At 39.4% G+C, this 288358-nt stretch overlaps 5 protein-coding genes across 8 annotated transcripts; 3 read left to right on the forward strand and 2 right to left on the reverse strand.

Moving 5' to 3' along the window:
* The first annotated feature begins 45675 nt into the window (after nucleotides 1-45675).
* On the forward strand, nucleotides 45676-153769 carry PHACTR3 (phosphatase and actin regulator 3). Of its 2 annotated transcripts, none has more exons than XM_064168062.1 (13): nucleotides 45676-46116; nucleotides 104643-104804; nucleotides 105705-105782; nucleotides 109873-110055; nucleotides 116134-116337; nucleotides 120010-120271; nucleotides 121204-121451; nucleotides 126086-126239; nucleotides 144643-144698; nucleotides 148682-148743; nucleotides 149490-149630; nucleotides 151258-151334; nucleotides 153168-153769. In XM_064168062.1, exons 1-13 carry the CDS (start codon nucleotides 46008-46010, stop codon nucleotides 153181-153183), a joined length of 1752 nt encoding a protein of 583 aa, XP_064024132.1. In that variant the 5' UTR covers nucleotides 45676-46007; the 3' UTR covers nucleotides 153184-153769. The 2 variants fall into 2 exon arrangements, with proteins under 2 accessions (XP_064024132.1, XP_064024133.1); XM_064168063.1 differs by lacking the exon at nucleotides 45676-46116 and adding an exon at nucleotides 75994-76081.
* A 3129-nt stretch (nucleotides 153770-156898) lies between these two features.
* SYCP2 (synaptonemal complex protein 2) lies at nucleotides 156899-182651 on the reverse strand. The gene is made up of 43 exons (XM_064168061.1): nucleotides 182605-182651; nucleotides 181830-181970; nucleotides 181464-181592; nucleotides 180528-180632; nucleotides 179967-179991; nucleotides 179521-179610; nucleotides 178616-178700; nucleotides 178019-178053; nucleotides 177288-177430; nucleotides 177160-177212; nucleotides 176893-176938; nucleotides 176593-176688; nucleotides 176062-176122; nucleotides 175401-175549; nucleotides 174465-174539; nucleotides 173895-174047; nucleotides 172895-172994; nucleotides 171681-171799; nucleotides 170655-170721; nucleotides 170500-170557; nucleotides 169697-169833; nucleotides 169271-169368; nucleotides 168661-168776; nucleotides 167904-167934; nucleotides 167407-167471; nucleotides 167244-167301; nucleotides 166547-166602; nucleotides 166026-166074; nucleotides 165736-165907; nucleotides 165297-165364; nucleotides 163920-164099; nucleotides 162958-163144; nucleotides 162289-162539; nucleotides 162011-162178; nucleotides 161155-161245; nucleotides 160734-160895; nucleotides 160360-160487; nucleotides 159785-159879; nucleotides 159604-159703; nucleotides 158898-158956; nucleotides 158482-158560; nucleotides 158002-158058; nucleotides 156899-157490 (listed from the first exon to the last, which is right to left on the reverse strand). Exons 1-43 carry the CDS (start codon nucleotides 182626-182628, stop codon nucleotides 157416-157418), a joined length of 4236 nt encoding a protein of 1411 aa, XP_064024131.1. The 5' UTR covers nucleotides 182629-182651; the 3' UTR covers nucleotides 156899-157415.
* A 3551-nt stretch (nucleotides 182652-186202) lies between these two features.
* PPP1R3D (protein phosphatase 1 regulatory subunit 3D) lies at nucleotides 186203-191498 on the reverse strand. The gene has a single exon (XM_064168104.1). The coding sequence runs from the start codon at nucleotides 190505-190507 to the stop codon at nucleotides 189602-189604; it is 906 nt and encodes a 301-aa protein (XP_064024174.1). The 5' UTR covers nucleotides 190508-191498; the 3' UTR covers nucleotides 186203-189601.
* Nucleotides 191499-191566: 68 nt separating this feature from the next.
* FAM217B (family with sequence similarity 217 member B) lies at nucleotides 191567-200485 on the forward strand. 3 transcript variants are annotated; one of them, XM_064168101.1, is made up of 5 exons: nucleotides 191567-191629; nucleotides 192883-193088; nucleotides 194184-194289; nucleotides 194383-194468; nucleotides 194849-200485. In XM_064168101.1, the coding sequence occupies exons 2-5, from the start codon at nucleotides 192994-192996 to the stop codon at nucleotides 196023-196025; spliced, it is 1464 nt and encodes a 487-aa protein (XP_064024171.1). In that variant the 5' UTR covers nucleotides 191567-191629; nucleotides 192883-192993; the 3' UTR covers nucleotides 196026-200485. The 3 variants fall into 3 exon arrangements, with proteins under 3 accessions (XP_064024171.1, XP_064024173.1, XP_064024172.1); XM_064168103.1 differs by having other exon boundaries at nucleotides 192883-193083; XM_064168102.1 differs by having other exon boundaries at nucleotides 191617-193088.
* Nucleotides 197880-216466, forward strand: CDH26 (cadherin 26). Its single transcript, XM_064167327.1, has 17 exons — nucleotides 197880-197963; nucleotides 202371-202653; nucleotides 204122-204222; nucleotides 204307-204429; nucleotides 204855-205016; nucleotides 205833-205980; nucleotides 206218-206384; nucleotides 207305-207433; nucleotides 209106-209291; nucleotides 209481-209743; nucleotides 210305-210447; nucleotides 210690-210923; nucleotides 211448-211672; nucleotides 212115-212239; nucleotides 212783-212857; nucleotides 214061-214144; nucleotides 214883-216466. Exons 1-17 carry the CDS (start codon nucleotides 197880-197882, stop codon nucleotides 215081-215083), a joined length of 2733 nt encoding a protein of 910 aa, XP_064023397.1. The 3' UTR covers nucleotides 215084-216466.
* Nucleotides 216467-288358: the final 71892 nt, after the last annotated feature.

Below are 288358 nucleotides of genomic sequence, written 5' to 3' on the forward strand. Positions count from 1 at the left end.
ATACTTTGGAGCTCTAAACCCCTTTTCTGAACTCTCACCCAACACTCCATTTTCAATTCCTAATTTTAAAAAGCAGCAGAACACCATATAGAAAGTTTTTAATCTCTAAGTAAATTTTAATATGAATTATTCTTCAGAATATAAAAGAAGTGGAAAAAAAAAGGGGGGGGGGATGACAGTATTACAGATCATGCCCCTAGACATTGCTTGGATTACCAAGGGTTGGGCGTTGGATTAATCTGGAAACATACTGGACCAAGAAATATTTTGAGCAATCTTAGTTAAGCCTGTAACAACTGAAAGCCAATAATAATAGGTAACGATAGACCTTCTTTGGCTTAGACTTTCTACTCTGTCTGCTCTACAGCCTGTAACTGCTGACTTTTTTTACTGCAAGGTCACCACTGATCCTTATTTTTCAGCATTCCTGGAAATGTGTATTAACACACTTAAGACTTCTAAAAGCTTGAGGCAAAGCTGAAATGTTACAGACAAGAATGTTTGCTAATGAACTTCTGTTTATTCACAGTCTTTAAGACAATGTAATCAAAGCATCGAATCAAGTATTTTTCGTTGTATTTTTTTCTCCAGTGTGCTTCTCTGAGCACAAACCTTCATTCTCTACATATGGCCTCTATAGGACATTGTTACATGTTTATTAGGGAACCTAATAGACTTTTATAACTACCATTCCTTAAATGGCTGCAATGCACTAATTCTGAAGATGCTTATGAATGGCATGGTGTCCCAGATAGCTGTGGGCACCCCCCAACTCTGCCAGTCTCTTCCCCCTCCTGTAAAATCAACTGCTTCTGCCAGGACTAAGAAACTACTGCCCCCTCTGCTCCTAACCGTACTCTGCTGGTAGTGACAGCAACTACAAACACTAAGATCTGATGAGTTGGAACCATAATTCAGTCATTGCAATAACAAACAGAAAATATTTTTTAAATTCAAATATACAAATCCTACATATACTTGAGTTTTGCCAAATGGCTCTAGTCTCACCTTAACTCTGCTCTAGGAACTGAAAAACAACTGGAAAGAAAATCTAGAAACTCAGTGAGTCTCTTCAATTCTCAACAGCTTGCTTTCAGTAATGATTTACAAGTTAGGTACTTTCTTCCTTATTACAGTGTTGCTAAAACCATTCTTAAAGAGTTTTTTTTTCTTTTAAAGTGAAACTTACACAAGTGGCCTTAAAATAACAGCAGCATCCTAGGTCTAAATCATTCTTTGTGCCATGGTCCTCAAGCACAGTTTGTGATGAAGACTGAAAACAGAACTGAACTGTTAACACTGCACGTGCCTATGAGCTGCGAAAAGCAGAGCTGCTGTTCACAATTAAAAAAACTGGCTACAGACATTTCAGAATGCTACAAAATGTAAGTATATTATGCAAGATGCATATGGATTTATTGCAAATTAATTTGTGGAATTTCAAATGTTCAAGCTCCTTAAGGACTAAACCAAATTGCAACACCATCCTCTTTCATCTAAATAGAGTGGTATGTCACTAAATGTAGGAACTGAAAGGCTTATGTGCTGAAAGTGTAGGAATTAGGAATTGTGCAATACAAGATTCTTGGCACCCATAACTAGATAGTAATTTACATATAAAAATGAAGTCTGCACACTCACTCTCATTGTTATCTTTGATTCTGAAGGATTTATCGCTGACAACTGTATAAAGTGTATATGAAGTTTACCAGAATTACTTTAGTGAAAGGATTTAATGTTGACTAATGTAAAGTGTCCCAAATAACTCAGTGTATTCATTTCAGTTCTACAAATTGAGGGCTTAACACTAAGGGTGATAAATACATTAAAGATAATGAGGGCTTTGCACGTCTGTGTACTGGGATGCTTAAAATCATATGCAAGCAGCGCCTTCTCTTCCTGGCTTTGCTTTCACCACATTCTTCCTTTGCATTTTGTCCAGAGTCTGGAATTCTCATCATTGATGGGCTCACCCCAAGGATAAACATGTATAAAACAAATATAAATACACTTAGTCCAAAATCAGCACAGAATATTTTGCTGAAGGCTGAACTTCTTACCAGATACAAAACTGCTTTTTGGGAGCAAAGAGAAAAATGTGGGGGGTTTTGTTTTGTTGTTAGTTTGCTTTGGTCTGGTTTTCAAATAATGAAAAACATGGAGAGAAGGTTTCATTCTCTTTTCAGTTCCTATAAATATTCTGCTGGTTTATATTTAAAATTAGTATTTTTCATTGTATTTTGAGAGTTCTTACATCAAGGTACTAAGTGCACCAAATACATTCCTTCAGATTCTTAGATCTCATTCAGATTTCTGAATAGATGAATGAATGCAGCTAAGACTTAGCAATTTTACCTAGTTGGCATCAATTCTATTATGGTATTTCTCAGTACTATAACAATGCAAAATAATTAACTGGACCAGAGAATCTCAATTTCTGCATTGCCTGGACCTGTGGCAATAAACTGTTATGCCACAGGCCTGCTGGACAGCCATGGGACATACATTCACATTGCTGAACCACAGTTATTCCAGCAGAAAATAAGGATGTGGATATGACAACAAAATAAAACATTTTTAAAACTACATAGGACAGATATCTCTTAATTGGTGAGTACTTTTATTAATTCACTGGGAATGGATTGAAGAAACATCAGCTGCGTCTGGACATAATATTCCAGATTCAGATGCAGCCTCACACATGCCAAGTAGAGGGGACAGTCCTGAGTAACCTAACTTGCAAATGGCCCCACTTTGAACAGGAAGCTCAAGGCCTGGAAAATCTCCACAAATCCATTCTAAGATTAATTCTTTATAGGGTTTTGCAATTTCTAAAATAGATTGAATTTAAATTAAATATATATACACACAAGAGATCCTTGAAATGTAATCCCAATCTGTGGAAACCATTCTGTTCATAGGTGCCAGAAATTACTGCTGGTTTTGTGTGAAGGGGAGCACTTAAGTAGCTGTAGGTCTGTCAGCATATAGGCAGTATGGAATGAACAGGAGCAGTAAGTGCTTATTGCCCATCTGCTAGTTCAAGAACTCAAGAGTGAGTTCTGAATACATTGGGACTGTTTGTGTGTAAGCAAAAAAGACAGGAGAGGTTTTAGCCACGGAAGTGAAAAGCACTTGATAATGACAGGCTAGGGAGCTGGGTAATGCTCTTAATACAGTTAGAATGGAAATGAACAGAATAAAATTCTACAAGAAATTAAACTGTAGCAATTACACTGTTCTCAAAGAAATTTGTTGTTCCTGTTCACCCTAATGTGATTTGGACTGCACACTGGAGAAGTGTCAACAGAAAAAGGAAAACTAATTCTGCTGGCAGGAGGTCTGCTACACAGAACTGGAGATCTGCTAGAGAAATTAAGATCATTGACTGGTAAAAGCCCTTCCAGATCTCTTCAGAATGGAACTTTACCAAGTAAATTCAGTTGTAGAAGGCAAGTGTACTACCTTTATCTGTTCTCCCTTTAACTCACAGTGTATAGCCCAATAAATTAAAAGTTACCCTTGCAAATGTCTAGATGCCATTATTTTCCTGCTTTTCATTACAGAGTTTTCCAATTTGTGTTTTGAGGTGTGTGTTTGTTTGGTTGTTTGGTGTGGGTTTGTTTGTATTTTCTGTGGGTTGTTTTTTTGTTTGTTTGTTTGTTTTTAACCACAAACTACAGCCTGTCTTAGGCACTGACAACACAGAGATCCAGACAGTTCTGCATTTCATCATGTCAGTAAACAAACAAAACAAAAGTTTGTCCAATTTAGATAATAGAAAGCCCAACACTGAGAACCGAGTAGAAAGTAATTTATATGCTGTCATATCATTCATCACAAGAACGTTAACCTTTAAACTGTGGCTAAAGCAATTCCAATTTCATTACTCCCTAGAGGATTCACCTTGGCAATACACTGCAACCCCTCTGGGCTTTTCTGTGTAGATGTAGGAGGTCCTCCTTTGATCTTTGTCCTCAGTTCTAGAGGGAAGGCAATAGCCAACTCACAGTATTTTATGTCTGACTCACAGCATTAAGCCCAAGGTAATTCAAGCCCAAGATAATTCCCCCCCTTGAAGTATTGTTTTTAATCCTATGTCTCATCTCTACCTCCTTTAAAGCACATCTATCATTCATCTTCGTCTCCCCAAAAGAAACCAAATCACATTTCACCAGCAAAGAAAAGGGGCTTACTTAGAAATGCTTCTATTACAGTGACAGTAATGAGAACAATGGAGTAAGATTTAGCACAGGAAAACTTCAATTCTGAAGCTTGTTAGTTGCTTCATTTCATAAGGAATCGCCTCACAAAGGAGATGGGAGAACAGAGCTGGAATGAGGAAGCTGCCTCACTACCTCATTTGCAGCCTAAACCAACTGAACAAAATTGTCATTTCATGTTTAGAAACAGGTACCTGTCATCAAAAACTGTTTTCATGGCATCAAACAACCACAAGGACCTCCTAGTACTGCCCAAGGTTTGGGGAAATTGGTTCTATACATAATATTTCAAAATATTTTCAAGCTGTTCAAGATTCTAGTAATTCTGGGAAATAACCAAGGTATGACAAGTAACTATTTAAGGCTCCACCATATGATGGGCTCTGTTAAACGCCTGCATGTGACTGAACCCGTTTCTTAATCAAACAAGGCTAAACATCACACCAACTGATCCAGCATAATTGCAAATGTACAAGTAAAAAATATCAGTGCAGAGAGTCTTGTAGAACTGCTCAGGATTTACCACTGTATTTGTTCTCCTTCATTAAAACCTTCTAGTGGTTAGAAAATGCCTGTTAAATTTCAGCATAATTTAAAATTTTACATCACTCCAATGTTGAAGTCATAATGAAGACAGAAATTGGCACATGTAATTATTCCTTCTTGCAGAGTCTAGTGGCTAGCAAGTACGTAAACTTAAACTCTACCCTGCATTGACTGTTCCATTAGTAAGTTGTGTACATAAACTCTTGGGTTGTAAATACAACAGACCACTTTTCTGAAAATAATAATAATAAAAATTTCAAGTGAATTTAATTAAAAAAAAAAATCCAAACTCACATAACTGCTTTTTATAAAAGAGGTAAGTGTTAAGAGTATATTAATTTGCTATTGCTATCAAGTTTGGGAAGTGTAACCCAGAAAACTTCCAATGCTATAGAGGAGGCAGCAAAAATAAAGATTGCTGGAAATCAAAATCCTTAGACAGGCAAACCACAACTCAATTTTAAAAAATGGATCTATGATATATATCCCATAGTTAAGGGTGCTAATGACTAGATGCAATCCCCTTAATTTCCCAGGACATTGCTTTTCTCATAGAGATACCTCTGTGGTCTTCTCAGCATCTCTCATAGCTGTCAAAATACTTAGCCTCTGATCAATTTGGCAGAGATTTATCATTGCACCAACTGTGCAGACCAGGGCCTAAAAAACAAAGACTATGTTTACCATAATAGAAAGTGCAAACTCAATAAAATCCTACTGCTGCGTGGGTTGCTTATATTTTTCTTTTCTTTTTTTTTTTTTTTTTTTTTTGGCTCAACTGATAAAATCTCATGAATTTTAGTTTATATTCAAAGAAGTTAAATGTTACACTCACACACCTGAGTTCCCAAGAGCAGGCCTGAAGTTTTGTAGCAGTCATGATTTCAGTATAATTGATATGTTAGAGGGAAGTTCCATTATTTACTGAGACTAAACATGCCAGATGCCTTCATTTAACTCCATTCATGGAAATATTAAAAGCAGTGAAAGGTTAAACAGGATATTAAAACTTTTCTCAAACACAGGAGTTCAGCCATTTGATTATGGTAAATAAAATGACAAAGAACAGCTGACCTCAACTAAACTAGCCTGGAGAATCCCACTAATGAACAGACACAGAAAAAGTAGAGACCAGTAGAGACCAAGAAGCAAAGCAATGCAGCACTTGCTGCAGTTTAATACAGCCCTTCTGACTCTGAAAATACAACCCAAATTAACTTCACATCTTAATCAAGACTAGCCTAAGTATTCAAAGATTTCAGAATCAGTCATTACGTAAGGTCATAGTAAAATACCACAAACACTTCTCATGCTTTATGAGGTAACTAGAATCCAATGGCAGAAATTGATTTTATTATGGAGCTGCAAACCATGGAGATGAGCATCACTAGCAACAAATGAGTACTGTGTTCAGTTCTGGGCCCCCCAGTTTAGGAGGGACATTGAGATGCTTGAGCGTGTCCAGAGAAGGGCAACGAGGCTGGGGAGAGGCCTTGAGCACAGCCCTACGAGGAGAGGCTGAGGGAGCTGGGATTGTTTAGCCTGGAGAAGAGGAGGCTCAGGGGTGACCTTATTGTTGTCTACAACTACCTGAAGGGTGGTTGTGGCCAGAGGGAGGTTGCTCTCTTCTCTCAGGTGGCCAGCACCAGAACAAGAGGACACAGCCTCAGGCTGCACCAGGGGAAATTTAGGCTGGAGGTGAGGAGAAAGTTCTTCCCTGAGAGAGTCATTGGACACTGGAATGGGCTGCCCGGGGAGGTGGTGGAGTCGCCGTCCCTGGGGCTGTTCAAGGCAAGATTGGACATGGCACTTGGTGCCATGGTCTAGCCTAGAGAATTGTAGTAAAGGGTTGGACTTGATGATCTGTGAGGTCTTTTCCAACCTTGTTGATACTGTGAAATATTTTTGAATGAACATCAGTTACTGTGCTGCTTAAATATGGCACTCGCAAATCTAATTAGACTAAAATTACATGCCAAATTATTTGATCTCAGCTCTTAAGACTTAGGGTTGTCTTCTTTATAGGACAATTCTTTTAGCATTATCAGGCAGTTTCATCATATAAGAGAAACAGAATATGAATTTGCTTGTAAAGATATCTGTTGTATTTCCTAGAGCACAGATGATGTGACACTATTATCTCTACTTCTTAAATGTGAAGTATTAATTGTAGGCAGTACAGAACACAAAAGAGCACAAGGAAAACTTGATGTGCTGACAGAAAGCAAGCCACTACCGGTTACACCCAAACTCAAGTCTGTAGGGGGAAAAAACACGGCCTGAAGTAATTTTCCTCTTAATTACCAATCTTAAGTAAATCTTAATTCATAGAAAAGAAAGTACTTTTACTATTCTTAAAAAAATGAAGTGGCAGCATAGGTCACATCTTGTCCATATTGGAATTGCCAGCAACATTTTTTCTGACTTGGAGGAATTTATGAGTTAGCTTTCAAAAAACAGGAGTGCAGAGTAAAAATAATCAGAAAGTATCTCTGTAAGTCACAGGACTGTGAGATTTAAACTGGCAGCAATCACTCTGAAAGCATCCCGAAGCAAAAGGAAGCTGCTGATATGATGAAAAAAACCAACCAAATTGCAGAGATGAAGGGGAAGAAACTGAGGGACTGAACCTCCACTCTAAAATGAAGCTGTAAGAGCCATTCGACAAGTGATAGAGGATATTTCTATCACCTCAGGTCATCCGTTAAAATTAGTCATTGTACTCATAAGTATAACAGGATAGTGGGGTCTTTGAAGGACTCTAGCTCATAACCTATGGAAAGAAAAAATATTGTCTGATTTAAAAGAATCATGTGTCACAATCATCCAGTCACAAGTTTCTGATTTATTCTATGTTTTATTGACTGAATGGAAAAGCTTTGCAAGGTTTCTCTGCTTACTGGTGCAGCTGTTGTACAGCACACTTCAGCAAGTTTCACAAACACAGAATTAAATCTGTGAATCATGAGAAACTGAGACCAAATTTCACTTTCAGTTGTATCATTACAGATCTATAATTTAACTATAGGAATTACATGTTATGCAGCATCGGTCTCTTGAATTGCCAAGATCTTCTGACTATTTTTAAGGTCAGGTTACAGACTGAAGAAAATGGATAGATTTGTGCACACAGACAGCATCAAACTTCCCTGTAGTTAAGTTGTACTCCATGCTGAGCAACAGAACAAACAAGAAGATCATCACAGCAAAAGCCACAAGCTGCATGGTACTTATTAACACAGAAGTAACTGAACATTACCGATGTTGTTGTGAAAGGAAAAACTGAACAGCTGAGTTGTTGCTCAGGTTGGAAGGTTACACAACTGGAGCAGAAAACAAAAATTCAAAACAAAAAAGAAATACAGGACAACAAAACCAAGAAAAAACAAACCAAACCAAGACACTTATTTACCAGAATTGTAGCTCCTTATGCTTGAAGAAGTAGCAGAACTAATTTACATGTCATGCCCGTTTCTTGTAAATTATGACTGTATTGCAGGTCAGAAAGCTCTGCATTATTCTGATGACAGTAATAAACACTGACATCCTTGAACAAAGGCAAAGTTAGTGTCTTCCAGGACAAAACTAAGTGACGCTAAGCAGAAAACAAATGTAATGAGTTTTCCACAAGTGTCTAAAGAAAAAGGAGTGGAAGTTGTAGAAGAAACTTAAGAGTTCTGTCTGGACTGACAATGAGGAATTTGTGGCAAGAAAAATATTTAGTATAATTATTAATTATACTAATACTAAGCACATTTCTGAATACTTCAGAAAGGTTTCTGGAAAAGTAGAGATGTAATTTCAAACCCCTGAGATTAAGCATTTAATGCAAATGAAAGGCGTAACAAAATCTTATTCCATGCTTACATTAAGGAACATCTAACACTTGTGATATGTTAAATACACTGCTGTGACAACAGATGAACACTGATATATTTTCTAACTTTTCCTCCTCTATAATCCCTCTAAAGTGCAGAGATTTGGGTGTCATATTTTAGTTAAACATATATTGACAGTACCTTTACATAGTAAGAATATTTTTTTCCTTTTTACAGTTTCTTTTACTTTTTTTTTTTCCTTTCTGTTTTTCTAGCCAAAAGGAAGAATAATATTTCAAAATATATAAAGGAAAAACAATTATTTGAGCATGTAAAAAGTTTGAAAATTCCTAGTTGATGAAAGTTTCTATTAGGGAAATGTTACAGGGTTTAAACTAAAACTGTAAGTGCTGTCATGAAAAACATAATAAGATTGAAAACTTCAATGATAGGTTAATAAAAAGATTTCCATAAGACTGCACTGAATAAAAGCCAAGCAAGAGACAAACTCAGAGGGATCTTTCCCTTTGCATCCACAGCCCAGAATGCTATTTGTTTTTCCATAAGTGATTGTGCAATTCTGCTGGAGCAAAGCAGCTGTAGGATAGATTCTTCTCTCCACTAGATTGAGACAAATTAGAAGTAGCTCTGCCATTGATGTATTGAAACACAAAATACTTAAATGTGTCCAACTGTGTTCCTATAATATATGGAAGGCCTTCAGCTGCTACACCCAATACCTCACTTTCATACTCAATATCATTACATAACTACAACTGATATCCTTGACATTTAAGACAATTGTAAAAGCTCTAAAAGGCTAAACAATATTAATATAGAACCAAGAAATGGTATAATGTGTGGTAACAGCACAAAATACACACAGGACACTTTGATTTACAGGGAATGGGCAAGTGGTCCCAGCCAGCCTGAACTGATGAAAGGTGTGTTGGAGAAGATTCCAATCAGTTCCCATCTCCAACTGTGCTGTGGCTTGCCTGGCAGAGCAGTCATTTGGCTGCTTCCAGCCATTTGTGGCCTTAATTGTATTCATTATCAGATCCATCATAATGTTCATCTGATTGTCTAGCACATGCATTTGTTTAGGAACAAGCTGTCTAAATATTTTGGCAACTTGTAGTGCAACTGGCATGAGGACACTGCTTTTTGTTATCCTCCTGCCTTAGTCTTGTAAGAGATGCTTTCATTTTTTTCCTAGCGGCATTTCTGTATCAAATCACAACTAGTTTATTGTACAATTATATTTTATTCCTAACAACTACCACAAATGAAACTTGGACTGTGGGAAGATGCCATAGCACATAACACACTAATAAATACTGAATTACATATTATTGTACAGGAAAGGAAGAATGAACCAAGCAAAGCCAGCATCCTAGCCCCAAGCATAACACAGAATAGTGTTCATTTAAAGAACCAGGAAAAACCCCAAACACACAACACATTACACCTACATAATGCCCCTTTCATGGCAATTCACAAGCCAAAAGACTTTTACACCTGGAAAAGTCATGGTGCGATTGAATCAACAACATAAATAGAAAACAGTTGCTGAGTTTTAAGATCTGAAGTTTGCCCTCCTTCATTTCAGTTCTGTGGGATCTGAAGCCAGAAAACTTGTCTGTTCATATATTTAGATCCTGTGACTGTTGCATGAAATTGGTTAAGCCAAGACTATTTACAAAAATATTATTGTCCCTGACAAAACACTCACTCACTTGTTACAATAACAAATGCAAAGTTCAGGACTCCTGTGGAGAGACAAAATAAGTATAGGATTTCTGGGAGACTGATGGAAGGAGATGTTTATTTAAGTGTTGTAGAATGACCTATCCATATAGCACTACCAAACTTCAATTAAAAAAAAAAAAAAACAACCAAAAAAACACACAACACTGAGCTGTTTATGAAAAGGAACAGTGTTGCAGCTGATTGGCATTTTAAACAAGTCCAAGGCTGTGACACTGGAATCGAAAAACTTTTTAGACAAGAATCAGCATTTCCATTTATTTAGTGCTTAATAGGCATCCTCTGGGAGATGACTCCCAAAGTCCCAGGAGGCCCCAAGGCAAAGTTTTTGCAGTTACTTATGCAGGAGCTTTGACAATGTCACACCTACCTAATAAAATTATTCTTCCTACTTACTACATATTCATAGAGTATGACTCAAAGCGTTTGGACACTTGTGCTCACACAGATAGTCTAGGGAGTCTCTTGCAAGGCCACTCTTATCTATGTTTAACTTACACACTAACTGAAGTAAAAGCTTGAAAACAGCATGTGCAATAAAGAATCTTATTCTACATCTTGTGAGACTCTTTCTAGATGTTCCAAACCAGTTAGTGAGCTCAAGGGAAACAAAACTTTGTTTTTGAAATGTGAGGCTGAAGCCTTTTGGAAAGAAAGGTTGAGGAACATGCTTAAGGCCTGATTTTTAAGGTGATAGCAGCAACTGGAAAAGAACATAAGGAATAAAATAGGTAAATGCACGCTCTGTTCTTTTGAAGCACTGGTAATCACAACAAATAGAATACCAGGTTACTACCATAACATAAAACAAAGCAAGTTCCATTAGGGTACATTTAGCAATATTTTCAGTTGTCCTTACATTATTACAGAATATTGTTTTGTCTGAAGAATAGGAAGCACTAGAAGGCAGCATTGGTTAGTTGAAATCCTATTAGCTTTTGATGCAGAATTCTATCTTAGTAGTCAGGAACACTGGTTAAGTTTGTAACTTTCACTATGAAGAACACCTGAATTAGCAGTGTAGTATCTTTCAGAGACAGAACAGAACACCTTCCCTCACATACATTTTCAAGTCAAAACAGTTTAAAAATCATCCAGATCTTTTAAATAGTTGTTCTTCCTCTCCCCCAAAATAGAACTAGACAGCCAATTGCTAAACAACCAATTGCCCTAACAATAATCAACTCCCTGTGCTGGTCCCAATTCTGAGAATAGCTTCAGCTTATTCTACAGAGTCCTCTTGACTTTAAAGCAAGCACTATCAGGGAGCAGAAAATGCCAGCACCTCCACTTCAACCCAAAGGTGCCAGGCCTATCAAACTTATCAGTTCTTGAAATGCGTGGCAGAGAACCAGCAGATCCCATGAGCCTTCAGTAATGATAAAATTATTTGCACTTCTATTCCAGCTTTGAGAATAGAATTATGGAATATTTACAGTATTCTGTCCAAGGAGACACAAGTACTGAAAAGCCATGATTTTTAGCATCTGGAAAGAAAATCAGGCAAGCTTCTGATAGATACATGACTGAGCTTTAAGTGGAACTGTGTTGAATTTAGCACATTTTTGCTTTGACAAGGCACTATGTCTCAAACACAACCACATCTATTTGATTACAAAAATGCCAAGCTACCTACTAAGAATATCACAATCACAATTTTGCTGTATCACAAGCATCTTCATTTCCAACTCTGCCACAGAAATAAAATTTGCAGTTTCATGCCAGCTCTCACTTAACTTCATTTCCAGCAAGAATTTGACTAGCCCAGGTATTTTCCAAACAGCACTGACGCAGTCAACCACTACAAATCTAAATCCAAAAGTTACTTACATGCAGGAAGCATATTCTCTTAATGTCACAAAACAAATGACAGCACCTTCTCTCAGAAGAAACAAGTGATTAAGCAGAGGCTTGGAGGAGTTCCCCAGTGGTCACCTCAACCTTGTTCCTATTTTGCTTATTTAGAGTGCTGTGCTCTGCCAGATGTTTGCTACTTCCTTCAGTTAGTCTTCACTTACATTTTAGAGAAAACCACCTTCTGCCTAGAAGAGAAATCCTCTGAAATTACCAGTTGCCTTGATTTCCATATTCCAGTCAGTCCTAATGGCTCTCTCACCTTCTACTCTGCTAATCTTAACTCATGAGAGAAGAAACTAGTACCTGGCAAAACATAAATTCCCTTGCCAATTCAGGAGTAATAATTTTTCAGTTTATCATGCTTACCCCTCAGCCACTTGAGATTTTTTTGGAGATCTATGCATGTTCTCATTTTCCCACTCTTATGTTAATAATTATTAAAAGGGTCATTTTGGAAGACTATGTGCAATGAAAATAAAATCAAATATTTTAAGAGTATAGCTCAGTCCTTCAAATTTAGGATGATTAAGAAATTCTTAGGATGAGTCTGATATCTAGCATAAATCTGAGTCTTCAAGTGTTCCAAAATTACCTTTGTTTGTCTCCTATATCAGAAGTCCATGCTCATAACGCATCATTCACACACAATGTCATCATAAAGATATGTGTTGCTGCAGATTACAAAGTGAGACATATTCTGAAAAGCTGGGCTGTGCTCTCTTCAGTTATTTAGTCTTTTGTGTTGGTTGCCTGGCTTTCCAATATAACTCTTTTTGGATGCTCACCACAAGAGGGAAATGAGTATCATACTATTTCTTGTAAGACCAATGTTCTTGCACAAGGGGTCTATACAACTCCTCTACAACTCATGTGGTCTAGCTACTACTATACAAACAGTCTCCAAAAGCATGGGGAAGACACCTCCCAGATTGTGAACAGTGACCAACATACTTCAGCCACATTTTTATCACCTTTATACCCATTTGGTTGTCAAAAGGAAATGTATCAGGTGATCACTAGTTATTAAAGCACAAGAAGCAGCATGTTGGGTGCATGAGACTTTTCTCAGCCAGTTAAGATGCTGCTGACACTGGCCTTTTATCCACAGTTGCCTACGGGCTCCTGAATCAGCCTCTTCCCCATCATTCACAACACTAACTAGTCACACCAGTAACAGCATGTTTAAACTACTCTGCTGAGGTTTAATAACTGCATTTGATGACACCTGCATGATACAATTTCATACTGTTATGAATTATTGTGTTCTGTATTATAGAATATAACATATTCAAGCATGGAAAAGTAAAGCTGTTACTATCCGTGTATTGCCTTTTTTTTTTTTTAAACCAAAGATTTTAGACTCTTTCCCAAGCTATCATTAACCTAGTCAAATAAAGAGCTTCAGCTATTTGCATATTTTCTGCAGTTTAGGGATGAAATTTGCTATCATAAGCCTCAGTCCTGAAAGAGAAGTTATTTTTCTTTATCTTGTGTGCCAGTTATTTTCTCTAGAGTGACTACAATCTTAGATCACTTTTTTGAAAGATAATATTGAAGTAACTAAATGGAAGAGAATGTGCAATAGTTAAGAAAAAATTCAATAAAAAGAGGAAAAGGTAGTCCATGGTCTTAAGAGGAGAATATATTCTTTATAGAACTTCAGACAGCACCATTCTTGGCAAATACCTAGATGTATTACATGAGATTTATTATATGTCTACTGGATATACATTCAAGGCTACCTTTTAAGTTCAGCCGCCTAAATTTCCTAGACTACTTTAATTAGGGACACTCAACACATCCAGGCTCAGGTACAAAGGAAAAACATTGCAGAACATGTACCAGTACATAACATTCAAGGCATTGCCTTAAGACATGGAGAAATCCTTGCCATACTGAAATCAGGAGAAATTTCAGGTATTGACTCCAGCAGGCTCAAGATTTCAGTGCTCTACTTCCAGCAGCCCAGTTTCTATTTCCTTTTCATACGTATAGAGAAAACCATGAAGTTTGATACACCCCAACATCTCATCAAATTATGGGAATCCCTAAATAGCTAAAAGGGAAAAGAACCCCAAGAACTTCAAGATAAAATAGTCCCTCTCCCCGTGATTTGCCTGTTCAGTGGAAGGAATAAGAAAGCATCAACAGTCTGAACACTTCTCTATGTTCAGTGTCGCACAGGAATAATTTTCAAAATGCAGTTAATACCACTCAGTGCCACAAAGAGATAGCTATCTCTACTTAGAGGTGAAGAGGGAGCATTCTTCTGAATAAAGTACTGATATTATGACAAAAGAAATACTTGTCAGTTTACTGATGCATATGTGCATTTAAATATGGATATACATCAGTTACCCTGAAATAAAGTATTATTCCAAGATTGAAGGAGAAATGGCAGGTTCACACAACACATTTGGAAGCAGGTCATCAGTCAATACATATTAATGTAGTTACACAAGAATTACTCTGATGCATTTTTTATCCTCCAAGGCATTTGTTTCTACAATAAAGTGAGGAAATAGTGACAGCTATACCTGGAAGAAAGTATCTAAAATATTTTTCTTTAAAGTTAAGATCCAAACTATGAGGGTTTCATGACCAGAAAAAAAAGAAAAGAAAATAAAGAAAAACAGTGTTTCTGAACCAAAAATAACACTGCAAGTATCTAACTGCATAATAAACACAAAAAAGCATTAAGTAACCAGACCGAGGTAAAATAACCTCTGTGGATTAGTTCTTTAGTATTTGCTGTAATATTACTAGCTCTAAATGTACTAGACAAAAATGTTACTGACTTTTCTCACCTCCAAATGTGAGGAAAAAATAATCCCAATACCATTACTAAGCAAAAAAACCCAAACCAAAACAAACCCCAACAACACACTTTTAAAACTCAAACATGCTTAAGAACATCACTGTTAATTTGAACATGGATTTTTATTTGTATTTTTTTCCTGTAAGATTGAAAATCAACAATATTTTCTTTAAAAAAAATACATTTGGAAAGAGTGGGCTCATTTTGAAGCAAAATCAGCTTAAAAGTCTTAAAACCTTTGTCAAACAAAATTTCTGTTCTTTTCCAAGCTGGATTAGTAATACCCTTAGAGACATGTAAGAACTTAGGCCAGAGGCAAGCCATGTTGGGACAGAGAGAACAGGCATTAAAAAGGAATGTTGCCATCCCACTTCAAATACAAAAATCTTCATAGTGAGAATTTTCTTTCTAGAAGAAATAGATACAGATGAGAACTGTGAACTAGACCATCAGTCAAGTAAGGAAATCTTATGGAAAAAGCCAGAAGACATGACTGAAAGAAAATGTAGAGAGAAGGAAAAGGTCCACATGTATCAGGGAAGAGAATCAAACAGTTGTGGATGTTAAGGAAAGGATGAACACTGGTAAATATTTCTTCAACTTTAGATAAGGGTGGTAATCCAGTTCATAACCTTGCCAACAACATTTACAAAACACAGTCTGAAATTCCAGCTTTGTTTAACGGTAAGATAAAACAAAAAAAAAAAAGGATTATCAGAAGCATTCCTCAGACAGTAAGCTAAATAGTTCATAAAACAAACTGAAATACTGTGGCTACGTTGACCTGAACAATAACCTCTCACGGGCTTATATCTCAATTATATGTGTAACATTTTCCAACACGTAACAAATTAGCATATTTCTTTCAAACCTAATAATTATTTCTGATGCCTACGAACAGCACAAGTTACAATTTAATTCTCTTACAGCATACCAAAAAAGTGCTCTCCTTCCCATCCCCATCCCCTTGAACAGTGAAGCTGTCCAAAAGAAAATACAAGATTATGTTACTGTCTCAGGATTTCTCTGAACACTACTGAATGAAACCCTTCCTTTGCAGTCAGGCTGAAAGTCTCTCATACCAAAATCTCTAATCCAAATCACAGGTAGTTTGGCTTCTGAGCCATCAATTTTACCATATTAATACTTCCAGATTACAAAAAAGTGCTGAGAATTTATAATAAAAAAGTAAGGTTTCTTGAAGAAGCTGGATATATAGCAACAAAAAGAAAACATCTCCTTTGTTGGTTTTAAATCTTAACCAAGTTATTTAAAAGCATATTATTAATTTTCATTTGGTCCAAATAGAAAACAAAACACAAAACATAAAATGGAACAAAAAACCCACAAAGACAGCAAGCATTTAGATGCATAATCATGCACATAATCAAAAGGGGAGAGCAGAAACATCAAACATAATGTAGTCAAAACACATTAAAAAAAATTACCATACCTCAAATTCTTTTCCAGGCTTTGTGTGCAGTTTAGTTGGCTCTCACATAAACTCACCCTGGAGCTTAGCTGTAAGAAAGAATATTGGATGGCATGTATTGGGCCATTCCAGGAACGCCTTACTCTGTGCAGGTTCTTCTACCAAAAGAGTCATTGCACTTCCTCAGTTAACATGCTCATCTGATGCTTCTCTCTAGCTCCAACAACATATTTTCAACTTCACATTTCAGGACACTGTTTTCATTTTGTCCCCCTGTTTTTTCCCCTCTTCTCTACACAGGTATCACATGCCCAGATGCACCAAATGAAGACCTAATTGCTAGATCCAGGTGCTATCTGAACCAAATCAGACTTGATTACAGGAAGAAATACAGCTGACCACAGTCACAATAGCATTAAAAACCACTGGGATCCTCATTTAAAGACATACTATCAGCCTTGCCTTAAAATTAAGACTTCAAAATGTTTAGCATTTGGTGAAGCATTTAGGTGAAACGATGGTGTTCACACTTCTGTATTCACAAAAATCGCACCAAAGCCTTTATATTGTGAGAAGAGTTTCCAGCATGGTGTGGAATCACTGTTGTAATGATCTGTTATTCAGAAACTACTTGTTCTCCCCCTCCTTGAGGACTGGAAGCAGCTTTGCCATGACAAGGTCATGCAAAACCTCTCCCTGCCAACTTGTTTTTGTGCCACAGATTTGCCAGCTGTTCACACTTCACAAGATACATAGAATCTTTGTCCTAGGAATGTCTGTCAGTATAGGAACAATATCTCCTGCCTAAAACAGCAGATTGCTGACAAAACTCCCCAGATCTTGGAAGGGAAAGTGTCCCACTTGTACTAGATTCCTGCAGAACCAGGACAGTACTACTTTTGGTCACTGAGGAAGAGGTCAGATCATGCTGGGTGCCAGTGACTGGGGAAGGAACCGAAGTGAAATAGCCTTTTTAAAAAGTTTCTTCCAGCAGCACAATTTACTCCTGCTACTCAAGCAAGCCCCACCCTCCAGGGGTAATTAGTTATCCCTCGGGCTTTGGATTGCAAAATTCACTTTTGCCTGCACAGCTGTAATTGTTTTTCTTGCTACTACACTAGAATGAGCACAAGCAATAACATTGTTTGGCCATAATGCTCTTGAAGGATATTACTAAATCTACATTGTACGTAGGATGCGGATGAGAAAACTGGGAGAGAGAAGAAAATTCAGAAAACCTAGTTCCTGTAAGATCCTTGGGTAAGCTGCATCAGTCTATACCAATGAAAATTTACACTGCTTTAAAAGCCAGACAGGCAATCAAGGATGATTTATGCTTTTAACACTGACTCACAAGTTTTCACTGACTGCTTTTCTGCATTATGGCTTCTCTTTCTTGCAAAAAATCAACCAATTAATATCACTGAACAATACTGATTAGGCTCTTCAGGAACATAACCATCTTCTCTGTGGAAAATGTGAGGAAAGAGAGAAAGTTGAAAAGGCCCAGCAGACTAAGACATGTTCTGTCTCTTTTGCTGAGCAACCAGAGGTCAGGTGTAACATGTTCTATTCATCAGGTGAACAAGAAAAAAAGTTATTCCCACAGCTTTAGTTATAAAAAAACAAGACTAGAAAAAAGTTAGCATAGTATGCTGCTCTGATTCCCAATCCCTTGTTGTATCATATATATCTTACATGTAAAAAAGGAATTATTACACCTATTCCACTTTTATCTGGAGATCTTATACTACTCTAAGGGAATTATAGACATTAATTCTCCTTTCTGCATAAAGATTCAGAGGATAAGAATACACACAGAATTTTATGCAGGGCAAACAAGGGTATAAACCTGAAGAGCTCCAGTTATTCCATGAGAAATAGATAAATGCACATATTTATCCTAAAAAGTAATTATTTCAAAAGGGGTAAATTCTTGTCTTACCTCAAGAGGTGAATGTGAGGTGCATTATCTTCTCATCCTGAGGTGAGAAGGTCTGTTGGGCAATACTACCAAAAAGCTGATGTGTTTCAAGTTTATACAGCAGTTTGTTTTGGAGTAACTTATTTATGTGTCCCTAATCAAAGAGACTTGCCCATGGCCAGCAACAAAGTCAGGACAGAATGATGCAGGTGCCCTGTGCCTTGCATCTAGCTAAATGATTCTTTGCTATATTGGGACAAATATTACAGTTTTTAAAGCATTTTACAGAGTTGATCAATATTAACTGGCAATTCTGAACAGCTTTGCCAGAAAATAATGTAACTAACATTGCTTATTTTCACTTTCCTTTTAAAAACTCAGGACATTAAAAGAGTCTTTGTCATCACACTGGAGACCATTTTGTTGTGACATTATCTAGGAGTGTTGATTTCACCTCATTAACAGATGTATCTCTTCATGCATGCTGGAACATTGCCAAGAGGCTATAAAACTTTCATCATAGTCAATATTGCTCGTACATGTATGACTGAGAAGTTTTGTGATATAAATCTTAATGCAGTCAGAAACAATTTATTTTTTGAAGATGCTTTAATATGCTGAATTCAAATTCCTAATTAATACATAATTTTCTAAATTATATTCTGTATATAAACCTATGAAATTAAATGCTAAAGATCCTCCAAGGGACAGACCAGCAGCATAGATGTGCAGTTAATGTAGCATCTGCCTTATTGAACATTTGTTATGGATAGAACGTTTTTGTAGGCTTTCAGTTCAGTTGCTATCAGATGCTTCCTGTCACTATTATTTTCTTCCTGGCAAGAAAGATATTTAAATAGAGTTCTTATATAAATGAAATAATGTCAGATGATCTAAAACCTTCTGCTCTTTAAGTATTTGATCTCTTTTCCAGTAGCTTCAACAGCTGGATCAAGAAAATATTGAGGAAATATGGAAAATAAGGGTGATGAGTATTATTAAAGTAAACAATTTAGCTGTCTGAAAACTAGGTTTAATTGAACTTGCTTCATCATCAAATCTTAAAATAGGCCAAGTGAGTAACTGACTATACTAGTACTTGTCATACAGTTAAGTACTATAGACTGTTTTGGTCCAAAGTTGTCCTATGTCATGAAAAAAGTGTGAACTTTAACTTTGCCTCACAAGGCAAAAACTGACATGCAGAATTCAGGCCATGACTACTAAACTAGAAAGAAAACTCAGTACTGAAGTTACTGCTACCTGTTTGGATTTTTTTTTTTCATAAGCTGTTTAAACCTCTATGTTTTACATCCTACTCCAGAGAGGACTGGAAGAGACCCAGTCATGAAATCTGTCACCTATTACCGCCGCTCAGTTATGTATTTAGGCTTTATTTTCTCAAAATCATTATAACCCCTCTTTTGTGTCTGTCCCTTTGGTTTCTACAGACACCATCATATCCTCTGACAGCTCACTTTAGTATGTTGTGCTCTTCACTTACTTCCCCACTGCAATCAAAGCACTATAACCCTAGCCAGCTACAAACATCACAGTCCACAGGCTAAAAACTGTGAACATGCCAACTCTCACTCAATAACTACAGTAAAAAGAAATTACTTCAATGCATCCAAATGTTTCCTTATATCAATAAACAAAATATGTCTCTGACATAAAAACATGACGCAGTTTCCAGATAATACATTTCATATTTGGGGACAAGTTCTGGCATACCTACAGAAAATCATGACTTCTTCTCTAGAAGATGTTCTGTTTGGATACCATACAGAAGAAACCACTGAAGATGCTATCAACAAGATTTTTTGCTGCTACATTGCACAGCTTTAAAAATGTAATTTACTTATCTTCAAATGAAAAGTATTTTAAAGATACAAAAATTGATATAATTTTAGTTCTCCATTTCTGACTAAACATTGAATTACTATTTCTTGTTTCTGACTAAACATTGCAATTGGTATCATGAATTCAAATACTGATAAATACTCCATTATCACTGGCTCCAGGCAATAGCAGGGTTTTAGTCCAACACCAGCAGGCCTACAAGAGTGGCATTGTGCAGTTTTCAGATAGATGCATTTTGAAAGACAATGATGTAACTAGTTGTAGGCAGATGAGGAAATATACCCCAAGATCCTCTCCTTAGTTACAGACAGAAGAAACTAGTAGGCATTCTAAAGGGTCTGACTACAGTCCACGTATGAAACTAATTAGCCACAAAGTTCTAAGGACAGTTTTTATTCCTTTAGTGTTTGTGACCATCTGGTGCAGTTTTGTCTGCCTGACAGCATAGGGAGTCTAACTCATAGCACAAGACCCCCTTATGTAAATTTAGCCATTAGTCACTTATTGATAAACTCTGTATAAAAGAGTATTTTCCCAAGAGCATTATGAAAATCACCTGTGTTAGCTTTGAAGATGAAATGTATTCAACACTTATGTGGATGTTACAACAGATACTAGAGCTGGGCATAGAAGCTGGCTTGATCAGCAACATGTTAATTGCAATATGAAATTCCCAGCACCCATTAGGGTTTGGTTAAAAATTCCACATCAAAAAGAGCATATAACTACTCAGTTTTAATATTTCCCTCCCCTTTATAATATGTGGGCAGATGTCTTCCTGTATCCTTCCATACAGAGGCTTTGCTTGGCCTTTCAGATTAACTTGGTTATTTCAGGACATGTCCAAACAGCTCATATCAAGTGATGAATGAGTTCTAGAATCTTAATTTCCAGTCTGCTGCTAGATATTGCCTGATAGCAGCAAAGTGAGAGTGATTTCCCATTGGAATGGGCTGCCCAGGGAGGTGGTGGAGACACCGTCCCTGGGGGTCTTCAAAAAAAGACTGGATGAGGCACTTAGTGCCATGGTCTAGTTGATTGGATAGGGCTGGGTGATAGGTTGGACTGGATGATCTTGGAGGTCTCTTCCAACCTGGTTGATTCTATGATTCTATGAATAAAGAGAAAGGACTAGGTGCTAAAACAGGGAGGAAAAAAATCTGATTTTCTTTATACTGTAACTTTTAGATCTTAACCTACCCAAATAAGTTGCACAAGTTCAGTGAGATGAAGCACCTGTTTGAAACACCTGCTTCAGCAAAAATGTCCTTTCCTGGGGAAAAAGAAAAGGTAATTAAAAAAAAAATAAGATGTGTGGACTAAGGGAAACGGATCACTTTCATATGTCTTGTCTGAAGGTTTGTTTCTCCTGCCAGTAAAGATGTTATTTTAAGGTTATAATTGGAGCTGGCTTGAGAAGTTGTGAAGAGAAGTATGTTGGTAATTTTACTAAATGAACTACAGTTTTCATAAAAGCCAGCCAGTTTGAGTAACATCATTGACAAGCATTATAAATCCAGTATAATTTTTCATTTTAAATCTTTAATGTTTTTAAATGTAATCCTTAATACAACATTCATTTAAAATAACAGGAGGCACTGAAGAGTGGCTTTCTCTAACTTGTCAGGCTGCTTTTGCCATTCAAGCTCTTCTCAAATGCTGCTTGCTGGCTGCTAATATTATGCAATGATGGTGAAAGAAGCATTTTGTAGTTTCTAAAAGGTATGTTACACAGGCAGTTGATTCCCAATGCCTCAGTGATTATTTCTCATCCTACAGGACTTCTAAGATGTAACTTTATTATTAGGATTAATCAGGAATGACTCATGCTTAATAGGGTGTAAGGTAAGTCAGTCCAACAGCACTGTCAACAAAACATGCGTGAATCTTAAACTGAACTCACTACATTATTATACTTTAACAACTGGCTCATATAAACTGTTCTCTGTACATTTTAAGTGATACATACAGCACCTGAGTGCCTTGCTTACTAGAATCATACGGGACCAGCACCTCCTTGTGCAAAACACATGTATCTGTAGTTTTCACCTTGCTTAGCAAGAGACGTGTGCCTAAGTATGCACTTATTTATGAATGACATGGACAAACTAATTTGCTCCATTTTTGTGCTAAAAGAAAGCTAGTAAGATTAGAAATTTTCAGGTAGCTCTGACATATTCCATTGATCAAACATGATACTGTACCTACGTCCTGAACATTCTCCTTCTCAAAAAAATATAATCACTTCTGTAACAGAACATTCTGGGTGGATTAGACTTACTCTCAACTTAGACCACAAAAGTTAACTCAGTTTTGAGGAGAACAGACATACATTTTACACCACTTTAAAACTCCAGGGCCCTAAAGGGAAATATATGTATAGGGTTAACACTCCTGGGGGAGTGACCCTGAACCTGACCCTAGGGGTCTCGGCCCCTCCTCAGGGGTGGGCCACACTCCAGGTGATGGTTAGCCCACTCCCCCCACTTCCTGTGGTATAAAAGACAGGAGTTCTCCTGTCTCTTGCTCTTTTCGCCCTCTTGCTCACTACCTGCGTTCATGACCGCACACACACACTGATACTGTATACCAGCCACGAGGCAGAGACACCATCACACTACTCGGGTTGTATCCATCCCTGTTTTGTATTTTGCTGTTTTCCCTTCCTCATCCTTTGTAAACTCCCCTACCTCCAATCCCTTTTTTTTCTAAGTTATTGTTAAACTTTTCCTTTTTAACTTCCAAATCGAGTGAGATTGATTTATTGGGGTGTCCCTACCTTTTATCTCTCTCCCTGTCTTTTGGGGAAAGGAGGGGGAGGAGGGGAGGGCACTCTATAAACTCTATAAATTCTATAAATTGTCATTGGGTCTACCAAATTTATAAGAGTCTCTGGGAACTTGCATTTGAACCCAAGACAATTTATTTGGCGTCTCAACGTGGGGCTAGGTAGAAAGAATTCTTTCAGAGAAGATTTGGAAGTTAAAAAATGGATATTCTGACAGTCTTAATCATTAACGCATTTGGATGTCTGTTTTGGGGCTGGCTGTTAAAGTTTATAAGTTACCATGTCTTCTGGATTGTCATTGATATGCTCTGGGAATATTCTAAGCTTTTGCCTGCCCGAGTCTATGCCTATTTCCTGAATTCTGTTAGTAATATCACTGTGTTTAGAAATGTTTCTGGAACATGGAATCAATCTGAGTATATGCATTGGAGCACAGAAGCTCCAGATATTTTGGGCGAGAAATGGTACTGGATAGCTGTTATTTCACTGTGTGTAAATGTGCGTTTGGGAATTAATAAGATAGCGGTGAACTGGGACACGTGGAAATATCGGGTGGGCGCCGCCATTAGGGTGCTTAGGGGGAGGGGTGGTCCTCACTGCCCCAGCTGCAGTTGCGGGGGTTGGGCGACAGGTCAGGCCGTTCCGGCCGCCCCCAGCGCAGGCACCGCCCCTAGCGCGGCTCCGCCCCGAACTCCGCCTCCGGTCCCGCCCAGGGCAGCCCCCCGGACCCTGCCCCCTCAGCCCAGCCCCCTTCACCTGGCGCCAATTACGACGCGGCCCGCAAGATCAAATCAAAACCCTCCCGCAGATACCGATCCAGGGCAAGGGACCTCTTCGGGAACCAGCACCCCCCAGCAACAGCAACCAGCTGGAAATGGACCTGATAATGGAGTGATCCTTATCAGCTCCACGCCCAGAAAGGAAATCAGGCACATAAGGCAGGAGTATGCAAGGGCAAACGGACAGCCCCTTTTAGCCTGGCTTTTGAAATGCTGGGATGCAGGAGCAGAAACAGTGGACCTAGATCACAGGGAGGCGAAACAGCTGGGATCCTTGTCGAGGGATGGAGGTGTGGATAAGGAGCTGGGAAGGCTCGATGGTACCCACTCACTTTGGGCCAGGCTTCTGATAGCTGTGAGGTACAGGTACCCGACTAAGGATGACATGATTTTCCATCCCCTTAGATGGACAGATATGGAACAGGGGATCTCATACCTGAGGCAAATGGCGGTTCAAGAGATAATTTATGGAGCCGACCAGAGGCCCTCGGACCCTGATGATGTCCGCATGAAGCCAGCCCTCTTAAAGAAACTGACTCAGTGTGCCCCTTCCACATATGCCCCCACATTGGGAGCACTGCTGCTGGGCAGAGACCCCAACAACCTTCCCACAATCAGGGAGTTTGTGAATGACCTAAGACAGTTTGAAGACAGTTTGTCGAGGAAAACCTTAATTGCCACTGTAGAGACCCTCACCCAAGAAATGAACGAGCTGAAAGCCTCTTTCTCTGAAATGCAGAAGGCAGAGGATGACTGCTCCTCACCTTCAGAATGGGTGCAAGTCTCAGCTGTAAGGAACACACGCCGCCGTGCTCCTCCTCCTCCCCGCAGGAGACCAGCCCAGAGCAGACAGGGTACACACAGGGGGTCACTCTGGAGAACACTGTGTGACCATGGGGAAAACATGGATAGATGGCATGGCCAGCCCACCTCAGCTCTATCGGCCAGGGTAAGGGAACTGCAGGGGACAAACACGGGGAATAACTCCTCCAGAAGAGGGGTTGCCCCAGTGTCCCGCAGGCAGCGCTCACGCTCAAGGGGTGGTGAAGCCAGTAACTCAGGTCCATGTGCCTCATGCAGTCACACTGCTCAGAATTAGAGGTGCCCTGTCTCCAGCCAGGCGGAGGCCAGGGATAACAGAGTATATTGGGACGTGTTTGTGAAATGGCCTGGCACTTCTGAAGCCGAGAAGTACAGAGCGTTGGTAGACACCGGTGCCCAATGCACTCTGATCCCCTCCAGCCACAGGGGGACAGATACTGTTACAATTGCAGGAGTCACAGGGGGGTCTCAGGAGTTGACTGTGCTGCAGGCTGAGATAAGCCTCACCGGGAATGTGTGGGAGAAGCACTCCATAGTAACTGGCCCTGATGCACCTTGCATCCTGGGGATTGACTTTCTCCGGGAAGGGTACTTTAAAGATCCGAAGGGGAACAAGTGGGCATTTGGCATAGCAGCTGTAGAGACTGCAGACAAAGAGCAGCTGTCTATCATGCCTGGCTTGTCAGATGACCCTTCCGTGGTTGGTACCCACAAGGTGGAAGATGTCAAGTTACCTATTGCTTCTCGTGTAGTTCATCGCAGGCAATACCGCACCAACAGAGACTCCCTGCTACCCATACAGCAGCTGATTCGCCGCCTGGAGCAGCAGCTTGTCATCAGCAAGAGCCACTCGCCCTTCAACAGCCCGATATGGCCAGTGCGAAAGGAGACAGGGGAGTGGAGACTCACGGTGGATTTCCGAGGCCTGAACGAAGTGACTCCTCCAATCAGCGCAGCCGTGCCTGATATGTTGGAGCTGCAGTATGAACTGGAAACAAAGGAGGCCAAATGGTATGCCACAATTGACATTGCTAATGCTTTCTTCTCCATCCCCATTGCAGAAGAATGTAGGCCGCAGTTTGCCTTCACCTGGAGAGGAGTCCAGTACCACTGGAACAGACTGCCTCAAGGGTGGAAGCACAGCCCTACAATCTGCCACAGCATCATCCAGACTGCACTGGAGAAGGGTGGCGCTCCGGAACATCTGCAGTACATCGATGACATCATTGTATGGGGTGAGACAGCAGAGGAGGTCTTCCAGAAGGGTGAGAAGATCATTAATATCCTGTTGGATGCAGGTTTTGCCATTAAGAGAAGCAAAGTGAAAGGGCCTGCCAGAGAGATCCAGTTCCTGGGAGTTCGATGGCAGGATGGCCGACGCCACATCCCTATGGATGTGGTGAATAAAGTGGCCACTATGGTGGAACCCACTAACCGGAAGGAGACACAATCCTTCCTGGGGTTTGTGGGCTTTTGGAAGATGCACATTCCCGGGTACAGTCAAATTGTGAAACCCCTCTTTGACGTTACAAGAAAGAGGAATAACTTTGAGTGGGGACCTGAGCAGCAGGTGGCATTTGACCAGATCAAACGAGAGGTGGTCCATGCCATGGCCTTGGGACCAGTTCGAACCGGCCCAGAGATTAAGAACATTCTCTACACAGCAGCCGGTGAGAATGGTCCTAGCTGGAGCCTATGGCAGAAAGCTCCTGATGAGACAAGAGGCCGCCCACTCGGGTTCTGGAGCAAGGCGTACAAAGGCTCAGAGACCAAGTATACCCCCACAGAGAAAGAAATCCTAGCTGCCTATGAGGGAGTCAGAGCTGCCTCTGAGGTGATTGGGACGGAGTCACCACTCCTTTTAGCTCCAAGGCTTCCGGTCCTGACTTGGATGTTTAAAGGGAAGGGTTCGACTCCGCACCATGCCACAGATGCCACTTGGAGTAAGTGGATGGCTCTGATAACTCAGAGGGCTAGGATGGGGACTCTCGAGCGTCCAGGCATTGTGGAGGTCATCACCAACTGGCCAGAGGGCACTGACTTTGGAAAGCCAGCAGAAGAGAAGGCAGTGACCCGTGCCGAGGAAGCCCCCCCATACAGTGACCTTCCTGAGGAGGAAAAGGCATATGCTCTCTTCACAGATGGATCCTGCCGCCTGGTAGGCAGCAAGCGAAGATGGAAGGCTGCCGTCTGGAACCCCACACGCAGGGTTGCAGAGGCAAGAGATGGAGAAGGCGAATCCAGCCAGTATGCTGAGGTGAAAGCCATCCAGCTGGCCCTGGACATTGCAGAACGAGAGCAGTGGCCAATGCTATACATCTACACCGACTCATGGATGGTAGCAAATGCCTTATGGGGGTGGCTGAAGGAGTGGAAGAGAAATGATTGGCAGAGAAAAGGGAAGCCTATTTGGGCTGCTGATCTCTGGCAAGACATTTCTGCACGCCTGGACAAACTGCCAGTTAAAATCCGACACATCAGTGCTCACATCCCAAAGAGTAGAGCCACTGAAGAACAGCAGCATAACCACCAAGCTGACCAGGCTGCCCACATCTGCCAGATTGACCTGGACTGGAAACACAAAGGTGAACTGTTCTTAGCTCGGTGGGCACATGACTCTTCTGGTCACCAAGGAAGAGATGCCACATACCAATGGGCCCGAGACAGGTCCGTGGACATATCCATGGAGGCCATAACTCAGGTTATCCATGAATGTGACATCTGTGCCACCATAAAGCAAGCCAAGCGCATGAAGCCTTTGTGGTACGGGGGAAGGTGGTCAAAGTACAGGTATGGGGAGGCCTGGCAGATTGATTACATCACTCTGCCTCGGTCTCGTAGTGGCAAGCAGTATGTGTTAACCATGGTGGAGGGAAGCACGGGGTGGCTGGAAACCTACCCAGTACCTCATGCTACTGCCCGTAACACCATTCTGGGCCTGCAGAGCCACATCCTGTGGAGACACGGAACCCCAGAGAGAATTGAGTCAGACAATGGGACCCATTTCAAGAACCACCTTGTAAGCAACTGGGCAAAAGAGCATGGGATAGAATGGGTTTATCACATCCCATACTACCCACAGGCTGCAGGAAAGATTGAGCGACACAATGGTCTGCTGAAAACCACCCTGAAGGCTATGGGAGGTGGAACTCTCAGAAACTGGGAGAAGCACCTTGCAGAAGCCACTTGGCTGGTGAATAGCAGGGGATCAGTTAACAGAGCTGGTCCTGCTCAGTCTGCCCTACTGCCCATAGTTGAGGGAGATGGAGTTCCTGTAGTCTGTGAAAGGAATCTACTGGGAAAGACTGTGTGGGTTGCTCCTGCCTCTGGTGGGGGAAAACCTATCAAAGGGGTGGTATCTGCAGAGGGTCCTGGTCACACATACTGGGTGATGATGGAAACTGGTGTTATCGAGTGTGTCCCTCAGAGAAACCTCTCTTTAGCTGAAAAGGTTTTGAAATCTCAGAGTTGATTCCATGTGTTCCAGATACTTTCAGGTTATCTTGTATTATAGTTGTATAATAGTTGTATCATAGTTGTGCAATACTTGTATCATAGTTGTGCAATACTTGTATTATAGTTCATAAGGGGTTACAAGTTGTTTTTGTAGTTATACCCTCACCACTACACGGCGTCCAACAGAACCTACATGACAGCAGCAGCTATCCAGAGTCCTACAACATCGCATCACACCACGGCGTCCAACCAGAACCCTGCATCTGATTCGTCACTGATGCCCTGCAGTGAGAGACTGTTCCTGATTTCCCTCCAGAGGATGTCTACAGCCATCTCATCCACACCTGTTCCCCTGATGCCAGACATGAAGAGACTGTTCCTGATGTTTTCTTCGCAGAGGGAAAAGACTTTTTCCTGAGTACCAACAAGAACTGTTCCTGATTCACTGACTTTTCTTCCGTTCCTGCCCTGCTCACATCTCAGCAACCTGCACCGGGCCAGAGGAGCACATCGCCTTGAGATACAGCCGGGGACCAAGAAGGACTTCACGAACTCTTAACCCATGGACACTTTTCCCATCTTTGGAGAAGAAGACTGTTCTTAGGAAGGTGGAAGTGGTCTAACCAAGGGGTGGAATGTATAGGGTTAACACTCCTGGGGGAGTGACCCTGAACCTGACCCTAGGGGTCTCGGCCCCTCCTCAGGGGTGGGCCACACTCCAGGTGATGGTTAGCCCACTCCCCCCACTTCCTGTGGTATAAAAGACAGGAGTTCTCCTGTCTCTTGCTCTTTTCGCCCTCTTGCTCACTACCTGCGTTCATGACCGCACACACACACTGATACTGTATACCAGCCACGAGGCAGAGACACCATCACACTACTTGGGTTGTATCCATCCCTGTTTTGTATTTTGCTGTTTTCCCTTCCTCATCCTTTGTAAACTCCCCTACCTCCAATCCCTTTTTTTTCTAAGTTATTGTTAAACTTTTCCTTTTTAACTTCCAAATCGAGTGAGATTGATTTATTGGGGTGTCCCTACCTTTTATCTCTCTCCCTGTCTTTTGGGGAAAGGAGGGGGAGGAGGGGAGGGCACTCTATAAACTCTATAAATTCTATAAATTGTCATTGGGTCTACCAAATTTATAAGAGTCTCTGGGAACTTGCATTTGAACCCAAGACAATATATAAACATATTTTAAGTCCAATTAAGATTTTTCCTCCAAGTGTTTGGCAGAAGAAGAATAAACATTTCATAACTTGTCTTTGCATGGATTATGCTGTCTGCAGAACTTCATTAATTAACGAGGTCCATAGGAGTAATTTTTTAATCCTTAAATCTGGCAGACTGATACTTTTCTAATCCCCACTTTCAAGGGATGTATTACATCCCCTATTATTATGCATTAACACTTAACAATGTTATATTCTTTTTCCTGTCTGTTAACTTGAAATATCTGCTTCTCTTTTCTCAGTGGCAAAACTTTCTCTCGCTGGCAGAAGATCTGACTGGCAAGGTCCTCAAGTCAATGTTGGTTACATTTAATTACTGTGCTGCTGCAGATGTGACTGCACTGCCGTTAAGTGGCAACATGCATTGAAGTCAGCAGAAACTTGCAGTCCCTTACATGATGTCTTTTCAGGCAACTTTGTATTTCCTTACATCAGAAGTACTTGTGGAAACTCTGCGTATCCAGATTCCTCTGGACAGATTCAAGATCTGGGGCAGCCTAAGTGAGCAATGCTGTTCACTTGTCAGAACTTGGGTAGTTTTCTGAACAAATGGAATGGCATCTTGCCAATTATCTCCTCCTGGTTCTCTCTTCTTGTCTTCTCTCTTCTTGTCTTCTCATGTCCCGTTTGGTGCTTCCAGCCCTTCAGAACCCGGCCCAGAGTAAAACCTGTCCTGCTGAGCCCAACAAACAGGCATAATATGTTTTCCTATGTCCTACACTGATGAAAGGTGTTTTATATTTCTGAAATAGACATCTTTCATGCAGGAATAGTAGTTCAGCAATGGAGAGGATAGCTCTTTGGTGGAAGAGGGTGTTGCAGAAGGTTTAGTTAGGTAAATCGATGGCTTTTCCTCATCTAGTCACTCTTCTTTGAGATTCAAGCAAGTAAAGAAGGTTTCAAAAAATATTTTTCAGGGAAAAGATTGATGTGCTCTGTATAGAGGAGAGGGGAATGATAACAATATGAAGTTTTAAAAGTGGAATTCCTAGAAGGTACTTGGGGAATTTCTAAAACATATTGGAGAAATTACCAGAAGGCTGTCCAGAAAATTTCTAGAAGGTATTTTGCTGAGCCCTAGAAATCTGGTGGGGAAATTCATAGGAAGTCATACAAATGCAATGAAAAATATTTCAAATGATCATAATTTCTTTCCCTAACTCCAACTCCATAAACATTTTAAATATTTGGAGATAACTCAATATGAGCAAAGAAACCTGCTGAATCCACAGCAACTTGCAGAGGGCAGGAAACTGTTTCTTTCCTGGCCTTGTGCATGACAGAGCACCACCATCAGACATCACCTGGATAGCTACTTCTTGGGAAATTAAGACCAGATTTTATCTCGTTAATCTTTTCCATATTAATGATTTTTCATATATTTGTGTGTACACTTTGAAACATTGAAAGCTCCATTAATTTAATCTATGCATTTTAAGAGTCATAAAGATTCATTAATTATAAATTCTGAAAGGGAATGTCACAATTGCAGTATTTTCAGCTATTTTTGAAGATAACAATGGTTCAGTTAAAGGGCAATACTGTGAAGTGTGAAGGCACTGACTTTTTCCTACTGATTCTAAGGCAGAAGAATGAAAAGTTAAATACAAACTTGGGATACCTTGCAAGCAGGTCAATGCAATATACCAAAGTATATTCTTTAACCCTCAGGGAATATATAAAAGCTCTCTTCTGAAGTTGTAAGCCTCAAATCTTTGAAGATTTATTATCTAATAGGCAAGGTCGTGAATTTTTAAAAATTGTTCACATTTCTTCAGTGATTTAGACTGCAGCCTGAATGTTGTTTATTCTAAGTTGCTTAAACAAATTGTTTGAGTAATTTTTACATTTCATCACTTGATTTCCAGCCAGTAACACTTTCCATATGGCCAAATGACTTCCCAGCTAAGCATTCTAGGACCACAGAAGTAAATAGAAAGGGAGTCTCTCTTACGAAGCTTTTTTTGTACCTGATGAGAGAGAAACAAACATACAGGAACACCTGTGATACATTTTTTTTCAACAGCTTGGTTCAAAGGTTACAAAAGCAATGTAGGCTTTGTCACCAAGTACCTCAAACCAAACCTGCTAGTTAAGCTCTGTCACGAACTGGCAAACTAAGCTGGCTATCTACAACTCAAAGTAGGGGTTTTTTTTTCAGTCTGGTCTACCTAGGTTCTCATGTCACACATATCATTGTCATGGGTATGGTCTTTTGCATCACCATGTGTTCTGTTTATACAGCTGATCCTAACTTATAATTTCTCTGGAATCCAGTTTACTCTCCTACATCTGCTCTCACTTGAGAATGCTCACAGAAGCAGTACAATTCCAATTCAATATAATAAATGGCTGTACCTTTCAGCATCAGTTTATTAAGTAAGGAAATCTCATTCTGCAATCATCTACTTGCTGACCACAGCTGCACTGGCCATTTGCTGTACACTGAACTGCAGACCTGATGATTAAAACTCTGGACTTCTGGGCTTCTCCTTTATCTTCTGAGAATATACTTTCATCCACAATCACTGCCAAGTTTTAAGCTACAGCTTTTTTACCTCCTGCTGAAGGATATAATTGACTTCAGTGTGAAAGTCTTCCCAAAAAGCACAGAAGAGCTTTAAAAAGACAATGTATGAAAATACAGTCTTTGAGAACTGATTTCAGAAGGCAATATTAAAAGAAATTCAAACCACCACAACACACTGGTACTTCTGCAAAAAAGAATAATGCAGTTTTCTTTTCTGGGAGAATATGGTAGATGGGCCATATGAGATCTACAAAAATATGTTGTTCAGACAAGGAGAGATCAAATACTAAGATCATGAAGAAAAGGGCAGTTTCATTCATGCAGCATTACCTTTTAAATCATCACTTCTAAGAGCTTCTTCTTACATAGATCCACTCCATTCACCATCTACTGAATCAGAATTATATGAGGTAAAAGTTTTTCTAAGAACTAAGTAAAAATGGAACTAGATTTACCACAGGTTTTCTTATAGCATGTATCAAAGGATCACCAGTCTTACGGTAAAAATAGCCCACACATTAATAGTAGAGTGGACTTTTTTTAGCTACGTTACAGATCCCTGTAAAACCTCACTGAACAAGAATTAAACATTGATGAAAGAAGTCTTCAGCAAGAGTAATAATTGTGCAAATCAAAATTCCAGAGGTGTTAAAATCTTGGGTTAATATATTGTATTTTGTGCAAAATACAATAAGAGTTTTTAGAAATCTAAAAAAGCCTTTCATATTCAATACCACATAGTAGTTCTCTTTGGCTACCACACCTTAATTGTGGAAAAGCTACAGTCACATAGTGCTCTCTAGTGGCTGCTAGTCAAAATAATCTCTGCAGGCTGTAATTCCAGGTTTAGAAAATATACAAAATAATAAAAATACTCAACTGCCCCTGTAGTTAGCCACAATTAACTGAAAGAAGAGCACTTCTGTCAAAAGGGATCAAAGTTTGTACACAGGTAGCCCTGCCTGTTTGTCACAGCTGGTAGAAACGGGATTGAAACCCTTTTAGCTACAATTAATCAAAGCTGGCATTTTGGTTGTGAATCAGAAAGATTTTAAACAAAAAATGTTTAAATGAGAATAAATTTGATATTTTAATATGTCTCCAGACTCACTGACCTTACAGCCTTAACAACACACGGAGGAGCAGACAGTAAGGGACAGACTCAGGAAACACATGACGCAGAGAATCATAGAATCAACCAGGTTGGAAGACACCTCCAAGATCATCCAGTCCAACCTAGCACCCAGCCTTATCCAATCAATTAGACCATATCACTAAGTGCCTCATCCAGTCTTTTCTTGAACACCTCCAGGGATGGTGATTCCACCATTTTCCTGGGCAGCCCATTCCAATGCCAATCACTCTCTCTGCCAACAACTTCCTCCTAACATCCAGCCTATACTACCCCCGGCACAACTTGAGACTGTGTCCCCTTGTTCTGTTGCTAGTTGCCTGGGAGAAGAGACCAACCTTCACCTGGCTACAGCCTCTCTTCAGGTAGTTGTACACCCCCAGCTCCCTCAGCCTCTCTTCACAGGGCTGTGCTCCAGCCCCTACCAGCTTCGTCGCCCTTCTATGGACATGTATCTCAACATGTCTTGAATTGAGGAGCCCAGAACTGGACACGGTACTCAAGGTGTGGCCTCATCAGTGCAGAGTAGAAGGGAAGAGTAACCCCCCCTTAGTTACATTCTCTCCCTTCCCTTGCAGATTATAGTAAAATTCCTGTGTTTTTAATAATTTCTTGTGAAGCTTTTTCAACAGTAAACTTCACCACTTTGTCCAGATACACAAGTCGGTCAGTGGATATGGAGAAAGCTGAGGTCAGAGTTTGTAAAATTATCTGGTAAGAAATTGGGAAGGCACTTGAGTTTTCTTTGCCTTCTGCATTGACCCGTCATGACCTTTCTCAAGGACTGAACTCCATAACTCAAGTGCAAATATTTATGACTCTGGAATTACATAGTAAAAACAAAACAACACATTTGAAGATGCTTTAGTGTTCTAGGGGACCTCCTGATTATTTAACTAATTCCATTTGTTCCAGGTTGCTTCCTCATCCTACAAATTCCAGTGAAAGTGGAAAGTCATTCCCTTCTGCTCCATCCAGACTGTCCTTTTGAGATGACTGCATTGTAAAATATGTGCCTATTTTGGGCTACTAAATCTGTTCTGGTTTATAGTGCTTAAAACACAAATTAAGAAACAGGCCTAGAACCATCAGTCTTCTCCATTTCCCTGAACTCTCCACATGGGAACTTCACGTGAAGAGCTGAGGGAAAAAACTGAGTTGTGTGAGAGTGAAGACAGAGTTGATGCATATGGAATGTTCTGCTTCACTGGGCTGACCCTCTGTAGGAAGTTCAGGTCAGAATGCAGCCAGCAAATGCAGCTGTCTGGAACCCGCATGTACCACACCCCAGCTGAAAACAAGACAAAACCTAACTGTTAAAACTGCTTACTGAAACTTCGCTCCCAATGTAGGAATTCCTTTGAAAAATACTTTTAGGTATCTTTGAAAAACTAAATGGCCAGATATCTGTCTCTAAGAATTTCAGTGTATTTCTTGTGTGCAAAAAGTACAACAGGTCAGAATACTGTAAGTGAAAGGCAAACTCTGGGAGCATCCAAGTCAACCATACATAGTGCTGAAATCTGAAGCCCTCCAGACAATTAACCCACATTCCACTTCAGTGCCAAGCCAGAGCGGGAGTTCAAGGAAGTGTGCTAAAAAAAAATACCCTGGATTATTTTTAGATTGGTGCAATACTAAGACATAAAAAACACAGAACTGCTGCTGCTACCACTGCTGAAATTAACCTTGTAACCAAGAAGAAAAGAAGGTGAAGGAGGACTCCACTGTGATTTCTTTCTAATGTACAGAGCTTTATTTCCTTAACCTTTCAGGAATATTTTCTTCACATCTGTTTTTAATGAGGCACTATTTCTACTTCTCTACTGTAAGATTCGTAACATAATTCGAAGATGTGAAAAATCCTATATGAATAGTTATTAGATATTAGTCTTCAGAATCCTACAGAAGGTAAACATTTGGTTAGGTCTGTCAGTACTTCTCAACCTCCATCATCATAATAATAGATACTAATAAATATATATATATATATATACCATAGTATATCTATGTTATACTATAGTATGTATAGATGTTATAGTATAATAGATACCAATATATCTATATATCTAATACTAATAGATAATAATAATAGAACTCCACTATTCTGTCACTGATGAGTTTCTCAAGACCTCTAAGTCCTGGTATAAGCCAGTCTGACTGTTAACCTCTGCTCACAGTAACTGACACATTTCTGTAACCACTCCAGCCTGATAAATCTGCTGTTGTAAAAATCTAACTAAAGATAATTTATGCTTTGCTATTTGTTATGTTAGATGCATAAATAAAAGCTAGATGGCAAAATTACCATCTAAAATAATTACATAATTCCTAAGGCTCACTATGACACACCAATAATTTCCTCCATACGATAATGTTTCATCAGTGTATTCTCTCAATTCCATCAGATTTATTCAGCCAAATAAAGCACAAATCACTGAGCATAAAACCACTGTCAAGTGTTTGCAGTATCACCCATTAGCTTCATGATTTCCTTGACAGCACAAAGGATTGCAGACTGCCAATTATAATTAAATGGAGCTCCCTATGGTCTTAAGCAGAGCTCCTTATTGCACTGGATAGGAAAATACAGGTTAAAATCCAAGTAGAATATAAAATGAACCCCAACCTGGTCCCAGTAGATGTGTTTTACAGAATTGAAAGTCTCTCTGCAACAATATTTATATATCTGCATTGGGCAAAATACACAAGCTGTGACATTCTTATGCTGTCAGTTAGTCTTCTACTCAGGAAATCTAGTAGGAGGCCCACATGAAAATTTCAGAAGTACATACTGTATCACTCAGATGCACACATATAACAGCTTTACAAATGGAGAAAAAGATTCATTTTGACAGCTTCAGTTCATAATGCATTAATAAACAGAATTTTTGTAACAGTCACAGAGCCAAGGGAGAAAGAAGGCAAAATATTAAAATGATAAATGACTTCTGAATTATTTTTAAAGAAGTAAACCTACTGGCTTCTTCCCTGGCTGATCTAATTAGACTTATTAGCACTTTATTCTTTCTGGGGGAAAGAACCCCCCCCCACCACCACCACCAAAGTCCCATTTGTTAGTTCACTAAGCAAGGGTATAGTTAGAAAATTTTAAGTACCATGGGTCACACAACCTCTTAGCTGTACAGCCATGTACCCAAACACACAGGCCTATAGATGATTAGCAACATTTCTAAGTAGCCATTCATGTACATAATTATTTGCATAATTTGCAAAAGCCCTGTGTTCCAGGTCTCTGTATTTCACATGGAGTTAGAATAAAACATTTAGAGGCAACTTGTTAACACTAAAAAACCTAGTCTTGCAATTGGACCTCAAAACTTGACGGACATGGCCTTGCAGAAGTAATTTTGTAAGAGAAAGGCCTAAAATACCTATATGGTTCACAGACAATACTAAATTGATCTTGGGAATTATCTTGTAATGCTTGTGGTTGTTGTTTTGTTGTTTTTTTTTTTAAGCCCTAGAAGTACATATTTGAATAAGAAAGATGGATGGTCTCAAGTTGAGCCAGGGGAAGTTTAGGTTGAAAACAAGGGGCTGTCAAGCCCTGGACCAGGCTGCCCAGGGAAGTGGTGGAGTCATCATCCCTGGAGGGATTTAAAAGACATGTAGATGTAACACTTAGTGACATGATGTAGTGGTGGACTTGACCAGACCTGCATTTTCCCTGCTGGGTAAAGATGCTAAAGGATTTGTTTCCAAAAATACATGAGATTAAAGCTGCATAAACTGAAAGTGTTCACCTGATTACAGTATATGGCTGGTTGGAAACCAGATGAGCAAAGTGTCTTTTACAATAGAACTTCAGTACAAGACTGTCCATGACTAAATTGTTCTGACTTGGCTTATGAAAATGTCATAATTTCCAGATTTGAAGTCATGGAACTCTCTGTCTTGGGCTAACCTTTCCAGTTAGAAATTTATTACTAGAACTGACCCTAGAAAACCAACCACTACCTCTGTCCATCAAAGAAATTGTCCTTAAATTGCTGAGAAGCCTGCCCTTCCAAAATGTGCAGCAAGACGGCATCTCTATCATTCAGAAATAACATACTAAACAGAATGCAGCATCTGAGCAGATTGGTTTATGATTGCTTGCTGTCACAGCAACATACACAACTGTTAAAGAAAAAAAAAAAGTAAAAAATATTTTAAAATTTAAAAGTTGTTTTCACTAAAGAATATTCCTCAAAAAGACTTCCTACATGTGCAAAAGAGCATAAACACAACATACACAACAATATTACTGCATATCCATATTTTGCCAAAATGAGGATGCAAAACACTACATAAATCCTTACATCTCTTAGAAAGCAGTATTTTTAGTATGTATGAATGGCATTCAATCCTAATTTTCCTTGCAATTGAGCTAAAAAGTCCTATAATTTTTTTGAAGTTGTCCTGCTTTCTGTCTCAAGTCTTGCTCCAGGTATTGGTGAGCAGGAAATTGAATGGATAGAACCGTCTTAAGGTTTACCCTATCTCAGGCACATCTAAAACCAGGCAATATATAGAAGGACTCAGAGAAGTAAAAATACATACCACTGCACTTCTTCCTGGGGAAGCTCAAACAGCAAGCTGGATCCTTATAAATCAGTTCTGTACACTGCAGCTCCACTGACTGTAGACTACATAGCATTCCAGTATAACAACTAGATCTGGTGGCTATGACTTCTGGGGAGTTGTGCAATACACAACTTCCATCTCAAAACAGACACTACTGCTAACTTGGACCCTGCTTATTGTGAATGCTAATCAATTTTACCTCTCACTTGCTCATCTTCACCTGCTAATCAGCTTTGGACTATCTCTATTGCCACCTGTGACCAACGCACGTTAGCTTCCAATGACAGGAGTTTGTGTCTCCTGTGAGATGCTCACAAATCCTGATTTTTATGGTCTTCACTAGATTTCAGGGCCCAAAGAACTGCATACTATGATCTACTGAAAGAAGCTCAGCCACCAGTTTCCTATAGCCCTGGCCCTCAAAATACTTTAATTGTCTGTAAATTTTTTTGTGTATTGTGGTCAGTGTGTGAAATAACAGCTGAAGTCCTGTGTTGCACAAGAAATGAAGCTGCTATACAGATGATATTAAAATGTCATTTAGTGTTGAAGCTTATACTGAGTGGAACGAGAATTCTTTACTACAACTCTGCCTCAAAGATTCCTCAGCTCTCATCCACTTCACACGGAACACCAATTTTCTGTTTCCTCCTTTGCTGACAACTGAATGATCTTTGCTATATGCATTAATTTGAAAAAGTTATCTCAGATTTGATAACAGCAAGATAAGACCTGAATCAGAATGTACTGTCTGAATACAACACACAATAAAACGGATATCTCTGATAAGAGTGCAAGTTATCCCTGACAAAACGAGCTCTGTTTTATCTAAAATACACTTCCAACAACAAAACAAAAGCAAAACAAAGGGTTTGTCTTTTTCATAAATATTTTCTTTCTGAATGGAATCGAAGTGCTCAAAACAGTTATCTAATAAGTGTTCTTATTTTCTAAGACATTTACCATTTGCAAGGAGAAAGCAAACATCACCACCATAATTACAAATTTGTCTCTCTCGCACTGCACAGGCAGGAATTCCCTCTTCGAACCATGTGTAACAACGCTGCCTGACAGAGATTGCACTGCAGGGGCTTGGTGCACACCTCTGTGATTCGAAGAGATCGCAACCCTCCCTGCCACTGTCAAAAGGTTATAAAAGGACCGCAGCTTCTGGGGTCCACGTGTTGCCATTTACCACGTACACCTGCTACTGAGGGACTTGGACTCTGCATCCAAGGATTGGTGATATCTTCCTTTTTCTCTGCCTTATCTCTCTCTTTCTCACCTCTCCTTTTCCCCCCCACATTTCCCAACTCACCAGCTGTTTGGTGTTGGTTTGCTTTAATTTACTCCAAGAGAAGTTTTTGAATCTTAGCACAACTTCCCCTGCTACATAGGGTTGGCTTAGAACACTGGTTCACGACAGCCACTTCTAGTGGGAAGTTCCAGATTTTTCCAGAATTCAGTCAAGACCAAAATCCAACATTCAGCTGTGGATTGTTAGCAAGCGAAGGGCTAAAGCTGAAGTAAAGCAATTTTCAGCTTGCTTGGAAACAACTGGGAAAGCAGGCTGCCCTCCACCTCTTACTAACTCGGGAGAGGAAAAGAAGTATTTAAAGAGCTGATATGATCAAATTATTAATTAACAATATTTACTGCCGAAAAAGGTTTCCCCTCCAGGGTCAATTACCTGCCAAGATGCGTAAATCCTGCTTAAACCGGTCAGGGCTGGGATTCTCAGGGCGAGCCTTTGCTCAGCCTCCCTGCACGGGACAGTGCCTCTCGGAACCGCGCAGCAGGCACCGCGCAGCAGGCACCGCGCAGCAGGCACCGCGCAGCAGGCACCGCGCAGCAGGCACCGCCCGCGAGCGCCCGCGAGCTGCGGCCGTTACCGCCTGTGGCGGGCGCGCCGCCACCTGCCGCTCGCGCCTGGCGCCGTCGCCTTCCCTTTGTCAAAGGGGTTTGAGCAGGGCGGGGGAAAGGACCCTGTGGGGAAAGCGATGCTGAGAGCCATAGAATCCACCGGGCTGCAAGGGACCTTTAAAAGTCATCTAGTCCAACACCTCTGCAGTGAGCGGGGTCATCCCCAACTAGATGAGGAAGACAGTGGAAAGTTTCTTTCTCAGGAGAGAGGCTCTCACCTGTGAGGCGAGCTCCAGGCATAGAGCTCAGGCCAGGTGACACTGATCAAAGTGCAGATCAGGCACCAAATGCTGTTTTCTCAACCTTAAATATTTCAAACCAGAATCGAATGACTGAGACGAGAACTTCCTAACTCCAGTGGTAAACTTCTGAGATCTTACACAGCATTTTTTATATTCACAACACCAACTTCTTCAAGCTGTTTCTACTATCCTGAAGTCTAAAAACTCAACCACTTCTGTTAAAAATGTAATGAGGAAGACTTCACTGGGGATTACCATCATAGCTAGTACAGTTCTCAGGGTCTTAATAACATGGAATATGGCTTTCAGACCTCCCACATTTTCGTAGTTTTAGATAGCTGAGAACATCCTATGAAGATGAAAGAACAATGAGGAGCTTCCCTTCGTATGGTTTCTGAAGAACACTGTGGTAGTACAAAAGAGAAAGATCTGTATTTGACAATATTAATTCCCCAAAAGTCATTGAAGAAAAGAGGACCTGGTATGGAAATTGCATTAACACCCCTTTTCCTTAGACTCATGAAAGTCTAAGTGGAACAGAAAATGGAGAGGAAAATCAGGTTAATCACTTCAGGATTTTAACTGGCATAAACAATACTTACATGGCACACTAGCTCTAGCCTTACTGGCTTTGACAGCACTGCAGGAGTCCTCCACATTTTCCACGTACAGCTGCCATCTTACTTCTTACAATTCTAATGCACAATATTCACACCATTGTAACTCCCTGATGGCCTTAGCACATCACAGATGAGTTCCCTCTCCATAAACTGATATATTGCTGTTATAAAATGCATAATCTGTGATAACTGACATAAGAATAGATGTTCTCCTTCTCATCGTCACTACACTGCTACGTAGAAGAACTTAGAATCATAGAATCAGTCAGGGTTGGAAGGGACCACAAGGATCCTCTAGTTCCAACCCCCCCGGCCGTGGGCAGGGACACCCTACCCTAGATCAGGCTGGCCAGAGCCCCATCCAGCCTGGCCTTAAACACCTTGTTACTTACTTGTGTAAGTATAGTTTCTCAAGAAATCAGCCAGATGAGCTGACTGTCATTCTTTACATTTTCCCTTGCCTCTTCCTTTTCTGTGCCTTCACTTATAAAATGATGAAGCAAGTGCTAGAGCTGTGAGAGAAAGCTGACATGAAAATCAGATAAGTGGAGTCCTAGAATAGCTCCTGAGTATTGGAGCTGTTAAATGTGAATGTACACATGAAGCCACCAATAAACAAACCCCTGATGCTTATTCATTTTTTATTTGCCTGCCAAAGTAGCAACTACATCATCATGCTTTGGAGATGACATATTTGAAGTCTTTGTACTTACAAAGTACTGCTGTACTCACAAAGTGACTGCTGGATGATACTTACATCTCTTCTCAGTGACATGCATTTATCTTCTTGACAAATAAAGGCTCAAAATAGGCCCTATGTCCTCTTTACCAAGAATGCATCTGAGGGGAAAAAAACGCAGACACAAAGTAAATAGAGACAAGAGCCTTTTGAGCATGGAATGCTCATCTTTATTGTTACTGCAAGCATACTGAACTACAAGCTGCCACAGAATATAAAAAAATAGGTTAAGACTCACAAGCAACAGAACAAATGCTTTCTGTTGCTGCATCTAAGAAAATTGCTTAGAGCAAAGCTGTTTGTCCCTTGGTCATCAAAACAATTTTAACATGAAATATGAGAGTGTCAACCCAAGTGTATCCTGAATTCATTATTCCAAATAACAGTGCAAAATGAAAGATCAGTTATGCTCAGAGAGCACATGTAGGCTTCAGATTAATGAAAATGAGGTTAATATTCTGCTGATTTGCAAAAAAACAGCACTGACATGATTCACCTCTTTTGTTTCTCCTCAGAGAATCATTCCTTTCTAAGATAGGTTAAGGTTTCTCTTTATATAACTGAAACAAGAAACATGAGATCAGTTGCCTGTCAAACAGAAAGCAACTAAATTAATTAATGCATACCTATTATGGTATTGCATTTAAAATTTGTTATCAGGGGAAGGCCTATCAATTGGATGTGTATTGGTTTGGTTGTGGCACAAACATCAAACTAAATAAATGTAGTTTTCTCTTATGTGGTCCTTCTGTGGCTATTTCATTTTAAGCAGTATTTTTCTGTAACTGAACAGATGCCAATTGCAGAAGTACCTGCCACTAAGCTAGACAAATCTCATCATAACTTTTCATGATAAATATCAAAGGCTGAAAATCCTGCAGGAGAGAAATAAACAGATCATTGTGTTTTCTGGGGAAATACTGCAAACTTGTTTATTGCAATATTGCTACAGTAAGAAAATAAACCAAATAAAATGAGCGTCACGTTTCTACTAAGACTCATTCTGATCCTGCAAATATTTTTGTTCATGACTTTTATAGAATTTTATCAAGTAGTAAAAGGGAACTTAAGGACAATCTTTCAGGTGCATAGCACTCATAGATAGAACCAGGCTCAGTTTCATTCCTATTTCAGAGGGATTTACAAACCAATATACATATAACATACTGGTTAGCACAGGCTTCCACCACCTTCTATTTGTTTCCATGAAAATGCTTCATTCCTTTTGGCATCAGTCCTTTGGCATGAAGAAAAGACACTGCTTCACACTTATTTTTCCTGTCAAAAGTTATCTCCCCTTTAGGGTAAGGAAATGAAAAGTACAAATAGAGTCATCGTAGAATCATAGAATGGTTTAGAATGGAAGTGACCTCAAAGATCATCTAGTTCCAACACCCTGCCATAGGTGGGGACACCTCCCACTACAACAGGTTGCTCAAGGCCTTGTACAACCTAGCCTTGAATACTTGAATATCCACATCCTCCCTGGAAAACCTGTTCCAGTTCATCACTATATATTAAATGTGAAAGACATGCAGACAATCATACATTTTACACAAGAGATTATTTAGCACCATAGGCTGAAACAATTTAGCACAATATTTTTTTTCTTCTACCTCCTCCCCCATACATGACAACAGTTCATTTGGAAGCAACAAATGGCCGGGGGGCAGCTCTGACAGCTGGGCATGCAGAGCACCTAGCATTTATTTCCAGACCCAGACTCTTGATGCTTGGTTTGGCAGGAATGAGAGCAAAGGATATGTTTTAACCAAGTAACAGCAGTGAGGCATATTCCACTCTTGTTTGACAGCATTTTAGGATCCATAGGAACCCTATAAAGTGTCCTCCATAGAGATAATCCATATGTGAGGTAGTTAAAAATACATCAGTCTCATCTTGTATGCTTCTATTGGGTACCAAAGCTGTCTTGGAGATATTTTTTCTTGGGTTGAAAATATTTTAATATATTCAATCTGGTAGGAATGCTTCAATCTGATATGGAATGTTTCAATTCTGTGTTTGACACAAGATATCTGTATCACTGTGCATTGCATAAGGAAGGTGTATCAATTAGTGCAAACAGGCTTTCACAGAATTCCCTAGAAACTGACAGTATTTTCTAGCATGACCTCTTTTGAAGACTAAACCCAGATTTGGCTTATTGTTTCACTATAAAGGTGAGAATTCATACTTGAAAACTGGACCCAGTACCTTTGTCAGATGATGCTCTCTGCAAAGGGATAAAACTATCATACGTAATATTTACTGTTTATAACTCCCTTTCAAAGTTGAGACGTGGCAAAAGCTTATCCTGAGGGCTAAAGGAGTACAAGATACATCCAGATCCCTTTAAAGCATCCTTTAAACAAGTGTTCTGGATTTATTTGCTTGTTTCCTTGAGAATGTTTTACAGCATGACAAAAATGGTCCATTTAGCTGTCCCTTTGGAATTATGATGAGCTGTTTGACAGGCAAGGCTCAGAAGAAACACTGAAAATGTGTGATGTTAAGCTCTCAAAAAAATACAAACCAACTTAAGAGACTATTCTTGCTAACTTAATTTATTCAGTTGCATTACGGTACACCTAGATTACAACACCACATGCTATGTTTTCCTTAGGATCTACCTTACACACACAAAGAAGAGAGAAATATAAAAAATGGCATTTTGCTTTATACCCTTCTTCAGTTTCTGTTCTCATGACAATATTCAAACTCTGTGTGAGATGCAAGGGCTTAGCGCAGCTGTGGGCAGACATGACTAAACAGCCACACTCATGCCCTCTTAAATAGAGTCTGGAAATTTTTCTCCCCAAACTCTACAGTGAATGTATGCCCACCAACCTGACCTTTTCCAAAGGAAGTTGCCCAAATCTCAAGGAATACATAGGCCAAAGGTGACTCCCAGCTTAAATGCGTTTAGGTGGCTAACTTTGAAATGCCTCCTTAAAGAAGAAAAGGCAAATACTCAGTGTGATAGACAGGATGAATTTTGTGCTAAAACTTCCAAAAACATAACAAAGACACAAGCCCACAGAACTGCTTGGTCTGCCTCTGCTTTCAGAAATGGCTAATAAACATGTGCTTTATGAAAGATACCAAAATGTTTCTGTGCATTTCTATAAAAACAAATATGGACATGGATGAATGACTGTATTAAATGGAAATTTCTATGACACAAACTTCCATCCCTAAAATTTGGCAAACACCAGTCTTATGATCTTATGATAGGAACTCTGATCTGTGAGACCCGATCTGGAGTATCACATCCAGCATAAGAGGCACATCAGACTGCTGAAGTGGCTCCAGAGGAGAGAGCCATGAAGATGATCATAGAGGACAGGCAGAGGGAGTTGGGGCTGTTCAACCTTGAGAAAAGAATGCTCCAGGGAGACCTTATAGCAGCCTTCCAGTATTTGAAGGGGGTCTACATGAAAGCCAGGGACTTCTTACAAGGGCTTGTGACAGCATGAGAGGCCATAGCTTTAAGCTTGAGGAAGGTCGATTTTGAACTGGATATTAAAAAGAAATTCTTTACAGTGAGAGCAGAGAGAGACAATGGAACAGATTGCCAGGAGAGGTCATGAATGCCTCCCCCCAAGAAGGTGTTCAAGGTCAAGTTGGATGGGCTAGAGGAAGGTGTCCGTGCCCATAACAAGGAGGTTCAAACTAGATTATCATTAAGATCCCTTCCAACCTAAACCATTCTATCAATTTGAGTAATTTTTCATTTAAAGGAAAAAATGTATAAAGTCAGTTGTTCCATTTAAACAAACTCCAAAACCAAACTACTCCAAGTAAACACCCCGTTTCTCCAGTGTTGCCATGAGACACCTCCTTTGCCCTAAGGCTATCCCCAGCACAAGAGGCGACACAAGCCATGTACTGCCGTGTCCCAACCGAGCTGCGCGGCTTCCTGAGCTGCGATCGGATCCCCGCGCACTCCGCCGCATGGGAACCGGTGCCTTTTGTTGCGAGAGGAAAACCCTCACAACCACGTCAACTTCCTTTAGCCCCGTATGGAGACAGGCGACGGACGCCGAGCCTCATGCCATTAGGTCTCGCCGCTTCCACCTGCTTGGCGAAGTGTGGGGGCGGAACATACGTGGACACACCGGCGACGTCCTCACCGCAGAGGACTGGGCGGGTGGAAGACGGGATGCACACACCGACAGGGTTTTGAGTCTCAGCCTCACTTCGAGAGAGGGGACCGACGGAGCGCACACATTGGCAGGGTTCCCACTTTCAGCCCGAAGGCGGGGGCGGACGAGATGCACCCACTACCGAAATTCTCCTCCCACCCCAAAGGACACCGGGCACGCACCGATGGGGTCCTCGCCCCCACCCCGAGGGCGGGGCAGCCCCTCCCCCCACCCCAGTCACGTGCTCCCGGCGGGGGCGGAGCCCCACAGCCTCGCGCACCTGCGGCGGCCGCCGCCTTTGTGCGGTGCAGGTGCAGCGTCCGCCTTCCCGCGTGACGTCACAGTGCCGCTCGCGAGGCACCATGGGAGAATCCCAATGTTTTCCAACGGATGCGCTAGGCAGCGCGGTGGCTTGAGGCGACTCCGCGAGAGACGCTCGGGGGGGCGTCCCGGGAGGGGGCGTCCCGGGTGGGGGCGGCGGGGGGCCGGGCCGGCGGCCCGCGCTCCGTCTCTTCCACACCCCGCCAGGCAGCATGACCCACCCCCGTGAGGCGCCCGAAACTGCCCTCTGAGCGCCCGGTGCCGGCGGAGCGCCCCGCTGCAGCCTGCCGACGGCACCGGGAAAGATGCTGCTGCGGCTGGTTCTGCCCGGCTGACGCCCCGCCGCCGCTGCATCCCCATCCCCATTGTCCCCTGGTCGTCTCCGGCTCCATGAGCACCTCCTCCTTCCCCCTCCTCTGAGCTTCCCGCCCTCCACCTCATGGCTGCATCAGAAGAAGGGACCGGCTGTTTTCTCCCGCGAGGCAGGTCGCAGAGTGACCCCAGCATCCTCACCGACCCCGCGGGACCCGGCGCCGGAAAGCATCCAGGTAACGGCCCCGCTCTTGCCGGCAGCGTTCGGGCGGCAGAGGCACGGGGATCATCGGTCAATTTGTAGCATATCCGCCCACCGCGGCCGGTCAGGGAATTATCGGGAACGTATTTTCTGCAGTAAATGCCGAAACGATGCAGCGGCTGAGCTCCACATGGGATTACAGCGGAGCCCTTTCCGCGGTTCTGCCATCGCATCTTTGCTCTGCAAAGTGAGCACTGGGGGGCACGGCCGGCGCCGGGCGCGCGGCTGGGTCCGCGAGGTCCCCGGGGCCGCCCGGAGGCGGGCGGAGGGCTCCCCCGGCCCTGGGCGCTGCGCTCTGGCGTGGCAGCGGTTAACGCCGCAGCGGAGGCTCACACAGAGCTAATTTATGACTTTCGCGAGGTGGGGGAAAATAAGGTCTAATAAAGCAGGCTGTTTGCATGGGATCACCATGGAGACAAGGGGAAGCAGAGTCATAATTAAACGCTTTCTCCCCACAAGAAGGTAATTTTCACTTCATAGGGAGAAGCGTAATCTTCTTATGAAGTGTAGGCACAGAAGGTGGTGCTTGGGAGGACATAGCCCAATCGCTGGCATATAAATAGAATATTGTGATTGGATTTTTTGTCCTTCAACAATGGCTAATGATGTTTTCAGCTTAACTTGAAGGAATAATTCTAAATGTCTGTTGGTAGTGACTCAGTAATTTCAAACTGTCAGAATCTAAGTGATAATGACCCCTTCTGAAAAAAAAAAAGAAACAAATAACTACACCACTTTGATGTGATGTAGTTGAAGGGAAGGGCACAACAAACTGAAGGGAAAGGCTAACAGCCAGTGTACTCTCAGTTTATCTGAGATGCTTATACAAGAACTGGAAGGTTTCCTTATGAGAAACGGAGTAACCAAAACAGTGTAAGAATGAATGGGATGTTGATCATCACTTCCCATTATACTGAATTCTAAACCAAGAAGTGGGTTTGGGTTTTGGGTCAGGCACTGTTAGGCTGGACGGGAGAGTCCCTGCATGCAATTTTGAATTGAACTTGAGTTTCAGCTTTTTTTTTTTTTCAGGCTATTGAGTAAATAATATGTTCCAGACTCTTTTAATACACCTGCTGTTGTTCTCTCTGAACAACAAGGATATTATTATTTGCAATTATTTTATTTTTTTCTAATTTTTTATCTTCTCAAGCAATTCTAAGCACCTTGCTCTAGAGTGCAATACAAATTAAACTGGGGCAGACAGTGGGTGATTTATCTCTAATGCCGAAGTGTTCCGATACCCTAAGTGAAGGGAACAAAGGACTCTTCTAACATGAACTGCTCGACTCACTCCCAAAGGGGCAATCTTGACTGAGAGGAATGTATGTTTCTGCCATTTGATTTCTGGAAGCAGAAGTGACTAATGAAAGGAAGGCATATGCAGTCTCAGTTTTAATTCCTCTATATCATCTTCTGCTAATTAATTATTTTGGCCTTTATGAAATATACAACAAAGAAACTACACAGTATGTCTGACAAATAGACAAGGATGTAAACATTATTATGCTTTTTGTAAGGTGGTAGAACTATCAATATCAGCTAGCATTTTTCTCCCTAATACTGACTTTATCAGGTAAGATAGTGTCCCACTGCATGGCAGAAGCTATTACTAATAGGCAAGAACAGACATCCTTTGTGGCATTGTGTTATACATAGAATATGTGGAGAGAAACAAAAGGTGTTAACATATACATTATTTCTCTAGGTAGGTACAAGGAGTTAATAACATAGTTAGAATGTTTTGTAACTATTCCAGTTTCTACTGTCAAATAGTTGAACATTTATATACTTACAAACAGTGAAATGAGCAGAAATTACTTAAATAATATTTTACCCTACAGTTTTGTAAGCAATCACTTATAGTGAGCAGTTTCACATAATCAGCTACTTAAAATACTGAAAGACAATTTATGCTACTGTAAGAATGACATATACCACATGATATACTTGTAATTTATTATTTTGGAAAATAACTTTATAATACTAGCATAACAACCTACAGACTGTAAGTCAGTGCAATGTCTTCGGAGTCCAAAAGGATACATTCAGAGTTTGTGTTTACATCCCAACCCTGCTTGCAGACAAACCATGTAGAGAAATAAGCTTGAACATATAGGATTCTTTGTAATTTAAAAACTAAATTAATTTTCATTAACTTTGAAGGCATGCATTTGAATTATCCAGACAAATAAGTCAAGAACAAAATATGGAGGTAACTGAAGGATCACTACAGAAGCATTCCTACTTTTATATGGTATTTGATAAATTCAGTATATTCCTACTGGAAAGGTAGTCTTGTTCTGCAACATTTTCTTGAATGCATGATGTGGTCAAGGATTATTCTGCATCAATTCATTTGACTGTGTCTACCGTAGGAAAGTATATTTAGGTTGAAAATGTGGCAGTAGATGAAGTCAGCCTTCTGGTGTTCATATGGTTTTGTTTAAAGACAATTTGTATTTGTCTTCTTGACCCATGCAATTACAGTACTATTCTTTTTAGCCCATCTTTATCCAGGAAATTTCACTGATGTAGCTGAGAATGTTGAGGTGGCAGTATACAGCTTTTCATGTATTTACTTACCTACAAAAGATCTCAGGTGCAATGCTTCATTTCCTTTCTCCCTTCAAATGCCAGCTTAACAGTAATATTAACTGTGCACAGCATGGTTACAAGTCTTGCTGCCTGCCTTGCACAAGTTCAGACTCCTTTACCACCAGACCATATAATCTCTTTTTAGCTGATACTGAGTAATGTAAACATCAAGGAACTCTGGAGGAACAGACTGCAGATTGCAAGTGTTAGTTCACTGTAGTGCCTGTTGCATCTATACAGTTCCTGTTGACACTATAGTTTCTGTTGCTTTCATTTGCAATTTTTTTTTTTGAATGAACTGTTGCTTGAGGTCAGATCTCAAATGGAGTTTCTCATGTGGGAACACAGATGAAGACTGGGTTTTGTTTGTGGTTTTGTTGTTTGTTTCTTTTTAAGGGGCCTCCCTCTTCTTCTAGCAAGAGTAACTGAGTGACTGGCTCAAACAGCTTTAGATGTTGATTTTAGAGAAGTTTTGGGCACTCATAATCCTGACTGATGCTAGCAGAAACTGCAGTTACTCCAAACCATGAACAATCAGGGCTTGTGATAAAGCTTCTTATCTAGTGTGCTTTTCTTCACAAAACATTCACTGTAGAACTGAAAAAGATATTTTATAACCTTGATTTACTAGAACAGATGTAATCTGTCAGTTTTATCACATGGAAAAAACTTAAGAAATTAACATGTGCCACTGTGATCTCATTAAATGTTCCTGTCATAAGATAAACAAGGTGTTCAGTGAACTAGAGTAGAGGCACTTAATAGCTATTTATTCTAAAACAAAGAGGGGAATTCACTGATAAGGATCCTTCAAATGCAGCTTTAAACAGCAGCTCCTCACAGTGATCAATTAAGATGTCAGAGTCATGGTCTGAGAAGAAAATATGGACTTCAGTTATCCATGCAGGCTCTACTGCATACTTTCCTCCAGAATTTAAGTGCTGCATATACTTCCTATTTGTAGTGTAGAGGATACTGGAAATAGTACAAGAAAGACAAGAAGGAATATTTCTTTGTTATAATTGAATCACTTTCTCCTTCAAGACAGAATAATGCCTTTTAGCCTGTGACTTAAGTGCACTATTTTATGGCTACCGAGCAATATTTTACAAGACATGCTATAGTGCAATGAACACTGTCAGTATTTAAGTAGAATGTCACACTGAGTGAGCAAGCCTCAAAAATACTATGTCCTGAATTTGAAACCACATGTCAAAATACTTGTCTTGCTTAACTATAGACTGTCTTTACACTGTGCTGTTGTTAAAGTGAATTTGATTTTCCTTGTGCCATAACTTAAGGCTGGATTCACAGAAGAAAAATCTTCACACAACTTTGATCTGGAAATCCTCGCAACAGGGAATTCTGAAACCAGTAACTATCCTTCCCACTGCCATTAAAATAGCTGTTCAAAGTTCCATTGTTTTCACTGAGTTTGGAGCGAGCCAGAATATCCAGTTGTATCAGATTTTGGGTTAAAGGCACAACTCAGTTTATTGTAGATCTGGGGTTAGCTCTGAGGTGGAAAATGCTCTAGAAAATACCACATCCTGCCATAACATCGAGAGGATTTTTTTGAGGTAGTTAAGAAAGTTTAGAAATTATGAAATATGTTAAATTCTAATTAAAAAATTGAAATGTTTTAGATGCCAAACCCCAGCTATCACTTAAAAAAAATGATACAAAAAGGGATTTCAGTAGTTTCAGAGTTCGTGGTTTTTTCCTTTCCCCTTTTTCTGTCCTGCATCTTTTTTGGTAAGGATCAAGAGAGAGAGTCCAAAGAGGGCAGGGCTATGAAATACAGAACAGATTTCAATATCATCATCTATTTGAAAGACAGTTGCAGGAAGCCAAAATATTGCTCTCATTATATCCTTCCAGCAGTCACAGAGCATAAAGATTGACAATCTTATTTGATTTGCAGTCGTAAGAGATAGGGCTCCACAGACTGAAGAAGAGCACACGATGTCAAAACTCTGTGTTACTTGAAGAGATGCAGACAACCGTGACAATGTGTGAAAATGTCACACCCCCACTTAATTGTGGGATAATCCATTTTAATTTGCACAGGAATGCTTTGGTGCTATCATGTTTTGCTCTCTGTGTTGCTACTTTTCTTCCCTGGCACCATGCAGTTAAAGACTGCTTTTTCAAGATTGGTATGAATGAACTCATCAGCAGACCTTGCCAGTGGTCCACCGTGTCTTCCCTCTCCTCCAGTGTACGATCTGTACCAAGAGTCTCCCTCTCTAGGGATATTCAAAACCTGCCTGGATGCGTTTCTATGTGATCTGATATAGATGATCCCGCTCTGGCAGGGGGGTTGGACTGGATGAGCTTTCAAGGTCCCTTCCAGTCCCTGATATTTTGTGATTCTGTGAAGACAAGAAGCTGTTGGGGTGCAAGCAGTAGTGTTGAATGTTCTTAACAGCTATATTAACAGGAGGATGTCTTAGCACTCTCAATGGAGAAGACTGATGGATGGCTTTTCAGCCTTTGCACTGTGATGTCCTTCAGGAGCTGACAGGTTACGGCTACTTCTCAATAGTTATTCCAGAGATGCACAACTATGTCCTTGCCAGATACAAATGCCCATTTTATTTCTGTTGATAGCACTTGTAATCATCAGCACAGTGCACTGAATTAACTCAAGAAGAAAACAGCTGCATAAAACTTCAAGCATCTTCATCACTGTTTCTAGTTATAACTTAGAAGGAAACATTCTTGTAAGCATTGTAGCAGGAAACATTTTTTTAAAGTGTTTTTCTAGGCTGCCAAGAAAGGAGTTGAACTGTATTCCTTTCAGATTGCCCCTCTATGGACTGAAGCATGACCTGTAACCCAGCAAAGCCCCACAGGCAATATAAGAGCATTAGCCATCTAAGTAATGCCTACGGAAATGCAATAACACATCAAGTATAGGAGTACTCTGTACTAGGGTGTGGTTTTTTTTTCCTTCTGTTTTAAAGCTGTAACCCATCGTGAACAGTGTGCCACTCCCTTCATATGCCTACTGTCATTTTCTCATAATGTTTTAGGGTTGATTTATGCTGCTGAAGTTTTTAATTATCGCTTGTTGCTGACATATTTGTTCTTTCAACATGCTTGCTCAGTGTGAGTCTTGTGCATAATGTTAGGGTGCTTGTCAGAAATTGGAAAGCCATACTTTTCCCCCTTCACCACCAGGAGACTGGTAAGCTGGATCATGTTGGGAGCTATTGGCGGAGGAGGCTTGAAGACTCAAAAGCATATTAAAAGTAAAGTATAGTAGATGTGGGTTGCGCAGATGCTTACAGAGGAAAGGGAAAGCAAAGAGAAATGGGCACAACTGGAGTGCAGAAAGATTGGCGCCAGCTTGCTGAATCTGATCTAGTAATTTTTGCTGTGAATCTCTTTATTCCAGGCCCATAATTCAGAAAATCTTTTTAACTGTGCTTAACTTAAAATGTGAGCGTAAGTTGCAAATTGATAGCAGTGTGAGTGCCAGGACAGGAAAAGATGCTCTTGATGCCCTGCCAGTCAATTGGCCGGTGCCTTCATCCTTTTGCAGTCATACAGATCACTGCAACTTAAACCAGGGATTTGTAGGTTTATCTATTATACCTACTTTTTAAAATGCATTTTTTAATTTGATAGGCTTGAGCTAGGCAGTCATTAATTCTTTTTTACTTAGTTTCTTTTTTTTAACCAGAGAGATTTTGATTTACATTTCATTTCCCTGTATCAATATGTATATTCTGCCAAGAGAATTTGTTTAGTATTGCATTTCTTCTGAAACAAGAAGTGTACCAGGTCTCCTACATTCACTTCCAACACTATTACTGTGTCCAAAATTAAATAAGCTACTCAGTGGTTTTGCTCCAGCTTATGACTTAGTACTGTATTTCATATATAGGAAGCTTTGTGATATTTTAAGTCCTCTCATTCAAAGTGAGAGTGTTTCTATTCAAATCCAATCAACGAGCTCCCAGCAGAAACTTACAGTTCCACACATAATAGGGACTATACTCAGAAGAAACTAGAAACATGCAAAAGGATATGACTTTAATTAATATCTCATTTCCTTTAGATTGAAATCCAAATTTCACTGCTATAAGGTTCCCCAAAGCATTTGTTATTTGTGGCAATGTAGAGATGGAGGTTTTTTATGACACCGCACCAGAAAAATTATCACAGTATTAATAAGTACTGCAGTGCAAGTTGTACCTTAAGAAATGGTTCACTGTGCTTTTAGGAATGTCGTTTTCTTTCTCAGTAAGGCCCCAGTCCTTTTGTGTTGTGATCTAACAGGATCCCAAGTCCCTGCAATGCTTCACTGGAATCACAGAACTCCCATTTTAATCCATCCTTTAGAGAATCTTTTAATCTAGCAGTATATGACTCATCTCATATGCATAGCAGTTCTTCTCCAGCATTTTCCAGGAGGGGAGAGTAGTCTCCATTTCTGGAGAGGAGAATGGGCACAGTGCATCAGTAAGACTAACTAAATGTAGACTCTGTTGTTTTGAAAGTGTAATTTTGGCACTGCACATCTTTAGGTTTATGATGGTGGTGTGGTGTGATTATATTGCATGGTACTCAACAAAATGCATGCTTAACAGAGTGCTTTATGCTGGTTGAGTATTTCACTTACTGAAACTCTTAACTACTTTGGGGGGATTCAAAAGAGCACTTGATGGAGTTACTTTTGCAGCCCTTAAGTGAGATCAGTTAATAATTAGCTATTCATTTTGGGTGTTGTTTTTAGGCTTTTCCAGGGCTTGACTATTCCCAGTGTTTGGAGGTTTGTATTTAGCTAAGTATTAGAGCTCTGTAAATGAAAGAAAGACCTTTACTGATGAAAAAAAAAAGTGTTTTATAGTTCTTTTTTCTCCTAAATTGTAAGTTGGCAAGTAGTTTGAAAGTTGCTGCAAATAAACTATTAAAACCTCTTTATTCAAGTAGTGAAAAGACTGGTTATATACCATCATAACCTAGTCTACATTTATGAGAGTGATGTTGTCATGTCAGAAATAGCTCAGTTTTATGAACTTTATTTGCACCTGTAGTTTCTTCTGCATCCTTGAGTAAGGTCCTTGAGCTGCAGGTCCTTTCTCCTTCCTAGCTTTACAGTGATTATCTTCTGAGCAGAATTTCACTTTGAAGTGCAGGTGCCTAAAAAACTGTCATGCAGTGAAAATGTGCCCTCTGCTCCCACCCTACAGAGACCCAATGCATAGCTGTTCTGATATGCCAAATGCTTGGTGGATCTCTTATTCTCTGTGCTACTAGCAGAACTTTTGGGGGCATGTAAATGATTTGGTCTAAACTTGAAATACATGAGTTAAAGTAGGTATTACGTGTCAAGGAAAAGCTTTTTCACCAGTTGTCTGATCTGTTTTTATTATCTCTTTTTGAATCAGAAGCAATTAATTTGTTCTAGAATGTCTTAAATATTTTATCTGCCCTAGCTTCTAGGAATCTTTTCTTATGTGCCAGAAGGAGCCTAGTTATGTGCAATAAGATCTTTTTTTTGTGCTTGTGTTTGGCAGCAGCAGGGCTGATATTGCATCCAATGTAAACAATGCAGGACTGATTTTAAAAAAGAATATACTAATATCTAAATAATGATTTTGCATCTTATTGAAGAAATCTTCTAGGTCTTAAGCATGCAACCATCAAAGAAAGCTGTATGAGTGAAAAAGGGCTTCTTCAGAGTTGCAGTATCTCATACATCACACAGAGAAGTATTACAGGTCTTTTGTATACTCTCTACAAAGGGCATTTCTGTTTCCCTTCTGAACTCTTCAGATGTTTTCATGCATCATAAAAGAACTAGCACAGATTACAAAACCGATTCAGGCTCAGATTCTGCAAACACAGATGTCTTGTCTGAGAAATACCTATGGGCTGTATCTGAAATAATGCATGATTGTGCCAGTTGCTGTGCAGCACATAAAGAGAAGCTGTTCCTACTTTAAGTGGTTTGCAATCTAATTTGAAAAAGACAGAAAACATTGAAAAAACCCAAATGATTCATATATTTTACATATGGAGAATTGGGCTGTTAGCAATGGTCTTCTCTGAGTGTTTGTAGGAACCCAGTGGCATCACTGTAAAGTTAACTGGATTTTGTAAGGCTGTGTTTCCTGTCTTACAGAAACCACACACAACAGTGATGCTGCTGTGATAAATGGCTGCTTATGAATTAAGGTGTTTCAGAGTTGGATAGTCAACTTGTGGGAAAAAAATTGGAAGGAAGAAGGAAAAATGGAAAAGGAAATCTGTAAGGTTAGAGAACTCTTTTTTTTTTTTTGGTAGCTGCAGTTTTTTGTTCTGTTTGTATTACTAATAATAGAGAAAATGGTTTAGGCAAGTACATTTAGGAAATTGAGTTAATAAAAAATAATATCTGAAACTCTTTTCTGTGTGTAATGTTACACTGGAACAAATCATGGGCAAGTCTGGTTTCTCACTTGGAGATTTAGGACAAGAAATTCCATGTGTTAAAGCTCTTCAGAGACTCTTTGTGCTGAATATTGTTTCACTTTGTAGGAAAAAAGGGGAACTCTGGGCTTTTCAATGAAAGATGGACAGAGATTTCTAATTACCTTGTAGTACTTCTTCCTCTTTGCAATTAATTTACCTTCTAGTGTCTTTTTTTTTTTTTTTTGTATGAAATAGTGGTAGTTGGAAACTCAGTGGAGAAAAATTTACTCAGAAAATGTGTGTTAGTCCACACTTTCTCACTCATCTGTGGGCAATGTGTATGTATGCCAGTTTTAGCAAGGACAAAATTTAAAGAAAAAAAAAAATTAGTAAACAAGCATCTCCTCTTCTACCTTAGGCAGAATGGACACTTGAACAGAATGGAAAAGATTCAGTCAGCTAGTCTATGGAGCACTGAAACACTGTCTCATCTTTCTCTCTTCAGTGTTACAGGCTTTATTTTAAAATGTACTTAATGTAGGCAATCAGATTTAGAGTTTAAATATTCAGACTTACTTTGCACACATAATAATTTGTGCACACCATTATTTGCTTCTCTGTGCAAATAAGATAAACTCATGTCTTGGAGTCATGTATTTCTGGAAACTTTATTTTATTGAGCAGTTAAGTGACAGTATTAAGGTCTCTTCAGTTTTGGAACTCTGTTTTGAGACTGCCCAATTTGTGCTGTAATGAATGGGCTACACAATTTATTTATTTATATTAATTGCATTTTAAAACCAAATTCGTGGATTTGCATTTTAAAATTTTGATATGTAGAATTAATTACCTGGGCTTCTCTAAGCAGGTTAGATCTATAAATATCAAAGCAGTAAATAAAGCTAAATATGATACCTTCATTTTGCTTCTAAATGTAGCTGCAGCTTGCAAGTTAATAAAATGGTTCTTTATGCCCATTAAATCTCATGTTTTTGTTTCAAATTCACGTTGATTTGTAGTCCAACATATACACAATTTATACATGCCCTGGAGAGCACATCATATAACTACTTGATGCAGTTCAATAGCTTCATGCTTGAGTCTGCATAAATATTTCAGTAAGATGATCTTAATCAAAGGGTATCTAATCTTGCTCTGTAGTTCAGTATTATCCTGTAATCACACTTGGTTCATGTGTGTGGACCTGTGATTACAACTAAAGAAAAACACGTACTTATGCATAAAGCACTTCATGACTGTTGCATATAATGAAGAGTCAGTTCATGTGTTCACTTCCTCATTCTATTTTTTTTTTTAATGCCCTCAAACTGTTCTGTTGCTGCATAACCAGCAACTGGACATAGATCACTGAATAACATCAAACCAGTGAAGCCTTCAACCTTTTCTGAGGGCTGCTACATCCCTCGGGCCATTCAGTCTTTCCTATGCCTTGCCCATATTGATCTGCTGTGAATGTCTGTCACATTTCCTTCAGTTGCTCATGGAAATCTGCATCTTATCTCTGAACTAAATAGCCTGCACCAAGACTTGGGATTTTATCCTTTCGAGAAATGCTCAGTTGGGTCAAAACCATGATCTAGGCAGTGTAGCACAGTGTTTATAACAGTGACAGGAGAAGATGCTCTTTAGGGAGAGCATAGTTGTCTACTTTTGAAGCTTGAGACAGGCTGGAAGTAAAGCAAAGTCTGACTGAATGAACTCACACGAACACCAAAGGAAAGATTCAGTCATTGTGTTTGACTTCAGGTAACATTCAAAAGTGCTGATGTTTGCTCAGCATCTAAAAAAAGTCCTGCTTGGTTGGGGGAACTCAGACAAAACATTGGTAGAAACTGATTTTCTAGAGAGTTTCTTGGCTCCTGCAAAGACTTTAAAATTTTTTTTTGTCATGAATGATATGAATTTGTGTGGAATATTTCTATAGAGCAAACATTCTCTACAGCTACTGTTTTAGAAGAGTTAAACACTCATCCCTGGTTCCAGGTCTTGCTGTGTAAGAGATGAGATTGCTTTGCAAGTAACTAAGCCTCTAGAGTTAAAATGCTTTCAGTTATGTACAATGGGCCTAGTTGGAGAGGATAAGGGACAAAAGCAGATGACAGCAAGTTTAAGACAAGCCAGTTCAGCTGAAACATTTACTTCCATAATGGTTGCTGATTTGACTTTGCTCTGTGTTACGGCACCTAGAGGCAGGGAAATAGGCTCATATTAAAATACTAACTCTAGAAAAAGGAAAATGGAGCCTAGCCCATCAATCAAATTCTCCACTTCTTCACCATGGGTTTTAAATGCTTAGTTACTTCACTAACAAGGAAATGGTAAAATCAGATCTGAGGTTAACTTCATATATCACTTGAGTTTTCACATCTGAGGTACTTTGCTCTGCAGAATCTAGCAACCTGTAACATTGCTTCCTGTGAGTGAGACATCAGAGTGAACTTAATATCATCCAGGAATCCCTTCCATTAAGGAACACAAGAGAAGTCCTGAAAAACATGCTGTTTTACTGCAAACTACTAATTCAGAATTGAATGGCATGATAGGAAAAAAAAAAAGCATCCTCACTAAAACCTTGATTTTGCTAGTTCTGTAATAGGAGCAAATATCTGCCATTGCCTTAGTCTAGTTTACTTGAACTCTTGAGTAGTGGTTAACTTAACAGATGACATGATCACATGCATATTTTCTTAAGGCAAACATAGAGTATGAGAACAACAGCTGTCAAGATAGCTAGAAAACAGTGTTCTTAGTGTTATGTTGTACATTTTCTGCTGTAATTCAACCAGAAGAGTAAACTGAAAGGAAGCGAAGTAAAAGGGATCATTTTAACAAGTACAAACAAGTGTCCTTCAAAACTCCAGAATATTGTCCATGAATGAAAACATTTTAAGAAAGGGCCTTAACTCACAGAAGAAATGTACTCTGTACCTCTTTTCTTTAGTCCAAGAAAGTATCTTTGGAGATGACACAGGCTGATCTGGAAAACTGGCTTTCCTCCTATCTGACTGAGCTGGTGCATTCCTACATTCTGCTGTTGTCGTGTGAAACACTAGAGCTTGTTGCAACTTTTTTAAACCTTTCAGTCTGTTTTCTCTATGTTTTTTTTTTCACTTTTCCGTCATCTAGTCTGAGAGTATTCTGTTAGCTAGCCTTTTTCTTCTACTTTAGCAAATGCAGCAGCTTCTGCTCCAGATGTCTTTCTCCCAAATTACTCTTCTGGAAATAGAATGGGTGTTACTACTGTAACAACGATAAGCCAACAAACCCTGCTTTCCTATAGTTTCAGCATTTTCTGTCCTGGATTTGATCTTAAACTCTCAAAAACCCTCATTTGTGACTTAAGACTTGCTCTTCTGTTGACTAATGAAGTGTCAGTCTGACTGAAAACTAGTCCCTCAGGGCACTTATAGTATCTCTCCTGTGTGGATGCTTTTTTGTGCAAGCAAAACTGATCTCACACTGAGGCTTTTCCTACAGGTAATATTTAATAGGGTCACCAGTGTCTTCTTTTCATGAACTGTATTGTTCATTGAAAGATGTCAGTAAACTCCAAAGTTATTGTGGGTGACATGAGATGAAAAGTGATTAAATAAACCTTGTTTCCGAAAGAAGAACCTGGGACCAAAAAAATAGAAGAAGCTGTTTTCAGTGTCTTACTGTTCCATTTATGTTTTTCTCACTCTTTCTCTCATAACTCTGCTTCTAGGATACGTTTAGGCTTTATTCCAAAAGGTCTCTCATTCTGCCAACCTCTTTGAAAACACCTGCACCATGACCTGGGGCATTACTCATCTGTCTTATTTGGGAGATGATGTTTTATATAATCAGCTATTTGGTATCATGCACCTGCAGAAGAATCCTGAAATTTCATATTTGTCTATTCCTCTATTTCTGTGCCTGCTGAGCATTTAAGACTTTTTTTTTCAGTAACTTATTAAAAATAAACAACAACAAAAATAAACCCCATGTCCCTTCAGACCAAACAAAAAACACCCTGCCAAGAGCTCTTCCATTTTGAGATGGTGGTTTGTTTGACTGCTCTAATGAAGTGATTTTGGAAGACACAGGTTTCTGAATATGCTCTTAGCATCTTAAATATGATCAAAATAGTTATATATGGGGTGATGCTTTCACTCTATCCAAAAGGACAAATCTCTCAGGAGAATACCCCTTTATATTTTTTACTTATTCTATTAAAATAAATAGAAGACTACTTCTGATGGGTTTAATTAATTAGTTTTTTTAATTCAAATTGGCCTCCCACTCTCCCTTAAGAAATTTTCCAGCACAGCTTTGCAGGAATCTTTTTTTAGATCTTGGTAGCTAATGTAAAGTTGTCTGAGAAAAAAATACTTTTGAACAGATTAATCTAAATATAGATATTCAGGTAGAAAAAAGCAGAAACAGATACTTTAGACATTAAAAATGGACTTTCATTTAAAGTAGTTTCTTGAATAAAGAGGAGAACCTCAGGTATTGCATCCTGACTTTTCAGAAATACTGATTTTGAAACACCAGAAAACTTCCCCCCCCCCGCTTTATGTTCATGGTTTGTTTTTCATCTTGATAGTGTCTGTTAAAATGAAATCATGCAGGCTTAGAAATATCTTTTCTGACAGAGAAAGACAAGTCTAAGCACATCAGAGCCAAGGGAAATGCATGCAGTTTAGGGATTTTGTTGTTATAGATCATGATATTCTCATAATACAAGAGAGATTATGGAAATATAGCATAGTCTTATGTTGTCTGACACTGTAAAGAAAGAAAGACTTAAAGGATTAGTCTTGGTAATTTAGCTCTTCTTTTGCAATGTATTGTGATAGAATAGAAAATAATGCAGTGCATATCTAGAACATGAAAGAGAGCCTCTGGTCAGAATCTCATTAATGCCAGAAATGATTTAAAGCTAGCTAACAGTCCCAGTTTTCTGTCCCAGAAATGACAACACAAGATGTGATGCCTCTCATTCTAATGCTACGTAAGAGCATATCATGCCTATGATTAAGATTTCATTCAGCACAAGTAATTCCTCAAGATTCAGCTGCTTGAGAGAGTCCAGTGCAGAGCCACAAAAATTATTAAGGAAGTTGAACATCTTCCTTATGAGGAGAGACTGAGGGAGTTGTGGCTTTTTAGCTTGGAGAGGAGGAAAATAAGGGGTGACCTCATTCATGTTTATAAATATGCAAGGGGTGAGTGCCAGGAGGATGGAGCCAGCCTCTTCTTGGTAATGCCCAGTGACAGGACAAGGGGCAATGGGAAGTTGAGGCATAGGAGGTTCCATGTGAAACTGAGGAATAATTTTTTCACTGTAAGGATGGCAGAGCACTCGAACCAGCTGCCCAGTGAGGTTGTGGAGTCTCTCTCTCTGGAGATATTCAAGAGCTGTCTGGATGCATTCCAGTGTGATCTGCTGTAGGTGATCCTGCTCTGGCAGGGGGCTGGACCAGATGATCTTTGAGGTCATTTCCAGTCCCTGACATTCTATGATTCTATGATTCACTTCCCTTTATTGTTAGAAATCTGAGGACAGCACAAGAAATCAGGATTAGGTTTTAGGTGGAAGCTGTTACTTTGACAAGGAATAAATGTGTCTACTTTCTTTTCCAGTATCTGTTGAAAGGGATGGGCTAAGGAAGCAAAGTTAACTGTTTCTCAAGTAAGCTACGCACCTAATTTACACATTCATTGGACACAAATCTTTACTCACTGTGCTAACAAATGGCCATAATGAAGCATTTGCACACCCACACACATTTTGCACACATGCTGTTGCTTGGCTTGCACCTGCAGTGATGGTGAATAGATGTTTAATTGCATATATAAGTTACTGAAAGAACAGCTACTAGTCAGGGTCTATAAAGCTATAGTAAGTGGCTGCTCTTTTGCTCCTTATTGCTGTGGTTGGCAACTTTTTGGGAGCCAATCCTGCTTTTCTGTTATACAGCTCTTAACGACTTTACCAAAGAGCTTGTATCTGCTCTACAGGTGTTGGTGTTGAATCATGATCGTGGTGGTAACTGCTTCATGGGCTTGTGTCTCTTACAGAGTCTGGAAGTGACTCTTACAGAGTAAGTCTGTAAGTCTTCCAGCTCCTGAGTCTAGTAAGCTCAGAGCAAGGGCATGTTCAAGCATCCTTCAGATCTTGCAGCTAAAGAAAATTGTGTTGAAGAGGTCAAAAGCCGATACCAGAAGATTCTTCTGAGAATAACAAAAGCTACATGCTGAAATCTATGTATTTTGTCTTGTGTGAATGGCTAATGGCAGTACCATATTTCTAGGTTTTCAATTTCCAAGTCAGACATTATGACCATTCAACACTACAAATCAGTAACCCTGTCTGCAGTGGGGCCTCTAAAATGCTGAAGCAATGCCACTTAAACATCCAAGTCACATTCCAAACTTTAAAATCATTATTGTGACATTTTAAATTATACCTTCTCAAAACCATTTTTTGTTCCCTCATTTCCCATATAACATACATCTATGCAGAAAATAAAGTAATTGATAATTTGAATGTTTTGTATCCTCCAGAAATAGCACTGAGAGTGTTTTGTAGGCGTTTTACCATTGCAACAAGCCTGACTGACCCAGTGCTCTTGCTCTCATCTTGTCATTTGGATAGCTTTCAGAAGGTATGATTTCAAAGCAACTCCTCCAGAATAGTATATATGGAGTGGTTTTAAGTAGCTGCTTTATTTCATTTCTGCCCGTATCTTACTCTGCCTTCTGAGATGTGAAGAAGGCTACATCTAAGTCTACTTGAGTTGAAAACCTTGTTATTTAGGATTATTTCTCATGACAGATGGGTTATTTACAGCAATTGTTTCCCAAAGATGTACATAGTATAATTTCAATCAGTTGTTGGCAGCTTTGGGATCAGAGATCTCACAGGTCTTACCCATTTGTCTGCAGATCAGTGAATGCAAAGTGGCTCCAACATAAGATTCCATTAACAATGATGTCTGAATAATAATTTTGTTCTTCCTATGAGTTCTATCTGAAATGTAACAGTTCTGACTGCATTTTAAAGGGTATTTTATATCTGTTTAGTACAACTATTATAACTTTGCTTGACTGAGTATAACAGAACCTTACAGCATCACATCTAAACCAGTGTGTCACCAGAAAACTATTTTCACTATTTAAATGCATGGATACTAAACTGCTCCTGACATGTCTTGCATTGTCATATAAGTCAGCGCCTTTGAACATTGATTTGATATGCATAATCACTGCTTAATTGTAGTATTTTCTAAGAAGACTATTTTATGTAAGTGAAAATAAGTGTAGGCAAGTATATGGTTTTCTGTAATAAGCAAGCTATTCTGATGACCCTGCCCTAATAGCATAATTGCACTCTCCTCAGCAATAACTCTGACAATTACATTCTGCATGTGGTCCAGTTCCTGATGGGAGAATTTTAGAAGTATGAAGCTAGACTTCATTGCACTGCAGCTATGGTCAAGCTATAGGATAAGGAAGGGTAGACATCAGGTTTTATTAGTTTTCCAGTTTTTACCACTGGTGCTGAAAAAACAATTGCAGGCCTTTATTGGTAGGGGAAGGTGGGAAAAGGAGATGTAAGGAGGGGGGGAATTGAAGTTGTCACCTGTTTACCTTTATATTTTGATGTGTTTTCTTATTAACATATTAGGTGAAAAGCATAACCCAACCATAAGGTAAGCCTAAGAGCACCAACTTTGGCCCCAATATCCATTTAGAGGAGGCTGCTCAAACTTCAGCTACCTTTAGGACTGAATATCAGCTCTTGAATCACTGCTGCAAGAGCTTTTTCTCTAAAGCAATTTAGAATGCAGAGCCAAAGATGAAGCCATTTGACCGTCATAAGAAATGAGAACAAAGCTTTTAGATTCAAGAGGATTTAACTGGAACAGTCCTGTAGAAGTGCTTGGGCAAATCTGGTTTGATAGTCCCTAAGAAATTTTACATAACCATCCTAATTTTCCATTTTTTTTTCCTCCACAAATTACATTTACAGTTGTAACATCCATTCTATTTTGAGAATATTTTTATTCTCCCCTTACTGGAAAAGACTCTAGGAAGTGCAACCCCAACCAAATTTTGGGCTCTCAAAACAGAGGGGCAATTATGTCTGTAATTAACTAAGTTATTCCTAGTGGTTTTATGCAGAAGGTGCTCAAATACTCAGATTGCAGACAGCATAAGAAAAAAACCCCAAACATATAATAGCCCTTATAGAAGACACAGGGTTTGAAGTGGTGCAAAATAACCCATCCTAGTGATGTGACTAAGCCCTGATGGGAAGGACAATTTCACTGCTGTTTCATGTGGAATTTTTCTTCTGTAAACAACTGAATCTCAGTTGTTTTGGGAATACAGCAGTCCCTTCAAGAAAGAAAAAAATGGTGGCAGTTTGTTAGTTCATGACATGCACTTTGTTTACTATACCAAAAGAGATTTAATGGAATGGCTTTGGGGCTGGAACAGAATTTTTTAGCTATTCAAAATTTTGTAGCTGATTAAACCGTTCACCTAGAATTGTGATGCAGAGCAAGTAATTGCATGTTAATGGCAATTATAATAACTAACAGGCATAATGAAGTGGTTTGCTTATGCACTCATGGGATTCTTGTGCATACAAATGATTTGTATATTCTGGCATTTGATGTTACAAATTTTCTTCATTGTATGTAAAAGAACTCTGGTATGTTGTTGCCATGCTTATCACATTTTGCACAATATATTATACTAAAGATTCAAAACACTTAAGCACACAATTCCTGTTGATAATACATTTCAAGCAAATCATTTTAATTGGCTGACTGGATGAATAATCAGAATAATACTTTTTAGTTAAAGACTGATTCTTATGTGTTTCTCTAGTTCTGTGGTATATCAAGGACTGTCTTATTTACTAGGAATACAAAAATTTTAGAAACATGGTTTTGTAACTATGTTTTGAAAAAAGATTTTTGTGTCTCTGGGACCTTTCTTGAGAATCTACCTATGGAAGAACCAATTTACTAAAGAGCTGATAGCACAAAGACTAAAATCTGCCAGACTGCTGTTGTTGTTCTTTTTTTTTTTTCATTACTTCAATGCTCCTTTTTTATTTTAGTTTTGTTCTGAAGACTGAATAAGTCATGCTACTAAATGATTAGCCTCCCCCTGCTCTTCGACTTCTGTTTTCAGTTTTGAAACAGATACTTTATTTAATCTTGTCACAATGCTTTTAAATGTGACAAATGCATTGATTCCAAATTGGTGTGATTAAGCTAGGGAGTGCTTACTCTGGAGCTGCATACTTCCTGAGCGTGGCCATCTCCTCAGAAGCAGAAGATAACTTCTTGTTCTTATGAAAGGCCAATATTTTGTTTGAGTGACACCTAGGATGTCTGAATGAACCCACTTTAACTTACTCTTGGTTTCTATACATCAAAGACATGCCAGTTCTTTTCCAGAGTAGGCCAGAAAGACTTCTTTAAGAGACCACAGTCAATGTGACTGTTGTGTAGGTTAAGGGATTTTCTCTGTATATCTTCAGTTTGGGAAAATTCTACTGAGATTAGTCTTGAGTTGTCTACCTAATCCATTTCACCATGAAATGGAAAAAAAAGAAATGGGGAAGAATCTCCTAAATTCACAGAACCAGCTTACACAGGAAGACAATCAAGAAAGTTTTAGCTGTGTCAGTTGTATGGTTTGGCAGTTTTATCATGCAGCTAGGCTCTTTTGAGGCAGAAGAATGGCTCACTGCAGAAGAGACAGAGCCAATGATGGTAGAAAAGTTCTAATGATGCCTTTTCTGTACAAACAAAGTACAAATCCATTATATTCTCTTTTAATTTTATTAATTAGTCATTAATTACCCAATGCACTATGAATTAAGCCTCTCTGAAGAAATTTTTAATATCTTCCTTTTATTCATATTAATTATATCAGTCTTGGATTAAATGCCTGAATCATTACAACAGGTTTAGAGAATACATCACAGTCTCCTTTACAGGATGACCCAAGGCTCTGAGGACATCGTTAAATCATGCTTTAGTGAACAAACCAGCTACCCACATTGTGCATCTTCAGTGGTCTTGTCCAAAATCATAATAATCATTATGGTTCAACCTAAAATGAATCTCTACGAGTGTCTCAATACACGTCTCAAAACAGAGTGCCACCCTGTGCTGGAATGAAGCATGTAGGAAAACACCCAAATTATACATGTGTATTAAAACCATAAATTCCTATTTCAGCGCATTTGCAAATAGATACCAAATGGTCATGTTAGTCTGGGAGCACACTTGCATGTTTCAATCTATTCTAATTTGGCTAATTTCTGCTAAAAGCTATTGTGATCTTTTTAAATTAACAAAATGAGGCACCATCTACACAAAGCAACATTGCAATAACAAAGCATATGTTTTGCACACATGCAAATAATTAAGAGTTGCATTCAGCCATAGAGTAAACTAGCGTAAGGTATTGGACTAGAACTGAGTAATTCTACTTGTATTTGTCTGCTGAACTCATACAGTACACATTTTAGACACTGTAAAAATAATCTAAACATGTACAAATTGATGATGGTGTCAGAAAAAACTATGATACAATCATAGGGAGCATGCAGATAGAAAGAAGGTGTATGTCTAATTACCCATTGGGAGTTATTTGCTGAGCTATAATGGATATTACTGCATCTAACTAGAATAGAAAGGGATATAAAAAACAAATTTAGGTAACTCTGTAACTTTAATTAGTACCTACTAATCTTCCTAAACTTACTGCCTTCCTAACCACTCCAAAACTCCCAGACTTCTGTCTCAAAATCCCCAGATGACCTCTAATGACTCTCAGATTGCATTTTCTTTAGCTGATGTAGACTTGAAACATGAACAAGTTCTATCCTTCTCAAAAAAATACAGAAACAGCTAAAAATAAAGTTAGAGATAAACCTCTCCTTACTCCTTTTTATAGTCACAGTTTGAATTTCATGCATAGCAGTAGCTCTAAGGCAGTCAAAGCTATTAAATAATTCTTAGTTTTACCTATTATGTGAGCTGGTTTAGAAGAGAGAAAAACCTACTCAAATATATTTAAAAATAAAAGCAAAACATGAAACACAACATTTTGAACGTATGCCAGTATCTGCATCAATGACATTCATGAGGCAACTGCATTCTAAAACAATTACATAGTCCCTGAACTCAGAGCCTGATTCACTGCAGAAAAACCTACCGTATTTAATGTGTGTAGTTTTTTCATCTCCGTGTAGTTTCAGAAGATGGCAGTCATACATCCCAACTGCAGTGCCTTATTTGTCATTAATTTACATCAGTTTTTGCCAGTCACAGCAGCCCGAGGCAAAGAGTGGCTTTATACTCCAGTGTGGGAAAGTTGTTTTAAGAGGAAGCCACTGCGTTACCTGCCATGTGACTGGTATCAAAAGTACTTGGCCACCTGTGACTTGAAATAGGCTACATTTTCAGCTGGTGGATAGTTAACTCAAGCTGAAGAACTGGTGTGTTCTCTTTTCTTATCTTTCACTTTCTCCCACATACACCCCCATTATCTTTAAAAAGTTTTAACTGCTTCTGTTGGGCAGAAGAGGAGAAGAGAAGAAAGATAGCTTCTTGTCAGAGTAATTGCTTTATTCTGTTTTAATTGAGATGATAGGACTATGTGTCCTCATATTCAGGAAATCAATCTTGAATTGCTGTTGAAGAACCAGCCTGGAAAAGTCGTCCAAATATGTATAGTGAAACATTAACTGAATGGGGTACATAAAAACTTCTTGTCTATTGCCTTTGTTGAGGGCCTCTTATTCTTAGTATCCAGTAATGAGTGTTGTGTCTGTGCCTGCAAGTATTCCAAATGCCTGTTACAGTTTATGTGGAGGACTGAGGCAATAGGACACTCTCTTGCAAATAATGTTTGTTTAAACTAGCTCCTCATCTAGTGGGGAATATCCACATCAAATGGCAAAGTAATCTAGCTGCTTACTTCCTTCCCATATACTAGAGGCAAATGTTTACCTAATGAAGAGGTAAAGAGACAGTCCTTTTGTTTTTCCTGAAGTGTCTAATAGTATTTGAACCAGTCATGCACCTTTTCCTATTATATTTGTATTTCCTAACCTGTGGGTGTATAGGTTGCACATATTTTATATACAGCCCAAAGTATTTTGCTTTGAGGAGCACCCGTCACATTCTGATTGGCCTTTTCCTCTGATCTGTTGTAATCTCTGGGTTGACTTAATGCACTGATGGTGTCTTCTTTACTCAAGTCACATATTTGTGAAACAAGAAGTTGAAATGTGCAAGAACTCAGGTGAAGAAGAATCCATATCTTAAATTTCATCTCTCAGTATTGTTATGCAAGTGAGAATAGAAAAATATTTTTGCCTGCCCTCTGCATCACATGATTTCAAACACAAAGACCTTTATTCTCTAGATGTAGTAGAAAGATGCTAAAACAGATTTCTTGTTAAAACCTAGCATTCACTCTGTTATTCTAATACAAAGACATCTGTGTTTTCATGAACAGAAGTCACGTGTTGCTAAAGTAAAAGCTGGAAAGATGTTTTAATTTCCATTGAGGAAAACAGTTGAACTTCTATCTCCTTCAAAGAATATATGTATTCCTGACCATTTTAATGGGTCTCTAGTAAATCTGAAGGCTAGAAGATCAGTTGTCATGGGAACTGGCAACAGATGACTCAAGAAAACAAAATTAAATGTTGGCTTGATGTCAACAGCTAATCTAGTGCCCTGCCAGCTGAAATCACAGTTAACACGAACCATGCCTTACAAGCTGTGATTTGAACAAAGTTGCAGCCAAAGATAGAGTTTCTCACCTCATGAACAGGAGAACATTTTAAAAATTGAAACTAATGAGAGGACCCAACAAGTTTAGAAAGAGTGAAACTTAAAAAAAACATTGTTTATACTTGTTGAGTTAAAGCCTTAACAGCTATAAATCAGGCTTTCTTCGTTGACATCAAAATCATGATTTCAAATTAATTACAATTTCAAGATCTGTCTTAGCAGTTTCAGAATCTGCAAGATTGATTTGTGCTGGGACACAGTCCAAAATTTGTTTCAAATTGCAGTTTTAGTGCATCTGTTATCTAGCAAATCCAATTCTTTTGCTATCAGCTATTTTGCAAAGGAACAACTTTAAGCTTATAATTTTTAGACTTTGAATTAAATAAATACTAATTTTCTAAAGAATCACATCTAGCTTCTTTTGTTCATCATCAGTAGACTTTAAATCCTAAAGGGCTACATTAGGAACTGTATTTCAGAGATACATTAAAAATTCTTTTATATTCAGTGATGGAAAATACAGTCTCTGTTAAGAACAGTCTGCTAATACTTGGCTTCTCCTAGTGACTGTTAAATTAGCCCATATGGAGTGTAATAGAAAATAGAACAGTCTTGAAATAACATGAGTGTGTTTAGAGCTTGTTTACATAAACATGGGCTATGAAAATCCGTGCAGTTTAATTTATGAAAGTACAGTGGATTAATTAACTACTATCATCTATATGGACACTCATATTGAGAACTAAAGAGAGCTCTATTTAGTTTAGCTTTAGTGTTTTCCAAAGTAAAGGAACCTAAATTGAATTAAGATAGTTTAATTCTAACAGAGACTATTAATTCAAATTTGGTGTGGTTTAATTAACCTAATCCAAGCATACACAGATAATTTGGATTAGATTTTGTAAGCCTTGCTATAAAGCAAAATCCTTAGATTCACATAAAGAGTAAATTCTAGGCTGAAATATCTTCGTATGCAGTACTATACCAGTCTGGCCACTTGTACATGTACAGTGATTGACTTTTTGTTTTGGTATTTCCTGTATGCATCATTGCTATGCTGTCTATTGATACTACAGATTCTAGGCTACTGCCTTGCGAACATTTTCTAACCTTAATGCAGTTTTCATTTTTTTGACTGTGTACCAGAATTACCTACTACCCCAGAGCAATAACCTACAGAACCACTGCTCTGGTTTAGAAGTTTTACACTGTCAGGGTAGCTTTGTTGTCACCGGTGGGTTGCCAAAGTCTTCTTCAGAACCTCTGACAATTCATTCTTTGATAAATTAAAGCACTCTTTAGCTTGTAGTAAATCTTAGGACCTCATTTACCTTTTTACCAATACAAAATACATAGTTGCCTTCCAAGTTAGCATTTCACATTTCAATTTAACATTTCACAGTTCAATTTGAGATTTGTTAATAGATTGATCTCAATCTACCCAATGTATTCCCATGTTTCAAGTCAACACTTGAAGGAAATATGTCAGCTAAACACAGAAAGAATTGCTAGGTTTGCTGACAACTACATGTACCTGTTTAAGAGTGTGAAAATGTTGGTCGGTCTGTCTGTCTGCAGGTGAAGGGATGTATACAATGTTATCTATGCATCTATTCTGGAAGATGAGGAGCAGACAAGTGAAAAGAGGAATAGACTTGTGTTGTGGCAGTGCAATGCTCTGGTTAGTGAGTGTGACTGAGACCTTGTAGACATGCTGTAAACTGCTTCTGAAAAAGTTCATTTGTGGCTGGCCTATCACAAAGCAAAGAGGGAGCTGTGCTGTCTGTGGAGATTGTGTAGTTTATAGTCTTTGTTCAAGACTGCCTAAAGGCATGATTTAGCCCATATTTTATACATAGCCATTCAAGAAACAGAAGCACGTGCAGTGCTCAGTTTATCTGGCTTTTCTTTTACCATATGTACAGGTAGCCTCATGGTGCACTGCCAAAAGTAAATGGCATTGTAAACTGTATTTTTCATACTTTATAGAATGTTCTACACAGAATGTAATTAATTAATTAATAAAACTGAAGTTTTAGATTTTTTTTTTAATAAAATCTTCTCTGTCAGGGTTGCTTATTTCCAACAAGTGTTTATTCAAGGCTGCTGTGTGGTTTTGGTGAGAGGTTTCAACTTATAATGACTCAAGGTCCTTTTTCCCTTTTAAAAAGGGAGTCTTCATCTGTCGAATCACAGAATGCCAGGGGTTGGAAGGGACCTCCTGAGATTGAGTCCAACCCTGCTGCAAAGCAGGACCACTTAGACCAGGTCACATGGGAACATGTTCAGGCACATTTTGAAGACCTCTAGTGAAGGAAACTCTACGACTACATAAAGGGTGGCTACCGAGAGGATGGAGACTCCCTTTTTATAAGGAGTCACATGGAAAAGAAATTCCCTTTGAACTCCAGAAGAAAATGTTTCACCATGAGAACAATTAGACCTTGGAATAATTTCCCAAGGGAAGTAATGGCTTCCCCTACGTTGGACAGTTTTAAGACTCATCATGACAGGGTGCTGGGCCATCTCATTTAAACTACACTACCATCTAGAAAGATTGGACCAGATGATCTCTAGGGTCTCTTCCAGCTGGCATTTTGTGGTTCTAGAGGCAGTGGGGAGTCTTGAGCTGACCTTGGTGCTGAATACTGCAGTGGTCTCCCCTTGGAAGGCATGAATACATCACTGGAATTTCCAGTGCTAGCACTAGATCTGTGGCTTTGAGGATTTATGCAATGTCTGGCATGGCTTATGCTTATTATCTAATTAATGTAGAGCTAACCTCAAATTCTTATGGCAGTTTTTGAAGGAGGCTGATGAAGAGGGGCCCAGATTAGCAGTCCATGAAAGCATTATTAGACCAAATTTCAACATTTCATGATATGCTGATTTGGATCTATGTCCATGCATAAAAATGTTAGCCAGTGTTTGTCTCCAGAGCAATGAAAATGAGGTTTCAAGGGTATGGCATGTTTAATGTGCACTATGCTTATATTCAGTCATTTAATGATTTATCTTATATAGAAAGGGCAAAAGTCCATGTTTTCAGAACTGACTGCAAACAAAATGTGTACTTTTACACAGTGTACAAATTACCTTCTCATTCATTATTCGCTTGAAAGATAACAAGGCAAGAGAGATTGTGAAGTAAGGGTCTTATTATTGGGGAAAAGATAGGAGAAAATCTTGAAGGGAAGTACAGTTCATTGTTACTGCTTTTGGTATTGTTGTTTTCACTTGTTTTTATGTTAGCTGGTGCAAAAACGCTCACCCATGTTTCTAGTGATATGCTCTGTGATGATGAATGTTAGAAGTTACAAAGATCTTATTTTAACAGTTGAGAAGAGAAATATGTATTGTGTGTGTTCTTAGGTGTGCTAGTTTGAGCCTAGCTAGAATGTTTTGGTGAGAAGAACTAGATTACAGGCTATGAAAGGAAAGCAAGGCTGATGTCTACCTCACTCATAGGCTTGCTGAGATATATAAGAACAAGAATCAAAACATAGATAAGGCACTACTCCTGCTGGGAAGCTCGAAGCTGCATTTCTCTCTCTAGCCTCTCTGCTGTTTCTCTGATTAATCCATTTTGCTTCCTAACCCCCTGGTCGAACCTTCATTCTTCTTTGGGACTGGGGTGAGGTTGGAAGCCCCTTCTGGCGACTCAGGTTTCTGGCAGGCATGTTTTGTTTCTGTATTACTTTTTACCTTGTATATTTTTGTATACAAATGTACATACTGTAAATATCTGCTTGTATATTGAGCTAAGTTGTAAATAATAAGCTTCATTCAATTTCCAGAGCCGTCTGAGTGTAGTCTGGGTGATTTCCAAGGTGTGTGTGGGTGAGCGGGGAACACCCAAACCATCACATTAGGTAATATCTGTAAAGCTTCCCTCAAAAAAATCAAACTAGCAAGTTCAGTTACAAAGATGAAAATTCATCTCAAGTTAAACAATACTAACTTCTGGCTTATCAACAATTGTTCTACATCTGATGGTTACATTTTTTCATACTGAGCCAAAATTAACCTGACTTACTGTTTCTTCTCTTAAAAAAGTTACTCTAGCTGTCTAGAATAGTAGATAATTTATAGGCTTGTAAGCTTTTTCAACTTTGGTCAAGAGGAATTTTCTGTTGTGTTTCTGCCTGAAGGTCAAATGAATGCATTTGGGATATCTGTAAAAATACAGGTGAATGATTAATGGATGTGGGTGTGGATTTTATTTGTAAGGATTACATAAAATGATTTTAGGATCACAGGGTGATTCAGGTTGGAAGGGATTGCAGAAGATCATCTAGTCAAATATGAAGGTTCTTTGCAAGGAAGAGTTTCTGGTTTCTCAGAGGATGCTGTGCTTGGAAAAGAAACTAAGTTATGGAGCTTTATCTTGTGACTGCAGAAACAAGTGTATAGCCTGATTACACTTCTTTGTTCTGTCAAATACCTTAAGATGAGCTCTTATTGCCGTGGAAATCATTGCTAGTGAAATAAAAAATGCAATGCTAGGTCTTTCACTTCTTCTGGAGTAGTACTTATGTATAATCAGTTTAGAGTCAAATTATTCGGCTTTCATTCACAGAGTGATGCTTTGCCATGTAGATAATCACAACAATGGTCATCAGAAATATGTATGAGGTAGTGACGTGGGTGAGCAGTACTGGCAGAATCTGCCCCTTGCATTAAGTACACCCTGATCCTCACACTCAGAGTAGCTCTCTGTATTGTCACAGAAGCTAATAGCTATGTCAGTGACAGCTTTACCAATTGTTAATATTTCCCTTCCCTGTATTCATTTGCAGGGTTATAACAAGTACTGAGAAAAAGCTCTTGAGCTTTGACATTACTGCAGCTGAAATACTGCATTTATTTTTCTTCGCCTATGCTGTTAAGACCAGGCTTAATGATTTTAATAATAGCTCAGCATTGCACTAAGTGGCTTCTGATTGAAAAACTAACATGAAATGGAATGAGAAATAGTACACTGTTAAAATAATCATTTCAGATCTATGTAAAACAGATATGGTGCTATGTATACCTCACTGCCTGAATTATGACTCTGAAGTCTTGACTGTGCTGGCAATAGGCGGCAGCTGTCTGTTCCTGACCTCACAGCACATCTTTTCTTCCTTCTTGCACTCACAGGCTAACAGAGTAGCTATATAAAGTCATATGTTAAAGATATAAATACAAACAGGCAACATATTTAAATTCCCAGCCTTTCACCATTTTGCTCTTTCCTCCTTAGAACAATTTTATACAATTCAGTTGCATAACAGCCTTTCATTGAACCATTAAATTGCTTACACATACAACAAAATTTTATGTTGCTCAGTCTTGTATGAAAACTTTCAACTTGCCGTGGTCACTGCAGTCAGCCTCAGAAGCCCTCCAGCAGCCTGTGTGGCCATGATGCAACACCTCCCATTGGCGAACAACCTGTTCTGTGGGCATTAAGACTAAGCGATTCACATAAGCTTCTACATAAGAAAAGTTCTGGTTTGTTTTTCAGCAAAATATTAAGAAGCTTTTGCCAGACTTTCCAACTTATGTGCCTAAATTTCAAGCATTGGAAGCTTAGCAAAATGTGGGTTTAAAACTCAGAGACACATGTTTGTGCGTAAGGCATCTGACAGATGAATCCTATTAACCTTGTTAAGACTGCATGCTTTAAATTATGCACATGTTTAGGAACTTTGCTGCGTCTCAGCTTCCTTCTCAATGAGCTGGGACTCAACATCCTTCTTTCTCTTATGTTACAACACTGAATGACCATTTGACTTTGCAGCAAATGCCTGATAGGTGGTAATAGGAAGAATTTACTGAATAACAATTAGATTAATGGCCAGATACTGATTGCTGGGTCAGGATAATGCTCACTGGCAAACTTCTACTAAATATTATAAGAGAAATCAGGACTTTTATACACCAAATTCTTGTTTCAGTAAGAACCTCTAAGATATTTAATCCACCACATTACAGATGTAATTGCATAAAAACAATCAGGAAACATAGATTTATCAAAGAGCAAAGTTCCCAAATTTCTGGACTGCATCATCCTCTAGAGAGAATTAGCTACTTCTGAAATGCAAAAAAATAAACCCAAGAAATGTAAGGAAATCCTTAGCTGGATCATATATATTTCTATTTATATATATGTGTATATATATCTACACACAAAATGTTGAGCTAGGTTATGCCACTGACATTAATTATAAGACTCCCAATGATGTTAATAGTCAGTGAAGCAGTACTTCATTTGACTTGGTTTAAATTATCCCTCAGGGACTAAATAACAAGTTGTCTGTTGAAGTCTTTTTTATGACTGAAAGACTGTGCCTCTGTTTTACATGTGTTCATTGAATTAGAATAAATCAATCATATATTATCCATATGATTAACATGCTGCTCTCAGAACAAGCAATTTACCTGAGTTGCAATGCAATGGATCATTTAGTCACTAACTAAAATATCTGGAAAGTAAATGTGCATGCATGTACAAGAAGACTCAGTAAGAGAGAAAAAAAAAGTTAATATCTATTTCATGGGGAAACAAAAAATACTGTGGTTTAGTTTAAATTCAAAACTCTTTCAAAATTTTGTTTAGATTTTCTCCCCTTTTGGAGAAATCTGGGATGTTCACTAGCCATCTTAAGGCCAAGAGGTGTGCTCAGTGCTCCAAAGAGGAATCATTTGTCAGAGCACTGTTCCAAGTATTACATGACCTAATATCTACAGAAGCAGACAGTGCTTGGTCTATTAAAAAAAAAAAAATTCCTTTAGAAATGAAAAATTGTAACTCTGGAATGTGAGTTTAATGTCCAACATTTCAATCTACTAAGAGTTGTAAAATAATGCTGCTCAGTATTAGAGACAAGATATTTCTCAGCAGTCAACAAAGAGCCGAGGCAGCTGCAGAATGAGATTTCAACAAAGAACTGTGAATAGTGATTACATCTGCAAGTGTACAAGAATTGCTGTACCTGTGGCTTTGGCCAGTTCTGTACAGAAACCTTGCAAGCAAAGGTCTTCTCAGACAAGAACTGTTTTTCATTTTGATCTTATTTTCTGCAGCATCAGCATAGAATGTTTGAACTGAACATTGTGCTTTAAAGTCTGCTTTTGCCTCCATGCAAGAAAGCCAGTGTTTTTAAATTTAGATGGTAATAATATGTTCCCAGTGACAAAATAATGTACAGAACCATTCTGAGATGTGGCTTGCGTGAAGCTGAGAGCAATGCAGCTGTTCGCTGAGAGTCCTCTCCTGTTTCTTTTAAACCTAGAGCATCTGCTTTTCCAAAACACTTCAGTGTTAAGTCTCTCTAATGAAGGCATTTAGGATTACAGGAAGGAAAGACTGTGTTCCTGCACTCTGGGAAGTATGGTTAAGCCTATGTGGGGAATAATATGAAATTTAAATATTCTAGAAAAAACAGTAGGGGAAAAGCCTAGAACAGGCTTTCGCTACTGTAATTTAGGCTGGAATCTTTTCAAACAGTGCTGAAGCAGTTTGCTGACAGTGCTGTAAAACAAAATTGCCTTGGGAGAAAGGAATCACAGATTTGATGTGGTCGCTGACCTAAGTTAGAGTGAGGTTAGAAGCACTTTATTGACCAGAACAATTCCAATGTGTTTGCTCTTGGTGTTAAACCTAGTGTAGAGATCTCTAGCATTTCCAATGAAAAAATCGTATTGGTTAAATAGTGTATTCCAGCTTCTGTGGGAGAGGAAAAGAGGAACTTTTCAACAGAGAGAAGTAATTTTGCAGATTTTCATCTGGTTCTTCATTTAGAAACCTGAGCCCAATTCTGAGCATTACGTGGGCTTTCACAGTTGCATACAGTATACTATTAACGATCCAGGCGCCTGTCAGAGAAGACATGATTTTCATGGTTAAAAAAGGAAACACATTCATCTGTTTTACATAATATCAACAGACTGGGATGGAGCCCAAGGAATCCATCCTTGTATTTTTGTGCAACTCGAAAGGAAAAAAGTGAAGGAGTTTCAAGGGAGAGCACCAACGGAGGCTGAAAGGGAAAAAAAAAATTTCTTCCTCAGATTGAGCTGCTGCATTCTGTGTGCTCCAAGCAACAGCAGCACTCAGAGGTAAGTAGCAAGGAATAGAGGAAACTAATAGAAAAACAGATTGATACTTCCTGCTACTGGTGCCTTACTTGTTAAACTGGTCTCTCATATTTATTTGGAGCTTTAACTGAAGTGACTGGATACTATGTAACCTAAAGCTTTGGGAATTTTAAAACATGTTACTGAGATTCTGTACTGCGACAATGGAGCTAGATTTTAACATTAAGGAATTAGGACTCCTGTGATGTTTTGCTTGTGAAAAACTATGCAAGAGTGTGTTATCTCTGTGATTGTTAGGAGTATATATAAAAAAAAAAAATAAATCCATCAGCTCTCTTTTAGCTGGAAAGTGGGGTTCTTCTTTTATACTTTGTGCTCTGAAAATCATGCATTACATACCCTTGATTGTATTGCTCCAAAACTAGGAATCAGTGATGGTGCTAGCAGATTAATTGCATAACTATTACATGTGCTCCATTTCAATATCTATATGCACACTTTTCAGTAGGGAGAGAGATTTATGTCTAACAGTTATCTTGCAGAAAAGCCAGAGTAGAGGGTACAGGGAATGGGGAATATCTCCGACTGCAAGTGTTGCAATGCTTTTTAGTTCATATATGTATTGGATAGCAGGTTTCTTTCCTTTGGCACTGATGAGAAAATTAGTTTCCCTAAAAAATCCAATCACATAAGAGGTTTACTTCTCTGAAAGCTTTGAAACTGGTCAGGTTGTCTAACAGTTGCCCAGTATGGCTATGATAGTATTTTGCTGTATAGTTTGAAGATGAAGCATGTTTTCTTGCTTCCTAGTACTTAAGACGTTCATGTACGTTCATTTTCAACCTACAGCTGAAAAAATAAGTTGAATAGAAAAGTATTATTTTGTGAAATATAGACTTTTTCAGTAACATAGAAAAACAACTCATTGAAGCATTCAGAAGGTGATACTTAAAAAAAACCCCCCACATTATGATTAAAAGCAAGTGCCTGGTGAAATTAAATTCACATACTTAAAAAAATAAATAATCAATTTCCTTTCTATCTCACTCTTCCTACACATTATTCATCTGGTATGTGAGAAGCTGTTCTGTGGCTTCCATACAAAAGCAAAATGAAAAGAAAACCAAAGATGTTTTAGTTAAATAATGATTATTCTTCAGGATCTTTTTAAAGCACAACATGAAACGTTCCCAGATACTGAGAAAACATCGCACACATACTTTCAGATAATTATATACGGGAAGGCCACTATATTAAGAGTGTGTTATTAGGATTTTAAAGGCTAGAACTAAAAAACTTAGGAAATGCTAGAATTATGATTGCCTATTCAACCTTCATTAGGTTCCTTCTGCACAGGCATTATGATGCAGCCTTTAAGTGCATGATCACACACATTTTCTCCATTGATCTGTGAAGGCAGAAGTATTGGTACACTCAGAAGATTTTTTGGTACTACCTATCACTACACTACCTGCTCCACAAAAGCACTAAGTAGTGCGGGGTGATGTGTGTCCACCTTACATAGCTGGGGAGTCTGCAGAGCATCAGAGAAGGATTTGAAATTACTGATTTTTTTACTGCCTTGCTTAGCTGTATACAATGATTTTCCATAAGGATTAGATAAGGCAGCATTTTATATGCTTAGGGAATGCCTATTAAATTCTGTTGTGGTTTCTTACCTACCTGAAGACTTCCACATCAGCTGTAGTTTCAAGTCTCTGGAAATTTTAGCTCCAGATCTTTCTCTTTTTTATTCCTAATCTTAACTTCACCATTCCCAGGCACATTTTTTCTTCTCTTAAGTCTAAAGCTGTGACAGAGTTTTAAGACATGGGCATTGAAGATAAAGTCAATTAGGAAGTTGCTCTAACTTTAACTATTTTAACTCAGCTGTTTGGCCTTAATTTTTCACCCTATGAATGGTTTCTGAGGCAATGCCATGAATTGTAGTGCTGAAAACCAGGTTAAGAGCACCCTTGAAAAAATAAATGATACACATTAAGTGGTTAAGGAGACCTTAGGTCACTCTTGGAAGTAACATCTTCTTTAAGTAAACCTAGATACCATATTTTAATCTCCTTTTAAATGAACAATATGGTTTATAGTATTAGTGGGTAGACTGAATCTATCATCTGTAATTCCTAGCGTCTCCAGTCCTCACACCTGTATGGATGTGTAGTGACTGTATTGTAAGCACTAAATGTTATACACAAGAGCTTGCTACAATTGCTAGATTATTATTGATACTGCAAACTGATAAATTACACTTGATTAATTTATGGATCTCAAATGTGTGGCAGTTTTTTCCCACCAACAATCATTGTTTTTGCTGGAAATCTGGGACTATTTTGCAGTTACAGAGCAACACTGGCATAACAGATTGTGATTTCTGTAGGTTTTGGGGGGCTGAAAATGATTTACAGTAGAGCTTATATGGGGGGCATCATGGTATTTACTTCAGTGTGTTCTTGTTACAGTGGTAACTGCCCTGTACGACTTCACACTAGTGTGGCTGTAACCCTTTTTCTCAGTCCTCTTGTGGCATTAGAGGGGAACAAATCTTGACTGAAAGTGAGCAAAGATTTCCAGTTTTGTCTTAGTATTTTCCTGTTCTGTGGTTTTAACTTGAATAGGTCTTGTGGTAAAGAGAGAGAGAGTGGAGTAAAAAGATTTTTGGAGAAAGAAATCTACTAACCTGGGGAAATAGAAATGTTTTTCTTAATGAATGGACATTTTATGAAATCTGATTAAGCACATAAAGTATGAAAATCCCAGAGGTCCATGTGGTGAACTGAATTAGATTGGTGCCTGATTTGTAGCAATCACTTTACTTCATTGTTGCAGTTTGTTTTTTTCTATTTCTAATCTCCTAAAGCGATGTCTGAGAGGTAGCTTTGCAGTGCCATGACATTTTTCATCCCTTTTTTGCCCTTCAGAATAAAGACTTGCCTTTCACTAAAGCAGCTGGTAAGGAATCTAATAGTGAAAATGCTGCAACTGAATTAGATGAATGACTGGCCTGATTTAGACAACAGTTCCTACTGTGACCTGAAGAATTCCACACGTTGAGAAAAAAAGGAAGGTTCCATTTTAGAATAAAAATTTTGAAAATTAGAGAATTCTTCATGGCACAGAAAATCCTGTTACTATCTATTTCTAATGTTTATGGAAGCACTTCCATTTGTTGTTTATTATTTACTTACTTAATCTTACTGGAGAGTCCTGTGGCAGATGCTCAGTTGATACAATCAATAATAGATTAACTGATTTCATAAGAGTTGCGGCAGTTTGTAACACAAATTTCCAAAGGTGTCTTTGGAAAAGTATTTTTTCAAAGTCCTTAGTTATCTGTGGTAGGAAAAAAACTTGTGGTTGGAATATGGCACTAAGGAAAGGACCTGTTCTATATCCAGCTCTTCAGAACTTTGGAAAAATCATTAAAATCTGTGCCTCAGTCTGTCATGTAGAGCTTGAGTGACCCTTTTTGTTTTTTTTAATATTGGAATTGCAGTCTCCTCAGAAAACTTATAGATCAATTATTTTCTTGGCTTGTGCAGCTTATATTAAAGGTGTCAAAAAATAACAAATCTGCCCTGAAACTTTTACAACAATGTTTTTTTTACTTCTAAGAGGCAAGTTACAAATAAAATACTCCTTATTTGGCATGATCATAGAGCCCATCACAGTAGATAAGCCTGAGTCGTATACAAAGAGGGGCTGGATCACACAATAATCTTGTTATGACAGAGATCTAAAACAAGAATGAAGATGTCATTGCAGCAAATGCAAATTTAATCTTAAGATAAAAGCATATCAAATGCACCCAAGTGGCTTATTGCCAGAGATGCTAATTAGGAAAAAATGTATTATGCACACAGACATTTGTTCCAAAAGGCTCTTCAGGGACTGGGTTAAGGAGGCATTTCTCCTATGTGGTTGGTTCCTGTTTACAGAGGTTGCTAATATTTGTGTAACCATCTCAGTCAAAAAGCATGTTGAGTGAATAAAGTAGAAAAGATACCATTCTGGATTTCATCTTGAGTGGTGTTCAGGGCTCATTTCAAAAGGTCTTAAGTGAGTAACAACTGAAATAACAATTGTGAGGGACGGGAGTCCCGATGCATTCAGCATAGAGGTACTTTATTTCTATCAAAGGGAGTACATAAAATTTAAATCATTAGGTAAAAAAGGAAACGTTAAAACAGGCAGTCCCAAAAGTAAGATGCCTACAAGAGGCCTTTAAAACATACTATATTTGAAACCTTGGTGAAATACATGGCCATGACTCAGGGAAAAGCTGTCCTAAAATACTATGAATGGCAGTGGGGAGGTGATGGAGGTACTGTAGACATAATTTTGGCAATCAAAAATTAAAGTGTGTCCAAATGAGGAGTAGAGAATCACCTTAGAAACTCTCTGCATCTCTCTTATTTTCTCCCCATCAGCACTGCATGACTAAAGCCATCAGATTTCTCTTTGCCTAAAATGGTGCTGAGTAGCTCTTGTCACAGGGAAGGCATCCTCCTGCCAAAGGAACTGCCAGAAGTGTCCTCTCTATTAAACAGGCATTCATTTATTATCTTAAGAATCCAGTGGACAATGCAAATGGTAGTCATACCTTTCACAGTAAATTAAATTATTTGTATTCCATTTACTCAGAGGGTAAATGAAGCCCAGAGGGAGGAAGTGGTTTGCTCAAAGCCACCAGACATGTTAATGGCAGGACTGTACAGTCAATGCTCCCAGGTTTGGGATACCTTGGTCCATGCACATGGATGGCCTTTATGAAAAGTGAAGCAAGAAATGGAAATAGACTCAAATTTATGGATACTTGCCTGAAAAAACCCACTCCGTTATGGAGTGCAAATACCATAAAAATTGGGGGAGAATCCTGAGCTGATAGTACTGGGTATGCTAGAATACTTAATCTTTTCTGATAAGGATTTACTGAAAAATAAGTGAGCTGCCCTTTAGCAACAGGTTTTCCTGATATATACACCAAAGCTAGTTCTGCATGAACCACTCAGTCACAGCAGTGCCATAATTATTTTTGCTAAGCATTTAGCAACTACGCTGCCACATGTCATTACAAATAATGCTGCTTTGAAATGACAAGTAAGGGAAGTGTGAATGAAGAGTTGTTAGAATCATTTCACCTGGTCAGCAGTTGACCAAACCTATGCAAGGGTGCTGCTAGTTGCCTTTGGGGGCTGTTGTAAACAGAGACGCTTCCATCTCAGAATGTACAGGAAAAATGATTAACACTGTCGGACAGCTTTTACTTGTCAAAAGCCAAAGGAGCAAGACAAACCTGATAGCATAACAGCATTTGGCAAGTATAAAACTGTTAATTCTCTGATAAAATCATGAACCATAAATGTTAGTAGACAAAAAGCCCAAGGAGAGCTCTGCACATCAGCTGAGAACAGCCTAACACTAGGCTGTCCTGTCAGCAGGACAAGAAGGCAGGACAGTCCAGTCTACCTATGTCCCTACCACACACTTGGGATTTCAGCAGCCTGCATTACAGACTTGTCTTTCCACAAAATCCCTTTGAATTGCAGCACCAGCTGCTGATAGCTGTGCTCCTTGGGGAGACTTCATCCTAGCCATTCCCCACCCTAACTAGTTGTTTCCCTACCAGTTACTGCTAAGCCATGCAGCTCATGGGAGCTACTGCTGGCATTTCACAGAATGAGAAATTGCTGAAAGGTCAGGGGCACATTTACCACATCCTTTCTGCCTCTTATGCAATGCAACCCGCTTAACTCGGAGAAAGATACCTTGTGCCACAGCAGCTCCTGGAAGCACCTCTTTGCTTTTGCCACAGGGTCTCACTTGCATTCTCCCAGTCATTGTCACTCAGCTCATAAAGAGGAATTGTTGCTCTCCATTCTGCAATGTAGGTGCATGTATTGCTTTCAAGACTGACTGTAATGTACTTGCTCTTACATATCCATCTTCAAATTTACAGAGAAGCTGTACAAGCAGATGCCTCCGTCCAGTTTATATATACAGCTGTGAATCTATCCCATGGGCACAGTTAGGACAATTATGCATGCAAGATGGATAATGAAAAAAGCAAAAATATCCAATTAAACATCAATTTGCAGCAAGTAGAACTGTACAAGTTTATAAATGCTGTACATAGATCTTCCTTGCTGGATGACACAGGATTACTGCTGTGAAACTTTTTGCAGAACTTCAAAATCCCTGAAAAGTTACAGAAGGAGCCTCAGTAGAAAACTTTGTTAATAGAAATACAGGAATGGGCTTAGTAACAGAAAGCCAAGTTTTAACCTGCAAATGTGGACAAGTTCATCATGAGCCAGCAGTGTGCTCTTGTGGCTAGGAAGGCAAATGGTACTGTGGGTTGTATTATGAAGAGTGTGACCAGAAGGACAAAGGAGGTTCTCCTCCCCTCTGCCTTAGTAAGGCCATATCTGGAGTACTGTGTCATGTTTTGGACTTCCCAGTTCAAGACAGACAGTTACTTGAGACAGTCAAGTGGGGGTTACAAAGATGCTGAGGAGACTGAAGCATCACTCTAACAAAGAAAGGCTGAGAGACCTCAGGCTGGAGAAAAGAAAACCGATCTCAATGCTTATCAGTACCTAAGGAGTGAGTGTCATGAGAATGGGGCCAGAGTCTTTTCAGTGGTGCCCAGTTATAGACACAAACTAGAACACAGGAACTGTAACACATTTGACCATGAGGAAAAACTTCTTTGCATTGAGAGTGACAGAGCACTGGAACAGGCTGACCAGAGAGGTTGTGGAGTCTCCTCTGCAGAGATTCAAACCTGCCTAGATGCAAGCCTGGGCAAGCTGTTTCAGCAGGGTCTAGCAGGGCTAGATAATCGCCAGAGGTCTCTTCCAATCCCTACCATTCTGTGATTCTGTGAAATACAGAATGCCAAAGATGATCCTCCGTTCTTTAAATACATTGTATCACAATCCTTTCCCAGCCACCTTGCTTTCAAAGTTGTTTCAGTTTTAACAGATTGTCTGACATTTAAAAATACACGTGTGGAGAGAGTCGCTAATATATTTAGACAGAGGAGCTTCATTTTGGTCATCTCTGCCTACAGCTTCCTCTTAAAACATTTAATAGCAGCTTCATTCCTCTTGGCTTCTATGAAGTGGGGATTTTAATTTATTTATGCCGATGAGGAACTTTTCAATATCCTTTCCCCCTCTTGTCGCCATTACAGAGAAGAGGGTAATGATTTCTAAAGGAAACTGTTTTTTATCTGGAACATGCAAAATTAAAAAGATACTGGAAAATGCAGCATAATTCAGACTCACAGAACTCTAGAGACCTATTTAAAGAATACCTGTTAATGGAATTAATTTTTCATGCTCCACATATGCAGAGGGATGTATTTCAGGGAATATATATATAGGCCTAAAATATGAACTCAGAGTGAGTTTCAGGTATAATGAATACTCAAGCCCTGTGAATACTTGAATATAGGGTTCAGTTCTGGTCTCCTTACTACCAGAAAGACATTGCGGTGCTGGAGAAGAGCAGAGGGAGATCCAGAGAAGGGCAATTAAACTGGTGAAGGGTCTAGAGACCTGCTCTGATGAAGAGCAACTGAGGGAACTGGGGTTGTTTAGTCTGGAGAAGAGGGGGCTGAGGCAAGATCTCATTGCTCTCTACAGCTACCTGAAAGGAGGTGGTAGTGAGTGTTGATCTTTTCTCCCACGTTACAAGTGATAAGACAAAAGGAAATGGCCTTAAACTGTACCTGAGGAGTTTTAGATTGGATATTAGCAAAATTTGCTTCAGTAGATGAGTGGTCAAGCATTGGGACAGCTGCCCAGCCAGATTGTGCAGTCACCATCCTTTAAGGTGTTCAAAAAACATGCAGACATGTGCTTTGGGACATTGTTTACTGGGCATGGCCTTTTGCAACCTTTATGATTCTATGAAGTAGTAAAAACCTGATCTGGTTAGAGTACTGCTTTGTTTAAATATCCCATGAGCTGTATAATTGTGCAATAAATGCTCAGTTTCACCTGTTTCTCAGTGGTTGAAGAGGAAAATGTCACATGTGACTAATCTGACAGTTTCTTGTAATATTTAGTGCAGCCAGCCCCCTCTCAACCTTCTGCTTAATCCATTTATTTATAACATTTCTGTCAGTATTACTTGAAAACTAAAACAAAGGGCAGGATCAAAATATGAAGCATGGGTTAGTGCCATCCCACTTTCTCCTGAGGCTGCTTATGCTGGCTTTCTCCAGATTTTGTGCACCAGAGCCTTTCAGATTTACTCCCACCATCCTTCCCTGTTCTTTTACCTTATGAACAGAAAGTTCATCTCCCTTCCCAGAAAATCTTAAGAGTTTCTTAGAAGTCATGTAATTTAAATTAAACCATAGGTTATTGAGCCTTTGTGACTCACTTTACCAAGCTTTTCTGAATAACCACGTGGGCCAGAAAACTAATTAATTCCTATTGTCTGTTTTCAAAATCTATTAATGTTCTTGAAGAAGAAATGAGTTCTGTCACTCACAAAAAACTGAACTGTCAGACCCTAATGTTATTTTTACAGCACTACATTTTTCTCTAAAAGTAGATCTAGATCTACTGCAAAGGACTCATGCTATCCATGTGTCAGCAAGCGAAATTCCTCTCCCACATCTTTACTGCCAGAGAAATATGATTGGGTGATTTGTGTGGCCCCTTGCAGACTCTTACCTGTTCTGTTACACCTGCACTGCCACTGGAAGTCAGCTATGAATGCCTGCACAAAGTGGAGAGAAACAACAACATCCTTTCAGCTCTCATTATGCCAGATAACAACAGCTTTTCCTAGTTTTTCTTATTCCTCTCAGGAAAATGGAAGATAGTGGTAATTCCCTTTCAATACAGCATTTACCAATCATCTGAAAGGTGACAAATGCTACACTCCAGAGAGATTAGCACAGCGAAACCAAATTATACTGAATAAAACGAGACAGCACCTGCAACAAACTGCAAATGCAGAGCTCTTTGGAGCTGTGCTAATAAATTGGTATTTTACTGTGCTGGCAGTTCTGAAAAAGTATTTTAAAAATTCCCATTTGAAGGAGATGTTCAGCGTTTCATATTTCAGTAAACTGAAGGAAACTGAAACAAATAGTTCAATAAAAACATTAATGAAAGTATTTCTGGTGGTAGAGAGTAAGAAAACTCTTCAACTGAGAGGCATTACTGAAATATTTTATACAGAATATTTTCCTCCATCTTTAGCTATTGCTATCTCAAATGAACTGACGGCAGAAGTAAAGAGCCTTTGGATCTGCAGAGCTGTCAACTAATGTAATTTTACAGTAGACATCACATGTGGAATTTGAGAATATAAAATTCTGGAATCAGGAACCAGATGACCATTTTTTAAATCTTCCTGGCTGCAAACAAGAAATGAGGAGGCAGCCATTAGGCTAGAGAATTCTTGAAGGCAAAATAAAATCCAAAGTCAGTCTATTAATCAGTCAGTCTTGTGATTCTGGATCTCTGACTCACAACTTTAAATGGTTTGAGGTGAAGCAGCTGGGTTTGGTCTTGCTAAGTACAGATGTTTATTGCTTTTATGCACTTCTGTGATTATTCAGAAGGCAATTTATGCCAAAAGACACACCATATTATTTTCCCCCAAACATACAATAGCATAACAACTTACCAGATGCCATTATGAATGCCAGTGACTGTTATTTGCACGTGTATCAAGATGCAAACACATATCTGTCAGTCCATAACTATTAAAATGCAGTTTGATGCTTTTCCACTGGGCTATTTTTTTTTTCAGAGTAGTTCATTATTCAGAATTCCTAATACAAGGCAACACATCCCAAATAACATTTACATTTTAGGCACCATCTCTAAATGAGGGCCAATATATACACTACCCACAATATAACTATATTCTGGTCTAGATAGCTCTCACTTTTCTCTCACTGAGAAGTGGAGCTGGATTCATGAGCAAAGCAAGAAACAGCCCTTCCCGCTGCCCTAAAAGAGAGAGCAAAACATTCCAGGAAATTTACATTGCTTATCAGTATACAAATGAACATTGCTGAATCTTCAAAATAGTGTTTGGAAGGTGCTTGGAAGCTCTTTGAATGAAGCATTGAATGGGACATAAAAATGAACTCTGGTTATTCAAAGTAAACAGTATAGAAAGAAAATTAGTATTGTGGTTGAGGAGAAAGAAACTGTTTAATTTTTCTGTTTAGTCACTAAAAGTGTGATTAAATTGAAGAAGTCAAGACGAGACAGGCCATGTGTCTTGTATTTCCACTGAATACAGCCAGGCAGCATCATATTTGACTTCAATCTAAGTTCCCCTGTAGCTCTGCATCCTAGCAGGGCTGGAGTTTATTAAATGTCATGATAGAAACTATTACTATGCTATGTTTGTATGAAGTAGGTACTGGTGCCATCCCATCTGTGCCTCAACCCTCATTAGCCTCTGCTCTCATTTTCTACAAAGATTAATCTATTTTGAGAAAAATCGTAGCAAGAAATTATGCTTGCATGGCAAGGTCTCATTCTGCAAATTGTGAGAACTGTGAAGTTGTCCTTCTGTTTGCACTGAATCTAAGGCCACGATGTCAAAGAGAGATGATTAAATGAGTCTGCGAAAGGTGTCTATTGGCAATCCCTACTTTTGCTTGTGTAACTGAGTGGTTACATGTATAGAGTCAGAACTGGCCAAGAATACAGCTATTATATGATTCATACATACAGCTGTGGCAACTATATATCAAATTAGGTCTAAATATGCACATACATCATGCTCAGCTGCACACTACAATCACTGAAAATATTTTTCTGTGACTGTCAGTGCAGTTATTTTACACACAATTCAGCTCTGTTTAAAACAGGTACATTTGTACACCTTCAGCTTGCATCCACTTGGGATAGTACTGACCTTACAGCTGCTAAATTCTCTCATGCTCATAGCAAGATAAAGTACAGCATGCCAGTGGGCACCTCTGTGGAATTTCTTTGGCCTGTGACTGCAGTCTGCAGTCAGAATTTAGTGGGCTCCAGGATTTAGCAAAAGAAGTTAAATGGCAGAGTGCTGGACTAACATTCCGAAGTGAATGTTCATGTTCTAGCCCTGGTTCAACCTGGTCTCCCTACACATTGAGTTTTACTTAAAGTATTATGTAAGACTGTTTTATCAAGAAAACAATTGGAAAATGTGTTGCTAGTAGGTGACACTAAGCTATTTCCTGTGGGTTTTCAAGTTTTTTTCATGACCACAGAGTATCCAGGTTAGTTTGTAGAACAAGAACTTAAGGACCACTTTACTGGAGAATTTGTATGTCTCAAGTGGTTTTACAGCTGTCATGGTAAAAATTATTTGATGGGCATCAAAGTGCATTGTGGAAGAAGAGAGTTGTTTTCCTTCTTAAACGGTCACAACATAAGTTAAATCTGCCCTTAGGCAGGCTCAGCATACCCTGCAGCTGCCATAGAACATTTTCAACAAATGAGAAAAGTTTGCCATTCGAAACTGTTTGGGTTTTTGCAGCCTTTGCCAGTTTGGGCTTGGTTGATGCTCAACTGTCAAAGCTTTTCAGTTTTAATGTTGACTAAATACTAAGCAGCACTGCCCTTCGCTCTTTGCCCTTCTGCATGCTACAGGGAGGGAAGAAAATAAAGTGACAAAAAAACCCAACCAACCAAAGGAAAAAAAAAAACCAACAAAGCAGAAATCTGAGGAAAAAAATACCAGGAGAGGTGAGAGGAGCTAAGAAAGCTTTTAGTGGGAAGTGCAGTTCTACTCTGTTCACAGTCTATTCACTGTACATTTAGGCACTCAAGCATTATAAATATGAACATTCAAGACAGCATTGTAATAGATGCCAAATTTTAACATATAACTTCTGCCTTATCTTGTTTGATTTGGAAGTCATCATCTCTGCTACTAGGATGAATTAGTGCATTATTGAGAATGGTTTAGAATCTGTCTAGCAGAGCTAGTCTGACTTTGCACTCGATTCTGCTAGGGCACATCTGCTAGGTACATTAGCTGGATTTAGAAGAGTTCTGATGCTGGCTATGCCACCCTAAAATCAAGCTCCCAAACCCTCTCTCACTCTGACCTACCATACTAGTAGCTATTTTATAATCAAATCCATATTGCCAGCAGATTCCTTGATTATTTTTTAGATTTTTAAATATATCATTATGTAATACAATATATAATATATCACACATACATGTGTATTGTACAGATGCAGACACACTATGGAATATGTACTTAATTTCAGGAGGACAGAGTGAGCATGCAGGCATTTGTAAAACAAAAGCAAAAAGCTCAAGGCCAAAAACCAAAGAAACAGAAATATGAGGAAAAGGGTGGTCTGTTTCAACTCTGACAGTGGGGCAGTTCTGTGTCACCTTGCTGCCATGCTATGCAGCTGCACAGCATAGGCTTAGGACCTGTGAAAGTCACAGAACTGTGCAGAATCACAGCATGATGGGGGTTGGAAGAGACCTCTGAAGATCATCTAGTCACCCCCTCCTAGCGCAGAATCACCTAGAATAAATCATCCAGAAGCATGTCAAGGCAGGTTTTGAATGCCTCCAGAGATGGAGACTCCACAATCTCTCCCGGCAGCCTGTCCCAGTGCTCTGCCAACTTCAAAGTGAAGATTTTTTTCCCTTGTGGCAGTTTGTGTCCATTGCCCCTTGTCCTATTGCTGGACACCACTGAAAAGAATCTGTCTTCATCCTCCTGACACTTGCCCTTTAGATACTTATAAGGAAAATACTGTCCTTGCTGTTTGTGTGGCATGTAGCTGCCATTCGAAGTTGAGGTCACTGAGCAGAGCTGATCTGTACAGAGGCTAGAGCCATTGTGTAATGCCTCATTTTGTGTCTTGCCACCCAATCCTCTATGCTGGGGCAGCAGCAGAGATGTTCCAGTAGTTTCACATCACCTTCTGGCCTGACAGGCTCTGCCATCATATCAGAGGCTGATGTTAACACTAAATCTGTGCACGATTGTTTTTAACACCAGAACAGGTTTTGTTCAGATGATGCATGGGCAAATGATCGTATTTCTGTCAAATTAGCCAGAGCTGTCATACAGTTTATGCCAGCTCTGTACTTTTATGCCAGATTGATGCCAGCTTTGGGAAGACAGAGAATGCTAAATATGACATAAAGTGCAAGTTGTGAAGACTAATGATACCTGGATCCAGCAAAAAAAGTTTGAAAGAACAAATTTGACTGATCAGTTTTTATTTTAACACAGTTGCAAGGGCAGAGTGAATTTCTACTGGACCTGCACTTTGTGTCATTTGGACTGTGGTAGTTCTGATCTCATACTAACACCCTAAAGCTAGATTTATTGAGTGTCAGCCTAAGAGTTTGTGAACCAAGACCTACTTGTTCATATCTGTGTCTTCTAAGGGCTTATCTACTGTGTGAAAGAGACACTGTATTAGGGAGTCTGAGCTGCTGTGTCTAATTCATTGCCCTGCATCGATCATGGGAATATATGACTCTTTCCATCCAGGGCCCTGCTAGCTGACAGTGCTTCTTAGCTCTCCATTTAAAGCACACAAAGGCTGCAGTGATATTTAGCACCCTGGCTTGTTTGGTTTACTCAGACATCTCTAGTGCAGTTCTTCACTAGACAGTTTACAAACATTCATTTCCATTTCCTTATTAAACAAAATCATATATGTGCTTTATTTTTAGCTCTAACCATTCTATTCTGATTTTGGTGGTTTTATTGTGAATCATGTGTTTTGGGCAACATACTCATGTGTTTTTTGCAAATGTGATCTCCAAGCAATTCCATGAGGAGCACACAAGACACGTAACTCTTAACTCTGGAGTAAATTCTAGTATGGCACCTGGACCATGTGGTCAGCATGTGAACAAAATCACCGAGTGCCAGCACATGTCAAAGAAGCAAAGTCTCATGGATCAGGTGCCTGGAAGCAGGATATGAGCTGTTCAGTATAAAATGTCCTCTTGAAACACCTAGGGAGATAATTCTGTTTGCTGATTTATTGTGACAGAAATTCTTCATCTTGTGCCCACACAAAATGTCACTGCAGCTAGTGTCGATTTCATACCACTGCAGGAAGATCATGGGGACAGATCAACACCTGCTCTGCTAATCAGGGGCCACTTAGGTCAGGATCAGGCTTTGCTGATCAACAGCATGAGGAAGTCACTGCTTCATTAGCTATGCCTATTTCTGTGCATGAAGAAAAAAACTGTGTTTTTTCGGTGCTGTTAGTTTGGTATCCTTGAATTTGCTTCCCTCAGCACTAGGGGACAAGTTGAGTAGGCTTATAGCAGGTATGCAGCCACTGTGTGCAACTGTGTGGAGAATAGATGTCTTGACAATCATTCTGCCCTATTTGCAACTACATGTATTCATTTTAGAGCCTCTATCAGAACTCACCATCCAGAGGCTATACTGATAGCCAGACGTCACAATCATAATTTTTTGCTCTTTCAAGCTTTTGCCAGTAGCTTTAAATAGAAGAATAGATTTTCTACAGAGAAAGAATCTTCTATTAATAGCATTAGATCATTTCAGCTCTTGAAAGGAAGAAATTGAGGTTTTAATGGGTTTTATTTAATGCTTTAAAAATATTGTAGGTTCTTTTGTTGTGCAGGCTAGAGTGTGCTGTCAGAATTTTAATTACTGGAAAAAATTATCTCTCTGGGTTAAAAAAATAGTGAATGAGACTATGTGAAGTGGTTTAAAACAAACATCCTCAAACAATCTGGCTGTATGTGTCAGTTCTTTCTCATGCTTTGATAACCTCATCTCAGTTGCTGAAACAGACTTACACAGATTGCATAGAGTGCTTGAAGATGATTGAAGGGACTTCTGCTTATCTGGTGCAGTGAATTGCCCCTAAGAGGTGATATTCTGAAGGGCAGTCTCAACAAATTTCCTCACTATATTTTCTCATAATGGAGAAAATTTGGCCAGTTACACTTCTGCAATCTCACATTCTAAGATCTCTCCTCATTCATTTAAGAAAATGAGAGGAAAACAAGCTGTAGGCTTCTCTGCCTTTTTCAAATAAACTTTGTTATCCTCTTATGTAAAACATTAAGAGGATATTCCAAATGGCAAAGAGCTGTATACACAGCTCCACTTAAAAGAAAAAAACCACAAAACATGTTTTGTTCTGCAGTCACAGAAATTTCAGTCATTTATTGTAATGAATGGGCAATGTCAGAGGAACATATGGTATTTTTAGCTCTGCTTCATTACCCAATGTGGTAAGTGAATCCTGAATACTTGTAACGTCTAGAAGCCTTCTCTGCAAAGAAAGGCTTTCCTTGCATAGTCTTGATTAAAGTCAGACTGTTATTGTCCAGAGGATTACTAAGCTGTGCTGAGCAGGAAGAGAAAGCTGCCTGCAGGATAAGTAGTCAGATCTGTGCTAATGGTGAAATGAGCAAAAAACAGAGTTGAGTGTAAAAGTAGAATGTATACAGAGAAGTGGAAGGGTAGCCCAGTGAGAAAGAGAGCAGTGTCTGATGGGGAGATGTAGAACAGTTTGACAGATTTCTTGTCTAACCTTATGTATAGGAATTTAGAACTGAAGCTCAGTGTTAGAGGCAGATAAACTCAAGCTAATGTGACTGAATTAGGGCAATATAAGGCATAATCATATGTCTTCATGAATGCAGTAGAGCTAACAGGCACATTTGATACCAATATCCTCTGTTAATATGTTTCACAACAGCTTTTTTACTGTTCTAGCATTTGATCTGCCAGTGAATTGGACTTATGCTTGAGTAAGTTGACCTTTCTTTGTTTTTCCTCTTTTTATTGCACAAGGTCCTTGACCTGGTTTGATATTCTCCACTCACTCTAGACATGAGCCAAAGTATGAGTGATCTGGCTTACTCTAAGAGAAGTTATGAGATTTCATAATGAAGAATGGTTTTCTGCCATGAGCTTCCCCTGTTGTTTCTAAATGTAATATTATAGGTGGTTTCAAGCAGAGATTTAGTTTGGGTATAGCTTACACTGTATAGGAAGGAACAGGCAATGATGAACAAGTTAGCTTGGGAGTAGTGTGGATCAGCCTGGCAAGCACTGAACACCCAGTTCTCATAAAAGCCTGTGGATTTCAGAGCTTCTTGGAACATCACAGGATCAAATCCAAATTATGCTTAGACCAGTGAAATTCAATACCATCATTACACAAAACAATCCACAAAGTCAACAGCAGTCTGAAATCTCTGCAAATGCCAAAGAGCAATGGCATCAGTTTCAAGAAAGGATGATACGGAAATCTTCAAATATCTTAGTTTTCATTACACTCATAAGAAATCAATTTTTGCAGCTAAGGTATTCTCACTTCCTTTATTAGTTCTTCTGTGGGTTTCTGGCACAAAGAAGCTGTCAGGAGGTTTTGTGGCTTTTTAGTGGTATAACCCCAAAACACACATAGGCTTCCTCATGAGGAAGCAGTTATTATAATGTTGTGTGGGGGGGTCTTTTTTCCAGCTCTCCATGACTCATGCAGGCAGCTGAGAACACAGTTAAAATATGAAAGCTGAAAAGAAACTGAGAAGAGAGAGTAGTCACTGCACTTCTTTTTCTCTTGGAATAACTAAAAAATACATAAATTTAGGTCACACAGGGTAAAAATATTCCATGCTGTTTTTCCTTCCATGCTGTTTGGGCTTTGTAAGACTTACAAAAACAGGCCCAAGATATGGTTGAAATGAACAAGATTTGTTTAGTATAATTTACTTGTTTAATAAAAACCTCATGCACTGAGGTATAATTTCAGTTCATATTCTGTTGTGTATATAAAATGAAAGTTTTGCCACAGATCTGGTTATCCCTTTTGCATTAAAATATATATATATATATATATATATGTATTTTCCTTATTAGAGAAAAGAAGGAAAAGGGAAGAAAAGTTCAAATATGCTTGCTAATGAAAGGCAAATGTTAGAAAAACATTCCTTAGGTGATTTCTTCTCAAAAACATGACTCAAATGTAAATCAAAACATGGAAAGCGAAGAACTACCTGCAATTGTTAGTCTAAAAGAAAAAAAAGAATTTAAAATCCATTGCCAATAAAATCTACAGAATTTCTCTGTACAAAACCAGAACCTCCTGACATACTTTTAGTTTTGCAAACAGTAGCTATTTTTTATTGTTTTGCATAAGCACTGACCAGTAGAATAGAAGTGTAATTGGGTGCTCCCTAGACACTTCTCAATATCACAGTATCTAATAAATTTGTGTTTTACACCATAACATTATAAATTAAGTCTATAGATATAGAACTGGGCCAATCATACCTGTTCAGACAGAACATGCAGAACAGATTTTGATTGGCAGCTTCTGTGTGATGTGAAACACAGCACAGAGAAGGTTTGTTATACCAAAGCAGATTTCAGCCGCTCCACATCCACTATGCAGGGCCCAGCCACTAAGTTTCCTTGACAAAAGCACAGGAAAATTTATTAGTAGGAAAATCTTGTGCAACTCGGAACAGCCTCTCTTGTTTCATCTGTGGCTGATCTAGGGTGAGCAGGACAATGCCTGATGCATTAGCAGCATAGTGACACTTATGGAAACCTTCCAGGCACTTAAAGGCAGATGTGGGGAATCTTTACCAATGCTGCTATGAAGTTTTAAATGCAAAAGCTGCTAGAAACTTTTAAAAATTTATATTAAAAAAGCCATTTCTCAGCAGTTACCATCTACATTACAGTTTAGCTCATGGCATTCTTTGTATGTGCTTTGGATATGTGTGCTTGCTACTTCCTTCCTCTCTGTTTTTGCAGTTTAAGGTAGTTCTTTCCAAGAGAGTGTAAACACTGTGGTCATTAAACAGCACTCTTGTGCATACTATTGCCTAATATTCCTAGAGATAATAAAAAAAATGCAGAAATATGTTTGCAAATGGTTACTATATGATCTGTGTAGCTGTAAATTGTACAACCTAACCAGCCCCACAAACTTTCTCCTCAAAAAAAACATGAGTATTGAAATGTTATTTTAGACTTCTCTCCCCTTCTTTCGAAAGTATCCACTTAAAGACATTGCGATGCTTTTTTCTGACTGAATTTTAACAACAATACTTTGTGCATAAAGAATGTTTTATGAAGTTAAAAAAAAAATACAATATTCAGTACACCAGTTAATGAAATCAGTAGAACTGGTTAACTTCTCCACTCAGTTCAGTGCACTATAAACCTTAGAAAAGAACAAGCTAGAAGAAATTCATCCATCTGTACATTAAGAGTAAATCTGCTTTTCCTGTCACCACCAGAGATCATTCTAGCAACTCTGAAATTGTCATTGTATCTGTTTTGTTCATTTAGGCATTGCAGTTTCATTGATGCTGGAATGTCTTGCTAAGTGCTCTAGGAAGACAGACACCATTCTGAACATAAGGATATATAACATAGAAGTGTAATATATGGACATTTCAGATAAGCTGTAATATGGGCTGAAACACAATAGGAAGGAATTGTTACTTTACCGAGAATTTAAGAGCCAAAGTATTGATGAAAGTTAGAGACTTCCAGTGCCAGCAACTCACAGGAATTTTCATGTGTTTTTAGAGGTTTTTGAGTCTCATAATTTATTTAGTAAGAGAAATAATGATCATTATGCTTCCTGTGGAAAGAAAATACAGGAATTCTTAGTACATTTTTGGAAGCATGGTTGCTTAGGTCAGTTGGCATTTTTGTTTTAAAGAATCTTGTTTCCTTTGCACTTTGTAAGGAAAGAGCTCATTCTCTGGCAGCTTAGAGTCACAATATCACACTACATAACAAATGCATGCCAGAAGATATTGAGACTCAGGACCAGCTGTTCACAGACCCTCTTCTAATGGGCTGCTTTACTTGCTAATGTAGACACAGCCAATATGTTACATTACCAAAAGGAAAAAGCATTAACTTTCATAGTTGTTCTCCCTGCTTGGCTGCTGGGTGACACAGAGAGTTAATGGACAGAGATTGCCATGTGGGACATTGTCTACTCTGTTCTGTCTCTTATGCAAGGCAAGGATTACAACTCGGTAGTTTATTTTTCTCTCAGTGCTGATAAAAGTAGAAAAAAACATCCTGAAATGGAGTGATTCCAAGAGCTGCAAAGGAGACAGCTTCATGTATTTTGAATAATTTCCATGTTCATTCCTTATCCTGAAGATTCTCGTTAGGAATGGCTTTTGATCTTCTTTCAGACAAATACTGATAAGCACCACAGTAAATTTTATGAGCATTTATTTCTCTTGGCCCTTGACCAGTAAAGAATTTCATTTTAGAAGACATATTGCCCCATTAGCACTTTAAAGATTGTTAACCATAATCTCAGTGTTCAGAGTATGGACCTCCCAGGAACTCATTAATTTTTAAAGATACTCAAATCTCTACAGTTAAGCATGTTGCAGTTTTGTTAGCTCAATGCTTTAAAGCCCTTACTTGAGCCTTGAGATGGTAAGGAGCAGATAAGTTTAACACAGGTGGAAGTGCCATTGTCCCTGGGGACTTCATACTGCCTGAATCCCTGATCTCTGTGTGTGTGCATGTGTATGTGTCTCTTTAAGGATGTTGTGGCACTCAACTGTCTTTTGAAGACATTTTCTTTGGAAAACACCAGTGGGCAGTGGGATAAATGGATCTTTAAAAACAGTGCTCTCCTTAGAGCATTTTCTACATGTGCCTCCATCCATATAAAGCATTTAAAAATTCATTCAGGTGATATGACCTCCTGTGAAGGGCTTCATCACAATTTAAATACCAATCAAATGCAGAAATCACTGGCAGCTTTATAGTTTTACAAGGAGCCAAATCAGATATGTAACCTTTAGACAAAAGTTGAATTCAGTCTCTGTGCATGTTTTCTATCTACCTTTCTCTCTAGATGTTCTCGTTTATGTCATATTTTGGTAGTCTAAGTATTTCTTCTTCCAAATCTCTGTCCTGTTCTATATAGCAGGCCTGGAATATACACTAGAGACTGTTGGTTAATGTGTATTTGTTGCCAGTGGCTGTAAGGAAAGTGAAGGTGCAAAGCAGCAGGGGTGATAAAGGAGAAAAAAAAAAGGCAGATTCTCTTGCGTTTCACAAAGCAGAAGGAATGTTTTCTGTCTGCAGTAGTGGCATTGAACAGTGACAGAGCACCAACAGAGAGCTGTGGTGCATTCCAGGGAAGAAGGAAATGATGCATTAAATTACAAGGGCATAAAAGTGCATAGAACATGAGGATTTGATTATTTCTCTCATGTACAAGTTTGGATGGATATAAAGTGAGAGCTGATTGTGTGTCTGACAGACACAGGCTCCCATAAAAAGAAGGAACTTTAAACAGGTCGATTCTGGGGCATGATCCTAGGAAAAAGCAATGCATAGTTCCCTGCTAGTCAGCCTAGTGGTCTTACACCAATGAGTTCCTTGGGTGTGATATGGCCATCTAAAAGGAACTGCTACCAAGGATAAGCTGCAGTGAAATGGATTTCAAGGTGCCTCTTAAAGCCAGCACAGGGTGTGTTTCAGTCTGCAGACTCCCTGAGGAAGCTATAAAAAACATCCTTGCAACAGGTTTGCAGCAAGGCTACAGCTAATTAAACAACTGCAGTTGATGAAACACTGGTCCTGCAGTGCAGATGACACCTTTAATACTGTGAGGACATAGGATGCTTTATTCAAGGCATTCTGGTACTTCCTGGGCTTCCCTGTGTCCCGCAGAACAACGTCTCTCCAAGAAGCCTGGGGAAACTGGGGATGTGTAATGTGTGTGTGATACAAAACCCTTTGCAGATGTAGGATGGGCTGGGTGTGCAGGCTGGCTCTTGGCCCTCTGCAGAGGCTGTGCTGCTTTGATGTTATTTGAATAGATTTTTTGTGAATCTTAGGAGATGCTGCTCTGGCTGCTGCCTGACCAAGCTCTCACTTAGTGAGTGGCATGCAAATAGCACGTTTCCCCTCCCAAAAGAAGGTTTTTACAGGCTCAGGCAACTGAATTAACTGTGATTATACAATGAACCTTCATTAGTCTAATTTTCTTACTGTTACTTAATTCTTCCTTATCCAGGTAAAGCATGTAGTGGGTTCCCTTACACAAACACTGAAAAATTTCCTTTGTTAATGAATTGCTAATGTCACACTGCACACTGTAAATCACAGTAAGTGCTACTGGGACTTGGCACAATGATCCAAAAGCATGAAAGGCTCCTGATTAATTTCTTTGCACCTTGGTTCATATGGCAGTAATGCTGCTAGGTGATATGTCAACTTCCCAAAGGAATATTTTCTGGAAGAAATCACAAATCTCAAGTGTACAAAGCATATTTTTATCTAAGAGATTTAGCTGGAGTTGCCACTTCCCTGCTCTCTTCCCTTTGATAAGTATAATCTGTTTCCCTGTTCATTTCAGCTAAAGCTGGTTTTAAAATCCCAATACTTTGAAGGGAAGCTCAGCATGACAGAATGGAAATAAACTTCCCTGGCAAGCACAGCCTCCCCCTCCAACACAAAAGTGATGGTGTTTTGCTTTTTTCCTTCTTTCAATTAAACAAAAATGTTGAATCATAATTCAATATACTAAGGAGCATAGAAATTATAGAACAAGGATATATGGCAAACATTTGAGTATTAAATGAAAATGGAAACTTGGGCTCTGGAGACCACATGAAAGGTAGAAAGGAAAGTTTGGTAGCTTGTATTTTCATGCAGAGAAGTATAAAAACCTAAACAGGATTCATATTGCTCAATAAAAGAACGCTGATAGAGCCCAAGAACAGCCTTCACTCAATGGAAGCTGAACCCTGGTCTGGTGCTCATAAAGGACTCTATTCCCCTTTGCCAGCCTGCCATTTATCTTAGTGCTTTCGCCCTGCCTTCACGTATCTCCATTTCTCTGAAGTCTGCATTAATCTACTGTGCCAGATTTTGCCCCCAAGGTAACTAGATGGATGACGTAGTTATCATGTGGATGAACCTAGCCCACTGTCCATCTGCTTCCTTCTGAGACTGAACTGTTGGCTTAGATGAAATCTCTGTGAGAAAACTTGAGCACAAAGGAGTACAATTCTGAGAACAGATAAGAATTTAAGCCATTTTTTTACCTACCCTCTTGACAGTATAAACCCTAAAAGTTTAGATAGGTAAATGCCTAAGGTAGCATCTCAGTCCTGTAGTTTTCCCTACTTTACTTGGCTTCAGCTGTAACAAATATGATGTGTCAGAGCAACAACCTATGTCACATCAGCAGCTATGCATCCAGAATCAGATCGTGATTACATTCAATAATGTATCCCAGGTACACTACCTCTTCTAAATAACTAAAATGTTAAGAACCAGGTTTTCTATTTTACAAAGGGTTCCAAGTAAATATTTCCAAACCAACCCAAAATAACACTGAAACATTCACAACTTCAAAATCCTTTGAAAATGAGATACATTGCAGGTTCATCAAAAGCTTTTTAATTTTTTAAAAATGATTTCTAATTTGAATTTCTGATTGCTAACAGTCAAAGTGGGAAATGTCAAAATATGATTTGTTCATAAAACTGCAATGGAAACTTCAAACTGGAACACTCCGCTGCATTTTTCTTTCAAAGAGAGTCAAGAAAGAGAGTGTGTCTGCAGAAATGCAGGTGATGGAAAACATTTTTAGAACAAGGAAGAGCTCCATCACAGGAAACATCTAACTAGTGCAAAAAAACCCAACCCTCTTCAGTTTGAATTCTGCTTCTCTGAAACATAACAGAAGTTGTCAAAAGGCTTCTAGATACTGACAATTTACCACTATCCTGCAGATGAAATCATTATGATTTTAGGATGCTAAACTAAAGAAAAAGTGGTTTGTACCTGCTGCTAATTCTCTTTTGCGAAGTTTAGTATAGTCTAAGACAAACTTTCTGCTTTCTTTGCCCTGCAGATTTCTTTCATTAGATAAAAAGTACTCTCTGACCCTCTGTAGAGAAAGGCTGATTATTGCTTAACCTCACAAATGTCTGGCTTGCATCATTTGGGACTGACCAACAGCAGACATGAACCCTTTAAAAGCTCTGCTCTCCCTCTGACACCCTCCTTATACCCATTTTAGAGGCAGACACTAATTCGAGGCAGCACTGAAAGTTACTAGTGGTAAAGGCACCTTTATCCCTGACTGCTGAACAGGTCATTTTGATTCCACTCACTGTCTCTACCCTCTGCAGCAGATCAAAGAGAACCTTTTTTCCTTTTTTAACTCTGAGTTGCAAAGACAGATGCAATGACACTAAAGGGGAAAACATGCAGAGCTGCATTACAAACCAATTCATCAGAAAACAGAGCACGCCTGCCTTACAAATTTGCCTGCAGCTCTTGTCTGCTGTGTTATTTTTAAACTGCCTGCAGGTTGCAGATTTTTCAGTGGTCCTTCTCCTACCAGTGTACACAGAGGATTTAAGAAGGCACTACTTCCATTACCATGATTTTAAGTTACCAAAAATCTCAGCACATTAAAATTGAGCATCTTTCATCTTCTCATAAGCTTCTTGATGCAATTTATGTATTCATGAGAGGGCATCTCATGCCTCTTACAGCACTGCAAGGTCAATATAACTTAGCTCTGCATTCCTGATGTTCCCAGTTGCCATACATCAACCTACAGAGTGCAGCCTGCAGTTGCTGTAATCAGCAACCCAAACATCCAGTTACAGACTCCTTGGCTTGTCATGAAAAACTCAAGAAGACAAACCAAACTGACTGAACCTAATGCTGAATTAAACAGCAGTGTTATCACTCAGATGTGATCATCTCAGCACCAAAACCATCTACTGTACAAATGAAGGCTGTGTGCAGCTAATACCACTCTTCCATCACATGTTCAGGACATAGACTGCACAGTACTTCCAACATGGCCCACTCCTATGGGAGGCTGCACAGGATAGGACAACACAGAAGGCTCCATGTGAATGTGAGGAAAAACTTTTTCACTGTAAGGGTGCCAAACACTGGAATAGGCTGCTCAGAGAGGTTGTGGAGTCTCTGGAGACATTGAAAACCCAGCTGGATGTGTGACCTACTCTAGATGATTCTTCCATGGCTGGGGGGTTGAACTAGATGGTCTTTCAAGGTCCTTCCAACTCTTAATGCTCTGTGATTCTGTGACTGATGTCTGTAAATGGGAGAACTTCTGTGTTCAGAAAAACTTCATGATATATGGGGCTAACACCACGGTTGCTGCTGATGTAAATAGAAGCTGCAGATGCTCAGGTTTTCTGAGAGGTCAGACCCTGCAATCAAATGTAGTGAATACTATACTTTATTTCCTTTTCTGTTGCCTAGTGTATTATGCAGCCCAGAGCAATACTGCAGAGCAATGCCTGTCAGGTCAGAACCTCCCCCCCCTCATATGATTTGGGATGTCTCAGACACCAAGCTGTTCACGCTCTTGACCACTGCTAGGAGCTCTAGAAACTACCCCAGCTAGCGCTTGCCCACCTTTATCAGCATGGGCATAGCCATGTTAATTTCCACACCTCTGACATACAGAGCAAATGACAACTGAGTGATATATGAGGAATTTGGTTTAAACTGCTTAGGGAGGTGGTGGAGTCACCATCCCTGGAGGTCTGTAAGAAAAGACTGGATGTGGCACTTAGTGGCATGGTTTAGCTGATGTTGTGATGTTTGATAACAGGCTGGACTTGATCTCAGAGGTCTTTTCCAGCCTCAGTTATTTTGTGATCTGGAACTTCTTGACTGGAAGGGTCCCAGAGCACTGGCACAGGCTTCCCAGAGAGGTTGTGAAGTCTCTTCTGGAGCCTTTTAAGACCTATCTGGATGTGTTCCTGTGTGCCCTGAGCTAGATTGTGTGGTCCTGCTCTGGAAGGGGGGTTGGACTTGATGATCTCCTTGGGTCCCTTCCAACCCCTAACATCCTGTGATCTGTCATCTGATCTGTGATCTGTGATCCAGTACAGAAGCCTTTGCCTTCAGTAGGGACTTGAAATATTTTAGATGTAAACAGATTCAGTTACAGCAAACCCCTCTGGTCCCACAGGACTGATGGCCATCTCCTTGCAGGACAGTATGAGACCACTGCTGTTTCAGTAGTGATGGCCAAGCAGAGCCTGGACAACCTGTGCTAGGTAGGTTTAGGCTGCTGTGCTGTGGGTTAACCTTGTGCTCACTTGACTCCATATAATGGCTATCCCTCATCCCTCTACATAAACCAGGTAGTTGAGCAAGCTCTTGTTCATTTTTCCCTGATAATTTGGAAAGCCTTGCTTTGGCTCTTGGCTGTTTATATTTTGGAGACATCCTCTATGTAATCACATGGCCTGGCCCCAGGCTGTCAGGCTCTGGGAGGAATAACCACATTATTCCACAGAACAGTTAGTATAATTAAAATATTGACTGAAGATTAAAAAAATGTGCTGAATATTTCACAGTCTGGTTGGATGGTTGGCGGCTCTTGGCAGCTTGTTGGCTGCAGAAGCTGGCTGATATTTAGGCATGCCTTCTCCTTCGGCATTCATTGCTGTATGTGGGAACTGCTTTTTTGTGCTGTCAACTTCTCCCCTCCCAAGCAGCCAACCCACAACCACACAAAAATGAACTGACTGGAAATGAGGAGCTCCAAGGGCTTTCTTGTGACTCCTATTGCCAGTGAGACCATTTCCTTGTTGCTTAAGACTTCAGGATATTTGTCTTGCTGTGTCTTTATCTATTTTTATTTGTGTCCATCTCTCTAAATGTGTGGTGTAGGAACTACATATGGTAAGAATGTACCAGGTGGTAAAACCAGTTGCTTAAGAACGGTCTGTACTATATGGGAAGCATTAATAAAGTTAAAAAGCCCACAAAATTTTCCATTGGAACATTTCTTTTAGCTACTACTCCTTCTCTGACATTTGATTTCTATCTGTAATTAATCTGTAACCAAAATTTAAGGCACAAAATCCTTACTTCTCCATAACCAAGAGGTCAGAAGGGAATGAGAGAAACCCAGCTGACAGGGCTGGCAGAAACTACAGCAGCATTGATCACTACAAGGCACTTAAGGAATTCTTATCACCTTTGCAATATCTCCCCATTCTTAGGGGGATACCTGGGATAGTGAACATTGCTAGAGGCACATAGATTTCCATTCGAGTGACTTCCTTGTTCATTCTTCCTATCTGGTAAAATAAAACAAGTGAAACGATTTCACGCTATCAGTATTAACCAAAACGTGTGGGTGATGCATAAACCACTTTGCAGACACCTACATCCTGAATGAAATGCAGTAGGATCAGTAACTTGTCACAGTACTGCTTTAAATCAGCTTGTTAAATATTCATGTACATGTTTGAGAAATTCTTGGTATGGTAGGAAGTGCTTAAGTAGCAGTGCAGTCTCACAGGCAAGGGCCAGGGACAGCTGAGCTGAAGTTGTCCTATTCCACTGGCTAGGGCTGGGTGATAGGTTGGGCTGGATGATCTTGGAGGTCTCTTCCAAACTGGTTGATTCTATGAAATTCCAGGCACAAGAGTCTGCTTTGCAGTCTAATGTGCATCCTGATCTACAGCTCTTTTAAGATGAGCTAATTCAGGACCATTTCCATTCCCACTCAAGGGATGTCACAAGAAATGGCCAAATGCTGTTTTCTGAGCCTTCTGTTAGAGCTTTAAAGTAATCATAACAGCAGATTAATAGCAGATCTACTCTGCCATTTGCATTCTCATGCCATCTCTGTAACCAAGAGTAGCTCTACTTCAAAATTTATTTCTGTGATATTTCTCATTTTTGGATATACAGTTAGGAAAGGAACGTGATATCTTGGTGTCCATCTGTGGTCTCCTCTTCTCTCCTCCACTAGGCTCATTGCTAGTTTTGGCTCCCAATTTAGTATTGACCTCCAAATTCTAAATTATACATGTCGCCTTGAATAGACATCATTCTTTCATAGACAAAAATACATAAATACATACATTTTAAATCTGTTCTAAATTAAACCCTAAGATAAACTCTGTGGAATGAGGCAAAGATGCTCTAAATTCAGTACACAGAGAAATTTGCTGGGCAGGCATGGTGGGGGCAGGGGATTGTCAAAGCCTTTTCTCTGTTTTGTTAGTTACTGTGGCCAAGTGTTTAGTTTGTCTCCACTGAATGATTCATCTCTATTACCAGTATTTTCAAAATTAAATGGAAGAGGAGGAATGTGTTCATTCTCCTGCTGTGTTTAATAATCTTCCAAAAATTGTTTCCTGTTTACTTGGAGATCCCCACCTCCGTGCTGCAATTTAAGCATTTTCACCCTCTTAACTGAAAACAAAGCCTGGAAGATGCTGTATGGTTTTTATCCTGCAATCATAAAGCAACTTATGATAAACGTTGTTGTTCCAGAGAGAAATTACTTGGAAATGTACTTAGCTCCACATTGTCCATCTAAATAATAACTGTCTATTTAAAAAAAATCACAAATTGCCATCAGTTTTTATTCATTTAACATATCTGATGGCTGATGACAGCTTGTCTTTTAACAGTCACTGTACTGGTACTCAGTTTAAAGTCTCAGTAAAGACATCAATAGCCCCATTTGTGGGGCTGCTTCTTTCATGGTACTAGCTGGCACACAACTGTGAATGGTCAGTATGTATTGTTTTGTGCAGGACCTGTCTACAAGCAACATTTACAGTGTATATTCAAGACAAAATATTAAAAATACCTAATTGCTTTTCCAGATGAAACCTTATCTCTGCATTCCTGCGGCTTGGCTGGACAAAAGGGAAAGAATTTTCCCCTTAGCTTCCTCAAGGAATAAATTTTCACAATAGTTCTAAGGTTTTACCTATGTAGCACATATCAAACAAACTGTTCTTATATAAAAGATTTGCATTAGCTCACCCAAACCAGTGTGTTCTATGTTAGCTTATGTGAAAAGAGTTCATTTAAAAGGCATCAATATCCTGTGGTCTGAGAAGAGAAATGGAAGTTGGGAATTCAGAAGGGACCCGAACTTTCTCACTTCCTCTCAGCTTTTCATGAGGGTCTACATTTTCTAAATGAGCATTACATTTACATGATTAACTGAAGGCCATATGGGCCTGGTTTGCAGATGTGTTAAATTTCTTACTGCTCCTGTTAAAGCTACTGGGAGCTCTCTTCATGTTTCAGAAGGCTGTAATGCTGTTACACAAAGCCTTGGGAGGGAGAGAAACTTGGTGTGTACCAGGCTCAGGTGAAGGTAGGAAAGCGATGGAATAAAGCACAGGCTGTTCTAATTCACCACATCCTCCTCTGCATAGGCCTAGTAGCCCTGATTAATCCATGAGGGATGGCAGCAGTGGAGATACTAAAATATTTGGCATCCAGACAGGTACTGTGCAAGACCAGAGTCAAGAGAGCAGCTGGTAGGAAGCACTGGGCTCGCACAGTCAGGTTGAACACCTTTCTGTTTGGTGTCCCTCAGCCTTGCCACTGAGTTCAACAATGCAGAGACTTTCTTTCAAAGGCTTGCACTTCTCTTGGTGACTAGATTGAATGCTTGTTAGCTGCTGAACCTGTTTGGCTCCCCTTTTTAAATCTACGCTGAAACATTTTGTCTAACAGTTGCTTTCCTCTCTTCCTCTCTCAGATGAGATGGAGCAATCCCCTGCAATGCGTTCTGACTACTTGGTCTCAGGGATTCGAACTCCGCCAGTGAGGAGGAACAGCAAACTGGCAACGCTGGGCAGGATCTTCAAACCATGGAAGTGGCGGAAAAAGAAAAATGAGAAGTTGAAGCAGACATCTGCAGGTAGGATGAGAACAAGAGAGTGATGCTGCACAAAGCAAAGCATAGCTTGAGTGAAGACTGCTTGCATAGGAAATGTTAGCAGTGACCTGTTCTAAACTTAACTCAGAGATTGCAGCAAGTTACACGTTAATGATGTTAAAGGCTAAAATGATCCCCTATAGACTGACATAACGTAACGTAACATAACAGGATAGGATAGGATATATTCAGAAGAAAATATCAAAATCCAAGAATGAAGGACAAGACCTAACACAGCCTGCTTTTCATAGGCTTCTCCAAAATAGTCTACATTTATAGCCCCAAGTATCATCACCCCTTTTATTTGGGGTGAAGATTATATAGGTCACAGTAACATTATGAAGAGTGACAGGAGGGAGTTACAGCATGTAAAATGTGTTCCCTCAAGCAGCTGTCTCTCTGGTGAAGGAGCCCAGCACACAGCACTGCATGCTCTTGCTGATCTCCTGGGATGTCCCAGGAGATCAGTAAGGAAAGAAACTCTCTTGCCTTTCCCAAAGATAGGATGGTGCAGTTCCCTCCATGTATCCTAATATCCTGTGGAGCATCACAGTGAAGGATACCACTTCCTGAGGCAGCTCCGATGTGCCTTATTAAACAGCATGAGGGCTCTAATATCCCTGTTACTCTGCACACAGTGTGATCAGACAGTTGGTGAGATCATAAATCTCAGCTCTGCATGTGGGAGATTTTACAGTTGTTTTAACAAAGGAAAAGGCACAAACAGGCTGACTACTCCATGCTCCCCAAAACAACATCCTTGCAGTTCTTTTCAAGCACACAGTAGTTAAGACTAGAGGGAATTTCCATGGTGCATCTTTCTCACTCCCTTATGTGAATACCCTGTTAACTGGTGCTGTGTTATGCTCTTACTTCATGCAGTGCTGGAGAAGAAGATGACAACACGACAAGGTCGGGATGAACTCATTAAGAAAGGCCTTCTGGAGATGATGGAACAAGGTAAGTCAATATTCTTCATCTTTTTTTATCACAATCTTTTTCAGGACAATAGGAAACTTAATTGCAAAAGGACAGACAATGAATAAAAAGAAAAACCTTCAATGCAAATAGAAAAAAACCCAGTATCTGAATTAAGCATGTCTATCTTCACATTCCTCCCTGCTGCAATCAATCCACATGTTTAATTTTTGATGTGTTACCATCTTGACGGCAACTCTGCCTTTGCTTGATTTATACATAGTACACTCTAAACTGGTACCTATGTTTTGTGCAATTGCTCTATACCTACCCAGATGCTACTGCCAAGAAAGTTGGCTAAAGCTTATGTAAATATAAACTTATACAGAGGCATTCAGCTAACATGAATCGAAATCTCATCAGATGATACTAATCTGATGTTTTCTGCTGTCTTTCCAGTAAAACAGGTTTGTAACAAAGCATATTACCCTTCTGCCCATTTTTAGTGCATAGGAAAAAGTGAAGCATTTAGTAGTGCCTTTTTTAAGTTTTCCAGAGTACCAATTGGCTTCGGCAGAAGTCACTGAATGAAAGATGATAGTGTCAGAACATACACAAAGGATTGTGGTTCTTGTGCATCCCTGTTCCAAAGCCCTAACCAGTGCTCAAGGGAGAAAGAGATATGGGTGACTGCTCTGTGAGATCAAGTGACCTCCCAATGTTACAGCCAACATCCCAATTGCCATTTTCCACTTAAACAGACATAAACAAAATAAATCCATCTTTACATTGAAAACTTCTTAGTAGAAAGCACTGTCATGACGAAAGCCTGGTCTTTTGAATTGGATTAATCTGATGGATAGAATTATGCTCTTTGAAACTAATAATTGAGTTTCTTTGTGTAAAGCAAATGCCATGCCTATAAATAGGCCGGGGGACAATACTCACTGATGCTATGCTGGAGTGTAACTGAGAAACTGAAGAGTCAGAAAAAGAACATTTGGAACAGGATTTATTTTTTTCATTGCAGCAAATCAATTTTAGTATTATTTTATTGATACATTTTAATATGAATTTTATGTCCAAGTTAAAAAAGTAAGCTATCAAACAAGCAGCTTATTCTAAAATGGAAGTTTCTAGAAAGCTCTCTTTTAATTCCTGCCAACTGGACTCTGTGGCTCTCATAATTCTAGGCGAGTTGCCTTGTTAACATGTTAACACTATTGGTTAGAAAAATTACACCAAATTTCTGTTAGGGGTATGAAAGTTCCCCTTAATCCATGAATTTGAACACACATATGTAGCATTTTGCAAAAGAACTGTAAAATAAAACTCCTGCAGAGCACAATAAAAGATATTAAGAATAATGAATCAATAAGCCTCTTGCATACATGAAGAACTGGTTGGGAGGAAAACGATGCTAAGTTACTAGATCATTTTAACAAAATGAAAATAGTTTAAATAAATATATATAGTCCAATGGGAAGTGAAGACAAGCTCTGCTTTTAAGGCAGCTGCACACAGGCTGCTTACCTGTCTGCAACAAAATTGCACAGAGCTCCTATACACATCAAACAAGTTTTCAGTACCACCTTGCAGCCTTGCTGCAGAAAGGAAAGAACAGCTGACAGTCAGTTGAAGGACATTGCAGCTACCTGCAAGTTTTCTTTACAGAGTATTATGAATCTCCAGGGCTTTTTTATTATATTATTAGTAGAAGCAGCTTATTAACTGGGATAAAAAATTGACCCAAATAATTCTCAGTAAATGATTAGTGCCCTACTTGGACTGAGCTGAATTGGCAGCAATTGCAAGGCTAAGTCCTTTTTTATGCAGTAAGTTGCAATTGTCAAAGCAGCAATACTATGCTAGAAGTTTGCAGTAAATCCTAAAATGCTTTTATTTCATCAGACTCTACTCCAGGGACTTGATTCCTGATCACTTTCATAAATAGCCAAACTGGGATGAAGGTGTAGTTTGAGAAACCTCCAGATCTGCTTCATGCATTTACAGTAGTGTTGTCACACTCCATTCTGGCAGCACAAGGCCTGCCATGCAGCATTTTGAACTAGACTGTTTGGCTCAGAGCAAACCACAAAGATAGCGCAGAATCTGCATCAATCTGTGAGCAGCCCAGGGTGAAATTGCCCTGTCCTTGGTTGGTGATGAGTCATCCTAACAGGTTATGTCACCCTTTCTCCTCACACAACCCCAAAACCCAACTGCCCAGACACACTGCGCAGTTGCACAGCTTGGGCCCCTTCTGTCCTCTCCAGCTCCAGTGCTTGAAAACTGAACCTGAAATGCAGCTTCACTCTAGAGAACCAGCTTGAACTCTGAAAGAGGGTGCAGTCTGGTATACTGTGGAATTCATTCCCAACAGAATTAAAGCCCCACTTCTAGTTAGTTTACTCAGGACTCTGCTGCTTTCTTTATTGGTGGATCTAAGTTCCTGTCCCTAGACAATCTTTAACATACAATGTTTAGACCCACTGGTAATCAAAGCAGCACACCCACTTTGATCTAAGCACAAGCTGATGAATTCTGACCAGAAACATCGCTGTTGTGAAACTCAGATGCTTCTCAACTGAAATTCTTAACAGGGGTGTCTTCTGCTTGTCATTACTTCCTTAGTCATTACACTTTCCATCGGCTGGGATCTGAAGCTGCTCATGTCTCTGGCTGCAGTTTCACTGTGGCTCAGCTGTCAGCAGCCTGCCTTTCTGAAGGATGTGAGGAACGTGCAAAGTAAAGTTGCCTTGAAAACATTTATGTAGCTTCCCCTGATATTTCTCCCCATTGTGAGCACATAACTGATCAAATGTAACTGTGCTTAACAGCCTTGAGAAGTAAAGGCTGCCTGTCAAATAATGCAGGCAGCTGTTAATACACCGATGATTATGTGTAGGCTGCCTTCACAATGAGCTGAAATGTAGGCAATGAACTTTTTCCCCCTCCCCTTCCCTGTATCATAGCAACTGTGCTACTGCAAGTGCTATTTTAAGAACAGTAACTTTTCACCAAACGTGATTATGAGGCAGACTGAGTGAGCTCAACGTACAAAAATACTGCAACCCTTCTGCAGCATCTCAGGGCCAAGATCTGATACTCTTACCCAAAAGCACAATAAATTGCTCTGCAGACTGTCCACATAGTATTAAAAAAGAGTAGCTGTGAATACTAGCTGTTTTAAATCAGTGTTTCAGAAACTTGTCATGATATCATTGCAAGAAAACATAGCTGTGCCAGGCTCCAGAAAAGAGTGTCAAGGGCTGAGAAATACAAGTTAGGAGGTCAGGAGTGAACAGCAGACATGTCCATCAGCATGGAGTGCTGGCTAGAGTAAGAAGTAATTGCTTTCTTTGGTTTGTATCGGTGATGTAGATCTCATAAATTCTGAGAGAGACATGAAGGATGGTTTGTATTCTGTGGACTCTTGCCTGAATAGGAGAATACTAGAAAAGCTTCAGTCATCAAGATGCATACAGCTGCAGGGATCACTGGCACAAAAAATCTTTCAGAGTAAGCAAAGGGAGCAGTTTCTAGGTCTGCATGAAGAGGGATTTGAATTTCTGATCAGCTCAGTCATACAGGACGTGCTTTTCAAAGCTGAGTAACTAAAACTGTACTCCAAACCTACAGCTTGGTAGGAATATTAACAGCCTTGTCTTCAGCAAGGCTCTGACATTAGTGCTGGGACAGCTGGATGGCAGTATGTCATGCAATGAGCCTCACACAACTGATGTGTCAGATCAGGCTGGAACTGCACTGCACCATGAGCTCTGCTTGTGCAAGGAACTGTCTCCTCCCAGAGACATCTGATTTCCCACGCTTGTGGTCATCTCCCATACAGCAGGTGCTTGAACCTTCCTGTACCTGCACAGTCACCGTTGCCCAGACTGCTGAATGCCAACAGAAAAAGGTGCCCTTTTGAGAAAACTGACTGGGTATTAGTACCCAGATGGGCTGCTCATCACAAGCTTTGTATTACAGACGCTTAGCACTGTTAGAGATCAGGTGCTGCTCTGAGACTAATCTCAGCGTTGGGACTCACTCTTCTCAAGGGGATAAAAGGGAGTTTCAACTTTCACTGCTCATGGTTTAGTTAAGATGAAATGATTTGGTGTTTTAGATACTGAAGGCAAAGGCTGCACTGGTGATGATGCCACGAGAGCAACACTAAGTGACCCTCCAGCTCCAGTGTGCCAGGCACTTGCCTCAGAAGAGGGGCAGCAAGAGAGTACAACAGCAGGCACAACGAATGTGACCTTGGTTGGTGAGGAGCTGCATTTGGATGAGCTGAAAGAAGATGCAGGTATTGGATATAAAATATTTTCAAGAAATTATAAAACATTAAGAAAATATTTCTGCTAAGTTGCTTTATGAGGATTTGAATGTGTCAGTGCATTAAAGGGTCAGAGCACGTTGTTCAGCTCAGCCCATGCTAGGTTAGCACTCAAAGCACTTAAAGACAGTGATTTTTGAGCCTGCTACCAAACTGAGGGGCCACACAAAGCTTGGCATAATAGAATTAGTTGGGTTATGAGACAATTCAGTCTTTGCGTGGTGCTCCTTTGATATCAGAGTGACTGCTATGAAGATGAAACAAGATTCTCATAAAAAACATTTCTTAAACTTCTGTGCCAATCCTGACGTTATTTGTCCTGGCTCAGGAGAACAATGTCAATACACAGCCCACGTGTCTGTATCATCACCCTGCCTACAGCATGCTGCAAATACAAGTGAAGTTCAATACTAGGACCACAGATAAGTTAAACCAACCTCCCTTCATGGAACTGTGCTCTAGCAGATCTTCTCTGTGACAACAGTTCCTTGGGACTAGAGCAACCAGGCACCGTTCAGCAGCTGGAGGGTTTGCAATCACTTCCTGACAACCAAGTAATGCAAAGCTGCAGAGATAATGCTTTATCCTAGTTTGTAAGGAGTGCCACATGATTACAGATCTTCCCACCCTCTTGTCAATCTGTACACCTTCTCCAGCTGCCTTGATTGCTGTTTGTTCTCCATCCCATGCCCTCCTTCCTTGGCTTTCTCTGAGGTCCCAGCCCCTGGCCTTTTTCACCAAGCCCTCCCCTTCCTACTGTTGTTTGCTGAGCAATGCTGCCTGTTTGTGAACTCAACCTGCTTCAGCAGCTCAGAATGGAAATCATCCTCTGAAGTGTCTTCCATTTCTTTGCTTTATCCTTTTCTTCTTGTCCTTTCCATACTCATGTCTCATGCAATTTTGTTCCCTTTTGATGTTTTGCTTTTATATAATATTGCACTCCTGGCCAAAAGAATCATAGAATCAAGCAGGTTGGAAGAGATCTCCAAGATCATCCAGTCCAACCTATCACCCAGACCTATCCAGTCAACTAGGCCATGGCACTAAGTGCCTCATCCAGGCTTTTTTTAAACACCTCCACCACCTCCCTGGGCAGCTCATTCCAATGCAAATCACTCTCTGTGAAGAACTTCCTCCTAACATCCAGCCTATGCCTCCCCAGGACACCTGGGCACACTGCTGGCTCACGTTCAGCTACTATCTACCAGTACCTCCCAGGTCCCTTTCTGCCTGGCTGCTCTCCGGCCACTCTGTCCCCAGCCTGTAGCACTGCTTGGGATTGTTGTGGCCAAAGAGTAGAACTCTGCACTTGGCTGCGTTAAATCTCATCCCATTGGCCCCTGCCCACCCATACAGCTTGTCAATGTCCTTCTGCAGGACTCTCCTACCCTCCAACAGACCAACTGCTCTTAGATTGGTGTAATCTGCAAATTTACTGATGCTGGACTCAATCCCCTGGTCCAGATCATCAACAAAGATATTGAACAGGACTGGGCCCAGTACTGATCCTTGGGGGACACCACTTCTGTCTGGCTGCCAACTGGATGTGGCACCATTCACCACTACTCTCTGGGCATGGCCCTCCAGCCAGTTCTTGACCCATTTCAGAGTGAATCCATCCAAGCCATGAGCTGCCAGCTTTGCCAGGAGCTTGTTGTGGCAGATGGTGTCACAGGCTTTGCTGAAGTCCAGGTAGACTACATCATGTAGTAGCTCAGCTCCAGTCTTAATTGCTTTGACAACATTAACTCTTCTGTCTCCCTAAAAGTATCTCTCCTCATGTGTGCTCATCACAAAGATTTTTTTATAAGCCTAGCATCACCTTTTCATTATCCATCACATTCTTAATTTCAACTACACAGGTTACTTCATCAAGAAATATGCCAAAGCACTGTATATGGCATCTTAAAGTTTTTATCTCTTAAAATAGAGGTATAACAGAGAACTGGACACAGACAGCCTCTATTAACACATGCGCTTAAGGCTGTTTTGCTCTTTCTTCAAACTCTTTGTGGCTGTGTTTGGGTTTGTATTCCCCTGAAAATCAGTAGAGGCAAAACTCATTCATCTTCCTGCTCTTAGAACAACCAGAGCAAGATCTTGACTAGAATACTTCAATTATGTTTTTACTCTTTTCTAGAGTGCTTCATTCCATGTCACTAAGAAAATTAATCTCTGAATATCTAATTCTTATCCCTGGGGCAGACTATTGTGGAAAGATGGCAGTAATAATGTACCATGTACTTAACCTTATGGGTCTGCAAAATCTAGTGCTAGGATTTAAAATTTCCCTTATGCTGCATTCAGTTTATGTATCAAGGCTTTCAAATCATCCCAATGCTTATGTCTCTTTTTTCTAATCCTAGTTCCTTTTATGGTCTTCCTGGCACAGCCTTTTCTCTCTTCTATATTTCTTTTCCTCATTTTTTTAGTGTCCTTTTTCAGGTATTACCCTCTCCTGGCTCCTGGGTCTGTAAAACTCCACTCCTGTTTATTAGAAACCCTCTCTCATCAGCAACCTCTGGCTTTTAAAACAATTGCTGTCAATCTAGTCTTTATATGCTAATTTATCCCTGTTTCCTGTCTCTATTTAATTCACCTTAAGGAATTTGTTGTGTGGGAAAGCTCTGCAAAATTGTCAGTGTGTTGCTAAATTTATTATAATGTTGACTTTATTTTAATATTTGGCCTTTGGCTCATTCCAGGGCCAGTAGATGTCTTTCTACAAATTTGTATAAATATTTGACCAGCTAGAAACAAAATGAATATATTTTCTTTGTCCTCAGAATGTCATATTCCATCCTAAGGATGTGGAATGAAGCCTAGGGAGGGGAAGAAGAGGAAACAAAAGGAAATATTTGTAGACTTCATATTTGTTTAATACACAGGAAAAGAACAGCCTAGACAGAAAGAGGGCGGTTTTTCATACCTAACCTAGCCAATGGGCTTGGGGCCAGTCCCAGGGTGGGATTCCTACCTAGCAGTGAGATGGCATTTTGACAAGTAGCACTCCACAAATAATTAACTACTCCAGCAAGGAGTCTAGTGCTGGAATATTTTCAGCAGGATAATATCCACTCTGCAGTCTGAAATCCCTTAATAGGTTTGTGTACTCAAGGCTCAGATTTGCTCTCAGACCGAGTCAAACATGTGCTGTTACCAGAAACAAGCACATAAAACACCAGAAGCAAACCATTCTTTGCAGGGGATGTAAAATGAACATTCTTTAAACAGTATCACAGTATCACAGTATCACAGTATCATTAGGGTTGGAAGAGACCTCACAGATCATCAAGTCCAACCCTTCACCACAGAGCTCAAGGCTAGACCATGGCACCAAGTGCCACGTCCAACCTTGCCTTGAAGTGCCCCAGAGACGGCGACTCCACCACCTCCCCGGGCAGCCCATTCCAGTGTCCAATGACTCTCTCAGTGAAGACATAAGCACACAATGGCAATTTGCTTTTGTGATACCACTCTTAGAGCAGGACAGAGTCCAGACACAAAAAGATCTGACTGATGAAGCTGAGGTGTTTTAAATCCACCTTCTCCATAGGGAGAGGTCCCACTATGGTGGCTACTCTGCATCTGTGCCAAACAGCACTTCATGTCACAGGGAGGTCTACTGATTTCAGTGATGCTACTGCCAGAAGAAAGCATTGCTCCACCCAGGGGAATGCACTGAAATCTGACTAATTTTCCTAGCAAGCTATTAACATCTACTGGACCTCTTGATCTTTCTGTAATGTAACCCATTAATGACTTTATTTTTCTCTTCCTCCACATCTTCTAGGCCAAAATAAAATGTGATATCAGCCTGGAACAAAGCATTTGCCTAGAAGTATGTTTAAAATAAAATTATTTAGATTTATAATTCAGGCAACTATCACAGACAGCAGCTTCCCTATCACGCCACATTTCACAAGAATTCCTATTAACAGTGCCTATTTATTCCTCTTTCCTGTCTTTTTTTAAATGACAAATGCTCATTCCTCCTCTTCTAGGCATACTCATTAATCTGTTTGTCAACAAATTAAATGCTATTATCTTGCTAATGCTATTGTTTCCAACTGCCTAAGTGCTCTGGTGCTTCCCCGTGCACTCTGAATATGAGTATGCTGAATGTTCACTAATACAGAATTTATATTCCAAATAAGACGTAAGACTGAGCCAAGAAAAGATTTGTGATGTGGAAGCTGTGGGTGCCCACTGCTGTTGAGTTTTTAGGATGCGCCCTAGAATGATTTGGAGGGAAAGGTACTTTGGACAACCCAGAATGCTAAATGGAGTGGGATTTGCCATTTATTCAGACCAATTAGTTTGAATCTTTCTCATGCTCTGCTCTCTCAAGATCCCACCTGCAGTGCTGTGTGCAGCTCTGAAGCCCTCAGTGCAGTAAAGACATGGACCTGTTCATGCAGGTCCAGAGGAGGCTACAAAAAGGACATCAGAGGAGTGGATCACCTCTCCTATGAGGACAGGCTGAGAGTGTTGGGTTGTTCAGTGAAGCCTCCTGGGAGATGTTATAGCAATCTTTCAGTAATTAAAGGGAGCCTGTAAGAAAGATGGGGACAAATTTTTATCAGGGCTTGTTGCCACAGGGCAATGTTTAAAACTAAAGGAGGTTGAGATTTGTACTAAATATTAGGAAGAAACTTCTATGATGAAGGTTGTAAAACACTGGCCCAGGTTGCCCAGAGAGGTCCTAGATGCCCCATCCCTGGAAACAGTTAAGGTCAGACAGGATTTGGCTCTGAGCAGTTTGCTGTCATTAAAGATGTCCCTGCTCAGTGCAGGAAGGGTTGGACTATATGACTTTTAAAGGTGCCTTTCAATGTAAACCATTTTATGATCCTATGCAGAGGAGAGACTTAAACACTGATCTATCCATTCAGATGAGTGCTTCACCTGCTAGTGTAGGAAAAATAATCCTCATGGCTACTACTGAACCCATAGTGGCTGGAAATGCAGTTTGGAGAGAGCCTGTCTGTGGCTGGGGTCTTGAATCAGAGTCATCATTGAGCCTCTCTGTGGATTCCCATGTACGCCAAGGCAGAGACCAGGACATGCAACAGAGTGCGAAAGCCAAACAGTGAGGCACCATGAATTTAAGCACTGCTGGAGTCAGCTGGTATCTGAGCAGGATCAAGGATGTTAATCTTGGACTTCAGTGAAATTCCATTTATGTCCCACCTCAGCTTCATTTCTTTCTGGATCTAGTCCCCTGTGCCCTCATTACAGCCAGGTCAAATTGATGAACTGCTCAGTGATTAAACCTGCACTGACTTTAAGAGCTAAGTGCTTTTGCCATCTTTCATGAGACACTTTTGAAATGTGTGCTGCTTCATCATCTCAAATAAAGGCTTTGGTGATTGAATGTTTTCATAAGTACTTCATAGATTCTCCATTCCATACTAGCTTCTGAGATCAAATGGTGAATCTTTTTTATGGCAACCTTGTCTTGGTTATCAACTTCAACCTCAGGAAAGATTCAACAATTCTGAAGTCAGGCACAGTAAGAGAAGACCTGGAATGAAAGCTGAAGTCATGTATCAAATAAGATAAAAATTAAATTGTGAGCATAAATGTGTACCACAACCAACTGGCTTTCATGTAACACCTGTTTGGCAGTCTTTGCTCCCTATCTGTGTGTTCCTGGCACAGGAAAGCACTTGCTGAATAACTGTGCATCTGCAGTTGCATGCTGTAAGAAAATTCATTGCAGTTCTCAAAAGTTGCTTTGCCTTGCTGCACTCATTGTTAAAAAACAGAAAAGAAAAGGGACAAGGGTCTAGGGAAGTTCAGGAAGCTCAGAAGTTTTCTCAGTAACATCAAAATTGATATTTCTTCAATATCCTTGTGCATTTTATTCTTTACCTGGCTTTACTGGTTGGCTCTTTCACACAATAGTAACTTCCACTGTGGAAAAAAAGTGCTTCTAGCTGTGCACCATGTGTTGTGTTTTTTCTGAATGTTCCTGGCACTGTCCCCTGGCCTATCATTATTACTAACTTCATATTCCATTAATTTTACTTGTCTTCCTACTAGCCAAGAAACCTTCAGCACCCACAGAAGAATTTGTAGATGCCAGCCTGCCAGCATCTGAAGACAGTCCACAAGCCTTACTTGTATCTGAATCCACAGATTCCCCCCAGAAAGAGACAGAAAGAAACCCAGCCCAGCTTCCCAGTCCTCCATTGCTTCCAGCTCCACCACCTAAGGCAATCTCCAAAATTGCGAAGGGCATAACAGGTCAGTAAAGGCTTTACCATCCCTTATGTGTTATTCACCTACACATCACAGTATATATTTTCTTTTATTACATCTTTTTTTAGAGGCTTTTGTTACAAAATGCTGAGAATCAGGCCAGTTATATTGAGTGAACACTAATCATTGCTATGAACCAAGTGGTTTTGTTCACTGATAACAACACACTGATCCTTGTACTTCACATATTTATCTGAACCTCTCAGTGGATTATTTCTTGGAAGTCTATTGCACTAAACACATGTAAAACAAATAAAACCAACTGCAAACATCTGCTGAATCAGATTTTCATATTAATATGCCATAAAACACATGGAAGATTTAAGCATTTTCATCACCTATACTTGCTGGATAACAGTGCAACAGCCAAAATCAAGTTCAAGTCAGTAGGTTCTGAGGAGGTTTCTTTCTAAAGGGTTTGCTCTTTAGGGGAGATCTAAATTCAAACTATGAAATCTGGTCCAGTTACACTGAACATATGTAAGTGATACACCTGTCTCCCACAAAGCAGTCTTCTGTGCCAGACTTCATTGAATGTTTCAAGAGCAATTCCTCTGGGCCTGATTTCCTAACGTATTGCCAATATTGTTACATTTTCCAGCATTCTGGCACTGCAAAAAGGGTGTTAAAGTGAAGATGATTTTACTTTGTTCCAGCTTTAGAGCCCCTACATATGGTGGAAGCAGTTAACAGGGTCTTACTGTAAATTAGAATCAAGTCCTGACATCTAAATGTCATACCTGTTGGGTATTTAGACTTCTAAATGGCATCCGTTATGTCAGCCCTGATTGGCATCCATGCTTATCTACTGGCACAAAGAACAGGGTTTTCAAAGTTACCAGGAAGCAGAACATCAGAAGGACAATGTGATCTGATCGCTGAGGTTCACAGATGCTTAGATTGCGTCAACATCCTGTGCTACGGTCAGGCTCTAGCCTGCGCTGTCCACCTTGTAACACAAACAGGCACAACCGGGGCACCTCTTTGACTCTGCACAGTCGATCAGAAGGCCATACCCTGCATGAGATGGAGGCTGCTCAGAAAATCTGACCCATAATGGGTAACGAGATCGCAGCTTTACCAGGCTCTTCACAGCACTTAGATATTTTGATGCTTAACCAAAGTATTCCCTGAAAAATCTAAGCTATTCTGAGTTTTGGTATGTCATTCTCACCTGCATTTCCCACAAAGAACAACTCTTAATTTCCTCAATTACTCCAGTAAATCTAGACCCCTTTCCAGTAGTGATTTTACATTTGTTTATTTTCCTGTGGACCTGGAGGCAATGGTAAGTTACAATTAAACGAACACTGTCAATGGGTGAAAGAGAATACAGATGTATGGGGAAACAGAAGGACCTGTTATGAAAGAAAAGAAAGGTGAAGAGATTGAAAAGCTCTTTTGTATTTAGTTTTTTCCCCTTTAACAATGTTAAATATGCTGTTAGCAGAGGAGTGAGGAATCAGCCAAGCCCCAATTAGTCACAGAGGGAACAAGGGGAACAAGGCAATGTGCCAAGACATCACTTTGGAAGATTATCCACTGAATAGCTGGCATTAGGACAAATAAGGTGTGATCTCAGGAAACTCAGCTTTCAATACTGGCCCAAGTTGCAGTGAGGACAAAATCAGCCCTTAACTTCTTCCAGAAACAAACAGGTATAAAGATAAGACAAAGTCCTGTCTCTTACAGCTTTGGGGTTGAGCTAACCTGGAGTTCTTGCTTCAAGGAAGCACAGACAACCTCTCTCACTGTGCAGTGGTATAAAATGACTAAAAGGGTGTTTTTGTCATCCCCTCAGACTGTGATTCAATAATTGACCATAAACGTCCTCTGTGCATCTCCACAGTAGCACATAATCAAAATCCTGATGAGTACCAAAGGTCTTTGCTTAGTAGAGACTGGCTGTCTCCTGGAGGCAGCAGCCAGCCTTCTCAGTGCAGGAGGAGCTCTGGGGTGGAAAGGTGCCACACTGCCGAGACATTGCATGTTGTCCACCCAGACACTTGAAGAAGTGCCCTTGTGCTTGCAGACATGTCAGACTATAAAGTCAGTACTTGTTCAGTTAGCTTGACCTCCCTCTCCTGGATGCATAGAGAAATTAATGAAGCTCTGGGCCTTGGTTAGGGCTCTGGGATGGAGGTGGAAAAATGTGCAAAAATACCCTCAAAGATAAGAAAAAAAATCTTAGACCTTCCTTAGAATATGAAAGAAGATCTTACTTGGATATAACTGTCCTCACTGAAGGATGTGCTCCTCTCATCTCACAAATGTGAGAAAGAGGCTTAGTGTTGTCAGTCTCAAATTTGTGATGTTTGGTCTTAGTTATGACTATGGGAGCTCGTATTCCTGCTTGTGCTTTTGCTGTTGTCCTCAGTAAAGCTGCCCTCCAGCCTCCAGCTCTGTTTGCAGCACTGGAGCTGTACCAGGTTTCCAGCCATGAACTTAAGAAAAGGCATGTAGTTGGTAACTGTTATGCAGGATCTTGAGTCTGAGATGAAGTATTTTAAGTATTGAAGCTAGTATTCAAACCTTTTGTTCTTACCATTTTCCTCGTAAGTTACCCTGCCAACAGGAACCAAGTTCGAGTCCCCACCTAACATCAGTATTTCAGGATAACCCTGGCCCAAGCAGAAGTTTTTCTCTGCTACGAACTGAAAGATTCATCTGGAAGCGAAAAGAGTAAAAATGTGTGAAAATAATTTTGTCAAGCTGTAGAAGCCGTGCCAGTAGAAATTCCTGTTTAAAACACTAGGTGGCAGTAGGAGAAAAGAAGCGCAGGATCGCAGAACTACTCTTGTGTGAAACCTTGGAACTGCCTTTTTACACCTAGGCTGAGCTAGTGGTGCAAACACCACCATATGCCAGAGGCTTGGAATGGAGATATAAGGGAAAAGGAAAGAGAACTGCAGAACAGAAAATCAGCGTCTTATTTTCAGGCCAGATGTTCAGTTATCTTAACAGTGTAAAACTACCAAATTGGCAACCAAGGGTATCTCCGCTGTTTTTAGACTTGGGTGCTAGACAAACATATATCAAAGTCTAATGTCCAACAAATGCTTACAGTGCATAAAAAACACCTGAATCTGGGCATTAGATTGCCTCACTATTCTTTTGTTTTTTCTTTTCTTCTTCTTAGTGCTCAGTACCACATCTCTCATTTGAATTTCATTTGTCAAGTTTTGTTATGTGAATATTACCCTCATATTATATTGATTTTGGCATTTCCTCATCTGGCGCATGAAAGACAGAGGTCTAAGTTGTTCAGCAGTCACAGAGGAGCAGAGAATAGGCAGTGGTACATTTTGTCCTGACTAAGAACCACAGTGCATAAATTTTAATTTGGTCTGCCAGAACTCAGCAGAGAAAGGGCTGTATTGGAAAGCCAATTGCTGATGGTTAGGAGGAATGATACTGGTAAGCAAGAATGCATTGGTGGGTGGGAAGAAGGAAAATCTGATACTGTGGGAAAGAGAGGAATTAGAGGAGGCATTTATTTTGCTAAAGATCTGGATTTGTGTGGTGTGAGTTCAGATAGTTACTCAGCTTAATCACTAACCTCTCTTCAACACAATAAACTTATTTCAATGCAGACTGTGTGTGCAGAACAGTAAGAAGCACTGCATGACATCTTACTCTCTTGTGGTTTCACTGCAGGAAGTGAAATAGATGACCCAGCCATGAAATCTCCTCCTTCCACCATCCTGAAGAATTATGTCGTTGCTGGCTCCTCCCAAATCTCAGGACAAGCTGCCCTCTTCCATCCTTCTGGCCAGAAAAGTTCAGATCCCCATGTCAGAGGACAGGTAACGACGCCAACCGGCTCCCCTCACCTGGCTGCCGTCCACCCGCCTTTACCTCCCAGCAGAGTCATTGAAGAACTCCACAGGGCTTTGGCCACCAAACACCGTCAGGACAGGTACCTATGGCCTCTTGGCTATATGGGTGCATGAGGAGACTCATTCCACCAAATATTTCTTGGTCCATATTCCTACCCTGCTATTAGCATGTTATTTACCCCTACAGCTGGTGTTTGTTTTTTTTTCTTGAAGTCACTCCTTTGAACATCCATCCATGATTAACATGCTAAATTTGAAAGTTACTTCAAAGTATGTTCTTCCTTTCTAAGAAGGCTACTTTAACATGGTAGTAGGTCTTCAAACAGGTAGAATCATGTGGTAATCCTTGACCTATTTAAAAAAAAGTCTCCTCACAAATACCAAGTTACAGGAACTAAGACAAATCCTGCTCTGAATATCAGTGCTCTCCATGTAAGAAATGCTTCCGTTTCAGTATATGTCTCCTAGCTTATACATGAGCACTTAAGGTATCCATTTCTAATACTAATGTTCACATGGAAACACTTTGGGTACTTTGTCTGGTTTTTATTGTAAGCCATCCTGCATATTGAAGAAGGACAGAGATAACCTTTGCCATAACAGAGCTAAGCTGGCAACATTTCTCAGTTCCATACAGCTGTTGTCACAGGGAACAGTTTCATGGGGCATTATTTCCAGGCCCAGGTAAACCTTTGATGTGATCATACAATGTCACAATGGAAAAACCTCATGCCACAGGGACATGATGTATAGCAGTTGTTTAAATCAGTACAGTATAGCATGTGGCTATGTATCAAAGAAATGTATTAGTCACCATCCTTCTGCACCTTATTTTTATGACAGAGATAGGAAGGTCTTAAGAATGCCATCTTGTGTTGTCTCATGTAGCGCTCTGTGGCCAGGCCTTTACAAGCTACAGGACATTCTGCTCATTCTCATATGATGATAAGTTCCTGTTGTGGCAGTAAAACAGTCTTTTGTAAAAACTGGGTGGTACATCTTCTACCCACAGCTTCCATGGAAGAGAAAGCAAAGGCTCTCCAAAGAAAAGAGTGGATGTCCGTCCATCCAGAACATCGAGCATGGAGCGCAACAAGGAAAAGGAGAACTTCCTGGGTTACAGCAGTGACTCAGAAAACAAGCGCAACTCAGTGAAAGAGTCGGATGAGAACAAAGAAAACATGATCATGAACTCAGAGCTCAAGGAAGACTCTGTTTTTTATCAGGATGAGGAAGTTTTGAATGACTCTGTTATTTCTGGTAAGGAAAGTCACTTAATATATTACAAAGCAACACTATGGTAACATACAGCAGATAATGTTGAATGGTGTAAATTCCTCTGCTGTTACATCAACTTTTTCAAGGAATCCTGGTGAAATTACAGAGTTAAATTTGTGTCATAGTGGCTGTGATCTTTTCTGCTGGTAGGTACTGCATACTGAGGTGATGTTTAGGGTTAGACAGGTAGGTCTGTGTATCAGTGTGCTTTACCCTTTCAATTACTTATGTACCCTTTGCACTACTACGGCAGCACTTACAAATGTACCTCACTGTCAGCAGGCAAAGCCTTCTGTATACCCAGCATCAATGCTGGAGATGTTTTGGAAGCACCCCATTTTAGGACTATTATTTCAGTGCAATGATGGTATAGTGAAAAGTCTAAGGAGGCTGCCATGGGCAGGTACCGAGCAAGATGGACAGTGCAGCTATCAAAACCCTGTAAGACCTGGGATGGAATGGTGTAACTTCATCCCCTGAGGAGACAACAGCTTTGGGGATGTGACTGTTGTCCATTGAGTCACAGCAAGCTAGCACATAAGCAAGGACATAAGCTGGTCTTGACACTGGGTGGCACTGCTTGTGCCAGCATTCATCCAAATGCACCGATTTGCATTTGAGAGGAAAGATACAGTAGTGGTAGGGGCAGCACCAGAACAATTCCCTGTAAAGACACAGATTCTTTCTGATTAAAAAAGTCTGGTCTGGTTTGTGACTCAGGAAGTAAAATTCTCCATTAATCTAAAAATGCCTTCCCATTAACACACTGCCCAATTACATTCCCAGCTTTGCTTTTGTCACTGCACAGCAGAACACTGCAACAGCTCTGTGGTTACAAGGAGATTGCTACAGGTCATTTTTTACAGATAACTGTAAAAAATGAAGAAGCCTACCTTAGCTTTCCCTCTTGTGTATGAGCTTAAAAAATAACTCAACCAGCATGTAACCCAAAACTGATGACTAGTGCAAGTGAGGTTTTCCACCAGCATGTGCTGTTAGGATTGCATTTTACTTATATAAAGAACAGTAAACATACAGGAAATTAAATGTCATGATTCAGCTGAACAGAACCAGGAACTTTTGTCAGGGACCTGCAGACCAAGCATAAATAGGGTGTGAGTTTTCAAACTGCTTCTTGTTGACTTAGCTGAGCTGCCGTAAATCATGAAACAAGACACAGCCAAGAGCTTGCCTGAGATGGTTTGGTCATGGGGCAGACTGGCATTGAACATGCTTTATTGAGCAACAAAAATAACCCTTAGTAAGAAAATACTTAAGCCAGGAGTATTCATAGGTTCACTTTCTACTGAGATAGTGGTCAGGAAGGAATTTGCCTTAGGGTGCTGAAAATGGAGGAGGGAAAAAACAGTTTGGGGCTTTATTTTCTCCTTGTTCTCTGGTTTTGTTTGTTATTAACACAATTGATCAGACATGAGGAATGGCTGCTCAGACTAGATCAGCTTAATCCAGATCTCTTGCATTTTTGTTTGGTGAAATACCCTAAAGATTAATCAGTGCCCAGTGCATGAGGACCATGGGAGTGTCTATAGCATAAGCCTTTTAGAAATCCAAGCATCTGGATGCACAGCTCATCCTGAGTGGGCTATATCCTCTCCACTCTACTAATACAACAGCAGGATTTGGGTTGAAGTGGAGAATTTTTCAGATATGATTTGTGTTTTTAATTTCACAAAGTAGTAGACTCCTTCTAAGTGTGCAACAGAGCAGCCTGGGAGCAATCGAGGCCCTGAAGAGCAGCTTCATTTTACTTTGTTTCAAGCAAAATATTGCATTGTTTGTCTCACTTTGAAATACAAGCCTCTAGGGCAGACACTGAGCTAGTTTAAGCCAATATCTCCACGACAGCTTCAAAATCTGACTTCTTGCCAGAAGGTCCTGTCTTTTTACCTGCAGAGCATTGGTTTCAGCTGGCCTTCAATGAGATGATGGACAGCAGAAAATGAGTGGTGATCTCATCTGAGCAAACAGTCACTGTGATTCTAGCCCTTGTTCTCCTACAATTCAAAAATCATGTATAAAATGATTTGACAATGAGTTTTGTGACAGCCTGAAGAGTAGGGATAGTCCTACATGCTCATACATTAACTGACACCAGTGAATGGGAGAATAAGTGTTTAAGCTGCATCTCCACAGAAGAGTATTTGCTACACAATTAGAGCTCCTTTATTTCTTTCTAAGCAGCTCTGGACAGAGATATATGCATGTGCTGCATAATGTATGCGTAATGTGCACCCATGCTGCACTGAACTGCCTGCAAATGCACCCCAGAGATGGCCAGCACGTGGGTGCTATGTCTGTCATGTCTCTCCACACCAATCTCCTGATATGCCCAAATTCCTCTCCCTGCCTGTTTAAAATTACCATGTGAAAATGAGGACATTTTCAGGGATACTTGGGAGTTTGCTAGTCTCAAATATGCTTCAGGTCATTTTCAGAAGGAATTCTGTTCGTTCCTGTGCTGTATGGATCAAGCACTACAAAGACCCACTCTGCACCCATTCCCAGTGAGGTGGAGCCTTGAAAAACCATGACAGTCCTAAGTCTTTGTCTTCATGAGCCAAATGTTTCTGATGAAGTCATATACTCAGCTAGCAGCCAAATCATTTCACTTCTTTACCCATCTGTTAAATGTATATCTACTACTTCACAGAAGGTTGTGTGATTTAGTTTAATTAATGTTTGCAACAGACTTGGAAAGCATTAGGAGGAAGGTGCTAAACAAGGGCACAGCTTTGAGACTCTCATTGGGGTTTTGAACTGATTATGCCTTTTTAGAAGTTTAATTTTAGACCATTGCAGCTATCAAGAGACTTGTCCCTTCTCACACATGGAGCCCACAACTACTCTCTGCCCATCTTCCTAACATATATATGTGGATGTGGCATAGACTCCTTCCCTCTGCATAAAGAAATTCAAGCTCAATGTGATAATAATAACGTAGGTCCACAGATCCCCAGCAAACACAAACCCCATTATTTAGGAATGAGAATCTATTTAGAATTTAGAATCTTAGCAACCTCCAGAGCATCCTTTAAAAAGCATACTTTAATGCTATTTCAAATGCCAAACAAAAACACCAATTAAATGTCATTTTCTTTAAAAATGAGGTGACCTTTTCTGGAAAAGGCCAAATATTAAATATATATAAAAAAATCCTTTAAAGTAAAAAGGATCCAAACCAAAATCACCTCTACTTGCACACCACACTTTAAGACAAAGCAAATACAGAGATCCCTGCCTACCTGACAACACCTATCTGACTGGTGCTACTCAATGATGGTAATTTTCAGGCTCTGCTGAAGCCCTGGACTGGACACCAGAAAAGCCAATATGGCTCATCAGAGGCGTGCAGGGATCTGGTGAAAATTTACTTGCTTACAACCCACCTGTTCCACGATTGCTAGAAGACTGCAGTCCTACCAGTATGACTCAGCAGCTCACTGGTTTTAATACTACTTCCTCCTCCTTCCCCCATCATAAGCAAGCTATTCCTCATCTAATATAAACATCAGCTCAGACTTTCAGTCTGCATTGAAAAGAAAGATGTCCTTACAGCCATTTTATTGTGACATGACAAAATGGTTTCATAAGCTCAGGAGTTGCATTTTCAGTTGTTTAGCCTGCTGACATCTAAAGGGTTACAGCAGAGATACAGAAACACCTAAACTCAAATGCATTTCCCTCCAGTAAGAGTGAAAGATATTTCTAATGTCATCAGAAGGGCAGCATCAAGGACTCAACATCCAGAACACTGAAGCAGACTCCTATTCAAAACAGTTGTTGCCTGTTCTCCTATAAACAGTTCTTTTATAATAGCAATGGTTTGGCTTGATGAGAAATAAGTGCTCCTGTATTGTTACAATAAGCACCACAGGTCATGCAACCACAGTAAGTATTTGTGCCTCTTACTGTCCATATGGCAATTAAATTGCCATAAAATCTGGCCTTTTCATTCATTCCTTGGAATATTTGCCCCTGCTCTCTTCAGTACTGATTGCTAAATGAAATTCTCTTATGACACTGTCACTCTGAACAGGATGCCACACATAACTTACATTCAGTGTTACAATTAGACACAGTGTCTGATCACAACTCTGGTTTGTAATTTGTAATGCCAGAAAACCAGAATGCACTACATATGTATATCACTATATATTTACATGTGTGTGTGTGGGCATATACATGCATGCCAAGAAACACCTTTGATTGCTTCAGTTGCCATTATCTATTCATGGTTATACTTGGTGACCCAGAGAGGAAGGTGTATGTGTCCTGGCCACTCCTGCTGTGAATGGTGTCTTAGCTGCAAATAATTTTCACCATAGAGCACTGCTTGAATAACAAAGATAACAGAAGAATATGATCCTTCTGCATTTGTAAGCAGTTTTACCTTCACAACTGTAGTAATTACTTATATTAATGTGTATATATGTATATATACATATATTAAAGTGTACTTATGTTAATGTGTACAGCTGCTCATTGCACACTAGCATAACAGATCACTGTCACTGTAGGTTTCCTACTCTTCCAATGTTCGTGTTCCATTTCCAGGAGCTGTCTTTCTTACAGATTTTTTTCAATGTATTTCCCAGGTACTTTGCCAAGAAAATGCAAGAAAGAACTGCTGGCAGTAAAGCTACGGAACAGACCCAGCAAGCAGGAGCTGGAGGACAGGAATATTTTCCCAAGGAGGACAGATGAGGAGAGACAGGAAATCCGGCAGCAAATTGAAATGAAACTCTCAAAGTAAGTCTATCTAAGAAGAGGGAGTAACCTCCCTTTACAAAAGAGCATCCTCTGGGTACTGTCAGATGAGATATTGTCACCCACCCCCAGGCCCACTTCCTGCAGTGAATCATACACAAACTAGTATAACACATTTTCAGCTGTCAATCAGCCACACAAAAAAATTAAGTATTTTAGCTCCTCAGCCAGGATTCCCTCGATTTCAATAGAAACCCAGACAGAAGTGGGATGAAATTCTGCCAAGTCTAGCTGCAGCCCCACTGCTGTAACCATTATCCTGAGGTCCTCCAGAAAGGCCAGTGCTTTAACAAACATAAGAATATAAGTATTTATTAACCTGATTTTGCTTTGTCAGCACTAGTTGAATGTAAAGATAAAGACAATGGTTATAGCTGCATATTTACTTGAAAGAGGCAAAGGTGCAAGGTGCTGTCTGCATTGGTGGCTGTATTTCTGCTTTCAGGAAGAAGCAGCTTTAGCAGCATTGGCCTCAGATGGGTAAGGTGTTTGTGTAAGTCCAGCTGCAGAGACAGCAGGGTTGGTCTGCCTTTAATCAGTAACCAGGGCAACAGGGTAGAGCTGTGAGAGAAACAGCGTTACTGTGGCATGTAGCCTAAAGCAAAGATGTAAGGTTACTGTGAGGCTTGGACTGCAGCATTTGGGTTTTGTGTGTGTTTTTTTTAAAAGCTACATTTGGATATCTGCAAATATGAATATTTCAGATGAGACAAAGTGGATTGTTAAATAATCTGTGCTGTGCCTGCCCACACTGGGACAGTGAGCAATGCTCGCTGCCAAAATGCTTGGAATCAAATTGAGAAACATGACTACAAGTTCATTTTCAAAGCTTATTAAATATTAAATATCTCAAGCCTCTCCTGAAAGAAACATTTATTGATATTTAGACTAGCTCATTCATGTGTGTGCATTTGATTAAACCTTACCTCAGGGGACAGGGAATGAGAATCGAGCATTTGGATCAGAGCACCAGTCCTAATGGAACAGAGTTTGTGGAGGAAAAATCACTGCCATCACCACACTTGGCCTTAGCTAAGAAATGAGCTAGTGAGTGAATGCAGATGAGATTTTGGGTGTACTTCCTGATGTTCCTGCAACTTTGGAGGTGGGACATTCTGTGATTCCTGCAGTCCCAGCGGTTGCTGGTTTTCCTCTCCAAAGAGAAGGGTGCATTGTGCCGGTGACTGCACAACACAGAGCAGATGACAGTCCCCATCACAAAACACAGGCACATTCCTTAGCAGCAGAAAGTATCACTTTACAATTTACATTAAAATCCAAGAGTTACAGATGGGGCAAATTATAGATGGGCCACATTAATATCCACTGTATTAGGAAGAAGAATGTCATGGATTTTGGCCATGGCCCCCATCATCTCGGCCTTGCAAGCCTCATCTATACATTTCAGTGAAATATTTCAATCTGTACTCCAATATTGTTAATTTCAGCATTTTGACCAGTCCCTTGCTTGTGAAATATCTTCATAGGTCAGGAGCTTGATGTCTAATACACAAAATCATAGAATGAACCAGGTTGGAAGAGACCTCCAAGATCATCCAGTCCAACCTAGCCTCTCCTCACAGGGCTGTGCTCCAGGCCCCTCACCAGCTTTGTTGCCCTTCTCTGGACAAGTTCCAGTATCTCAACATCTCTCTTGAATTGAGGAGCCCAGAACTGGACACAGTACTCAAGGTGTGGCCTGACCAGTGCTGAATACAGAGGCAGAATAACCTCCCTTGTCCTACTGTCCACACTGTTCCTGATCCAGGCCAGGATGCTGTTGGCTTTCCTGGCCATCTGGGCACACAAAAAGTGGTTTCCTGTATCTCTGAAACCAAGTTTGACCGTCACAGAATATTCACTGAGAAACTTATCTCATATCCAGCCACACCTCACATTGTTGAAATGAGTAGAAGGTCACAGTGCTTTTCAATACAGTCTGACTTCTCATTGTGGGAAAAGTCTAAGGAATTGCAGCTTCAGGTTGTACAACTACAGGCTTGATCTCTTTCTTCTCATTTACTGTTTAGCTTGCTTAATAGTGAAGCTATAGAATTCTTTTAAAGGCAGCATACCTGAGATCAAGTGTCAGTTCAGGACTTAAAAAAAGAAACTTCTCTACTGGTGAGGAAAAAGGCTGCTCATGATGCCTCCACACTGTCTGCTCTGGTCTTACAGAGCAATCTGTGGCGTAGGCCATTAGTCTCATTGGTGATATCTCAAGGATGGCTAAAAGCCAGCTTTGTTCCAAGTACTGGAAGACAGGCTTTCATTTAGCCCCTTCTTCCTGAAACATGGAAGATTCAGCACATCTCAGGAACAGACGGCACAGAGATTGTTGGAATAGCCAGGAATGGCAAAACAGATTGGAAGCAATCTCCCACACAACTTCCAGCACATATGTGCACTGGCAGAGCTTAGCTCAGCTCTTAACTCATCCACCAGAATAGAACATGACTGTGCAAGCAAGCTCAGGTGGTGGGTGCATGCAGGAAAATATTTACAAAAGCACAGAATCACAGAATGCATCCAGTTGGAAGAGACCTCAAAGATCATCCAGTCCAACCCTTGACCCAGCACTGAAGGTCAACACTGAACCATGTCCCTAAATGCCAGGTCCATGCACTGCTTGAACACCCCCAGGGATGGTGACTCCACCACTGCCCTGGGCAGACCATTCCGATGTTTGATAACCATTTTAGTGAAGAAGTGTTTCCTAACATCTAGCCTAAAGCTCCCCTGGTACAGCTTGTAACCATTTCCTCTACTCCTGTCATTACACCAGAAAAAGGAAATATGTGTCAAAAAGGAAAAAAAATAATCAAAGTAGAACTGGGCACTGCTCAAGGCTAAAGAGTCAAAGCCCTAGAGGTATCCCTTTGGAGTTTCCAACTAGGTGCCACCCTACAAAACCCAGGCCACCTCAGAGCCCCCACTCAGCACAACCTGACAGTAATGTGCAAATATAACCATGCTGGGAAGAGTGAAATTCTTGGATGAGATTTTGAGGTCTTCATTCATTTTGCTGGTAATTTGTGACAACTTGGAAATGTATAGCTAAGGAACGTATGGGATCCAACAGAAAAGTCTATTCACTGTATGATTTTGCCACTACATATGCAGAGAAGAGCATATTGCTACTGCTGCAGAAGGAGTAACACTTTGATCACAGCCAGGGGACTTGCCAGCTCAGTTATGAATCCACATATACCCACCATTAGGCTACAGACCTGTACGAAACAGTAATCTGTGAGCAGAGCAGCGAGTAGTTCCTCAGTGGCTGTCTGCACAGGAATGGCAAGGAAACAGGCAGTTGTTTTCAACACTCATATTTTTCAGCACTTTTGCAGTGATTTGAAAGTCTACAACTGTCTAGTGAATTGCCCCACTCCACCAGCTAATACAGCCTAGCTCTGTACTGTGGAGGGAAAGCTGTGCTGATGTGTATAATGTGAAAAATGTACCAAATAGTGGTGTCTATGCAACTTCAAACATGGGCAAACAAAAGAATAACATTCTCTCAAAACCACTGTATTTTTAAATGGTTCTGATTGCCATTTCAAAGGCAGTTGTGAACCTGCTGAGAAAACCAAGTCTCTGCTATCATGTTGATGAGTGTTTATGCAGTAAAAGCAAAAATCCCTGTTTTTCTTCACTTTCCCACTCATTTCATCTCAAAAGAGAAAGCAAGAAATTTTAGTTTATCTTTTGGGCCAGGTTCTGCTTTTACAGAAGTGCAAATGCACTGACTTGAGATTTATTACTGACTGCCAGCAGTATGGCTACGAATTCAAGTCTTTATTTATGTGTACTGCTGCTTCTGAAAAGTGCATTTCCCATACTTCGTGCTCACAGGCAATTTAGTCTATCACTTGTTGCCGTGGAAACATGCACATCTCCCTCATCCTCCACCCAAAATGGCAGGATTCTGTTTTCCCCAGATTCCTTTTCCAGTAGTCTTTCTCTTACTAATTCACACATCCCCAGTGCCACAGGCCATGGTGTGTACTTGCAATAGTCTACTGTGAATTATGCAACAGGGCTCCCAATAGGTCTTGGTTCACATTATTATGTGTTTGGAGTGCAGATAATAAGCCCTCAATGGAATTCAGTGAATTGAGAGCTGTTTGTGTCTAGGAGCAGCAAAGACATTTGCAAGTACTATTATTTGCAATACCTGTTTTCTGCCTTACAGACTCTGTTCTAGAAGGGGTTTAAGCTGAAAACTGGGGGAGTAAAATAGTTGCTAGACCAAAGAGTGACAGAGGAAAAGGTTCTTTAATTAAATGTGATATCTGGCTGTTTAGATAATTAATGTTTGAACCACCAGGGTTCCTCTACTTCTCAAGTATGCCTTGTACAGCCCCAGTTAAAGACACTCCATTGCTAGTGTTTCAATCAATTCCTGGAAAAGATGATACTTGCAATTTTCACTTCATGTTCTCTTTCTCCTCCCTGGATATTTGCATAAGTAGATGTGATGCATTAAGTGATGCTTAAAAGGTTATGGAGACAAATTCATATGCAGAATGTGTCAAAGGCGTTAGATAGGAAGGAGTTAGATAGGAAGCATGATGGGGTTGTGGACACAAAATGGAACCAAAACTCGAGTGCCTCAACCTGATCTTTTCTGCATAGAAAAATCCTGGCACGGGTGACTCATGGTGGGGCAAGGCAATGTCAAGTGAAAGGGAAAATAAAGGTTCAGTACTTTACTGCATCTGGGATTCTGTAGTTCTAGGCCAGCCCTGAGTTTCTTGGAAAGTTATTTTTGAGTTGACTCGCCCAGAAACTGCAGACATAGCTAAATGCACCCCCAGTTTAGACCCTGGTTTGTGCCTCAGCCTTACGTAACAGAGCGTGAAGTTCACAGTGCTGCTGGAGACGGAACAATGCCAAGGAAACAGCACTTGAGATTTGCAGCCTAAAAGCATAAAGCGTGAGAATTCAGCACAGAGCAAGCATAAAGGAAAGTTGTACCTGCTGCCATAACAAAAGCTGTGCCCTCTTTTCCCAGAACGGCATGTCCACTGGCATTCCCCCCAGAAATGTCTCAATGCAGCTTTGCTCATGAGAAGACATCTGCCTTCTAGAGAAAAGACCTTGAGGGGTTGAGTGTGAAAATGGACTGAATCCACAGAACTCTGGGGGATATTTCAGTTTGGCCAAAAAGCAGAGGTGTACATAAGTAACCTTAACATGAAAATTAAGTAGATACTGAAGTAAGCCCAGCATGGAGACTAGCCTAAGTTCACCTGGAGAATATGAAGGGTTTTTTTGATGAAGCTCTGGTTGTGTTCAGAACAAACTCCCACTCTGTGAAGTAGAAATCAGGGAGCTGCCCTGATTTCAGAAGGCTGTGAAGACTCGACACAGATTTATTCCAGAGATAAAGGAGAGGCAGACATGAAGAGAGGAGCTGTCACCACTAATTAGCTGTGTACATTTAATGCATTTCATTCCCACTTGGCTGGAATCATGCAGGTAACCTTGCCACTGATGCTAAAAATAACCCCAGTGAGCACAGCGTGGGCGTCTGTGGAAGCCTCAGCTCCTCACATGAGATAGGAGCTATATATAGAGCTCCAATTTAATTCTGTGGGCGTGTGTGTAAGCCGAGGGAGTCTCCTGTTCTCGCTTTGCACTACACATCAAGATGAGCTGCTGGCAGCAGAGACCAGCTTGGAGGGGGTTGTGTGTGCTGCAGGTGGCTGCAGTATTTTATTAACAGTTTGCACAGTGTCCAAGTGCTTTCTAAACCTGGTGCTGTGAGAGGATCTGGGACTTTTTTCATGTTTTGTACCTTTTCTGTTAGAGGCTCAGCTTATCAGTCTACACAAAAAGTATTATAGAGGACACAGTGGGAAGGATGGGAAGAATGAAGGAGGTGCAAGTGATAGCTGAGGGTTTTTGGAGCTGCCTCCAGGATTTAGATGTCTAGATCAGATAGACATTAATATTTCCTGTTCCCTTCCTTGGTGTCAGGCAGTGGCACACAGGTGGAAATCCTGTTATGTGCTTGGTGGCAGACAGCAGCACTGGCCCTACAGGCAAGGTGGCTGACATTTAGAGTAACAGCTGGCAGACACTGAGAGGGCCTTCAAGGACAAAAATCAGGAAGAAAAGGAGAAAACTCAAGTTTTGTTAACATCTCCAAGCAATGAGTCAGTTTAGCCTCTCATTTAAAAGGCTTTCCAGGGAGCTACAGCTCAAATACATGTATTAGAAGACGTTCAAGTACTGTACATGCCATACCTTAACTATTCTGTCCCATTATCGTAAGGACTGGGGAACTCTTGAGAAAGGCAGCTTTAGCTCTCATTCAGGTATGACAGTGCCAAAAACAGAATGAACTTCACAAGTGTGAATCACTAATCAGCAAGTAACCTAACCACTCTGAGCCTGTGATCATAATGGGCCCTCTGGACAGAAGCTCTTTACCCAGAGGTGCTTGCTTGCTTCAGTAGGGAAGCACAGTGCACCCTTATCAGATCTGGACAAGAGCTGTGATCTGCAGCTGAACCAGAAAGAGCAATTTGCTGTCTCAGACCTAGCCCACAGCATGTTTGGCAAGAACTTTTGAACATACTAATTAATTTATAAAAGGTTGCAACGAGAGGACATAGTCCTGGGTGTTAGTTTTTGATTTGAACAATGCTGCTCACAGTGCAAGTTTCGGTTGCTCAGGATTCAACAGCCACGTCCTGTTGAAAATGTTAGGTGCTTGTGCAGACCTGAGGAGGTGTCACTGCAGAGAGCAGTTACTTCTCTGTGTGGGGCAGGGACAAAAGGTTTCACAGGACTAGGACACAGCTGATGAGTGATTGTCTTCTGGGAAGACACTAACTCCTTGCACTATTTCTCTGGACCCAGTGCCAGGAATTCATAATCAGATATGTTTTCCAGGCACAGCAAGGCAAGGGCAAGGGCAGGAGGTCAGTGCACAGCAGGGAAGGGAAGAGCAGAGCAGGAGGTGTAAACACAGAGAGGAATATGCAGAGCCTTTTCTGGGACACAGAATCAATTCCTTGAATAGTTCTTCTGGTATAAGTGGCACACCTAAAATGAGAAATAACAAAACCCCAGGGTTCAGAAAGCTGTAATGGATCACAAGAGCGTAATTATGTAAATAAACATGCAGGAAAACTGCTAAAGCCAGTGTAATTGAATAAGGAAAAAAACATGTTAAGGAATCAAATAATGCACATATTTTGCCATGCCAAACTTCCTACAAACAGCAGCATGTGTTCAGGCTCAGATCCTCTCTCAGAAATCACCTGACATGTGCCTGGAGATCTGGGCCCCAGCTCCGTGGAGTGGCAAGCAGTCATAAAGCAAATTGGAAATCTGCAGGAAGCCAGTAATGCTCTGTAATGCCTTACCTTACACTGGATTACAATTCAGGTCCTTAAGCTAGTTCAGATCTGCAGTACAAGTAATTACAGACAGAAATCACTTTAATTTAATTTGCAGAGCTTAATCAATAGGGACCAGAGTAAACTGCTCTGCTTGTCACAGCCATTTGTGCTGCTTTATGACAAAAACGTGACCAGAACAAGGTGCTGTAGCAGTTGTGAGCCACTGATAACCCAAGGGTTGAGCAGGGATTCAAGCATTCATGCTGGCAGCCCTCACCAATTGTGGGGATGGTGGCTGTGTTACTGAGATTATTCAGGATTAGGTGGGATGTTTTATTTTGTTTTGGTTTGGTTTTTAGATCTGGTAATGAAATTCAGGGAAAAATGTTTTATGCACTTGAAGCCAAGCACTTAATTCACAGTCACAAAATAGGGTGGACAGTGTGTATCTGAAAGGCTAGGAAGTGGTGTAAGCAAAATTTCATCCAGAAAGGGGTTTTGCTGCATGTTTTTCAGTTTTAACATACTCAGTTTCAGACTTGAAAGCACACAAGAACAAAGGAGAGAGGGGAGGTGTTATGATGTATTGATTCTCCTGCCTGTACTTCTCAAGTTGTGCCGGGGGAGGTATAGGCTGGATGTTAGGAGGAAGTTCTTCACAGAGAAAGTGATTGGCATTGGAATGGGCTGCCCAGGGAGGTGGTGGAGTCACCATCCCTGGAGGTGTTCAAGCAAAGACTGGATGAGACACTTAGTGCCATGGTCTAGTTGACTGGACAGGGCTGGGCGATAGGTTGGACTGGATGATCTTGGAGATCTCTTCCAACCTGGTTGATTCTATGATTCTATGATTCTTTTAGACCTAATCAAATCTGTATGCAGACTGGATTCAAACATGTTTCACCATAACTGTTGCTATGAATTGCCTGCAGAGTACCCAAGTGGACAGAATTCACTTCTCCCACAAAATCTGTAGTGTGGCTTTCAGTTCAGGGAAGAGAGAAAGCTTCCTTACTGTGCAGTGTCACATTTGCACACACCATACTGGAGGGCATATGGCTGGTACCCCTGCAGTAGGGTGTGAGTGATTTATGAGGCAGTGCTGTCAGATGAGTCATCTGCACCTTTGCATGAAGAATTTGAGCATATTTCTGGACTCTCTTCCAAGAACTGGCTCACCACATGCGATCCAAGGAAACTGCAATTCATACAGCACAGTTGCTGACCCTCCAAATACTAGAGTTACTACAGCTCCTCCTGGAGCTCTAAGCACAACTTCTGTAGCCTGGCTCATTCAAGATCTTCATTTCCCCTCAGGAATGAGAATTTTGGGCTTGCTGCTTTCATACACAAAAACTGGGTCAGTCTAGTGCAGTTTTTCTACCCTTTGGGAATAACCTTAGAGCAGGCGAGTGGGGTGAAAAATGACAGGAAAAAATGGGGAGGAAGGAGAGAAATCAGGTCAGAGCGGAAGGTATTTGTTTTTAATTAAACACTACTTAATAAATACTGTCCAATTGTACAATTATTGTACAATTATTAAAATGCAGTTCTAGCTGAATCTTTTTTATTCCATTGCCTGTGCCCACCTGGCAAGCTGCAGCTCCTGTTTGGGGTGATGGTGGCGGGGGGGGGGGGTGTTCCTGTTTATTTGTATAGCTACTTGGGTCAAACAGAGCATTGAAAGTTTCCTTCAGTGTCTGTTTTTTAGGATAATTAACCCCTCCAAGGGGCCAGCACATTTGGCCAGCACATTTCCCTGACCTCTCCCGACTCTGGAGAGGTTTGTTTTTTTTTCTCAGGGAAGCACTCTCGTTTCACATATTTTCTTTAGCTGTTGCATGTAACACATCAAAAGGGCTCCCACATTTGTCAATCCATGCTCGAGTATTTATCCAGTGAAATGAAAAAGAAGCAGACAATACTTTTGGAGGCTGAGGCCTTCCTTCTGTTGAAAGTCCACTTATACAGAGGACTGTATCAAGGTAAATAGGAAACACACCTGCTTGGAGAATCAACATGTTGGTAAATTCTGACTCTTAAACTGCATTAAAAAGATGTCACTTTTATCTGGTCTGTCCGTAGTGTACAGAGGTGTGAACAACTATTTTACTGAAGCCATACAACATAAATCTTGGTTGAGAGACAGACACCAGAATGAAAACCTGAGTGCCTTACTAGTGAAAATAAGCCCTCGAAAATCAAGGCTGCATGGCTCACAGATGAACAGCCATTGTCATTTGCTTCAGATGATCACATTCATTAAGCAAATTAAATTTGGAATAAATACTTCATTAGTTTTTCAAAAATCATGTTAAAAAAATATTAAAAGCCAGGATCTCACAACAGTCTCTCCAGCTAGCAGCTGGTCTATTGCAAAGAGATCAGGCTAATTGTGGGTGTCTGCAAAAGCCATGTTCTAGCCAGGCTCCACTGCAGCCTTATTGTTGTAATTAACACAGGGAGTGGCTTCAGTACTTGCAAATGCCACCCAACAAGGGGAAAAGCCTCTTTCTACAGAAAAGGTTAAACAAACCAATACTAATGTGGTAAGGAGAGTTATAGTTATAGGCATCATGCCACTGAGTTGAAAGAAATGTTTTTTGCAGACTTTTTACAACATAAAGGAAAAAGATAATAGAGAGAGACAGCTCTGTGAAAATACCAAGGATGCCCAGAGCAGTAAGCTTGAAGTTAGCAGGGACTTCATGGTGGACTAGAAACCCAGCACTTAAATGTAGCACTTGAGAGACCATCTGTGCATCAGCAGCAATAGAGCCTAGAAAATGACTGTATGATGGAGGTCATTAGCCTCTACTCAAGGCTTGTTCTAGCTCTGATGAAGTCACTGCCACTTTACCTTGCTCTGCTTAGCTTATCCCTCTTCTGTCAGTCACTCAGCAGACAGCAATGCCGAGGAGACATAGATGTGGTAAATAGAATCCTTGCTCAAGAACACGGAGACCTCGCAAAGGCTTAGTGTCACAGCCTTGCATTTTGACAGTAAAAGACAGCGTATGTTGTATCACAACAAATCATAGCAGTAATGTCAAAGCTGAATGTTCAGGTCAGTGGGAAATGCTACATAATTAAATTCTTCCATGATACTCAGCTGAGGAATCCAGATTCCAAAAGCTTAGAATGTTCTGTCCTGACTGAAATCAGCCAGAAGTCTCTTATTGGATTTGTATTACCTAACTATTGGATTTATACTACATAACTAAAGACAGGATCCTAAACAGAACTAAGGAGGGTCCCAAAAAGCTTTGAAAGATAGCAGACAAGATGAGGATGGCATTTTCCCATTCAATTCCCCTCTGCATTTCCATGTAAGTCAGCCTGCCTAATGCTCTGTGGCATCAGGTAGCAAGTCATGCTCCTCACATAGCCCCATTTAGAAACAAAGGAAAACAGAATCACTAAAATGCAATTCGCAGTGGGATGTGAATCCCCTGGAAATCTGCCAGCCTGGTTTTCCAGACAGAACACTGCCACATTTTCCTATCCTGTACAACAGGGATAACCATACAGACCAGCTTTGCAGAGCACTGTGAGATCTGCTGGTGACATGACTACTAAATGGATGATTATTCCTGTCTTTATGACCAGGGGACTCACACTCCTACAGAGTGCTCGGGCCGCATCTTTGAGCTGTCAGTGGAAATCCTCATTCATTCCATGTGCTGGTAGCAGGAACACTGTTTGCATTGACAATCAGCTGATAACCTTACAAACTCTTTTTGAAAAAAGCAAAATATTAAAATTAAATGGGAGTGCAGTAAAGAAGCAGAGTTCAGACCATGCTGTGGGGAAAGGCTGCGTGGTTCTGGCCAGCCTTGGTTAATGCCATCCTGCTGTTGGTCTAGCTCTGCGCTGAAAAACGCTGGGCTAACAATAGTGTGCACGAGAGAAAGAGAACACAGCACGACAGATGGTGATGTGCTAGCTGAGGGGAGGGATATCCCATCCTTTTGGGGATGCTGTGTGGGCGAGTGACAGGCGAGAACTAGAAAGTACTAGTGTTGCCAGGGAGAGCGTTCCCAGAGAGATCCCTGCAATTTGGTGGCAGGTGTACAGTCATACATATGGTCCCAGCAGGGACTGTCTATCTCAGAAGCATTTGTAACTTCAGGAATCACTACCATTTAGTAGCTTGGGTTTTCTTTTTCTTTAGGGATTGCACAAAGGCAAGAGAACACTGCATTTGCCTTGATTTGCTTCAGTGGTTAAGAAAGCTGTCCCTTGGCATAAAGTTTGCAAAGTACAACAGCATGCCCTCTCCTGTCAGGGTGTGAGGCTGCTGGGTTAGTAGGCTGATGCAGTTTGATACCACCAAGCTCTGGGGGTAAATCCTTGCTGTTGTTTTATGCAATATCTTGCAATGGCAAATGTGCCTGCAGATGTTTACTTGCCACTTCACAGACTGTGCAGATTGCCAGAGGGTCCTCTGTATACAAATACAGGTTAGAGGGAACAGAAAAGTGTATTTTCCAGAGCTCATGCTGCTTGGGGAAGTTTTCAGCAGCTTGTATCCACGGCATTTCATTAAATGAGGGGGTGGAGGAGAATTTACATGAAGTCAGCAGAGGCAGACTGACAAGCTATACATACCAATAGCTCTTTGTCTGCTCTGTGCAAATCCAAAGCTGTGGTTTCTTCCAGTGACCCAAATCCCACAGTTGCACACTGCAGTGGCATCTGTTGGTAGGCACAACTGTTTGTAGGTTAAGTGGACAATATTGCAGGATCTTAACACTAGCTGTGCAACAGTGAGCAGCCAAGCTGAATTCAGGGCGTGCTGGGACAATTCCACCCATGTACAGTATCCCTGTTGGGTGGAGTTTGAAACATTATGAGTGCCACGGTCCAAACTGTCATGGCTTTCTCTCCTCCTGTCCCTGTTTCCTTTGACTGTGGTGGCTAAAACTGCGTTCCTGACTGCCCAGGAAGTTGAGTCATGAGCCTGCAGACACTTGTTTCTATAGGGCTCCTGGGTGACTGACAGGCCAGCCTCAGTCACCCCAGAGGAAGCAGTATATTAGGCATATTTTAGACAGTGAAATTAAACCCCAGCTTTTCTTCCTTCTTTTCTTCTTTCTTTCTGTACACATCATTACCCAGTGAGCACCCAGAAGTACTGGAGAGTCTCAGTGAAGTGGCAGTCCCAACAATGGGCTAACTGACTTGCAGACTCTCCACTGCTGCTTCAAGCAGTTGCTGTCAGAGTTGATTTTAGCAGTGGCAGATGTCTTTATTTGAAATAACACAATGGTAATACATACATAATGGGATAGAATTAAAACTCTGGGATTTATAGGATCGCTTGTGTTTGCTTGTCCTGAAGCATCAATGTTCTCAATCTGCCCAAATATGAGATGTGTAAAATTGCCATTTTCCCCTTCTATGCTCAAATTTTACTCCTGCTTCAGAGCCCCAAACCTATTACTGTGTAATGAAACATTACTCGCTATTTTTAGTGACCTGCACAGTGTGACCCAGATCATAACCAGCATGTGGTTTTGGTAGGAAGACCCTTCAACATACAATTTTATACACAGCCTTGAGCCCTCATCAGACTTTAGCAGAGGAGCTGCACTGGAAGCCTGCACCACTTGTACTCTTATTTGAAGAGGATGTTCTTTCAGTAGTTTTTCTGACTGAGCTATTTTTAACTTGAATGTATTCCCCAAGCCAGATCTTTGCCCAGCTGCAAGGTAAAGCAGAAGCAAAATCAAGTGGCAGCACTGCTCATGCTGACATTGCTACCAAAAGAAACACTCATCAAACTACAGACTTTGAGCATGTCTTTGCCTGACTAATAAGTTGTACTTTTGTCACCCTGATGATTAAATACTGTAATTCCATTACAAACAGGACATCCACTATCTAGCAGCCCTGTTAAACCGCAGAGCAGGGGAGCAGATGGATGGGAGAGGAGAAAGCTCCTGTTCCACAATAAGCAGCTATTACATTTAGACTCCAATGTAGGTGTGTTACTCCTTGTATATTTACTATTAGGTCAGCTGAAAATGACAGCTTTTATGTTGTGTTGGTCCTGCAATGTGCCGCAATATCCTCCAACATGTTGAGAGAGGTCTGATAGCAAGAGCTTCCTGAAGATGATGGAAGAATGCTCAGCACCTTCATCAGGCCTTTGAATTGAGAGACAGGCTCTGCTTCCCAGCTGTGTCTGCCCTTTCTTCCTCACACAGTGAGAAAACTATGAAGCCAAAGGTCAAATGCATCAGGACTTCCACAGGTGGTGAGAACAGTGATTACTGTAAAGCCTTCTCCATTTGAATCCTCTCACCTAATTAGATCCTGGCTCTGTATTTCAGTCCACACAGTGCTTATCACTAACAGAAGGCAGTAACAAGCCTGTCACAAGGATGGAGGTTGTTCAGGGACAGAGGGTTATGATGCAAGGGTCACGCTGAGCAAGTATTTGGTTATTATTCCAACTGAAATCTGAACTCCATATTGCAGGGCTTATATCACAGAAACTATAATAGTGGGCAAATGTAATTGCCTGGGAGATGAGTGACAACATCATTAACTGAATGCTTTCTGATTTGCAGCCTTGAAATCCAAACAGAACTAAAGGTCAAACAAAGGAATAAGATAGGTAATTAAGGCAACATATTTGGCCTCTGCATTTATCCAGTGTCTTCTACTGGGCATGCAAAGGCAGGTTTTTTTATTGGGATGCAAAAAAAAGTTTATGAAGGAACACAGACACAAATATCGAGCCATTTAAAATCACTAATGGTTTTGTAGGCAACTTTCAGAATCTTCCATACCCTTTTCACACTGCTCTGTTGCCTCCCATTATCAGAGAATGGCAGAGACCCTATTGTGCTATGGGAAATGCTGGCACACCACTCAGCTACCACTTTTTACATGCTCCAAAATCACCTTGGAGTAAAAACAAGTTTGTGTCTCAGTGTCTGCCTTCTATTTTTGTACAGACTGTAGAAGGCAAGTCCCTCCCACCAGAGATTTACTACTACCCATAACTGTATATTGCAAGCAGTACTGCACTGCCACAGAGCAGTGTGTGGGTGACTCAAAGCTCTGGCACACATCCTCTTCACAGCTACTTATAAGGAGGATGAAAATAAACTTCTTGTTGAATTGAACATGATGTCCTGGTAACAGAGATGCCAATTTAAGAGGCAGAGCCTTCACCTCCTGATGGGTAGTAGACTTAAGCTGCTTTATGGGGAGCAAGCACAAGGCATTCCCATTTCTCCTCCCTTTGCCTGAATTGGAGCTCTCCTGTGAGATGGATCCTCCCCACCACCTCCCTTCCCAACTCTGTCTGCAAAGCCACCTGTCACGAGAGCAAATCAATGCAATTGCTGCTGGCTACAGCATACTTACTGAAGGCTGGATTGATTGCTCACTTGTCAGCCCAGAGTCCACAGGCACACACACGTGTGCACACACTCTGCCTTTGTAGAAGATTATTAAATTCACATGGATTTAAGTAAGACAGACCAGAACCAGGACTCAGAGTATGTCTTCTGGCTTCAGCTACAACCCCCAAAGAAATCCAGTTTTATGAAAATCATACATAAGATACTGGGCAACAGACTTTATGCAGAAGTGTATCTGGGAAAGAAAGGGACAGATAAGAAACCCTACAAACCAAGAACACAGTTTTTTTCCCACTGGATTTTGCTAGGGTCTGCTAGGCAGATGAGACTCTAAAGAGAAGCCAGAAAGAAAGGGCTCTATGAGGCATGGGCAGTCAGCATAGACCCCTGCACTTACAGGTGGGCTGTACCTGTTCCAAATTTGTCTTCCATCAGCTATTCTGTGCCCATACCTACAAGCCCACAGCTTGCTGTGGCCTTGATGAGATGCATTTCCCACAACGGACAAAGCAGACACTGCTGAGGTCAACTGTGAGGACAGAGAACCTGGCAGCTCCAACTGCTGATGCATTGCCCATCTGATAGCATACCCTGGGATCCCAGTGACATGCAAATCCTCGGACTGCTGAAAATTCAGTCACCTGTAACAGACAATACTACCAACCCTGGGGTGATGCAGGCCCCAGTACATTTGTTTCCTTGAATGTGAAGAAACAATCTGACTGTGTGAAGTAAATATTGATCTACTGATCAGCAGTCACAGCCACATGTGAGAGTCTCTGGGCTCATGAACATGTGACTTTGCTCCAAAGGGAACTAGTAATTAGAGGTTTTCCCCTTGAAGCCAGCTGCAGCATCTGTGCGTGTGCACGTGTCAAACATGTCAGTTAATAGGTCCTCAGACCAAACTCCTGCAGTGGGGGGCTGCAGCCCAGTCCACCAGCCCAGCCATCAGAGACCTCCCCACCCATCAGGCTGCTGTGGGCAGTGCCCTTTATCTCCCTGGGCAGCCTGTTTGGCTACCATTAGACACTGCACAAGTACGTCAAGGGAAACAGCCAGACACGTGGAGATTTATTACTCTCCTCAGAGCCAGCATGGACCACTCATGGGCATCACTGTATTTCCATGTGGACATTACATGGAACAAACAAGTATCTCCAGGCCATGTGCAGACTCTCTGCAGCCAAGGTACTGTGAGACAAAGAATGCACATGGCCATACCTGTAGGGTGCTCTTGGGGTGAGCCACAAGTGATTGAGCTAACCTGCAATGACCTGCTCCTCACCCTCAGGAGTAACATTTCAGGAGCAAAGTCTTTAGCTACGAGAGAAGGCAATATATAAATGTATCCACTTATCTTTCTGAGCCCAAATCACGGGAGAAAACATTCTAAAGGTAATCTGAAAATACTCTCAGGACACCCCCCACCCTCAAACAGCTGAAGAACACCTGCTGCTTGAAAATGTATGCTTGCTTTGCACAGAACAATAATAACATAGCAACTTGAAGTTTTTTCCTGAATTTACTTAAGAAATAGCTGTCCACGTAGTGTTGTGTGCCCCTTGCCCACCCTCCTAACTGCTTTAGCATTATTCAGATTTTGGTCTCTGTCCAAACTTGGAACATCACTGACACATGTACAGCAAACTCCATCTGAAACGTATCCAAACATCATTTATAGGGACATGACATTGGCGCCTCCAGTTCTGTCCAGTTTTCCTGAGGCAGCTGCAGTCACCTTGACTGAGGCACTGCCAGTTCAGCTCAGACATCCCTGAATTTAAGCTACTGGGGAAGCAAATCCCAGGAGTGGATCAGTGACTGTCCAATTGTACGCATGTATAGTAACTATACATACAGAAAAAACCCAAGAGAAGACAAAAAGCATTCAGATAGAGGTGCACTGCTTTGGTCATTTCTGCTAGGCTTTTAACCCCCCTGTTTAAAAGGGGCCTCTGAAATCTGCGAGAATCTATACATCTTGTGTGGAAGGGCTGTAATTAAGAATGGCTTGAGAGCAAGGCATGTGAGTAGCAGGTGGAGTGGACCTTTCATTTGCAGATAAGCTCTCCAAGCCATTCTCCCCTGATTGCTATTATGCACATTAATGTTTTTCAAACAAACCCTAGTCAGACCTGTATCATTTCTGAGATAGTACAGGGAAATGAGGGAGGAGCCCACAGGTAACAGGGATTGGAGATACATGTTTAAAGCCTTTAGCAGGGCATTTCAGCTTTGTTCCTGTTTCAGTTTGGATTAGTCACTGCTGACCCATTACTCCAAAGAGAAATCCAGAGACCAGGGGAAGTATCTTAGGCGATACAATGTTAGGTAGAAAGAATGAGAGGCTTTAGGCATTTCTAAGCAGAAGTTTCTCATCTTAAGTTTTCTGTGGGTGTGAATCTGGGATAGTAGTTGTGATGCCTTCCTGCTGCCAGAGATGAGAGCTTTCCCAGTGATCTCAGGGAAATTAGTTTAAAAAGGATGAGTTGCATTCATATTTTGGGCTGCTATTCTGATAACATATGCATAGAGGAGAAATGAAAATCAGTTACTTTTACCAGTTCCTTTGTAGTCTGTTAACAATCACTTCACTTTTTTAATCTCTTACATTGATAAAACATAGATCTTGTTCTAGCATCATTTGATAATCATTCCCTTATTCCCTAATCCCCTATACACAGTAAAGGGATAACTGCTGCAGCAGTGGTTTGCAGTGTGGTCTCTGCTCGAGTATTTCTTTGTCTCTGTAACTTCATCTCTGGCTTGGCAACATCTGCTGGAGAGGAGACGATGAAAATCCTTAACGTTGCCAGAAATCATCATAAACTCTGATCTGCTTGCTAGATGATTACTTGAAAGCAAGCAAATGCAGCCTCTCTCTCTGTGTGTGTGTGTGTGTGTGCCTAGAGGAGGGGTTCAGCTAACCTGAGATTCTCTGCAGACGTTAGCAGTGTGTCGGAGGGAAGTCTCATTTAGTATGCAGAATAAAATCGCTGAGGCACTGATCATATGATTCAAAGACTCAATCCTGTAGCAGCACTACTGAAAAGGGGAGGTGAAACTGCACAAGACACTCCGTTCAGACAGCATGAGGCTGTGAGCAGCACACGAATTGTATTCAGCAGGCAGGAGAAGATCTGCTGGATCGGTCAGTTAAATGTGTAGTCAGGAAATCACGGGAAAGCTTATTTCTGGCAAGTCTGCGTTTTGTCAGGATGCACCACCGCTGTTACTAGAGAAAAGGAAGCTGACTGCTGCATGCCATTAAAAGGTAGAGACATAGCTAGCTACAGAAGATCACTGTGAAGCTGCTTTGATAACCGCCTTAAATACCCTCTCAAGAGTGAATTTAACCATTGGCAACACTGCTTCCAACTGACTGTCTGGAAAGTGTGGTGAAAAGGATGCACAATCTGGGCAAGTGTTTCACTGACAGCAGAGCAAACTAGAGAACTTCTACCTGCATTGCTGAATACAAGGAAGCATCCTACTGCCAGGATTGTTGTATATTTTTCTTCCTGAGTTTTGGAGAGGGATTTTGTAGTCCCCTCCCTGAGGAAAACACCAACCAGAACTCAGAATACTGCAGACCTTCCAAAGAACAGGCATGGTACAAAATGTGATTTTGGTGTTTTTCCGCAGGCGACTCAGCCAAAGACCTGCTGTTGAGGAGCTAGAAAGAAGAAACATCCTTAAACGTGAGTATTTTCTGTCTGTCTGGTGAAACCAGCGATTGCATCTCTAGAACATATTATTTTTAAATAGACTAATCAATTACTTGGGCTTAGTTTCTCTGCCTAAAACTTTTTCACATCTCATGGGTTTCAAGTCCTGCAGGAATTGGGATTTACAAGTTGATAAAGGCAAGTAATTTAGTACAGAAAAGAATGGCTTGTTCAGATTTAGTCTTTCAAGTAATCATCATTCTGATTATACTGGTATGGATGTCTGGAAGGGGAATACAACCTTAGTGTCACACAGTGCAAAGAGAATTGGACTGTCATGGCAAACTGGACACTGAATACTACCAAGATTCAAGTGGATGCTCTCAACATCCCTCAAATAAACCTAAGGCAGAGATTTGCAAGTCTGCCCAAGGGTTGGTGTTCTGACCTGGGGATCAAACAAGTGATGAATATAATACCTTTCCTTACAAGTTCTGTGAATGCTCTGAGTTAGGGGAAAGTGAGAGAGAACTTTGACTGTGTCTCCATTATAGGTCTCAGATAGAAAAAAAAGGGAGGCCATTTGCTCAAAGTACTCTGCTTTTGGTATTTTCATCATCTGTTTAGTGTTGAAAGACAAAAACCAGAATGATATGAACAATAGTTTGTTTCTCATTAAACAAGCATAAATGTAAAGCCACAGAAGCTTATGTCACACAAGGAATGCTGCCTATGCTATTTAATTCATCTTTAGTTATTAATGTGGTTCCAATTTGCTAGGGAAAAAAAAGTTATCTACAGCTCATTACCTACAATTTAATGTCTCTGAACTTTCTTATTAGTTCATAGAAAAAACCCTTATAGTCTTGCCTTTTAAGTTATTGGGGATTTCATTTCAGTTTTAACACAAAAGGATTCCACTTTTACATTTATCAGTATTTTTAGTCCTGTTCCAATGCATACATCACACATGGTAAAATTAGATGTATCTAACACGTGCAGAGCTAAATGAGAAGCAGGATGTGTACTCTGCAACTTGGCCTAACTTCATCAGTTGCCTAGCACAACAGACAAGGAAAAGCAGTAACCCAAGATTCTGAAATATGTGGGGCCAGATTTTCAAGAGTTAGTGCCTAAGAGCTCTGAAAATCTGTTCCTTTGGGTTTTTTCCTGTCTGAGTTGATCTCCACTGAAAATATCTGTTCCTCTATGTTTACTTTTTGAAGTGTACTGGTTACATCCTTAATCTGGGTTAAACTGACCAGCTTCAATAATAAAAAAGTTTGAATACATTCATGTAATGAGCTTAGAGACAGATAAAGCAGAAAGAAGATAAAGCAGCATTAAAGATATTTCCTGAATGCCAGCTAAACATACTGATCTAGATTTGTATCATTTAAAGAGCTCCCAGCATGGAGGAAATTTATTGACTTCAGCTCAGTTGCTCAGGCTTTACACAGGTTCAGCTGAGATCAGAACCACTTCTATTTTATTTACCTCCTCCATTATAGAAAAAGCTACATGTCTTGTGCAGAGCTGTGGTCATCACTTCCCTGTGGCAGCTGTAGTTGTAAAAGGCTGGACAGCTGCAACAGCTCTAGCCTTGTCTGTGAGTCAATTTGGAAATGATTAAAGTCTCTCTTTAGTAACAGGGCTGTCAATAGTTTTGTTAGGGAATTTAAAATCACCTGGATTGGGTCTGACATGCCAAGCTGTGGCTGCACAAATGCCCTTCAGTGAAATCACTACAACCTCCTCTGGGTTGTACAGCTGCATCAGAAGTTTCCTGATGTCTATGATGTTCCTAATACATACTGCTAATGGAAGCAGTGCTACCCCCACAGCTGCATTAAGGACCAATCAGTCACATTTGTACAGTTCTCAAAATGGGAAGCATATTGCAAGCGCCTATGTGCAACTACTATGTTGTTTTAAAATAAATCTTGGCAAGATGAAAAAAAAAAGGCAACTTCTTACCTCCCTTAGGGTGATCTTTCTGAGATACAAAACTAATAAAATGCAAACCTAAAGCCAACATTGTCATAAAATGTTGTAGATCTAAGTCCTTCAACTATAGAAGCACTGCTGGCTTACTGCAAAGCATGAACCAAAATCGTGAGCCAGGCATTCACATGTTCTTCCTCTACTCAACAGAAAGCTGCTGCTCCCATTGAAGAAAGCAGTCTCTTAAAACACACTGCACAGTCCCTGCTTCACTCTGAACACCACAATTGTTTCAGTGTCGTGCACAGTGGAGAGCTCTCTGAAGAAGCCAGAGAGCAGCAAAATGAATTACAGTATTGCACATGCCACTTCATAATTGGGAGTGTCTCTCCACTGAGATTTATGAAACCAGCCCTCGCTAATGAATGGATCTAAGTGCAGACAGAGGGATGCTGCTGGGAGAAATCTCTCTGGTTTCTCTGTAATAATGCCTGAGTTTTACAGGGCCCTTGCTGGCATTTCCTATCATAGCCTGGTTTGTTTTTCTAAAAGAAATCTTCTATTTCTTCGAGCTGGGAATAAGCAGTGAATCTGAGTGGATGTCTCACAGAAATGGGTCATAATACACACTTAGTACATTTAGGAAAGTGCTTTGGTTCTGTTGCTTTGTTTTTAAATCAGAAATATGTATTTGTGGCTTTGCTTAAGGAATTCTCTCAGCACGTAGCCCTGTCACATCTTCAAAAGGCACTGTGCTACAGACAATTATCTTCTTTTATTAAAGACATGCAGACAGAAGTATCTAAAGGGGTGAATTAAAACTGAATGAAGCAAATTAGTAACTTCTCACAGGTATCTCCACACCTTAGAATATACTCTGCTTTTTAAAACCTGGTCTCTTTTTAAACATTCCAGCTTTAAATAGCTGCTCCTGCCTGACAGCACTAAATTTAGCTCTCCTAGTCTCTTGTAAATTTGTGTGCCTTGCCTCCAAACTGCAATAGAGCACACTAGAGCATTTTAACATGATTTACATTTCTACTAGCACCAGTTGTAGCTATCCTCTACTCCCTATTTTAAATTATGCATTTCAGTGCAATTTAATGAGCAATAAAGCAATAAAAAGCAAGAGTAATTTATTACTAAAAATAGCATTTGGGAAACCCATCTGCAGTGCTAGTGCTTTTGTTGAGGCATATTAAAAATCAAGTGTGCGCTTTAACACTGGAACTACCTCCTATGAATGATGTAATAAAAATTCACAGTAGTACCTAGAGAATCTTAGAATGGTTAAACATTTTTCTCTCTGTCTCAAGCTTTGTTCAGGTCACAGGCTCATGCCTTAATTTAGTAACAGATAGTACTAGAAATAGCAACGCCAGTGACTGGTTTCCCAAGGCAAAGGCTGCATTTCACACAGCGTTACAGCACTCCAGGCTATTTTTAGCCCCAGTGTGTAGGAGTTATCATGGCTTGAATGTTAATAGGCACAACACACAGGAAAGCTGCTTAGGTTAGAACAGAAGGCTACAAAAGGAAACCCCATGAGGATGAAGAGGTTCTAATGTCAGTGGCATACCGTGAACAGCAGAAGAAAACAACCATGCAAGTCAGAGATAACTACTGTGTCAGTGTGACCATCTAAAGGTGCAGCCTGAGAATAAGTTTATGCAGGACAGAACATAGTTTCCCTGGAGCAGCTGCAGTAATGAATGGCTCCAGCAATATGCAGAAATAAAAATGGTGATTAATTTTGGAATAGTTTTATTTTCCTTCTAAAGTGTATCACTTAGACAGCTGGTGTGAATGCTTGTTGTTTCATTAAACCTTTCTGGGGGTTTACAGCATAGGAAAAGTTGGCACTGGCACCAGTATGGTACAGAGAAGTAACTATGCATTCTCATAGAGGACTAGAGAGATGTGCTGAGCTAACAAAACACACAACTAAGAACTAGCTACTATTTCTTTGCTCTAATTTATTGCCTGGAACTTTGGAAAATACCAGTCCTCCTCATGAGTAAAGTCACTTTTTTTCTTCCTTTGTTTTTTTTTTTTGTGTGTGTTCTCCACAGAACGAAATGATCAAACAGAACAGGAAGAAAGAAGGGAAATCAAACAGAGGCTGACAAGAAAGGTAAAACCTTGCAATACCTTCTATTAGTGTAGTAAATGTAGTAAAGCTAATACAACATCAGCCAGCCAGAAAGATAGCAGTACCTACCAAAGTGAATTATAAAAACATCTACCTTATCTCAGCTACACGAAACTTAGTACTACTAATATTTACAGGTACACTCAGAACGGGGCTACCTGCTTGCAGATTTCCCAGCTATATTGCTAGAAAAGGATTACTTCATTGTAAGCAATCAGTAGCAGCTCTGACTCCCTGCTGAGCACCAGGTGTGCTCTCACAGTAAATTTCTTTTTGCATGTAAGATATTCTCAGAATGAGAATTCCATTGTGTAATTGTTGTGTCCTAGGAATCTCTACTGGAATTCTCAGCCAAATGTGGTTGTTAAAGCTAAATCGAAATTCTTACAGTGTGCCCAGTCCTGAAAACCTTACACAGTCATCTGCTGCTGACAGTAGTAGGAAAGCCCTGCAGCATGCACTACTATTCACAGACCATAATACGCTCATTATGATTCCTTTACATACTGTAAATGCTTTTTATCAACCTTCAGGTTAAAATATTTTCCTTTTTTGTTCATTATAAAATAAACTCTGCTGTAGCCCACCACTCCATTTCAGGGGTAGGGATTTTTCTGCAGATACATAAGTGCACCTTGAGCTAAGAGTGGGAAGCAGAAAATGTTTCACTTTTTATTGCTGTGTTTGTTATTAACACTGGCTTTATTTTGCAACACTGTTTAATACAGCTTAACCAGAGACCTACAGTTGATGAACTAAGAGACAGAAAAATCCTGATTCGATTCAGTGATTATGTGGAAGTGGCAAAAGCACAGGACTACGACAGGCGAGCAGATAAACCATGGACAAGACTATCAGCAGCAGATAAGGTACTGACATAATTACAGCAGCATATTGCTGCTTTCTGCCTGCTTTGTCTATACATCAGATTCTGCAAAGACACTTAACCTCTGGGGCATTTAATCTCTGTAAAGGTTACCATTATTTTTATGCTAAAAGCACACTGGCCAGTGCAGATGGTCATAAAAAAAGACATTTACAAAAATGCCTCCTTTGTACTAGGAAGGCTTCTACAGAGCCCATCAAAAAAAAAAAAAAAAAGAAAAAAGAAGAGGTGGACACAATCTCTCTCGGTGCTTTAGGCCTGCAACTCAAAACCATTTCCAGCCAAGGCAGTATTAACATTTATCCTCAGGCTGGAAGTTTTGTGCCAAACATGCAAATATGCCCACTACGTTTCCTTCCCTGTTTCCTGGGAGCGTCCAAGGAGTCACTTCATCCCACATTTTCATGAGCATAAACACTCAGTTTTGTTTTGCCCCATACCTGCTACATAGCTGATGTACACCCTAAGTTAACTTTCACATTTAGGTCCTCCAGTAGTAAGAAAGCTAGCTCAGCATGACTCCAGGGAGAACAGCTGCTGAAACTTTAGGGCTGCAGCAAACAGGAAAAGCAGAGATGCTGAGAGAATTACTGGGTAAAATGGCAAACACAGGATCGTTCCCCAGTAACAAATGGTTTTAGAGGACCTAGCTAGGAAAAGAACAATGTATCTCGGCCACAGTAGCTATTCTCTTGACCCCTCTAAAATGCTGAATAAGCAATTAGATACTAATCCATGGCATAATAATGTTCTTTGCATGTACTGGGTATTAAAGTAGGGCTTTCCCTAGATTTACTTGGGTTTATATCATTACCTAGGCAGGTTTCTAAGCGAAGAAAGGCAGAGTTCAAATGCATATATTAGGTGATGTAGTCATGAATTCAGGGTCAGAAGTCAGCTGAAAAATTTGCCTTTGAGTAGACAAAGACATTATTTTTCCTAAATTTTCCTTTTACTAAGCCAAATCTCTGATATAAAACATGAATATGGGCACAAGCCTTCATAATTATAGGTTGGTAAATTATAGTAAGAATCTATAAAAGTACCAGTATGTTCCAGATCCCAGTTGCTACTGAAACAAAAGAATGCTGAAGGTTTTTTTACTCTCAAATTTAATTACATTAAATAGAACATTTTGCTTCCCTGCAGACTCTGTAATTGTCTGGCTACAGGTGACTGCACAGTTTGGACTGGTATTTGCAATTTGTGACAAGCCTGATTTTTGGTTCTAAATGATGGACTTTAGAATTCCATAGAAGGCAACTGATCAGCTGCTCAATTTCTTAGCAACTTTTGTTAATCCTTAATGCATTTTAAACGGAATCTTGTTAAAAGTGAGACAGTGAGCCCAGTGGTTTTATTCTCCTGACAGAATTCCTTCTAGACAGAAATGCCCCCGTCATCAATCAGTGCAGAATGACAGGAAGTATCATATCACCAGTCAATATAACCTAGATATCCATCCCCTCTGCTGGCAGAGTAGTCTTTGCTATACCCAGTACCTGTTGTTTCTGCTTGAGGAAATCTCTGTTCTGCTCTGCAAGCTGGTGGTTTACAATGCTTGTAAATACAACATCATCTGTTAACCTTATTCTGTTTTCAATTCCTAGGCAGCAATTCGGAAAGAGCTAAATGAATACAAAAGCAATGAAATGGAGGTACATGCCTCAAGCAAACACTTGACAAGGTCAGTTTTCCAGCTGGTTATTTCTACTGCTTGCTAAAAACAGTCTGCCTCAGTCCCACAGCTGTGGGTTTTGCTCTCACGTGGTGGATGTGGCAGAATATGCAAAGGAAGCATTGTTTTAAAAGAAAGCACCAGTATTTCTCTTCCTGTTCTGGTTTTGTCTGTTTGTTATTTTAGCTTTGCTGACTATAATCTAAGAAGCTCTCAGCCCTTATGCAGAACACCTCTCAGGTTGCATTCTTTACACTGAAGACTCAAAAGCTATGAGAAAATATTAAATGTAAGAGATAACCTAGTAAAAATACTCTTTTTAAATATCAAAACCCAACTTATATATTTAGTACATGAAAGTGTTGAAATTAAATGCACTTGAGTGTGCAGCCTCTTTAATCCAAACATTTCAACATGCCCACTAGAACATATCCAATTCTATACACCCTGACAAGACAACCATATTTCCAAAGACAGACAAATGTTCTCACTGGATTTGTTCTAGCAGATTGAGCCTGTAGATCTCAGTATTCCTTGAATGTTGGCCCACCTGCTACTGGAAGGAGTGTAATCTCCCCAGGCTCAACTGATGGCAGTCCAGGAGGTCAGGAGAGATAAGTGGTCCCGACTCTTCCAGTGACTGGGTCCATGTGAGCCTAGGCAACCTTGTGCTCGGTTCACAGCTGACAGGTACTATGTTTAAACATGCAAGAAAACATTAATTTCCCTTTTCTTAGTGAGAAAAAATATGACGTGGAATTCACAGTCATTGTTACTTCCAAAAAGACCTTATTAGTGAGAGGAAAAATTGAAACAGCAATCAGTTATTTCCTACAATTCCTCTCCTAAGTCCAATTGATCTTAAACACAAAATGCTGGGAGTTGCTGGGAGCACAGTGTACCCTTGCCATGGCTACAATCACCCTCAGGTGTGCTAGTTGCTAAAATAAGCAACCTAACATAGTATGAAGGAACTCGGTGTGCAGTTTCATGTTCTGGAACTCAGGATGAATCCCAGCTTAACTAAGCTTTGGACAGTCAACGAAAAGATGTTCTAGACAAATATACTTGAGTCATAAATGCACTGTTTATATACTTCTGGATGGATAATGAAGTTCTTAGGGCCCTTTTAATGTTACAGGACCCAGACGTGGTGTCTATGACAAGGCATCACTGACAGAATGAGATACAGGAAAAAGCAAATGGGAGGGCAGTGGTTTAAGTCTGAAAGTGAGGTACATGGTCCCTAATTGAGGCTACCTTGGGAGTTTAAGCAGATTACACTGATGTATTTTGAAATCTGTTTAGAATATTAGGACTAAACAGGCTCACAATCTACAATTACTGCTAAGGCATTACAAATGATTGTGACTTTAATTGAGTAACTCAGCCAAGAGAACAAGCCTACAGAGCAGGAGTATATTCAGACAAACTCTGAGGACTACTGTACATTAACACAATGTTCTCATATTTTCCAAAGCATGAACCCAACATTGTTTAGCTCTTGCAAAATAACAAAATTACTGCTCAATAAAGACTATTTCTACCAATGACAAACTGTGGCTTAATTTCTGAAAGAAAATTAACTCAACTTGTATTTGTGCTTGCACTCCCAAATTCCTGAAAACTGGTTAGAAAAATAACTGCACTGCAGTCACTGCATACTTACGAAAAGGTATAAAGTAACTACTATTGCTCAGTATCTTTACCTTTAACCAGAATGAATACTGGGTGAAAAAAAATAGCAAATCCATCATTTTTTAACCTAACATAGAATTTTATATAATTATAGGGGGGGTTAAATTTCAGTGGGGTGTGACAGCTGTCTCTTATTTCTCCTAGATTTCACAGGCCATAGAAATTTTCTTCTGAGAAGAATCCGTCTTAACTTTTGATACTGCTGCTGGACACATATTGGGGAATATCTGAGTCTTTCCCTAACGTTCAGTCCAGGACACCTTGATGTTTATCTGAAAGGACTCTGCAGATGAAGCCTCTGCAGCAGCACTTACATGTAGAAGGAAACAGCAGAGACATACTTTGCTTTGAAGTCAGAAGAGTGATGGCCTGTGGAGTGGGACGATCTGCTGAAACAGACTGAAGTAAAGCTACTTGAAAGAACCTACTGCTCTCCTTTAGCACTCCTTTTAAACTGTTTTGCAGCCTACCTTGGAAAAGGAGATGTGCATGTACAGGCTTTACCATTCCAAGGCCTCTGACATAACGGACATGACGCACTGTCATTCAGTATTATATTGACAAGACATTTTGAACTTACCACAATTAGTTTGTAAAACACTTAAGTTCATGTTCTAAAAACTAATTTAATGTATTATAATTTCATTCTTTTTTATATAATGTCTAACAGAATCACAGCTGCAAGCATTTTTGATTCCTGTTACTTTTGTTCTTTAATTAAATTACTACTTATTGCAGGAAATTAATATGTTTCCTAAAGCTCTTTTTTCCCAGGGACAGTTGGGAAGAGATTACACTTACTGTCCAACAGATATCACTTCTTAATCAGCCTTCAAAAGGAGGATCTTAATTAAGGTTTTCCATCTTGTGGAAAGTTTCAGACCAGTTCCAACCAGCATAACATGATAGTCATTTTTCACTAGTTGAGGTCTTTGGCCTCTAAAGAATGACAAGTTCACTGTTACTCTCATTCAGAGTTACTGAATTGGACAACTAGAGACTGAAATGTAACAATGTACTTTGCAAACGATTTTAATGCTTTCTTGACATCAAGAATAAAACAGTTACTAAATACTAGTAATAGAACTGGTTGAGAAAGAAAAGTAAAGCCAGACATTCTAGTAAACTGTAATGCATCTGAGAATTCGACTCAAAATATTACATGGAAAAATGTAAGAACAACTGGTACAGTGACAGCTGGCAAGCATGCCTGACCAGAGCAACAAAGTGGTGCATACACACACCAGACACAAATTTCCTTCCAAGAGTTTGAAATGCTATTCTTTCAGGAAGTCACTAGCTAGAACCTTGAAAGAAGCACTTCCCATCTTGTAGCTCCATTGAGATTATCTCCATTAAGTGTGAAAACAATAAAGAAGACATGGTATGTAACATTGTTTGTACAGACTACTACTAAATTGCTGCAAGACAGTGACTCCAGTCAATATAAACAGCAGAAGGACCAAGTGTCAATCCCCTCCTGCTACTCAGTGTGGGGATGAAGAAAGACAGGTACAGTGCTAGTGTTTATCCAAACTAACAGGTAAGAACGGAAAGTAAGACAGAGTGTAACACTTAAAATAGTCTGCAAGAGCAGCACTAGAAAAAATATGGAGGAATCCTGGGCAATGAGCCCAGGACTAGTGAGAAGTGCCAGCTTCACTGTAGCCACCTCTGATTTTGTACAACTTTTTAATATTTGACTTTTGTGACTGGCAGTTGAAGACTTATCCAATTAAGTGACCCAAGGATCTTCATCCTATTTATTTCAATTTTATAACTTGCTGGCTTTTCACAGAACTATGTAACGGTATAACTAGACTTTTAATATACTCTTAATTATATCTGTAGTTTTAATTTTACTGTTAATAGAATACTCTTCATTCTAAACCCCAATACATTAACAGTAGCTCAGGTACAGTATACAGAAAGGAGAGAAAAGTTTCTTCAGCAGAAGAACCATTTTTAGCTTGAGAACAGCAGATAACACGCAGTCAACTACAAACCTGGCTACTAATCGGTGAAAGTAACAACCTCATTATCAGCAACGCACACTTTCACTGGTAATAAAGGTATTGTATAAAACATGTAAATCACCTTGAAAAATAAACAGAAAAAGATTTTAAAGGTAGCTTAAAGTAACTTTTCAAATTTCAGACAATGCCTGTGAACTGTATTACTAATGTCACTTAAGCACCTTGTAATGATGCTGCAACAAGCTTCACTTCTCCGCATTCTCAGCTGTCCTTCCACCACACACATTGCAGCTTTTTTTCAGCTTCTGTCTAAGAAAAGACCCAAAGTTGTGACTTCGTAGGCCACATGATCACTGTCAGCTAACTACTGTCAGCTTGCTGGTGGGGAAGTCTCTCAAGCTGTTTGGAGGCTGCAAGCATTCACTGGGCCATGTATAGTTTTGGGTTACTGCTGGAACTTAGCACTCACTGAAGGCATATTTAGCTTTAGAAAGCTCTTCTTATACTACTGCTTCCTAATGGAAAAAAGAAACAAGCCTGCACTTCCTATAATTTCATTCAGGTGCCTGCTTTGATTGTCTCCTGGGCTTTCCCTGACCAGGAACTGAAAAGCAATCGCCCTCTGCTGACCTTCGCCTTTCCAAATACTCCCATGTGATATGCTTCACATTTGTTAAATTTGATTGTTCCTGCTCTAAGTTTAGAAGTTAATGTGATGAGAGCTGGACAGTAAAATTTTGCACTTCATTTTATCATGAGTCTGCACTACAGACAGCAAATGTATTGTTTTCCCGATATCCACTAAATGTAAGAACTCTGGGCCTTGCAGTATACTTTTTAAAGCCTTGTGCAGTTAAAAATAGAAAAATACTCTTTCACAGGCAGCTAAAATCCCCTTAGACCAGTAAAACAAAATTTCACATCTGATGAGGTCCATCTAGTGGAGATGAGAATGACTACAGGCTCAAAAATAATCCAAACAAATTCCAGATGGAGAACTCAGAGAAGTACAGTTAGATGGTATGAGTGCACCAAATAATTTGCGAACTCCAGAGAAGCATACAGCCACTTCAGCTGCGCTTCAGAAATTGTCAAGCTGTGCTAAGTGAGCACCGGTGCCTGAGATACTGAAGATGTTAAAATGGAGAGAGTTCCATGGTAGACACAGCTGTGCACTTGGGAGAAATGGACAGGTGGGGATTGGAATGGACCTCTGGATATCATCTAGTTCAAGTGTGCTGTTAAAGCAGGGTCACTCAGAGCAGGTTGCCCAGGACTGCAGTGTCCAGGTAGTTTGGAAGGTCTTCAGAGAAAGATACTCTACAAACTCTCTGGGCATTCTGCTCCAGTGCTCTGGCACCCACACAAAGATTTTCCTTATGTTTAGGTGGAAATATCCACATTCTCTCTTACTCTACAGCTGTTACCTCTCCATCAGCCATAGGTTTTAAATCCCCCCTTTATAAGAGAACTTAAATGTAAAACATTAAAGCTATTGTTCTTAGTCTGAATAGTTTAGAGTGTACTCATGCAGGATTGAAATATGAGAGATTAAAAGGTTGCTAAGAAACTACAAAATGCAAGATAGTCTTTTGTTTAACAGCAAATTAAGATAAATTAGCTTAGAAATTGCTAATCTTAAACATTCAAAAGAAACCTTCTAGTTGGTAAGTGATGACAAAGGAGAAACTTAAATTGTAACTCACTAAAATCTAAGCATATAGAATAGGTTGTATTAATATTTAGGATTCATTTATGGCTACTAACAGCAGACACACTTCCTACCTGTTGTCTTAACACAAAATACCTGCACAGCGATTTTGACGCATGTGCAAATATATATTGATGATTTAAAGCAAAATAGTAACAACATCACTTTGTAAAGAGACAGACAATGTGTATCTTTCTTGAAATATTTAATACAACTATCTTTAAAAGTTCAACCACAAGCATTTATAGTTTTATCTCAGAAACTCCTGCTGAAGTTTAACACTGAAGACAAACAGGACTGAGATCAACACATGCAATTTAATTCCCAGATAATTTCTGACTGTATTCTGGATCACACAAAATGAGTATTCTGTACACACAGACGTAAAGCATAGATTGTAAGTAAAATTCAAAGATACTTCTCTGAAACTCAGTTAAATAACCTATAAAATTTGTTAAAGGCTTCTTATAAAATAGCACGTGCTAAAATTCCGAAGATTTACATATTGTGTTTTAGCAAATTCAGTAAAACAATTCCAAATCTCACACATAAAAGAAATCTTATCCACAAAGATTTTAGTATTATAAAGAAAAATACATTTTCATTACAATAGTTACCTTAAGTGAAGAAAAAAAAGTGACAAATTTTATAGTTTCCAAGAGTGCTTATAATTCACCTTGAATTTCAGGAAGAAACTTGAAAATGCTACTCCAGAATTCTGTCTTCTGACCGAAATATTGTCTGCAATGCTCTGCGAACATTACACAGTTCCTCTTCTTGCTGTGCAAAAAGCATTTCATTTATCACACAGTATTTCATTCTGGTGCATAGTATATGCTGCTCTTAACATATCAAATATGGTACTTTCCAGAGCAACACTAACTCAGAACTAAACCAATATATACATATAAAGAAGGGCCACAAAGATAATTAGAGGGATAAGGCATCTCCCCTATGGGGACAGACTGTTCAGCCCGGAGAAGAGAAGGCTCTGGGGAGCTCTTATAGTGGCTTTCCAGTATCGGAAGGGTGCCTACAAGAAAGATGGGAAGGGACTTAGGGTTTGTAGTGACAAGATGAGAGGGAATGGCTTTGAGCTTGACAACAGTAGATTTAGGCTGGATATTAGGAAGAAATTCTTCAGAGTGAGGGTGGTGAGAGACTGGAAGAGGTTGCACAAGGAGATCACAAATGTTCCCTCCCCGGAGGTGCTCAAGGTCAGGTTGGATGAGGCCACCAATGACCATACTTATGAAATAAAAACAAATGAGGACAAGATAACTTCCTTTACCATTTCTTTAAGAAGTTTTTCTTGGAGTCCTTTTATGTCTTCCTTCATCAGATGCATCTATAAAAACACAGCAAATGCATTTTCTCTGCTCTTAGCTGGTAACCCATCTTCAAGGTGACAATTACACCATAAATGGTTTGTAACCAAGACACCAACGCACATGCAGCCACCTCCCTAAGGCAAGGGCTCTGTGCATTAATTCTGTTCTTTCTAGGATGATTAACACTGGTAAGAAAAGCCACGGAATAAAGCCCTCGCTTGGTTTCCAAACAATTGCACACCTTCTAATGGGTGAAATGCAATCCTAGAAGACTGAGTATTGTTATACTGAAGGGCATTTTGTGACCATTAACAACTACAAAAATACTTGCACAGCATTACTACAGTGCTGAGGATAAGATTTTCTTTGGAAAAAAGTCAATAGTGCTATCTACTGTTGCAATAAAAAAATTAATAAAACCAAAGAATAGTTCCTCATACCTCTGAAGTAAAAATATGTTCTTCATAGTCAACTGTACGGTAGACATTCTTTTCAAATGAAGTTCTAAGAATCTGGACTCTAAAGAAATAAAAGGCAGTTCAAATAGCTTTGCCATGTATGAGCTGCCCCCACATACCATGAATACATCCCATTACTTGTAGTCTATTTCTACTAAAAGCATAGTTTTATACTCTTGTTACCACTGGAGTAGTCCAACAGCAGCATGGAGAAATTTGGGTGAAGAATAATTACATTTCTCATGCAACTTAATATTTTTCTCTCATTTTGTCATCTCAACTACCACCTCTATTTCATGGAAAAGAAAAACTGCATAGATAATATAGTAGCTGACCTAACTTAGGTCTCAAGTGAAAAGAACACAAGCACCTGCCCAAGATTAACGAAGCCTACTAACCTTTGTTGCTCATTTTTCCTGTATGAATTAAAAGTCTGTGTATGTTTTTTCCAAAAGGTCTGTAAAACACAATTAATAATCAGTAGGAACTGGTATTTTCTGAACTGTCTGCTAATACAAATAAAATAACCCACAGAGTCTCAGTACAGACTGAGTAGGAGTTAAGACAGTCACTACAGAAGCCTGAGGGGAATAAACCAAAAGCTTAGCCAGCAGAACGAGGCACTTGACAAATTCTATTTTCATGGAACCAATTTCAACAAAAGTCTGTTCTGCATAACAGTTTCAAAACAAACAAAGCATATGTAGAGCATTGCAATTGGATTTCCCATATCATTAAAGCCATACCTCCAGAGTAAAAGAAAAAACACACATAACAAATACAGTCCTGTGTTTATATAAGTATTTGTGTACTGACATTTACATGACAGCAAGCAGCAGACCTGTAAAGTCAAATGGCTCATTGCAGAACATACAGCAAACCAGTTTTAAATACCTAGATTTGAAGCACAGGCCAGCTGAAAAAATGCTCAGTAAGTGGGGTAAAGGACTCATTAATAGTAGCAGTAGCAGTTTACTCTAGAAATCTAATCCAACTTTTTACCAAAATGCCAAAGGCTTTTAAAATCAGAATGAGTGGAAGTTAAAGATGATGGATTCCATAAGAATTCAGTTTTCTCTGTGACCAAGCAACCAAAATACAAACCGAGAATTCCTTTTCCAAGTTTTTCAGGGACTGAGAATCTTTTTCAAAATTCTCAAGTTCCTCAAGAAGAGCAAAATGAAATTTCTCCATCTGCTTGATCCTACCAAAACAAAATGAGTTACTTTTAGAAGGCACACGTTGCATTTTAAGGGTCCTTGAAAATAAATCTTTTGTTACAGACCTGCATTCATGAAGCTGGTAACTCATTGTTGTCATGTGCTCATGGACAGCTCTTAATGATTGCTTAGTAAAATGATCCATTTTCTGTGAGCGGCTCTATGAAGGGGTTTTAACATTAAATTCAGATTAACTTCATTTTAGGGAAAAAAAAAGGCTGCAGTATATTTAGTACTGAAATTGCTCAGGATTACACTGAGCAAAAGCTTTTTTATCATCTCCCTATCCTTTATGTGAAAGCTTTCTGTTCATGAAATGTAAACAAGCATAGGTTTTACCTGGTTTTAAGTACATTATTCGAACATTATTTCTTAAAGCCAGAGAAGTACATATCAAAGGAATGATGTAAGTTTACAGCTATCTTAGATGAACAAATGCATTATTCTGGCTTGTGTTTACCATTTTGGGAACGAATTGAAGAAGGCCTAAAAGTAAACTTGAATCCTGTCTTTTCTTGATGTTCTATGTACATAGCTATTTTCAGGTCCTTTTAAGCACATTCTTTGGTGTAAGAGAAATGATCATTCATATGGACATGCATCCACAGAGACAACTAATACTATGTATGAAATGTCTTGCCTCAATCTTCTTAGTAAACTCTTTTTGGAGCTTCTGGCATATGCTGATAGCTGAACAGTCAGGTTCCCAGTTTTCCCCATCCAAACCAGCCAGATCATTTACAGATACAGTGGATATGCTTTCAGACACTAAAGAGAAGTAAAAAGAGATTATGAAAAAGTGTTCTATCTGCAGTCACAACAGGTCCTAGAACAGCTTCTGCTACATAGAGATCAACCAGATGGCTGAGACCAGTCTCTATTTAGTTTGTGTTTCTTTTTTAAAGATGTCAGATGTTTTTGTAATGGTTATTACATTGTCTTGTTAAAACTTTAATTTGTAACATGACTTTCAACTTTTGCACAACTGTCGTCACCTTTCATTCCAAAACCAACCTCTGTAAGTACCAGAATGGTCTGTTTTGAATAATTTTCTAGGCTGTAACTTTGGTCTTCTCTTTCCTTTCTTTTCCTCCTCAATGCTTGCTTCTGCTTCATCAGAATTGCTTTCTGTACCACTGTGGTACCTTCTTTTGGGAAATTTCTGTACGGTTGGTCCTGTAACATGCATGAAAACATGCTTCATTTCAGGATTATTTAGAACAGTGACATGGAAGGAAAGAGAAGAATTTATTTACTCATAGAGTTTGGATCCAGTGAGTAAGTCTTGGATTTAAAGTTTGGGAATTATACAATAAATTAATCAGCATTGCACATATGGAGGGCACTGATGGACATAAACGAACAACAGGATTTCAGTGGTACACAGAACTGACACATGTAAGACTCACTCGTTGAAGATATTCACAGCTTGTACCTGACTTATGTGCAGGACCGTAAGGTTTTTCATTCCAAGACTGTACTTCACTTCTGCTGGAAAGAGATGATGGAGGTGGTGTTACATGATCCTGAAAGGAAAGTCATCAATTTATGAGTTTCCAAATTAAAGTACTTTTAGAAGTCCTTATTTGAAATCCCCATTTACATTGAATTTCATTAAAATGGGGACATGAACACATCTACAGTATGAAGAAAAAAGATAATTTAAACTCACTGTATGCACTACAGCCACGTCTCACAAAATGAAATAAATTCTCCACCACACCAATAACTAATGCTCCACTAAGTCAGATGACCAATCACATCTCATTTTTCTTGCAATAAAACATTAAAAAAATATTTCTTAAAGGAGTAATGAGTGGGTTTTTCCCCCCACCAGAAAAGGCACTTAAAACAAGTGGTCTGAAGGCATACAGCAGTTTTTATTTGACAATGCTACGAGAGTTGTTATATTGAGTAGTAATGCTAAAACTATGACAGCACTTTCTCATCTCAAGAATTTTTCCATGTAGATGTCACAGTTCTTTTATTTGTGGAAAATAATTTGTTTTTATTGAAAAATCAATGTTTACTCATTTTAAAAAATACTAATTATAATGATCTTGTTGAGATACAATTCTTCCCTTGTATCCTCATGATAAAAATTCCCTAATTTATCTCAAATACTTAAAAACTAACTAGTAGGATTTTCCCAGCAGGTCACAAAGTGAACTGTAGATATAAAACTTAACATTGAGACATGCATTTTCCTTAAACCTCATCATCTGTGAAGTAGATAAAACAGACAAAAAGACACACCTGTCTTCTGAAGAGCAAAGGATTTAGTAATATACCTTGTCTTTACTTTCGGTGGTAGGTCTAGTGATATCTTGTTTTCCTTTAATAGAAAGTGTGTCTGGAAAGCAATGTCTGAAACTTAGATCTTCATTATCATCATGTGCTTCAGGTACAGATCCCTTTGCCTGTTTTCCATTGACAACTTTACATGTCGTTAAGCTGATCTACACATAGTAAAAAACATCATCATTGACAGAAAATGTACAAAACAGTTGAACAGATGAAGAGAACAATTTCAGTTAAAATAACTGCAGAGTAACTTTAATATTCTTACCAAAGATGCTTCATTTAGAACTGGTGAGAGATTTTTATTTCCAAATGTCAACTTTTTAACAGTTGCCTCAGGAGACTGATTTAGACATAAACTTTGAATATCCTTCCTTAGTGGAAGGAAATTTTTCGGAGTGATTTCCTTCTCAAAGCTTAATGTTTCCCTTTGTTCTGGTGTTGAGTCCTGCAGACCAGGTGATATATCGCTGTAAGCATGCTCTCGAGTAACATCTCCTTCTGATACTCTTTCAGCACCTAGAAAACAGTTCTTTTAACTGTCAACATGAGGAACGGAAGGAAAAGGCAAGTTAAGGCCCTGTATTGCTAACTGTTCCAATTTTGGATATTTTCAGGTCTTAGATGAGTGGCATTTTACTTTAGCTGCTGGCATATGACTTGTCACGCTTGCCCTTTTTGCAGTCTCTGGTTATCAGATTCATTGTAATGTTTATGTTTGGACTTCTTGACTATCCTGATGTCAAATAACTGTACCAATCTATCAGTGTTAGTGTCACAGTAATATGCTTTCTTAAATTATGTGGTACACGCTGAATTGGGAGTGATTTCTTTTAAAAGCATAAAAGAAATAGAAAATTGAACTACTGTGCTAATCCTCATTTAACCTCTAAATTTCGATACAGAATTGCTATAAATTGTAAGTCAAAATACATACATCTCATTGTCTCAGGAGATGCAGGACTCTCAAATGAAGGAATTTCACTTTCCTTTAGTTCAGTGGAATTCTTTGATCTGACAACTGCTTTTTGCACATAGCAAGCTCCTATCTTTGTCTCCAAATATAGAGTGCTCTGGAGCTCCTTCTGCTGATTACCATCCTTGCTCTTCCCACTCATTCGCTTCTATTAATAAACATAAACGTTGTTTGTAAACATATAGATGTATGCATGCATGCACACAGATGCTTGCAAAGGGCACGTTACCTATATGTACTAATGAACAAGCAGTAAGTCTCCAAAGGAAAGTCATTAGAAGCATTTCATTTCATAAGAATACCAGGTGCTCCACTACCAGAAAGTACTGAATTTGTTAAAATGCTGCAACCAAATTTCTATTCTTAAAGTTCTCCTTAACCACTGCAGGCAATTACAAATGCTTCAGAATTTAATCATTGAAGTTTACAGATCTATTCACATATACTGAAATCTTATGCTGAAAGAATGAAAATGTTTTAGCACCCAACCTTGTGGCTTACTATACTCAAAATCCTATTTGGATATCCAGCAAACCTAGTGACATACATTCCATCTAAAGTCACCCTGTTCTACTGCATACAGAATAGGTGTGGCATTATGAAAATTACATTATCTTAAAGAACAGAATTTGACTCAGTAAAACTTCATGTTTTCAAAATACTCTTAAAGGACACAATGGTTCTTTGCAGCAGGGTACATTTCATAGATAAAACCTGAAATACTATTATGATTTACAGGACTTAGGACTGATTTTCTGAGCAGCTAAATACTCTCAATTAAAAAAAGGGCACTACTAGAAAAAATGAATAAAATTCACTTGACTTGCTCACTGAAAATTCAGGAGTAGTAAGAAAGAAGACCAGAGTTTACTTTGAAGTATGTGCCAGAAGTGGATTTTCAAGAATGAATTGTAACTCTCTACCTGTATTTTTGATTTTTCCTCCTTAGAGGTATGTACTGGAGATTCTCTTTCATTGTCTGACTCTGAGCTGGAAGGTTCTTTGTAATTTTTTGCTAATGCTGCTCTTCGAGGTAGTTTTTTTCTGGTGCTTTGCTCTGCCATTCCATCAGTTCTTGCATTCTGTTTTTTACATTCATTTATCTTTGGAAGAATAAAGACATTTTAAGTTTAAATCATACTAAATAGATTTATAAGAATAAATAGCAGGCAACTGAAAACTCATGCTTTCAAAATGCCTCAAAAAATATAATTCCACTCATAGCTTTCCTCTATCATTCTATAAAACATTTCAAGAATATAAATTTTTACAACAAAAAAGTAGTCTTAAAGGGACAGAGGAAGGTTTGGGGCTCTTTCAGGACAATGATGCTGGTGAGAGGCCTGGAACACAAGCCCTATGAAGAAAGGCTGAGGGAGTTGGGGCTGTTTAGCCTGGGGAAGAGGTGGCACAGGGCAGATCTCATTGCTGTCTACAAATATGTGAAGGGAGGTTGTAGCCAGGTGGAGGTCGGTTTCTTCTCCCAGGCAACCAGCAACGGATGAAGTGTCAAGTTGTGCCAGAGGAAGCATAGGCTGGACGTTAGGAGGAAGTTCTTCCCAGAGAGAGTGATTTGCCATTGGAATGGGCTGCCCTGGGAGCTGGTGGAGTCACCATCCCTGGAGGTGTTCAAGAAAAGACGGGACGAGGCATTTCGTGCCATGGTCTAGTTGACTGGCTAGGGCTGGGTGCTAGGTTGGCCTGGATGATCTTGGAGGTCTCTTCCAACCTGGTTGATTCTATGATTTTGTTGTTGTTTGGCTTTTTTCCCCCCCTCTTTAAACTGTGACTTACAAAGGACCTTCCATCAACATGTTCATAATCACAGAGAATTTGTTATACTCTTAATTCAATGTGCTTACAGGTATTTTGCAATCATTACTCTTTAACAGCTGTAACACCATCCATGCCACAGTTTCACTATGATACATATATTCATTTAAAGAAATAATCTCTAATGTATTAAAATTCAGTTAATCATACTAGCCACAGGAAAACCTTTGCTGAAAACTGAATCACATTCAATAGAGTAGATGGTTATAAATCAGTAATTTTTAGTAATAAAATTTACAAAAGCATCAATGAACAATAACAATTCCAACTCACATATAGTATTATGCCTGAAACAGCCAAATATTACACTAAAAATATATCAGAAAAGAAATGTATTTCTCAGTTGATGTGGAAATAAGCATGGAGGAATGGCACATATCCATGAAAAAATAATTTAAAACAGTTTCTGCACTGATTGAAGATATTTTGAATATGTATTACAAATCTAGCTACAAATTTACATTTACCTTTTTCTTATTTGCATTTTTGCCTTTAGGTTTATCCATGTGGCAGGGAGGTTCAGAGGACTTATCTGCTTTTACAATACAGGAAGTTAGAAATATCAGCAAAATATTCAAATGTTTGACATTTAGAATTTTAGCTCTAGAATCATTTTTATGCCCACAAATTACTGATTCAGGAAATTGCTTTCAGCAAATTATTTTCAAAAGCCAAAGGTATTTTTATTAACAATAACCACTGCCTATTCCATCTTCAATTGTTTTCCACGCTAAAATGCAGACTTTTCAGAAATTAACCTCAAAAATTATTAGAACTAATTTGGAAATTCCTTATGCTTGGAAATAAGGTAACAAAAACCTACACAGCATATTACAAGTTCTGCAGTAAATATCCATGGACAAATTTATTGCATCATTTTTAAGAAGTATGAAAAATGCTTCTTACTTTTGTCTGGGCTCATTGGTTTCCACAAATTCTTACTTCTACTGTAATCAGTTATTTGTGCTTTAGATTTTCTATTTGACTCGTTTAGCCAACTAACTTCTGTTTTGCTGTCATCACCTCTGTATTCTGTATCTGTATCACTGAAGAGATGTTTCTTGTTTTGATTGTTTGTCTACAAAACCCAAAAACTTTAAGTTATTGGTTTTCTTTTAATATCCCTTTCATTTGTATAATTGGAATTCAAAGGCAGGAAGAGAAATTATACTGATCCACAAAAATCTGAGCCTTACTTTTTTTCTTCCTTTCACTTCAGTGATAGTTTTACTGCCACCTGCATTCCTTAATCAGGAAAAAAACCAACACCTTTAAACAATACATTTTAAAATACTTTTTCCTCAGTCTTGCTAATGTTTGTGATATGTACACTAAGGATGCAAACAAATGTACCTACTTTTGTTTTCACATCCATTCTGAAATACTCCTTCATCTTAAAACCCAAAGGATGTGCTTATTTGCCAATGACCATTAAGAACATACAGTATCTATGTAGGCTGATCATTAACAAAAGCTCCCTTCTTCTATTCAGGGGTTTATAACCACATAGTATTGCACCAAGAGAACTAAACCAGTTTTCCTCATGAAACACTTTCTTTCCTTTTTTTCAAATCATAAAACACTCTAGCAGCTGTGTTTACTACATTAACCAATCAACAGTCAAGATATTGTCATGTATACATTCCATGGAACACTGGAGACTGCAGACAGTACTGTACTTGATAATGAACAGACCAGAACACTTTAACAGCCCTACCCTTTTTTGGTTGAATCTATACGAACACTCAGTTCAGTAACACTCAGTTCTTGGACCTAAAAAAAAAAAAAGGAAGTGCAGCTTTTCATTTGTTATACAATTCAAATAAATTACATAAGCCATCACACAGCAAAACTAAGAGCTCTCTACAATTAACTTATGATGACTAATTTGTACCTTAGAAATTTAAGAACAGAGATGATAGTTTATACCAGTCAGAAGTGGCTGAACCTTTCAGAATCTCAAAATACACTAAGTTTCTATTCACTTGCTTCACTACCTTCAACTCGGCAGGATCCTCTGAGCCATGAAAAGCAAAACTATCTTTTGTTGTCTTTTGTTTTTATATAAGCTGGATTTTTTTTACTCAAACATCTGGGCAAAGATCTTTACAAAGGGGACCTAAATGATGGCAGTAATGCTTTCAGGATAATAAGAGAAGTTAAAAATTATGATACTCCTAGCAAATTAATTTATTCTCAATTCAAGAAGACACTGTAATAGCTTTAAGGTGCCAGAGTGCATTTGTATCATACACTGGAATGTGATGGAGCTATTAACAGGGCAAACTCCACTTCCCTCCCCCATTTATATCAATGATATAATTTGAACTTCTAGATATTAACTGTACTTTCAGTAAAAATAATTTGATGGAGCTGCTTTTTATTCTATTCATAAATTTCAGCTATACTCTTACTCCAAGCTTTATTGTAGGCTCATCAAACCCACTGATGTTAAAGTTGTAGACATCATCCCTGTCAAACAGACACAGAGAACAATTTTGTGACTGAATTAACAAACGTTTCACAAAGTTAGGTACGGGTAACTAAAAATTGTTTGAAAATGTTTTAACTACTTACATAATACGACTAGCAGTTGTATTAAGAGAAGGAATGGTTTTCAGGTTTCTAGCCTGAACTTCTTCCTATATGTAAACAAGTTAACTTACATGTCAGATCTGGACTATGCATTTGTACTCACTGTCATTTCAAAAAGCACTTTCTTTACCATGAGTGTATGAAAATTATCAAGCAGCTTCTCAGACTTTCACTTGACTCACAACAGTATAACATAGCAAAAAGCAACTAGAGCAAGTGGAATTTACCCTTTAAGGGTATCAACAAAAGCTCAGAATTGTACCACATCCCCTGCAACTAACCCTGAATATTATTTTCCACATACTGCCTATATCTCATTTACAAATTCTATAATCTCATTTACTATATTTTTAATTAACATCTACAGACATTTAACTTAGAGTGATATTTGTGAATTTTTACTTTACTAGCTACCACCTTGTATGTAGGTATACCACATACAAAAAAAACCCTGTCCAACAAAAGCACTACAATGTTACCTTGAAGACACAGGATTTATTTAGATGTGGCCTGAAAAATAAGGATGTATTTTGTCAAATACTTATTAGAACATATGCATCAGAATACTGCTTATCTACATAAAAGCCTTATATCAAACACCACATTTATTCAGGCTTTTAAATACAAAACCAAATGGATTAAAATACATCAGTCCCTGTCATCTTTATGCTCTAGAATAATCCTCCCCAGGTCACACAGCTATACAGCACTTTCTACGAGTCTCATATAAACCCCTATCAGAAGGCTGAAAAGATGACACACCCAAACTATTGTAGTACTTTGTCATCCAGGTACAATCAAACATGGAGGGTCTGTAATTGTGTATAAAGTACATTCCCAAGCACCAGTTCCAACAAGGTAAGTCTAGTCTTCTTATTTAAGAAATTGTTACATATTAACTCTCTAGCAGTCAGTTCTTTCAGGGAGAACCAGTAACTTTAGATAATCAGAAAATTGACAACTGAATGCAAGTTTGACCCCCAAACTACGATGACAGGATGGTGACACCAAATTTGCGCAACGCCCATGAATTACCCCACTTTCTCTCCATGAAACATATGACTTGTGAAAGAGCAAAGAGCACCAAATAGTTTCTAACAGCCTTGATAGTTATTTCGGCTACTAGAAATATAGATTACAATAGAAGAGAATGAAAGATTCAGATGAAAGCATTATGTGAAGTAATTCTAGAGTACATGAGAGAAAGAATAAGCACAATAGTAGTTTACACCATACCTGTTTAAACTTAAAGAGTCTCTTGGTTTGCCTTTCTCAGTGTTTAGTTTATATCTGTCACTGATTTTACTTATTAGTGATTTTGCTGCATCTGCCACTTCTTTAGACTTCGTTTTCTACAAAAATAGAATTTAAAAGTCAAATTCTATTTTTGCCCATTCAGCAGAAGGGCAAAGCTGCAAACAGAACTACAGGTTCCAAACAGTCACCTATGCTCCATTAAATGACTTCTAAATGTACTAAAGCACCTTTCTTGGAAAACCATTTTCCTTTACATTGCCTTAACAGTGAGCAATGAAATATCATTTTAGCAGATACTTTCTTTTAAATGTTGATTGTGTGTACTATAGCATTTAAAGTTGTAAGAAGTGCAAGTTGGTGCTTATTTCCAAATTTAAAAAAACCCTATTTTTAAAAAGAAATTCAGAGTAAACTAATCTTAAACACGCCCAAATGAAAAAGTAAGCAGTGATGCTATTAATTAGCTCATTTTCAGTGGAAAGTCAGTTAAAGTAAGTTTGTGACTAATGAAAATAAACCACAAATTCTCAAACACAATATATGACAAGTCTCTTAATTGCAAGTCAAAGAAATGAAGACAAAAACTCACAGTCTTTGGTGGCATTGCATTTTCTGTCTCTTTTGGAAATGGAAGATCCGGTTCCTCATTTGCGAAATCATAATGAAAAGATGTTTCAGACACTCTAGCTGAAAGAAAGGTTTGAAATGATGTTTCAGTAGTAGTTTAATTATTTTCCCCCAAACTTAGAAGTTTGTTCCAAATGATGAACACACTAATTGTCCAACCAAGTATTCTATGGTTTTCTTCCCTCACTCTATCAATTTAATTTTCTTACGTTTCCTTCTTTTTATCACTTTGTTCATCTAGGGAGATACTTCAATTAATAAATGTTGTATGTATCACAGCTTTTTCACTAACAGTAAAAATCTAACGCAGAAACAAAAGAAGCCCAATTGTAGATTAAACATTTATCTGAAACATTTTTAATACCAACACTTGAAGTGTGAACATAACCTAGTTGGGATGTATGTGCCAACAATGGATTTCGCTTTTGCCTGTCACCAGCTGTTATGTTCTTCTCAGGAACAGAGCATGCCCTTTTTTTTGATGTTTTGGTTTTATCCAAAGAAGTCTCCAAAAGATCAGATGGCCTAACAAAGGCAATACAATCTTATCAGTGAACCACAAAAAGTAAGTGTTAACTTTTCTGAACATGCATCAGAACATAGGAAAACAACAGTAATCTTGTAGCAAACAATGCATTTTACATTGGTATCTAAGCCTGCTCCCACTGTCCAATTAATCAGCACACTGAAAAATGGCAAACTTTCAGAAACAACACATTCTTAAGTCAGCTTCAAAAAGGCAACAATATCTTATGGCTATCATTAAACCCTGAATTTAGAAACTCTGTGGTGTGTCAAATCTTCTACTTGTTCTGGCACATTTCACTTAAACCCCTGTGTCATTTTTATTTTAAACTCTTGTTAGCGAGCACTACTTTCATAAACAGATTCACCCATTTAAAATCTGATTAAGACAATAAAATAGGATTGTTGATGAAACAGTCTTTGCAAACGTAAAAGAGCTGGTTTGGTGCCAGGTATTTCAGGGAAAAAAATAATTTAAAAAAATCAAGCAACATAGAAGTGGCCTAACTCACAGAGCCAACAGTTCTCTCAGGGAAGACAAGACAGCTACATTTGGCATTTTCTAATAGAAAACTAAGCAACAAAATTTTCATTCTGGCAATACTTGAAAATGCTCCCTTCAAAGTAAGAGATAACAGTGACTGGGTGTTTTTTTACAATACTTACAAAGACTTGTTGCTTCTCCCCAGTGGCTGAGAATCTGGTACAATATCTAGCACTTCATCTAAATGAGATAATAATTTGGTATTCGTTACTATAGTAAAAGAAATGGACACAATTAGAATTTTAAAAGGAATATCATCATTTGTAAAACTACTTGCCCAATGTTTGCTTTTGTAAGGCCTGAATTTCTGTCTCTTGCATAATTTCTACTTCTTCAGTACACATCTGCAACAGTGGGAAACACCCCAAAAAACTGGTTAGCATACAAGTACAGACAGTGCAACCTTGTAAACTTGGATTTTCCCTAATAAAATGCAAGTTATTTTTCCACTTCATAGAAGCACTAATTCCACTACCTTCTCAGGTAGTTTTGCCTCATTTCTGCTATTTGACTTCCTGATCTTCTGTTCTGTTTCACCAAATCCACTGTCTAGTATACATCTTTTCCCAGTCTGAAAAACACAAGGAACACTAATAACTGCAATCTATAAAAGCAAAAGAAGTAAATCTCTCCTATAAAGTAATGCTAGAAATATTCTAAATGACTCTCTATATGTTAAAGCATTTTTCTGAAGCGTAGCTATACCAAAAAATAATTCAGGTTCCCATATCCCCAGATTTGACCTGAATCTGATTCAGAACAACACTGAGAACTAAAAATAAAAATGTTACAATGTCTTTGTTTAGTTGGAACAGAAGCAGAAATACACAGACTACAGTTCAGTGATTACCTATGTAGTTTTGTTTGAGTTTAGTGAATGTTTATTCAAAAATGCACCAAACCCAATGCTGTAAGTATTGGAAGCTTAAAACACGAACACTTAACAACTACAGATGGATGTATTTTAAGAGTATTTCAACACTGCATAAGGAATTTGAGACTCTGCATACACTGTTCTCAGACTATACAAATAAAGAACTGTAGCTCTAGTAGAACCAATTTAACTCTGGGGTCAGTACTGACTACTAATGCAAATTTTCGCTTCTCTCCTAAGAGTTCAGTCTGAATTTAGACATCATTAAAACCTGAAATCCACAGTACAAGAAAACAGAGTAAAACATTTTTTTTAAGTGAGTTGCTGAGTGCAAAGCTGCAGCTTTTTAAAATATGAATTAGGAACAAATTTGAATAGAAATTAAAGGGTATTCTAAGCAAAAGACTTAGCTACAGATGATATGCATACTCCCATAGTTTCTTGATAAAAATCATTTGTTCTGGTCTCATTTACTGCAATATTGTTCGATCTTTCAGCAGAGCTCATCATTTCCAGAGGCAACTTAAATCGTCCTTTACAAGGAGTGGCTGAAAATAAACCAGAGACATGTTAGAATTCTACTATCACAGTTACTGTGCTGCCTCTGACATCAGTATGAAGAGTTCTGTCCATGATCACAACTGTTCCAAACACTTGTGAATACTAGCTAACACTTAAAAATCAACTTATCATGTACCTTCTATGATTTGGTTTGCTTCATGAAAATTAATGAACATGTACTGTGGCTATCTGGAGGCAAACAATGCATTTTACGGTCTGGCTCTGGTACAAAACAGCTGGTCACCTATTCAAAGCTTTTACTGGAACACACTGCATGGTTTAGTTCTATAACTAAAAAAGGTATGGAAGTTCTCTCTTGTTCCATCCTAATCTGAAAACTCTTCTAGCATCTGTTACTCTTAATCTGTATGTGACACATGGATTTACATAACCATGAATAGTGATGCACCTGAGACGATTAAAGCAAGAAAATTAGGCTTTTTAGTCATGCAAGTACTGCCACTAGTTCTATCTCCAGCCTCTACTGGTCTTCGTCTTACAAATCTCTCCCCTGTGTAAAGAATTAAATATCTTTTACAGTAAGACTGTTAACAGGAAAGTAATGACTCCTATTTGTGATATATACTTCTCTCTGAAAGTGGCAGTTTTGATGTAAGCATCAGAAGCACTGGAATTGTGCCTCAAGCTTGCAGTGGATGCTACCTTGCCCATTGGCCATATAATCAATTGCCCCTTAAGAAACACTAGTTGTCAGTGATAGACACTGGAAAATTCTGATTTTCCACTGCAACTCCTGAGAATTCTTTAATATGAGGCCAGAGATAAAAATACTTTCAGCTTTTATAATTGATTGCTGTCCTCTCATCTTGGTCCAGAACAAACAGCAGCATCAAAAAGGACAGTTGGCCTTCAGCTGTTGGAAATGCACATGCAGCTACTGGTCTGCCTCATAGGTGTATGGACTAGTAGCAAATTTAACAATTTCAATCTTACAGCGCCTGCTAGAAAGATTTTACAAGGTCTGCTTTTCATTTCCAGATCTGCAGAGGACCACAATTCATGCTTGTATTTCAGAAACGATTTATAGCACATTTCTACATTGGAAGTACTTGTAAACTTACATGTGCTAGTAAATACCAGTGGAGTCCTTGTGGAAAACCTTGTAATTCCAGGAATAAGCACAGATGCTTCAGACACTTTCCTTTTACAAGGTGCAGTTATCTGGAGAATGGAAAAAACTTCACCATAACACATTCAGATTTTCTAAAATCTTCTCTTTCATTCCTACTTCCAAGAGTCTTTTGAACACTTTCTCTTACTGGAATGTCAATTGCTCTTGCTGCATATACCATTGCAATAGGTTCTCCAAAGTACTTGAATTATGTAAGTTTTGAAACTAAATGTTTTTAAACTGAGATTGGCTTTCTGAAGTAATTCAATGAAGTACAGACTTCCTGTACCTTGTTAACAGCCAAGGTAGCCAACGTAATTCCCAGGAGTTTCTGCATAGCTATCACACTAGCAGGACCTCTGGGAGAGGTTTACTAGACTACTGCTACCAAGACAGGCACTGTGGCACTCCGTGATTGTGGGCCAAAATAAACACCAGGCTTAATGAACTCGACTCTTCTTAATTTAAACCACAGAATCAGAGAACAGACCCATGACACTATTCTTTGAACAACCAGGACAGAGGATTCTATTGGAGAAGCACATGCTTTTTGTAGCCATCAGTCTTTGTGAATAGCAAAACTATAGGATTTGTCTCCAATTACAGCTATTATGATTACTGAACATTAGTCAGCCTCCAGAGGCTATTCCTGACTTTCACATAACATAAGAGAGATTAAGTACGCCTTGAAAACATTTATCTTCAAAGAGAATTCTAAGATATAATGGGCTATAGAATTTTAACACTTGCTTTTTACTTTTGTGACATTGTTTTAGTTTCAAAATACATAATCAGAAATTGTTGCACAATAGCTTCACATGAAAAACAATCAAAGTTGAAATGATTATGCTACAACTGTAAAATAACAGCATGTTTATATCACACAATACAATAAATATTTTAGATTTAATTTAATTTTTGATGTGCTCTTTTCTGATAATCCTACTTACCTTGGAGGAATCACTTTTGCTTTTTTCTTGACTGTTATTTTTATTCTGAGTCCTCAAAGTTGATGGAAGTTGCTGGGTTTTGTACTTACTGAGTTTCCCTCCATCAAATTTTTCTTCCAAACATGGTGACAACTGACTTTCTGGTACTGTAACCTATATAATATTTTTGATTAAAAAAAATTTCAATATTTGGATTTTATTATGTTTCACATTTATACAAACACAAACAGAGCAATTTCTTTATCCTAAGTAGCATGTCACTCACTGTACATTTTTATAAACTCCAGAGCTTATATTCTTCTAACTGCTATCTTTGCTAGAAAGGATGGGTTATCAAATCACAACTCATGTAAAAGAGCTCCCCTGCACATATCTGAAGCATTCTATGATTTGGATGTTAATATTGTATCCCCAGATTTACAACACAAGTCAGAAAACACTTCACTGGTTTTGGAGTCATCTTTACTTACTGGCATTTTAGAAGCCCTTGTTGTTACAGTGAATGATCATATATTAGCTGATAATCAGACTAAATATAAAACCCACTCTCAGCATGCTGAAACAAAATACCTGTGATCCACTTTCATCAAAGATGACATGTACAGTTGTTTTGGCCACAGATGTAGACTGCTTCTTACCAAAGCCCTACGAAGTGAGTAGCCATCATGTAAAACAAACACTTTTGTCACATTTTTTATACAAGAAACAGAAAGAAAATATTTTAAGTCAGAAAATGTAAGTAGCTGAAATTAGGTTATGGGACAAAATAGACTGTACGAGCTTATAGAAGTTCAACTACTCATTCAGTTTCTAGCCTTTAAGAGTTCAGGGCAAAGTAGTTTCATCACAGGCAGTAAGGCTTCCTAAATTTTTTTACTGGATGAGTGAAGTTCCCAGGAGTTGCAAGTGCAGCAAGAAAAGAGATAGACAAGGGATCATTTCTGAAAATATTCCATATTTGTGAGCATCCAGTTCTTTGGTTTCTGAAAAACTGTAAGTCCAAATGCTGACATTGATCACATAGAGTGATCACTTTCTGGACAGTTATATTTTGCTACAATTATTTTAAATCTTCAATTTGTGGATTCAATTATGTCAGAAAAGATCTTTAAGATCAAGGCTAACCGTTAAGCCAGCATTAGAACATGTCCTTCTCACCACATCTCCATGGCTTTCCAATCCTTCCATGGATGGGAACTCCACCACTTCCCTGGGCACCCTGTTTCCCAGCTTGACAGCTCTTGTGGTGAAAAAAATTTTCCCTACGTCTAATCCAAACCTCCCTTGTCACAGCCTGAGGCTGTTTCCTCTCATCCTTATTAAGTACCTTTACAAAAGCTTAAGATATGATAGGAGAAATACTGTTCTGTGTTTGCAGTGTTAAGCAGAAACTCTTGGCATAAACAGACACCAATCACAACAGCTCTAACAGTTTTTACATGGCAATGGGACACTAATTTTAAGACAATTTTAAAACTACTGGAAAAAGGTGTTTAAAAATCTTACCTTACATTTACTAAATCCATAGATCTTTCTGGTTACATCACTGATATCCAAGATAGAAGCAAAATACAAAAAAAATTTCACTCCTTCTTGATTACCCACATTCATTGGGCTTTTTAGATCTATTGTTAATAATTTCCTTGACTCTTTTTCTGGAGGAAATCAAAATTTGAAAAGAAGTTTCAGTAGGATTTAACATTTCACATCCTTCTTGTCAATACATAAAGCTTACTTATCTTCATCAGTTCAGCTATTAAGATGTACTCTTAATTCACTGCAACCTGTAATAAATTTTCTTAGTGAAGTAATTCAAAAGTCAAACTTTTAGAAATACCTATGTTGTATATTATCCTGTAGAATTTTCTTTGAAGGGTATTTACTATAGCTGCAGACAAATTATTTACAAAACTAGTTTAAAAATGTATGTCATTCTCTTATGCCTTATACCACATTGCAATGAGACATTATTTTAATACAAAAACACATGCATGCCCAAAATACAAATGTGACTGCACTGCAATTTTACTCCTGAGAAAAACAGTACCTACAATATTTTAAGTGGGAAGTTCTGCTTTGCTGAGAACTACCTCAGCATTTTATGATTAATCAATTTGAAACTCCAAGTTGGCGTGTACTAAAAGGTTATATTTTTGAGTGCAAATACCTTCAAGGGTGTAGAGGTCTACCTCTTCTTCTGGTATAATGACTGTTTCCCACTGATGTTCCTTATATGAAAAACACATATTTTTAAAGCTAGAAAAGCATTATTTTACAGTTAAGTGCAGTGGTCACAAAGTTGTTCGGTGAGGACAAATCTTCAACTTTTCAAATCTTCTGTTACAGGCACCCCAACAAACACAGGCATCATTGATAACAACAGTATTTCAGCAAAGCTTTGCTAGACATTTATCCAGACATTTTGAATCTCATCCACAAAACTGCAAGTGTAATTTAGTAAATGGCTTCTTGTTCATGTCTGCACGTTAAAAGCACTTGCCAACAGTACTGGACAAGTCACTACTTTGAGAATGTTTGATCCAAATACGTGCACCAAATCTAGCTGTGTTTTCCTGCCTCCCTCTGCAGATGCACACAATTTCCATGTACTGATGTGGGAGACAAGTTTGATAGCCTTGAAAAAATGTTTATCTACTGCCTCAAATGAACCCAGTACAACAAACAAAACTTAGCTTACTGCATCATCTGCTGCCACATAGAAAGATATACTTCTGCTTCCAACATTGAAATCAACCCAAAATTCTTCAAGATTTTCATCCATTGGTATCTGTAGCTAAAGGAAAAAAAATTAACATAAAGAGCTGAAAGCAATGATTTATACCACCTAAAAGGCTTTGTGCTGCAGTCTGACAAATTTTGAACACAAGCATGTCTATAAACTGGAAAAAAAAAAACTTACTTCTTTCTTGATTCCTTTCTTAACTCTTCAGCTGCACAAATCAAAATCTGTGTCTCTATGATTAATCCTGTAACTTACCTCATGGTTATCAAGAGCTGCTGATAGACAAGGATATGTGAAAACCCTGTAATAAAAGGATATTTTGTCAAGTATCCTACAACGTTGTAAACACATTTTGCTCTGGCGGGGGGGTTGGACTAGATGATCTTTGGAGGTCCCTCCCTATCCTTAATATTATGTGACATCTTGACACAACTGAATTGTGTTTTTAGCACAAAACTTTTATACTTTAGTTATCAAGAGATTACATCAAAATCTATTTACTTTAAAAAAATCCAGTGTTACCTTCTTTTGTCTCCAAGCATGCCATTCACTTGGTTAAGGAATTTTCTGCAATCCTATTAAAACACAGAAATTTCTTAACAAATTGCAAACTAAAAGTTTGCCTCCCTAGTATTTTTCATATGACTTACTGTTTCAAACTCAGAATCTTTAATTCCTTTAAATGCATTGGACACAAATTCCATGGAAAACCACTGGGACGCCAGTTCTTCTCTCTGTTTCTGTGATACCATTCGGCATAAAGCTTCTGTAATGGCTACCTGCAGGTCATAGTCTACAGCACAATATATTTTACAGGAATAGCAGATTTGAAGATACTACTGACATAAAAAAAAATTATGTAGGAAATTGATACAAGCAGTGCTGAATGCTTCATATATCACATTATATCCCGATACATAAAGAATTAATGGAAGAAAGGTGACTGAAGTATCTGTTTCAAAATCAAATTTCAACCAAATATCCAAGGACTGTTAAAGTAACACTAGACATATAAGAAAGAGATTAAAAAAAAATTCAACTTTTCACTTGTCTGAACTGGAAAACTGCTTGATTACTCGTGATTCCTGAGAGAATTTATACTACTAAACACTGCTAGCAGTTCACTGTCAGAGACTGACTTCCTTATGAGCTTGCGCTTATTTTAAAACTTCTGTTGCAGAGTAGAAGGGTGGAAAACTTCAAAAAGCCACACACTGCATATATTTGAAATATTGCAGTTTGCAGACTGTTTTCAAGCTGTCTTTGTATTTTTCAGAGGACTGTAACATTCTACAGCTTCTAAATACGTCCTCTGGATTTTTAACATCTGTATGTAATTTTTTGAGAGGCTTAGTACTAAATTATTATGTTCCATACTCACCTCCAGCATCCAAAATTCTCTGTCCCATGTCACTCCTGCCAAAAAAAAAGTAGCATTTCAACAAAATATAACAGCCACACAGAGCATAAAAGAGCAGTTTTACTTTAAAACTCTTAATGTATGAGAAAAAAAACCAATTCCACTCCCGCATCAAAGGCTAAGTCCGTTATGCTAAGGATATCCTACTGAGGAGGTGAATTGCCTCACATACACTGTTTTGATTTGTTTGGTTTTGGTGGGGTTTTTCGTTTGTTTTGTTTTTTGTTTGTTTGTTTTTTCTGTAAATGCCATTAGAAAAAATATCCAACGTGAATAGCTTGTGTTTCCAGTGACTGATTTGATTCATGGTGCTTTTTACATCTTCTCCGAAAAAAGAGATTCATTATTTTAAGACAACAGGGATAAGAACAAGCCCAATTCACACTGAAAAAATGGGTAAATTTTAGTTTTCAGTGGAAAATAACCCATGAGAAGACTTTCCCACAGCTGCTGCTAAATAGGGATGAATTAGCATGCATTACAAAGAGCCTAGTAAAACTGCCTTCCCAACTAGGCAAGTTACATAATGATATAAAAACTGAACTGAAGATTATTTACATGGCAAGCAACATTTCCTTTGTAGAAAATATCTTTTTCCTGGCATCTCGAGGTGTGTTGTCAAGCATTAAATTAAGTTTTCTTACTACCTATGAAGAGTGGAAAAAAGTGAGTAAAATTAAATATAAATAAGTTAGTCTTATACTGGGCTCTTGTAATATATTTCATATTACTAAGGAAAATAGCTTAACTGCAAAGCAATGAGAGACAATGAGTTCATCTGACGTTAAACGATGTTCTCTTGATACAATCCCCTCAATTTCAATAAGTAACATTAACAACTGATGTGCACATTAAAGCTAAAAGGTTATGATTCTTCTTTAAAGGCTTAAATATAGGGAAAAAAACTTTCAGAGATAGAGTTCCAGCTGCATTTGATCGCTGGGCTAAAGTGTACCTTAAACTTACCTTTAAAAGCTTTTCTTTGGGGGATGCAGCTATACAGAAGACTTTTTTTGTTAAGTTTCCTGTTCCTCAGAGAGGAGAAAAACTCAGCAACCTTAAGTTACTAATAGAAATTTGCAGTATGCTAGAGGGTATACAAATTTTCTGCAACTATGAAGAATTTACAACCAACAATCTTAACGCTATTTGTATCGAAGCACATTATTTTGCACACTTTAATACAGCTTTACTATCAGAATCTTCGTACCACTGTTTGGCAATTTACTGCCCAAATCAAAAATTACAGACCTGGAAGAAAAAATATCACAAAACCCCACAACCAACCACAAAAAGAACCCTGCTCACGACATAAAGTACAACAAATATTCCCAGAGATATGTTAAATCATTTTTCTGATAGTAAATCACTACCATATTGTCTTTTTGGTAGCAGCTGTACAGTTAAATAATTATCTTCATAAAGTCTGTTAAAACACTAAACAGAAAAGTGTTAAAGAGTACTTACCTCCTGCTGAACATAAACACTAATTCTCACATCGGTGATAAGGGTACATGTTCCCAGAACAAAGTTTTGTAGTACCTGCATTTTACCTGAGGGATGGGGAGAAGACACAAGGGAGAGACACACACAAAAAAAACCCCAACCCAAAGTTATTCAGAGTGTATTACGATGTCCCTCCACCAGCATTTGAAAGAGATAAATTTTCATTCAGAAATAAAATGTGTTTCTTTCCATGTAAAGTCGATATTTCAAAACAACTATGACAGAACAAATATTTAGATTGAGGAACTTTGTACCACCTTCATTATACATGTTCTTCTCAGAACTACCTTTCTCCTCAAGATGTGTCCAAAAGTTGTAAGTTATTTTAACACTGACAACATTAAAACGTCTCTTTCAGAACCCTTAACCTATCATAACTAGTGTACACTAATTTTAAGCTCACCTTCAAGCCCGCTATCACAAATAGCCTGCAATAAAACCAAAACAAAGCAAATTATTTTGATACTGTAAATATTACAGCATAATGATCAGCTAACATGTACCTAAAACAAGTACTCAACAAGCAATTAAGGCTTTCAAATAACATCACCCTTAATGAAGAATATAAAAGACTGCTTCTAATACCAATTACAGCTTCACAAAATTGTACTTCAGCTAAATTTGTGGAAATCATTTATCCAGACACATTTTTTTTTAATGAATAGAAAACTCACAGACCTTATAAACTTGGAATCCTGTAATTAGCACACTAATAATTAAAATTAAAGCCAGAATATTTTTTCTTTTTCATTGAACACTTACATTGCTGGGTTTTAAAAATGTTTATTTCACAATGCTAAAGAAAAAACAGTATGAATGCAGGCAAAACATTTATATAAAAAAATATAATCGATTGCAGAAGTCATTGTAACATTAGTGTATTTGAATGGCTTTTTGTTGCTAAGCTTGTACTAATTCTTTTGGCTAATACACACAACATGTTTTACGATCAGCATATTTTTACCAGCAACACATTGAAGAAATCCTCAGCCAGATTTATAAGTGCTTCATTCTTTCCAGTTCCACCAAGGATGACAATTTCTTTTACCTTTTCAAACCAATCAACCATGTAAAGGGAAAAGAAAAATCTATTTTTGCTTCAGTAAAATTACACAAACTACATGAAGACTAAACCAGTCTGCTGAATGTACTTTAGTCCCCATCTAAAAATTCACTCACAATAAAAAAATACAGTTTTCAAACTAATGCAATTTCTCTAGCTGACTTTCTAACAGAAAAACTAGGTCTACACTTTTACGTCTGCCATCACAGATAAAAGATGCAAATGGACAATGGCTCAGTGACAAAGTGTGTTTGTAGCTGTGACTCTAGGCATGAAGTTATCAGTGACATTCATTTGATGTTACCATAAACGCTCTTCAAAAAAATTCCTGGTGAAAAAGGTAGTGTCTGACTTTCAGTATGCTCATTATGTTAAATTACACATTATTAAAACATTTAACATGCAGGATGAAATAGCACAACGTAATGAGTCTAGCACTCTGGTCTGCTGAAGGAACAGGTATAATATCACTATTGTGAGTACTGACAAAAAAGTATAAAACTCCCAGTAGAAATTCCAATTCTTGACTCAAAAGCAGAACAGCAAGCTCACATAAAAAGATCTCCTCTTGCTGCAACTGCTGTAAGCATATCTAACTGCTATTTTGCATAACTTGCAAATCCTTGACTGTGGCAGAGTGATTCTCACTTGATAAAAACCCACTTGTCAAAAAAACATTTAGATCTCAAAAATGTTTGTTGCAAAGCTGTAAGAAATTCTCAATTCAGAAACAAGCAAATAGAACACTCAGCTGCTCAGCACTGAAGCATCACTTATACATGCTTCATTAACTATAGTTTTTCTACAAGTATGCACATGCTTTATAGTTTTACTTATCCTTCCAATAAGACTGAATTTCATCATTGCTGGGAGCCCATCTTCTCCTGCTATCCTGACTTTTTTCCCATATTTCTGAATACAATTTAGCACAGTACAAATGTTTCCGAGTTCTTGTTTGTCGAGTTCCTGAAATTGAAACATAAGCTTTAGCGAACAATTGTAGAAGAACCTGTATTTCAATAACCAGATGCATTTTTCTCCTCAAAACCATCTTTAATGAAACTTGCAGTACAGATTTCATTCTTAAATTTTATTTCAGCTTTCCAAATCAGCTGCTGGTATAAACCAAGGCAAATGAAAGAAAAGGGCTTTTTTCAGATTATTAAAATGACAATCTAGGTGATTCTGTAATGATTACATTACCTGAGAAAGAAGCTTGTCTAACTTGTTGACAAACTGTTTGCTGCATTTGTAGGAGACATTTTCAGAGTTTTCCATTGCCAGAAATTGTTCTAATGATTGGAAAGTTGTTTTTTTTGTAGCTTCATCAATTAGCTTTTCAAACTGCCATCAATAAAAGAAAATAAAGCAACTTTATTAGGGTATGTTTAAAATTGATACCAAGTTAACTGTTGAATTCAAAGAAAGTGTTTTGATCACAAAAATCATTAAACGTAAAAAAAAGTACAGAATCCTGTATCTATTCTATCTAATACATTAATCATGCAAATATTTAATCACAGAATTTATTTGCCAGTTTTCCTCATATGAATGGTGGAGGTTTTCCCCTCATATTACAAACAAAAGCATACAGAAGTGTTCATTGTGTTATTACTCCTTCCTTGGCACATTTAATATTTTGCATTTCTGAAGTTATTACTGACTTTAAAAGATAGTAACATTTATGATTACTATTGACTGCCTTAATTGTTTTCCCACTCTCTTCATCATTTATAACTGGATTTAACATTCGGATCCCAAGTATCATCCCAACTGATACATGTATGTCAAATACATGAGATGTTTTCATCAATAACCAATTCCTCTAGCTTTTGCTTAGCATTAACCTACAATGAAGGAAAATTTATTTCTATTACATTGTTTGCCACACTGCAAACTGTAATTAAATACCAGAAGAGGTGCTTTAAGCTGGTAATTAAAATAACCAACACTTGTATTCTGGTCCATAAACACATACCTGCATCTCTTTCTTGGCTGCCATTTTTACAGGTCACCTACTCAGCTGGAAAAAGGAACAATCATCATTTGATCAAAACACAATTCACTGACATATTCTTCCAGTAGGTTTTGCAAACAACTCAGTTATCAGTCAAAATATCTTACAATATATGCCAGTCATATGAATATTCAGAAATTAAATCAAAGATATAAAGAAACATCCTCACATAGATTGAGTTGCTTAAAACACAAGTGGAAGAAACAATCCACTTTGGCAAAGGAAGACCAGGGAGTTCTGCAGTGAAGCCTCAGGATTTCTTTGAGACAAGGGGATGAAGATGGCCAGTTCCTGTCAAAACCAAGTTATTCATTACAGCTAACAGACGAAGGCCCTCCAGAAAGGCCTCACTGTGAGACGGCACATTAGAACATTTAAGAGAAAGGTAGTGACTGCATGCAAAGAAAATGCCCTAATTATACATACAGTGATGGGCTCTGAGGTGCCTATTACCACCAAAACCTAAAGTGTCTTAAATTATAGTTTTCTGAAAAATCTTAAGCACTCAAGCAGACAAGTGTATGTTGGACTGACAAGTGCAAACTGAAACTTTCTTATGCTTTGTGTGTATTCATCTAAGTCAGCCAATTTGCTACGTGCAGACTTCATCTCCCCGTGCCAGAAATTACACAGAATTAGACAATGCAAAAGGAAATGAACGATTAAAAACAAGGAACAAATTCTGTACAATAAGCAACTCTGAATGCATACTAGTCATTTCCCTACTCCTAATACAGAAATAACGAATACAGGGTGGGGTGTTCATTATTTTTTCCAACACAAAAACGCAACAGTCTGCACTGACACCTTTAGTACTCCTCCCTCACAAGTCTTGTCTCCTCACCAGTCTGACCACCCACAGAAGAAAACATAAAGCCCTTCCAGGTGCCTCCCCAACAAAGCAAACCTCCGCCCTCAAAACACAGGCAGTCAGTCGCTCGCATCACCCCCAAGACCTTTGTAACTGAGAGCAAACACCCCGCAGTGCCCTCTGCCTCCCTTCAGCAGCACAGCCGGGCCGGCCGAGGGCTCGGCAGGCCCCAGGGCGGCATGGCGCCCCTCACCTCACCGCGCGAGCGGAAAAAAAGCGCCACTTCCCGCCGGCCAATCGCTCGCAGCGCCCGCAGGCTCCAACGAATCACCGCCCGCCAAGGGAGTACGAGGACCAATCGCCACCGGAGAGCGAAGGCCAGGAGGAGGGCTCTCCTTACCGCTGCTGTTGGGCCTCCGTCTGGCCTGGGGGCTTCTGCTCTCCTGCTGCCCTGGGCTGCTGCAGCGCGACAAGCGTGTGCCCAGTGCCCGCTGCCGTCAGGGCAGCGGGGCGAGGCGGCTGCAGAGGGACCGGGAAGCCACCTCGGTGGGGTGGTTTTCCTAATCTGTAGTACAGTCAATTTCTCAGGGGGTTGTGCCTGCTGACCTGTTCCACTGGACTTGTATTACAACTTCATTATTCATAGCTGGTATTTAGAACACTGGTTTCAGTGCATGGTGTAGACAGAACAAGAGGACACAGTCTCAAGGTGTGTCGGGGAAGGTACAGGCTTGATATTAGGAGGAAGTTCTTCACAGAGAGTGATTGGCATTGGAATGGGCTGCCCAGGGAGTTGGTGGAGTTGCCATCCCTGGAGGTGCTCAAGAAAAGACTGGATGAGGCACTTAGTGCCACGGTCTAGTTGACTGGATGGGGCTGGGTGATAGGTTGGATCTTGGAGGTCTCTTCCAACCTTGTTGATTCTGTGATTCTAATGGTTAACGGGTATGAATTTGCTAAACCACTTTAATGCATTCATGTTCTTAATTCAGAAACGGTTTCACTACCATCAAGGGCCTGAAGAACAGATAATTAAACTTAGACCTGTTGTTGATAAAGGGCTTCTGCTGACATTTATGCTCTCTAGTATACAGAGGGGATGATGATGATAAGTTCAAATGAAATCACACAGTTCCAAAGTGGGGCTTTTACCAGTACTAGTATGACTTTACTAGGTGACTTTATCAACTGTATGAAATACAGGTGATACAATTCAACACGAATCTCACTTACTCCAGTGGAGTATCAGGAAGCATCTCTGTTCATACCTAAAATAGCAATAGTCGAGCAACTAGGAGAAGAATCACCTTTCCTGGCAAATAAGCCTGCAGCGACTGTAAATAAAACACCACCACTAACTTTCTAAAATAAAGAAAAGAGACGAATACTATAAAAGGCAAAAACCGGGGGTACAGCAAGTATATCGAATACCACCAGATGTCACTGCAATTCAGGGAGAGGGCAAGTAGTGCGAGACCTGGAGCATCCCACTGAGGCGCTGACCCACAGTGAGGACCAGGAGGCACGTTCAGCTACAGCGATTAGCTGCAGCATTACCTGCTGTCACATTTGCTGAGGGGATACATTCACTAGAAAGCCATTTGGTGAGCTGAAGCTGATCACTTTGCTCAGAGCTTTATGGAGAAAACTACCAGGGACAACAGTCTGCAGAAGAGAATTTTCTATTAAAAAAATTAATCCTACTTTCATCATATGAAGTAGAAGTAATAAAAGACAATTTGCCCTTGATGCTTTCCCATGCCGGTCACGTTAGTATACACACAGGCACAGAATAGCCACAGATTTTCTGTTCCCGTAAAGAAAACAACTTTACCTATTCACAGCAAAAGACAGTGATAAACTATAGGAGCAGTGGAACAGACACTTTCCCTCCTGCACTAGGTACATTGATATGACTGGGGGCTACACTCTTAATTTCTCATTCTCTAATACCTGTTTTGTTTGATTGAACAGAAAGGAGGTCAATAGAAAGCAGAATTTCCCATTAAATTATGCATTAGACTGGAACAACAGTGAAAATTATTTGGGCCACAGATATGGAAACTAAACTTTAAAAATTCAGAGAAAATGGAAGCAAAACTGTCCTTAGGGCAAGCTAGCACTACATACAGGGACCCTTCTTCACTGCAGTAGCAGAAATGTTTACTTTCATTATGGGTTCTGGAACACGTTGTCAAGATCACAAACCTTTGGCACAGCCCCTATGTAGCATGCAGAACTGAGAAGGGTCAGCGGCTTCGATGCCAACAGTTTTAATATCAAGTGTCAGCTGCAATAGTTGCAGATCTGAGATCATAAAGAGGAAGCCAAAACAGGAAAGAAATCAGTACTAATATTAGAGCCATGTTGATAAATGAGTAATCAGTTAGACTTGCTGCTCTGTGTCTTTACCAGACCGTGCTGTAAAGCACATGCAAGATTGTAATGTGTGCTGATCATACACCAAATTGAGTACTGCTGTTATATCTGACTGTTAGCATTGCACTGTTTTTTTCTTTGTATAAAGAAATTGGCTCAGAAACGGATGTGCTAAGTACAGTCTATCACAGCTTTGGAAAGTGCTATTAGAAGAAAACTCCTCTCCTTTTTGTTCCATGAAACCGTATTAGAACGACCTAAAGTTTTAGCAACTTGAATCCACTTTACCCTCCTATTGTTAGTGCAAACTTGACACTAAGTTGCCTCATGAGTTAACTGTGCACAGGAGAAGCATTGACAAAATCAACGTAAAATTGTGAAAAGTTTTTATTACAATCTTTTGTATTACAACAGCTTGTTTTTAAAATGAATTAAGCATCTTAAAATTGTACAACTCTGCATTAGGACCAAGTGACCTTTTGTTTAGCACATGTGCTTTATGATATACTGTGTAACATACATTATTCTGGACATTTAACTGAGAAAGACAACCCCTTTTTATTTACATGGACTCCATATATGTCTTTAGAAAACATGCTTGAAAGAACAGTGAAACTGTGGACTAACAGACATTCATTTATTGTATGACTGTAATAAACACAAGCTTTTAAAAGTGCATTATATGGCAATAACTATTGTGAAGAATTCACTTGTACAAAATCCTTGTTACAAGGGAGGTGCTTAGTTTAGACACAGTGCAAGCATTCAAGTAGTCCTGAGAATTTCTAAAGGTGATCATAAGTTTACCTTCACAACTAGTGTGTTTTAGCACTACTTAATGGCTTCATCCTTTCTTTTTTGTTTGTTTTGTCAGCTACAATCCTTTTGGTGTTCACTACTGAATGTGACATATGTGCAAATTTCATCTTTCATGTGACAGGTGCCAGCACTCACGTGAATGCTTAAGAGCTTAACCAGAGATCACTCACAGTTCCGTTATAAGGTCAATTGCTCAACTCAGTCAGCAGTGCCAGACAACTGGTTTAGTAACAGCTACTGTCAATTCTTCTCCAGCACTGCACAACAAGCAAAGGGAGAAAAGGCAAACTTGGCATAATACTTCAGTATTCAAGATTTTGCATTTAGAAATACCCTGAGAGGTTGCAGAAGGGAGACAATACAAACCAAACTTGTATTGCTGCGGCATTTGTTTCTCACCTCTAGCACTGACACATTAACCTTTCAACTGACAGCCTCAGCTTTACGTAACTTGTGCCTGCCCGCAACAACACGCAGACCTGACATTTGCAAGCACATGAAAGAATCTCTCCCAGAAGACAGCAACAGCATCCTTATACCAGTGAGCCAAGTACTGCATTGGGCTCCAGCAACAGCCATAGTAAACTGGTGTCACACACCAGTCTCATAAGACAGGGAATTTTTATGGTGTACTGAGAAGCAATTCAATGGTTTTGCTGAAGAAATAGTCATTTAAGAGTAGAAAGGGAATAGGGAACAATACTTTAAAATAGTGCCTTTTATTCAACACAAGTACCTCTGTGCACATGAATATATGTCTCTCTGTGTGTGTGTGTGTTCATTTTCTTCACTGATGAACACATTAAACTTTTCTTCCATGAACTTTAGCAATCCTGGATACCCTAAGTGAGCAAGTTTCACCAAAGTAAGGATATGCAATTTCAATTCATGCCAAGAAAGATCTGCACAAATGCTGAGAATTTCCACATCGCCAAGCATTTTCTCTGTACTCAGCAGAGATGATGCAGTTTGTCACACCACAGGTAGTTTATGAGCTATACTGAAAACATCTCAATCGACTATGAAGAGTGTAGGTGGAACAGCTCACAGATATGTTCTGTATTGTCTTATGAAGCAAACCACAGGAGGCAAAATAACCTTAGATAGATAGTGCCCTTCCTTACAGAGCTCTTACTTTTGTGCCACATGAGGAAGACTAGACTTCCAGTTCCCTGCAGAGATTTTTGGAGGAGACAAGAGCTGCTGCCAGATTGGTTAACAGGTGCTCCTCTAACCCAGAGACAGCAAATAGTGCAGGTGGACTGCAAGCAGGCAGCATTCTCTGTAGCTGGCAATCACATCTCAGCCTCACCTATTCCTTCAGAACAATTACAGTGCTCCCAGACAAAGTTAAAGCAGACAGCACACTAAGTTCTCAAGTTTCAAATAGGATTGAACTTTCTTAGTACTCTGCAAGAGGTTCTCAGCAGCTCATGGAATTCATGACTTCAGTTTCTTCGAAAACCAAAGACTAAAGGAACCAGGCAGCTTCTTCACTTGAAGTCCTAGCTGTGATAAATGGGTCTTGCAACTAATGTTACATTAATTTTCCTGAGGTCTCTGCACTTCCATATTACTCAGCATATTTATGGAACTAATACATACTTGGGCTGTGGGTTTCTTACAACAGTAATTTTAAAAAAAGCTTGTGATTTTCATGAATAAGCAGCAATCCAAACTAAGATGCCTGAATAAATGGCCTGATTTTCATAGTATAGTCTTAAAAAGCAGTTCTGCTAATACAGCCAACCAGCCAGTTCTGACATGTATGCTACACATATAAAGCTAAACTTTCCATCAGTCATGAACAGACATGAAAAAAAGCCATGGACATTTTTCACTTACTAGACTTAAGCCTGTTGCAAGTCTTAAACCAAACAAAACCCATAGAATTGAAGTAGTGGAGCAAGAAGTACGGGAAAACTGCATCTAACTGTTACTGTGCTCTCCCTGCTGCAGAAGGGATTCTGGGGCTGTGTAAGTATTAGTTTACCAGTAAGATCCTAAGTTTGAAGTTTCTGCTTTGTGTTTGGAAAAAGTAGTTGATTAAAGAATTCAACTGTTTCTGCAGTAATACTGGGACACTTGGGAACACGGGGCCAGGGTTCAGGGTGCTGACATGCTGTTCCAAGGCTCTGTAACCAGCTCCCCACACTGAAAACATGCACAAGAAAAGGACAATTCCTGTACCACCATCTAGAGACAAAACTGACTTGTGCATCACCTGGAAAAGGCAAAAACTTCCTAGTAAAGCTCTGCCTTATACCCACTTTGGTAACAATCCTTACTGCTCCCTACTGCACACACTGGAGAGAAAATAAAACAAAAAATGCCTTTTCGTAGAGAATCAGAGGTGCCAATGGCACATTTTCATGTGTGTTCTGCTCCTAATAACATTTGATTTCCAGCCTAAATATTAATGGAATTATTTGACATGGTTAATGTCTATATATAAAGGACTCCCTACACTGTCTGCCATCCAAATTATGTATAAATGGAATAGTGCCCAGATATGGTGAGATAACAAACAATATTATAAACAAACCCAGTAAAGCCACACTGCCTATTTAGAAACCAAACAGTACAAAATGGTAAAATAGATCTGGTAGAAATACTCAATGCAACCAAGAACACTGCTAGCAAGATGAAATGTCATTTTCCTCTTTAGTAGTCTGACAGCATCCCCTGGAACTATCCTGCAACAACTCATACACTAGAATTCACATGGGCTTTCAGCAGATGTCAGTCAATACCCATTTTGGCCCTTTTTACTTTCTAAGAGGTTTAGAACAGTTTGCACGGGTCATTGGCTGCTTCCCTTCCCTGGAACACTTTACCAGGTTTGGCAGGTTTCAAATGGAGACTGTTGCCATCCGAGCACAGGGCCCTGCCAAGAAAGAGCGTGCCACCAGGACTACTGCCAAGCTGCTCTGCATCCACTTCCTTTGTTCAGATGAAGTGGATCCAGCTCTCCTCGCATTCTCTAGGCATCTTAAGGGGGTGAGTTCGGCAGGTAAGGCTGTAGTTTTTGCCTCTGTTGTTATCCCAATACTCCTGACCATTGACTTGGTACCTTGCTGCAAACTGGACTACAGAGCACACCTGGAGGAGAAAGGGAGGCACAGGGAGAAAGAAAGTGAAAACATCAACCTGATCCTGCCCACTTTTCTCAGGAATGCTACTGTGCCACTGAGCAGAGAGTTCATGGAGGCTTTTCCACTGGTTGAAGGTGTATCGCACAGACACCCTCTTCTCAAAAGCAATATTGCGAACGTGGATGGTGCCGCGGAGGCCCAGATCTGAGCTGGTCACTCGTTCAAGACACACCTGCTGCTTCTGAAGTCGGGAGGAGAAATCTATACAGTCTGCAGGCTGCTGGAAGTCAGGGACCAAGCACTGCATAGTAAACTCCAAGTCCAAGCTGCTGTACCAGAGGTCTGAGTTTATGGAGAGCCTGGAAAGGACATGCAAGGGGATCGATGGATCCTCCCCACTCTGGAAGACTTTCACTTCAGTGAGCTCCAAACCCAAAGCATCAGCAAACCTCACCCGGTTCATACGATTCATACATCCAGAAACTTGACACCGAACTGCTGCTCGCTTCCTTTCAGGTGACGTAGGCAAAGATCGGGCTCGGCGGCGTATGATGGGCCGTAAGGTTGGATCACAGCTGGAGGAACTTCTGCTTATCTGCTTATCTGCCGGGGGGTTGCTCTTGGCCGGGGTACTGCCCCGAAGAGCGTTTGTAGGGACTGCTGGGGGCTGCTGCTGCCGCCCTTGCCCTTCAGCCCATAGCATGTTCTCATACAGGTCAGAGAGGTAGCTAGGATTCCTCCGAGGACCGCGAATCTCCATTCTCAACTGAAGACAGAAAAATGAGTGTTAAGACTGCAGATTATATTAACCACTGCCTCTCCGAAGCAGGCAATGGGAACGGCAGCACAGAGAGAAAATATTTGAGGTTGTTGCACTGGATGCAGCAAGAGTCAGCTGGCACAACGTAGCCTCCAGAATGAAAAGGGCAGAAACCTGGAACCGCTCACAGTAGCTGGAAGCAAATCACGGGCTAGTGCATTGTGTGGGGAGATGAAGGCAGTCACTGGCTGATAACCTCGAGGCTGCTGTGCTGGCTGGTGGACTTGCTGCCCAGGCTGGAAAGAGATTCGAGGCTATCACCGCTGATACTGGAGGACCGGAAGCTCTCACTCAGGCTGGAGACTGATTGCAGACTGTCGTGCTGGGCTCCGAAGGACTCTAGGCTGTCGGAGAGGTCGCTGGATGCCTGGGGCTTGCTGTGATGTGCCCTGAAGCACCCTCGGCCGTTACCCACGGCGAGAGGAGCCTGCAGGCTGTCCTCGTAGACACCGACCGACCCCACGCTCCAGCAGCTGCAGGGACACTCTAGGCTGTCACACTGGATGCTGGGCGACTCGCAAGGGCTGCCGCGGCCGGGGAGCGTTTGGAGGCTGTCGGGCAGGACGGAGCCGGGACTGCTGCAGAGGCTGGAGGGAGCGCAGGGGCTGTCACGGAGGAGACTGTCGGGCGGGGCTTTGGCGGCCGGCTCGGTATTGTGGCCAGAAAGGGAGGGACCCACGTTTGGGGACTCCACAGCCCACATGAGCTGCAGAGTCCGCCCTCTGTCCCGCGGCAAGGCGATCCTCAGCCCGCTTTTGACCCGGCCGCAGACAGAGCGGGTGCGCAATCCCCGGGCAAGGGCGATAACCCCCGGCCCAGGACCGCAGAAACAAGGACAACAGGGCCCGACCTGGCACAGCAAGCCACCTCGTCCGGTTCGGGCTGCACGCCCCGCGGCAGCGACTCTGCCTCTCTTCCCTAGCTGCGGGCGCATGCGTGAAGTCCCCTTCCGCGCCGCTCCACTCGAGCCCAGCGGCCTGTGCGCGCCCCCGTCTTGCGCCTGCGCACCTGCGGCTGGTGCCCTCGACGTGCCCTGAGGTGCTGGCGGGGACTGAGGCTAAGGCAGGTATCGGGCATGGGGCTGGTGGGGCCGGGAGGCGCCAGTGGCAGACAAGGCTGTAGGAGAACGAAAGGCAGAAAAGGCAAAAATTGCGTGGAGGCGATTCCTTAATTACGACCTGCCCTCCGGACAGCTACGGCGGCGGTTGGCATCGGGGATCGCAGGTGCATCCCGGGAGGGAGGGATGCGGGGCCCGGGTCGGCATGGTGGCTGCTTGCAGGCTGTATGGGTACATCTGCCATGGCGAGCTCGGAGCCAGGAAGACAGCGCCACAACGCTATGGCGTTGCGTTGAGCGGCTCCGGCAGTGCGCTGAGTGCCTGTCCGGAGACCCTGCTGTCCCGATCCGCGAGGACCCAGAGGCACCGGCAACGCACATGGCCCCTGTGCGCCCTCCTGGGCCAGGGAGATGGCGGAGAGAGTGGCTTCTAAGAAATACAGCAGGCTCAAATGTGAATAGATAAAGACATGAATATATAAATAGCACTGCAACAAAACCAGAGGTTGGCGAGGAGACGTGTGCTGGTGCTGGACATCTGTCCCCTTTTTGCAGATCGCATCCGTGCAACCCTAGTAGGGGAATGCAGGATCTGGAAAATAAAAGAATGCTAGAAATGCCGCTCGGTGTATTTTTAGTAGAAAATTATCAGTAGGGAGGGATTTGGCTTGGAAAACGAAAAGAAGCAGTATCTGACACAAAATTTGCATATAAGAATCTAAGAGCGCGTTTTCTGACAAAAAGGCAACTCGGGGTGCGCGGAGCGCAGGTGGCTGTTCATCTGTGCCTGTTAAATGAAGAGCAGAAACATCCACCCCCGTTCGACTGCGATACTTGGCTCCAGTCAATACACGCGGTGCTGCGCAGGAGGAACACGGTGGGAATGAACACGTTACACAATGAGAGGTAGCGCTCCTAACGCTGCTGTACCTGCAGATAATTTACCAGCAGTCGTTTAGGGACAGGCTCCTGCCCGGAGCTGCGTGGTTTGCGGGGCCTTCCCGGGTGCTGCTGCGGTCCCGGCCAGTGCCCGGTGCCTGCAGCAGCAGCGGGGCTTCCACCGCAGCGCCCGGGGTGATGACAGCTCGGCATGGACTCAGGAGAGTAAGGCGAATGATGCTTGTGCCCGTTAGGCGATCGCTGGGGGAGGGGATGGTGTTTTCCAGTAGCGTTTGGTTGCTGATCGGGCTTATCTTACTGCTTTAATAATAAGTCACATTGGGAGGAATTGCATGGTGTTTGTTTACTGCATCTCTAGGCTGTGGTGATGTTTGCATTTGGTACACTGCGCCTTACGAACCCAAAAGACTGGAGTCGTTTGAAGATTATGTAAAAATAAAGGTGCAGATACCCTCTAAAAAGACTAATAATGGGACCAGGCATTCAAGAATATCCCTTATTACTGCACAGAGAGACACAAAGAAAGGAAAGCCAAATCAATGAAAACCACAAAGGAATGGTAAAGTAAGGAAATTATTTTCTTTTTTTCTAGTTACAGGAATTTCTAAGTACTGCAGATTAGTTAATATGTGCATGGCTGTACTGTTCAGACTGTCATTCTCTGCTCCACAGCAACAGAAGCAGTTGTGCAATATGATCGTGCAAGTCACAAAGTAGCAGGTGACTGAATCAATGCTGGGGACCCAAGACTGATTTTCTTCTTCTTTACTGGCAGCAAACCTATGTGTGCAGCTGGACAAATTAACTGAACTGCAGTCGAGCTAGATTAGACTGGGAGGGCACAGTTTGTTTATTCTTGTTGTAAAGTGACATTTTCAAGCTTTACTTTTTAAAATTAGTAATATTCTTGTTTGTAGAACAGGGTGTTCTGATCCTTACAGCATGCACTGATTTAATGATTCCATGTGCTTATGCAAAGATGTATCTCTTTCATTTGAGGAAACATATTTTAGTTTTAAACTGTCCCAATCAGTAATGCCATTCTTTTTACTTGCATATGAGTTTTCCTCCTATTAATATATTCACAGCCCCATTCTAACACAAAGCATGAAAGGTTTTGTTTGTGCCTTTTTTGTGAAGTTGTGTTAATATCAGAATAGGCTGTATGGTCCCTGCCCACATCCATTCCTTAACTTCATAGGAATAATCTCTTAATTTTGTTAAGAGTATGCAAATGAGAAAGGGAAAGTCTTGCAGTGGACTTCAGATTGTACTTTGTAATTAAATATGTTAAACTGCAGCAGGACCATGCCCTAGGTAGTGTAGAAATTAGTAATTGAATACAAAGTCTCTAATATTTACTGTTTATTATCCCCAAAGTAACTGTGGGATCATCTGGTAGAGGACTGAGTACAAGGGCTGAGTTAATTACTGTTCTAATGTCTGACTGAATTACTTTTTGGTGTAGTGGTATTAAAATCCTAGTAAGGTGGTTAGTAGTATAAAAACTGATCATAGCATAGTTCTGATGAACTTTAGGAATAGTTGCAATCACTCTTTTTAAACCAAATTGCATTCTAAACCTTCTATTGTATTTCTATATGATTGTGTATGTTGTTACTTATTTGTGATATTCTGTTTAATCCTTGCTATTTACAGTAATGGAAAAAGCCATCCGAGCACCAAAGGACTTAATAAACCAATTGCTCATGTGAAAGCTTCTCCTGGAAGACTAGACAAGAATGTATCAAGTACCATTGAAAAGGTAAATCATTCCATTTTGGTTTTGTTTACAGAAAAAGGGTACTCAGTTTATGTCAGGTTCATAATAACCTCATGTGCTTGCATATTGTTTCAGATTTCCCATGACACTCAAGATGGTAACCAACCAAGTGTTCTTAAGAAGGGAAGAAACCAGCTGGATGACAGTAGTCAGTCAAAGAGGTAGTTAGATGTAGAGATTGTCTGTCTAATTTGTAGTCATTTCAAACTGCTTGTGATTAAATCATTACACCTATGTTTTGCCTTTAACTTAACACTGGCCCCAGAATTCAGCATTTAGTAGGACAACAAATTATCAATATGGAACTTTACCATCCTGTCTTGATGAATTCTCAGACAAAATGAGAGTAAAATAAGACACAAAATCAGTAGCAAGCAGTGTTATCTCTGCCAAGAAATACTGATTTTACACATTGCCAAGTTTCCATGCCAGTTTCAGCCTCATTCATTTAGATCCAGGTCCTCTAATGGGGCAGGAAGGCCTTTGTAAACTGATGTTCCAAAGATATTCATTATTCTAACAGGATATGATCTTTATTTAGAATCACAAGTGTTGGCACATCACTGCACAGAGCACAAGGACCAAAGAGGAGTCTCCCAGAAAGAATGCAAAATGAATCTTTTCTGCAGAGGATCCCTCCTAGTGCAAAGGGCAGCATGCAAGGTAGCCTCTGTAAGGTTAAAGATGTCCCAGTGCAACATTTTTATGGCAGCAGAAAAGAACATTTGGAAAGGAATCAGGAAGAATGTGTTGCTGAAGCTGGTCCATGCTCTTCTAAATGGCAAGAAAGATCTGTAAGTGAAATGTTTCTTGATTTTGAATCAGTACAAATTATTAAAGAAGATGCTGAAGATGACAGTGCCAGTGATCTGTCTGATTCAGAAAGGATTCCCATTCCCCCGTCTCCCTGCACACCACCAGAACTCATTCTCAGAGCTGAAGAAATTGATCCAGGTTGTTTGGAACATGTTCTTGATACGGGTTTTAAAGAATCAGAGTATTACTACCCAGACTTTCTCCCACCCCCTTTCAACTCATGGGACTTGAAGCAGTTGGCCATCTTTGTTAATGTGGAGGGGAAAATGGAATTTCAGCCAAAGCCAACAGGATTTCTTGAGAAATTCATTGATCGCCTTCTGCAGCTGGAATGGCTGCAGATGCAGACTGTGCAGAATGAGAAAGGAAGGGCAACCAAAGCCAGACCACAGACTGCTCCCAGCTCTATCCGTACCCTAAAAAGCCCTGGCAAAGGCAAGGCATTGCTTAGCCCTTTGCCTAGCAAACAAATAATTCCTCATGAAAGTGTTTCAAAGCTGCCCAGAAGCTATTCAGGTCACAGGGGAGAACCCTACTGTGAAGGAAGCCGCCAGTTACATTCTCATCCAGGTCATTTGAAACTTTCTGAGAGAGTGGGATGTGCAGTGTCTTCTCCCAGACAATCTGCTGAAGTAAAGAGTGAACTGAAAAAAAAGCCAATTGCAAAGCAACAACTCAATCAGCAGCCCTCTGAGAACAGTTCTAAAATTCAAAGTGTTGGTAATATGAGACCCCCTAAACAAAGCCCAGTGTTTCCTGGTTCAGCTGCTCCCATCAAAGGTTTAAGAACATACACGGGTACAAATCCAAAGAAAAATGGCAATGCCAGCAATTATGTTCCCTCTAAAAAAACAGCAGTGGACAGGAAAATAAATGGCACAAAGCAAACATCACACAAATGAACAAAAACTCATTAGCAAAGTTGATTCTTCTTGACTGCTGGAAGGCATTTGGCCAGTGCAGAAGAGTCATGTTTTCTTCACATGAAGATCTTGAGAAAATATGTTCCTGATGCATGGTTCTAAGTCAGAACTGTTCATTTCAGTACATTTGATCTTAAGCCAGCAGGGCCAGCAGGAAGTCTTTTCCCTGAGGGCAAGTGTCTTCCATTGGTCTCTCCTTAAAAATACTTGCAATTGCTCAATGAAGATTATAGCAAAGTGTTAGAGAATTGCAGCATGTCCTCCTAGTTGCACCAGCTGAAGTCCACTGAAGTCTGTAGTGGTTTTTATGCTTTGGTATATTCGAGAGGATAGGTTCCATGCTCTTGTTCTTGAACTGATGTGCTGTTCTGTGAGATGTCAATGTGATGTTCTTAGATGTGCTGTCTGATGGAAAAGGGCTTGACTGTTTTTGTAGCATAATAGAGTGTGCTTATCTATGCAAAGTTGAACTCCAGTTCTTCACAGAAGATGATGAATGGAATTTTTTGGTTGAGCAAGAAATGATATTTTTGTAAGAAGAAGAATGGAGTTAATGTTTTGAAATGTTTTAATGCAGGAAGGGTTCTTTTTAGGACAAAAAATTATTAGGGAGCAGACAGCTTCAATGGTGACAGATTAAGAAAATGGAATGTGTATTTTTCTACCCAGAAATTTTCACTATGTTTACAGAGAGCTTTCCTTGAAGTCCATTTTGTAAGCCTTGATGCTCTTGGTCATTTAAAGGAAATGACAAAATTTCAATTTGCACATGGATGTATGTGACTAATGTGAACCAAGGGTATTAACTGGAGACTCTGGCCTGATTTGCAGAACTAGTAGCCTCTCAGAATGTGAAAAATAGACTCTTAGAGTATGAATTTAAAGGCTATTGGAAATTCAAGTAAAGATAGATTCTGATACAAAAGATAATTATTTTCAGTCACCCAGGATGAGTGTTATTTATCCCATGATCCAGTCTACTTCAGTTAATTTGGCTTCTTTTGTCAAGGTTTAATGAAGGGAAAATAATCTGAAGCAAGGAAACTGTGTCACTGAGGGCCCTCAGACCCTCTATTTCCTCCTGCGTCTGTAAGATACAAGAGAATATGAAGAGTACTTCAGGAGTATTCAAGTGTCAGTTTATCTGTTACAATTTCTAATTAAGCACAGCAGCAGGGGGCACAATCTTGTTGAAGCTTAAATTCTAGAAAGTACTTAGTACTTTAATTTTAAAATGGAATACTGAGCAGCAGTAACTTTGTCCTCAGCCACCAGACATACTGAACTGTTCATGAGAAGTGAGCTCTGGTGGACCAAATTTTACAAGTTAATCCTTCACCTTGTGATAGAAAAGGAAAAAGTAGCAAATACAAAAGAGTGCATAATGTATATAGTTCAATTGCACTTCTCTTGTTGATTTCATCTTGGTTTTAAGATGCTTAGCTGTTTCTATTCTTTAATTGTGCCTACCAGATCTTCAGCTTTGTAAAATTTCAAAGCATGGATTTATATGTAGTTCAAAATGTGAGGCTATTGATAAATGTAGTAATAAACTAGAGTATTATACAGTACTTAAAAACATTGCTCAGGAATAGTCTAAGAAATATTTTTAGTGTTTTTTTTCCTAGTCTGCTGGAGACCAAATGTGAAATTTTCAATTGATAAACAAATGTAATACCCAGTATTATATTTCCATATTCAATATTTGCGAAGTTACAGTTAAAATGAAACGTAGTTGCATGTACATTCAGCTCTATGCAATTAAAGTGAAAATCTGACATGCTCAAAGATCAGATAAATTGGCTGGGTCAGAGGTGTGGTGAAACACTGACGATGGCATTCAACACTAGCAATGCAGAGGACCAGCACATTCCATTGTTGCTGTTTCATCCTTTTGTTGCGTCCCAGATTCATCATGTATTTCAGCTCTTTATTTTAAGATGAAAAGTTCTTGCATCCAGCGCTTGAATTTTAAATTGTGGTCAAATTCTGCAAGCCTTCCTTGGACAAGTTTTGCTGATTCTCATCAACAACAGTCAGTAGGACTGTTCTTGACAATAAGAACCTCTTTAGAGGACAGCTTTAGCACACTGGTTTAGCGCCAAAAGCAAGGTGAGCAGGATTGAGTCAACAGAAGAGCAGATATTTTAAAACAAATTCTGTTGGATGCAGTAATCAATTTAGCATGTTCTTATAGCACTGAATATTAGTGTAAGCTAAATTTTCCTCTGAAAGGTTACTCTGTGTTGATGCTTTCTTAGGTTATATGCAGGCCACGTGGTTACAGGCACATTTTGCATGATGACCTGTTAAAGAATAAATAGTGTTTCAGTCAGTCTTGACCAGAACAAAGCTGATGTGCACTAAGGAAAATTTTCTCACAGACCTAGGAAAAATTTGGTTCAATATCACACTTGTGATCTGATGGTCATCAATCCATCGTCGGAGACTAAAAAGTTAAGCAGGTGTAGATGATGATGCCCCTTAAAATAAGTCTGAGTTCTGTGTAAAGCTCTGGCTGTGATCTGGCCAAGTTTGTCTCACATGATAATCACCAATCTAACTTTTGTTCATTGATTTATTACTTACGCAGTCTTCTCTGCATACAAAAATAGAAAATCTCTGCCTGCACAAACAGCACTTAGTGTGAGCAGACCTGCAAGAGTTGGATTTTATCCTGCAACACTTTTACTTCCATTTTAACTTGACTATGTTCTGAGCCTATAGATAAAAAGAGCTCCTTTTATGGAGAAGACTGGTTTTTGCCACCTTGAGTTTGTCTTTAGAAGCACTTCTGAATGTAGCAGAGAAGTTTATTCCATCAAATATGTTCAGGTTAGAATTAAAATACTTCCACAGACCAGTGATTGTGTGGCTATTTTTTTTCCATTATGTTTAGCAATATGATGATATGTGAGTCTGAGCCTAGCACTGACAATGCTTCTTGAAGAGGAAGTTTACTGTGATGTGAGATATTTAAACAGAGTAATTTATATATTCTTTTCTATTTATTTTAAAAGTTTATTGTTCTGCAGTACTGCCTACAGAACAAATATGCTCAGGTTGCATTTTAAATGAACAGCCAGGTTCAGTTATACTGATAGAAGCTTTGAACAGCTTAGTTTTTAATGTAATTACCCTGTTACAAAGATGTGAAGAAACAGATTTTTTCTCCAGTACGTGTACACTGTTTTCCTTTGTGATGCTAAAGTGTATTTTCAGTGCATAACTTGCACAATGTTGTTTTTCTCTTGACGTTTCTTTTTTCTCCTTTTCTTGCATCTCTGCAATGAAATACTGTGGTCAGTTGGTTTTACCTCCCCACACCCCTCCACACACTGTGTGATAGGTTTTGGTTACATAGAGCAGTTTTGAAGTTCCTGCAGGATGCTTCCAGTTCCTTGTTCTGTCAGCAGGACGGGTGTCAAGCTTCTGCACTCAGAATTTATGCTCCAAGGAAGGGTTATCAATGTATAAGCAACATATATCATTCTGGGAAGAGGGGCTTCCCATATCCTTCAAGTGTAAGAGCCTTTCAAGGAAGACTCAGTCCCCAAACTGCTGGCTCGGTGTCCTAAATGATGGGGTGGCCACTTAGTAAGGCTGATAAGGTAGACTGTATTTTTCTTCCTGAATGAGTGATCGCATTTGCTAGTATGAATTCAAAGCTGTGTGTTGATAATTCTTCACATAGGCAAAAAATCTCAACAGTAGTTGTACTGAGAAAGTTGAGTTTGGAGAAAATGGGTTGCTCCCTATTTGGAGAAATAGGGAGCTCTCACCTCCCACCAACGCCCTTCTCCCAGAGTGCTGTGACCATGGCTCTGCAACCATCTTTGTGCTGCTAGGGCTTTGTGCTGTTGCCCCATGCCCAGGGTGTTGGCAGAGCCACATAATGCTACACATGACGGTCAGGCTCATTGCACTGGACTAAACTTGGAGTCTTGTTTGACCTCAAATTGCTTAACTATGCTGCAACCCCATTATTGCTTGTGTCCTTTCTGTGTTTCATTTATTTCTGTTTGAAGCAACTTTTATCTTGTATTTGCTGTTTAAAGGATCCTGTTAGAAGTTTGAGAGTATTTTGACAGCTTTTTCAATCAGTATGCGATACATTTTTTGAGCTGATATAGTTGACATTTCTGCAATATGAAATTGCCTAGAATGTACTATTTTTTGCCTTATTTTAAAGGTATTAAGCTTTTGTTGCTCCCATTGTCGTTAGTGTTTTTTTTTTTCCTGAAAAATAGACCATTCTGTGTGGAAAGTCTGGAACTGTATTAACTGAGAATTTGCAGCCCAGCTTTTGATGTTGGCAATCATGTATTCTTATTTATTTGGACTTTTTGTGGATATTTTTGCTAGTAATTTCATTGGAAAGTGATCTTGTAATTCAAAGTTACTGTATATTTACTCTAATAAAAGTGAGATATTGCCTATTTCTTACTAAGTTGTGTTTTTTTCATCATCCACAAGATGGCATCTCTGAATTCTTGTAGCGAATTTCTTCACTGCAGTGTGGGGTAAGACATAGTTCAGCATTCTTTAGCTGGATTGCTGCTGGCCAAACTAGGTAATTAAAGCTCTGTGACTATTTGTGCTCCACCCGGTGATCATTTCTGCAGCGGCTGTATTAATGCATCATAAAAGGTGAAAATAACAGGAAAAAATTACTTCACCATGTTTGAACCTTTTCTCTCTTAAATGCTCTAATCAACGAGTCTTCATATTCTTATAACCACCAGAACACTTTGAACATTACCCAAAGAACAGCAAAGATGTGGGTAGATGCTTGCAGAGAGCCACATTCTCATGTCTCTAGTATACATGGATAAGTATGTTTAACTTTACACATGGTGTGTTCATACATTGAGCTCAAGAAGAAAATAAAGGGTGAGAGATTCAAAGGGAGAAAATGACATTTGTTGTTGCTGAAAATCCCTTTGCTTTGATATTTTGGTAATCTCTTCCATTAAGCATGACAAATCTCTGAGATACCACACCTGAATTTTATGACCAAGATGTACTTGCTATTTCAGGATTTTCTAATGTCTAAACCATCCTATCCTATGCTGCCCTTTAACCATGTTACTATTATTTTGTCCTGTTAATAGTGTGTTTTTGATCCTCTGCCTTCTTCTCCACATTCATTGTTCTTTAAAACAGTGTGGCCTATTTGACATGATCTATTACTTTTCCTTTCCACCAGAACTTGAGGTCAGTTCTTTGCTACATCTTTCTTTCACAGCTTTCAACAACCTAAATTAATTGTTTTTCAGTTCTGAAAAAAATAAGCCTCTTTAAGGTGGTCAGGCATTGGAACAGGCTGCCCGGAGAGGTAGTGGAGTCCCTGGAGGTGTTAAATAAAAAACATTGGGCACAGCACTTCAGGACATGTTTTAACGACCGTGCTGGTTTTGGGTCGATGGTTAATCATCTTAGAGGTCTTTTCCAGCCAAAACAATTCTGTGTTTCCTTGTGTCAGTAAATGCAATACAAGAGAATGGAAAATTCTATCACAGTATCACACAGTATCACAGTATTATCAGGGTTGGAAGAGACCTCACAGATCATCAAGTCCAACCCTTTACCACAGAGCTCAAGGCTAGACCATGACACCAAGTGCCACGTCCAGTCTTGCCTTGAACAGCCCCAGGGACGGCGACTCCTGTAGAAGTTGTTTTTGCGGAAGCCAAGATTTGCTCTCTTTCACTCAGTTGTGGTTTGTTGTTGGTTGTTGGTTTTCTTTTGTTGTTGTTTGTTTGCTTTTTAACATGGATTTGCAAACTTTGGTTTTTCATTTCGTCTTCTTTTTCTAGTTTCATTGTAAGTGTATATTTCACAAGCTGGGTGGGAGTTTTAGATTCAGATATACAAGTTCATGCTTGTAGGCTTTTTAGCTGCACAGGACTATCTAGTGTTTGTATCTCCTCTCAGGTAACCTACAGAACTTGGTCTTGGCTCAAAGTCTAAAGTTTAGAAGTTGCACTTCCGAGTATGGCAGATAAAAGTAGCTTCCACTGAATGTAAAGGTGCATGTTTGCACTTTAATAAACCTCTATGGCATTATTATTAGGAAATGGCATTTCCAACTAACTATTACAGGCCACCAGCTGGTTTATTCTGGCCATATAATAGCCATAAAACTGTAGTAATGACACATTTGTTTTGTGCAGTATTTAAAGTGGCAGGTGCAAACAGACTGGAGAACTCAGCGAAGGAGGACTGCGTTTTGCTTTGCATCGTTTCAGTTTTACAGGATCCACAGCTCATGTTTCATTTCATTGCGTCTGACGAGGTGGAAACATTCCCTTGTGCTTTGAGGCCGCCCAAGCGGCGGTGAAACCAGGGGGAACTGACCGCCTGCTGAAAACACAACCGCTGCCATCACCCGTTACCTGCCCTTCCCAGGAGCCAGCCCAGCTCCAGCCGAGTGCGGGGCCGCTCTCGCTGCCCTTACCTGCTGACGCGGGGCGGCGCCGCGAGAGGAGAGACCGGGGCCTCTCCCCGCTGCGCTCCCCTCTGCAGTACCGCTGCCGGCTCCGGTACCTGTCCCGCTGCGGCTCTGCGCCCCATGGAGCTGCTGGCCGTGCTTCTGCTCCTGCAGGTAGGTGTGGGTTGGGACACATAGAATCCTAGTATGATGTGACTTGGAAGGTCCCTCGTTGACATCCAACCCACATGCTTAAGCAGGGTCAGAGCAGGTTGCCCAGGATCGTGATTTCCAGGTGAATTGGAATCTCCTCAGAGAAAGATACTCCACAACCTCTCTGGGCAGCCTGGTCCAGGGCTCTATCAGTCTCAAAGAAGGAGAGTTTTCTTTCGTGTTGAGATGAACCTGTCTTCCAGTTCTGTAGCACTTCCACAAGTGTTTCTGTGAGGTTTGTGGTCCTGAACTGGGTTCTTCCTTCCTAGCAGTGCACATGGCTGGAACTGGTACAGCAATAGCCTGAGCCTTTTCTGCGCAGCTGGTGCACATGGGGCAGTGTGCAAGCCAGAAAAGACAAAGTTTCCAATTGCAAATGGCTAATACATACACAAAGGGGAAAGCAGTGTGTTCGGGGAGCCCAGCAAAGCTGAACTTGGAACAAAGCTAATAAATGCTATAAGCAGGTTCTGGGTTGAAGTCTTGCTTGCTCTTTGTATGTCGCGGAAGTTTTCCCTGGGTTATACAACAGCTTTAAAGAGTGGCTCCAGGGCATTACTGGTGAGCCCCCTTTGCATGGCAAGTTTATAACCATGATAGATTTATAAGTATTTTGTTTCTTCAGAGAAGGCCTCTGGGGTAAAGGCCTGACCTTAATCCAAATCTAGTCTGGAAGAGCTGTTTCATTTATTAAATGCAACTGGAAATGTTGATGGAATGAATCACAGCTCCCCAAGCTTTCAAATGAAAGCAATGAGGATTAGGAGGAAGGTATTCAGGTTACCTGTAAACTAATGGCGAGAGTGTAATTTGAGTATTGTCATGCTCCTTTGTGATGAAAGATTTCAAGTAAAGATTTCAGTGTCTGGGAGCAGTACACTAAGCCTGTGCTTATAAAAGGGCAAATCCTGCCAGTTAGAATGCAGTCACCATTCACAACCATTTGTTTTACTCTTCTGGATTAGAAACTTGGACCAGTGTTCATCTTCTGGTAAACCAGCTATGTTTAGAATAGCTAGAGTCACACAACAGTCTCTGAGAACCTGAAACACTGCCCAGACTTAACATTTTTCCAGTTGTAGGTTTATGCCCTGGCACTACCAGATGATTTCTAGAGGAGTGCTAAACAGAGACAGAGGTGAATGTTTGAAAGACTGGAGGGACTTGGTGTGATAAAAGCCATGAAGATACTACCAGGGACTGTTAGATCAGTGTTTGCCTGTTTCTGGGACTGGCTTCATCTGACCAGAGAAATTAATATCCAGGCTCTCATGCCAATTCATTTGGAACAAGCTGGATAATATTTGTGGAGTTTCCAGGGTTAGATACAATTTAATACAATGCTGTGAAAATTGGATCAATATGTTCCTGTGAAGCCAAATTCCTCCTATGCAACATATTGATGGTTTCTGTTAACTGTGCTTCTCACTATCACTGTTTTTTTCTCACAAGGTTACTCTTGCCAACAGTTTTTCCACTGAAATTGAAAATTTCGGTTTAAGACAAGCCATCCAAAAGAAGAGTACTGAGGTTTGTAGTCAGTGTAATATAATAAGAGATACACAACAGTTAAGATGTCAACTGTGGCACTAAATACACTTTTTTATCCACTAGTGGAGAGATTCTTCCCAGTTAGACAGTGTGCGTCCCCTGCAGCGTACAAAAAGGACCTGGGTTATCACCACCATTGATGTGCAAGAGGAGGACAAAGGACCATTCCCAAAATATGCTGGACAGGTACAAGCAACCTTTTAGAAAATGTGCTTGAACTTCAGAAAGATATTAATCATCAGAGAGTGTACAAGAAAATAGCAAAGGTAGAGAGGGGCAAGATCTTTTCTTCAAACAGCAAGTTTCAACAAATGTAGGCTTTTTGCAGAGAGTTGGGTTGAATTGTGTGGTTGGAGGGTAGAGCACTCCTTTCTATGGGAGGGGAAAGAGGACCTGTGAGTAGAAAGACTCATTCCACACAGCTGTGTACCTGCACATTGTGCAGAGTAGTGACGGTGCAACCTAGAAGGTTTTTGAGCTGATTGAGACCAAGCCTTCAAGCAAGGCCCCCACATGAAAAGAGAAAGTGGGCAGGGAGCAAATGAGTCCGAAAGCTTTTTGTTTATGTTCTGTCTTCCTTGCACTGTGTGGTGCTACTGTCTTTTCAAAAGCTCTTCAATAACAAATCACTGAACACAACAGTAAAATATTTAATCAGTGGACCTGGGGTAGATCAATCTCCGGAGATTGGATTGTTTTCTATAGAAGATGATGCAAATGGACATGTGTATGTACATCGTGCCATTGACAGAGAAAAGATCCAAATGTTTCAGGTAACACACTTAAAAATACTTACAACTGCTTGCAAATTGCTTTCTCATGGCTAAATGCTACACAAGGATGAGACATACCTATAAAATTTTTAGATATATGAGGATTTTTACCCCCTTTTCTTATGTTGAACCTCTAAATAAATGGTAAGATGATTGCATCAGCAGAGTCCAATAGGTAACTTCCACATCACTCTGAATTATAAATCTGTATCTGTACACTTCAGTTCTGTCTTCTTTTTGCTATGACCCTTGATCATAATCTAAGAAATAAAATTCCAAGTAAATGACAGCTACAGGACATGGAGTTGTAAACCTGAAAACTCCTAATCAAGAGAATTGGAAGCAAGTAGCTCTGCCTTCCAAAAAGATACGATAACACTGGAGGAGCTGCAAAGCTGCATTACACTAACTTTACACTTAAGAGTAAGCACATGCTTGTCCTTGAGAAGTAAAAAAGTGTTCGTAGGTAGTAAGTGTAATGAAATAAATGTGACAACAAATGTATGAGTGAAATATATGTGCGTGAGTTTGCTTTTCTCTTGCAAAAAATCTTCCGTTGTGGTCTTTCTATTCCAAGTTACTGGATTGTTCCAGGGTAGACACTGTGGGCTTTGTTTTCAAGTAGGAATAAGTGTAGTAAAGGAGAATTCAGCATTCAAATTTGAATCTTCTGCATGTTCATGGATATGAAACCAAACCATCATACAGACAACTGAATGAAAGGTCTTTGTCAAAACCTGAAAGTGTTGTGTTCCATTCTGGTATCTAAATGATACCTTTCATTCCCTCCTGATATCTGTGTCCCTACTCATTTAGATACGCTTCGATGTTGTGTACAGAAAAACTGGTGAACCATTGGACCACCCTTTATTTTTCATCATAAAGGTTGGAGATATTAATGACAATGCACCTGAGTTTCCCAAGGAGGAATATAGTATTACAATAAGAGAGACCCACAGTAAAGGTGAGTGCCATCCAGGCAAGGGATTCTACTGGTTTGTATATGACTGCTCTTTCTAATTCCTCTTTCTTTGTCCTTTGTTACTAAATCTGTTCTTCTCCATAGGTTGTACTTAAACACTCATGCATTCAGAGGCACTTTCCTGCCTGTGGATTGTGTGTTCAAGAGCCTACAGACAGGTCTGAGAAATGTCATGTTGAGACTAAAGACTTCTATTAATATCTCAGTTCTTCATTCTAGATGAGCCAGTTTTCCAAGTTACTGCCTTGGACAAAGATGAAGGCGGCACTGGAAATTCACAGGTGTCCTATTCTCTAAGTATGCATATGCCTCATCTAGATGGACTCATGTTTAATGTTGATCCCACCACAGGATCAATATATCTATCAGGATGCCTGGATTATAAGGTGATGTACATATGACAGTTTCCTATCATTTAATGCTTGATACTCTTGTGGAAATTAATCATATGTTGTGAATTATGAATATTAATTTCTGTGTGAATGCTAACTTTTTTTCTTAATATTCAAAAATTTGGGGAAATTCCCTGAGATTCTTTGGATTTTCAGTTGACAGGAAGTAGTTGCACAGAATTAAACAGTTTAAAAATCGGAACTTGGAAAACAGGAATGCAAAACCAGGAAAAATTCTAACTATGCTTATGAAGTCTTAGCATTAACTCCAGCATATGTACTCGCAATGCTTTGGTCCCTGAGTAAGTCTTCTGTACAAAGACACTGCCAAAACTGACGATAATGATCCCAAGGTAAAACACAAAATATTCCAGACAGAAGGAAGGAGAGAAGAACTGAGATGCTGCTGACAAGCTGCATACATGTGGCCACCGCGATTCCCAGTTAATGAGCCATGAATGGGGTGCTGTTCCCAGTGGAGGGTCAGTGCAGAAAGGCAGTTTCTAAATTACCCACATTAAATGCATCATTTTGACAATGAAACTGGCCAGTAGGCACTGGCAACATTGTTCCGGCCAATGAATTCAAAGCTTCGTGTCTCGTGTGACTACGCAGGCACACTGAGGGGCAGCACAAGACACCTGACACGTGGTGCTAAGCCCCTAGGCTTCACAGCTTTGCTGGGGACAAACCCTTATTGTTTGTTCATCTAACTCCACTCCTGGACCCGCAACAGAAGAGGGAGAGTAGGGGTTAAACTGGCCTGGCAGGAATTATGCCCTACCAGGACAGATACATGTCCACTACATGTAGACCATGTAGTGTCTCACATCTAGTTTGGTATCTTTGACTGGCGATATACAGGAACTGCTTCTCAACTAAGCTTGGGACATCCTTTCTCCTGTTTTTTTCAGACTGCCAACTCTTTCAAACTGCTGATTAAAGCCAGTGACCATGGAAGTCCCCAGTTGTCATCTACTGCAACAGTGAATGTAGCTGTTGAAGATGCAAACAACCATCTCCCTGTATTTACTAGAGATAATGTAAGGGAACACATTATTATTTTACTGAGCCTTTCTAAATACAGTTCTCTCCTTTTGAACTGCCAAGTACACTCAGCAGTGGAACTGGCAGCCATCAGAATCAGGTCAAATCATGTTCAAATGAGCTTTATGTGTCAGAAGAAATATCTCTCAAAAACACAGACAATAAGAAAACGTTTGACTATTGACAGTGATAAACTTTGCTCTACAAGGTTTATCAGCATCAGGATGTTGACAATATAACTTAGCAAAACTAGAAATTAGTTCACCACTTCCCGTGGGCCAGGCAAGTGCTCAGCCATCCGCAGAAAAGCAAGGATCACACATAGTAGTTACTTGGTAAGACAAAAGCTCTAATTCCAAATGTCCTTGCCTTCCCTCTTCTTCCTTGCAGCTTTTATTGCTGAGAATGGCATCATTTACTATGGGGTAGACCTCTGGTCAGTTGGACCCAGCTGTTTCAGCTGTGTCCTCTCCCATCTTCTTGTGCACATCAAGCCTACTCACTGGTGAGTTAGGGTGAGGAGCAGAAAAGAGTTTGCCTCTCTTCTCAGCAATAACAAAAACATCCCTGTGTTATCAATGTTGTTTTCAGCACAAATCCAAAACATGATGTCACAGCAGCTGCCACAAAGAAAATTAACTCTATCTCTGCCAAAACTAGTGTGTCCAGAGTGCAGAGCTGTGTCAGGCATTGGTATGTGTAAATATTTGAAGCTGTGAACAGTAAAGTACTGAGTTACAGCAGGGGGTGTAAAGTGACCTTACAAAAGCAAACATCTTTACCAGTGTGTTACTATGGTAGTTCTCTGATCTGTAGAGTGGTGTTTGGAATACCTGAGGCAATAAGGTTAGATAATCTGCCAGAGCAGGTTTATACAAGAAATATGAGCTTCATCATTGTTCACTCCAGTCAAAAAAATCTCAGCCTTTTCATAGCTGTGATTTGTCCCCTTTCTCTGAGTACATGAGTTACTCTTCATAGGATTTGTAGAAGCTGTGATGCAAGGACAGTCTTTTCCACATACAACAAGGGCCTGAATTTTCAGATCTCAACCAATCACCAACTTATATGAAGAAAATAAACCCAACTTAAATTTTATTGCCACCTCACATTTAGGGCATATTTCTTGGATGATGTATTTGACATTTCTTAGTATGCCTTTGGAGTGCTAGTTAGTCAAGTTGACAGCTGCATTGCACTATCAATACTTAAACCATTGTGAAGAAATTAGCTACAATCTCACACATATTTGCTTTCTACAAGGTCAGGGATGTAACACCTGCAGACTAGATCTGGCCTAAGCCTATATGCGCCAATCTCTTCTATAAGTCAAGAAGACACTTCTGGATTAAAAGCCCTTGTGGCTTTTATGGGCCTACTGCTATAGTCAATACTAGAAGAGTTGAGTAGCCTCCTGATTTTAGATGAAGATAGCTTTAGTAGTAAGTTCTTTATGAAGTCAGTGGAAATGTGTGGGAGGAAAGTTAGTTGTACAACTCCTGCAGGGTTCTATGTCACTGAGTAGGGACATATGAACTGCAACAGAGAACGGCAGTGTATGCAGAAAGTAGCTCCACATGGTCTGTTGGTGGAACTAGGCTCAGAACTGGCTAAAAAGCTTCTTCCTTTTGGAGAATATAAATAGTCCTTTTTCCTTTCCCCTCCCAGTATCAGCTACAGATTCCAGCAGGTCAAGAATATCCAGATATATTACGACTCCAAGTGGAAGATAAAGACTCTCCTGGCACTCCAGCTTGGAGAGCGAAATACAGACTAACAAAAGGCAATGAAAAGGGACAGTTCAGCATTGAGACAGATCCAGAGACAAATGAAGGCATTCTGAGTATTACTGAGGTAAGGAGCAGTAACAAACAAACTGAGGTATGGCAAGGAGTAGTGTGGCCAGTCTGCTTACAAGACTAATAGCTTAGGATCTTAGCTGAGTTGGATGAGCTCATCTCATCTCTGAGTTGTAGACATAGAGAGGTGACTGCCAAACCAGAGGTCATAATTGCTAATCAGACTTATGTCTGGGGTTTTCAGCCTCTTCTCTATGAAGATGAGTCTGAGGTGAGACTTGTAATTTCTGTGGAAAATGAAGAACCTTTCTTCTTGTGTAAAAATGGAGTTGTGATGATATCAAGCCTAGAATCCACAGATACAACTGTGAACATCAAAGTCTTGCAACATGCTCTTAGGTTTCATCCTCCTATACTCATTGTCCAAAAAGAAGAGTCAATGAAGCCTGGGAGAGTATTTAGAAGGTATTCTGCCACATATCCAGATGATGTGCCAACAAAGATAAAGTAAGTGGAGCTGCTTCTAACTCTCAAAATAAGAAATAGCTTAGGAATATGAAGACGTTAGTATATATCGATACAGTAAAACAAACATACACATGAGAGGTGCAGGTTTACTGTAGATGATACTGCAGATCTGCATAGCTGGTTCTGTAAGATACAATTTCAAGGTACAGTCAGTCTTTTGTTGCTCAATTTTTCTTTGCCTTCAAAGCAGTTTTCTTTAAAATCAGGTTGTATTAATTTGTATTTTAATTTTGGTGACAACATTTTTTTTGCATAGAAAGAGCAAGGTGTGCTTGGCTGCAAGAATGGTAATCTGATGTGGAAATTAGATACTTTCTTAGCCTCTAGGTGCAGTTTTAATGAACCTGTACAAGGCATGGGGAAACATTTGTTGCCTGTATTGAAATATGCAGCTTGTCATAACGTTAACAAAACTAAGCACCGCTAACCAGTAAGAATATCTACAGAGCTCAGAAAGGCAAAGGGAGATGCATTAGAATTTTTTTTCTTTTTAAAATCCATCTAAGATTGTAACTGGTAAATTTTTCCTTTCTCCTTAAGATATCAGTTAGCCCAGGACCCAGATCAGTGGCTGAATGTGGATGAAAATTCTGGTGTTCTTACTGTCGCAAAGGAATTTGATCAAGAATCCCCTTATGTGAACAACAGTGTGTACACCATTATCCTTCATGCTGCTGGTTATGGTAAGTAGCCAATCAGAATAATTCAAGCATTTTTTGGGCTGTTTGAGATAAGGTGCATGTTAGGTATGAAATGATAGCAAGATAAGGGATCCAAGTGGAGAATGTATTGCGGAACACTCTAATGTTTAAAATATGTGCCATGTGTGACCAGTAGCTTGAAGCAGAGAGAGATCCTGCCAATGGACTGCCTTTTGTCCATACCTAAAAATGAATGTTTTTCTCTTTCTTTTGCTCATGTCTAGGTATTCCACCACAGACGGCTACTGGCACCATCCTGCTTTACTTGTCTGACATTAATGATCACATGCCAACGTTAGTGGCTCCGTCTTTATATGTGTGTACTAAAAATCAAGGAACATCTCTTATTATAGAAGCTAAACCTGGTCTGGTCCATTCATATTCTGGGCCATTTACATTTGAGCTGGCTGAGGACTCTGAAGATATGAAGCATAACTGGAAGATAGGAAGGAACTTTGGTGAGTTGTGTCCTTCATAAGAAGTTTATTATCAGTCATGTGTCCTCTAGGTGTTTCACTGTCTATTACCTTTATGGTTTGTTACTGATTAGCCTCAATGAGATTGCAAGGACGTGGAAGAGCAGCTTTACAAATATAAAGTTACTGCAATTTGAAAAAAAATTTCCATTGTTCATCATCTCTGCTGAGTACAGGACCAGAAGCAAGGTGCAATGTGAATTACAGAAAGGAGGATAAGATGGCTAGGGAATCACTTCTGCTAACTACCTAATGAATTCTAGAGGTTATCAGAGCAGCTAAGTCAGAATGCAGCAAGACTGGAACAGATCTTTTTGCCCAGAAGGCTCAGCAAGGTGCTAAAGTGGGATGTCATTTTGTCCTATTTACTATGGTGAATTAAGGCAGGAAAAAGTATTTGAAACTGGGGTGCGAATGAGTTTCCCTTTGATTAGCAAGAGAAGGGACTGTAAAACATCTGACTTCATTCTACAAGTCTCAAAATAATTTGCTTTTCTTCTTTGCAGGGAAGTCAGTTGAGCTTTTAATGTTAAGAAGTCTCCCAGAAGGTAACTACTTCGTGCCTATCATTATTCAGGACAAGCAAGGATTTTCTACATGGCAGAATCAGCACATTAAGCTTTGCTTTTGCCCAGATGGACATACATGTAGAGAGTCACCACTTCTCACATCAGTGACACTTGGAGGTGGTGCCATTGCAATAATACTGATGGCTTTCTTATTACTACTGTGTAAGTAACCTCCTAACTTATTTGTGCAAATTATGTGTCACCTGCCTGTTGGATCTGCAATTGCAGGTCATGAACATGTGCTAAAATCTAGCAGCCTTAACGTGTAGTCATGGTGGCACAGTCACGGTGGTGTAGTCACTTTGGTTACTTTTGAGCAGGTGAACTTACTGATTTTTCTCTGAAGCGAAAATGAAAAGCTTATTCCTCTGGTTACCTGTTAGTGATCTAGTATGTCTGCCTGCTCAGTGCAGTACTCTGGGGATACCAGCTTGACTTTCTAGAACAGGCTGACCACTCCAGGCTAGGCACTGCATCTGCATGGCCACACTGATGGCAATTTGTGAGTTAGCTCATTCACAGTTGTGCTCATCAACATACTGTGTTGAGCCATACAGATCGATTCAAAATGCCCATTTCACCATTCCATTTCTGGTTTCAACAGTTTCCACTATTCTGCTTTGCCGGTTTTATGCACCAGGACCTAAAAGCGAAGTTATTGTTCAGCCTCACGAAGGTGAACAGACTTTAATGACCTATAATGAAGAGAGTAGAATGTCTATGTCTGAAGTAAGTGCAAAAGTGTATCTTCACATAACTCCACTGGTGTTGTGTGTCTGAATCTTGTCCTACTGGTCATCTCTTATATATTTCCTCTGGTTTGGGCACTGAGCAAAACAAAGCTTTTTTGGTTTGGTTGGTTGGTTGGTTTTTTTTTTTCCCCACTAACCATACCTGGGGAGTGATACCCTGTGTGAACTGGATAATGCTACTCTGGTGACAGACTGTTGTCACTCCTACAATTTTTTAGTGTCAGCAGGACCTTCCCAGGTGCCTTCCTACTAAGGAATCTAATAGAGAAGGAGGAGGCACATCATCCCTTACCACACTGCACACACTAGTGTCTTCAACAAGGAAGTAAACAGAATCATAGAACTGTTGAGGTTGGAAGAAACCTTTGAGATCAACAAGTCCAACCTCTTGGCCAGAGCTCATAATCTCACCACTACTGCTAAGCAAAATGAGAGTGAAAAAGAGAGCAGTCTGCAAAAGTGTGATCCTTCACAGCCTAGTTCAGTTTCTTATTAACACCATCCCTTTCCCTGTGTGCAGGCTAAGCTGGATATCGCAGGTCATGCTGTTCTGCCACCTGTGTCTGAAGAGGCTGGGAAAGAAGCAATTGCTGAGGTAACTGCCTGTCTGCTTATGTAGATACCCTTTTAATACCACAGAAATTGGTGATTCCAAGAATGAGGTCTGGTGTTAATAACAGTGGGAAGAACTATGCAACAGAGCTCAATTAGCAAAGAAATGTCACTCGATGGAACTTCCATTGGCATTTAAAATACTGCTGATAACTTTTTTTTCCCTAACACCTTTCAGTTTGAGACTGACACTTCTTTCCAGTAGTTCCAAATATCTGGAAGTGTAATTTCTTCAAAAATTATCATGGTATCTGAATTATCATAGTATCATAGTATCATCAGGGTTGGAAGAGACCTCACAGATCATCAAGTCCAACCCTTTACCACAGAGCTCAAGGCTAGACCATGGCACCAAGTGCCATGTCCAACCTTGCCTTGAACTGCCCCAGGGATGGCGACTCCACCACCTCCCTGCGCAGCCCATTCCAGTGTCCAAACTGATATGCACGAGATCTTACTCAGTTCTTGGCAACCACCATTCTTCAGATATCTATCAAAAATATGCTGGCCAACATATTCCATTTAATGTACTGTGGGAGTGTGGACAGAATTTATAAGTGTTCTTACAACTGTAAGATATACTTCTGGGGGTTTGAAAGCTTTTGAATTTGTTCTGTAGATTTTAGTACTTTATTCTCTAACAGCTGTCTATTTTTATTGTAAAGAATGCCTGAAGGCAGTTCTCATCTACATCAGTAGCTAACTGCCATGTGTTCTGTTCATAAGTAGGTAATGATCACCAAGAGACTCTAAGAACAATCTCTGTCTTACAGCAGGCAAAGAAAATGTAAAACAGGGGTTTTTTTATGTATGTGAGAATCCAATTCCACAATCCTTAAGACCATAGTTAGAAACTAGGATAACCTGTGTATGTAAACATTATCAAGTTATGAGGTCACGTGCAGCACAATTAATGAAAAGGAATACGATAATTTTGGAGGGAGAAATATATTTAGTTATTAAAGTCTATGAAGAATTCCTGCAATTGGTAAGTCTATGTACACATGGAGCACACACTTACAAGAAGAAATTGCCCCTGAACAGAAAAAGCTGCAATGTAACTGGAGAAGATTTCACAAGAGGGCTGGATGTAATAGAGAGAAAGATAATTGTATTTGTAACTGAAAGAAATATTAGCAGGTGACATCATGCTGGTCAAACCTGAGATACTATGTTTGTCTTCTAGGTTGGCCTGTACACTAGTCACAAGACATTCCAAGTAAGACACTTTGATTATATGGTACAGATAGTGAACAAAACTCTGGGCCAGGTAAGAAATAAATGATGAATTGCTCCTTTGTCAAGCTGGCTTGTAGGAATAGGAAAAAAGGATTGCAAAGTGGAAAGCTGCTGTGGATTCAGCTGCTTTCTCAGCCCACATCCAAGAAGTATGATAATAAAAAGGAAGGGATGTTTTTTATAGGAAAACATTTAAGACTCTCCCTTATTGAAAAGGCCTTGTCTTCTAGTCTTCTTGCTGCCTCTGGCTGGTCGCCCAACAATTACTGCCAGGCAGAGGTCTGTGACCTGTAACAAATTCTTTGAGATGGGGAAGTGGGGCAAAGTGCTTTCTGTTGCTGTGCAGGGTTAAAGTTTGGCTGCTCTTCTGTGCTATCAGGGAAATCCCAATTCCTCTTTCCATGTCCTGTCTAGCCACTGCATGTTCACAGGCCTGTCCTCTGTGTCTCCTTTGGCCAACTTGCATGCCTCCACGCAATCATGTTTACTTGATAGCACTCTGCCTGGTCCAGGACAGATCAAATGCTCCTTTCTGTCTCATTTGTACTCTAGAGACTAAAGTTCATGCTCTGGTGCTTATGCAACTGAGAGTTTCAGTAAACATTTCCTTTCCAGAGAAAGTCTCATACCCTTTACAGTAACCTTCTGGCTTACCTGCTTAATTTGCATACTATGAATTTGTTTTATTTCCAAAATGGCAGGAAAAGCTTCCATGATGATTTCTCCTGTTTCTTCCATGATGATATGTGTTGTTTCTTCTCTTCTTTAGAAACTGTATTACCAAAATATACTGGAAGATTATGGGGCCATCTATGAACCTCATAGATATACTGAGGAAGGAGGACTAGAGCAAAGTAGTTCCTTCTCCTCGGTCACCGTTACCAGTGAGGATTTGCCTGTTGATTTTTTGAACACTCTGGGACCAAATTTTTCTGCTCTAGAAGAAATTTGTCAGAAGAGATTTCCATAATTAATTAGTCCAAGCACTGATGAATTTGGGAAAAAAAACCCAAGCAACAAAAACCCCCAGAACTATCTGCTGCACTCAAAAGTATTGCAATATATTTGCACCACGAGTACCTGTCCTGTTGGTCTTTCTGCTTACGCTGCATACCTTCAGCCAAGATGTGTCTGGAAGGACCAAACTACTCTGCAGAGATGATGAAGTGATTTTGTTATATTCTGTACAGACTTACACAAATAGAAGATCTCATATTAAGTACCCTAAATTTTGTATGCAAAGTTAAAGAACAAAAGTGCTGAGCTAGGAATTCCAGTCAAAGTTCCGTATGGAAATAAGCCAAATTTGAATGGAGAAGCAATTACCAGGTAGGCCAGGGTTAACTTTACTGCAGTGCCATGTGGATCTGACTTGATGACCAGATATTTTATTTCTACTTGACACTGAAACATCGAGGAGAAAGTGCACTCTACTTATGGTGTGACCATAACTGCATAATGACGTAGTGACCTGAGAGGTCTGTTCCAGCCTGGCCTTTTAGCATAAACCGGGCACTTAGTGCTCACATGCTTAGGCTGGCATCTGGTGGCTGTTGGTATCATGACACTATTGTAATACCGTACGAACAAAGCAGTTGTTGACAGAGGACAAGGGATGACTGTTCCTTTCATTCGAACCTTCTCTAACTGATCTACAAGTGACTGTGACGAGGAAATCCTTGGGTTTCCTCAAGTACTGCCGATGAATCGGCTGAAAACGTAAGGGACAGAATCAAATTTCCCTGCATGCAAACCAAAGATGTGTTAGTTTTAAATTCTGTGGAGTGTGCATGTTTGAATGTGTACAGTTGATCTATGCTCAGTTGCATCATGATGGCTGTCAGTGTTACAATGCATGAATGAGGAAAGAATACTCAGAAGATAGCTTTCTGTCATTAGGTAAGTTGTACATGCAAGAAGAGATGGAAATAGTCACAGATCTTCAGTTCTATTACAATTCTGTGTCAAAAGAAAAATGCTTGGCTTACGGCAAGCACTAAGTCTGGCATCTGTTTACTTAAACAATGAATTATGCTTTGGCTTAGGTATTATTAACTAATAATTCAAGGCTGGAAACTTTGGTCAAGTGTGATAAAATAGTTTGGCTGAGTGGCAGGCAGATCAGTTTTCCTAAAAGCCAGCAGCGAGATCTATTTACACAATAAATCATTACTCTGATAAACTGTCCTTAACTTACAATTTCAGACTTCAAATCAGGCCAGTGACTCCACAGCACTGCTAGTAAACAAGATGGCTTTTAAAATCAGTTTATAACCATATTGGTGAGATTAGAATTGTGTTATGTTTTGCTATTCCTTCTGAAAACTAAGCAAGATTAAAAGTAAAGAAAGAATTCTGTGTGTTCATTGTTTCTGTATGTTTGTGCTGGGTCTATAGAAGCCTGTGTTTGCAAACACCAAAGCTGTAGATGTGATAAGACCCACAGCTGCTAATGCCAGAAGAAAAAAAGAGGAAAAGAACTGTTTTACTGCAAAGCTGTTGTATAGAAAATGAGGATGTTCACTGGAGGTTCTTACAGTCACAGACAATGAGCTCATACAGGTAGTAACAATGATTATTTCAGTGTCTGCAAGGATTTTGACAGTGTCTGTGCACTAATCTATTGCAGCTTCCCAGCATCACTGTGAGGTAATGATGTAGTGTTTACACCTTGAGGAGCAGCATGATTACTTGTGCCACAAAACACACTGCATATTATGATATCCCAATCAGGCTCTGGGCCTCCAAACTGCTATTCCCCTGTCTCCACAGAGGGTGACAGTGAACCCTCAGAGTCCCCTGCACTGAGGGAGCTTTCAGATGTTCACGTCAGGGTTGATGCCAAGCCTCTGCTTGCCACAGCCCTTCTCCACCAGCGCCTCTCAGCAAACCTGGGCTGAGACAGGACCTCTAGTTAAGGCAACTTGCCACTTTTCTTCCCGACACTCCTCTGTTTGTACCTGGAGTCCTCTCTTCTTCAAAGCCAAGCAGACAGCTCATGCATCGCCCAAAGGAATAGGGGCTGGTGTCAGAGAACACTGTCCACGCACTGCATATTATCAATGGCCTCAGCTCATGCCTTGCTCCTTCATAGTGGCAGAGCGTATGAAGCCTCTGGTTTGTTCAGGGTCTGCTTTAGCTAAGTACCTTCATGGCTTGCTGTTTTGTAAATGCTGGTGATGGGCTATAGTGTTTCAATTACCTGTTCACAGTGAGAGGTCTAATCACGCTGCCTGTGAATCCCCATTACTTCTGGCCCCTGCTGTGCCCAACTCAGTGGGAGTCCCAGAAGCACAAATGTTTATCTCTGCACAATCTTCATCTCTGTCTTTGTTTTGCCTCATTTATAAAAATCTTACTTAAATGTAAATGACACACAATCAGTAAAAGGGAAATTAATCACGTTGGAACCAAACTTCTGACGCTAACTTTTAAAGGGAACAAGAGAGTCTTGATCATAGGATGGTCCTACAGAGAGTGAATGTCAACCCGTTAGCAATAAAAGCTTTTCGTCTCAGACGGAAAGCATTTCCCCTCTCTGCTGTTTCCTCTACTCTGCAGAGCAATAGCAGATCCCCCGGGATCTTTAGGTTGCCACAGAAAGGGTAGAAGTTTTAATCAAATATTTCTGTGCCGGTGTGGGGGCATTTTCTTCCTTCTGAAGGATCCATTTGTCCTGATTAAGGTATTACAAGAAGTCATTTAAAGGACAAATAAATGACAAGAGATTTTACAAGTGAAGGGTAAGCTACATGCTGAGCAGGCTATAATTAGTTTCTTCTGTTAATGCCTTAGGTGTTGTTGTATTTCACAATCCTAATAATTAAACACTTAGTAACAGAGTGTTGGATTAGTGCTTTTTAAAAAACCCACAAGCCAAGCTGGAGACTTTTCTACAGCTTTTCTGAAAGCAAGCAGGGAATAGACTTTGTAGCACCTGTCACTGTGGCAAAGTTTCTCCACTCAATTCAGAAGTCACTATCACCTTCAAAAACACTGAAAATGGCCTTTTCCTTCTTAACATGTATTGATGCTGAAGACAGAGAATGCTGAAGACAGAGAATAATGGGAGAATTGTACCATTCCAATGTGGCTTTTCATTTTAGCCTCTAACTGTGCTTGGATGGGAAGGAAAGCTGGTGACTGGGGAAAAGTGAGAGAAGACAAATGCAAAGCACAGGCAAGCAGAATCTGTCTCACCACTTCTTGTGCCATTTCTGCTCTTCACACTCCCATTATTTCACACTTTTCAAAAGTGATGAGAAGACCTCAAAATGGAAACATCTACTCTCCCATGCTAACCCTGCTAGTGAAAGGTGGCACATTGACTTGGATCTGACCAGGACACGTCCTTGAGGTCTAGAATAACATAATTCACCATGCCTACTGTAATTACTTAATTCTACCCTGAATGCACATTTTTTAGGGACTGGTACATTTCTCAGGAAAGAGAAGGTGCTTGAAATGTTTGAATATTTAATATTTCAGATGCCCACTTTGCTTCGTTTAACACTTCTGGTAGGAGTCTGCTATAACCAGTTACTCTATGAGGTGTGAATTCAAACTCAAACAGACAAACTATTTTTTACTCTGAAGAATAAATCTCTACATTTCTTCTGCTCTGCTTGTGACACCTTTCCTGCTGAGGACACTGCAGTAAGCCTCAGTGTGCAAGACAAGCATTCATTCTGTACTACAGAAAATGGAGGAAACTGAGGGTGCAGAAGACCAGGGAGACACTTCAGCTTATCTCCTGTTCTCCAAACAGGTACAGTTAACCAATGAGAGTAATTAAACAAATAATAAAATAGCAGAGCTAAAATTTATAGAAGCTCATACAGCATCAACTGCTTTTTTTCACTGTCTTCTACCACTTGCATCAGAATAGAGTCACACAGCCCAGTTACCTCCAGTAATACATTATGCAACACGACTAACATCTGTTCCTTCTTTCTGAATATCCTTAAGAGATGAAAACCTAGTCTTAAGAAAATAAGGCTCGCATTAGTAAAATAGCAGTACGAAAAAGGTATTTTTTGGTAAAGCATAACTTCACTGAATACATCAATATTGTTGGAATCACAATTACAAATATCTTATTTTTACATTCTACTGATTATTCCTAATAGCTGATATGATATATTATCAATAATTCATTAGATTTAAGTTTGTTCTAAATTCTGTAAAATAATAAAGAAAAAATACTTCAGGAATTCAGTTCGCAAATTATTTCAGAGCACTGATAACTATTAATGCATGCGGAGAGCTTTTCCTGTGTATCTGCAGTTCTACAATCACCCAGAAGATGGCAGAAGCAGGCCGGTTATCTACCTCGCAGCACCATGAAGTAAACTGAAGATAGACTTATTAATAGCTGTACTTCCAAACAAAGATGCTTACAAAGATGCTTACTGCGGTATGGTCAGTAGAGAGAAATTTTCTTTCTTAAGCCATAGCCCCTTCTTTAGCATCGTTAAGCAAGGAAAGTTCCACTTCTTAAAATGCAACAGTACTAATAAAAAGAGATAAAGTAGGGTAATAGGAAAGCTTTAACAGGTATCTATGATTTTTTTTTTTTAACTTTAGTTTATGTCCATTGTAGAGAAATCTTTCTATTTCTTCAATGTTTCTTTCAATCAAGAGACAATAAGAAATGATGAAAAAGGTATTTCTGTATTTGTATTGCACCCTGCCTACCTCATTGCAATCTATTTGCTTTTCCAAAGGGTCTTGTTCAAATAATTCCTAAACGTATAGATTGTATGGAACAATTCAGGAAATGGACACAGAAAAAGAGAATTTGTGTTTGCATCTATACCTTTCTACGTGAGCAATTTACATAGTCAGAATCTTCAGTACAAGCAGAAGAGATGCTCTGCACACCACAGTAATTGATACTTCAAAAAATAAACAAAAAGTAGGGGAGATCAAATTTTCCATTCAGTGTTCTTAACTGTTTCAATCATGGTTCAGGCAGACATTTGACAATGTCAGTCTGAGTTCTTGATGATGTAAGTGTACTTGGAATGAGTATGTAATTCGCTAACTTTAAATCTACTGTCACACTAAGGTTATTGTGGAGAAGTGAAACATGGAGAAAAGTAACTAAACTCTTCTTGGACCTTGGGTCAAATTCTGATTACACAGATGCTGAAAGTGATCTTGATAGACTCTGCATTCACATCTTTTTTCCCTAAGCATTTGCAAAGTGTCATAGAATGTCATAGTTGAAGCTTCCCCATATGAAGGGCCAAGAACTGAGTTAGTAGAGTTGTTGCAATCCAGCTCTGAGATGCCAAAGTTCAGTTACATAGAGAGATTTGTAAACAGCTGGCAAGGCAAGAGTCACATTTCTAAGTTCTGAATTAATTCCAAGGAAATGATAAAACTAAAATAACTAGGATTAGAAGAGATAAGTGTATTAGTATATAAGAGAGAAAAAAAACCCTAAATTTGCCTATTTATTTCAGAACCATAGACCATCACTTCACTATATTTTAGTCTGCATATTCTGTGGGTGTCATCTTTTATTCCTTGATAAAACCTGAAACAAAATACTTTAATTCCGTATTAGAGCTCCAAGATGCTTCTACAATAAAAGCACTAACAGTCAGACGCAGACTGTTTCATTTTTTTCCCCCCAACATGATTTGCAGGGTATCTGTGAAAAGATATTTTTCATCATGTCATATTTGCCTCCTGCTGAAAATAGACTCTATATAACCAAAGACAGGAATCTCACATTTTAAAAAATCCATCTTTTGATTTCAGACATTTAGTTCAAGAAACATCATCTATGTCCAGGACTATCATAAACCCACAAAAGTTAAGTCCAGTTCAGCTTGTCAAAATACCAAGAATACTGCTTAGATGAATATAAACATCATCAACCTGGTTAATGGAATTGTTTTTAGAAGAGAGATGGAACAGAGCAAAAGATGACTGTGGAAGTTCTACCAGCAAATCTTCTAAGGAATGTTACATGCTTTTGTTTTAGGAAAAAAAGAGCAACAAATGTATTAGAAGGCATTAGCACTCACATTTTTTCCTAGGAAAAAGTCACCAAAAAGAAATGGCTTTTAGTGCAGAAATTGGAGTGTAGTCTGGATTCTGAAAAGTGGCTGACACAGGCTGTAACTGATGGAAAACCAACAGAACTTGTCTCCTCCATGTTGCAGTACTGACAGTATAAAAGGTATTTTCATTTAGAAATTCATTTGAAAGCTGTAGTGACAAGTGAATTTCTATTTCCATCTACAGTGTAAAGAATTTCTCACTCCAGTGACTGATCCTTCTTTCTGTTATGTTAGGGGAAATTGAGAATGATTCTAGTAAAGCCAGAGTGATGAAATGAAGCAAATGGAGAAATTGAGGCCCCAGACATTTCTTGGTCGAATTGTCCATGACTACTACCAGGACATTCTACTTACAGATGCAAGCATTATAGAGAAGGAACCACACAACTTTCCCAGTGATGTTAGAAGCTGAGAAAGCCTGGACTGCCAAGTATGGGCACCTTTCTACTTGGATATGCTTAGAACTCACAGTCTAAAACGATATCTCTTCAAACCCAGACTGGAATGAACAAGAACAAAGAAATTTGGAGCTTTTCAACACCAAAGCTATGAGGGCTAAATGTTGTTTGTTAACAGAGCGCTGTACTGGGGAGGGTGTAACACAAACCTAGGCATGTATTGATGAGGTGCTGTGTCTCCAGAGCAGCTCCATACAGGGAAGAGTGCTCACTCTGCAAAATCCCTCTCCAGACTCTGCAGTGTCTCTTCCCAGGAATATCAGGAACTGAGGTGGAAGGCATAATTTGTGTTTGCAGTTTTCTTGTTCCAGAAGAATGCATCCATCAGAGGGGCTAAGAGGCACTGACAAGGCCAATTATTAAGACATAATATCTTTTCTTGGTTGAAGATCCAGATGGCTTACTTCAAATGAGAGCCAGAGAACAACCTGTCTCTACAGTATGGGGAAGTTTTTGCTCAAGTTTGAACTGAAAACTGATTTAGTTGAGGCAATTAATGAGGCAGGAATTATAAAATAGATAGTTATTTTATTTCCAAAAAGCCCCACCCACAAATTATATACAAATTAGTTAAATTTGGGTTCTAATTCATTTGGGAAAGTCTTCACAAGGATGCTTATGGGCAATTCATTAATTTAGGAGAATCAGAAAGTTGCAAAAGTTTAGCCACAAAATGACTTTGCTCCACTTATAAATAAAAGGCAGCCTGGAGCCCTAGGGAACTACTGTGCTACTCACAGCAGTGGAGCAGGAATTTCAAGATAGCCCCTGGCTCCTTTGCAGCTGTGTTGGAACTGCTTGGTATCTTGATAGCCATTGAGGGTGCTGGGAAAGAGGCAGATGATCTCTGACCTGATCCTGATTCCTCTTGGCCCAGAGGTTTGCAGAGGTGCAGGCAGGATCTCTTGCAGATGTGCAGAGAGCACAATGTCAGTTGACACTTCTCACCACATCATAAGGCACTTAATGCCTTCTCCTGGTAAACTTGAGGCACTTAAGTTGCCAGGTAGTTCAAGCCCCAAACGTCAGGGCTAAGCTGGCTTGAAGCATGAGGCAGAGCAGAACACATTGCCCAAGACCAGTGAGGCAGAGCAGAATGTAGAGCAGCACACACTGAGGTGGAGCAGTGAGGCAGAGGCAGCACAACTGCTTGCAACTTAGCTCCATTTATATTATTTGCCTGAGTGTAATGGCTCTTTTTGGCCACAGAGATTCACCAATCAGAATGGCATTTGCAAAACTGAACATGTTAGGTGAAACCAGGGCTTGCTTACCTTTATTTGGGCAAGACACTAACAAGTATCTAAACATCTGTGGGTACCTGTTTATCACTTTGTGAGGGCACATAATGCCCCAAACCTTTGTTTTCCTCTGGCCCTTGCTTCCCCCACCAGCAGAAGGGTGAGACAAGCCAGGATATGTGCTAAGCCTATTATCCTTCCAGAACAAAAAACCCTAAGCTATACATGTAGCCAGGGTACCCAATATACCCTCAGCATGAGAGAAAAATCAGGAACTGTGTGTCCCAACAGGCTGATTGCTGCTCTGTAAGTCTGAAAATCAGGCTTCATGCAATTCCTCTGTGACCTTGGGTAAGATACTTACAGACAGATTTTACCAAAGTATTAATCATCTACCTCCACTGGAATTAGTGGAAATTAAATGTCATAAATCTGTCTGCTACATCTCTCCAGCTGTGAAATGGGAACAGTCCTTCCTGTCTCAAAGAAGTACTTCCAAAGATGAAGTGTTTTGACAGGACAGTAATAGGAAACGTGTAAGTATCCTAACCAGAAATAGGAAGTTTTCCTTAACTGATGCTGAATAAATATTGTCTTCAGGGTTGTTTTTGTTTTGTTTTGTTTTGTTGGTTTTTTTTTTTCCTCAATATTCAGGTTTATGAACCAAGTGAAAACCAGGCATGGGTGATATTTTTGATGTGTTGAATAAATATTAATCAGCATATGCATTTTTAAGGCTAAAGATCCAATATTATTTATAGTCTGTGCTTTCATGTAGAGAAGCTAGTTATATCAGAAATGAGGAGGAGAACTGACACCCTGCTATGAAATTGCTGGATATTTGCTAACAAGACCATGATAAGGGTGAAACTTGCTTGACCTGAGTGTGCTTGACTTGAGAGTGTGGGAGTTCAACACCTCTGAAAAGCTGAGATTCAATACAGGATCTGGTTGAACTTCACTAGATAACTTCAGGCATTCAAATAGTTTGTGCAAGATATTTGTTTGCATCACAGAATGAGACACGGAGAGAAACAAGCAAAACCCACAAACACACACATCTACTGATTTTAAATCCCAGGAACTCTCGATGTAGGTGGTTTGAACATGGTAGAGAAGCAGTACCATTATCAGGAATTTTGTATAATGCTCCAAATGCAGACTACATTTTTGCACTTTCTGGATGACTGCAGGAAGGTATTGGGGGAAGATATGTTTGAAAAGGGGTTTAAGTGCTTTCTGTGTTTTATCAGGTGAAGGCAATCTCTGCAATCAATAGCTGGCAATTCACAACAAAAAGAACAGCTCATTTCCTGTTTTAACTTTTTGTCTGTCTTTCTGCTCATGGAAAGTTTTTAGAACCCTTTTCTGGAAATTATATAGTTCCTTACTTAGGCTGGAATACTTAGGAAGTTCTCAGAAAATATACTTTCAGGTTTTGATTTCTGTTTAACACAGGGCTTCTGTAAAGCCAATAGCAGCAGTGTCTCTCCTTCATCTCTGACTACTCAGAGACTGCTCTTAGAGCCTGTGCTATTGTGCACATCCCAGCATTATGTGCCTCTAAAAAATGAAAAATAGGTCCAGAAATTGCAAGGTGAATGAGTTAATACACAAACCATTATCATATCTCAGTGCTACACAAACAAGTATCTTCTATTTAATTATGAGGCAGTGCAGTCTCTACATTGTGGTGACATTAATCATTACAATACTGAAATTTTGTTACCATGGTGTGTTTTTAAAGATGTAAATTAACTTTGTCTTGGAATTTCCCTCCTCACACCCTCAGTCAAGCAGTAATCACTGTTTATAGGCATTGTGTCAAAAGGACATGTTGAGCTGCTAGAGCAACTCAGAGACCGTATTAAATATTCCCACAATTCCCATCATCCTTGTCTTGGCCCTGTTGCAAAGGCATTCCATTTCCTCTCTGTCTTTTGCACTTTTTAGCAGGCATTGTAACAGTCAAGGAATGTTACAATGCTAGAAGGTTTAATACCCTTTATTTAACATGGAGAATTGTGAAACAGGCATTTGTCTCTGTCTTTGGCCAGTCCAGCTCTCAGGACAGCAAAACATGTCTCTAAATCTTATCTGCTCCTTTCTCCAGACCTCACAACCAATGTAGCCCAGCTGCAGAGGGAGTCACTTCTGTGCATATTTATAAGAACTTGCCTCTGCAATATCTGCCTATAAAGACCACTGGGTCTTTATCACTCCATCACACCTAACTCTTAGTTTTATGTCCTAACATGTAATTTAGTTTCTCAGAGCCAGCTAGCAGCAGTGAGATGACAGAATAGGGTGTTTGCTGGAGTCAGATCAATTCCTGAGGAAAGTGAGCTGGGAATAAAGTCTACGAGGTTTTGGATCAGGCCCAGGCTAGAGATGCTGAGGAAGCATTTTGGGGTCAGGCTGAAGGTCTGGTGAATAGATGTGCTCAGGGAACAGGCAAGAGGGAAAAGTTTTTTTTGGATATGAGAAGTGGAGCAGACAATGACATATTTTAGGCAGGAGCTTGTAATTTTAAATCTATTGTAAAGTAACATTTTTGTGTTCCATGTATACAGTGCTAATTATTTTGATGTTGACCACAAAACAGTCCATGGAAGACAGACTAGATTATTGTTATGGATACAAAACAAATACTCTGTTGTCATAAAGGGTAACCATTTCATGCTTTCTGAACTGAAAGACTACTGTCAATAAGTTATAGTCAGAATTCATAATAAAGCCTGAGGGAGTCAGACACTCAAATGCCATTGAACATCATAAACAGCCCAGTGCTTACATCCTTCAGGCTCCTCTTGTAAATCCTTCCCTTAAATTGCAAATCTGGCCTATAAACACAAAAATCTATTAGATTGAAGAAAGGTTTGCAATAAAGTATGGATCCATCCTAAAGCTTTGTTCATGAGATGCTGTTCAATATGTATTAAATGTACATTGCTCCATTATGTTAACTCATCACTTGTAAAATCTTTTGACCTTGAACAATTTTTACTTCTTAATTTCATTTCCCCTCCCCTTTTTTTCCCTTGTATTTTTTTTACTGCCAACTATCTCAATCAAAGCTCTCTGAAGTAAGGAAAATAACAATGTTCATTCTATGGTCATTGGTTCAGACTCTAAGCAAGATTGATAAATCTGTATCTTTTTTGCTTAGAGGCAAATCCCTCTTCTAGAACAGGTGCAAAGTTTCCTATGTACTCATTTGAGGTGCATTTTCAGCTTTCAGTCTCCTGCTGGAGTAAAATGCAAAGGACAGTAGCCTGACTAGAGTTCCCTTCTTAAATTTATTTTGATTTTAGTCAAACTTCAGCATTTCTGCCTTTTGATTGGAATCACTTTAAACTGTCCCATCCATTGGAGAAGTCTATCTCCTTTTGGCATGGAGATGCCATTTTGCTGTGAAAAATGAGCCGCACACAAAGCACTGGGCATTTCCATGATCTCCCTGCTAACAGTTTGCCAAGAAACCCTTGTGGTATAATTTCCTGAGACAATAGTGCTGTTTCTAAGCATGCAAAGTGATAGCTTTGTCTGGCATATTGCAGAATCTTAAATACATTAATAAACAAGGAATTTTTGACAGGTACCTTATGATGTCTTTTCCCTGCTTTGGTTCACCAAAGTGATTAACAGAAATACAACATTTCACAGGATCACAGGATCCACAGGATATTAGGGGTTGGAAGGGACAGAAGATTATCGAGTCCAACCCTTCTGCCAGAGCAGGACAATACTATCTAACACACATCACAGAGGAACAGATCCAGACAGGCCTTGAAATTCTCCAGAGAAGGAGACTCCACAACCTCTCTGGGCAGCCTGTTCCAGTGCTCTGTGACCCTTACAGTAAAGACATTCCCCCCTTGTGTTGAGGCAGAACCTCTTTTGCTGCAGTTTACACCCATTGCTCCTTGTCCTATGCCAGGGAGCAAGTGAGAAGAGCGTGACCCCCCATCTTGGTCAGCCTTCAGATACTTATAAACATTTATCAAATCTCCTTCAGAAAAAAAAATAAATCTAAATTTCAACACTTCAATTGCTTTTAATTTCTGATTGACCACAGCATATCAATGGGGACTTTAGCAATAAAAACAGGGTCTTGGCATTGGCAAGTGCCATGGTCACAGCTCTTAGATTTCCTGAAGCTCTTTACCTCCATTTATTAAGACATAAGCAGGGCCATGCTAGACAACTGATGGAAGAACTGTTACTTACTGTTACTTGCTCAGACGTTTCCATCTGTTTTCTATCTATTTTGTGAGATCACTTACCTATTGTAGGTCAGAACTAAGACATTGTCTCTGATGAAGAAGCACTTTTTTTGTATTGCTGCAGAGCATTATTCTCTTTGTTCAATGTAGTCATCTTAAATCATGACTTGATGGCAGGTCTGGGGAAGTGATGGACAGCAGGTGGCACTCACTGTCTTGAGCAGATACAGCCTTAGTGTCTGTTTCAATAGAACACAGAAAACAGTCTATCTTATCACTTGCAAAATTAACAGCTCAGAATAGGCAATCACTAACTGTGGATCAATTTAATTAGTGTCTTGTCAACGTGTGCAGTCACCCTTTTGATCTATATCCATATGCATCCATATGCATGTATTTGAAGTATTAGTTTTACAGTTTACAAACTGGGCATGAAGAGAAGAGGAATCAGATCATCTGACTGAAGTCCCAAATGCGCTGGGAGTAGTCATCATCTTTCAGCTTAAACATATTAAACATATATGCTACTGGTGTTGTATTACTGCTCAAATGTTACAGTTACATGGCTGTTCTAGCTCTGTTAGAGATACTTGCAATGAATTCAGATTAACATGGAATATAAAACTTAAAGTGTGTTCTGTTAAGCAGTTGTTAACAACATGCTGTTGGAAACCTGTACAACCCACATTTAGCAGGGCATAAGTTGCTTCCCATTTTGAACAATTTTTCATTTAAGATACAAATTCCTCTATATCTTAGTAACCTTTGACTGACATCTCAGAGATTTGTTGGAACATCATATCACAGACCACTAATAAACTCTAGTTGCTCACACTTAGCTTAACTTTCTAGGAACCTAGTGGAGAAATAAGGTCCTATTTTGTTTGATAGTAACTGACAAACCTTGTGTGGAAGTGGGGGCACCCACCTGCTTTGTACAAAGCCACAACAGAAACTGATTTTATAGCTGTCACATGCAGGGTTGGTCAGAATGAGGGCTGATACTCATATTGGAAAAATCATACCAATAAAACCAGACTTGGTTTAGAGCAACGTGCATGAAAATAATATGGTCTTGGGTTTTTTTTCCCCAGAATGCCTTAATAAAAACGTGTCTTTTCAAGCAGATTCAAAGTTCATAAGAGCTAAATTCTGTCACAAGAGCTGAATTCTGTCACCTCTGACTGTGTTTAAGAATGCCATTGGAGGAGCTGGACACACAGCATACTTGTCAGGGGTGAGAGCGATTTTCACGTGCTGTAAATACAAAGCCTAATAACAGTGCAACCCACACTAAAACCAGAAAAAAATTACTTGCAGTATTATTTGTCCACAGAAATTATTTTAATTTCTATCTCATTTTGAGGAGTAAACCAGCAGCGCAAACAAATGAGTTCTCAGCAAACTCTTAGGTGATTTCCCCATTTCTGCCTCTTCACATGCAATCTATGACAGCTGAAGAAGGAGGGACATTGATTCTCTAGGCTCTTTCCACACCTAAGGAAAAGTTTCAGTGGTTTTGCATTATTTATCACATGCTTTTTGAAATGGAAAGATGGACCAAAGGTGTGGTATGAAGAATGGGATGAGATGAAGAAGCTGCACCCTGGCTATTATACAGCACATATTTTCTCTACAGGTATTTGGGAGCATCTTTTTCTGACTGAAAATAACCCTAGTTGTATTGTTAGGTGAGAAAAAAAAGCCTTTGGAGAATATCCAAGTTCTGATGTTTTATATAAACCTGATTATATTGTTTGACATTACTGATGTTGACAGTAATTGTAGAGTGTATTTGGAGAGATTAAGTGTATAGGGGTATTGTCTGTAATTTTTAATAATCCTCTTCTCTTAGCTTCTGAAGAAAAGGAACATGATTGTTGTGGATGTATTAATGGAATCTGCCTGTCAAAATAATGAAATTGAAAAAGCTTTTATTGAGTATGTATATCACAGGAATGTTAGCATTACATATGTCCCTTGTGCCAAATGTATTACCACAGCAATAAGTGGAGAAACATCAACAGGAATATGATGTATGATGATGCTTAAAAATCCCACATATATTGACAGTAAAATAAAGATAATCAGACCAATGAGCAACATTCAACCAAATAAGTTGTAACAGTTTCTATTAGCATTTAATTTTAAAAATATAGTTTCAAGTATTATTCTAATAGGAAATTATTAAGAGGTCTGGAAAGCAAATTTAAACTCTTTGGTGTCAGGTGCAGAATTACAGGGCCCATTTCCTCCCCTTAGCAAACCTCATCATGTGAGGTATCATTTATCACACAGCTCTTTAGCCTGGGGCTGAGACTTTCCGTGAATGATTGGCCAGCCAGACACAAGATAAATATAAGATGAAATTCAATCTAATAATTGCTAAGTGTTGTAGCCAGAAAAGCATATAACAGACATTATAATGCAGAGGGTTTGTGGGAGTTATAGTGGACCACAAACTATGTGGAAGTCAGTAAGGCCATCTTATTACAGAAAATACATAAACACATTTGTGCTAAAATATAGGAAGTAATTACATCCAAGCAGACCTAATGTTTCAGCTGAAATATATTATCTCTGGGTGTGAACTTCCTGTCCTGGGAAAGCTGTCAATGAAATGAAGAGAAATCAGAGGAGAGGGACTCCATGACAGGAAAAGTTAGCATAGGAACAGATTGCTTAAGGATACAGTGGAATCATCTTCTTTGAATAACTTAAAACACATCTGAATGGTCAAAATGTATCTGATCATCTGAGGAGGAGAATGGACTAGATAAAAGGTACCCAAGGTGTTCATTGCCTGCAATCTGCAAGGTCTGCAAGTGGCTTAAAGGAAATACAGAATCCCATAACAAAGAGGATTTTTTTATGTCCTTTAGTGCAAACATTTTGTTCCATTGCTATCAGACTCCATATTGTTAGTGCTATATAAGTTAGGCTAAATAAATGTTAAGAATCCAAAATTGCCAGGACAGGAAAGTGGTGATGGGGATTTATATTTTTTTTAACTCATTGAAAAGGTTTTTGCCAGCAGCAGCTCAACATTTTTTGTGTGTTTTTAATGTACACACATATTAACCAGATCATATGTCTGCAGGAAATTTGCCTGCCTGAGGATGAAGGATTTTATGTCAGCGATAAAAAGCATGTAATGTATGACACCACCGCCCTATCTTCAGAATGTATGTTCTAACTAGGGAGTCTATGATCAGGAATTCTGAACAATACAGGAAGAAATGAATGTGTCAGCCCTTAAGTATCAGGTTAGTGAGTCAAAGTCAGTCTTGGTAAAGCAGGAGACACTTTTTTTCTCATCAGACGCTTCTAAGAAAATAGAATCAAAAGTCAGTGCTGCAGCTGTAAATTGACAAGTTAAATAGCACAGCAGAGCTGCAGAAACACAGGAATGGAGAAGTAACATCTTTGTCGTGGCATATCACACAGCCCAGGGGCTGCTTGGAACAAGCGCCTGTGTGGAGCACTTAGTAGTGTTTGCAGGTGGGGCTGTTCAGAGACTCATTTATTTTTCTTTCCTTCCAAGAATGATTAATTTCTGTCTCTTAAATGTAAACCAGCTGTTGCTCCTCTTTTTAAATGACCTGACAGCAGCGCTCGAGGCCAGCAGTCTCTGTGGGCCAGACTGACAGCGAGACTCCTCCTGCTTCACAGCCTCTTCCTGCTGAACCTGAGGAGCCGTGAAAGTCAGGGCAATGGAAGTGTGCTTGACTGAATGACTTCCAAGGTGGAGAGGATGCACAGGCAAATCCTGAAGCTTTCCATTCAATTAGTGAGCAACCCTGCCCCTGGCAGCAGGGGTGAACTACAGCCGATACCAAAGAGCTCAACTCAGATGTCATTTTGCCATTCCTACACACGTATTGCAATGTGTTCCTCTGTACGCCAATATTGCAGAAATGCCTAACATACTTGAAACAGTTGTTCTGCCTCAGCCTCACTTCAGCTGCTGGCAACCATTAGACTGTTTGCCTCTTCTTTGTTGAACTGGCATTGCTGGGAGCAACACCACTGGCATGACAATGATTGACAGGAGATACTGCATTGAGAGGCACTAATTGGGTGAAACGGGAGCAGCAGACCACAGCTCGCTGGGCAGTCTGCTGGAAAGGTGAAGGGACTTGCAAAGCGACCTGGACTCCCTGCTGATGGGGAAAGGGCAAGGCATGAGGGCTGAAAAAGAGAGGAAGGAAATGCCTGTGGATCTGTAATCCCGAACAGTAGCATAAGCTCGTGTTATCAACCCAGCCTCTTGCCAAGGAAGGAAATTATTTAAGTGACTATTCTTTTTGGGTTAAAAAATGAGATTTAACCTGATGCCTAAAAGCATGAGAGACTTATTTGCATGCCCTGTCATCTGGAACATGTTACATTCCTTTCCATCCTGGTGGCTGTCACATTTTTCATACCATGGCTTAGTTCTTACTAGATAACCTTCTGACAGACCACCTATGTCTTTATCCCTGCATGGACTACATCTTCCTTTCCTCTTGGAAAGATGCTATTCAGATGCCTCTGGCAATTACAGCAGCTGCTTAAAAACAACCAAGAAAGTACTTTTTAAAATCCAGTTGTTTCAACTAAAAAATGGACTCTTCATTGTCCATTGTGATGAATATAAATACACAGAATCAAAGTAAAACAATACCATCAGCATCAGCAAGGCTTTGAGAACCTCTGTACCCTCTCATTTTAAGCATAAACCTAAATGCTAGGTTTGATCCCTGTTATTCTCTGTTCATTATAGAAACATGGAAGGCAGTTCATCCTTGCTGTGGGAAGAGACATATGACAAAGAAGAAAAAATGTCATTTTTCAATACACACAACCTGATTTTCCTTCTGTGTGGACAAGATTTCCTTCCATATTACCATCCTAATTTCTTTATTGACTTCAGATGGTGTTTTGTGGCAGGTATTGCATCTTTGTATTTGCTAACAAGGTAGCAAGACAGATGGCACACCTAAAAAGTATGATGAGACATATGTTTTTATGTAAGTAGTCAAAGATTTTCAGTACCCAGGAATGTATATTTACTACTGTTAGTAAATACTTTATGTGAATATTGGTCAGCTGATGATCTGGCACAGTATCTATAGCACTTCATGAGAAAAAATATCTATATTCCAAATGCCTACCTATTTTTGTTAAGACTTAAATTAAAATTTGCATTGCTATTCAGTAACATGAGGTGGACAAGGTGTTTGTGCTCTTCTGTTAATACTCAGAGCCATGCAATATGAACTGAAGAATAAAATATTCCTGTAAATAATTGGTAGATAGACAATTAAATAAGTTATTTAGCCTTGCCAGGCAGATTTTTAAATACCTCACAGTAGCTGAAAAACACAAAGGGCAGAAACTCTGTAAAATGAGCTTGTGGCTCAGAAAGAGATAGTAAGAGAGGGAAAAAAATAAACCAAACCCACAAGATGCTTTTGGTTGGGGAAAAGATCAAAGGTAAAGGCAAAGCAATTGCTTTTGGAAATCTCTTCAGGAGCAGCATTTCATGCAGACACCTGCTGGGTGCCGTCTGCTGCTCTCTGCAGTTGCATGGTCTATGCCGAGGAGACTTTTGGGGAATGTTTACAAAAATCTGTGAATTGCTGATATAACATACCACAAAGTTAAAAGTTTTGTTGTTTTATTTACAATGCTGTTTTATTTGTGTGGATGATATTTTCCTATACACTCACAACACCCTATGGCATTTTGGATTGGATAGTAGGAACATTTCTTTACTGAAAGAGGATCAGGAAGTGGAACATGCTGCCCAGGGAGGTGGTGGAGTCACCATCCCTGAACTGTTAAAAAAATGTGTAGACATGGCACTTGAGGAGAGAGTTTAATGGCCATGGTGGTGTTGGGTCAGTGGCTGGACTTGATGACCTTAGAGGTCTTTTTCAACTGAAACAATTCTGTGATTCTATGACATTGGGGTGTTAGCACTATCAGCACCTTGGAGTGCTGCTGTAGTACAAGCAAAGACTGCAGTTTTTTCTTCACTGATTCTTAAAACAAAACCAATGCCTTTCAAAATGTCCTTGGTGATCTCTAGTCTCTTGATGGTTTACAAGTGGGAGATACTACAAACACCATCCGGAGTTCACTGGGTTTTCACAAAGCATGAATCTAGATTAGCTTTAAGTATTTGTCTTCCAGGCAGAAAAGAGAAACATCTGTGGAAATTTTTACTAACTTGTGACATCACATGAAATATTTGACCTGGACAGCATGCAATCAAAGTGGCAAAAGTAATTTACCATCTATTTTCCACATGCCTAGTTTATCCTACCATTGAAACACACACTTTAAAACTACGAAGGGTTAATAAGAAATAGCTTTAAAATTGCCCTTAATCAATGTCCTGATTTTGATTATTACATAATATTTAAAAGACAATGTGAGATCTGGGAGCTATAAATTTTTTCAGCTACTGGATGAAATAGAGGCACTCAGCAACAGGGATGCAACCCATGAATACAAAAGCTCTTTTAAATTATAAAACAAAAGCTGGCCAAGCAACCAAGCCTCCTTTTCATCTTCTTGTCAGTCCAGCTCAAGACGTAAATACCCTGAGTGAGTAATACATCCTCCGAGTGACAACGCTGGGCCATCAGTCACTTGTAAAAGCCACACAAACTGTAGCTCTGATAGGATGCCAGAGGAGATTGAAGCACTGCGGTTCTGCTGAAGGCAATGCAGTAAAATGTCATCTGAAGTACAGAGTGACTAGTTTTCAAAGCAGTGTTAAGAGTTCTTGGTCCTCATGCAGTCTGCCAGCAGAAGGTGTAGGAGAAGTTGTCTAAATTTTCCAAAAGGACCTGAGAGAATGGAGGTCTATTTGGATACTCTAGGCCTAATGACAGAAGGACTATACTATTGCAAGGTGGTACACAGAGAGTGAAAAAAAGAACCTTAATTAAATATGAGTGCTTTATAGTGAAAAATTAACTTATCCAGAGCCTTAGGTTGCCATTAGGCTCTATTTGATCACGCAGCATAATGCTAAGCACTCTGCCTGATGGTGAAGGGACCTTATACAGTAGTGATTAAAGTTCTTGATGCTGATCTTGGTTAGAAAAATGTGACACAGCACCTCGCCATCACATAAGTATTAGGCTCTGCTGTGCAGCTTATGCTAGTCCTTTCAAAGCAGCAAACCAAACCCATATTGCCAAGCAAAATTCCCTTTTAATCACTTATATGAGCTAAAATTAGTCAGGCCTAAAGGAACCCTTCAAAATAGGTTCGGGCTGAGACCGTTCCACTGCAGAATTTGGCTGTAGTTGCCAAACTATCATTAAGCAAACTCATGTCTTGATGCTGCTGATGCAGACATCAGAAGCTTGAATGACACTTGCAGTTAGGTAGGTTTTCTCTACACAGTTTTGGCATGTTAGATCTTTTGCTATTTTTTCTTCTCTGAAACAAGCATTACAGCTCTTCCAACAATCACTGGAGAATTATCTAAACAGCCTCACAAACTTTCGAGGGTCTGTCATCTTTCACTCCTTTTGCACAGATCTGCTATATCCCTGCTCTCACCCTTTAAAGTTTATAAGACCTCCTTCCTGCTTCAATGGATGCTCTCACTATGGTCTTTTGCCAGCCTTGTGCTCCCATTTGTCTTGCATATTTTGGACATCTTACCAGAGCAGACTAAGCAGAACAGCTGCCTCTACAGAAATCAGATTGATGCACATGATTACATGGACTGTTAACTTTGGTTTAAAAAAATTATTTACCTGCCAACACTCACAGACACCTTCACAAACCACTTGCTGGTGACACTTCTGTTCACCTTGGAAAGGACATGAGATGAAGAACGTGATGTGACATTCTTAATAGATTGCCTAGGATTTGCCGCAGCACTCATACTGTATGACTCATGTCATGTGCAAGAAATACAACTTTTCTAAGAAGCTAGATAGATTTACTAAGGAAATAAAGTCTATTTTCTGTATTATTAAAGAAACAATGTCACACTGCTTCTTTCAATTCCATGTACAAAATATAAACACTTAAAAGAAGGCAGCAAAATATCCACTTTGCAATGCAAACTGCTTATGACTCAAATTTTCCACACTTTGTACAATAGTTTTAAAAAGAACAGTTCTGGCAGCTTCTGAGAAACTGTATATCATTATTTTATTATGATTTGTCAGTGCACACGTGTGTAAGTGGACAAAAAGCCACTGAAAATTCAAAGCAAAGAGGCTAGCTATAAAAGCAGAAATTATCCATTTTCACTAGGAAAAGCATTCAGAAGTCTCCAAGTCTGTTGAATTACTCTTAACCAAGCCAGTATCCACTGGTAACTCTGCCTGGCTTTGGTAGTGTTTCCTGCCTAGCCCACACATCTGATAGCTTCCCTATCCTTTCCAAACCTCCTGCCCTAGTCTTAGCAGATTTTTGTGGACTTTGTTAATATTGTTGATCCCAAATACTACTAATTCCACGAGGAAGGAACAAATAATGAGCATTACAAAAGGATCTTCAGCTTCTTAATTTTTGACCATAAGGACCACATTCTCATTATTCTGAAATTAAAAGGGCTAGGTCTTTTTTTTTTTTTTTTTTTTTTTGGTGAGAGCTAATAACCACCCCATTCACTTTACTCATGGGACTGAGGATAAATAAAAGCTCAGAAACAATGAGATGAAGCTCAGTCATAATGGAAATTGGTAACTGACAATTCTTTTGAACCGAAACTGCAATTACTCACATGGAACTAATTTTGGATAAATAAATACATGTCAGTTAATAGATGCTCTGTAAACTAATGAAGAGGATGAGTATCTGAAAGGAGCCTACAAGAAAGATGGGGACGGACTGTTTGCAAGGGCTTGTAGCAATAGAACAAGGGGCAAAGGTTTTCACAGCATCACAGAAACCATCTGGCTCAAAGCTCATCCAGTTCAACCTTTGACACAGCACTGAAGAGTCAGCACTAAACCATGTCCCTAAACACCAGGTCCACACACTGCTTAAACACCTCCAGTGATGGCGACTTCACCATGGCCCCGGGGAAACCATTCCAATTTGATAACTCTCTCTGTGAAGAAGTATTTAAACTTGTTTTAAACTAGAGCAGGGTAGATTTAGGTTGGATGTCAGGATGGAGTCCTTTACTTATGAGGGTTATGGAACATTGGATCAGGTTGCCCAGAGATAGATGGTAGAGGCCCCACCCCTGGAGACATTTAAGGTCAGGGTTGACGACACTCTGAGCAACCTGATGAAGCTGGGAATGTCCCTGCTGACTGCAGGGGATTTGAACTAGATGACCTTCGAGGTCCCTTCCAACACAATTCATTCTATGACTCTATTCTACTATTCTGTGATGACCTCACAGACTTTGTTCTCAAAAGTAACCTAACAGAAGCTCAAAACTATTGCACTCTAAAATAGGAGCTTCTGCATAGCCCTAAAATAGGAGCTTCTGCATAGAAGAGTTTCTTAAAGCTGGAGTCAAGAGCTCTGAAAAGATGGAATTGATGCTTTCCACGTGCACTCCATTTTTCAGCACTATTTAATTTTGATCTTCTAAGGAGCAGTTCTATTTTTAGAAACTTTGTGATCTTCTGAAAATGGGATGCATTTATTTGTTGTCTCAGATAAAATGTGCCATGTTGGAAGAGAAAGGTCTGGGATCTCTCTTAAGAGAAAACAAACAAACAACTGTTTTGCCTTTTGAGAACACCGTTTCTTTGTCATAAAGAGATTGAACTCTTTGGATCTTTTTAATCCCCATGAAGAATTTTGCAAATATTTGCAAGATGTCAAAAATAATCAGACAAAAGAAGTTTCACCATCTCTGGTATAAATAGAACATATATTGTAGAGATCAAAAGGATTCAGTTTCTGTCTTGTAAACTATAAAAAAAGTGTCTTTGAAGAAAAAAAGGAAACAATAATAAAGAAAAAAGAATGCAATACATTTGCCTGTTAGAGTAACTGATTTGATTAAAACTGTGTCAGAAATAGGCATGGATTAAAGGCTGAGATCCTGCAGTGCTCCTGTGTGCACTGAGAGCTGCTGATTCTTAGCAAGTATTTTGAATCACTCAAGATTTGTCCACTGATTCATTTGTTCACAGTTAATATCATACAATATGCTTAGAAACTAGGCTTGCCACTATGAAATCATTCAACAGAAAAAGAAATAATTAAAATTGTACTCCTCTCTGGTATACCAATTTGCCATTGGTTTCCCTTCAAATGTGTCAAACCACGGTTTTGTCACACCAAGATATGGCTGCTACAGAGCCTGACAGTAAATTTACATCCTGTTTTCCTCAATCAAGAAACTGAGACAGACTACACAAAGGAATGTTTAAAAAAAACAACAAACTCAAAACCCCAAAAGAAATTAATATGGAAGGAAAAAAATGTTAAGATATGATCTATCTCTGTTAGATAGAGGATGTTGGATACTTACAGATGTTGCATATCAAGGAAACTCAGATTTCTTTCTCCTGCTGATCCATGATCATATTTGTGGAAATGAAATGGAAGTAGTCTTCTGCCTAAAGTTAAGCTAGTTACATACCTAAATGCTTGCAGGAACTAGTCCTCAAGCCAGAAAGAATAAGCATCTCCATCTCTTCCTACAGTACATTCAAGCCAGGCAACTCCTGTGTAACAATATTCACTGTCAAAAATATCTTGCTATAAAATACAGAACTGCAGTGCTTTCTAACATGTGTCTCTGCCACTAATATTTGGATGCTCATGCTCAGCATTGTGTATTTTCTTTGTCTCCTATGCATGGACAATCTCTTTCTGGTTTTAATGGAACATTCTGAATACTTTGATGATGTAAAGTGCAATTTAATTGCTAAGCCTTACTGCAAAATAGAAGCTTCCAAGTGCCTACAGCACAGTATGCTAATTCAGACACCACCACCCATTTAAGTCATGTTAATCATACACACATCTCTCAACTCATCTTCAGTACATGGGTGGAGATACGTCAGATCTGTCAGGATAGTATTTTATTTCTACATATGCTCCACTTATTTTCTGTTAACTCACCTATCACAGCAACCTTATCAAGGCAGAATAGAATCAAACTATCCGCTGCTTCATTTTATGTTATCAATAGCTAGTGAAGAACCCTTCAAAAGCTGTAGTTATTTGAGTAGGATGGGTCTAATGTTTCTGCTTTTAAAATACAAGAAAAGATAACAGAAATGAAGGGCAGGAGAACAATAGCAAGAAAAGATTGCATGAATCTCTAAAGCCTTAATTAAAGATGATGAGAAAGACACTATTTTATAGGAGAGGTAACTGAGTCACGAAATGGTCTGTTGGTGGAGCTGCATGACAAACTGCTAGGACTTCAAGGCTCTACCTTGTTTTCTCCTAGATGTTCACCACTTGAAACCTTCAAATTCATTTTATGGCACTTGGATCATCATACTTGTATGCACAACTGGGATAAGAGGCTGTGTTTCAGCTCTAGATAGAAAATACCCAATTCACAATGAAGTGGCTAGCAAAAATGGATAAGTGAAAAGAGTGGATGGTAAAAACTTCTCCAAAGCTCTATAGAAAACTGCTTCAAGGTCTGAGAAGTGCAATTGCAAATGATTCTTCAGTAAAAACTCTACCAGTCCAGTGCAAAGATGTTTGCTGTGTATTCTGGTTTTCATGGCGAGCAATAACAGGCAATTGGGGAAGAGGGTAAGAAAAAGGCAAGATGAAGATGCTTCCCCAGTACATGACCTTAGCTTTCAATAAACACAGGTTGTTGATTTCAAATTATTTTAGTGTATTTCTTTTGGTTAAAATCATGCAAAATTGAGTTGCTAAGCAGATGCTTTATGAAGCATTTCTCAACCACCTGTAGCCTGAGTAGGTATTAGAAAAAATCACTAGAGGCTTAGAAACTGCCTTTTGCAGCCCCTTGAAATTAATAACAGCTTGCTTTTTGGTTTTCTTTTTCTATGCTTTGCTGATTTGCAGTCACTTGTCACCAAGCTGTGTACTTGTCTTCTTATTTTTTTTTTTTTCCCTGAATAGCTGAACCCTCTATTTCAACCCAATTGTTTGCAGGTACATGTTTGAGAATTTGAGGCAGCAGCATAACCTGATCTGCTCTGGGTAATAGTGGTGCACAGCTGCATGCCCCTGGAGCACACAAGATAACAAAACAACCTGGTTGGAGGAGATGCAGTTAAACCACAAGGAAAACTGCTTGTTATTCATATAGATCAGTCTCAGGTGACTTTCCTGCCTAAATGAATTTGCTACTGCTGGCCTTATATGTAGGTGTCCTGTCTAGAGTTTGTCTCCAGTGCCAAGTTAATTGAGATTATAACTCAGGTATAGCTCCTTATTTGGTTCCCATCTAAACATAACATGCCTAAGTCTAAGTGTTTTTGACTTGCATTGATTGACCTAAAATAGGTTATGAACTAAAGTCTTGTTAAGCACAACTTCTCAGCTGCTTACACCAGCATTAAGCAGATAACCTGGCATGGCTGCATTCAAGTGCAGGTGGTCTCCAGTACCCATGCCTAAGACCCATTTGAGGAAAAAGAGGCACAAACTAAACAGGGAAGCAAAAGAGTAGAGCAGAAACAGACACTTTCCCTGTCCCTAACAGGTGTGAGTAGAAGTAGTATCTCTGAACTTTATATTCCAGATAATCTAATACTCGATCACACATTACATGGGAGGCATTGATTTGAAAATTACAAGACAGAACTTGTGAAAAGTGGCTAAAAAGTTCTAACTCCTTTGCACAGTGCCATAGAGTAGTCCAGAAAGTGCTTTCAAAGAGCTACAAAAGCTTTCCAAATACAGAATTTCCTGGGAAGCATAACAGAAACATGAATCTCCTGAATGTGATAAATATTTCTAATAAAACAAACACAGGACAACATAAGCATGAATTGTAAGTGGATTCTGGACTTTTGGCCCCTGCCAGCAAGACTGTGACAACCTGTGGAGTGAAGGATACAAATCTCAGAAGTGGCAGGTGTGGTAGGATCTTTATCCTCAGAACTGACCATCTGTCTGAGGGATTACAATCCACTTCCTCACATAAATGCTGAAGATATTCTTCCCACACCATCCTTTAACTTGTAAGTGGGATTTTTTTCAGCCTTTGAACTTGCTGTTTTGTAACAAAATCCTCTACAATGCATTAGTAATTTCATTTTTTAAAATCAGTTGGCTAGGTTAACCAGTAACAGCCATTCTTTACTGCTCTTTTTTACTGATGTCTTGATTCTGGACCTTCTCCTGCTCCATGTGGTTATAAGAGTCCTGAATCCTATACTTTTCACTGTCACTGCAGGGCGATTTCCAGCCAAGACCTGTAAATCCTGATTGGGTGAGGGAAGATGGTGCTCTTTTAAAAGCAGCAGTCTCTAAAACATAATGTTTCCATAGTGACTTTACTGGTGTGCTCTACTAACACTTTTAAAGTCATCCTTTGGCTACTTGGGTAAGCAAAGAGAAAATGGGAACTGTCTTGTTCACAATCTGTTCAGGCTGGGGATATTCAGCTCTGCTGAATATATTTAAGATTCCATTTGAGCTTTAATTAGAACTCCTAAAGAAATGGCTGTGTAAATATTACACAGTGTCAAAGTAATCACAGAGTCAGATATGAACTCACACCATGGTGTTTGAACCTCCAGGACACATTGCCCTTCCAATATGATTTCATATCCTATAAAGGATCTTTGGTGTCAAAACAAGCTCCCTGGATTCTTTCCAGTCCTCTCTTACATAGTACACTTGCTGTAGAACAACTGTAATTCACCCAAGTCTTTATAGACTTGAAATGTCTTCCGAAATCATCTTGAGTTTTTTGCAATGAAAGAAAAAAAAACTGAAATTGCTTAACCATATACTGATTGAAGAACTTGGAGCTGGCTTTAGTTCTCAGTCTCTATTCAGTCAATATCTTAGCTGAGATGAACATGAAATAAAATTGTCCATGCTTTGTTAGAATTGCTTGCACAGGACTTGTCTGTGTGCAGTGGTCTCTAGCAGCATGTGATTAACTCAGAACAGCTTTAAAGTTAACCTGTCACCACGGCACATTTTAAGTGTGAATCAAGGCAAAGTGGGATGGTCCAGAACTTGTTAACATGAGAACAAGATAGAATAAAGTCTGCACTGTAATTAATACAGTTCATTTAATCATCATGGTTTATCACTAAAATTTCTAAAGTAAGGGACAGTAATGACATAAATAACTTAAATGGTGCTATGTGCAGTGTCTTCTACCTAGGATTATCATTCATTGGACCTTAGTGAAAGAAGGGAAATGTGTTCAAGACCTTTAGTGAATAAGAGAGAGCTTATCTGGCTGACATCTTTATCTAAGAACTTGGCGGCAAGAGTGACAGCAGAAGCCAAGAACCATGGCTCCCAGTCCAGCTTACCACTCCAGTGAACAAAGGCCATTTTACTTTAAACAGGGTATTTGGTTTTCAAGGATCATCATTATAACACTGCTGAATATTAAGAGATCACATGCTAAGGCAGGTACACTTATTTCTTTACACTGTACTTTATCACTGAGGTTAGAAGATCATTGTGTTAAGTGAGCCTTGCAGCTCCTCAGGAAGCGGAGTTTCCTCCTCGTTTCTATCACAGATCATGGGAAAATATTCTAAGTAACCCACAGGAATAATCAATTTCCCAGCACAGTTCTACATAAACAATGTCTTTTGAATATTTCCAACACTAGGTAAAGTCTCACTAGTAATTAACACTTCACAAGTTTTTATTAAAAAAACAAACCAGAACAAAACCAGCTTCTGAATTTGATCACTTTAAAGTAACATTTAGTGATATCTCTATTTGCTGTCCTCTCATGAATAGTTACCATATGTTGAAGTTAATAGAAACATCACCTCGTCTTTTATGAGTGCATCAACTTATCTGCAATTAAGTTTAGATTGTCTAATAAAATTCTGTGACATTTTAGCCTACAGTTTATTTCCCAGTAAAAGGCTCTTCTGAATGTTATTGCCAGAAGAATTCATGTAATGACTAGAGATAAACCGTTTTACTTTAGGCTGGACAGATGAATATGTCAGCAGAAAACAAAACAGGTAGTAGATGAATACACAGTCAGTGAGTCAACTGAGACAGGGAACTCTGAGGCTCAGTCAAAACTGCATGATCCAAGAATTATCTAACAATAAGAGAGAAAAATCTGTGGAGTCAGCAGTTTTAGCCTTGTGTTACTCCCAGTCTCTATAGATGTGCTTACTGTGTACAAAAGGGAGACAACAAAGGACAAAGAATTTAAGGAAGAAAGATTTACATTCTCCTGGAAGCCTAATAACTGTTCTATCCACGTCTTGCAAGGAATATCAGATTAAGACACTTAATTTAGAGCTCAATCTGAATTCCTGTGCATTTGGAAGTTTGCTGCCATTCAGAACCTAGTTTCTTGGGAACTCTTACTGCAACCTACCATATGTAACCTACTTTGAGTTGCAGGTCCACTGAAGACTGTCATCTTTTTTTTTCCCCAGCCCAGCTTGCTAAAAGTACACATATAGTGTTTTCTTTCCCCCAAACAGAGCATTTAACGGGAATGGATAAAATCAGTGTTCCAGTCAATCCCTGGCTATGTTGAAAGCATTCCCAAAATTGCTAATTAATGCTTGTGCAGACAAAATTGTATTTCTGGATATGGATGTCAAACATGGCAGGACTCCTAATTTCCCTAAGGATATGTAGACTCTGAAAGCACAGAATGCTCAGAGCCCCTCAGAGCTCTTCTCTTTCCAGTTTAAAAATTCTTCTTCATTGCTTTAAAATTTGCATTAGTCTACCTTTTCCTGAATGTCACACAATATTTATTTAATTTGAACCCCTTGTCTTCAAAAAGAAAAGGATAAGAGAGGAAAAACTGGAATTCTGGAAAGGTTGATAGACAAGGATGGATTTCAGCCAAAAACTAATTGAAGAAAATCTGTCAATTCTCCATTTGAAGTGAAAAGCAACTTTCCAGCTGAGGATTCATCTTCAAATGTGAGACTAGCTCTTCAACAAAAAAGAGAGCAAAACACACTTTAAAGAACTGTCCTGAGAGGCTTTCAAATGCTTTGAATTTTTCACACCAACCTAAATTAACAAATGTTGTGGATGAACCTTTTGTTAAAAGACAGAGTAGGTGCAAAATTCTCCATGATTTTGGGTTTTTCAAGAGCTCTCTGAAACTGTTTATGAAGCAAGTTTGTATATGACATATCCTGGATCTCTCTCAGTGGCAGTTTTATTTTTGCATTAGATGCCAATGTCTCACCTAGAGGGAAGGAGGGAAAAAAAAAGACAAACCATGAAAAACATTTTAAGATCATTTTTGCTGAGCTATGTTCATCTAGGTCTCAGTTACAGTAGAAACAAAATTTTGGCATCATTCTGGAAGTCTGCATGCTAAAAAAAAAAAAAAAAGGCAGGTAGGTATATGAACTTTCCAATCGTGTCACTGTGTGTTCAATAGTGTTTTGATTCTAGAAAAGGAGATGGTCATGAAATATCTTTCTTTGAATCAGAAGAACAGACTTGAAACACCCTTTCATTTAGAGGAAACTAAACAGCATGATTATGCCAAAGCACCTTCCAGCCTTTTTCTGTCACATCATTGCTGATAATTTGACTCCTCTTGACACTTTTCTAGAGATGATCTTAAATATCAAAAACATGGCTGGCATTAAACCTTCCCAATCCTGTCTTTGTACTTTTCCATAGCATGATATGAAGAAAACTTCACTGGTGAGTGCTCACTGATGCCTTCATGTGCCTTCAAGAATGAAATTAAAAAAAAAAAAAAGGAGTAAAGTCACATTCCCAAATAGTCTTTAAATGAAAAGTGAATCATAGAATGGCTTAGATTGGAAGGGACCTCAAGGATCATCCAGTTCCAAGCCCCCTGTCATAGGCAGGGACACCTCCCACTAGAATGGGTTGCTCATGCCTCGTCCAACTTGGCCTTGAACACCTCCAGGGAGGGAGCATCCACAACCTCCCTAGGCAACCTGTGCCAGTGTCTCACCACCCTTGTGATGAAACGCAATTTAAAAGTATCTAGTACTTAAATGAAATGATGTATCATTATTTTTGTATGTAATTTAGTGTATTTATTTTAATAAGGCATGATAGGTGCTTGAATCAGATATGTACTTTAATAATATTTGTTAACAAAAACGTTTACAAGGTGTAGCCATTTAGAGGGAAGATATATTCGCCATAAAATTAACAGACAGTCTCTTCTCTTTGCTTCATTCAATACAAGATGACAAAGAGAGCCTTCATTCAGTTCTTTATCTGAAATACTCTGTTATTGAACTTGGAATAATGTATCCAAATGATTTTCACACAACAATGAGCTGCATAAGCCTATCAGTAATATTTAAAAGTGATGGATGCAAACGACCTGTCCATATTTCATCCTCTTGCAATATTTATTCAGCAGAAAAAAGATTTGGGGTGGGAAATGAACTTTACAAAGTAATTACTTCTGATCTTGACAAAATCTATTCAAAGGCCTTCAGGTAAACATCAGCTTGATGGGTGCACTGTGGTTTGCAGCAGTTATGTGTCATGCTTAATGGAATTGTGATGTACATTAAAGCTAACAGCTGGTTCAGAGAATTACAGAAAATATTCAGGAAAAACAATGAGAACTGCTTGCAATCTACCCACTGGAAAATCAGTAGATGTTTCTTTTTGCTTTTATTTGTATGAAAAGAAAGAGAATGACTTAAAAAATAGGGGGAAAAAATTGCATCAGTTCTGCTTGTAAAGGCAATATATGAATTAAAAGGAGAATCAATGTTAGGGCTAGATTCCACCTTGAAGTAGTTACCACATGCTTGTGTTTACCCCCATTCACTGCAAAGCGACTATTTATATGCTTGTATATAACATATTTTGACAGATGACTTGGAGAAGTCCTCTGTGGAGTTATATATAGATAATTTTATGAAGAGTAAGGAAACAATATTGCTTTTAATATCTCCTGAGCCCCTTCCCAAAACAACAAATAAATGCTGTTGATGCTCAGAATATGATCAGGTCTCAGTCTTTTGGGCTAAGCAAAGTATTTTTTTACCACTAGTCCTATTAATATTTGCATTCATTTCCATAGCTCTGCTTGCTCATGTGAATATGTGATCTTGTATTAGGAAGAGTTTGCAAAACCTGTCAGCTAGATATGGCTATTAGAAAATCATGAATTTTGTATAATAGCTTCAGAAGAACTCAAGTTTTGCAAAAAGTAATGATAAATCTATATCAGAGTGACAGCTTACTCCCTCAAAAAGCTATCTTCATTTAACAAGAGAAACCAAATAATGATAATGATTACTTTTTCATAAGACTTCAAACTGTATTCTTTTTTGTCTGCCACTCCCTAGCCACTGTGGTTCTGGAATTCTATACCAACATTGCTTAGAGTGGAATATTTGGATCATTGATATGATTGGTGGACTTTAACTCTGAAAACACACACTGAGTGGTTCTGTTGCAGCTGTGTCCCAGTATTCACTAGGCATTCACAAAAGATCTCACAGCCAGAGGAGAGCAAAATCAATCTGTCATTTGGGAGCTTGTAAGAAAATGACAAGTGTGCTGTAGGAAGCAGTTCTGGTGGTTTTGGATGGGAATGTGACTCCAGTTTCTAAAGCAGCTGCTAAAAAGGGGACCTTGCTGCAGGTACTCTTCCAGACAAACTGATTAAAAAAACAGGCCAATCTACCACTTCTCTGCTCCTGACATGTAGGTTGTGCTGCTTGTCCTGCCCTGGCTCCCAGCCACACAATCAGGCTTCTCTTGTCCTGTCTGCAGGCCTTAAGTGACCTTCAGTGAGTTAACTCAATTCACTAAACCAACAGAGAATGTTACTTTTCTTTTTTTCTCTCCTTCCCCTTTTGGATTGATTTTCTGCATCAACTCAGTGAACTTGATTGGCTCACTGAAGGAGTAGATCAGCATCACAGGTAATATAAAGGTATCACTGAAATGTGTCATTAGTGAGGTTTCTGCTTTCCTTGATAGTAAGTCATGGGAACTCAATCATTGCTTTTGAAGTCACACATTCAACGTCATCACCTCCAAAGGCTTATTAGTTTGAAAGGCATTATCTTGGAAATGATGACACTACACCCATCCTACAGCCATGCAATGGCTCTGCTGCTGGATATTCATGTTCAGACTGAAACCACACATGTAATACTGCTGGATGCTATCAAACAGTAGCACCAATCCACATGAAGCTGGCTGCATTCTACATTCCTTTACATAAAAGTCTGAAAAGCGTATTTATATCATCCAGAATGAAAGGCATTTGTAAGTGATCACAAATTGATAGTCCTGAATTTGAATAAAATTTACATTGAGCAGCCACAGAGTTTACATCTCTCTCACACATGCAAGCACATATGCAAAGAAAACTGGGCATAATGGAGCATTCTAAGGGGAATAATTAGTGTCAAATAAGACCGCAAGAAATTGAAAGCTCCACGTTACAGTAAACAAGACTGGGAAAGTTAGTTGGAAATGTTTTATATGCATATTTCCCTTATACTTCAAGCATACACAAAAAAGTAAAGTAGCTTTTGTCACAGCAGTGTACTTGGTGTGGTAGTTGTTTTACTACTCTAATGATTTTATTTTCCCATTTCTTCATATATAAGCAGCAATAAAGAAAAATTGGCCAATAAAACATTACTCCTTCATTTTGCTTCTGCATATGCTTCCTATCTAGGTTATATTCTCAGTGTTCCTAAATAAAAATCTTCTAATTTAATGATCTTCATTCTTGGTTGTTATGTGAGGAAACAGAGCTGAGAATTGGAGACTGAAGAGTCTTCCAGATGGAGCTTACACATTAACATTTAATATTTATGATAGGGAAAGGCCACCATACCAAACTTTATACCAGCTGAATGAGAAGTAAATTTAGAAATTAGGAGTAGCTGATGCTCAGTTCCTGCTGTGGATGTTGCAATCTGAGAAGCAAAAAGTAAAATTTGAGTTTCAAGGAAACTGGAAGAGATTGACACCTGGGGTGAAAGCTGTGAAGAAAATATTGTTTAACAATCTGTGTTGTGCTCATGTAGGGACACTTTCATTAGCTACTGCATTATCTCATTAGCTGTTGTACAAGTGCAGAAAAACCACCCATGTCCAAGGAGCTGGCAATCTAAGTAATGGATAAAAAGAGTAAGAAGAAACAGACAGGTGGCAATGTGTATGGAAACAGTAAGACTGCTCTTCAACAAGAAAAGAAAGGTTAATGTGAGTGAAAACTAAGGAAGAACAATTGTGTCGGGAAAGCACTGTGTTGTTTAGGGGAATCTTTAAGTCTCACTAAGGGTTAACTAAGAGCAACGACATGCAACATTCATATGTGTGATCATTGTGGTTTATGCTTGCATAAGCAATGATTCCCCTTAACACTAAAGCCCCTGGGAAGGGTTTATCTACTATCTAAAACACTGGATTGTAGATGAGTTTTCAAGGACTTTTACAGTGTTGATACTGACATCCCTTTCAATGCCTAACATTCTGTGATTTTGTGGTCCTGTGATAGCTACAGTGAGACAATTGCTGATCTTTTGGTTTGTTTTGATCATACAGCTTGAGAAGTCTTCCCTCACTGCCAAAATAAACAAGTACTAGTAAGATTTTGTCAGCTTCTCTGTATCAGAAACACAGATATGCAGGACTGCACATGAAACTTCTCACCTTCACGCTTACTTCTTACCACAGCAAGACAAAAAGAGGCAGTGCCAGCAAAGCATTGCAGGCAAAGCAGCAACAAGCCCCACGGGATGCACTATGCAGAAAGGAGTGAGAATGGATGTCACAGCATGACAAGCGCCTTTTGGTAGTGGTGAGAGCATCCTATCTTAACATGCTTTTGATGTTCTGTTAAAAGGTGAAAAACACTATGGTTGTGTTTCCCAGCAAGCAGCAAATGGGCATATTATCAGGTGCACAGGAACGTGCAGATGACGTCTATAAACCTCTGATATGAATCATCTGTGCACTCAATAGGATGAGCTCTGTGAGTTTTGGGAACAAATTTGGGATCTTTTGGTCTAGAAGGAGAAGGAGCATCTTGGAAGTTATCAGGATTATAAGAGAGTCAGCAGTGGGAGGGAATGAGGGAGGGAAGGATGTAAAAAGGGAGCTGGAAAGGAAGGACTGTAGTGCTAAATCACAAAATGGGCTTGATATTAATTAATAAGAAGAAAACATAAAAATATTATTATGCAAACAGTGAAAGACACTGGACAAGTAGTCATCTTCAACTGTCAGTTTTATGACTCTGATCAAACCAGGATGACATGGCAACCTGGCTTTCTCTGCTTGCTAGCTCAGGAATCTGCCTCCTTCCATTTAGTATTCTCTTAAACCTTCTATTAAAAAGGAAGGACATGTATGTTTTGCCTTTCAGCTAGATTTGGAACTCCTCAAACAAGACGGTAGAGTTTCCCCTACAGAATCACTTTTCAGAAGCATAACACTTTGAAGGATAAAGAGTTTTTCTCTCTGCTGGGGACATAAGAGCCTTGCGGGTAGGAGCTGCAATGTGTGTGTGATCAATCAAAGCATCCTCATTCTGGCCTCCAAACCAAGCTACTTTAACCTCCCTTTGGTCAACTTTGTCTTGAGCGCTGCTTTTCTTCTAGTATCATCAAAATAAGAATATGGCCTTGTGGACATGTAGTCCTCTGACAGAGGTGATTATGGTTACTGCCATTTTTGCAATTTACACCAAAGGCCACGAATTTCTGATCATATGGTTAAAAGAAACTGTCTGTGGGCAGATTTTATATCATGAAGCCACTGCAATAGGTAGAGATACCCTGCTGATGCCATGTTTTCTGCTATTCAAGCACACTTAGAAAACAGCTTGTCGTTGTAAATGGTTACCAGTTAAGATTATAGAGGAGTTTTGGGAAATCAATCACACCTGAATCTATTTGATACTCTTGTCATAGTCTGTACCTATGATAATGAACTGAGTAAACTCTATTCAGAACTGGCTTCAAAATTACACAACAAATCAATCGATGACTTTATTGCAGTCCCCTTTTCCACACCAATGCTGCATTGACATCTTTAGGTTATAATGAAGTGTGCGTAGCTCTGAGTACACAAAGAACATCACTTTTGGCAACTACAATACCATAGTGGCTGGTATGTTAGAGTAGACTATCTGCTGAGGTCCAGGATCAATACAGCAGCATTAGTAAGTTAATACAGCTAACATGCTACCATTCTGTCCAGCCTCATTTTAAGGTAACTCACACTTTTTCAAAGATAAAAATAATAACCAAATAAAGAAAATAATAGCAAAATATTAAGCTGCAGTGCAGGTCCTCTGTGCAGGTCACTCTAAATCTCTATCCTTCCATTTACCTGCCCAGATCACATTTCTTACCATTTCAACATCCTACTAACACAGCCCTTATCTCCCCTTCTTGTCCACTAGTCATTGTGTTACCAAGTGGCCAACTCTAGAGTCAAAGACTAAAACGTTGAAAATCCGTGCCCAAGCAGAGTTGAACAAACATTCATGGGCAGAAATAAAACTTTCTTCAATCTCTGGTGTTAACAAAAAAAGTTTTACATAGGGTCAATCTGAGCATAATTTGTTTTCCCCTCAGTTTGGTAGCTGAATCAAAAAGAAAAAAAAGAAATCAATTATTCACAGAGCCCTAAGAGCCTTGCTGTAGTCATGAGGGAACAGCTTTCCACTAATGATTTTTTTGGAGTTATTTTGGTTTAATAGCAAAAAGGCTGCATCTGAGCTGAGCCAAGAGCCTTTTGTAAGGTTTGTGTGTCAGCATTACACTGCTTTTATTTTTCTCTTCTCTAAAGTAAGATTGTTTGAAGGCTAATACTGTGATCATTTATTTACACATAGCCCAGAAGGAGGCAGTTCTGGCTCTTTAATATGCAATACAGATTTCTGCAAGTGAGTCTGTGGGTTGCATGTTCCACTTCAGATATATGCTGTAAGTTCACTGTGCAGAAAAAGATATTGTTTTCACCATTACATTATAATTTTGTAATGAACTAATTTAATCTTAACCTACTCGTGGATGATTTATTGGTAGAGAATATAACTACCAAGCCCTTCTGGGCTTTTCTAGGACTTGCTTTCATCCCAACCATGCTAACAAAAGAGTGACTACTGGAAGAGGAATAATTCACATGTTGCTTCCCAACGTAAAAGAAAAAAAAAGAAGGAAAAAAAAAAGCAGCAGAGTCATTTAAAGATAAGAAACTTAAACAAAACACTCTTAAAAGGTATATAACCAATATTTGAATGTTTGATCCAGTATATTTTGAAACATTTGGTGCTGTCTTGATTAATTTTATATGCAGAACTGAATCCCAAATTTACAGAGTTCGGATGAATTATAAACCATGAGATGCTCGTGCAAGCAGCAATATCATCATTGTACAAACTATTGAATACAATTAAGTTTAGCTGCAGTGATAACACACAAGGACTCCTTGCAAGGACACGTTTACCTACACATGATGTTCACATCAGTTAGGAGAATAAAAGTCAGTGAAAAGCTCAGTAGTTCTTTAGCCACTAAGTAGCTGTCTGTTATGGAGTTGCTTTCTCTGAATTTTGTGGCTGATGAGTTCTGAGTTATGATGGCTTTTTTTTTTTTTTTTTTTTTTTTAAATTAAATGCAAAAGATCAGTTTTTAGCTCTGGTGAGGGTCACAGTTCCAGAGCTAGAGCAGAGGGATGTGTTACCGGCTAAGAAATAAAAAGCTGAATTCTGAACATTCCCTCTTTGCTTCTGAACTGTTCTGGGCAGGATAGCAAGACTGGATTAAGTGTCTCTCTTCTTAAATTTTCCAGGATAACAAAATAAATATCCAGCAAAATGAGAATTCAAACTATATCACTTTTACTGTTACCAAATGTTTTTTATTTCCTTCTCTTCATTCATTCTACATACCAATAGGTTCTCTTTCAAAACACTGCCTGTTGAATTTCTCCTTTTCTGATTCTGCAGGCACATTTGAAGAGGTCAATGTGTTTGTAGGGAGATTTCAGGCAAAAATTACAGGATGTATTTCTCTGTAGCAGGGACTTTATGAAGGTAGCTGGGACAATTATAACTACACCACTGAAATCTGAAAATAAATCAGTTCATCTGATTTTTCTTCCTTACATTTTATATATATATATAAATATATATATATATAAAATGTAAGGAAGAAAAATCAGATGAACTGATTTATTTTTACATATATTTGTAGATATGAACTCCAGGAAACAAGAATTTTGCCAGTAAGTTAAGACTCTATCTTGAGAGTAGCTAAAAAGTGGCTTTAGTTTTTTTTGTACATCATGTAGGCTAGTAACACAATGCTGTATCATTGGTAAGAAGTGCTAATTTATCTTGAATCTTTTACCCAGTGTACTTGTCTTGTGGTATTTCCAAATGCAAAATTGTCATAGCTGATGCTTGCTAAATGCAAATTACATGCAAGCTGTTAAAACAGAGCCTTAAGGCACGCATCAGGGTGTTGAGGGTTGTACATATTTCGTTTGGTTTGAAAGAAGGGAGCAATTATGTATGGGATTGATTCAATTTATATACTACACTTTATACAGCATAACTGACATTTTATCAGCTATTTCAAGAGTGCATCTCACTAGTGAAAACAATGTGAATTATAATTCCAAATCTTATCTGCTTTCACTGGAGTGCTGAGTAAATCCTCTGACAATTGTAAACTCCTTTTTTTTTCCTTTTCTTCGTGGAGTTCAGCAGCCTCATGCAAGCTGGCTTTCAGATAATTTGCCTAAATAGCCTACTGCCATGGAGGTCACAGAGAGACTGGAATATCATACATTAAAAAGAAAAAGCAGTGTTGTTTGCAGTGGAATTAATTAGCTGTTACAGGAGTGCTGTGGAAAAGGACCCATTGCAGTTCTTTGTAGACATTGTGTGTCTATAAGAACACTGGTCATGGACATATAAGACTATATAACCATGTACAAATATTTACTTTAGCTAATTATGTTGTTTCTTGATAAAATTTTAACCCTCATAAACCATGAGAATTGTGGTTTGACTCAGGAATCAGCCAATGTCTTGTTAGTATAACCTGCTAACCTGTTTTCTAGAACTGCTGTGCTGGGTGAATACACAACAGTGTTACTGGTGAGGAGGGTCAAGAACTCAAATGTTGGGAGCATATTTTAAAATCTGCAAGCCTATTGGGAAATGTTCCAATTCTGAAGAGAGGATTCGGGTTAGTCATTCAGATGCCATTCAGAAAGGCTATCTGTTGATTAATCTTTTGCCAGTTCTAAAGCAAATCCCTTTTTAAGTTTCTGTTTAACTTTTCAATTATATTTTCATTAAAAATAGTTTTTCTCACTTTATCATGCAAACTATGCCACTCCCTCCATCTCCTTTCCATTCATGCCAAATTTTTTTTGACATGCATCTGTTGAGGATCTGGTTCTTTATCTCCTGAAGAACATTTTTGTTCCAAATGTCAAAACAGAAGATACTGTGCTCATCTGTTCTGAAGAAATTTGCAAACTAATGGACCTTTCACTGTACTGAAATTGACTATTTTAATGTTGTTAGAAGGATGTGAAAGATGGATGAATGAAAGTGATGTGTTTCTTACTGACAAAGAGCAATGTTGGAAGAACTTAGGGGAAAGTGTATAATTAGTTTGTTTTCATCAGAGAAGATCCAGAAGGTCTGAACTAAACCAGTTGGATACGTAACACTGTCAAAAGAAATGTTTTATGCTCATCTACTGCACAAGTGTGGTGAAAGATGGTTCCTACATATACTAGAAGTACAGCTAATTGGATGCATTTTTGCCAGACATTTCTTTTATCAAATATGTTTCTTTTTTTCTTCTAAAAATATATAGTTTAAAATTATGTTTAAGCACATCTTTATGCTAATGGCTTTTGGGAACAACATCTTTCTAATTTAGCACTCAGATAACTTAGCTAGTGGTAAGAAACTGGCAGAAACAGAAATGGGAATCTTCTCTCTCACAGTAAAAATTCTAGCCATAAGCCTTAATGCCTTTAAAAAAAACTTTTTTTGACTTTTGTAGATTTTACATTCCTGGTCATTTTGCAATGATCCAGAATCTAACCAGCCAAAAAAATGGTAGAAAAGAAGGCAATATGTGACCAATGCTCTCAACCAAGACAATAAATCCAGACAGAAACACAGACTTAACAAAAAAAAGAATAAATCTTGCAGCTCTCTCCTGTGTCATAAACGTTTCCATGACTGATTCACAGCAGCCCAGCAGTAACTAGACAGACTACAGACCACTGCTGCAAAATCCAAGGCGATGTAATGAGGGACCCTTTGCACCAGTGCACCATATGCTCTTCCCGCACAAGGATATAAAATTGTTTTATTTACATTAAAGAAAATCCAGCAAAGATCCAAATGATGGTGTTTATTTAGATCTGATGTATCATCAGAGGGATTTGCAACATAACTAGAATGCAGATGCTCAAAATATATTTTAGAAAAATCAAGCTCTGTATAGGTCAGGAACATACTGCTCAGAGCAGGAAGAGTCATTACTACATTTGACTGGGTTTTCCTTACAACATGCTGGTTAAATATGCTTGTTTATGCTTCATTCCTTTTTCTTTTGGGGAAGTGGAGGGGGCTTCTTTCCCAGTCATGCAAATGCCTTTCGGCTGATCTATCACAGGTCAATACTGTCAAGTGGCTAAAAGTACATTATGGGCATGCTGGGACTCCTGTATTCCTTGGACTATATTATCTAATTTTTCCTCTGCCTGAGATTGTCTGATCTTAAGTCCTGAAAAGGCTCAGAATACTAATGAAAAGAACTGCAGCTCAATTTCTTGGCTTAAGAATTCTGCATTAAAAAGCTGAATGGGTTTGTCCCTCATCCCATTTTAAAGTTTAATTTCTCATGATACTGTCATTTTGATAAAGCAAAACAAATGTAGACTTTTGCTCTTTAAATCCAAAGTCTCAGGAAAGTTGGGGCAAATTGAAAGCAAATACAATTTCTTTGTTAACACCTACTGTTTCAAAATAATTTGTCATAGAAACATTTCCTGGAAAACAAAAGCCACTTATGTGCAAGCAACTTATAAAATGCTACTTGTTTATCTAATAAACTACCCTGGGGCCAACAAGTACATTAGCATTGCACAAACTTTCTGACTTATTCATCATCACTATTTATTATTAAAACTTTATCTGTTTCAACTTAGTGAATAGCTGCCTTGGGATATGCTGCTCAGAGCAGAAGCAACGAAATAAAGTTTACGCAATTTGCATAATACTGTACAACGGATATTAGCTTAGAACAATGTGAATCCCCTGGATCATTTGCACAGCCCCTTTGGTGTTTAATGTTGGTAAATATTTAAATAACAGCAAGCCTGTATAATTATGAAGATTCCTCTTCCTAATCCGCCCAGGTTGTACAAAATGTTGTAAATCATGTCTATTACATGGTCGCAGCCAGACTAAGAACAGCGAGGTGGGTTAGATATGCTTGTTGCCTTTCCTGGGAGTTTTATGACCCATCATTCAACAACACGCTGACTTACAGGCAGATCATACACACAACTGAGCACTGCATGGTTGTACACTACACATGACTTAAGATGAATGATAACAGCATGCTTTAAAAGCTGGGGACTGTTTTCTTCAGTCTTCTGTTGTGGCTTTTTCATTACTACAAATGATATGTAAATCAATGCTATTCAGGTGTAAACGAGTTTTACACTCACTTTGTATTCATTTTGTACAGATCAACAAAGTGCTGGATAAAATGGAACAGGGTAAGTTTTTTTTTTTTTTCACAGAATTGGAACAAAATCTCAGCATGTGGTGTAGATGAAATTGTTTAATGCTGGGAAACTACTCTTTGTAGATAGACAGTTAAGAGCCTGATTCTCAAAATTGCAGTGCACCTTGGGATTTATGATGTTCTGCAGCAGAAGTCTTGTAAACTTTAAGATTCTTCCTGAGACTCTGATTGTGAAATTCATGGCATTTATAAATCACTTGCTTGCACATTTTTTTTAACCCATTTCTTTCTCTGTCACATAAAAATCTGTTCTATCCACTACTGAGCAAAGGCAGCTTCCACTAATATCAGCAAAGCTGGGACATTCTTTATATGATGTGAAATGCTTGGTACCTGCAAGAATCAAGTTCGGTTTTAAAGTCCTCTGAAAGTGGAGTCTGATGGGTAATATACTGGATGAGACCTGGGATATCTTTCTGAGTCTGACACCTAGCCACTTGTCATATCATAGAATCATAGAATCAACCAGGTTGGAAGCACAGTTTGGATTCTAGAGACAGTTGAGCACACCTCTATTGTTGTAACAAACAAAATGAAAATCAAATCAAAACTGAAACAAATCAGTTCATCTCAATGAGTTTATGTTAGTCCAATAGACAAACCTGGATAATCCACTGCTTCAATCACAGTGCTTAGGACAAGGGAAATAGAGAGAAAGAGATGAATATAACATATTTGTCACCTTTTTACTTTAAACACAGATAGTAGGATTTAAGGAGATACTCTTTTTCTTGTTGTTTTAAGTACAGTAAAATATATATAAGTGGAGTAAATACAGTATCTCGCTCTCCAAGAGTGATTATGTTTCTTTCACTCCTGAAAGAAGCCTTCATAATTCATTCTTATCTGAGGGTTTTGTGAGTTCTGGTTCTTCACACTTTTGAAAGAAACACAATACTTACCTTCATGGATGATGTCTGCTAAATGTATTTCAATTATTGAAGTTGTAGGAATTTTGAAGGTGTATTCTACATGCAAAACATAAATGCAAGTACAAAATGTTTCCCTCTTCTGTATGAAGAGTCTGAGAGACCTGAGGAGAACGTGATAATGTGGTCTACTTAATATTTACAATTAACTTGTAGTAAACTATCACATGGCACTATTTTGATGCTCGGTTGGTACACTGTCCTTCCAGCTAATTCCTGAACGCCCTTGTAGAAGATGAAGATAATGAAAACATGCATTCTGGAAAGATATCCCACAGGTGCTACACAGACATGTCACCTTCATCATCTGCCTTTCCTGAGGGTTCAAGCTTATATGGCTGTCAAAATTATTTAAACGTCACTGTCAATTGATCCAGACATTACAACCATTCCAGGAAAAAATAGACACCATCCTGTCCACCAAATACTTATAGAGATATGTATACTTAGTGAATGAATTCTGAGTCCATGATTTGACACAGATTGTCATACAGGCAGAATTGACACTCCACTAGAGCAAGAAGTGGACTATGCAGAGCTTGCTGCCTGAATCCCTCTGCACAGCCACAGACCCTGTTATTTCATTAGCTCCTAACCTGCAATCTCCTGCGACTTCATTACCCTGAACAGCTTCAGTGGTGTCAACTGACAGAACAAATAAAATTCACATGGCAATTAAGCAGGCATGTAAGTATTTGGAGAGCTGTCCAAACAACATTTTACTGTCAATAATACAGATAAATAGTTTCTTCAGATATAAGCTGCCTACTCGTTCTCCTGTATGCATCGCTAATCATTGTGATTACAATGAAAATACAGCATGTAACCAAGTGACAAATGAGCACTTAGTTTGTACTTAAAGATGAAGGAAAAACAAAGGGACAGATGTTGTGTAGAAGCATTTTAGATAAATAGACAATGTATCACAGTAGAAGCAGAACTGTCAACTTGGACTAGAGATAGAGATCAACTGCTAGACTGCCACAGAGATGTACTGGTCAGCATCACACAGCTTGAAACATAACGTCATACAAGAATGGTGAAGTATGGAAGGAATTCCAGTTCAGAAGTAAAACAATTAGGAAGAACAATTAACTCATCCATTTCCTGGAGAAGTCCTGTCAGGACATAGCCCAAGTAACATTAAAATGGTAGTTACCAGTGATTCTAATATATTAAGGCAGCATAGAATAATTCTCTTTTATTGAGCTCATTACTGCACTTCTGTGTTCCCAACACTTTAATCTGTTACTGGTAGAAAATATTAATGTAATCCTTCAGACAGAGGAAATCAGTGTTGTCCTTTTCTAATGCCCTTAGGTCCTCCAATCTCTCTACATCCATGATAAACTACAGGACTTGAATTAAGGTTTGGCTAAAGACATAAGAGAGAATGTGTCTAGGTAGTCACAAGCCGTCAAACATAGTTGTGGGGCTAAGTCTGCATACCAGAAAGCAAAACTCTACAACAAAATAATACTAAATCGGGGGGGAGGGGGGGAAGGAAGAAAAGGTGGGAACCCTGATTGGATTCTGCTAGTGTTACTCAAAAAGGGATGATGGCAGCACTATTTCTTTCCCTACCTCTTTAAGGCCAGTTAGAAGCAAAAAAATTAAATACTGTGTTTTCCTGTCTTTCACTGCAGTGTTTTTAAAGAGCTGAGTCGATGAGGGGCATCTCGTGGTGGTGAGATAGAAGTAGAATGAATAACAGTAGTGTCACAGAGATGAATTAACTCTCTGATCCAGGTGCCCAAATTTCCCCAATTTTACAGAAAAGCTCAAACCTTTATGTATTATGTAAGAAATTTATTTAATTTTTTTGATATCTTTACTCCTCAAACAAATTAGCAGAGTTTTCTGTAAACATGAGAAGCAGTAAATGTTGCTTTGGCAAGATTTGAAAGGAAAATGGTAGTGAGTCAGAAGCATCTTTTTGTGTATATTAAGACTATAGCGAGATGTCTCGTACAACACTTACACATTCTTGTTTCATACACTCATATATTTATGTTTCAGAAGACATTTTGCAGCTTAAGAGAACCTGTAAAATAGTTTGGTCTCACCTTTTGACCCTTAAACTATAGTTTTGATATATACTCTTTCTAGAGGATTACTAAAACAAGGGTTCTTTCATTAATCTTTTTCTCATGCCCTTTCTTGAAATAAAAAACCCAGTTTGATATACTGCATGGAATACATATTATTATTAGAAATAGGTTAGAAGAGGGAAAAAGGAGAAATTCCAGAAGAGGAGTTTGTCTGGCACAATATTCTGTCTGCAAAGTTATCAAAAGCAGCTCCTTCAGACACTGAGGCAAGAGAGAAATTATCAAATATAATTCCTGCAAACTTTACTTCTTCCTAAAGTGTGCTAGTTTGAAACTAGCCAGGATGTTTTGGTGAGAAGGATTAGATCACAGGCTATGAAAGAGAAACAATGGTGATGTCTACTTCACTCATAGGCTTGCTGAAATGTATAAGAACAAGAGTATAAACATAGATGAGGCAGTTCAGGTGCAGCCTGGGCTTTGAGCGGCATTTCTCTCTAACCTCACCCTCCATCTCTCTGATTAATCCACTTGCTTCCTAACCCCCCTGACCAACCCTCCATTCTTCCTTGGGGCACAAAGCAATGTCTGGGGTAAGGTTGAGGAGTGGGAGAAGGTGGAAGGGCGTTTGGGAGCCCCTCCTGGGTACTCAGGTTTCTGGGAGAGGTGTTGTGTTTCTGTATTACCTTTTACCTTGTCTATTACTGTATATAACTGGATATATACTGTAAATATCTGCTTATGTATTGTGCTAAGCTGTAAATAATAAGCTTCATTCAATTTCCAGAGCTGGCTGAGTCTAGTCTGGGTGATTTCCAAAGTGTGTGTGGGGATGGGGAACACTCAAACCACCACACAAAAACATTAAATGAGAGGTTAATTGTATCACCTACTTCCTATGTATTGAAAAGTCTCCTAGATACAAATTCACCTCTTTTTGGCCCGTTTGTATTTTCAAGCAAATGAGCTTTTTAAATTTGGAGTGCAGGTGATACTGGAAGTATTCTTGTAGCTTTCCATAGCAAAAGTGGTCTTTAGCATCACTGCAATTGAATTTAGAGAGGATGACTGCCTAAAATCAGCAAACTACACCATTTCTAAATGAAGCATATGGCAGGGAGTTTCGAGAGTGTACTTGAGGAGATACAGAGATAATTAGCATCAGAATTTTTATAAACCTGTGTCAGAAGTTCTGAAATAATGTGTACACTGCAGAAAACAGAAAATTTGGACTTCACAGAGAATTAGGCTGATATTTTCATCCACTGAATGATAAAAAGTTGCAATATTTTTTTCTGAAATGAATTTTGTTTCATACATGAATTTCCAAATGATAGCTACTTGCAAACATACACTTACATAAAAACTATCAAAACATAACTGAATTAAAAAAGAAATGAAAAATTAGACCTATTTGGATGACACTGTTTGTCCAACAGTGAGGCAAATGAAAACTATACTAGAAGAAAATTAACTGAAAGATTTTGAATAGAACTGATCAAATAGGTTTGCTTTCCTAATAGAGCTAACAAAAATACTGGTGTGTAAAATCTAACAAAACCATCAAAGAACAAAGTTGGGATGGGAGTGATGTATAATTACTTCAGTCCTACAGTATCTGTGGTGTTTCAGCTGTATCTGAATGCAAAAAATCAGCCTTTCGCTGTCACCCATGGCTGCATCCTGAAACACTTGGAAGGATTTGCTCTTAAAACTGCCGGTCTGTTCTTACTGATTGAAAACACCCAGGGAATGCAAAGAGCTCACAAAGTCTAAGAGGTCTGGGAAGCTAAGCTCAGACGAAACTTCGAACGCTTTCATCAGACTTCAGAACAAAAGGGGAAACAAAAATCACGAGTCTTTTTTTTTTTTTTGCAATCATCTTACTTTTCTGTGCAAGTCTAAGGATGAATTCACTCCTCTATCAACTTTTACTGAACTTCCTTGACATGTCCTACAAAGAAGGGGATGTTGAGTCTGTCCTAGAGATGGCAGTGTTGCATTTCTGTGATTACTGGTGGTTTGGCAATGGGAAAGTCCTAACGGGAGGGGGAAAAGGAAATTAAACTACGCATCAGCTGCCACTTTACAGTATTTTTAATATTAAGTTACTCCTAAAGATCTAAACCCTCTCATTTTTTTCTCCTATTAAACTCAGATAACTTTGTTGGTCTACCTAAACTAAGGAAAAACCAAAATATTATATTTGACTCTAACAAATTATGGCGTTTTGCTCTTTGACAAATTTCTTTGAATAATTAACTTCAATTTTTATATGAAAAATCTACCTTTAAAAGGTGAATTTAAATATCTAATCTATGTTTACATTTGTTCTACAGCTACAATTGTTTGCATTTGTTCTACATTATATTTTTATGCATGTGTGGGAGTGGGCATGTAAGTGTTATATTCTGGGATCGATACTGACTGAGCACACTAAATAAGAGGCACTGGAGAACACCAGGAGCTGAAGTTTCCCATGTTGGTGGTATGACTTAGTGGCTGACAGAAAAAGATGTAAAGTAATATGAAGTAACAATTTAAAACTTTGGCTCTTAAAATCCCTAAATCCTAAACTGTACAGTTTAGATTCTTGTTCTGTTAGCTGTCCTGTTTTCTCAAGTGGAAAAATCCCTTTTGGAAGGTATTTATTTAGAAAGCAAAGCCCTTTTACTGACATACTTTCAAGTAACGCCTTGCCCTTACACCCAGCTTGTACACAGAAGTCCTTTATAGGTAGGAACAGGCTGATTAATAGATAAAGTTAAGGAAACATGCCAGAGTTAGAAACCAGTAAATAATAGAATCAGTGGGGTAAATCTCCAAACTCAAGCTGATCTCTCAGAAACAGGAAGGATCAAAACCTGACCTCTGTCTCATGGCTTGCATGAATAAAAGTGACACAGCAAACATCCAGAGCAGATCATGTGAAATCTTGCTTTTGCCTGTTTGTCTGGAAAGTAGCATCTGACCTTGTGGCTTGCCTGTTAGTTACCTTAATAAAACAGAGTTCTTTTGCCAAGCAGAAGAAATGTATTGTGGGCATGAACTGATCAGCTCAACTGTCTCAACTCAGCCAAGCTGTCTGCACGGATAGATCCATTTCAACATCTTTCTTTAAATAAAATGTACCATTGTAGTCTTATATTTTAAAAGGAGTTCAGTGATGAGATGACCTTGTACAGCCTACTCAACTTATGAATCAGTTAAGAGTGTTGAAATCCTTGGAGAACTCACTTTTCTTGCTCATATATGCTTATTTCTTTCCTAAACTCAATTTACTGGGACATTTACAGACTGATAGCAGCTCTTTGTCACAATTCAATGTATAAAAGTTAAATACCCAACCAACTGCTCTGCAGGACCTGATCCTCAGTTAAAGGAATACTTCTGTAGAGGAAACATATTAATTCAGAGTTTTATCTGAATTTGGGCACTTCAGCAATAAGCATTAAAAAATGCTTATAAAATCATTATGCTACAGTAGATGATTGTTTTGTATAGTTTTTAGCATATACCTAACATATCAAAAGATATGTTTTAAAAGCAATGGCTTTGCCAATCTAGCAATAAGTTGGCAAACACCTTCAGAAAATGATTGTATCAAAACCCCACAAATTTATGTATCACAGTAGGCTACTCTCATTAAAGCTGAAATGTATCATGCAGTAGGCAGTTATAGTAAAGCAATCTGTGTTTTTTTCTGGCAGGCAGAAGCAACAGGTGATTCTTCTGTTTCCCTTATCTTGTGTTAATGTTCAAAAGTAACTGCACTGCAGCCACCAGCATGGAGTCCAGAAGCCCTTGAAACAGACTGTTGGACAGTAAAATGTAGCCCTAACATGTTATTAAATCTGATTTGAATACCAAGGAGAAGATATGCTTCCATTAGAACAAAGTTTGGAATAATATGCTTGCAAGATATTTCTCAACAGCATGTCTGCCCAGAAGTATATTGCAGAACATGGTCCTGTATGAACAGTGAGTTTGTGTGCCATAAAAACTGGTGCCTGCCTACTCTCTGTATGGGTGGAAAAGAGAACACATGAAAACATACACATTAGAAAGCACTGTGCTCTTTCCTTCATGTAGACAGATCAATGAGTGCAATGCTTGCTAAAATTTATAGCTAAAATTTCATAACAAATTGGTTAAGACACTGCAAATACACCATTTTTGACATCAGCTGAAAAGACATCCTTTTCAAAGACAAAGGTAGATGAACAGCTTCAAGGCACTGTGTCCCCTCTAACCTGTGAGTCCCCTGTTCCTCTTAATGCTATAGGCTATTTTGTCCATAACAGATAAATACAACTAACTTGTTAGTCCCAGGAAGCAGGCAGAATTCAATATCACACCTGTAAACAGTTCTGCATTTCTATAGCAAATCAAGTTTGCCAGTGTGCCAAAGAATTCCCTTTATTATAGAAACCCAAACAGAACAATAGGGGAAAAATCCATTACTGAAGAAATACCCAATTCCAGGTAGAAAGGTCAGAACTGCTCCTGGATTTTCAACATTGGATGTACATACCTTTGGGCACTTCAGCAATCCACTGAATTGCTCAAACTGCATTTTTTTATACCACCCACGGGCTGCTACTTGAAGAAAAAATTTTTCACAGTCCTATAAAAAATGATGCTGGAATAAAATCTGATGGGATGTAATGGCCGTGTGAGTTTTTCCTTCTCCTGTATTTTTCAGAGACTCTTGACAGTGATAAAAAAAACCCCATCATTAAAATGTGATAAAGTAGCCTGCAGATGCAAAGTTTTGGGAAACAACTCTCTCAGAGCCTCTCATGGCCAAAATCCCACCTACCTTGTTTGGGTGCAGAATACACCACTCCAGTTTGGTAGCACAAGTTATTAATTATGAGCCCTAGCACTTGAGTTGTTTCCATGGAGTTTAACACAATGCATATTTAAGTCTAGAGAGGATACTAGAGGTGTTTTGTGAAAGCAGTGCAAAAGAAAAATAATAGGGAAGGTTTTCAAGTTGAGTTCAGAATTGACACAGGTCCAGTAAGAAAATCATGATGCCACAACAGGTTACTCAGTATCTCCTTGCCTCATCCGTATCCAGGAAAAAACTGCAAATTATATAAACCACAAAGCAGGCATCCTGCCAATTCATGCTAATGATCTGTATTCCTACTCCTTGTAGGGTAGGAAACAGCAATTCTATTATTCATAATTATGCTTATCTATTTCCCACTTCTGTATTACTTGGAAATAGTTTTAATTAATCTGATTTCCTTCTTGCATCATACCTCTTAGCAGAATTGCTGGGCAGAGTTAAGAATCACATTACAAGTGTCTGTCTAGAGACTACTTATTTAAAAGGTATTGCATATCGCAGCCGTGAATAATTTTCAGCATTTTTCATATTCAGGATTTAGGCTAGAATGGTAATTTCTAGGAAACAAAATTAGGACAAAACTGCTTGCATTGTCAGAGTCTGGCAAAGAACTGTTGATAAATTAGATGGGCAGCACTTGTCACAAGTGACTGATCCCTACAAATCTGAGCTTGGGTCATTCTTTCCCACCGATGATGGAATATGGAGGCAGAGGTCAGGACTGGTGCTGTGTATCTGACCTAAAAGTAGATTCGTTGCTGAACTAATGGTTTGTTGTAACATGCTGTATGCAGTTAAAAACACCATCTTGTGCAAGACCCTATGGAGTCTTATCTGATTTCAATTGGAATATGTACTTTGCAGATTGCTACGGTGCAGATCAAAAAGCCGTACGGGCTAATTTCTCTTATCAAAGTTGTCGTCAAGTACCATGCTCCTGGCATTTGAGCTAATCTGGAGAATTATAAGACACAAATGCTTTGCATGGTATATAGAACTACTGTATGATTCATGGCTACATGTAATTTTGGAGCTGGGAATGCAGAGAACACAAGTGTTTGCTTCAGGTTTTGTGTTACCCATTGACATAGATTTGTTCAGCAATCTAAGCAGAGTGGAGAGATGCTGGGGTGACACCACTTCCCTGCACTCCTGGGAACTCTCAGTTAATGCAGGGGTGGTGCAGACTAGGGAAGGCAAAGCTGATAATTCCCGAGCTAACTGTTGAATAGGAATCAAAATCCAATCTACTCCAAATAGTGAATTTTCTTTGTATCTAAAAGCTGGTGATAAAGCTAGTTCTCCACATGGATGAAGGTGTATAAAGTACTCTCAGTTGGCTAAGGTGAAGGATGAAGCGCTGGATATTGCACTGGATGTACTTTGTAAGTGGGCTCTTTTTCAAATGCAGTCTGCAAGTGTTTCAGTAGCAAATACCTTGGCCCACATCTTCAACAGTGCTCAAAACTGTAAAAATCCAGTGATACTAAGTATGCTTTGGTGAAATTGTGATTTATGCCAGTTTTAGTACATGATATCTCTTTCACTAATAGATTGTGATTCAAATTGAGAAACCTGTAATCATGCCAACCTATTTGAGAACAACATCAGGGTCCCCTAATTTTATGGGAAGAAATCACATTACAAATAGCCAATAGGCAGAAGAAAACCCTGAATCCTTCAGTGAAACAATACACAAGCAGCATTCTTAAAAGGTGTTCCTGTGAAGAACAACATGGTCTCTAATAACTGTGCAAATACCCAGCATCTGGATTCACATAAATTGCCCTGTAGATTCATCTTGCTATCTTCAAATGTCCCTGCAAGAAACTGCAGTTGTACAAGTTGTCTGCTTTGAGATACTGCTACAAATAAATCTGACAAGCAAACAGCTACAGCAAAATGGATTGCATCTGATAGAGTGTCATCTTGCTCAGTAATCTGTGGTCTTTTATGGCTGAAAAGAATGAAAGAACAATTTCTGCAGGAAAGGAAGAGAGCTGCTACAGTCAGTACTTAGGTACAACTGTTTTTAAAAAAACCCAAGTATTCAGTATACTCCTTGGTGAATCCTAATAATAGTGAGGTTTAAGTTTTGAGAACAAACCATATAGATCTGAGTATTAGTCTGGTCATCCTGAACTCTGTTTTACAGAATGCTTTAGAGATACAACCTCTCCATTTAATTATGCAACCTAATGTGGTATTTGTAATAACTTCCCAGGAACTGGAATTTGAAAATATGCCTTAAAATATTTGTTAAGGTGATAAATGATCTCTGATCCTTGGATAATCTCTGTTTTGAAAAGATTAACCACTATTCTGTATATGGCTCTGTGTGTAGGGGAATTGTTTTCTCTCTTTTTCCCCCCTCTTTCTTTTTTCTTCTCATGGAAAAAGGGACTATCATTTGATTTGTTTCTTTACTACGACAAAACAAAAAAGAGATTCTTAATCTGGATTGTATGCATCCACTCTGCAGTGTGTCAAATCGGTTTAATGTAACTGCTATAAAATCTCATCTCACCTTCTGAAATAATCTTTTTGTAGAGGTCAAGAATCTTCAGTTATCTTGTGACATCAAATCAGTTCCCAAACCCCAATTGACAACATGTTAGCTTTAGACTATAATAATATAGTTACAATAATGTAACTTTTATGTGTCTTTTACAGACATTGTTGTAATGGTTTCATTTTCAGTCTTGCTCCCAGTTCCTGTTTTGCAGGCATAACGGGGAAATCTCTGCAGGTTGGGAGCTACTGTCCTATTCACATGAGCAACGTTTTGAGATGAATTTCAACAGCCATCAGTGCTTTCCAGGAAGCGCTTGTTCCCCATGAAACTGTGCTTCCTTGTGCCATCTCCAGGACTTTAGATTACAGCTGGGCAGAAAAAAGGGTGATGGTGTGACTTCTATGCTTTCATTTTTATTTAAGAGTCAAAATGGAGAAATTAATAAAAAATAAAAATCAAGAGGCAGCATGAAATATTGAAGAAAGCTCCAGCCTTACACTGAGGAGAGTTAAATTTGCTTTGAGCTTAACTATCACTGGCCTTCATCCATGAGTGGAGGCAGCTGCCCTCTGTTTCATTTGATTGCTTAGATTGTATGATGTTCTAAACCTGATATGTTTTACACAGCAAAGAAATAATCTTAGATTAATGACAGAATGCTATAAATAACTAATATCTACATATTGATTCTAATTAACAAATTTAAATTGACTAGCTTAATGGAGTTTGAAAGTCTAATCCTATATTAAAGATATAACCAAACATTCAAACAATATATTCAAGCAATTAAAAAATCTAAAATCTAAGTCCATGATCTAGCATCACGGAATGTAATACATATTAAAATACCTTAAAGTGCATTACATAATACAAGTTGCACATGTGTTGCATGTGAAGAAAACAGCATTCTAACAATAAGACTAAGAAAAAGTCAGGCTGCTGGAATATACTGGATGTTTCTGCACGAATTCTTACATCATGACTGTGCATTTGTTTCTGTGGCTACTGTAAATCATGTAAATATCTGCTAGATCAATACAAAATGCTTAAAGAAACATCAAGGAGACTCAAAGATTAGAACCACTCCTAAAGAAAAAAAAATAAGCTGGAATCATATGGGTACTCACAGAAGATTAAGCATTCAAAAGCATAGTCTGCGAAGCCAATATAAAATCATAGCGTAAGATTAAAAGTTTTGAGTACATCTCAATCAAACAAGATCACAATCTAAATGTTTTCTCATTGTGTTCTAGTAGCCCGATATTAATTCCATGTGTGTACACTTGCAAGACTATTTAACATGAAGGGACAGAAAAATAATTCAAATGACAGATAGTGTATTTTACTGGGTATTTGTGTGTGCAGCATAACTGTGCAAATGAACAACTGCTTTCGGGGAAAATATAGGTACAGGTTTCTAGTAACTGAAATTACTTCTAGATATATAGTAATCTGGCCTGGTTTTGTTCTGCTTCATAAATAGGAGTCCCTTACACAGGCTGCACTTGGAAAACAAAATGAACTATTTGTAAATACTAGGAAACAGCACACTTATTTCAGAGGAAGAACATCAGTCACAAATATTGGCTGTTTAACAAGGGGTCTTAAACATAAACCTGCTAAAGTACTTTGTGTCATATTTCCAAAGACAATGTACATTTCTCCAGTAAACTGCATGAATCAGACTAAAGGAAATAAATGAAAAAAGGAAAATATAGTCCAACTCTACAGTCCAATTTTATATCATGACATAATTTTTTATATTACAACAGCTACAGGAACAGGCATGGTAGTGACTAACATTTGCAACTCAACTGGAAAAAAGAGTCACTTGCACTGCTGGAATCAGAGAAAATCTTCACAAGAGCATTGCATACAAGGCAAGATGTCAGTTTTTCAGTTGCAAGACTGTGCAGGCCAAGCTGTTAGATATCTGAGTTTCCTGTAGCAATTCCCTATCCCTTTATCTTTACACCACTAAAAAAAATATTTGTTTACAGGGACTTTATTTATACAACAAATAGTCCTGGGTTCAAAAGGAAAGCATCAGCAGACTGAAGCCATCTGTCTTAAGGTTTATTTGTTGAAACTGTATGTATTTTGGGGCTTTACTTCAGGCTGAATTTAGTCTGATCTTTTGGATCCTTCCCATCACACACACAGACTAAAGACGCCTAAAGGACTAAGTGCAAGTTTGGACTTAGCATCCCCACTGATTTTTGGACAGCATGTGGTCTGCTTCAGTAGCAGTGCTTCTGATTTATTTTTCTCAGAAAAGAATCTAGTATGAACTTTCCAAAACTATTCTGCAACTGAACCAACACACAGCAAATGTGGACAATAGGAGAATTAATTTGTAAACTGCTCTGGTGCTCTGAATGAATGGGCTGATGGAGACGTGGCCACTAGTGTGAAGAAGATCATTTTTGGGGAGGTTGGGAGAAAGCAGCATATATCCTAAATGACATATTATATTGTCAGCAGTGGTCAGTTCAATGAAGCAACATGTGTAATTCAAGCATTGAAACCACTGAGGTATATTCCAGTTTTGGAAGGTGACAATAAAGAACATGCAAGATGAAGGCAATGTCATCATGTTAAAATTCTCATTCTTCTGGCAATAAATATGAGATCACAGGATGTTAGGGGTTGGAAGGGACCCAAGGAAATCATTGAGTCCAACCCCCTTGCCAGAGCAAGACTCCACAATCTAGCACATATCACAGAGGAACACATCCAGACAGGCCTTGAAAGTCTTCAGAGAAGGAGGCTCCACAACCTCTCTGGGGAGCCTGTTCCAGTGCTCTGTGACCCTCACAATAAAGACCTCACTGTCTGATACTTGATATACTTGAGATACTTGGTGATTGAACAGTGTCAGGCTGGGAGCTTGAGACCAACATTTGGAAACAGATGAGGAGGAACTTTTCCAAATAGAATTGAAAAAAATTAAAGCTGAGAAAATATTACTGAAAGATGCTACAAATAAATATTGTATTATAATTCTTGTCTGGAGCAGGTTCTGCTTTTATGTAATTAAATCAATGAATGGTGCTGTTGGTTTGGCTTTTGCTGTTAGTTGGTTTTGGGTTTTGCTTGGTTGGTTGTTTTGGTTGGGTGTTTGTTTTTGGGGGCTTTTGGGTTTGTTGTTGTAATTTTTAAATGATTTTTAGAATTAATTTCTATTTGTGGGATTACATATGTAGGCTTCCATTTACAAGGTTAAAATTTCCTCTGTACATCAGAATGTGAATATAAAAGTCTCTATAAACATTAAGTTTTCACTGAACTATGACAACTGTTCCTGCTAACTCTGATGCTTACGAGTGCTGAGGCTTTCTACTGAGCAGAGAATTAACATTTGCTGTCACAAGCTGATTCCAGAAGTGACAGTAAGTTGAAAACTGAAAAATGTTGGCAGGATTTCTCTGTATCCCTTGCACTGAAGACATCTTATGGAATTCACTGTCTATGTGCAAAGGAGGCAGTGTTCAGTAATTAATGGCATATTTAAAAGCTGTGGCAGGCATTTGCATTTGTCTCTAGAGGAGGAATAAGATGACAGTATCTAGGTAAATACTAAGCAGAATTTCACACGTAGAGGATTCTTCCGTCTCAGTAATCTGTAAGCTTTCTGTAACCAGCTGAAGATTATATTTGCCCCAATGGGGGGGAAAAAAAACCCTCATCTTTATTAATGTTTTTTCTGATGGTTGGTGCTATCCTTTTTCCCCTCCTTTCAGTTAGTCAACATGCAATTCAGGAAAAGAATCTAAAAGATGCATGGGACCTCAATCAACTTTCAAGGGATGGCATGAGATGGAGATCTGCCTGATTTTTCTGTCATGTTTACTTCTTATTTTGAAATCTGCTGGTGGTGAGTGGACACTATCAGTTCCCTGTGAAACTGTCAGGTTTCAGAGGTCAATGAAGCCTTCACTTTTTCCCACATGAATAACTGATACAGAATGAGAAGTGATTTAAATGATCAGTGGCCAGAAGTACGAACCAGATTTGAGACTGACATGTTTGTCTTACTACACTTGGCTCGTTGATGCAACATGATTGGATTCTAGGTAACATTAATAATTAAGAGAAGAGAGCCATCTGTTCAGATGTCAATAGGAAATGAATCAGTAGTATTGAGCCCAGCTACAACTGCTTAAAGTACCTAAGTAAAGCTTCTGTTAAAGAAAATTAAGCAATTGTAACCCCAATATGCTTAATGGCTCTGTCAGGAGTACACAGGTATCTCATACCAATTATTCATCTGACTTGGACCACACTACAGGAAACATCAGTGAAAAGCCTGACTAAGACTAAATCATATCTCCTCTGTCAGGGAGTATTTGTCTTTGCTGCAGCTATTTTAAGAACAATATGGAGAAATATCCCAGTCACTCACACAAAAAAAGAGGCAAGTCCAGCTTTATCTGCTTGCTCTCAGAAGACATGGAGAAGCTGTCATTTCAAATCATATTTAAATAAGTGTGTGGGAGTATGTGCGAGACAGGGGAAAGATAAGAGAACTTACACTTAGATAAGACAAAGACAAGTTTTTCATTTACAAAACCTATCCTTTTGTTGCTCCTACTAGTTCTGCCTCCATCTCCTCTCTGAAGTTTCCACTTCTTTTCACTTGTTAACTTTTCCTACAGCCTCACGTAACCCACTCTGGCAAAATGCTGTTGCTAACCAAGATTGAAACTTTAAGACACATACAACAAATCAGCAGTTTCACATAGCTAAAGCATATTCAGCAGGCAGTCTTCAACAATAAGTATCATTAAGTAACAGCTTCTGAAATATTCCTGGTAGTATAAAAAACCCCAATTCCTGACTGGCATTTTATTTCTCATAATATAGCAAGATTGAATGCCTTAGCTTAAAAAAATCACATCCACAGTGATACTATTTGAAGGCCCTCTATAATAACACATAGAATCATAGAATCAACCAGGTTGGAAGAGACCTCCAAGATCATCCAGTTCTGTCCAATCAACTAGACCATGGCACTAAGTGCCTCATCCAGTCTTTTTTTTAACACCTCCAGGGACGGTGACTCCACCATCTCCATGGGCAGCCCATTCCAGTGGCAAATCACTCTCTCTGTGAAAAACTTCCTCCTAACATGCAGCCTATACCTCCTCATTGTGCATATGACGTTATGTTCTGGAGATACTGGGAAGTATTAGCTCTGGAGTTACTCTGTATGATGTGGCCCAGGTGTGAAAAAGTGCTTGGGACTGCATGATTCAGAGAGAAAATATAAATGGGAAATTACTGGAGCTGAAATTCTGTTGCAAAAGTTATTTGTCTTGTTATTACCTTCTGAATCCTTTTGTGCTTATTATTCACCACAACAGGTAGAGCAACTTACGTTTTAACCTGAGGATTATGAAGGTGGAAGTAGTCATTGTATTAAAAAAAAAACCAACTAAAACCAAGCAAAGAGAGAAACAAACTAAAAACCACACACATGGTCCTGGTTGATATTTATAGTCCCAATGCCTGAAATGGAATTTCTTGTATATATGTTTGTGCATGCACACACATATTCATTCTGACTAAGCAGTTCCAGAATTACACTGAACATGAATAGTATGTTGTGGTAGGTCTGATAGACCAAAAATGGGCTTATCCATGTCCTGGCTTGCCCAAGCATGATTTTCTGCTCTTCCCCATTCTGCTGTGGGGAGAAGCAACTGCAGGAAAGAGGACAAAGAACCTCAAGCCACTGAGTCTAATGATGCTGGCTTGTCCAGATATGTTCCCCTCCTGCCCCCCCTCCCCCCTCCCCTCTGCTGGGGGAAGCAGCCACAAGAAAGGAAAACTAACCCCTTGACTTTACCTAATGTGGTCAAGCTTGGAATAGTGCCATTCTGTCCAAATGTCCATTAGTCTCGGGCTGGTATCGATGAAAGGGACAAGCAGGTAGCAGCATGTGCTGCTGCTGCCTCACTGCATCCTGAAACTGCCTGTAAGCTTCACTGTCTCGAGTTTTCCAGGATCAGGATCTAAATGCCTGCATGCGATCTGCCTGTATAGCCAGCATGTCATTGTGCCAAGACTGCACATTGCATTGCATCCTGCCTACCCCTCTAAAGGCTTCTGTTGAATCAGGAATCAAGAGGACCGAGATCAGGGACTATGCTATAGACTCTCAGCTTCCTGAGAAAAGAACCTGGGAAACTCCAAAGCCTCTAATGGCTTTGAGACCTCCAACAGCAACCTCTCCACATGCTTTGGGTGCTGTCTGATAAAACCTCTTCTAATTCACTGATTGCCTTCTGCCGTAAGCAGAAAGGGGCTTCCTGTGTCCTCTAGTGGACAAGCGGTGTAATTAACCACAAGAATCTTCTCTTCCAGTATAACATTTAGCATTTGCCACTTTAAGAAAATTAGTGCTCTAGATTTGTCTGTTCCCTACATGTAAGAATTTCCAAGCTGCGCATTTTGAACCTTGTGAATAAGTTTTCTGGTGAGTTTTAATGTTAATACACAGTTTTCATAGTTATTAACAATCTTCACTTGAATATCAAAATTAATACAGATTATTAATTTTGCATAATCTGTCACAATGATGTTATTTTAAGAGATAAATATATAAAGACTATCTGATTTTAAAGAAAGGAAAGGATCTTTCAATTTCATGAAGACATTACAGACACACATAGATACTTTGTCTCCATAGATTTCACAGTCAATAATGCATAAACAACAACAGAATATATAGATAGGTTCTGTTCCTGTAAAACATAAGCCATGCCTTCAGTTTTAGTCATTGTGATGTAAGTCTGCCTTAGGACTTTGGTCAAATCTACAAATTCCTTTGTCAAGTTGATTTCGTGCTCATGTATGTAATTAGAGCAGTGATGTACCAGCATTTCACAAATGTATTTTTATTTGCATTCTGACTCTAGCTACTGATGGTCACAACTCATAAATCAGTCTTATCCTGGCACTACACAACCAAATGTGCAACTGGATGAATATGGATTTTAACTTTGTTTTTGTCACCTTTAGTTTCCGACCATCCAAACTTCTGAACTGTCTTTTGAAAATACTCTGAAAAATGACATGCAAGAAACTTAAGCAGAACAAGTCATGAGAGAAGTATGCACATAGCTTGCACTGAGGAAACAATGAAGCATCATCTGGATGCAGTATGCTGCCATAAAACATCTTTGCATCACTAATTCCAAAGTCATTCTTTCTTTCTTATAAAGGTTCCCAACATGTGATCCATCCCCCTGAAAGACTATGGAAAGTAAAAGAATGTTCATATTTAAATATCATAGTCTCCAACTGGATTTCACTACTGCTAAGAGTAAAGGGAATTAGGGATTTACAAAGGAAGCTTCAGCATGGTGTAAATCTCCAAAGGCTTGCCCTTTGCTCTGACTGCTTCCCCAATGGAAGCTGAGGCAAAATGAGGCAAAATGAGGCAAAATGTAACTCATGCTTTAAAACTGTCTTCAACAAATAAGAGAAAATGAATTAAAAACAGGACACAGAGATTCCCATATGATGCAGACAGCAGAGCTCTTTGTATTATTTCTTATTCTCCACAGCCTGAAAGAATTACAATAATGCTAATTTTTGTGAAGCCTCCTTGTGGCAAGTTAACGGGGAAGCATATACCGCATAGGTTTGTATGGCTATAACAGCAGTTGCTGAAACTCATGAAAAGAATCTACAGATTCCACAAACCTCATGCCATTAGCAGGATAGCAGCAAAAACCCTTAAAGGCCTAAGGAACTAGAATTACCTGAAAGTGGTAAATATCCTTCCAGTAGTGGAAGAAATGGTAAGTATGCAAAATGTGAATACAGCAGAAGAAGAAATCAGAGCTGTGTGTTTTAAACAAAATACTATGAAAGCTGTTCATCCCTATAGTTTCAGAAACTTCCATAGAGTGGTTTAGGTTGGAAAGGACCTTAAAATTATTTTGTTTCCAACCCCCCTCCCATGGGTAGTCACCTTCCACTAGACCAGGTATACCTCACACAGGCATTCCTAATGATCTACATACTAACACTGAAAGTGTAATTGCGTTCCTGACAGTGATATCTTGGAAATAAACATGAAAGTTGTATCAAATCTTTACTGAGGAGAAGATTTTGGAGATGTTCACAAATAGAAACCTTTTTTTTTTTTTCAATGAAAAGGTCCCTTATGCTGATTCTGAGTAGTTAATGAACAACTACAGGGATATTTCATGTAATTAGGGAATATATATTTGGAGTGAGAGGCTATTTTGAAGCTAATGGCTAAAGGAGGGAATTTTTGATGTGAAGCAGGAAATATCATTTACTGCTTATTCTCTCTCTCTATATATAAATATTATTTCTAGCTTTTCCCTTGCCTGTGATTTTCCTCTGCATGTCAAGTAGTGTACAAGACTACATAAATTAGCTGTAATGAAATCCAACTCATAGAAATGGTATCAAGTTATTTAAGTATGCCCAGAAAGGAGACATAGAATTGACAAATGCTGCCTTTAAAAGGACAACATATTTATATTGGCTGTTAATTGGTATGATTAAGTTATATTTTTATTATAAGGACAGATTTACCACAACGTTTTCATTGTCCTAAATTCCTGTGATATAGAAGATGAAACAGAAATGCTTATGTTTAGTCAGTACCATACAGTTTTCTCAGCTCTTCAGTCAAGTATTAAAGCAGATTTTTTTTACAATCAGTGCCATGATAATTTTGTGTTCAAAACACATCTCCAAAGTTTTAGTCCTGCATGTCTGCTGTACAAATGCATTTGTACACTGTTTAATAAGAGGAAACTACCAATGATTAAAACAGTTCAACTGATTTTCCAAAAGTAGATATTTAGCAAAAACAAACTGAGATTTCAGTGCAGTAACTGTTAGCCAAGTGTTTAAAAATCACATTTTCTGCATGAAAGGCTGATTCCAAGTGACTAGATCCCAGGTATGCAGCTAGTTATTTAAGCAAAGTCTTCCATCTGTCTTTACTGAGCAAAGAACTGAAACATGCTTACACATGAAGTCACTTTAATAACAGACTGTTCACGGTGGTGTATTGCTGAATTGGGGCTTTTCTTTCTAGCCCAAACTACACTTCTATGCGCTTGTTGATACTATTTTTATTTGAACTGAAAGAAAATGTATCTCCAGAACAACTTAACTGTTTATTTTGTTACAGCAAACTATGCTTCATTCTCCGCAGGAAACAAAAGCTGGACCCTACATGGGGTTCCCAATACTGTAAATATTCGTTGTGTTGTGGGATTAATTTATTTCCTTTGCTGGGGCGCACAGAGCCCTTCGAAACACATTCAAGCACCATTCAGGTAAAAAAAAAACCCCACATTAATTTCTCTTTACCTTTTTTTTTCCTCACATGTATTTAAGTTTTTTTTTCCCCTAAACAATTTTTAATTGGACTGTCTCAACATGTTTTTTCCTATATCACTGCAGCCACACAAGTGATTGCCTTGTGAAAAATTGCCCAAGATTTGTTTGCACTAACTTCTTTTGTATCATGAGCTACACTGGCACTGTAACCTGAAGAGACATCCTCTAAATGTGCTCTTGCTGCTGATTTTTTTAAATACTACCCTGCTCAGAGTACAGCAACATATTCTTAAATCCCATCTACCTCAGCCAGCCAGCCTCATAAACTTTGACAGCTTTACAAAAGAGCCCTAACTTTTCATTGTCTAACTACCTCATCTTTCTTTCATAAAAAGGAACCTCTTTATCTAGAACTCCTATATTATATAAAATATTTTTGCATCTATCCTGACTACTATCAGTATTTTAAAGTAAATGGTATTTGGAAAATGCAAGTGCAATATTTATGTTAAGAAGTGCTCTTCTGCAGCATTACAAAGTTTCTTAACTCTGTGTTTGCTTATAAGAGAAGAGCCAAGCAGCTGGGCTGTAGCCTGTACTCCTTGAATTCACAGCCCTGTTTGTGGCTCTTGTCCTGGAAGCCTAATAGGCCTAATGCGCCCTTGTGGCCAAGAAGGCCAATGGGATCCTGGGATGTATTAGGAGGAGCGTGTCCATCTTCTTCCTTACTGCCCTTGGACAACGTGGTCTGCTCTGCCTCATGCTTCAGACCAGCTTAGCCCCGATATTTTGGGCTTGAACTACCTGGAAACTTAAGTACCTCAAGTTTCCCAGGAGAAGGCATTTAAGTGCTTCACGATGTGGCAAGAAGTGCCACTGACGTCATGCTCCCTGTACATCCACAAGAGATCCTGCCTGCACCTCTGCAAACCTCTGGGCTAAGAGGAACCAGGATCAGGTCAGAGATCATCTGTCTCTTTCCCAGCACCCTGGGAAGGTCTAGAAGCCCCTCAATGGCTGAGCAGTTCTAACACTGCCACAAAAGAGCCAGGGACTATCTTGAAATTTCTACTCCACTGCAGTGAGTAGAACAGACTTTTCCTAGGGCTCCAGGCTGTCTTTTATTTGTAAGTGGGGCAAAGCCATTTTTATGGCTAAACTTTTCCAACTTTCTGATTCTCCTAAATGAATGAATTGCCCATAAGCATCCTTGTGAAGATTTCCCCAACCAAATTAGAACCCAAATTTAACTAATTAGTATATAGTTGTGGGTGGGGCTTTCTGGAAATAAAATTAACTACATATTTTATAATTCAGCCTCAACTGAATCAGCTCTGCTCCTGATTTAGCAGCTGACCAGGCAAACCATTTCCTTTATCTATAACTCTATGTTCCTATTTTTGAAATCCTGAGCCAGCAAGAAGCCAAAATAAAGCTTCAGGAAAGCTACCAGTAAGCACAGACCAACCTATGGGCTCATCTTTATGCTGTGACTCATGTTTGAGATGTTTTGATTTTATGCAACAAAAAAAGCAATGGTTGCTCTAATTATACTCTAATTAGTTCATTATTTACTGCAAAGGAAAGTGCATATGTCTGTGCATGCACTCCACTGACAGGTATGTGAAACACAAAAAGAGCAGAGCAGAAGTACCATGTTTTCAGATATTCCCAGACATACTAACCAATACATCATTCCAATGAATTTGGGTTTTCAGATGAATACAAAAGCTGAACACTTTCTACGGAATAGCTCTAGACAAACTGTCAGAAATAAAACGATCTTGAATTCACAGTGTTTAATATATGATCACATCACCAAGTACAGTAACTTAGAAGTGGGAGGGTACCGAGGGAATGTTAAATGTAGGGCATTATATATTAATATAATTTCTTTCTTTCCTCAAGATAAGGAATATTTTTGCTCACACAGCCTTAAATTAGGTGGCCTGTCGAGTCCTGCTTTCTGCCGTGTCATGATGAAAGACACTGATATGGGCCAGCAGAGGCAGTACTGGGGCTTTTCAACTGTTACTGTATAAATGCTGATGAATCTCCTTCAATAAAAGGTCCCAGCAAGCTCCCTCCTCTGGAGCCTTCATTATAACCTCCATAAATCATCTGTTTGTTTGTTCCTGATCAATCTCAGAACATTCTGGGATCTGGTGAACTCAACATGAAGACTCACATTGATTTCAGAGTGCTGCAGTAATCCTTATCACCTGGATCCTGACACAAATCCACATTTGTAAAATGGTTCTGTATTAAGATCCTTGGAAGCTACACAAGTTCAGAAGTTTGCTTGTGCAGAAGTTGTGTGGAGCCTAAACAATCAGAGTGGATCTGTGGTGAAATGGACTGCACACACACTGTCCAGCTAATAGCTGCAGGGCTGTTCCTAAGCCCAGGGCAAGAGGCAGACGTCAGAAGGAAACTCAACCCCTGTGACCCTGCTACCTATTCTGTCTGTGGTAGAGCCCCAGAAAGCGAGGCAAATCTAAGTGGCTTCTAGCACAATCTATGGAGACTGTGCTGTGGGGCAGCCACTACCACTGGGAGGAGGCTGAGCATCATCAGTGAATGTCATCAACAACCATTCCATCTCCACACAAACAATCCAGCTTTCCATGGGTCTTTGCCTTACTCCCTACATTACTCCTGTTAGGTGAAAGTCTGTGTCTGAAACTGTTATGTGACAGGCATTTCACAACCCTGGTAGGGCCTTAGCTGCTATGGGGAGTCATAATCCTGTTTTGCCTACACCATTGAGAAAATTCGAGTGCAGCTACCAGTGCTAATGGACTGAAAACTGCCTTTGTCTGCAGTTATTGTTACACAAGTGTATTTTCAGAGTGTGCTACAATCATGCCTTTATATTTCAGAGTAGACGCATCTTGATGTTTTTCCTGTCACACTGCAGCAAACATTTGCAGTTCGACCATCCTAATTAAACAGCTCCCTTATAGCAATGCGTTACCACAGTGCCAAGCAGTTTTAAGTTCTTTTACAAATAAAACAGTTTATCATAATTAACTGCACAATAGGATAGAACTCCCTAAAGACAACTATAAATATTGCCTCCTTGCTACTGACAGGCTGGCAATGAGGATTTTCCACTAGGCAAGAGAAACATCTATTTTTTACTACCTCAAGTAGTGGTGTGGGCTAACCAGAGTAGTAATTGCAGTGATCATACTCTTTACCTATTGATTTGATTGTGCACTGTCACATCACTTGAGAATGGTCTCTGCTGAGCGAGATCAGTGTTGATGCAGCAAGGGCTGGAATGTTAATAACTTGCAGTAAAATCAGCCTATTTATGTCCTCATCAATCACTATCTCCACAGATACGAGAAATACACTAAAGGAATTTCCATTGAAAGCCTGTCTTTAATTAACTCTTGCCCTCACTCAGCACAGCAAAGCCCATGCCTGATTCAAAAAGCTCTAAATGTGCTCTCTTATGCCCACAAAGTGGTTTGATTGAGCAGCGTGTATGTCTCAGGTGGCTCACACAGACTTAGTGTTTCCCAGCTGAGAAAGCCACAAGAAGGAATCAGAAGGGTCAAGAAGCTTTGAAACTGTTACTGTAATCTAAATCAAAGGAAATCCTGTTCATCCACTCCCTTTACATCTTCATACTTCAAGGTCAAGTATTTTTTGTAAACTTTTCCAGATGCATACAGAGGAAAATATGCAGACTTGTCCTTGCCACTGAGCCACTTTATCTCTCCCATGGTAAACATTAAGAGTGCAGTGAAAAATGAAAGGAGGGAAATGGACAGATTGTAGGATCAGGGCTGCTCAATAAATATGTAACATAACAGCTTTTACCAGTGTGAACAATTTCAAACTTGATCTCTGACTGACAGCATCTTTGTTTTCAGATGCAATGCTGAAGCCTGATTCCTACAGGACTTGGATGCAACGAGACCCTCTGAAAATAAGGTCAAGTGTGCTCAGACTTAGAGATAACTTGCCTAAATGGTAACTTTGAAAGAATAAACAATCCTGGGATACAGAATAGTGAACTCAGACCCAGCCCATCAGGCAAACAGACTGACAGAGAGCAGAAGAGGTAGTAGGCTAAGCCTGGTCATGAACTACAGCCATGTTTTACCTCCAAGAAAGAAACCAATAAAAAACAAATGAAATCTTAAGAATGAAGGAGCTGCCTTCACATGTTCACTGATTTGGGTAACTTTCTTATTTTCATGCCACAATCCTTCAAGTCAAGGATCTCATATAATTCTTTCATCTATATACTGATGCCTTGAATATATTCTCTCACATTGTTTCGCAGGGGCAAAGGCTCATTACTTGCTACATGAACCTGTCCTATATAGTTTGTATTTGACTCCTGATTTTGTAAGCCTTTAGATTAAGTCCTCTTATTGTTAGGCTCTTTTGGATCAACTTTATCAGGATTTTTATTTCTTCCTTATTACTTTATTAAATTTAAATCTTTAATAAAGTCTTCTTCGCCCCGTGACAATAAACTGAACATGAATAAACTTTTATCAAAACTTTTGCAATTTTCCAAGCCTTTATTTTCTCACTCAAATCTGAAAGCTTGCTAGACAAGATGTGTTCTTTCTTTAGTGTACAAAAGAAATAATACATATACCAAAAGGATGACTTGTGGGTGAAGCTCTTACCCTCAGTGTACTGTGTTCTAGGATTTACACATGGCAACTGGTCTGTTACTGGAATGACTGTGCTAGGTTAGAAGCAACTATGTCTGTGACAATGTGATTCCAATTCTTATTGACTATATACACTTGTGTAAGCAAATGCCAGCTCCTTAGTTATGTCTTGCCTATGGACACTTATTGTATGCTCCTTGCCAGAGGCTCTAATGTTTGTGCTAATTAACAATGGCCTAATTTAGACTGTGATAGAATAAACCAAAAGAGAACTTATTTATTTTCCCTATTAAATAATGAAGCAGGGCTTTGTTTTGGCTTAAGCCCATTCTTTAAGAGAATATAGCTGCACAAGCTGCTTGGTTGCTGTGTTGGGATGGGTGGTTCCTGATCAATCTGGAAGAACAGGCAAAGGCATCCTTTTTTAAATGTCAGGCTGCACTTTTTCAGGAACATAAAATTCATGTAAGTTCACATAAGCAGCAACTTTGGTGTAGGAGACTCCATTATTCTTTTGCTGGTTTCCCGTCAGACTTGCAAGTTAACCTCTCAATATAAGTTAATTAGAAATTGCCCATGAAATTATTGAGACTAGCACCTCATCTCTCTGTATTACTCCTTCAAGCACTCTTGAGAGTATGTTGTCTAGATCTAGTGGTTTGTCAGTTGAAACTCAAGACTTTAATTAGGGCTGTACCAGAGTAGCTGATTTTAATAGAGATGCCTAGCAGACAGCTCGCTCTCCACTCCATTTCTTTTTAATGCTTTCACTCCAGATGGATGTCCACAGTGATACCCTAGCTACACACTACAAAACAGCTGATCCTCTGAAGTGCTGCTGGGGTTGATTTGTGTCCCTGTTGCGCTGTGCCACATTACAACACTTAAAAATCCCTATTATGCCGGGACACATGATATAATGTGGCATGACGCTGCATAAGCAAATTAATAGCTTAATAACATGACACCTGGTGTCCACAATTACAGTGGCCCCTGCTCATGTTTGGCTCTGGGAAAAGGCAAGGATGATGAATTATTCATCAGATGCTCTGATCATCAGATAATTTGGAATCTCCTTTGCCTTCTTACTGTTATTTACAATCATCCTTTTGCTTTGTAAAGAGAAATGTTAAGTAATTGTTAAATATCTCTTCCATTTGCTGTATAAACTGAAGACACAAAAATAATATTTACTAATACATTTGCAATATAATAATTTGTTAATGTTAGACTACAAGAGAGAAAAAAAGAAAGAATATTGCTAAACAACAAATCAAGAGGCCTGATCAGTATAAAAGCAGTGCCTTAACAAGGAAAAATACCAATTTGTTGTCACCAATATTTCTTTATACGTCAGTAATGATATCAGCACATTGTATTCCTTCTGCCTTCAGTCTATGAAGAACACATATAAGCCAGTTATGAATCACTGAAAAATGCACTTTTCCAGCTTTCTTCTGCCTTCTTGTAATTCCACATTCAAGCTATTACTTAAGTCTTGCTGTTCTCAAAGTCACTGACCATCTAAAGCTTCCTCTATTTGGCTGTGAATATTTCATTTTTCCACATTATATTTGACTTGAGAGCCTTAATTTTTAGAATCCAAGTTTCTAAATATTTTGCCAAGTTCTACTGGCCATGACCTGTTCTGAGCCTTACTTGTAATAGACACCTTCACTCAAAGTCCATTGTAGGGTAAGGCAATATTTTCATTGAGCTCAATGAGCTTTGGTTTAAAGTTATTGTGTAAAATAGTTTAAATTATTTAACAATTCAGAAGTCCTAACCCATAAGAACTTCAATTCAGACCAGACTGTAAGAAGTTCTGAGCAGATCCTCCTTGCCTCAGGTTCAGTAAGTGGCACAGCAGCTCTCAATCTCTGTTAGTCTGACACACAAGTAAGATCTTAAGAATTTGTCCCCAGAAGTGGAAACTTCTTTTGCATGATCAGTATGCAAGACAACAGCCATATCCAAGATAGCTTTGCTATCATAAACTCTGTTTTAAGTTCGCACCATTGTCTGTGCTGTAGATAACCTTGGGCTCTGTGGAATTTCAGGAAAGCAGGTGGAATTATCAAGTGTATAGAAATGGTTTTTAGAAATGATACAATGGGGCCCTTCATAAAGAGGAACTTTCTGCAATACTGAGCTATATATTACTGCATAATAATATCTTACCAAGTACTCATTGCTATACCTCTCGTTACTGTGTTTTTGGGCTTGTTTATTCTGGCACCACAATCAATACTGTCCTATCAAGCCTAGTATTAAAAGAAGGGAATTTATAAGACCCATAGTAGGGTTCTTTTCAGGATGATAGCACTTACTGTTTGATACCACAAAATAATAAGGTTCTCTACACTGATGCAAATGCACTCCTAAAGGTCACCCTGAGTTTAAAGAAAGCATTGTGAGGAAAATCTGATTTCTCAGTGCTGATTCAATAGCACAACGTGTTAGCACTTTCACAATGTGCTAGCACTTTTCGGAAGACTTTGCCACTGGCACTTGCTATTTTTATCTACCTACCAGGCAGCTCAGCAAAACCCAAGAAACAATTTAACTTTGTTCATTCTGTCCCCTTGTGTATATAATAAAGGAAGAAATAAGGAGAAAACATAAAATGATCATTAAAAATGAATGAGAAGAGTGTGGATAGAAGAATTATGGGCAAATGGACCATATCCTCATTGGTACATGGCTTTTTTTTCCCACTTTACTGTAGGTTAAAGAGAATATTAACTATTTGCTCTGATTAAAGTGCATCATGTTATGGCACTGGAGGAAGAGAGGGCTAAACTCTGAACAGGAGATCAAAACTATGGCTGCTGGTTCTTCCTTGCTCCAGGGGGAAGGAAATGACATGTCTTTTGGTCTGAAACCTACTTCCATTCTGTGCTAACTCAGTTGTTAGCTGGTACATTAGGTGGACCTAAGACTCTTTACTAAACTACCTGTGGCTCAAGGAGTACCAAAGTCTTTTAAATGGTTTGTTGCACTGCAAGCTAAAGTTATGACTAATGAAAAACAGAACACAGGTCTGGAACAATCATCCTACACTACACTTAGCAGCGTAATGCTTCTTTTTCTTGAAGAAATAAGGTTATCCACATCAAGCCTTAGTGTGCAAGTTCACACCTGAGCTCATTTCACAATGGCTTTCTCACACAGGTAAGCAGAATGCACAAAGAAATTCAGGCAATCCTCTAATAGAGTCAGGATACGTGTAACTACCCTGCTTTCAAAAACTTTTGTGATAAAGAGGGCATTTGACATGTCTTTAAAATGTTTTCACTGAAAATTCAAGTAGCTACATGGAGGCTTGGCAAAACATTAGAACAACCAGTTTGTACTCCCCAGTACCCCAAAGGAGATGGTCACCAAATGACAATTTCTTTTTGCTTTCTTTATTTATTGTTTGCTATGGCACCCTTGAATACAGCTACTATAGCTTTCCTAAATAGATGTATAGCAGTTCAGACACAAACTGTCAGGCAGGGAGTGATTCTAGTTCAATGTGTTCTACAACTGCATGATCATATTTAACACTTAGCCAGCATTTAGTTCTACAAAGTGACCTTGTAGCAGCAGTTTCAGTGGTTTTCAGACAACAGTTATTAAAAAGTAAAATTACGACTCATGGAATACACTGGTAGGTTTTGAAGGCTTTCATAAGAGACAACAGAGCAGCACCACAGAAAACAAAACAAACCCAACCCCAACTTTTGAAGTTATTGAACTATAGAGCTTCAAAATTGCTTTGATTCCAGAATGATTCTGAAACAACAGATGGTTTGACATTTTCTAGATGTGCAGTCAGCTGATAAATCATACTCCTTCCCCCTCCCCTGCTCACCGCAACTTTGCTGTCTTCTGATCGACAAGAGAACAACAGAACTAATAGTAACACTCCAGAGCAACAGCCCCTGCACGATACATTGTGTACCAATGCTTTTATCAGGTGTCTTCACTAAAAGACGTGCCATAAACCTCCTCTTCTGCAAGTGGAGCAGACCTTCCTGTACTGCAGATCACACACCAATAGACCATCTCAAGGCACCCCAGAGTATACATGGCCACCAGTACATATAAATTACAAAAACATTGTGTGAGATAGTTTACGTCCAAGCAGAGATCTTGGAAGTCTTTCAGGAATGAGGTGGTAGCATGCAGACCATTACTGCTTTAACTGGTAACCAGATGGCAGCAACAGTATATCTCAGAAATAACTGACCAGAACTGCTCAGTCCTAAGCTTCTCTAGATTATTTTACCAGGAGGAAGGTACTCTACTCTTTGCTCCTTTGTTATATTTATTTTTCACAGGATAACAAGAAGGCTAGTGGGAGGGAAGAATGCACTGTTGTTTATCAATAAGATGCCTTAGTATGGTAGATTTCAAAAAACTGTTGCTAAGTATATGTGTACAAAGTAAAGACAAAATCAGCCCAAGTACAACAGAAAAATAAAATTGCATTCCTGAGAAGGGAAGGCCAAAACTCCATTTCTCTCATTCTCCAATATACACCAAAGTAAATACTCATGAAAAGAGTAGAACAAATGTGACAAGTATGAAAAGTGGTGATTTTCAGGGTATTTGCTCTTAGTCAGTAATTTCAGGAATCTGAGTCACAAAGTGTATTCATGTAATTTTTGTGTCATCATTGAAATATGCTCCATTGGCTCACAGTGCAGTTATGCAAGTGTTAAAAATATTACTTCTGTGTTAAGACTGCATCTGCTGTCAGCTGACTTTTCACCTTTTCCTAACTAGTAGTTCAGTCATTGTACTCTACCAAAGTGTGTCCTCTGAGCCATTTTGTGGATCAGGCTTTGGTACCTGCTGGATGTGCAGAGAGGAAGGAGGTATGCAGGAGCATCTCCAGTGCAGATGCCTAATTTGGACCTCCAGCTGCAGGACGCTGTGGTGGGACCACTGGCAAACAAAACCTCCCAAATTATTATCTGGCCCCCAGATGTCCCAGAAAAATAACTTGTTGAAGTTTTCCCAACCAGTTCTTCACTTGAAAACATATATTCAAATACATAGATTACACATCTGTCCAAAATGTCCTACCAGAAAGCACTGTCAGTTGCAAAGTATATTGGAATGTTGGGTTTGGCAAACTAACAATGCATGTGCCCAAATCAGAAACACCTGCAAAATATTCTCTTTTCTATAAAATTTGAAGTAGATAATTTTTCCATAAGTGTACCCAAAAAAATCATACTGAAACACCAATGAAGATTTGTTTCCAGTTTGTATTTCTTGCATCAAAAAAAAAAAAAAGTTTAAACCTTAATATCAATAGAGTTTACAAAAATCTAAGCTCATGTCCTGTAATATGTTCCATAAGACTCTTTTCTGCTATGATTCACTAATATTCATGCTGATGAAAGAAAATCTTATCTACTTTTTCTGCCTAATTAAAATGTGAAGAATGCATTACAAAATGAAGAAATAATCAAGCATATTTTTCTGGTTCTTTCTTGCTGGAATAACATTTTGAGAAGAGGTCCTTCTTGTTTTTACGCTATTAATAATCCTCCATTTGCAAAATCATCAATGTCTGCACAATTATAAGACTGTAATTTCAATTACTGGAGTATGAACAAGTGGGATGAAAGCATGAGTTATGAGGGAGAAACACTGCTTTTTCTTCAACATTTCACTATTAAATCAGGAAACTAACAATCTGTGAGTGGTAAATGGACTTATTTCTAAACAGAACATTGGGTAAAATTAGATTACACAGGCAAGTAATTTTTGAAGCTAAGCAGATTTGAAGTACTATCAGCTGGGTGGACAAGTTGCACAGCTGGTGTTCTTACAGGAGATTCTAAGCATTGGCAAAGAAGAGATACTCAAGTGAATATACAGTACTTCAAGTATTTTGGCTGCTACTTTACTATGATTTTCACCACATCTTCTAGCCTTTGAAGCAAAGAAGGGAGGCGAACTTCTTTCTTACACAGATTAGCAGAAGGCATTGTTACAAGTTAAGTGTAACTGAAAACAGCCTTTCTTTAGAAAAGCATCTCTGCAAACAACAAATATTTGCCACCACCTAAACCATACGTGAACACATGCCTTTACACTTGGATTGCCACATAAGTTGAGGATTTTTCAGAGGCCTGAAGTAGTAAACACAGGGGTCTGTGCACAGATCAGCAATGACAAAAGCACCTGGCTTTTGGGAGAAACTGGAGAAAAGCTATAGAAAGAGTGAAAGCAAAACAATACACAGCGCCTAGATCTGTCTTTATTTTCATCAGAACTATCTACGGACTGGAAAGAGAAGAACTATGAGAAATTAACTCTTCATCCTGAAGTATAAAGGGAAACAGGGTTTTCATTGCCTTTGGAAATTACAAAGCATGTTCCACCTCTCTCTCTGCAGACAGAAAAAAGTTGGGTTCTTCTTTCTGAGGTCTATCAGGGAAAAGAAGTGCAAATCTCCACAACTATAGCAGGCCAGGATAATAGAAGAAGCAATAAACTTATTTCATTTTCTGTATATGACCCACTTTCATTTCATAAAACCCTAAAATACAGTAAAGCTACAGTATACAGTTTGCTACTACTGGTTTACTTGCATTTGTAGCAGCAACTTCTGAAACAGAAAGGTCAAATTTTATTTTGGAGTGCAATGAGCTATACACTCTCATAATCAAACTCTCCTCAAGGCACATGTCTCCTGTCGGCAATTTAAGAACAGGTAATTTGAATAGCATTTATATCTCAGACCATTGCAGATCTTAACCAAAAAAAGGAGGAGGGAAAAAAGGGCAGGGGAGAGAATGAGAGGAGAAAGAAGTGTTGCAAAGTCCTGCCATTAGCAACTAGAAATATTTACTGTAGCACATTTGATTTATAGTATCACATACTAAAGACTGAGCTACACCCGCTTAGATGGAGCACTCCAGAAATTGAAAAAGATTTGACTTGTTTTAAAACTGCTCCCTTCAAACACCACAGAAGTATTAATTTTAGCAGAACAATGTTCTGAACATGATTTTCCAAAACAACCAGGTCACCAATACAACTATATTTCAGTCAAGCACAAAATGACATTATACAGCACACAGAAGCTGAGTACAATTCTCTCACAGCTTTTCTTACTGATGAAAGAACGACAAAAGCACCCATGAAGTAATTGTGCAAAGAAGTTGCATCAGGGAGTTCGAATATCTCCGAGGCAGACTTCACTGTATAGCAGTTAGATTGAATCAATGCATCAGTACAAAACATCTCTTCCAAAAATAGAATCTTTCTTTTTAGAAATTGGATAAAAAGGTAAGAAATGCATTGGGTATACACTTTGTATACATACAAACGATGACCACAACCTTCTAGGACCTTTTGCCTTGTAAATATTACTGTTGCCTTACTTTCCTCTCCTTATTCTACTTTCCACAAAATGATTCAAGAGTCTATTTCTAGACAACAACAAAACCTGTAGTGATAGATCTTACACGTTAAAATAACTGTATGGGACGCTTCATACTTGGAATACAGGTGTGAGTGTGGCCTGTGTCATCTCCCTCTGTTCCCCCCACAGTCCAAAACAGACACATGAGTGAAATAATACAAAAATTAATATTTTAAAAATATGAACATAAATTACAAAGCTTTGCATCTTTTAAAATGAAAACTGCAGCTTTGCAAAACTGAGTGTATAACTTCCAGCCTTCTAAATTCTGCTTCTTCTGTGTGCAGTATTAATAATCATAAAGAAGACAGATAATTAAACCATAGAAATCACTGCATTTCCACTCCCATCTCTTCTTGGTTAAAAATGTAAGAAAAACATAGCAAATGAGATTTTGTCTCAAGTGTTTTCCCCCTGCTATTAAGGATGCTTCTCTGAAAGAGCACTTGCTGGTTTTATGCTATTAATAATCCTCTATTTGTGACATCAGCTCATTCCCACAGCAACACACTTGAGTTTCAGCTACTGGCTTAGATCTTCTGGGTGGTGTTAATGGAAAGATGGACTAAAACTGTGGAAAGCTGGATGTGTTTTAAATCCAAAGTTGGGAATTGACTGGACTATGGTTTTGCTTCAGTAGGTTAATGTTTCATGAATAAAAGGAGTGTTTATCTGTTTAATGAAGGAATTCTGTATAAAGATTTACAGATCTAGTGTTTAATTTACCCTCATCAGAGGTAGAGATTAATTGCATCATGCTTCATATACCTGGTAGTAGCTATGGCAAGAGGATTGATGTACCTGTGTGGAAATCCGGACAGCTTGTCATGTGCAAACTTATGTTCTGTGCAGACCGATCCCAGACAAAAAAAAGAAAGAGTGAATAAAAAAGAACAAATCCTCATACGATATTCAGACTATTTTAGTGCTGCTACTGTTTAAATCTGTGAAAGACTGTGTTCAGGAGTTCTCATTAACATGGATTTTAATGGAAGATATTTGTCTGAGCAGCTAAGTCATTTATGCTTGCATAAGGCTGCCATTTACAACACGAAGTATATTATCATCTTTGAGCTTTTTAATTAAAAATTAATTAGGAGATTTAAGAACAAACTCATTGGGGGTTACTGTACAATAACATGTTTACAAAATTAGGTCTGGGCTTTTTGTTTTTCTTAAGTGTTTCAATCAATTCTGTGTCTATTAAATATAATTACGTATGATGCTTCCTCAAAATTATAATGTAGCATTTAAAGAGCAGCTGGGAAAATCTGTAATTTTAACTTCAGTACTAGGGTAACCATTAAAATGCAAATAGGTGGAAACAGCAGTTTGTTGATGAAGAGAACCCTCAGCATAAACATTTTATCCATTAATTTTAAGATTACAAAGATTCCTTCTATCATAACTACTTTTGCCAGTTAGGGTTCCTAGAAGGTGTCAGATTCCCTTAAGAATAAGTCACTGTTAGGAATAAAAGCCTGCTCTTACTACACAGAGTAACACAGACATAAACATTCACATCTATACAGATGCATACGCTAAGAATATCTTGTGTGAAAA

This window comes from Pogoniulus pusillus, chromosome 29 (genome assembly GCF_015220805.1).
Source record: "Pogoniulus pusillus isolate bPogPus1 chromosome 29, bPogPus1.pri, whole genome shotgun sequence".
Lineage (NCBI taxonomy): Eukaryota > Metazoa > Chordata > Aves > Piciformes > Lybiidae > Pogoniulus > Pogoniulus pusillus.

Coding starts and splice junctions, on each gene's coding strand:
- PHACTR3 (XM_064168062.1), top strand. CDS start 46,008: ATGGCTGCATCAGAAGAAGGGACCGGCTGTTTTCTCCCGCGAGGCAGG. Junction 105,783..109,872: donor TCTGGAGATGATGGAACAAG/GTAAGTCAATAT, acceptor TTGGTGTTTTAG/ATACTGAAGGCAAAGGCTGC. Junction 120,272..121,203: donor ACCAAACACCGTCAGGACAG/GTACCTATGGCC, acceptor TTCTACCCACAG/CTTCCATGGAAGAGAAAGCA.
- SYCP2 (XM_064168061.1), bottom strand. CDS start 182,628: ATGGCAGCCAAGAAAGAGATGCAG. Junction 178,701..179,520: donor TTATGTTCAGCAGGAGGTAA/GTACTCTTTAAC, acceptor CTTCATAGGTAG/TAAGAAAACTTAATTTAATG. Junction 166,075..166,546: donor ATAGATTCAACCAAAAAAGG/GTAGGGCTGTTA, acceptor TTCCTGATTAAG/GAATGCAGGTGGCAGTAAAA.
- PPP1R3D (XM_064168104.1), bottom strand. CDS start 190,507: ATGGAGATTCGCGGTCCTCGGAGGAATCCTAGCTACCTCTCTGACCTG.
- FAM217B (XM_064168101.1), top strand. CDS start 192,994: ATGGGACCAGGCATTCAAGAATATCCCTTATTACTGCACAGAGAGACA. Junction 193,089..194,183: donor AACCACAAAGGAATGGTAAA/GTAAGGAAATTA, acceptor TGCTATTTACAG/TAATGGAAAAAGCCATCCGA. Junction 194,290..194,382: donor TATCAAGTACCATTGAAAAG/GTAAATCATTCC, acceptor ATATTGTTTCAG/ATTTCCCATGACACTCAAGA.
- CDH26 (XM_064167327.1), top strand. CDS start 197,880: ATGGCATTCAACACTAGCAATGCAGAGGACCAGCACATTCCATTGTTG. Junction 207,434..209,105: donor CTGTATTTACTAGAGATAAT/GTAAGGGAACAC, acceptor TTCCCCTCCCAG/TATCAGCTACAGATTCCAGC. Junction 214,145..214,882: donor TGAACAAAACTCTGGGCCAG/GTAAGAAATAAA, acceptor TCTCTTCTTTAG/AAACTGTATTACCAAAATAT.